At 52.1% G+C, this 215,120-nt stretch overlaps 8 protein-coding genes across 12 annotated transcripts; 5 read left to right on the top strand and 3 right to left on the bottom strand.

The window, feature by feature from the left end:
* Window positions 1–20,883: 20,883 nt before the first annotated feature.
* Window positions 20,884–41,094, bottom strand: LOC111154651 (nucleolar protein 9). Of its 2 annotated transcripts, none has more exons than XM_022514426.1 (12): window positions 40,730–41,094; window positions 39,655–39,874; window positions 39,146–39,273; window positions 34,713–34,848; window positions 34,496–34,592; window positions 33,845–33,942; window positions 30,743–30,904; window positions 30,246–30,543; window positions 28,896–29,007; window positions 26,175–26,352; window positions 24,762–24,895; window positions 20,884–24,126 (listed from the first exon to the last, which is right to left on the bottom strand). In XM_022514426.1, the coding sequence occupies exons 1-12, from the start codon at window positions 41,084–41,086 to the stop codon at window positions 23,977–23,979; spliced, it is 2,070 nt and encodes a 689-aa protein (XP_022370134.1). In that variant the 5' UTR covers window positions 41,087–41,094; the 3' UTR covers window positions 20,884–23,976. The 2 variants fall into 2 exon arrangements, with proteins under 2 accessions (XP_022370134.1, XP_022370136.1); XM_022514428.1 differs by having other exon boundaries at window positions 34,496–34,589.
* Window positions 41,095–42,386: 1,292 nt separating this feature from the next.
* Window positions 42,387–51,279, top strand: LOC111154770 (taste 1 receptor member 1). Of its 2 annotated transcripts, XM_022514667.1 has the most exons (6): window positions 42,387–42,577; window positions 44,826–45,132; window positions 47,468–48,229; window positions 48,657–48,869; window positions 49,183–49,303; window positions 50,288–51,279. In XM_022514667.1, the coding sequence occupies exons 1-6, from the start codon at window positions 42,387–42,389 to the stop codon at window positions 51,217–51,219; spliced, it is 2,526 nt and encodes an 841-aa protein (XP_022370375.1). In that variant the 3' UTR covers window positions 51,220–51,279. The 2 variants fall into 2 exon arrangements, with proteins under 2 accessions (XP_022370375.1, XP_022370376.1); XM_022514668.1 differs by lacking the exon at window positions 47,468–48,229.
* Window positions 51,280–51,863: 584 nt separating this feature from the next.
* LOC111154880 (zinc finger and BTB domain containing 48) lies at window positions 51,864–58,956 on the top strand. Its single transcript, XM_022514816.1, has 10 exons — window positions 51,864–53,021; window positions 53,507–53,748; window positions 55,828–55,939; window positions 56,517–56,609; window positions 56,975–57,061; window positions 57,205–57,359; window positions 57,725–57,861; window positions 57,936–58,100; window positions 58,419–58,507; window positions 58,597–58,956. The coding sequence occupies exons 1-10, from the start codon at window positions 52,284–52,286 to the stop codon at window positions 58,891–58,893; spliced, it is 2,115 nt and encodes a 704-aa protein (XP_022370524.1). The 5' UTR covers window positions 51,864–52,283; the 3' UTR covers window positions 58,894–58,956.
* Window positions 58,957–60,713: 1,757 nt separating this feature from the next.
* LOC111154892 (kelch like family member 21) lies at window positions 60,714–72,212 on the bottom strand. The gene is made up of 4 exons (XM_022514836.1): window positions 71,192–72,212; window positions 68,688–69,093; window positions 65,060–65,132; window positions 60,714–63,990 (listed from the first exon to the last, which is right to left on the bottom strand). The coding sequence occupies exons 1-4, from the start codon at window positions 72,210–72,212 to the stop codon at window positions 63,697–63,699; spliced, it is 1,794 nt and encodes a 597-aa protein (XP_022370544.1). The 3' UTR covers window positions 60,714–63,696.
* A 3,013-nt stretch (window positions 72,213–75,225) lies between these two features.
* LOC111154845 (basic proline-rich protein-like) lies at window positions 75,226–79,120 on the top strand. The gene is made up of 3 exons (XM_022514772.1): window positions 75,226–75,232; window positions 78,404–78,822; window positions 78,908–79,120. The coding sequence occupies exons 1-3, from the start codon at window positions 75,226–75,228 to the stop codon at window positions 79,118–79,120; spliced, it is 639 nt and encodes a 212-aa protein (XP_022370480.1).
* LOC111154874 (PHD finger protein 13) lies at window positions 79,036–86,966 on the top strand. The gene is made up of 4 exons (XM_022514809.1): window positions 79,036–79,330; window positions 81,872–81,973; window positions 83,141–83,675; window positions 84,318–86,966. The coding sequence occupies exons 1-4, from the start codon at window positions 79,292–79,294 to the stop codon at window positions 84,542–84,544; spliced, it is 903 nt and encodes a 300-aa protein (XP_022370517.1). The 5' UTR covers window positions 79,036–79,291; the 3' UTR covers window positions 84,545–86,966.
* Window positions 86,967–87,966: 1,000 nt separating this feature from the next.
* LOC111154881 (THAP domain containing 3) lies at window positions 87,967–93,978 on the top strand. 2 transcript variants are annotated; one of them, XM_022514818.1, is made up of 5 exons: window positions 87,967–88,074; window positions 90,600–90,792; window positions 92,586–92,648; window positions 93,011–93,109; window positions 93,279–93,978. In XM_022514818.1, the coding sequence occupies exons 1-5, from the start codon at window positions 88,001–88,003 to the stop codon at window positions 93,663–93,665; spliced, it is 816 nt and encodes a 271-aa protein (XP_022370526.1). In that variant the 5' UTR covers window positions 87,967–88,000; the 3' UTR covers window positions 93,666–93,978. The 2 variants fall into 2 exon arrangements, with proteins under 2 accessions (XP_022370526.1, XP_022370527.1); XM_022514819.1 differs by lacking the exon at window positions 93,011–93,109.
* A 538-nt stretch (window positions 93,979–94,516) lies between these two features.
* Window positions 94,517–164,621, bottom strand: LOC111154694 (DnaJ heat shock protein family (Hsp40) member C11). 2 transcript variants are annotated; one of them, XM_022514535.1, is made up of 16 exons: window positions 164,505–164,621; window positions 142,139–142,268; window positions 140,042–140,115; window positions 133,059–133,160; window positions 112,818–112,946; window positions 111,840–111,962; window positions 110,503–110,576; window positions 107,645–107,834; window positions 106,978–107,063; window positions 106,533–106,649; window positions 98,916–99,071; window positions 97,807–97,876; window positions 97,307–97,364; window positions 97,047–97,189; window positions 96,336–96,465; window positions 94,517–96,037 (listed from the first exon to the last, which is right to left on the bottom strand). In XM_022514535.1, the coding sequence occupies exons 1-16, from the start codon at window positions 164,574–164,576 to the stop codon at window positions 96,012–96,014; spliced, it is 1,680 nt and encodes a 559-aa protein (XP_022370243.1). In that variant the 5' UTR covers window positions 164,577–164,621; the 3' UTR covers window positions 94,517–96,011. The 2 variants fall into 2 exon arrangements, with proteins under 2 accessions (XP_022370243.1, XP_022370244.1); XM_022514536.1 differs by lacking the exon at window positions 106,533–106,649.
* Between the last annotated feature and the right edge of the window lie 50,499 nt (window positions 164,622–215,120).

The raw sequence follows: 215,120 nt of genomic DNA, 5'->3' as shown, positions 1-215,120 counted from the left end.
GGAGGCACCCCCGCGTCCCGCCCCCAGCAGACTCGCCCTCCGCGCCCCGCCGCGCGGAGCCTGCACCCTGCCTCGCGGGGCGACCCCCGGCGCCCTCAGCCTCCCACACACCTGGAATGGAAACACCCCGGGTGGTCGGGAGACGTTCTCCATCTCTGGGCACGTGGGGATAAAGGCGTTTTCGGCAACTTTGCTATCGCCCCCGGTCCGAGAGGTACCTTGTAAGTGGAAATGGTGCCTCCCCGTAGGTCGGAGCGTGGTTGGGGGTGGGGCTGCATAGATGGGACTGGGCTTGGTAGCCGCGGCTGTTTGGTTGGTTCTCATTTTTAAAACTTTAGGGAAGTATAAGTATGTACAGAAAAGTGCAGCTGTCAGGAGTGCGTAACTCAGTAAATTTTCACAAAACATATTTTCACAAGATAACCAGCTCCCAGATCAAGAAGCAGAGCATCGCCAGGCCCCCTGCAGAAGCCCCCTCTTGGGGGCTGCCAGCCACTCCCACGAGGGCAGAGACTTGCTGACCTCTAACCGCATCGATTAGTTATGCCTGGTCTTGTAGTTTATGTAAATGGCGTCACGCGATAATTGGACAGCATTTTAATGGTTACAAAACGCTTTGCACTGCAGAAATGGAGCCTGGGGAGGCGGCCAGGGCTCCCCCAAGGGACTGAGAGTGCTCCCAGGCCTGCCTAGACCCCATCCCATAGGCAGGTTACCGCCAGGAGGCCCTGGGTAGACCCCTCTCCCAAGGTTCCCTGGCCCTTCCCCAGGACTGCTCCCTCTACCCCCCCACCCCTGCCCCCTGCAGGTGGCAGGTCTGCAGGCAGTGGGGAGGGGGCTCTCCTTGAAGAGCATCTGCCCTGGGGTCTTAAATGGTGCCAAGCCTGTGGGGCTCAGGGAAGCAGTGGCCCAGCGGGCGTCTGTCTCCTCCTGGTGCCGTGCGGACCTGGGGCTTCTGAGGAGGGCCGCCTGCCTGCCTCAGGGTGCTCAGGCCAGTCCTACCCCGCTCAGTTCACAGAAGCACAGGTTGCTGTTTCCCTGTCGGAAGCTCTGGGGCCTCAGCGGTCCAAGGGGCCAGTAAGGCCTGTCCCTGGGGTAGGGGGTCCCCAGAGCCCTGCCCAGTCTGCCTGAACCCCCATAGTACTCCTCTGTCATCTGGGTTTCCATGTGGACCTGGACCCTCACCCGTATTGGGAGTGCATTTCCCTTGTGCTCTGCAGGGGGCTTCTCGAACTCAGCCGGACAAGGTCTGCTGCCAGCTCCAGGTCCTTGGGCTCTCCCAACTCTGGGCATGGGGTCAGGTTCTAACACCCTTTGCCTCAAGACTTCTGGGTTCTCACTCTAAATTCTGGGGGCTCCAGGCTATTTCCTCCACACAGGGTTCTGGAACTGCCTTCCCAGCTGTCTGTATCCTGCCATGAGAGCTCCAGGCCACAGCTTCTGCAGGGCCCTGTCCCTCCGCAGCTGCCATGGCGTTGTTGGCTAGTGGTTCCGGAGTTCTTTGTCCTGCTTCTTCCAGCAGCTGGGGTTCTACCTGGCTGAGCTCTCTGGCCTCTGACCCCCCAGTTTCAGCTCCCTGGAGATGCTCGATCTGCTTTCTAGACCCCCTTTCTGGTCTGCTTGGCCCTCACTCACCCAGGGTCTAGCTTTCTCTGCGCTAAAGCTATAACTTTCTGGGGCCTGTGGGAGTGGTTCTTTCTCCTAGAGACTCCAAACACAGGAATATCAGTGAAGGTCCCCTGAGAGGGAATTCTGGGGGCTGGGGTGGCTCAGGCTTGAGTATAGGTCCTCCCTGCCACAGGATGTCATGAGCTCTTCTCCAGGCAAGCCCCCCTCAGTTACAGCCTGTGGGAAGGGTGGGCCTGGTACGGGGGAATGGTGTACCAGGTAACATGGTACCCTGGGCATGGCTTATCGGGCCAGAGGTGGCCACCTGGCCCAGCCCATTCAATGAGATTTGCTCTCTTGAGAATTTGAATTGAGACAGGCAACACCTGTGGGGCCCTGCAGTCATGTAAAGTCAGTCTGAGCCCACAGAGCCCTGTGATTGTTGAAGACCAAGAATGAGGGGACACCAGAGCAGAGAGGGAGGGGGAAAGTGGTTCTGTGACTATGGGACAGCTCCTGGGGGCCCATCTCCACTGCCTGCCCTTGGCTTCCCCCAGGGTCCCTGCTCTCTGGTACCCATCTGATTTGAGTCATCCTGAGTGGGTGTCTGCCTGCAAATCCCAAGGCAAACTTCAGGCAGACCAGGAGCCCTGAACTTGTCCCCCATGCCCATGATGCCAGAGGCTGCCTCCCTGTGGTCTGAGACAGGCCCACTGCCCTCCTAGCTTCTCCAACTCCCCCCCATCGTGGAAAGCCAGGGCCGCTGGGGCCGGCAGACAAGCCAACCGCCAGCGCCCCCCACCCCCACCCCGCTCCTGTCTTAGTCATGGGATGCTGCTCTTGCTTCTCTCCCAACACGATCTCTACCACAACTGGCCGACAGGGCGCCTGGGCAGAAGCCGGCCGGCACACATGTTTTGTTTGGCCAAGCACAGCGCTTCAAAAGAATTTGAATCGGTTGCCAACTTTGAAAAGTCAGATTTCACATAAAAGTCCAGATTTCTGGCTTCCACGGACAAACCAGAGAAGCCTGGCAGCTCCGGACCCATATTCCGGATGGCTCCAGTTCCCAAGCTGTGTGTGCCCTTGGCGGGCACGCACCGCCGCCCCCCACCCCACAGTCCCCACCACGGCCTGTCACCTCACCAGGAGGGAGCTGAGCTTCTACCCCAGCCCAGCCCTCCCTGGGCCTGTTCCTCTGCTCCCTGCCACATCCTCACGTCACAGCCTCCTAACATCCTACCCACTCTCCAAGGCCTCTCTGCCTCCACATACCCAAATTCCAGAGGACACTCTCCCTCCTTGATGCTACTGTCCTGGGATGGGATCCCACCGTCCTGTGCTCCCCACGAGACAGCTTAGGGAACCACAGCTGGTACGCAGCTCTGGCCTGGTTAGGACTCTCTGCTTCCCAGACCTGGTCCAGCCACGTCTCCTGGGGCTCCCGGGCACCTACAGTGAGGCTAGTCCAAACCCAGGTGTGCGGTGCGTGTGAGATACACCGATCCCAAAGGCTTTGTGGGGGAAAAGAACGTAAAACCTCCTTGACGGTTTTCCCTGTTGATGACTTGGGGGTGGGGATGTTTGGAATGCATTGCGTTAAAGGCAAAGGTTATTCAAATGCATTTCGTTTGCTGGTTTTTAATCTTTATTTTGTTTTTTAAGGTGGCTACTAGGAAACATTAAGGACGGAAGTTTTATTGGATAGCTCTGTTCTAAACGACGGAGAGGGTGGGGTCTTCGTTTGCCAGGTGTACAGGCGAGGCTCAGAGGACTGGGGGACTTGCCTGAGGTGACGCAGGTGTGTGAGTGACGGCTCCAAGTCTGTGCTCCTAACCTTTGGGCAACACTGCCCCGGGGTGCCCCCATGGCACCTGACACACAGAATTCATTCCCCCGTTGTCAGGGAAGTGCCCCCCTTCTCTGCCGCCCCCCCCCCGCCCTGCCCTCCGCTGACACAGGGTACAAGAAACCACCTCTGTTTTCACTCCTCAGGAACCCCTCACTGTGAGCTCCATTCAGTGAACGCTTCTGCCCTGAGGAGGCAGAGCCTCTCCTGCCCAGCACCTCCCAAACCCAGGCCCGGCCACACAAAGGCCACGCAAAGGCCCCTCCCAGGAAGCAGCTGTGGCCTTAAATGCCCGCTCCCACGCAGACCCAGCCCTCCCAGGAGCCTTTCCTTGCTTGGGCAACTGCCACCAGCTGCGTACGGCACCCCCCACCAGGGTAGCCCATGGAAGGGGTCTGGCCCAAACCTGGCCTAGAGCCAGAGGGCATGGCTGGGACAAATGACTGCTGGTCCCAGGAGCCACTTGCCCCTCCCTACCCTGGACACTGGTCAGAGCACCACAGGTGGCCTGGGAAAGAAACGTGGTCCCCTTCCCAAAGCCCCATGAAACATCTTGGGGTGCGGTGGCCAAGCGGGGACCCAGCTGGAGCAGGGAGCATGGACTGTGGCCTCAGATGCTGGCCCTACCTGAGGCCCAGAACCATCCCTGGCATCCTCTCCCAGGGCCTGGAAACCCCAACCGCTACCCTGCCCGGCCCACACTCCTCAGGCTCTGTCCAAAGGGGTGGGAGGCACATTCAGAATTCCTTTCTGGGGCCAGAGAAACTATCTGGACAGAACATGCAGGCCTGGAGCCAGCCGGCCACTTCCTCTGGCTCGGGCTGCTACGGGCACCTGCCCGTTTGCCCACCACGTGCTTCCTCCCAAGGCTCCTTGGAGGACCCGAGAGTCACTGCGGACAAACAGGAGCCGGGCCGCCCAAGCGGGTTCGAGATGCCCACCCAGGACAGTCCCTCTCCGTGTGCAAGGCCTGCCCCCATCACAGGGCTGTCAGGCTCTCCACCCACCCTGCTAGGCCCGGGCCAGGGGACAGAGCCCACACAGACAGCTGCGTGCCCGCTCCCCCACCCAGCGCGTCTCAGCTCACTCCGACGCCTGCACACGCGCCACCAACCACCCACTGTGTGCCGGGGCCTCGCTCCCAGCCAGGGTGCAGAGCCGCTGGGGACGCTGCGGGCAGGCCTTGTGTGGGGGCGGGAGGGGTGTATCTGGGCGCCCCCACTCCGGACCCTGCTTCCAGTGTCAAGGGGACACCGAGAATCATCCTTGCCTCAAAGGGGAGGCCTGAAGATGCCTTTCTAAAGCCTGGGCGCCTGGCAAGTCCCCTCTACACGTTCGCTGTGGGGCCTCCGAGCTGGAAGAGGGCGGTCAGAGCAGCGGGCAGCTGCTTCCTGGAGGCAGGGGGGACCGGGGAAGGCAGGGGGTGGGCAGGCTCCACAGACTGTGCCCCAGAGCCACGCGGGCCGGTGAGGGCATCCCAGGCAGAAGTCCCCAGCAGCAGCCAAGCTGGGCTCGTCGGGATGACCAAGACTGAGAACAAAGAGGAGCGGGGGACACGATCCCTACGGGCCTCCCTGGCTTGTGGCTGGGACAGTCGAAATGACCTCAGGCAAATCTCTGGCCCTGTGGGGACCTCTGCCACCTTCCCTGCCTCAGGGGTACAGGTGAAGCCGCATCAGCAGCCGGGACACCCACAGCCTCTCCCCTCGGGCACCCTCCCCCCAGCCCACCTTCCGGTTCCAGAACAGGGCCTGGCTGAAGGAAGAGGGGAACTTCCCCACCAGCTGGCCGACCACCAGACCCCGTCAGCCCTGTGCCATTGTCCCTCCACCGCTGCTCCACACCCTTGCCCAGCAGCCCAAGCCCCTCCTTACGCCATCCTGCGGGCTCAGCCGGCTGCACACACCTGAAGGTGCCCGGTGCTCCTGGGGTCCAGGTGGGCACTGTGCCTGCCCCTCCCCTCTAAGCAGCCACATCCCCCCATCCACTTTGTCTGGTGGGGTTGGAAGCAGGAAGGGCACTGATGGCACCTGGGACATCTGTTGCTGACGCCTGCCCAGTGCTCCCCTTGCCCGCTGGTGCAGGAACAGGTCCGAGAAGACCCATGCTGGGCTGGGAAGCTGTGCTTGGGAGAGGGACCACTCCTCTGGGCCCGTGGCCTGGGGAGGCCAACGCCTGGGGCCCAAGATGAGGCAAAGAGCAGAGCAGAGGCCCAGCTTTTGCGGGCCACACCGGACAGTCTGGGGTCGCCAGCCAGAGGCTGCGCGTTCTGCTGAGCCTCCGATTAGCTGAGCTCTGACAACATAACGACAACGACGACAGCAGGCAACGGTGCCCCTGATCTGGGCCACACAGCGCTGGGAGTACTTACTCCACATGGGTCACCCTTCCGTCACCCCACGGCGCTCCTGACATCATCACCCCATTTATAGGGTTCTCTTCACCTCTGACATCTGAGAAGGGAAAGGGCCGCGCGGGCACCCAGGCTCAGCACCCGCCACCGCCTGTCCTGCCTCTTGAGACGCTCCGTCTTCTCTGTGCTGCTGTTCCTCATCCGTGTGGGGTAACAGGAGACATGACCCATGCCCTGGGGCCCTAGACGCAAACATTCCAGAAGGTTTCATCCCACTGCCTGGCCTTGATCTTGGAGGCGGAGGATAGACGGAGAGCCGAGGCTCGACAGCCAGCCCCATCCCTGCTGTCCTCTGCTCTAGCTGCCCCGCTCCAAACCCAGATGGGGGGGCCCACACTGCCGGGCCAGCCCTTGCCTCTCCTCTGGTCCCCAGGGTCCCCGGGCCCCTGTCCTCCACCAACAGCGGTGCTCGGAGGGGCCCCGGCCTCCACAGCGCCACTGAGTACAGGACCAGTGGTAACACACGCAGGGTGAGGGGGTGGCCAGTGGCCCAGGCGTCGGAGTCTCGCAAAAGCCCTCCTGGGGAAGTGGGCCCGCACCTACCCCCGAGGTCCTCGATGATGTCCAGGCTGGAGCTCCAGGAGAAGCGCTCCACGGGCCCCAGCTCCAGCTCGGCCAGGGCGCCGGGCAGGGCCTCCAGCTGGTAGGCGCCACGCTTCCTCCAGTAGAGAAACATGCTGAGGCCCAAGGGGGCCTCCCCACCAGGCCCGCACGTTCAGAGCCTGGGCGGCCCCAGGGACCCGGGTCCCCGAGGCCCAGACGCAGCAGGTACAAGGGCTGTGGAGGGGCTGCAGGGACCCCAGGGCTGGCCTCAGGCCGGCAGGCACAGCCCTCCCCTGGGAGGGGAGCATTCTGGGAGCATCTGGGGGCCTTGGAGCTGACCAATGGCCGGGGCCCCGGCCCCACACAAAGCGCCTTTCTTCCCCTCCTACAGACATTTTACAAATTTCAACTTCCCGGCCCCCTCGGAGCCCCCACCAAGGGGATGGGCAGGCTGTCTGGGGACGGCTGAGGCCTGGAAAAGAGTGCAATTGTTCCGAGGTCTCTTTGCTAAGATAAATTTCCAGAGGAGAAAAATGTGCTGCCCCAGGAGCAATTCCAGCCCCCCGCCCCTGAACTCTGACCCCAGCCCCCAGCCCTAGCCGGGCCCTGGAGGATTTCTCAATGAGGAGTGGAAGCACCCATGGGGGTGCCATCAGAGGGCTCCCGGAGCTGTTCCAGCTGCCTGACTGGATCCCCTCCCCAGGAAGCCCGAGGCATGTCCCAGCTACACGAAGCAAAGGCCTGGAGGTGGTGTCCAGGGCTGAGGGGGCGGGAGTTGCCGGCCAAGCCAAGCCAGGAACGAGGCCCAAAATCTGCCCTCGGGGCTCCCTCCAAAGGCCTCTCCCCTCCCCGGGCTGGCCACAGTTCACCAGGCTACCCGCCCACCCATGTCGCCCTCCTGGAACTGGGTGTCTATCCCCTACACTTAGGGCAGCACCTTGCACAGAGCTGGGGTCAGGCCAAACCCATGGAAAGAGGCTTCCATGTCAGCACGAAGCTGTACCGCCCCTGCACAGGTGGGCTCAAGGGTGGGTGAGCCAAGGAGGTGGGAAGGGTGGGGAGGCAGGGGGCCGTTAGGGGACACAGAGCTGCACACAAGGAAAACCGCAAGCAGGATAAAAACCCAGCTACACAGCAGACAAACGTCCCTGGCCCATTCATTCGGAGCCTGTAAAACCTGCACATTTTCACCTGGGTAGAAAAGGGAAATGGAAACCTGTGGTCGCCCTCCTGGGGAGAGACCTCTGCCTTCACTCCAGGAAAGCGGGGCCTGCCTGGTCATTTCGGTTCTCCCCACAGAGGTGGGATTAAAAGTCCACGGCCCAGAGGAGGAGACTGGGAATCAGTGGACAGAACTTGGATTTGAACCCACCTGGGAGAGAAGGTCAGGTGGTCAGAGCGCAGCGTCTCGGAAATCCCGACCGGAGGGGGACGGCCAGCGTGCCGGGCCTCCTAGGCAGGAGCAGCCAAGCCAGGCCTACCCGGTCTGAGCCTGCCATGGCTCCCCAGGCTGTCAGGGCTGCCAAGGAGGTGGCCTGCACGGGGCAGGGGAGGGGGTTGCCGAGCTGGGGCACAGCTGGCGGGCTCCCCACCCCAACCAGACGGCTGGCAACAGAGAGGCACAAGTCTCAGGCAGGGGGAGCTGGCGGCAGAGGCTCTGCTTTTGGGGGGATCCCTCCAGGGCTATGTCTGGTGGGAGGGTGGTAGGGGTGGCCGTCCAAGCAGTCTGCACACCCCCAGCTGAGGGTTGAGGTGCCAAGAGGCGGCTCCAGTAATTCAAACCATATGCTTGCCTGCCTGCCCACCCTTCTCCCCCACCGGCAAGGGGCCAGCGACAGACAAACAGGGCCCCTTGGTCATCGATCACCGGCACCCACCAGGCCCGGGCGCACAGGAGGTGGGGGGCACCCCAGCTCAGGCTGACAAGCAAGTGGCCTGCATCGGGTGTCAGATCAGGCTCAGGGGTGTGAAATGGTCTGTCCCCGGCTGCCACCACAGCGGAGGCCCGGGCTGCAGAGGGGGTGCTGATCCCAGAGCCCCCAGAGCCCCCAGACCCTTCTGCGTTCATGCCTGGCAGAAGCCACACTTGGTTGTGGGTTCAGAAGCAGCCCTGCCCGTCAGGAGGTTAGCTTTCTTCTTACTCTCAGCTTTCGGTGAGCTCAAGGAGTCCCCACTCTCCGCACGCCTCCCCTGCGGAGGCCCCACTGGGGGGGGCTGCTTGCATTGGCCCCTGATGCTGCAGAGAGCTTGGGCCTCACTCTCCCGCTGTTCAGGACACATTCAGCCTCATCCTCCAGGTTTTCTCTGTCCCCAGATGTGTCCCCTGCTTCCCACCTCCCTGCCGTGGCTTCTGCCACTGAGCCCTGCTGCCTGGTGCCCTCTCCGGCGCCCGCGGGGACGTCGTGCACACTCCTCCTGTCCAGGCCAGAGCACCCCACCCCCAGCCTTGCCTCCATCCTCCTGGAGCAGGGGTGCGTGAGGGAGCCCCATGCTGGGGAGAGGGCCCCCAGAGTGCTCCCGGCCTGCACCAGCCCCCACCTCTGAGAGGCAGCCGGTGTCCACGGCAGAGGTGGACACACCCGGGCCTTTGACTCAGTCTGGGGGAAACGTGGACAAGAGCCTGCTGCTTCTAAATGTGGGGGGGTTCACTGTCGCTTCCGAGACAGCTGGGACACATGCCGCTGTGTCCCTGCCCCGGGCAGGCGGGCAGTGATGACAGCCGCCTTCACTATGGGCTCGATGGCGTGCTGAGCACTGTTCCTACACCACCGCCTTGAGCCCTCACAGCAGCCCCACGAGGCCGGTGCCACTGTCCCCACCACAGGGGTGGAGAAGCTGAGGCCAGGGGCCTGTAACTTGCCCAGGGCTCCATGGAGCTGGAAGCGGGCAGGTGGGAGGACGGCGAAGCTGACGGCTGTCCTTTCACCTGCGGGCTGCCCGGCCTGGCCCTCCACAACATGGTGACGGCACGTTTCAGAGAAGCAGCCAAGGCCTGGGGGGAGGCAGGGCAGTCCCCCGCTGGAAGCCTGTCCTCCCACAGTTTGGGCCCTTGTCTCCTGCCTCAGCCTGCTGGAACCTCATGACCTCTGGATGGGACAACCTGAGGACAACCCAGAGACCAATGGCCCCCACTCCTCTCACGATGCCCCTTTGGGGCTGAGAGCCCCAGTAGACAGGCAGGGAGAACCCAGAGGTTTGCCCCTTGTCCCCACCACTGTGACCTCCCACTGGCCAGGGGCGGGTGCCAGGACAGGCGGAGGGATGGGGCGCGGGTCCCAAGGCTGCTCCATCCAGGGCCTGGCCATGGCCTTGAGTGTGGGGGAGGGCTGAGCCGTCTGCGAACCACAGCTGTTTTCGCGAGAGCGGAAGTGCCGCGTGAGGATCCAAGCGGGACCCCGAGAGGCTGAGTAAGGGGATGAAAGAGGAAGGGGAGCAGGTGGCTTGAGCCAGGCGTCGGCCCCCACTGGCCACCTCCCAGAAAGCCATGGCCAAGAGAGACCTTGGCCCTGGGGTCACCTTCTCTGCCTGAGCTAACGGAATCGGGGGGTCCCTGGGCCCTCTAGATGCCCCCTCCCCCTCAGCCACCCTCGCTGACCCCTTTCCTACTATGCCAGGCCCTGCAGCTCCCTGAGGGCAGCTCCCTAAGGGGGAGGACTTGTTCAAGGTCCCGCCTCTGTCTTGCTAGCTGGGCCACCCCAGGGACAACACTTCCTGAGATTCCACATCTGTGAAATGGGTTAAGGAACGAGGCCCCTGCCGTGTTGTCTCCATGAGATGTTGCCCATGTAGGGCTGAGCAAGGATTCTGGCACAGAGCCCCACAGGAATGAAAGCTCAGGGGTGCTTCCTACCTTCTGCCAATGGGCCCTGCCTCTTCCCCTCCCCAGGCAAGGTCCATTATGATGCTCTGTGGCCCCATAAGCCCCTCGGGAGCAGGGAACCACATCCCTTCCTCCTCCTCTGGCATCTGGGGAGGCCTGTCTGGACCCCAAGGTCAGGCCAGGAGTGCCAGCTGTGTGGGTTGGTGGAGGAGGCCAGGAACAGCACCAGAGCTGCGGGGCCGGACGCCGAGCCAGCCCCCCAGCCGTCGTGAGAAGTGGCCTTGTGGGCTGTGTCGTATGTAAGTGCTCTCAGGTTGGGCTACAGAGACTGTTAGGAATGAGTCCGGCCAGACAGCCAGAGGCCCGTTATATAACCCGGGGGGTGGGCACTAGCCACCTCCCAGCCCCCCAGCTTTCTGTCTCTGCCCCACCAGCCAGGCCTGAGAGGAGATGCATCCCACCAACCACACACTCCCCGACACCAGGCCTCCAGCTCCGAGTAAAGAGAAGATTGTCCCTCCCTGCTGGGGGCCCAGGCCGTGGGCCCTCCAGGACCCTTGCCTGGTGGCGGGGGTGGAGGGGTGGTGGCCGCAGGATGGAATGGAAACCAGCCAGCTCCGGGCAGGGAGGCAGTACCCTCTGTCCGGCAGGCCGGCACCTGCAGGAGGGGTGAAACAGCGGGGCCTGGCCTGGGTGGCACAGACCCTCCCCTGCAGAGTGAGCCCTTCTGAGCTGGACCACGTGCGCCTGAAGCCCCAGGCCTAGGCGGGCCCACGTACGTGGGAGCCGCTGGAGGAAAGCTGGACCATAGCCACCTGGCCAGCCGCCAGCCTGGCCCATGAGCCTCGACCAGGCGCCGGGCCCGGGCCCTCTCCCCGAACGCCTCATCACAGCCCACAGCTCAGCGGGACGCTGTCCTCGGGCGCGCGCTGCCCCCGCCGGCGCCTGGACCGCAGCACGAGAGAGGCTGTGCGGGCCCAGGAGGGCCCAGGAGACAGTTGGCAGAGCCGGGCACAGAGGCGGGCAGGACCTGCCTCAGGTTTTGGCTCATCCTCAGCGCCCCTGCCCCCCTGCCAAGCCGCCGCCCCAGCGCAAGGATGTGAGGGCGCGTGAGCCACTACCAGGCCGGGGCGGGGAGGCTGCGGCCGCGGAGGGAGGCTGTGGCCCTGTGCCCAGGGCCAGGGAGGCCTGTGCGGCTCTCGCTCAGGTGTTTGCCCACAGGCCCCTCCGAGGCAGAGGCTCCTGGTCGGCTGCAGACCCTCCCCGTCCTCTTTCTCGGGCCCCAGGCTGGGCTTGCAGGAGGGACACGAATGACGGGCGAGTGCCAGTGCCCGCCTGGCTCTGGACAAGGACCTGCGAGTGGAATTCCCGGGCTCGGCCCAGTGATCTTGTGCTGTTACCGTCACCCCCATTCTACAGAGCGAGAAGCTGAGGCCCGGCAGGGGGCCTGACTGGCCCAGGTCAGCCGGGAGGTAGATGGGGCATGTCACCCATTTCCCCACCACCCTCCATGCCAATCATGGCTCCCTCCATGGCCAAGACGTTCAAGTTCCACATGTGGCCGGCCTCCAGTTAACGGCCCCTCCGGCCCCTTGCGGCTCCATGTCCTGAGCCACACCATGGGGACCCATCTGAGGTGACTTGAGTCCTGAGGCCCTTCCTTCCCCAGATGCATCCCTGCCTCGGGACTCTGGGAGGACTTCAGGGCCTGGACTGGCCTCCCTGTCCCTTGAGCCCACTGGCCCAGGCCTCAAAAGAGGCAGGTCCCTCCCTTGGCTCCCAAGTGTCGGGGAGGCAGACGACAGGCTCCTCAGACCCAGGCGGCTCCCCAGAGGCGATGGGGTGGGAGGTCTGGTCACTGTCCAGCATCGGGCCCAACCGCTGTCACCCACTTGTCCACCCACTGCCGCCTGGGGACAAGCACAGCCTGGAGTGGGCTGGCCAGGGACCGGCTGCCCATGCCATTTTAAGCTCGGCGCCTAGAGTACTCTGGCCTGGCTCGGGCTACCCCGCTCCCTGGGGGCCCCTGGCTCACCGTCGCTCCCCCAAGTGGGCCTCCAGGTCCCAGGCCCTGCAGCTACGTCCCCGAGGGCAAGTTGCATCGCCTTGCTGGGCCTCAGTCCCCTCAGCCACGCGGAGGGGAGTTCCCGGCACTATCTCAGGGGGTCACTGTGGGCATCGGGTGAGTTAATCCGGGAGAGTGGCCTTCACACTCAGGCTCTGTTCCTGGTAGGGTCTCCGTGGACGGTGGCTTCCAGTCACAGTGAGAACACTGCTCCCACCCCCTGCGGGGCAAGGCCCCCCTCCCGGACTTGGCTGCTCAGACCCCCCACGCCGGTTCCCCGCTGAGTCGACAGTGCTGTTCCCCAGCTGCTGGGCCGCCTTCTGGTCCTGCCTTGGGGGCACGTGATCGCACTGGTACAGGGGAGTCTGGGCTCCATCTAGACTGGGAGCCCCTGGAAGCAACCACTGGCTTCATTCTCCCCCAGATGCAGGGCCCAGGCCCAGCCCGGCCCAGAGCAGGTGCAGGCACTTAGATCAGTTCACAGTCCAGCATCCCTTGCAGGGGCTAATGTAGGAATGCCTCAAAGCTTGGCCCATCAGGGCTCCAGCTCATCCTAAAGGTCAAGGTGGCAGGGCTCCCTGCCCTCCAATGAGGACCCCAGCTCAGAGGATGGCCTGCAGGCTTGGGACACCCAGACTGGGGTCAGATCTGGCCACCCCCTGGGAGAAGCGGAGACCCTGCCGGGGTGCCAGGGATCTTCCAGCCTGGGGAGGGGGCAGAGGAGGAATTGGACGCCTGAATTAGCCAGGCCGTCTGTGGCCCTGGCACTATGGCCACATTCCAGTCTCACTGCCGGCTGCTGGCCACCACAGACTTCTAAACCTGGCCAGACAGACTGAGAGGCTGGGCTTCCTCAAGGGCCAAGTCTGTCCAAGGAACAAAGGCTTCTGGGCCAGGTTCCCAACCACAGAAAAGACCCGGCCAGACTTCCAGGATAGCTGGGATCTCAAAATATCCATTGTTGAAACACCGATCCCAATGGTTAGAAACTCATTACTGCCCCCTTGGACATCCCCAGCAGAGGCCCAGGCTGCCTTGGACGGGCCTTGTCTCCTATTTGGCCCATGGAGGCCAAGGATGTCTCCTCTCCCCAAGCCCAGGATGCTGGGCCAGCCTATAAGCCCGGCCCACAGAGGCGATTTCTGGGCCGGTTAGCCGCTGGGGCTTAGGCTGTCTTGGCTTTGTAGCAGATGCTGGAGCTCGAGAGCCTTCCATATGGGCCTGGAGATGTTCTGCCTGGGTCCTGTTCATGCATATCTCAAGAGATGTAAAGAAATGTAAAGCAGGTAATGGAGAGAGGGGGAGAGAACGCGTATGCACATGAGCCTTATTTCACACTCTCCCTCTCTGAGGAAGGTGACTTTGAGCCGAGATTGGCACGATTGGAGCAAGCTAGACGTGCAGACATGGGAGAAGAGCGTCTCAGGCTGAGAAGACAGCAAGCCAAGGGCCCTAAGGGTGGGACGTATCTTGGGTTCAAGCAAAAGTGGTTCAAGCAGGCTCTAGTCTGCTCCAGACTGAGAGGCTTCCCAGCACTTTCCATGTTAAGCCAGGATGAGTGGGTCTCGCTAGCAAGGGAGCCTCTAAAGCCTAGCAAGACCCGTGGCCAGAGCCGGGTAAGCAAGAGGGAGGAGACTGTCGGAGAGGTGATGGGGATTAGGTCCCATGAAGACCTACGAGGACTTAGCCTTTTATTCTGAGTGAGACAGAAGCCACGGGAGCGGTTGCTGTTGTTAGGATTATTTATTTATTTATCTTAGAGGGAGAGAGAGAGTGTGAGCAGGGGGAGGCGCCGAGGGAGAGAGAGAGAGAGAGAGAGAGAATCCCAAGCAGACTCTCCACGCCAAGTCCCACTCGGGACTCAATCTCACGACCCTGAGATCATGACTTGAGCCCAAATCAAGAGTTAGACGCTCAACCAACTGAGCCACGCAGGCTCCCCGTGGGAACTGTTGTTTTTTTTTTTAACAGAGGATGGACTTGATCTGACTTAGTGGTTGTGGGTGACGTGGGAGGCGCTCAGGACGTGTGGGGATCCTAGGGCGTTTGGGGGACTTGCTGACACCGCTGTGCCTGAGCTGGTCACAGAAAGCTTCTGTGTGACTTCCTTATGAGTCAAACAAACTTGAGTTTCTTGTCCTTTAAAACCACACCAAAGCTTTGGATATAACGACAGCTACAAAGAGACAACGTGCTAAATGATTTGAACATTTATTTACATCATTCACTGGGGCTTCTGTTTCCTACAAAGTGGATTAGATCAATCAGATCTTCTCACTTGAAACAATCAAAAAAGCTGGATTGAAAAAAAAAAGTTTAGGGGCACCTGGGTGGCTCAGATGGTTGGGTGTCTGCCTCTATCTTAGATCATGACCTCAGGGCCCTGGGATCAAGCCCTGTGTCAGCCTCCCTGCTCAGTCAGGAGTCTGCTTCTCCCTCTTCCTCTGCCTCTCTCCCCACTCCTACTCTTTCTCTGTCAAATAAATAAAGTATTTTTTAAGAAATTTAATATTAAGGGGCGCCTGGGTGGCTCAGTGGGTTAAAGCCTCTGCCTTCGGCTCAGGTCATGATCTCAGGGTCCTGGGATCGAGCCCTGCATCGGGCTCTCTGCTCAGCGGGGAGCCTGCTTCCTCCTCTCTCTGTCTCTGCCTGCCTCTCTGCCTACTTGTCTGTCAAATAAATAAATAAAATCTTAAAAAAAAGAAAATTTAATATTAAAAACATCAAACCAGCTAAAACCCAGCAGAAGAGGTCTAAAGAAGTAAACTCAGATGGTCGTGCCCTCAGGTTACTTATGGACTCTGAGAAGAGAGCTGGGGAACTGACCTTCACTTGTAAATGGCCTTATGAGGCCAGGGGAACAAAGTTCTGGATATGGGGAACCTTCAACTTGAATTTCGATTAAGGTCATCCCAGACTGGCAGGGTCTGCAGGCATACAGCCGAAGCACATGAAAATCCTCCATCAGCCTGGGCCTCAAATTTTTCCTACAAATAATTTTAATTTATTTTTATTTTTATTTATTTATTTGACAGAGAGAGAGAGATCACAAGTAGGCAGAGAGGCAGGCAGGGAGAGAGGAGGAAGCAGGCTCCCTGCTGAACAGAGAGCCCAAAGCGGGGCTTGATCCCAGGACCCTGGAATCACGACCTGAGCCGAAGGCAGAGGCTTTAACTCACTGAGCCACCCAGGTGCCCCCTACAAATAATTTTAAAAGTACAATGTCTAAGACACAGTCAAAGGTAGCTAGGCACATAAGGAAAAAAGGCCCTACGATTGAAAACCAACAGAAACCCACAAAAACTTGAAATACTGGAGTTCTCAGTATGCCAAAACACCCCACCATCCGATCTCCACGAGAACTCTGGGTGGTGAACACTACTGGTACCTCTGCTTTGAAGACCACGAAATGGACGTGCACAGGCTGGGGACTTGCCTAAGCTCACCCAGCTAGGGAGCGGGAGGGCTGGAACTCTGCACAGGCCAGTTGCCTCCCATCTGCGCTACTGAAGAAAACTCACGGTCAGTGGAGCGTGTAACTCATGGTTTCAGAGTCATGAGTTCGAGCCCCACTTTGGGTGTAGAGATTATTTAAATATTAAATCTTTTAAAAAGAAAATAAGAAGTGGGGGGAGCGCCTGGGTGGCTCAGTCGGTTAAGTGTCTGCCTTTGGCTCAGGTCATGATCCCAGGGTCCTGGGATCAAGTTCCTCATCAGGCTCCCTGCTCAGCGGGGAGCCTGCTTCTCCCTCTGGCCCTCCCTCCCACCTTGTGCTCTCCCAAATAAATAAAATATTTTTTTTAAGATTTTTTATTTATTTATTTGACAGAGAGAGATCACAAGTAGACAGAGAGGCAGGCAGAGAGAGAGAGAGAGAGGGAAGCAGGCTCCCTGCTGAGCAGAGAGCCCAATGCGGGACTCGATCCCAGGACCCTGAGATCATGACCTGAGCCGAAGGCAGCGGCTTAACCCACTGAGCCACCCAGGCGCCCTAAATAAAATATTTTTAAAAAATTTACTTTGTTCTTTTTAATGGCTTCATGATATATATGGCTATACCTTAATATTTATTTATTTATTTAAAGATTTTATTTATTTATTTGACGGACAGAGATCACAAGTAGGCAGAGAGGCAGGCAGAGAGAGAGGGGGAAGCAGGCTCCCTGCGGAGCAGAGAGCCTGATGCGGGGCTCGATCCCAGGACCCTGGGATCATGACCTGAGCTGAAGGCAGAGGCTTTACCCACTGAGCCACCCAGGCGCCCCTCTCAGTATCTTTTTTAAGCTTATTTATGTATTTATTTATTTTTAGTAATCTTGGCAGCCAACGTGGGGCTCAAACTCACAACCCCGGGATCAACAGGCACGTGCTCCACCGACTGAGCCAGCCAGGGGCCCCATATCGACATTTTTAAAATGTCCAAAATAGAGTATTAATTGGAAAAAAGCAATTGCAAAACTGCATATTTTCTACCATTTCAAGACATTTTCCGTATAGACATGTGCAGGGATATGTGTGCGTGCGTGTGTGTGTGTACTCCTAGGAAAATCTGAAACGCAGCTGGAACCAGCTGAAAACTGCAGGACTTGTCTCTTCATTGCCTACGTGCTGTCTGAACATTTTAAAGTGAAGATGTGATTATCGTACAGGCAGAACAGAGCACACACATGCCCGTGTGGGTAGGTGTCTATGCATTTTATCTCTAGGCCGGTTTTAAGGCCCATATTGCAGGAGGCTTCCTGATTCATCGACCTATTTGCCATGCTCTCTCCTCCTCAAACTTTCTGAATCCACTCACCAAATTGCTATCAGAGAGGATTTTCCTAAAATGCAAGTCAGGGGCGTCTTGGTGACTCAGTTGGTTAAGTGTTGCCTTCGGTTCAGGTCATGATCTCAGGGTCCTGGGATCGAGCCCCGTGTTGGGCTCTCTGCTCAGTGGCGAGCCTGCTTCCCCCTCTCTCTCTCTGCCTGCCTCTCTGCCTGCTTGTGATCTCTGTCTGTCAAATAAATAAATAAAATCTTTTAAAAAATTTTTAAAAATAAAATGCGAGTCAGATGGTTCTGCCTACCTTGCTAAGGATGCTTAAACTCTCAAGGCCCCAGGGATGAAAGGCAAGTTCTGTGAAATGCTCTGGTAGCCTCTCTTTGGACTGACCTTGTACCAGCTCCTCGCCCCTCCCCCCTCCCATGGCACCTGCCACCTCAGCCATCCTGGGTCAGTCTGTGTGTACCCGCTGGGTGCACCCCCGCCACGCCACCCCAGTCCCAACTCTGCTGTCCTATCTTCCAGAACCGGCCTTTCCACCCCTACTCCCCATTCCTCCCCCACCTCCACTTTTGACCCCACCGACTTCAGTTTACCCTTTAGCTGATGTCACTTCTTCGGAAAATCCCTGAGATTGGCGATAGGCGAGGGAGATCTCGTCCGGATGATCTCTCTGCTCCACCGTCTCCGCATTTTAACACGCGATCTACTTGTCGATTTCCTGTCTACATGTTCTTATCACTCAATAAGCAGCAAGATTCTAGACAGATGGGCCTTTATCCTGCTCGCCATCATCTCCCCAGCCCCTGGCACGTGGTCTGACGACTCATAAGCATTCAATAAAATTAATTTAGCTAACCATGACATTCAATCTTATCAAACTCTAAAACTTGGAAGTAATCAAAAGGATAACTAGTTGTCTTTTTAGTATCAAAGGAGAAAAGAGAAAAAAATTAAAGGGCTTAAGGCACCATCAAGTGTACACTGAAGAAGACCAGGGGGTCATTCTCTGCCATCCGCCTGGAAATCATCTCCCCTTTATGAGGAAGCAGTGATGGACCTTGAGTTAACTGGACATCAGTCCCCAGGGCGTGGATATTCGTATGACAGACTTGCTCACGTGGATGGCACACATTCATTTCTTCTCCGGCTGCTCCCAGCAGAGACCAGCCGTGATAGGTAAGTTCTGCTGGGAGGAGCCACAGGAAGGAAACGTTGGCTGTGCAGACGGCTTCGCAGGAGGTGCTCACCCCGAAGTCAAGGGCCTATGTGGGTATTAGGAGGAATTCTCCATGACTGCCTGCTTCCCAGGTCTTGGGCTGACCCAGGGTGTGGCAGGGGTGGAGGCCAGAATGGGTGTTCTTGAGCACACAGAGGTCAGTGGCCAATGAGTGTCCAGGCCCGCGCTCGGACTCCGGAGTGCTGGAATGCTATCGGATTCCATGTGCACATTCCTGACCCCCCACGGCCAAAACGTGTCGTGACATGTATTAAAAGAGAACTTGAAACTATTGATGGTATAGGAGGAATTTTCTCCAAAGACAAGGCCGGGAACATATTCCAGGCCATCCTAGCAATGGGGACACAACTGTAATGCACCAAATGTGACCGTTTGAATGGTCTTGGGGCACCTTTCCCATCCACCTTCCCACTCCCGGAGAGGAAGCTGGGTAGCTGCCCGTCACCGCTGACCCTCCCGGCGCCCTCCTGCCGCAGCTGGTCAGCTCCCCCACTAGAGCGATTCGTAACATGGGATCACACTCTTCCTTCTTTTCAGAAATTGGATGGCGGAGACGGAAAGCCTCCCACTTGTGACTTCTCAGAAGACAGGACGTTATCTGCACCCATAAATCAGAGCGGACGGCTGAGCCTGGCTGGGCAGGGCAACCCTTGCCTTCCATGTCCTCAGTTCATTAACTTACCAATTAACAAGGACAAAAGCGCCCGGCTGGGAGAGCTTCTTCCAGGGCTCAGACTAATTCTGCAAGTGTGGGACTTGGTGGCCTTTTTTTTTTTTTTTAAGACTTTATGCATTTATTTGACAGAGAATATAAGCAGGCAGAGGGAGAGGGAGAAGCAGGCCCCCCACAGAGCAGGAAGCCCAATGTGGGGCTCGATCCCAGGACCCCGGGACCATGACCCAAGCCGAAGGCAGACGCCCAACCGACTGAGCCACCCAGGTGCCCCCTTGGTGGCCCTTGTGAGAGCTACAAAGCCTATCTATTCCCGCTCTGGGCTGTCAACCCTCCTTTTTGGACAAAGAGGCACAAAACACTCACTGGCTCCTAGACCGAGGCTGAGCCAGCCGGGAGGCGGAGGCCCATGCTGTGTCGGGACTGAATTCATGCGTGCCCTCAGGCATGGTGGCACCTTGCCTGGCTCTCAAGCCGCATGCTAGACCCACAGCTCTGCGCCTCTGTCCAGCTGCAGACCCAGCAGCAGAGGGCTTCTCCCACACCCAGCTCCAGGCTGAATTTCTCCTGCTGAGCTGTCGGCACAGAGAACCGGGGGCTCTCGGCCTGGCCACCTTGCTTCGCCTCCAACACAGGCCCCCTGGGCGCTATTTTAACCTATAGACTTCGTGGCCACGGTTCACAGCTTCCTTGCTGGTGGTTTCCGCCCTGTGGAGTTTCCATTCCCGAGTACCCATTTGCTCCCTGGAGCAGACTTCGCACGGTGCTGGCCGCCGTGGTGGGGGCCCTCCTCCTTCCCTGGAGGGCAAGTCCCTGAAGACCCTTGTCTCTGCATTCCCAACGGCCGGCAGCATCTCCCCGTGGCTGGCCTCCTGGCAAGGGGGAAGGTCAGAAAGTTTGGTGGCTTCTCCCTGCCGGATAGACGTTCAGCCCAGACCTTCCAAGCCACAGTCCGCTGAGCATCAGCGCCCATCACCACGGCAACCCCAGGCTTCCCAGCCAGGCCGGACTCATTGTCAGCCCCACGGCTCAGCTGTTTGCCGACTCCCAAGACTTTGCTTACTCAGCTCCCGGGATTCCCAGATGGACCTGCCGCCCCCCGCCTCCAAGTGGGTTTTTTTGGACTGCCAGCCCGGCTCCCCCCTCTGCCCCATTCTTCCCCTGGCAAAGCCTTGGAAATCATTCCACGTAGCGAAGCCTTTCTGAAGAGGCCCCTAGCGGCACAGGCGGCCCCAGATTTATTTCAGCCTCCATTCGGGCCGGCTGGTGGGGCCAGCGCCTGCTGCCTCCGCCAGCCCTGTGCGGGGAGAGCGAGGATGGGGCTGCTGAGCCCGCACTTGCTGAGGCAGCGACGGGCACAGGCCCCGGGCTGGCTCTCCTCTTTTAACTCGAACTTCTCCAGCAGCAAAACTCTCCCAGTACACGCTCAAAGATGGTACAGAAGACAGAGCCTTTTCTTTCAACTTACAGCCTGGGCCCCCCAAAAAACTTCCACTGCACCCAACAGTGAAAAGGAGGGGCGCCGGGGCGGCTTGGTCAGTTGAGCGTCTGGCTCTTGGTTTCGGCTCAGGTCGTGATTTGGAGCCGTGGGATCGAGTCCTGTGTCACACTCTGCGCTCAGCGGGGAAACTGCTTGGGGATACTCTCTCCCTCTGCCTCTCCCCACTCTCACGCTCACACTTTCTCCCTCTTCCTCTCAAAATAAATAAATAGATCTTTAAAAATGTATACTGAAATGGAAAAGAGCAGAGGCATCTGCTAGGTGTCTTGTCCTCTCCGCTCTGGCACCCAGATTCCCCTGCCATTGCTTTGTTTTCCCCAAAGTTTTTGCTGTAATTTCTCCCAAGTGTTTTAAATAATTCCCTGGAATAAAATGATCTGTATCTGTAACAAAATACACAATTAAATGCATGTTCTCAAAAATATTTAATGATACAGAAGTTCACAAGTGAAGTGAAAAGAGCTGGATTAAAAAACCACACATACGGCAGGACACCAATTTTATAAGACACACAGAATTTAGAAAAACACCAGACAACACAGCATCACGGCAGGGACCTGGGTTACCTACATGGTGGTGACTGAAAGTCGTTTTCTACACGTGCAAACGGTTTGTCCAACTCTAAAAGCAGCTACCTGGGGGTTTCTGAAGAACTGCCAGGCATGGGGCTAACGGAAGACCGGAGCCGGCCCGCTGGGGCGCCCTGACAACGGCTCACCGGGCTGGAAAGTGCTGTGGAGGGAACCTGCCTGCAGGCGGGACGGGTGAGACGGCTGCGGATTTCAACATTTAGTTTCTTCGTCGTCCCAATGTGACTGAGGAATACAATCTTGGTCCCTGCCTTCTCAGAGTTTACAATTTAGCCAAAGATGGGGTTCTGCCCCTCCACGTACAGACCGTCCTCACGCACCCACCACGCAGGCACCCCATGGAACAGACACCAGCATTCTGAAGACGTCAGCAGGCTGAGGTCGAGTATCCCCCACGAAGTACCACGGCTGGCCCGCGGGCCCTCAGGGTTCCGACCCAGAGCTCTACTACCAAAGCCTGCTGCCTGGACCACTGTATTGCCGTGTCCAAACCTGAGGGATAAAACTCCCAACTAGACAATGAAAATAAAAACACAACACCCTCCGGCACAAGCACATGAACCTGGGCCTGCACGAGTGGGTGCTCCCGCCTCGGGCTCAAATCCCCCCGTGCCGCAGGGAAGCAGCCACTGGTCCCAGGGGTTCCAGCCCAGGCCGCACCCCGCCCCGCAGGCCTCCTCCAGACTGACTTTGCAAACACTCACGGCACCTGCAGGGCCAGCTTGACTGTCCTCCTGCCCTCTCTCCATCCCAGGCCACGCTCTAGAAGGGCCACCACTTCAGCACGGAACTGACCTTTGTTTACAAACTAAAACCCCAGAATCCAAGAATCGTGTCACCTACTTTCCCATCTATCTTTCCTATGAGGGATCCCTTCTAAAGAACTGCTTTTAGAGAACCCCAAAATCAGCAGCCAGGGCTGTCAAGTTCTAAGTCATGTTATTGTTTTCTTCAAATAAGCATGTGCTACTTTGAAAATCACACACACTCAGACACACACACATACACACAACTGAGTTTTTGTTAATTTAAAAAAAAACAACTCAAGGGTGGAACTTACCACCATATTCTGAACCAGAGGACGGTAGAAACGACAAGAAGCCCCAGCTGCGGACATCAACAATCACAGGCACAGACATCCAGGGTGGACGGCACGGCTGCGGGTCTGACCAGGCCCCCCGAGCTGGCCAAGTCTCCAGGATGCCGGAGCCCTCGTCTCTGGAAGGGCAGGCTCCAGGCCGCACTCGCCCCACGGGCCACCAGACCAGTGGCTGGCAGCTCCCTCTAGTGACAAGGCCTGCCTCCTCCCCTGGCACAACCCTTGAGGGGAGGAGGAAATTAGGCCCAAGGCAAGCCTGCCTGGACCGGATTGCCGGGGGCACCACCTACGTTGCTCCTGAGACCTGCAGCGGGAACCTAGAGTGTGTCACTGTGTGTCTCCCAGAGAGTCACTGTGAAGACTCAAGGAACTAGGGAAGGAGGGTGGCAGATTGTCAAAATTTTGGCAAGACCAAGACAGAAAACAGGCACAAGGTAAATTTAAATATAAACAAGACACAATGAAGTTAGACCTTAAACAGTCTCTAGGGAGTTGAAACCAACCCTGGGGGGGGTGGCAGAGCTCCAGGGAGAACGTGGGAAAATGGGTCTCTGAGACGCTGAGGGGTCACCTGAAGAATCAGGACAATAACCAACCGTTTAAATGAACACGGATGTTAAAACCCACATCCGAGTAACCAGCCTTCCACGTGGCCTGTAGGAAGCTGAATCCACGAGTGTGAAACGCTACCTTGGTATGACTCTCACAGATTTAAATGGACAAATGACGTGACCCCGCCTAAGGTTCTTGTTTCCTGAAATCACTCTGACCCTGGAGGGTCAAGAATTGTGACAACCAGAGAGAAGATGAAGAACGGGTTTCCCCTATTTCCCTCAAAGCCATCCGGGAGAACAGCATCACCCCCAGCCTCCTGAAGCCGCCCCCCCCACACCCAACCCCACAGAGAAAGTGCTAAGTGGAACCAGGTCGTCCGCAGGTGCAAGTTCCGTCCGGTTCAGACGTCAAAGGCAAGAGGGGGCTTTCCAGGCGCTGCTCTGATGGTCCTTCTTCCAAACAGCCCGGTGCCAGGGCAGCCTACGTGCGTCCTCAGAGTAAGACGAGAGGTCAGTGAGGACCGAGCTGGTTCTAAAGAGACCCTAGGAAAGGTGTCCTGGGTTTGAGAGCAATTTTTTCAGCATAAAGTCATCAGGTGAGGGAAAAAACAAAAGATGAATGACTCTTGAGTCCAATCGTTTTATCTACGAAACCCTGATTACACTGAACAGACCAAAGGACACCTTTGAACACTGGACCACGGGAATGAACGAGGGTGTGGACGGCATCAGAGGAGCAGGGGATGAGCGTGACCCCCCTGTGGCAACCGTCCACAGGCAGACCCTGCCGCCGGGACCCCCTGCCTGTCAGCCATCGCCGGGCAAGGACCAGGGGAGCCCCCGCATCCTGTTATGCTTGCGAACCCACTGGCCAGCCTTCCTTCCTCTTTGGTACATTTTTGTGGCCCCCGTTTCCCTATTTTTATTCGGATTCCAACAACCAGGTCTTTGAAGGGCTTTGTGAGGAACCGACTGTGTTCTGTTTTAATGGTGTACAAACTTCTCCCTGCTGCTTTGACCCTTTAGAAAATAAAACAGACAGAAAGTACGAAGCAGCACACAGAACACTAGGGCAAAACTCGAGGTCACGCAGCTTTCAAAAGAGTTAAATTGACTCCAGATCCACGAGTTGCACAGGAGACACCGTCTGCCACAGATGCGCGCCACTCCCCGCCACCACCATCAGTCCGGCGTCAGGCTGGAGACGAGGTCCGCTTTCCCGGGAAAAGCGCCTTCCCTCACTGACGATGTCAGCATCAGTTTATTTTTCGGTAGAGTTTGGGTTTTGGGTGCACTTTCTCTTCACGCGTCTCCTCGGTTTCTCTCCCTCCAATCTTCTCAGATGCTCCAGGAAGTTTACAGTTATAATCGGTGGTGATGTAAGGTATCGTCCCCTCCAGCCCGCGCTGAAACAGAAACACAGAGAACACGTGGAAACACCCACCCTGCGCATCAGACTTTGCGGCGCTGCAGCTCTTCCCCAGAAAACACTGTGGAAAGGCAGAGTCCAAGTGAGGTCCCTGCACCCCTAAGACCTCCGGTTCCCCTTCCCACAAGGGGTCCACCCGCCCCAACGGGCCCAGGTACAAAGGCGACTGCCGCCGTTCGGTCCAATTCCACTGCACAGACACATCGACCAGCAGGAGAGAAGGGGGCGCGCATGCGTTTCTCTCAAACAAGTTAAGACAAGCAGCTGAGAGGGGAGAATATCCACTGCCTCCCCGGGCCACCACATGGATGTCCTCAGCCAACATGACCTTCCCGTGACCTTCTCACAGGTGTACCACAGACCGTCGTCAGGAAGGAGTCCTGGGGAGACCACCTTTGCTCTCTCCTCCCATTACCTACTTCCGGGATAATGCCCCACCATGGGGCTCTGGGCCACCAGTGATGGCCATTCATGGCCCTGAGCCTCTGAGGCCGCTAGGACGCTCCATTTGCCTCGTTCAGCCTCTTCAACAAAGTGTGAGTTCCCACACAATAACCTGTTGCTGTGAGCTCTCTGGCTACCTCCAGGGCTGTCCCTGGGAGTGGCACTCACCTGGCTCTTGAAGACACACTGTGGAATGGAAATGGCCCCGACCAGCAGACAATTGACATTTCTCAGCTCCTCTGGGGGCACAGGAGTGAGGATGTGGTAAAGTCTCTTCTCCATGTCGATCCCTCTACAAATTCCTTGAAGACACAAAACACACACAAATAATCCTTTCTGGAAGATATTCTACCTCCCTCCCACTGAGAATTGTAGAATGGCTTTTAAAATAAGAATTTCAACTTCAACTGCGTTTCACTTTGAAAATACAAAGTTCCAAGGGATGGGAGTACATGACCACTCTTAGCCAGGAGTGGTGAAGTTCTCTTGGAACCCTTCCCCTTGCTCAGCCGTGAGCAACCGAAGTGCGCTATTGCCGAAGTCCCAGACTGTCTCAAGTAAGGCACACCCAGGCCAGGAAGAAAAGCCACCGTGGGGAACACACAAAAGACTCAACCTTTCCCTGTCATCAGTTCCTTCCTCATGGTGTGTACCAGGTGACACAGCTTCTGTGGAAACACTTTTCACAAGTCCTGTTGTCTATGTCTTATGTAAGGGTTTTGCTCATTTTCGGCTACTTAGGTCCAGCACCCTTCCAGAAACGTACCCTGACATTTACTGACGTCAGTGAGCCAGGGGGTCACTGCACGTGAGGCAGGCTTGGCGAAGGAGGAAGGGCGCAAAGCAGTGCCAGGCCAACAGGCCCGGGCCGGAGTGACGGGAAACACCAGGATGTGACATACTCACATCTGTCCTCAGATCACCCGACAGTGCCAAGCCCAGCAGAGCAGCGGTGGCTCCGACTGGCAGAGTAAGAAGAGATGAGACGGAGGCATCGGACAGATTCTGGACACAAGCTCCCACCCCTGCCCGTGGCCTGGATGTGTCAAATGAAGGCAAGGGGTGCCGCAGTGGACCCAGAGGTCTGGTGTAAACACCAGAGTGAATCTTCCAAGGACTCCTCACAGGCCCGGGAACAGGAGACAGTGCAGCGTGGGAGGGGATTTGGGGAGAAAACTAGGACCTCAGTCTTGGACCTAAGTCTCAGATGCCAGTGAGATACCCAAGCGGAGAAGTGAGTGGGGCCTTGAGCTCGGACACACAGCTGTGCCGATCCTGTGGAAAGTCAGCCTAAAGATGGATCTAGGGCCCTAGCAGGTGGACAGATGGCCTAGGGAAAAAATGTCAAGTGACAAGAAGACCGTGACCAGGCCCTTAGAAATCCCAGATTTAGAGCTAGCGGGAGCAGCAGAGAAAATGCTGCTTCCTTCCTACCCACCAGCCCCCAGGCCCACTGTCTAGAAGCCAGAGACACTCTGACCACTCCAGCCGAGAGACAGTTCCAAGGTCAAGACCAGCCATATACAGTTGGAGAAGGGGATCGATTCAGTAGGTATATAGACATGTTTTACTTTGACTCACCAAACCCCAAACAATCACAGATTGGAGTCTGGGCGAGTAGGATGGGCCCATTTGCGTATCCTCTGACATCATCCAGGATCTTGCAAAGACCAACCCAGCTGGCATTCACAGCGTATAGTATATGGGTGGGAGCGACATCAGCGTGAATAATCCGGAGCGCAACCGCATTGAAAGGGACCTGGAAAATAAATCCGCACCTCCCTCTATTAATTCCGCTGGAAAAGCTACTTCTGGTTTTTTCAAGTTGACGAGGCCGCTCTCTAACGTCACACTGGCCAAACTGCCCACCAAAAAGCATCTAAACGGAACAGAAATGCTACCGAACCCCGGTCAACGTCCCCACTTTAATATACAGAACCTGGGAAATTCGGACGAAGTTCCTGACCAGCCAACGCTTGCTAGAAATCCATTTCTTATCTAAGGAGACACATTAAGATACAAATCTGAGGATACCCTAAATGCGCTGAAGTCAAGGGGGACCGTGAAAACCCCACTCGCTGAGAGGTCTCCTAATGTCAGAAAGCAAACCTCCGTTCAGTGAGAAAAAGCCTCCATCATTTCACTATGGAACATACGGAAATAAGAAAAATGGATCGAACTCCAGGAGCACAACTGGAGACCTGAACAGCACAGAGACTAGAGGCACTGACTCCCCACCCCACGCAGTCAACGTCGACAAATCACTTCTGACCATCCCCCCAAAAAACTTAACCACTAGGATGGTCAAGGTTAAACTTAACCTCCTGGTGATCGGAAGCCTTCCCGATGACATAAACACACACTCTGTGCGCTGTATCACATACTGTACTCTCACAATAAAGTGGGCTGGAGAAAAGAAAGTCATTAAGAAAATCACAAGGAAGAAGACATTTACAACATGGACTGACTGTACTTATCAAAAAACCCCACGTGAAGGGGGCCGCATGACTCAAACTGGCGCTGTGTAACGGTCAACTGTACCGACCTTTAATGTGTAGCTCTCCAGCAATTCCCAATTTGTGAAGTACAGAAGTATTTGGTTATATTGCTTAGATTCCAAAACCAAATTTGAAATAGTAACAGGCAGATACAGTTACTGGTGTATAAGCTTCAAGGTCCACTGTAGAGCATCTCGGGGTAAACGACCCCACTGACCAAAACCCCATTCCACTAACTGCCTGAGTGTCTCCAGGGGAGGCGATCTCACCACCAGGCCTGGGAGACGGGTCCTCGTGGGCCAGCCCCACTGCTCCTGCCTCAGGAGTGCCCCCCGAGGGTGACCTCAGGCCAGCGTCTCTGAGGCTGTAATCAGGGAATGAAAGAGCTCCTCCCTCCGCTGGCAGCCAGGAATCCACCAGCCATGTCCAGTGCTCAGCAGAACGCCGCACACAGGGAGCGCTCAGTATGGACAGCGGAGGGTGAACACTCTGGGCTCTAGAGTCTGGCTGCCTGGGCTCCAGTCCCAGACCCCACTTTTACTAGCCACCTCAGGCAAGCTGACTCAGGATCCCTGACCTTGGTTCTTGCATCTGTAAAATGGGGAAATAACAAAGCCATTGTGAGTAAAGAAGGTACCACAGGCTTAGAACAGAGCACGGCAGATGGTAAGCATTTAGGAAATGCTGCCTAGTGCTATTCTAATCTTTGACATCTGGGATTCCAATATCATGGTTGTTTCTTTCTTTCTTTTTTTTTAAAGACTTAAATTTATTTGAAAGTGAGAGAGCACAAGCAGGGGGAGTGGCAGAGGGAGGGGGAGCGGCACAGGGAGAGGGAGCAGAAGAAGCAGGCTCCCCGCTGAGCTGGAAGCCCAATGTGGGGCTCAATCCCAGGATCATGGGATCCTCACCTGGGGCGAAGGCAGACACTTAACTGACTAGAATCCACTTAACCCTAGAATCCACTTTTCACAGTAATATGAAATGCTTTCAAGACTGGTCTCTGGGGGGCTCCTGGGTGACTCAGTGGGTTAGGCCTCTGCCTTCAGCTCGGGTCATGATCTCGGGGTCCTGGGATCGAGCCCCACATCGGGCTCTCAGCCCCACATCGGGCTCTCTGCTCAGCGGGGAGCCTGCTCCCCCCCCCCCCCGACTCTGCCTGCCTCTCTGCCTACTTGTGATCTGTCAAAATAAATAAATAAAATCTAAAAAAAAAAAAAAGACTGGTTTCTGGGGGGCTCCTGGGGTGTGCAGTTGGTTAAGTGTCTGATTTTTTATCTCAGCTCAGGTCATGATCTCAGGGCCCTGAGTTTGAACACGGCATTGGATTTCCACATTGGGTATGGCGACTGCATTTAAAAAAAATAACAATAAAATAAAGGAAACTTAAAAAAAAGAAATAGAGAGAGAGGTCTCCAGATGCCAGGAATCACTGCGAACACTGACTGAAACCATAGAGCTGTCCTATGAGCTCTGGCACGGCCTCCGTGCTCTGGCTAAGACACAGACTCAGCCAGCTCCACAGCGGGAGCACCGGAGCTGGAATGCCCGGAGCCACCTCTGGGGTCAGCCAGACGCTCTAGAGCAGCAGAGAAGCACAGTTGTGCCCAACACAGGGCAGCCGCTGAGAGCACGGACTCTCGAGCGAGGTCACTGCACCCCCGTCTGTAAACTGAGGCCGTCAGAGAACCCACACCACAGGGGGGGCGAGCGAAGCGTCACCCCGCAGCTAGAGAACGCGCACTGGCAGCCCCACAAGGGCTCGGTGCATCCACAGAGAATTCCTTGTCCAAGTTCGGGTTACCTGATAGGGCGTCAGGCCATGTAAGGGACACAGCGGTTTTGGCACGGGAGGCTGCAGCTGGCCAAGGTAACCGAGTACCGCCAAATCCCGAAGAACCTTGTTGTGGGACTCTCTGCGAAGCAAATCGGGATGAAGCAGAGCTTTAACCTCAGGACAGAGTCCATCAGTCATTACACGGGTTACGCACCAAAAGACTACACAGTCCCACCATAACGCCTGCAGACCCTCTCCACAGCCCCACTGGAGAACATGACGTGTAAAGACTCCTTCAAACACTCCTGGAAACCAGAGCTACAGGCCCCCTCTGGGTACGGGTCTTCCTCAGTTTACAAGGTGGTTCCACCCTCAGAAACCCCAAAGAGGGGAAAATACTGGATATCAAAAATGCCTTTATAGGGCCACCTGGGTGGCTCCGTGGGTTAAGCATCTGCCTTTAGCTCAGGTCACAAACTCAGGGCCCTGGGATCAAGCCCCACGAGACCCGCATCAGGCTCTCTGCTCAGCGGGGAGCCTGCTTCCCTCTCCCCTCTCTCTGCCTGCCTCTCTGCCTACCTGTGGTCACTGTCTGTCAAATACATAAATAAAATCTTAAAAAAAAAAAAAAAAAAGAAAATGACTTTAAGACACCTCGCCTACCAAACGTCACAACTCAGTCTCACCTACTTTATTTTTTTAAAAAATATTTTATTTATTTCTTTGACACAGAGAGACACAGCGAGAGAAGGAACACAAGCAAGGGGAGTGGCAGAGGGAGAAGAAGCAGGCTTCCCGCCAAGCAGGGAGCCCAATGTGGGGCTCGATCCCAGGACCCTGGGATCGTGACCTGAGCCAAAGACAGAGGCTTCATGACTTAGCCATGCAGGCACCCAGCCTCACCTACTTTAAATGAGCTCAGGACACTCACATTAGCCTCCGCTGGGCAGAATCACCGAACACAGAGCCTATGTTGTGTGGGTGCAGAATGGCGTCTGTCCCCGTGGCTCACCGTCCGGGCTGACCTGGAGGCGTGGACCACTGCCACCACCCAGCCTCAGGGCAGAGCGCCGTACAGCATCGTGCTTGCCCAGGAAAAGACCAAAATACAAAGTACGGTTTCTACCAAATGTGTACTGCTTTAACACCAACATAAAGTGGGAAAATTGAAAAGTCACACCCCCTCAAATTGGAGGCTGCCTGTGTTTCCGTTGGGACAGTAACAGCTCAGAAAAGAACAGATTCTCCTTCATGAACACGGGGCTGTGAGACAGATTCAAAAACCCGTGGAGGACTCACTCCTTCCAAGGAACCGAGGGCAGCAGGCCTCATTCCACTGCAGAGAACTATAATCTCCAGCCGTGACGGTTTAATTACCTGTTTCTTGGAGTTTTCCTAAACGCAAAGTCCGACTGGACACACATCAGTTTATGTCCAGTGAACACAACTGGACTCTCCTTTTCTTCGTCGGCAAACTCCAAACTCTCCGTGAACTCCGCCAGCTGGAAACCTCTGTTGCGGACTCTGGACTTGCTCTTAGTGTACAGGCCATCCATGTCGTCCACGTAGTCAGGGGTCAGGTTCGGCATGTACTTGCTCCGGCCAGAGCTGAACTGCACGACGTGGCTGGGAGACAGCAGCCGGATGAGATCGATGAGAAGCAGAAGCCCTTTGTCTGTGAGAAGAGGACACAAGCAGCTGGCGTGCTAATCAAACAGTGACAGGCTGCCATGAGAAGATGGCACAGCTGTTCTGAGACAAAGAAAGGACCACGAGGAAGAGTCTCCTAAAACTGGGCCCCAGTGCTACTGCCTGAAGCCAGAGCCGTTCGTGCTGCCCCTTCTCTCGGGCCACACACGCCTCCGGGGGCTTACCTGACACCCAGCCCATGGTGTTGACGATGAGAGGGGACTCCCTCTTGTAGGAACTGAACACATACTTTATTATCTCAATGTAATTCTCATAGTTGTTTTTACAAGACGGCTTCCCATAATACACCATTTTCTGTGGTGTCCTCTGGTGGGTGAAAGGTGGTCCTAGGAAGATGAAGGTAAGAGTTTGAATCTGTGACTATTTAAAAAAAGATGAGGTGGGGGGGGGCGCCTGGGCGGCTCAGTTGGTGAAGTGTCTGTTTTCAGCTCGTGTCATGATCCCAGAGTCCTGGGATCGAGCCCCGCATCAGACTTCCTCCTCAGTGGGGAGCCTGCTTCTCCCTCTCCCTCTGCCTCCTTCTCTGTCTCTCATGAATAAACACAATCTTTAAAAAAAAACAAAAAAAATTGCTGAAAAAAATTTAAAAAGACCTAAGAAACTGGAAAGACATCCTGTATTCACGTACAGGAAGATTTATCATTAACTGAGATGCCAGCGTCACCCAAGGCGAGTTAAAGATTCAGTCAACGCAATCCCTAACCAAAATCCAACAGCCTTTTTCACAGAAATGGAAAAAGTGATCTTCAGATTCATACGGGATTGCAAGGGGACCAAATGGCCAAAACGATCTTGAAAAAGAATGAAGCTGGGAGGACTCACATGCCTCCATTAGCAGGGAACTGGCATAAAGACAGACATATAGGCCAGTGGAATAAAATAGAGGGCCCAGAAATAGGCCCTCATATGCAAGATCAAATGCTTTCCCACAAGGGTGCCAAGACCATGCCATGGGGGAAAGGACGAACAAATGATAATTGGAAAACTGGATATCCACATGCAAAAAAATGACATTGGATGCTTTCCCTATATCATACACAAAAATTAATTCAGAATGGACCAAAGACTTATTAAATATAAGAGTTAAAACTTACCAAACTCCAAGAACATCAGGAAAATCTTAATGATATTGGACTTAGTAACACTGCAGATATGACATCAAGAAAATGTCAATAAAAGAAAAAAGAAATTGGGTTTCATAAAAATTAAGAACTTTTGTGTATCAAAGGACACTGTCAAAAAAACAGTAAGAAGGGGAAAAAAGAAAAGAAATAAGACCTAGAGGATGGGAAAAATCATTTGCACACTGTTTATCTGATAAGAGATCAACACCTAGAACACACACAAAGGATGCCTACACTCAGTAACAAGGCAATTCAGAAATGGGCGAAGGACTTCATAGACATTTCTCCAAAGATCTAGAAAAGCACGGGAACAGCAAGCACGGGAACAGAGGCTCAGCTCCATCAGCCATCAGGGAAATGCAAATCAAAGCCACATGGGTTACTGGTGCACACCTGATAGGCTGTCACCCAGATGACGAGACGTGGAGAAGCGAGAGCCCCACGCACCCACGGTTGCAAAATGCAGCCGCCGTGAATAACAAGCTGGTGGTTTCTCAAAAGATTAGGCACGGCGTTACCACACGACCCGGCAATTCCCCTCCTGGCATCTTGCTGAAAGAACTAGAAGCAGGGACCTGCACAGGTAACCGTAAGCGGATGTTCACAGCAGCACGATTCCCTGTAGCCGCCAGGTGACAACAGTCCCACTGTCCATCAACAGCTGAGCACAACAACAAAGTGTGACACACGTACACAACGGAATGATACTCGCCCACAAGGAAATACATTTTTATGATCTGCTACGATATGGACTATCTTAAAACCCTGATGCTTGGAGGGTGCTGGGGATGAGGGAAATTAGGGGATGGGGACGGAGGAGGGCATTGTGGGGGACGCATGGAAGTGCTGAGTCACCATACTATACCCCTGAAACTAACATGACGCTGTGTTAACTAACTGGACTGAGATAAAAACATAAAAAAAAAAAGCAAAAAGAAAAAAAAATACTTAGTTAAAAAAAACCAGACACAAGGCCAAATAGTCTGTTTTCACTGACATGAGGTGCGTGGAATGCGCAAATTCACAGGGACAGAGTAGAAGAGAGGTGGGCGGGAGCCACAAGTGTTCTTTAACAGAGACAGTGCTTCAGCTCAGGATGACGGAGAAGTTTCCGATACAGGCAGGGGTGAAGGGTATGTGACACTGTGAGTGACTGAACGTCACCGAGCTGTGCGCGGGGCGACAGTTTAAACAGTAAATATCGTGTTGTGCATATTTTACCGTTTAAAAAAAAAAGCAACATGGGACTTTGGTTTGGAGTCTGAACCAGCAAAGAACATTATTAGTAGGGTAACTCATGAATTTTGAATAAAGCTAATAGTATCGTGCTAATGTCATTTCTTGGTTTACAATATCATACGGGTTTACATACAATGGGCACACCACGGGAAGACATGTTTCTGGTTTATACAAAACTCAATGGCTATCAGCTCCATGTACCCAAACAGAACCCTAGAAAAGTATCATAGTATTTTTTTTTAAGAGGCTAGAAGAGTTATGGGAAGACCATGAGTGTGGTAAGGGAAATGTTCACTTTTCTACGTTCTTTTCTAGTTTTTATTTACTAATTTTTTTTTCAAGATTTTGTATTTACTTGAGAGAGAGTGCAGGAGGGGAGGCAAAGAAAGAGGGAGGAGCAGACTCCCACCGAGCAAGGAGCCTGATAAACGGCCTAATCCTAGGACCCTGGATCACAACCTGAGCTGAAGGCAGATTTTTAACCAACTGAGCCACCCAGGTGCCCCGTTCTTAATTTTTTTAAAGTAGGATCCATGCCCAATGTGAGGCTTGAACTCATACCCCCGAGACTGACAGCTGCGTGCTCTACCAACTGAGCCAGCCAGACGTCCTTTAAATTTTTGGTTTTTTCAAGATCATTATACTTGAGTTTTTTTTTTTCCTAAAGATTTTATTTATTTATTTGACAGACATAGATCACAAGTAGGCAGAGAGGCAGGCAGAGAGAGAGAGGGGGAAGCAGGCTCCCCGCTGAACAGAGAGCCCAACACGGGGCTCGATCCCAGGACCCTGGGATCATGACCTGCGCCGAAGGCAGAGGCTTTAACCCACTGAACCACCCAGGCGCCCCAATATACTTGAGTTTTATAAAACCAAAACATGAAAGAAATGTGTAATACATACCTAGAACTGGCTCCGTAATATTAAGTAAAGAAATGCAACCTGGAGGTGTAAATTCTGTCTGTCCCAGGTCACATTCCAAATAGTCAACGCAGGAAATACTGAAAATTTGAAAGAAATAAAGAAAATCTCAACTAGCTTTCCCCTGTCACAAGAATAAATCAGATCTTACAGACCTTATGCAATACGCAGGCCCAACCCACCCCATGCGGCCTATTAAGTAGAATGCTTCAAAGAGGCAAACAACATAAAAACAAATATAACAAGAAAATGTGATGCAGGCATGGTCACAGTACCCGTTCACAATATGGATACAACTTTGTCCTTCCTAAAACCCGATGTTCAAAACACAACAGAACGTCTCCCTACTCTGAACCTCTGGGTAGGGACAAACACAGATTGAGACCAGGTGACTCTTCTCGCAAAGACACTGGTAAGTGACACGATCAATTCACCCCGAGAGGCCGATGTGCCTCAGTCCAAAGCACGGTCCAACAGGGAGTGCCGTCCTCCCTCTGAGCACCTTCAGACAGACTTGGGAGATGGTCCCCGCCATGAAGTCAGGATGGATTCCCGTCTAGTTTCTTAAATCAAAAATCCTATCTCATGACCCAAATCTAATAAAAATCTTAACAAAAATGAAAACACTCTTACCTGTTTAACAACTGGTTAATGAGGTATCTATTAAATGTTGACTTTCCAACGTCTTGAGAGCCACAAACGAGAATGACAGGGCAGCCATCTACTTCTTCTGGAGGCAAAACAAACATTGACGCCTCAAATTAGCCACCTTCTTTAGGGCTCGACAGGTAACTCGTGATTCTCTGAGGCCCTGAGGAATGAATGCTCCCTTTATCACCAGGTCACTCACCACAGGACACGGTGACCAACTCCTCCATGGCCGACAGGGCACTCTCTGTCAAACGAAGGCCGTTTTTCTTCTTCTCTCTTCTAATGCCAACAGACCTCAGGGCTAAATGTTCAGAGTTAATCTGGAAGGTTGGACTCTGAAATTAACAATTTGAGTTTTAAGAAAACATGAACACAAGTGCACATTTCTTCCTCCAGTTCTAAATTATTAGGCCTCAAACAGTCGTCGAACTAGGAAAGGTAGACCTGAGGCCCCCTCTTGCCCCTCCACAGCCACTCCTTCAGGGAGTCTCGTCAGCTACTCCTCCAGTCGTTTCCGTGCCTGTCCTCCTGGCTCACATGCACTTCCAAGCTGCCATCACCTCTGCAGGAGACCTCGCAGGGAAGGAAAAGGTGTCCAAATTTAAAAAGCAGCTGCCACAAGGGAAGCAAGGGCAAAAATGAACTATTGGGATTTCATCAAGATCAAAAGCTTTTGCACAGCAAAGGAAACAGTTAACAAAACCAAAAGACAACTGACAGAATGGGAGAAGATATTTGCAAACGACATATCAGATAAAGGGCTAGTGTCCAAAATCTATAAAGAACTTAGCAAACTCAACACCCAAAGAACAAATAACCCAATCAAGAAATGGGCTGAGGACAAGAACAGACATTTCGGCAAAGAAGACATCCAGATGGCCAACAGACACATGAGAAAATGCTCCACATCACTTGGCATCAGGGAAATACAAATCAAAACCACAATGAGATCCCACCTCACACCAGTCAGAATGGCTAAAATTAGGAAGTCAGGAAATGACAGGTGCTGGCGAGGATGCAGAGAAAGGGGAACCCTCCTACACTGTTGGTGGGAATGCAAGCTGGTGCAACCACTCTGGAAAATAGCATGGAGGTTCCTCAAAAAGTTGAAAATAGAGCTACCCTACGACCCAGCAATCGCACTACTGGGTATTTACCCTAAAGATACAAACATAGTGATCCGAAGGGGCACGTGCACCCGAATGTTTATAGCAGCAATGTCTACAATAGTCAAACTATGGAAAGAACCTAGATGTCCATCAACAGACGAATGGATAAAGAAGATGTGGTATATATACACAATGGAATACTATGCAGCCATCAAAAGAAATGAAATCTTGCCATTTGCAACGATGTGGATGGAACTAGAGGGTATCATGCTTAGTGAAATAAGTCAATCGGAGAAAGATAATTATCATATGATCTCCCTGATATGAGGAAGTGGAGATGCAACATGGGGGGTTAGGGGGGTAGGAGAAGAATAAATGAAACAAGATGGGATCAGGAGGGAGACAAATCATAAGTGACTCTTAATCTCACAAAACAAACTGAGGGTTGCTGGGGGGAGGGGGGGAGGGAGAGGGTGGGATTATGGACATTGGGGAGGGTATGTGCTATGGTGAGTGCTGTGAAGTGTGTAAACCTGGCGATTCACAGACCTGTACCCCTGGGGATAAAAATACATTATATGTTTATAAAAAAATAAAAAATAAAAAAATAAAGATGAAAAAAAAAAAAAAAGGCAGCTGCCACAAGGACAATCCAACAGAGACCATACATGTTGAACAGGTTGGTGCTTTAGAACAAAATCAAGACTGTCTCCAAAGACATAAGGTAAAAAAACAAGGAACATGTGCAGACCGGGCTGGAAGAAGGTTGAAGACAGGCCACTACGCCCACGAGCGCTCCAGCAGAAGCACCAGGAAGCCACCGACCAACCCACGGAACGGAGGAGCAGGCCCTCGCTGCAGCCGGCGGGGCTCAGAGGGAACAAGGTCTCCATGGTGAAGAGATCAAGGAAGGGACCCACTCACGACCATATTCTCATGCAATTCACCAACCGCAGGGTAAAGACATAAAAGGAATGAGAATCAGTTCCTATCAGCAACTCTGGATTCTAGGAAACAGAGGAGCAAGGCCTTCAAGGTTTCTAGGGAAAACTCTGTACTGTGCTCAACTATCAATCACAGAGGATAAAATAAGGGTATCTTGTAAAATGACATCATATAAAGGTCACTGCCTTGTATGAAAAAATAACTCTACAACATATTAACACATAGTGGGGTGGGGGGGGAGTTACCCAAGCAGGAGCATTAGGAATATAAACAGTGGTGGTGAAGTCCCAGAAAAAAAAATTAAGCCAAAAACGAATGAAAACAGAGTATCAAAGTGTTTGGAACCTTCACTTGCAAGAGGTAAAGGCCTGGTGACACATGGTTCCCATTTCCTCCCCCACGGCCCTCACCGGGCTACTGGGTCTGCGCTAGATGAAACGGACACCGTCGGAACAGTCTACTCACGCCCCCACGCTCGCTGTGTGCCTTCTCCGCTCAGTTCCAACCCGACACCTGCCCACTAGCTCTGCTCCCACTCAGTGATGGCCCTGACCCATTTCCCAGAGCGGAACGAGACAATCAAAAGAGAACTTGTGCGTGCAGCAGCTACTCCGGGTGAACTGCCAGAGCTCTCCAGGCTGGCCCCTGCCACAGACGCCAGAGCCAGAGGCCCTCCCTCAGTGGCTTCACTTCCGCCCTCACCTCCCTCCGCTGCGTCCTCAGCACCCTCCCCGCTCTGACCATTTCCACTTGTTGTGTTCAAACGTGGCGGGTTTTACATCCATTTTAGCAAAAAAACAAAACTCTGGCCACACTTCTCCAATTACTGTGTCATTTCTTCCCTTTACAGCTAAACCTACAGAAGCAAAATCCCTTACTATTAAAGCCGAGAGTTCCTCCCTCCCTAGGCTCTTGACCCTGATGTGGTGAGCCACCCCTCAGCAGCCTACTGCCCCTGCGCTTGTCCAAAGGGGCTCCTACCTCCCAGCTCTGTCCTCGGGCCCCAACTATCACCAGCGGCAAGTGACACAACCATTCACTTCCAGCTCCTCTGAAGACTTCCTGATCACAGTTGCCTGGGTTTTCCTCTAACATCGGTGACCCCTCTTCTCAGTCTCTCTGCTCCCTCATCTAGACCTCTTCTTGGGAGTGCCAAAGGGCTGTGACTTTGAACCCCCTTGTCTCTCTGTATCATCTTCCTTGGTATTATTATCCCATCTCTTGGCCTTTGGGCCACTCTGCGGAAAGCTCCTAACTCCAGACTCACGTGTGCAACTGCCCACAGGACAACTCCAGTGGAATGTCTAACAGGCATGTCAAGGTGAAGATCTCAATCTGCCCCTCCCACATGCCCCCATTTCAGTAACCCCCTGCACCCAAAAGCATGTATTCCTCAGTTCTTCCCCATCTCGCATCCAGTCAGCCTCATAATCCTGCAGATTAGGTTCAATGTATGGCCCATGGGAGACAATTAAAGCCACAGAACTTGACTAAGAAATTAGTAACATGAAATAAGTCAATCAGGGTAACACAATTATCATATGATCTTGCTGATTATGTGGAATTTGAGAAACAAGGCAGAAGATGATGGGGGAGGAGAGGAAAAAATGAAATGGGATGAAACCAGAGAAGGAGATAAACCTTAAGAGACTCTTAATCTCAGGAAACAAACTGAGAGATGCTGGAATGGGGTGGGGGTTGGCTGGGTGATGGACAATGGGGGAGGGTATGTGCTATGGTGAGCACTGTGAATTGTGAACTAATGACTCACAGACCTGTACCCCTGAAACAAATACATTATATGTTAATAAAAAATATAAATATTTTAAAAAATTTTTAAAAAGAAATTAGTGACATGGTCAGCAAAAACTTGGGAGGTGAAAATAGAGATGGGAGAAATTACTAAGTACACTAAAGTACATTCATAGAGGAAATTTACACTATCTCAAGTTAATAAATCAAGATAAAAAAGATAACCATTTTTAGGGGCGCCTAGGTGGCTCAGTTTGTTAGGCATCTGCCTTAGGCTCAGGTCATGATCCCAGGGCCCTGGGATCGAGCCCCACATCGGGCTCCCTGCTCATCGGGAAGCCTGCTTCTCTCTCTCCCATTGCTTGTGTTCCCTCTCTCACTGTGTCTCTGTCAAATGAATAAAATCTTAAAAAAAAAAAATAACCATTTTAAAATTTCCGACAGGCGGGGCACCGAGCTGCAGTCAGTAGAGCATGCAACCCTTGATCTTCGGGTCACGAGTTCAAGCCCCACACTGAGGGGTAGATTGTACTTAAAGTTCAAAACAAAAAACACCTTGGGAAAAACATAAATAAATAACGTAAAAATTCCAAAAAGCATTTAAACATCTACAATATGAAAAGATGGCTTCCACGGGGGAATAAAACTAACACGGAAGGGGAGACAATGTTTTTCATGATATGCCTTTCAACACTGTTTTACTGTACTCACATATGACACTGTGTACAACCTACAGCACTGATCTTCCGAGGGGGCATCCCATAGTCAGCTGACATGACTTTTCCTATGAAAATAATTAGCAAAACTGAATGAAAACTGGTCCTACCTCTTGTACGAAAACGTAAGATAACCCTGGATGGCTGACTAGGAAGTTCACAGTGGAGGTTTTCAGTTGTTCTAGCATCACAATGGAACACAGAGGAGAAAAATTCTTCATCAACCAACATCTGTCATCTGTGAAGAGAAAAATAAACTACCTTAGAAATAGTAACTCCATTAAATTCTACACCGTTTTAGGACCACCTTCTCCTCGGCTGAACTGTCAACTTTTTGAGAGCAGGAATTATGTTCGAAAGCTTTCTTCAGGAAACCACACTGCACACAAGGAACACACCTGGATGGAGAAGTCAATCCAGGTTTGCTTTTGCTACACAGTAGCTAGTTGTGTGGCCTGGGGCCATTTTTCTCATCTGTAAATGGTGAAAACTAGTTTCACTCAAGTTTCACTTTAAATAGAGACATAAGAGTGTGCCATGTCTTGGCAATAGGAAGGATCTAAAAACAGCAGCCTTATTGTAATATACTTTCAGGAAATTATCCAGTTTTTTTCCTTACCCCGATTAAGATGAGATCTGAGCAGAGCTCGGGCTTCCCTTTTCATCTCCTTCTTGCTTTTCTCAGGCATGGAATAATGAACGGCATTGATAGTCAAGCGCGAGTGCGTGTAGGCAGAGAAGACCTCTTGGGCAGGCTGGCCTTGGCCGATGGTGAAGCCAAGCACTTGCACCTGGCCATAGAGGCAAGTCACACGACAGATCCCGCTAAAAGTAAAACCCTATCGAAGAAGGACAAAGAAAGGAAACTGTGACGTTACAAATTCTGTTGCTGGAGACTGAAACTTTCTAAACTTTTTTTTTTTTTTTTTTAAACTAAACTCTATGCCCAAGATGGGACTGGAAGTGACAACTTGAGATCAAAAGTAACATGCTCCACCCACTGAGCCAGCCAGGCACCCCCCCCCTTTTTTTTTTTTTTTTTAGTTTTCTAAACTCTTAACTGCTATTCACATACCCAAGGGGAGGGGATTTCCAAGTAACTAGGTGACCATCGGGTACTCAATCTCTCTAACCTAATTCCACATCCCAGGACAGCTAGAGAGATAGCTGGTGTATCCGGACACACGAACGAGGGGGTCCCAATGAACTGGTCTGCCGTTCTCACGGATCCCTACCTCCACCAAGGCCCACTGCCAGCCACTTTCCTCCTGCACTGGAGGAAGACCTCGGAGAGCAGCGTCCAAGTGAGGAGCACTCCAGCTGCGCGTGTCTGAACACCAGCTCTGCCTCTACTGCGCCCCTCTTATCAAGCTACCTCTGCTGTATCTCACTGTCTTCGTCTGTAAACTTCCGGAAATAACGTAACGACTGCACAGGAGCTAGGAGGAGTAAAAGGGTTCGCAAGCCTGAAACACGTACAACACAGAGCCTGGCATTTTCCAAGCACCCAGTAAATGTGACCTACTAGTATTATTTACCACTACCCCGTTCAGCTCTGAAAACCTAGAATCCCACAGCAGGGTCGGTCCTGGTCCCCCCGCTCAGCACCACCGCCAGGAGGAATGCGCTCCACCCGCGCCGGAGAACCTGCAGAGCGGGCAGGGTCTTCTGCCAGTCCCTCCGGCGCGACCCACCTGCTCCAGCGGCAGCAGCACCAGTGCGCGGCCCGGGCCGGCTGGCCGCACCGGCGGTATGGGGAGGCTCGCGGGGCCGCTCGGGGCGGGGGCTGCGGCCGGAGCCCGGCTGGGGGCCGCGCTCTTGGGCCTCCGGGTCGCCGCGCGCGACACCAGGCAGCCGCTCTCCCGCCAGTCCGCGCCGGCTGCCTGAGCCTGCAGCAGCCGCCGCCGCAGGCGCCTCCGGCCGCACCAGCGCAGGGTCCCGAGCCGGCGGCGGGGCCGGCGGCTGAGAACGAGCTGTGTCCGAGTCTTGCGGGCACGCAGCCACGTGGAGCGGAAAGGACCCCGCTTCAGCATCAACTGCGAGTCAGCCATGCTGGACTCCGGCGCCTGCCGCGCGAAAATCTCGCGAGACACAGTCGCTCCGCCCCGCGGCCCGTCGAGAGGCTGAAAGAAGCGTCCTGGAGCCGCGAGCGCCCTCTACCGGGGCGGGGGCCGGTCCGGGCAGCGCACCTGGGCCTCCACTGGCCCCTCCCGGGCTCCCGCGGGCCTGGGGATTCCGGGGCCTCAGCCTTGGCCACACCCCTCCTGGCCGTCCCTCCGCGGGCCCCATTTACATTATGCAAAAGCCCCACCCCGGCCAGATACCCCGCTTTGAGTCCTGGGCCACCACTCCGGAAATCCACTTGGAATTTTTTTTCTTGCAGAAAAAGAACCAGGATTGGCGGTTTAAGCAAAACCGGTCTATTTGCATACTGTGTTTGCATGCAGTTGTCTTCGGGCTGAACGGAGCCCCAGTGGATAACAAGGCAAACCCACCACGATTCACTCAAAATTTCAGTGTCAGAAAACAGGCTGGGAGGAGGTCAACTCAAAGCTATGTCTCATTTAGTAAACTGAGGCCCGGGTAAAAAATTCTAAGATCCACAGCTCTCAGGGCGCCTGGGTGGCTCCGATGGTTAAGCGTCTGCCTTAAGCTCAGGTCATGATCCCAGGGGCCTGGAATCGAGCCCCGCATATGGCTCTCTGCTCAATGCAGAGCCTGCTTCTCCCTCTCCCTCTGCCATTCCCTCTGCTTGTGCTCTCTGGTTCTCTCTCTGTCAAATAAATTAAATCTTTTAAAAAAATAAATAAAATCCACAGGAGCCTCCACATTCTGTCCCCCAGAGAAGCTTTGTCCCTGCCTCCTGTCTCTGACCACCATCCCCCCAAATGCCAGGGCTCCGTTTCTCTGTTTCTTTAAGTAGGATCAGTGCCCAGGGTGGAGCCCAGCATGGGGCTTTAACCCAAGACCCTGAGATCAAGACCTGAGCCAAGATCGAGAGTCAGCTGCTTAACCCAGGCAGCCAGCCAGGTGCCCCTGGGGCTCCCTTTCTGAGCCAGGTGAAACCACAGGCACCAGAGCAAGGACAGAAGCCACAAGCATGCCAAGGAAGGGTCAGTGGCTGCCACCTGGTTTGCATCCGTGCCTTCCCCCTGCCCAGTTCCTGAGAAGGACCACAGGCCCAGAAGGCCAAGGCAAGCAGCCAGGCTCCTATGACTGGGTTCCAGCCCCACCCCTGACATAGGCATGAAATTGGGAAGCATCTGGGCGGCTGCTCTCCATTCTATTTAAACGGCAACGTGGTCAGAGAGCTCTGCTCGGCCATGCCAGGCGCAGGAGCGTTTGGCCAGCATGTCACTCCTGGCAGCTCACCTGGTCAGCCTTCTGCTCTCCCTCTCCTGCTGCTGGGCCCTCAGCTGCCACAACACAGAACTGTCTCCTGACTTCAGCCTCGCCGGGGATTACCTCCTCGCAGGTCTGTTCCCTGTGCACTCTCACTGTCCGGGGGTGAGACGCAGGCCCACGGTGACTGTCTGTGACAGGTGAGTGAGGGGTCCTGTATCTAAAAGGCCCTCCTTGGTGAAGACCATGCCCTTTCTGCCCCTGGGGCTGCCGCCTGAACCACCTCCAGTCCCTCGCCATCCTACAGCCACCACCTTCAAGCCCTGGCTAGACCTTCCCTGGCACCCGTTCTCGTTCTTCCTCCTCTTCCTCTCCTCCTCCTTCTTCTTCTCCCCCTCCTCCTCCTTCTACTTCTTCTTCTTCTTCATCTTTTTTTAAGATTTTATTTATTTGACAGAGAGGGAGCAAGCACAAGTAGGGGGAGGGGCAGAGGGAGAAGCAGGCTCCCCACTGACCAGGGAGCCCAATGTGGGACTCAGTCCCAGGACTGTGGGCCACGACCTGAGCCAAATGTAGATGCCCAACGAACTGAGCCACCCAGGAGCCCCTTCCCTGGCACTTCTGCTCAGGTTCCACTTTGTAATATGTCATTTTGTCCTGGCTATTAGAGTGCTTTTTTTGTAATCCCCTTCCAGTTGTTTCTAGGCTTTGTGACATAAGGAGGTGACAAGGATTAAGCAAGCATGGGCATGCCTGGGTGGCTCAGTTAAGTGTTTGCCTTTGGCTCAGGTCATGATCCCAGAGTTCTGGGATCAAGTCCCTCATCAGGCTCCCTGCTTGGCAGGAAGCCTGCTTCTCCCTCTCCCACTCCCCCTGCTTATGTTCCCTCTCTCGCTGTCTGTCAAATAAATAATATCTTTTTTAAAAAAAAGAGGATTGGGGCGCCTGGGTGGCTCAGTGGGTTAAGCCTCTGCCTTCAGCTCAGGTCATGATCTCAGGGTCCTGGGATCAAGCCCCATGTCGGGCTCTCTGCTCAGTGGGGAGCCTGCTTCCCCCTCTCTCTCTGCCTGTCTCTCTGCCTACTTGTGATCTGTCAAATTAAAAAAAAACAAAACTTAAAAAAAAAAAGAGGATTAAGCAATTATGACTTTTCCTGCCTTCCATGCCCTCCCTGCTCCTCTCCAGGTTCAAACTCCTGAATCTCCCAATGACAAGCCTGGTTTCCCATGAGGAGTAAGGGAAAGCAGTAGATGCTCTAGGAGTTTAGTAAACATATCTTAGATCGGTGCCTTGCCTTCCTGAAGTTGAGAGTCGGTAAAGAAAAACATCTGCTTTTCTCCTAAAGAAGATAAGCTGTTTGCCAGCTGTGCAAGTCGAAGATTTGGGATGCTCGATGACGGACTGGGACTCAGTGGCAGGATGCCTCAAACATAAAGCACATCTGAGATTCACACAGGAGGAAGGTTCTGGAAAGCCTAGTGCAGGAAGACTGGCCCCAAGAGCTACAGCCAGGGAAGAGAAGATTTGGGGAAGAGGAGACACGTGGACACCCACTTCTGAAGGCATCACGGTGGGAGGCACTGAGTTTCCTCTGAGGGACTCAAGGACAGAAGTGATAGAAATGATGCAAGACCCTTCCAGCAGGCACAGAGGGTGGGAGGGGGAATGTGCCTACACACTCTTCAGCAGACCTGAACCATGTCCCTGTAGGGACGCAGCCAGTAGTTCCCAAGAGGCAGTGAGGAACACAGGCCCTCACCACATTCATGAGTGTCCTGGTGAGAAGCACTAGTTAAACAAGGTTAAACAGGTGTGTGGTTAACTTTTTGTGTCAGCCTGACTAGGGTATGGTGCCCAGTTGTTTGGCCAAACACCTGGCTAGATGCTGCCGTGAAGGTTAACATTTAACTCAACACGGTGAATAAAGCACATGGTTTTCCGTCATGTGGGTGGGCCTCATCCAATCAGCTGAAGACCTTAAGAGAAAAGATTGAGGTCCCCTAATAAGGAAGGAATTCAGCCTTCACACTCAAGACAGCAGCATCAGCCACGGAGGACATTTCCGGCCTGCCCTGCACACGTCAGACTTGTTGGCCCCACAACCACGTGAGCCAATTCCTTAAACCACCTTCCTTCCTCTCTGTATATCCAGTTGGCTCTGTTTCTCTGGAGAACCCGAGCCACAGCAGGTGTCTCTGATACCGGACTTCATCGGCCTTCCAGCGCTAATATGCTTATCCGGGGGGCATGGTTTGCGGTTTCTCCAACTTGTACCCCCCCACCCCACCCAAAGGCCTGTTAACACAACTGTGTGTATGGCACAGGGCCCACACTGAGGTCACGGTTATGGGCACCAGACAGATGACCTCCGAGTTTCCTTCCTACCCTCCAGAGAGTGTTGCAGCGAGGCCCCGCTCTTCTTGGCTCTCAGCTTGGCTCTCTCCACAGACCCAACAGCTTCAACGGCCATGGCTACCACCTCTTCCAGGCCATGCGCTTTGGCATCGAGGAGATCAACAACTCCACGACCCTGTTGCCTAACGTCACCTTGGGGTACCAGCTGTACGACGTGTGCTCCGAGTCGGCCAATGTGTATGCCGCACTAAGTGTGCTCTCCGTGCTGGGGACGCATCGCGTAGAGGTCCAGGCAGACCCCGCCCGCTACTCCCCTGCCGCATTGGCAGTCATTGGGCCTGACACCACCAGCCACGCTGCCACCACCGCAGCCCTGCTGAGCCCCTTTCTGGTGCCCCTGGTAAGCTGGGGGCCCCGCAGTGTGTCCACCTCCCCTTCTGGCAAGTCCAGTTGCGGCTGGGGTTGGTGGGCTGGAACTGCTGGGCCCCAAGGCCAGTCTGGCCCCCTGGATCTTCTGGGTGGTCACCACTCATGAGTCACATTGCAGGGGGCTCTGCCCTGTCACAGTCCTGGCGCCACCATTTCTTCCTCCACAAGTGCTGCTTCCAGACCTTCTTGCTTCAGTGATCCTGAGAAAACCCATTCTCGTTTGAAAGCACTGCCCTTCACTCTCCTCCCACCACTGTCTTCTTTATGAAGAATGGAACACCCTTTGTTTCCTGCCCCACAGACTTCTCCACTTCTCCCCTGCCCTCCTTCTTCTTCCTGCCTTCCTCTCCTCGTCCAGGCTCAGGCTTAGGCTCAGAGAGGTGTGGTCCACCACTCAGAGGGCTGTACCCCAGGCCTTGCACCCTCCTCTGCTTGTCAGCCTTTCCCAGGCTTCCTCCTCTGCCTGAAAGCCTGTTAGCTGGCCTCCCCATCTTTTAGGCACCTCCCCTCCCAGCACTGTCCTCCCTCTGCCCTCTTTCCACGGAAACTTACCTGCAGGACCTTCTAGTCTTGTTTGCTTCTCCCTCTTGCCATTTGCTTCTCAACCTCCTGCCCTGGCCGCTGTCCCACCACTCCTGCTCTTGTTGTGATCTGGAGGGCTTTCTCGGTCTCCAAATCCAACAAATGCTTTTCAGTCCCTTTTTACCTGACAGGACAATTCTGTGACATTCTTGACCGGTCCTTTGATGACATTCTTTCCTCAGCATTTATGACCTACCCTCTCTTACTTATGGCCCCTCCTCCTCCTTCTCAGTCTCCTTTAGAGAATCTCTCCCATCTCTTCTGAAAAAGTGGATGATTACCAGAGTACAGGATGCTCCCTTTCCCAAGCAGGCATTGGGAGTAAAAAAATTTCCTCTACTGTTCAAGATTCTTCTGGCTGGTCTAAACATTAAATTGACATGAGACAGATTAACAGGAGAAAGTCAAAATTACCTATGTATAGGGAATCCACATAAACATCAGCGGTTCAAAGACGGGTAAAATAAGGCTTATATGCTATTCTGAACTAAGGAGAAGCTGGTAGGGGTCTGGGACTTCAAAGGAGAGGAACACAATTCATAGGAAGAGAAAAGAGAGTAAATGTTTAGTAAACAAATGTTTGCCAGGCCTTCCAGAAACAAAGGGACATAGAGAGGAATTTTATAACAAATTGGACTTTGCTAAGATTCCCCCCTTCCCACCACACCTAGTTCCTATTATATCGTAGTTCTCCCTGGTGACAGTTTCCTAACCTGGAGATCTAAATTCTTTCAGGCAGTTAGGGGAAAGGTCAACATTTCCTCCTGAGTCTTTTGTGCTTTAATTATTTCAAACTGGAAATTAGCCCACGTGCCAAGGTGGCATATCTTGGGGTAATTCATTCAGAACCCCTACACAGGCCATGAGTCCCATGGCTCAATTTCCCATTCTCTAACTTCTGTCCTGTGTTCTAAGCTCTGAGCCTCCTTTCTGGAAGCTCATCCAGGGTCTCCACTGCATGGACACAGCAGGCCCCAAACTAAGCTCACCTCCCCAGAAAACTGGGGTTTCTTTCTTCCTGCACCCCACCTCCTGCTTCTCTACTCAAGCCAGGAAATGGGCAGGCCCACCTACATTCCTCTGCCCCCACCCCCACAGTTAGCCCATCACCGTGGCCTCTGCATTTACCTTCTAAATGCTGCTCAGTCCGTCCCCTCTTCTACCTCACCACTGCCACAGCTCTAACTCAGACCACCAACTTCTGTCATCTAGACAGTTCCATCAGCCTTCTAAGGGTTCTCCCGACTCTGGTCTTGAGCCTTTTCTAACATGTTCCTCATTGAAATCGGAGATTCATTCCTAAAGCACAAATTGGACCATATCACTTCTCTGGCTAAACATTTAGGGGCTCCGCATGGCCTATAGATAAAGACCAAGTCTCTGAGCCTGACAATTAAGGCCTTCTGCCCTGACCAGACAGACTGACTTTTGTGCTCCTTCTTCCAGACAGGTCATCTGCCTCTAACCTCCTGGGTCATTTCACTCCCTCTGTGCAGCTTCTGTTCCCTTCCCCTTTCTCTCTCAGAACTTCCCCTTGGGTTTCTGCCTCTTCTCCAGATGTACCTTGTCAGCCTCCTATGTCCAGCGGAGCTCTCCTTGAGGGCCAGGGCAGGAACCAGGTGTCCCTCCTCCCCAGGTCCCAGTACCCAGCAAAGGGCCAGCAGTGGGGGGGGGGGCTGAGTTGAGACTGATGCCACTGAACTTGCTGAATGGAACCCCCACAGGTCAGCTACGAGGCCAGCAGTGGGATGCTCGGAGTGAAGCGGTTTTACCCCTCGTTTCTGCGCACCATCCCCAGTGATGAGCGCCAAGTGGAGGTCCTGGTGCTGCTGCTGCAGAGGTTTGGGTGGGTGTGGATCTCGCTGGTCGCCAGCGACGGCGACTACGGGCAGCTGGGGGTGCGGGCACTGGAGGAGCTGGCCCCCCAGCAGGGCATCTGCATTGCCTTCAAGGACATCATACCCTTCTCTGCCTACCCGGGGAGTGAGAGGATGCAGGCCATGATGCTTCGCCTGGCCCGAGCGAGGACCACCGTGGTGGTCGTCTTCTCCAGCAGGCAGCTGGCCAGGGTGTTCTTCGAGTCCGTGGTGCTGGCCAACCTCACCGCCAAGGTGTGGATCGCCTCAGAGGACTGGGCCATCTCCAGACACATCAGCAGCGTGCCCGGGGTCTGGGGCATTGGCACGGTGCTGGGTGTGGCCATCCAGCAGAGGCTTGTCCCTGGCCTGAAGGAGTTTGAAGAGGCCTATGTCCGGGCAGCTAAGGGGCCCCAAGGGCCTTGCTCCGAGGGCTCTTGGTGTAGCAGCAACCAACTGTGCAGGGAGTGCCGGGGTTTCACGGCACAGCAGATGCCCACGCTCGGAGCGTTCTCCATGAGCTCTGCCTACAACGTCTACCGGGCTGTCTACGCAGTGGCCCATGGCCTCCACCAGCTCCTGGACTGTGCCTCTGGAGCCTGTTCCAGGGACAAGGTCTATCCCTGGCAGGTAAGGTAGCCCAGCCTCTGGCACCCTGAAACAGGGTGATTACCTGAGGCAAGCGGAGTGACCACTCTCTGGCATAACTAGGTACCGTGGTAGGGGACAAAGGCCACTGATCAGAGGACTGATGTCCTCGCTTAGGCTTCGCTTCTCTGAACCTCAGCCCCTCCCACTCACCATGCTTCAGATCCAGGACTAAAAATCAGTGTAAAGGAGGTCCTCTGTTAGAAGCTTCCTCTCAGGAGGCTGGTTGGGAGGGTTGGGGGGCTTCCTTGGAGGAGAAGGAGGGCTCTGAATTTCCAGATGGACGGAAACCACCTCAATAGAAGCACAAGGCCCCAGGCACTTGCTTCCTGAGCCTTCTAGGTCTGGGCGACTGAGAAGGAACAGTTTTTGCCATCTAGGGCAGCTCCCTGATCCCTGTTTATTTCAGCTTCTGGAACAGATCCGCAAAGTGAATTTCCTTCTACACGAGGATAATGTTATATTTAATGACAACGGGGACCCTCTCAGCAGCTATGACATAATTGCCTGGGACTGGAGTGGCTCCAAGTGGACCTTCAGGGTCATTGGCTCCTCCACAGGGCCTCCAGTTCAGCTGGACATAAACGAAACCAAAATCCGGTGGCACGGAAAGGACAACCAGGTAAGAGGTATGGTCCCGCACCAGGGGACTGCCTTATGGGCAGCCTGGAGCCTGGGGATGCTCTGGACACAGCTTACAAAGAGCAGGAGGGGGATCCCAGGTACTAGGCCGACAAGGCTCTATCCAGCCCTGCCAGGGCAGCCCCCCAGGCAATACCCAGGTGGTTGACTGCTGCTGGTTTACAAAACCAGGGGCTCTGCCCTGGGAGTGAGCAGTGAAAACAGATGCACAGAGACCATTGCCCACTCTACATGTGAGCGCCCCTTCACCTGAGCCACTCTGTATGGTTAAAAACACCTGTGCCTTCTTGCAGGTGCCTAAGTCCGTGTGCTCCAGCGACTGTCTTGAAGGGCACCAGCGAGTCATTGTGGGTTTCCACCACTGCTGCTTTGAGTGTGTGCCTTGTGAGGCTGGGACCTTCCTCAACAAGAGTGGTGAGTACCCAAGAGAGTGGGCGGTGCCTGGGCACTCCTAGGGTCTGTAGAGCAGACGAGGGGATCCCCCTTGGGTCACACATGTGCAAAACCGGGCCTTGCTCACTTCGCTGCCAATCAGGTGTGGGACGGAGAACACCTGCCACCAGACTGAATTCCGAGGAAGCAGAAAGAAACAAGCAGTTGAAGTCCTCAGACCCACCATGCCTTTTACTAGAGAGCTCCCAGCCCAACTCCTACAGGAGCAATTTTATCCTAAATTCAACGTCTTTATGCAAACAGATGTAGCTATGTTCCCTTGGACCCTCCCATGCTACCTGTGCAAAGTCCCTTCCATTGCCCATGCTGAAGACAGTCAGCACCTTGAACAGCTTGGCCTGAATGCGGACACTGTTGTATCTGCAGCTGAAGAATCAACGTATTCCACCCAGCGATGGAAGGTCAAGATCAGAGAGCAAATTGGGGTAGCTAAGGGCTCAGCCCAGAGCTGGATCCATGAGCCACATTCTTTCCTTTCACATGTCTGTGGGCATGGAAATGTGTCTCTTCTGTTCTCAGAGTCAGAGAAACCACAGAGTGGCAGCACAGGAAGGTGGATTTGGTTAAGGGAAGTGCTGGGGAGGGATGAAAATGCCCTTTCTCCAGGGCTGACTGCTCCTATGGGATCATAGCCTCACTGGCATGTGGGCAGAGTCCCCAGAGTGAGGTTCTCCCTAAGGACCTCTTGGTTTCCAAGCCCAGGGGTTCATGAGCTAGTTAGAACCTACCCAAGCATCTCCCGAATCTGTAATTCATACAGGCATCTTGAAGAAACACTTGGCCTGGGGACCACACCCAGGGCCACCCCCATCTATCTCACCGTGCCCAGTAGCGCCCAGCTCCTGTGGGACAGCCCTCCCAGCACCCAGCAGGCCTATGTGGCCTCCCTTCCTCACTCCTGTTCTGCTCATCTAGCTCTCAGGAGCCTTCTGGCTTTCCTTCCAGACCTCCACAGCTGCCAGCCTTGTGGGAAAGAAGAATGGGCACCTGAGGGAAGTGAAACCTGCTTCCCACGCACCGTGGTGTTCTTGACTTGGCGTGAACCGATCTCTCAGGTGCTGCTGGCAGCTAATTCGCTGTTCCTGGTGCTGGTGACTGGGACTGCTGGTCTGTTTGCCTGGCATTTAGAGACCCCCGTGGTGAGGTCAGCTGGGGGCAGGCTCTGCTTCTTCATGCTGGGCTCCCTGGCAGGGGGCAGCTGTGGGCTCTATGGCTTCTTTGGGGAGCCCACCCTGCCCACATGCTTGCTGCGCCAAGGCCTCTTCGCCCTCGGTTTTGCCATCTTCCTGTCCTGCCTGACAATCCGCTCCTTCCAACTGGTCTTTATCTTCAAGTTTTCTGCCAAGGTACCCACCTTCTACCACGCCTGGGTTCGAAACCGTGGTCCCAGCCTATTTGTGGGCACCAGTTCAGTGGCCCAGCTGCTCATCTGTCTGACTTGGCTTGCGGTGTGGACCCCGCGGCCCACCAGGGAGTACCAGCGCTTCCCTCAGCTGGTGGTGCTCGACTGCACAGAGGCCACCTCAGTGGGCTTCATGTTGGCTTTCGCCTACAATGGCCTCCTGTCCGTCAGCGCCTTTGCCTGCAGCTACCTGGGCAAGGACCTGCCAGAGAACTACAATGAGGCCAAATGCGTCACCTTCAGCCTGCTCCTCAACTTCGTGGCCTGGATCGGCTTCTTCACAACGGCCAGCGTCTACCAGGGCAAGTATCTGCCCGCGGTCCACGTGCTGGCGGCGCTGAGCAGCCTGAGCAGCGGCTTCGGCGGTTATTTCCTCCCCAAGTGCTACGTGATCCTTCGCCGCCCAGAGCTCAACAGCGCGGAGCACTTCCAGGCCTCCATCCAGGACTACACGCGGCGCTGCGGCTCCACCTGACCGCGGAGGCGGGCAGGGCCAGCCCAGGGATGGGGGTAAGGGGCGGGCCTGACACCTCCTCCCGCTCGGGGGTCGCGGGGCGAGCTAGGCGCGCGTGCCCTGCGCTCTCCGGGAGGCCCCGAGACCAGCAAGGTGTACGCTCGCGGAGTCCAGCCCAGGCTCCGGGCTGCCAATAAAGCGGTGAAATGTGCGTCCCGGCTGCGCTTGCTGTCTGGGGCGAGGGTGGGGCGCTACCACCCCCAGGTCGAGGCCGCGGCTGGGCCCAACCGCAGCCGGAACCCCCGGACGCAGCCAGAGCCGGGCGAAGAGCCTGCGCCCAGCTGGGCGTTGCCAAGCAACTCCGGGAGGCGAGCCCGACGCCGAGAGAACTGGGCCCGGCCCTCTCGCCCCACCCCATTGGCCGTTCTCTGCCTGGCCTCGCCCCGAGGGCGGGGCCAAAGCCCTGCGCCTCTGGGTCTTTCGCTCCGTCCGGCGCGCCCTGACGTCACGTCCTGCGGCGGCGACGGCGGCGTCTCCGTACGGTCGGCCGTGCACGTAAGGTCTGGGCAGTTGGTCAGGGGTGCTGTGGAGACGACGAGGTCCGGGGTCGGTGGAGCCGACGCGGGGAGCACGGGCCGGGGTGAGGAGGTCGGGGGGAACGGGGCGAGGGAGGGAAGAGCTGCGGGCCGCCGTGGCCGCCTTCCGCCCGGCCTCCCGGGACGTGTGGGCGCGCCGTGGGTTCTGCTCACCTGTCCGCCCCCGCAGCCCTCCCCTGCCACGGGTCCTCTGGCCGTGCCAGGCTGGTCACTTCGCGCCGATCCCCCGATTCTTTTCCCACACTGATTCCTCCCACCCGCACCTCCTCACGCCCGTCCTGGCCCCCGCCAAGCCATGCTTCCGCCCCCTGTGGTCTCTGGCCTACCCAGTGTGGGCGGCTCGCCGGGCCCCCACCCCCAGGAGGCGTGCACCCCATTCCTGGCTAAGCTGGCACGCTCTAACCTTGACCTAGGCCCTCGCTGGGATCGATGTTGACTGGTTGAGCAGAGTGCGCCTCCCCTTTCCCCCTTTCCCTCGCTACTGCTGGGATGGGCCGCCACTGTGTCACTTTTGCCTTCCTGTCCTCTAGACAGACCATGGATGGCTCCTTCATCCAGCACAGCGTGAGGGTTCTGCAGGAGCTCAACAAGCAGCGGGAGAAGGGCCAGTACTGCGATGCCACCCTGGATGTGGGGGGCCTGGTGTTCAAGGCCCACTGGAGTGTCCTGGCCTGCTGCAGCCACTTCTTCCAGAGCCTCTATGGGGATGGCTCAGGGGGCAGCGTTGTCCTCCCTGCCGGCTTCGCGGAGATCTTTGGTCTCCTGTTGGACTTCTTCTATACTGGTCACCTTGCTCTCACCTCAGGGAACCGGGATCAGGTGCTCTTGGCAGCCAGGGAGTTGCGAGTGCCAGAGGCTGTGGAGCTGTGCCAGAGTTTCAAGCCCAAAACCTCAGTGGGGCAGGCAGCGAGTGGCCAGAGCGGGCTGGGGAAGCCCGGCCCCCGGAATGTGAACAGCCACCTCAAGGAGCCGGCAGGCTTGGAGGAGGACGACGTTTCGAAGGCGCTGGGTCAGGTCCCCAGGGACCAGGAGATCAGTGGCAATCACAGCCCCGAGAGGCCCCAGCTTGCTGTCCCTGCCCACAGCGAGAGCCCCTCCTTTCACCGTGGGAAACTCAAACCGACCTTAAAGCTTTGTTCCTCAGAGGACAAGGAGCCCGAGGATTGCAAAGTCCCCCCAAGGCCCTTTGAGGCTGAAGGTGTTCAGCTGCAGAGCGGGAATAATGAGGTATTGTGCCCAGGGTGCTGGGAATGGGGAGGTGGGAGTCAGCGGGAAGAGATTGACGCTCTTCTGGGGTAATCTGGACCCCAAGGTAGAATCTTAGTTATGTGGGTCTGGAATAGGTTTTCTTTGAACCTAGGAATCTGGCTCTAGTCGCAGCCTCAGGCTGACCTTTTTATGCGTCACAGCTGTCGAGGACTGGCAGCCTCTTGGGATTGGAGAGCTGGCCTCAGGGTTACAGGGGTTTCCCGACAGTGGTGAAATCCGGCCCGACTTCCAGCTCCCCACAGAGAGAGCCGCTGCTCTCCAAATCCAAGATTCCGACGTGACCTGCCTTAGGACCCTGATGGGAGCAGTCACCGATAAAGGGAATGTGTGTGGGTTAGGCCTTGGGATGGAACTGGATGGCGCTGGCTGCCCTGGACATCTGTCCCCAGAACTCCCGCTGATTAATTTGGTGACCTCGCTTCCTGCTGCCTTTTCTGCTCTAGTGGGAAGTGGTGGTTCAAGTTGAGGACGACGGGGATGGTGATTACGTTTCAGAGACTGAGACCTTGCCAACCAGGAGGAAATCAAACGTGATCAGAAAGCCGTGTGCTGCTGAGCCAGCCCTGAGCGCAGGTTCCCTGGTAGCAGAGCCCGCTGAGAACAGGAAAGGCACAGCGGTGCCAGTTGAATGCCCCACGTGTCATAAAAAGTTCCTCAGCAAATATTACCTAAAAGTCCACAACAGGTAAACGGTCTGTTTTTTAATTTTCTTTTCCTGTCCGCTATTCTCTTGGTAGGGGAGGGGCCCACACTGCACTCTTCTGGGCCTTGTGGGGGCCGGGGGCTCCGTTGCAGATTCACGTAGTGCCCGATGTCCGCCTGCCTCTCCTCATCTGGGAGTGAGAACCGGGCCTGGGGTCGGATTTCTTCTTTCTCCTTCTCCTACTCCGAGCGGGTGTTTGCACACTTGTTAATAAGTCCCACCCACTGTGGACCGTGACCTGTAGCTGCCTTCTAAGGGGATGAGAGAAGCTCATGGCCTTGTGCTGTATTTCTGAAGCCTGGCAATGTGGGCTTTGGGCCAAGATGTCAGTCTTTAGGGTTGGTGCCTCCTGTGATTCTGGGGAAATGGTCGTTTGCTTACACCTGTGTTGTCTGGAAAGGTAGCGAGAGGCCGTATGAAGCTATGCTAGCTCACAGTACAAGTGAAAATGAGTTCCGTTTCTTAGACGCACTGGCCACATTTCAAGTGCTCCGGAGTTGGGGGGGGCCCTGGCTGCTGACTGAGCACAGACAGAACGTTTCCATGGTCACAGGTTTCTTGACAGCCCTGCTCCAGGTCTCCTCGAGGCCTCCAGGGGTGGCCGCTAAGAGACGTGCTTTCTAGACCTGCCGTCTCATAGTCCGAGGCTGATTTCTTGCCAGGCCAGGTTGGGCCACACACGCTTTCTCAGCGTGGCGCTCTGGGAAGCCGGCGGGGACGAGCTGGAGTCGTTGCCAGCTGAGGATTGCTCGCTCTGCTGTGGGGCAGCTGCGGCCACTGGGGTCTGGGGAAGTGCCGGTGTGGGAGGCCCCCTGGGTTGGTCCACATCTGCCTGATGCTCCCCCCGCGGGAGGCTTGGGGGCAGGCACCGTCCCCATCCCTACCTTGGGCTGCAGGCTCCTGGACTGGCCTTGAGACCTGGGAAGGGATGATGCCCTCGCGAGGTCACTGGGACGAGGACAGTCCGTGGAGGGGCAGAGGAGAGAACCATCTGGCCTCGGAGAACTGGTGAGAGCACTCCCGGGGCGCTCAGGTGCTGTGAGGTCACGGTTCGTTAGCTCGTTCGTTCTGCTGGTGGCTGACAAGCCTGTTGTGCGTGCTTGGGGGTAGCTTAGCGAATACAGCAGAGGCGTTAGGGCGCCTGCCTCTCAGCAGGGCCACGCGGACTGGAACTGACAGATGCCAACTTGACCGTGTGGTGGAGGATGGGAAGTGCCACAGAAGAAAGCCGGGGCAGAGCCCTGCCCAGAGGTCGGGGAGTTCAGGGTGAGGTGGTGGTGCGGCTTTAAAGAAAGGAATTTGGAGGAGACTCAAAGGAGGTGGGACCTTCACCAAGAGAGTGGCTGCGGGGAGTGTTGGGGGTCGAGGGGGGCCAGAGCAGAGGCCCTAGAGTGAGCGCGTGGGTCGGCAAACATCAGGGAGGCCAGAGCTGGGGAGCGATGTAGGGGGCTGGCGGGCTGTGCCTCCTAGGTGCCAGGCCTTTCCTTGGGGTGAAATGGGCAGTGTTGCAGGGTTGGGAGCAAAGGGGCGCTGAGGTCTGACTACGTCTCAGGGTCACCCTGGAGGCTGGAGTTCACTGTGTCGAGGCAGGCATGGAGCACCACACGAGACGGGGCTCAGGCAGCCGGGCAGGGGATGGCACGGGCAGGGGATGGCCCGGCCGCACTACGCGGTAGGAGTGGAGGCCAGGCGAAGCGGTCGGTTCTGGGTGTGGTCGTGATGGCAAAGCCCACAGAAGCTGAGGCGGACTGTGCGGTTTCTCTGGGGAGTCGGGACCCAGGGATTATTTCTTTGGCGAGATACTAGCCAGCTGGGCCCGTGTGGCTCTGCAGGGCCCCTCCGCGTGCAGCTCTGCAGGCTCCCGTGAGGGGGAGGGCTTCTGGGCGCACCTGTGTGGCTTCGTCAGCCAGGTCTGACCAAGCCAAGTGGGGAGCCGTGGCCAGGACTGTTCCTCTCTGCTGTGGAGCCCAGCACTGCTGGTGGGGGAGCCGGAGGGGCGCTGGGTGCGGGAGCGGTGGGAAGTCGCTCAGGCCCCACACCCTCTGTGCCTTTTCCTGGCAGGAAACACACTGGGGAGAAACCCTTCGAGTGTCCCAAATGTGGAAAGTGTTACTTTCGGAAGGAGAATCTTGTGGAGCATGAAGCCCGGAATTGCATGAACCGCTCCGAACAGGTACCTGTGGGTTGGCCCAGGATTTGTGGGCAGGGCATGCTGGCCTTTGTCTTCCTGCCGTCTGAGAGGGGCCCCCAGGAGACAGTCTTAGGACTGTAAACCCAGGAGAGCTGGAGTGTCCTTGGGTGCCATCGAGTCCACTCCCTGGTATCACAGGTGGGCACATCGGTCCCAAGAGCAGGAGGCACTTGGTGGGAGGCGTTTTGGGCTTGCCCATGTGGGCCCCGGGACTCTGGAGAAGGGGTGTCTGAGTGGGGGATGGCTGCTGAGAAAGGCCACCTGCCGCACGCCACGGGCTGACCCACGTAACGTGGCCCACTAAATTCTACCCTCTTCTTCCTAGAGGCCTGTTGCTGGGGGTTGCAGGGGGGTCTCTCAGCCCCTTACCCCAGCCTGGCATGGTGGGTTTGCAGAGCTCGGCGACCGTCAGGGTCAGGGCAGGCAGGTCATGTGTCGCCCTCTCCCACCCTAGCGCCCCCCCGGGCAGACCCCTCCCGCAGCGCGTGGAGCCCAGGCAGAGGCCGCTGCCGCGGGCAGAGCCCCCTGACGCCCGTGCTGCTTGCCCTCACACTGCCAGGTCTTCACGTGCTCCGCGTGCCGGGAGACCTTCCGCCGGAGGATGGAGCTGCGGGTCCACATGGTGTCCCACACCGGAGAGATGCCCTACAAGGTCAGGCTTGGCCTGTCCCCAGGGCGGTGGGCAGAGGGGCAGCCCCAGGATCCCTCCCGCCAAGCCCCGTACACGGGCTGATGTTGGGTGCCGCCTCCTCGCTAGCTGTCAAGAGGCCCAGCCTTCCCTACTCGTCTTGTGTCCCTACCTTCGCGCGGGGACACTGGCCCTTTCTGGGTCCTTCTTTCTTTCTGTGGAGGGCGGGCTCAGCGTCCCTGTGGGCCTGGTACTGGCGGCCCTCTCTGGAGCATCCTTTACCCCAGGTCAGGGAACCTCCTGGCATCTTAGGCTTGGCCCTGCTGTTGGGTTCCTGCCCCCACAGCCTGGGGGGTACCCAAAGAGGTGACTGTGGGCCTGTTTTCCAGTGCTCCTCCTGCTCCCAGCAGTTCATGCAGAAGAAGGACTTGCAGAGCCACCTGATCAAGCTGCACGGCGCCCCCAAGCCCCACGCCGTGAGTGCCGGGCCGGCCGGGCACTGGGAACTGGCAAGAGCGAGGACGTGGTCAGAGCCAGGCGGGCTCCGTGGCTTCTGTTGTGTGGAGGACAGGGAGCCCCTCCCTGCCCTCACCCCGGTCTTGCTCCGTCTGTCGCATAGTGTCCCACCTGTGCCAAGTGCTTCCTGTCCCGGACGGAACTGCAGCTGCACGAGGCTTTCAAGCACCGCGGGGAGAAGCTGTTCGTGTGTGAGGAGTGCGGGCACAGGGCCTCCAGCCGGAATGGCCTGCAGATGCACATCAAGGCCAAGCACAGGTGTGCATGGGTGGTCTTTTCCCAGGCCGGTGCGTGGGCCTGGAAGACAGACTTAGCTGAGGCTTGTGTGGGACTGGAGCCGCTCTGGTGGCGGCACCTGAGGGATAAGAGAGTTTGCCGGGCAGAAGGGTGGGGGGAGAGTCTTAGTGTACCGTGGCTCCCCGGATGGGGCTGGTGTGCTTTTCCCTGCCGGCACCGCCCCAGCCCTTCTTCTGCACAGCTGTTCTCCGCTGGGGCCTGGTCCCCCGAGTCAGGCGGCCGTGCTTCAGGCGTGATGGTTTCCTTGGGCCAGGGGCAGAGTGAAGGGGGCTGCTTCCCTTGCTGATGGTGTCTGTGTCCGTCCCCGCCCCCCCCCGTCCGGGCAGGAACGAGAGGCCGTACGTCTGTGAGTTCTGCAGTCACGCCTTCACCCAGAAGGCCAACCTCAACATGCACCTGCGCACGCACACCGGCGAGAAGCCCTTCCAGTGCCACCTCTGCGGCAAGACCTTCCGCACGCAAGGTGAGGCGGGCCTGGCCTTTCCCTGTGCTGGGGCCGAGGCCCAGCGGCTGAGCCCCCCCGCCTTGTCCCCACAGCCAGCCTGGACAAGCACAATCGCACCCACACGGGCGAGAGGCCGTTCAGCTGTGAGTTCTGCGAGCAGCGCTTCACGGAGAAGGGGCCCCTGCTGAGGCACGTGGCCAGCCGCCACCAGGAGGGCCGGCCTCACTTCTGCCAGATCTGTGGGAAGACCTTCAAAGGTACTTGGCTTTGCATCCCTCGCACGTCCCTGAGCGTGCCGCGGGGGATCTGAGCGGGCTGGAGTCTCTGCGGGGAGGGGCAGCAGTGGCTTCTGTGCGCGCCTCTTTGGCATGAAACCTTGCTGGAGGATCTGTTTACTGTGCTTTCAAGACGAGCTTGGAGCTGCCGCAAGGTGGGGGTGGAGGCTCCGGAGGGTTCTGTGCAGGGCCCTGGGGGTGCTGTGAGGCAGCCACGCACCCGGACCGCCCTTCACCCCAGCACCACCTGCTCAGTTCCCTCCTCTCCTGATGCCGGGTCCCTTCCCTCCCCTTCCGCAGCCGTAGAGCAGCTGCGCGTGCACGTCAGAAGGCATAAGGGGGTCAGGAAGTTCGAGTGCACGGAGTGTGGCTACAAGTTCACCCGGCAGGTAGGCCTGGAGCCAGAGGCCCCGCTCCTGCCCCCTTGGGCCCCGCACCTCTCCCGGGCCAGCCCTGAGTCCTCTTGCCCCCGCCTCAGGCCCACCTCCGGAGGCACATGGAGATCCACGACCGGGTGGAGAACTACAATCCTCGGCAGCGCAAGCTCCGGAACCTGGTCATTGAGGACGAGAAGATGGTGGTGGTGGCACTGCAGCCCCCCGCTGAGCTGGAGGTGGGCTCGGCTGAGGTCATCGTGGCGTCCCTAGCCCAGGGCGGCCTGGCCTCCCAGCTCCCTGGCCAGAGACTCTGTGCGGAGGAGAGCTTGGTGAGCCCGAGTGTCATAGAGCCCTCGCTCATCATCACCGCGGCCATCCCCGAGGACTGTGACACATAGCCGCCCTGCCGTCACCGCCCGCTTGGCCCCAGCCCCCAATAAACCACACGGCTTTGGACTTCAGCGTTTCAGCCTGTCTGGCGGTCGTTCCCCAGTCACCTAGTTTCCACGGCTGTGCTGCTTTCCCATAGAGTCTAGAAGAAACAGTACCTTGCCCAGCCATCTCTATACCTCGGGCTGCTGCTCAACCAGCAGCTTCCCCACCTTGTCGTGAGACCTCAGCAGAGCGAGACGCTTGGGTGCTTTCCTTTGCGCTTGTCTCTGTCTCGTTCTAGAACTGGTCGTGGGGCGTTGCTGTTTCTCAGCCGTGGTGCTGCCACCTGGTGGGGGTAGAATTCATTACCAGAGCTCTGGAGTCTCGGCCCCTGAAGAGGACCTTGCTGGTGTGCTGCAGATCCCACTGGGGAGCCTGAGGATGGGGCTCTGGTTCGCAGGCCCTGGACCCTGGCTGGCAGAGGACCACAGACCAGATCCTTCCCTTGGGAGGGTCCTAACTTGCTTTGCTTGTCGAGGGGGCCTGGAGTTCAGGCAAGGCCACGTCTAGAATGACAGGAGGCCCTGCTGGTCCCCGGGTTCATCAGCCACAGGGACAGCAGGGCCGGGTGCCAGATCACAGAGGAAGACTGCGGGGGTGCTCAGCTTTATTAATAGCACTGTGACCTGACGCAAACGATTGCTTCATTTCCTCATCTTTAGTGGAATTAGGACCAGCCCAACCCTCTGTGCCAGGATCCTTGCAGTCATCAGCAGCTGGGTGGCAGACCGCCCCGGGACTTCCCTGGAGGCTGGAGGGCGGGGGTCTGTGCCTGGCAGGAGGGTGCTGGGTGTGAGCCTGGGCCCCTCTCCACAGGTTTCCTCCCAGCACGGTGGCTGGCCGCCAAGGATAAATGTTCTACAGGCCAAAATTGTGAGGCCTTCTCATGACGTAGCCCTCCAGTCACGTAGTGTCACCTTTGCCAAGCTGTGCTGGGCCAGGTCGTCACCAGAACATCACTCCCCAGATTCAGGGGGAGGGGATGGGTGTTAAGGACTGCACACAACTGTTCACAACCACCCCACCCGGAGCACAGGGCCCTGCTCAGTGCTTGGCACGGAGCAGATTCTGAATGGGGTGCTGATGGTCATGACCGAGAGCTTAAGTCAGGGACTACCTAAATCCCGTCACTGGGACTTCCCCGAAACACCAGCCCCGTGCTCTGCTAAATTCCTCCTGGAGTTTGAGGAGGACAATCTGTTTTAGACCCAGAACCAATCTAAGCTGCTTTCTTTTTATTCCTTGACCACGGGGGCACTCAGAGGTGAAGACCGTATTCCGGGATTCAGGGACAACCACGGATGCCCAGGCTATGCACGGTCCCAAGGGCACTTCGGTGCAGTTGTTACAGAGGTGATGAACTATGGCCTCAAGATGCTCCCTTCCCTTGCTCAGGCCTTGGTCTTTCCCTTGGAGTCTGCATGAGGAGGCTTTCTGGGCTTCATGGCCCAAGGGACCCATGGCTTCTCCCCCTAGCCCGGGTCCAACATTCGCCCACTGCAGATGGGGTCTCAGACCCTACCTTCAGGAGTGGGGGAAAGCAAGATGGGGGGCAGAGTGCCAAGAGGGGGAGTTGGGGAGGCCAAACCAGCTCTGGAGTGACGAGTGAGGGTAGGACTTGGGCACCTGCATGCTGCTCGTCTGGGGCCCAGCCTCCTCTTCCCGCCGCTTCCCACCTTGTACTGATCGGAGACAAGGAAGGGCCTCAAAAGCTTTGCTCCAAGACTTTTAGGAGCCCTGGGCACTCCCAACCTCTGTCCCCTCCCCCATCTGGCACGGCGACAGCCCTACACTGCTCTGGCTCTTCCCAAAGTTTCCAAGACACCAGCAGCAGGATAAAGACCATGACACCGAGTGTATAGGAAATAGTTTTATTTCGAAAAAGTATATACTGAGGGCATCCTACTATCTTAAATAGGATCCCGGACAGCCAGGCCTATTGAACAAATAAATAGGCAAATCTGCCCCATGCCCTGAGGCTGGAACTAGATGTTGGACACCGAATGGGGTGTGTCCTTTAGTACGTAAGTCTCTGAAATCATATAAATATAGAATACTTTATAGCAAATCAGCATTAAATACCAGTCACTGAATTTTCATAACTTAATTTGTCTCATAGACCGAAAGTTCTGTGCATCCAACACAGACGGTTCCACCCCGAGCCGACCCATCTCTGACCCCAGCCAGTGTGCAGACATCTCTAAGTGCCACCGGGAGCAGGGAGGGTGAGGGAGGACCGGCCCGACCCTGGACCCCCTGCTGGGGTCTGCTGGAAACTGTGCTGCCGGGGCCACCGCCTCCCCTTCCCCCCCTGGTGTCCCAAACCGAAGACGGGGTCCGGGTGGAGGGGACCTGCGGATTCCGGCACAAGCGCAGAGCCTGTCACTGGTGCACACCACGCCAGCCACCATCTGAGTGGCCTCTGGACACGGGTGGTCAGTCACGTGGTAGCTCGTCGCAGAAAAGTACCAAAAAGAGAGGAGTAGGAACCGGGACGGGCCCCCACCATGAGGGAGCCTCTGCGGCAGAGGCTGCACAGAGGCCTGAGTGGGCACCAACCCTCGTTGTGCCTCTTGTGCGGTCGACAAAGGCTGGTTTTGTATGGAAAACAAGGTGTGTGCAGTGCCCCCGTCCCAAAGAAAAGCGTTACAGGACACCTCTCCCTGTAAGTTGCTGACCGCGGGAAATCCTTGACCTTGACAGAGCCCAGTTCTGCTGGAGGGAGGCCGGGACAGTTCCAGCAACCACTGCCACCCTGCCTTCGCAGAGCGCGCCACGAGGACCAGGCCTGCATTCTTCCCCTGGGAGGGTGTCCTGCAGACACGCATCTACCTGCGTGACACGTCCGCACACCGAGGGCGCGGGCCACGGGCTGGCACAGAGCTCCGCCAGTGCTGGGCGGCGCAGCCCTGCCCTCCCCCTGCCAGGGGACGAGCCATCCTGCCTGGGCAGCCTCTGCCCACACTGGAACCAAGGACAGACGCTTCACAGAGCACGGATGACCTCCAAGGGGTTGGCTTGCTGGGAAGGCACCGGAGCCAGAGGAGAGTCATCCCCAGCCCGGGCAGCGTGGAGCCAGACCACCCCTGGGGTTGGGGGGTGGGGGGGAGGACAACACTCCTACCAGGAGGGGTGAAGGCGACACCTGGGGCGTGAAGAAGCCTGGGCCTGAGGGATCCCACAGCCAGGCCTGCCTGGCGCAGGGGAATCCCAGGAAGGCCCACAACCCCGCCTTCCGGGCACAGTGGGTGTGCGGAGGTGACAAAGCGGGGCACGACTGAGGGGCTGGCCGCGAGCTGGAGCCACTCCAGTCCGGGGTCCCGGCCCAGGTCTGATAGTGAGGACTCCCCACCAGGGCACGATGGGGGGGAACCCCAGCCTAAAGCTCTTGAGGCCATGGGGCTTCCTCCCCAGAAGCACCCATGCCCTGTGGCCAATGAAAGTGTTTCAGTGCCACTTCGGAAGGGACAGTGCCAGTACGAACGCATTTCCAACTCCGTTCACTAGGAACGGCAACTCAACAAACACTTGCTTTCCATGTTTCTAAGGAGGGAGATGCAAACATCCTCCTCTTTGGAAGCAAGACAAATCCAACTGAAGGTTACCTGGGGACCTCGAGAGAAGACCAGTCCCTCCCAAGAGGAAAACGGGCCGCTGAGCTGTGGAGTTTCCCAGAGCTCCTCCGCCACTCTCCTGGAGAAGCCCCAGGCTTTGGAGGAGCGGGGAGCATCACCCCGCCCTGCAGAAGCGGCTCCAGAAGACGTTAAAGACTCAATCCAGACTGTTTCTTGCTGCCTCCCTCCCCAGCTCCACCCCCTTCTTCCAGGAAGGGCCACACTATGTTTCAAAACTTGCAGCCAACCATGGCAGCTGCCCTGCCCAGGGTCTCCTCTGGAAGCAGCAGGCTTCTCTGCTCCCACGGGAGGGCGAGGGCCCCTGCAGCCATCTGCCCGGCTGCGCCGCCCAGTAAGAGGCTACAACCTGACACCTGTGGGCTTTTGCCCTCTCCGGCACACACCTAGGAAGACGGTCCTGGAGGTCTCCCAGTCAGGTGGAACACCGCACCTGGAGGGGTGGGCGGACGGGGACACCCAGTGTTGGCCTCAGCCCAGGTTCACTGGCACATCCCTCAAGGGCCCCCTCTTCAAGGCCGCCCTCCTATCCGGTCCCACTGGCCTGCGGGCACTGGGATCACACACCCCTGTAAGGAGTGTTCTGCTGTGACGCCCCCGAGGGGGGATGGACCCAGGCAGGCAGAGGCCCTCTGTCTGGGGAGCCGGCCCACTGCGATATCTGGCACTGGACACGGTGTCTAGGACCCCACTGTGGCCATCGCCAGCCTGGTTCCCAATGCTCCAGGTCAGCGGAGCCTGCAGGCCTGGGAGGATGGGCCTGGACCACTCCCAGACTCTCAGGGGAGGACTTGTACCCCGCAGGTGGCCCTCCTCTCTGAGGGGGGAGCAAGGAGGTGGGGGCAGCGGCAGCAGGAGTCCCCTGCTGCAGCCAGAGACATTTGCCCGTAGGAAGCTGCTCTTCCTGGACCCAGGGAGGGGCGTCGGCCACTGGTCGTGGTCGCAGAAGCTGCGTATCAGGCTCTCTGAGCACAGGAAGTCTCCGGGGTCAGACCCTGAGGCTCACTCCACAGCCCGAGCCCAGGCTGCACCTGCTGAACCCACCCAGTCCTGGTGCGCGGAGGTGGGGGCTCACCGCCCCCCGCCGCAGCCATGTCACAGTACCTGTGCCGAGGCCCTCCCCGGGCCGGGCCGGGGCTAGTGCAGCTCGTCGGGGTTCTGTGGCAGCCGGGGCCGCACCACATCCGTGTCACTGCCGCCGCCGTCCAGCTCAAAGCCACGGCCACCCGGGGGCACCTGGGGCATGAACTGGCGGAAGATGCTGACACTGCCGTGCCAGAAGGTGGGCTCCGGGAGCCGCCCCACGATGCTCCAGGCCCGGGTCTCTGGGTCATAGGCCTCCACCACGTCCGAGAGTTCAAATGTATTGTCGTAACCGCCTGAGACGTAGAGCTTCCCTCCAAGGACAGCCAGGCTGCCCCCGACGTGCACCTGTGGGCCCAGGGGAACGGGCAAGTGCGGTTGGCAGCCAGGGCAGGGCGGAAACCACCAGCCTCTCTCCATGGAGAAGGTGCCCGGGACCCACGGGCAAGGTGGCCTCTGCACCCTTCCCAGAACGGACCAGCATCCTTCCTACACCCCAGCTCAGGAAAGAGGCCCCATGGGGGTCCCAGGCCACGCCTGGTCCCTGTGATGCTGGGAGGTCGCCAAAGCAGCCTCTGCTTGAGGCAGGCTCGGCCCCATCACACAGGTGGGAAAATAGCCCTGTATGGCTGATGGAGGCAGAGCCAGGACTGGACTCTGGGCTCTGAACCACAAAACCGGACTGGCGCACCTTTCCCAAACCTGCCATTAATAATGGGTAGGTCATTACAGGGCAAGACAAAGTTGCATTTCCTAAACGTAAAGTTGTTAACTGGAATGTTGTGAATTGTGACCATTGTCACAACTGCCACGCAGAGGTAGCACGGGAACAGATTTGGAAATTTTAAGGAAGACAAAAAGAAGACGTGGGTGGGTATATACACCTGTCAGGGACTACGGAAACTGCCCACATGGCCAGATGCCGCCACGCTTCCCCAGCTCCGTCACAGGGTCGGGCTCAGCACCCCTCTTCCCGACTTCCCAGGGTCACTCCTGTCTGACCTCATGCCCTCTGCTATCCCCTTGTTCACTCTGTTCCAGCCACACTGGGCTGTGAGGCTTCTTCTAAGACCACACTAGGCACACCCAGCCCCAGGGCCTTTGCACTTGCTGTCCCTCTGTGGAATGTTCCTCCCCACATTCTCTCTGACTTACAGCAGGCATCCAGTAAATACGGTTCTGCGCAGATGAACTTGCTAAACTGTCTGACCCTGGGATTTATTTAAGGTCTCAGTGCCGCACAGTACGAACTGAGGGAAAAACCTGTTCTCTATTACGTGAGAGAACGCTGTGAAAAAGGCCTCAACACAGTCCCTGCCCCCCCCCCAGGCCTATTTCCCAAACACACCATGGCAACGTGTTAGCCAGAAAACAGGACCAGCCTGTGCTTCCAAGGCCAACCTGTTCGCATATTTACCTGATTCATAGATGGGATCTTGTCCCATTCGTTCTTCGTGGGGTTATACACGTCCACCTCCGCAGAATCGTCCCTGTGGGTGGGAGGAGAGGAGGGAATGTGTCGCAGCCAGGAGGAAGCATCCTTGGGTGTGAGAAGCTGGAGAGGATGGCCACATAGGCCCCGCTCCTGTGGGAACTTCTTTGATGCCATCTGGCAGTCCAGAGGCCGGTGGGACCTTAGTCCTTGTTTGCAGGGGCCAAGTTCAGGCCCACACCAGCTGGCCTGGGTTCTGAGCTCAGAACCAGACTCTGCTTCTCAAACCTGAAGATCGCACCTTCTGGTGCCTAACCCTCCCCACTGCTCTACACCAGTGTGGCCTCCCTGCCCTCATGGCCGCCCCCTGGCCGGCTTCAGATATGAACTCATCACAACTCTTCCCACCCGTCTCCTCTCGGTCTTCCAATCTGGGCTCGTCCTCCCTCCCGTGAAGGACCGGGCCAGGACATCCTCTGCCCTACTGCCCACCGCCATGCATCCCGACTACTCCTAGGCCACGGCGCTCCCCTCCGCTGTCAGCCCCCCAGCCTCCTCCTGTTCCCTGCTGTGTCCTGGATGCCCGGCAGGACAGCCACAGTCACAGGAGAGAAGTACCAGCGCTGCCCTTCCCTTTGGGGTCAGGATCCTGCAACCTTGACATATCCTTATCCCCGCCAAAAAAGGCTCAAAGGCCCAGCCTCGAAAGGCAGAGACACTAACCCCCAAAGCGCAGTGACGGTAACAAGTCAGGGCTCAGCAGAAGCGCCAGTCCGCGCACAGGTTAGGCCTCGGGGAGCGGACCGCAGCAACTCCCCACGCTGCCCGCCGCCGTAAGCACAGAGCAGCCGCCTAAGCACAGAGCAGCCGCTAGGGCTGGACGTACTCCAAAAAAACCTTACTTATGGACACAGAAATTTGTATTTCGCGCAACTTTTCTTTTTAAAAGATTTCATTTATTTACTTATTTGACACAGAGAGACAGAGCACAAGCGGGCAGAGAGGGAGAAGCAGGCTCCCCGCTGAGCAGGGAGCTGGACGCAGGGCTTGATCCCAGGACACCAGGATCACGACCTGCGCCGAAGGCAGACGCTTAACTGAGCCACCCAGGCACCCTACGTGCAACTTTTCACGTCATAAAATAACGCTTCTGCTTTGAGTTTTTTCCTCCAACCATCTCAAGATATAAAAACCGTTCCTAGTTTGTAGTCCCCATGATGAGGACAATTAGCAGCAGAGGCTGCCGCTCCCAGCTCCTCCTCCTGCGGGGACGTGGGCACCCCGGGCAAGGAGCCTCACCCAGGGACCGAGGCAGGGCACTGGAGAAGGGAGTGGCCCAGGACGGCAGCTGGCAAGGAGCTGAGGCCCCTGCCCAGTGCTGGGTACCCCTGAAAGAGTGGCCTGGGGACGGAAGCCGCCCGGACAGGTGGCATTCTGAGCAGGGCGTTACGTGGCTAATTAGGCTGAGGGGTTCATGAACTCAGTGGCTCTGGGACAAACACTGCAGTGCATCAGAACGAGACCTGGGCTGGGGCGCCCAGGTGGCTCAGTTGTTAGGCGTCTGCCTTCGGCTCAGGTCATGATCCCGGGGTCCTGGGATCGAGCTCCGCATCGGGCTCCGTGCTCGGCAGGAAGCCTGCTTCTCCCTCTCCCTCTGCCCCTGCTTGTGTTCCCTCTCTCGCTGTCTCTCTCTCTGTCAAATTGGTAAATAAATCTTAGAAAACAACGAGACCTGGCCTTTGCCCACACTGTGCCCCTGGAGGACAATCGGGCCACTCACTCTCTCCGGCTGCTCCGGGGGAGGGATTGGGGCAGAGCTGAGCCCCCCACCTCCAGGCTCTAATGGCTTAGGTGAACACATACAAAGGAGAATGAACAGTGGGCATGGAGGGCACCCTAATGCTTCCATGGGGGGGTAATGTTAGTAACTGACAGAGGCTCGGAGGTGGAGGAGGAAGGCGCGGGGGGCCTCGGTGGGCAGACTGGCCCTCGCGCCCATCTTACTCTCCATCACAGGGCAGGGAGGACACTCTCAAAGGCGCCCCAGCTGGAACTGCTACCGAAGGGCTGAAGCCAAGATCCTGGCGCTCTGAGAAGTATTTATAGCTGCCCCACCCCCTCTCTGAAGACATCTACCTTGACTTGGGAGAGGGAGAGCTGGGGGAAGGGTCAGAGGATGTTTTATAACAGGACAGAAGCTGGCGGAGATCCGGGGCGTTTCTTGCAGCACACACAAGGATGCGTGGCAAGCGGGGCCATCTCTCTGCTGGATGTGCTCACCAAGAAAGCCTGGGAAGGGAGCCAGGGGTCTGGGGGAGCAGAGCGGAGGGGCAGAAAAGGTCAGTGCAACGTAGAACGCGAGACAAGGCTTACAGCTGAGGCTAACATACTTCCTCGGAGGCTCCCAAGTCAAAGCCCCTGGGGAGAAGGCGATGGAGGAAACCGCAAGTCAGACCTTACCCTTCCCTCCTGGTCCCAAAGCTTCCAGACAGGCTCTAGGCCAAGAAGGGAGGAGCAGGGACACACACCTGTAAGTTCTCTCTCTCTCTCTCACACACACACACACGCTATGCATAGCAGGCGGGAGCCCCGGGATGCCCACTGGCCCATGAGGAGAGGGCATTTGGCTGTGGCAGGTCATCCAGACCCCTGGCCACTCATCTCTGCCCCACACTGGCAAGGACACAGACTGGCCCTGGGAAACCATGATACAGTGACATCACACTAGGACCGGGGTTGGGTATCCTTGATTCGGACCGTCAGTGCCCTGCCCCTGGAAGCCTCTGCTGCCGCCCGTGAAGCAGGAATGACCAGCGATGCCCATCGCCTCGGACAGTCACAGATCAACTCGGAGACGGGCCACGCACAACTCAGGGCCCTCACAAGTGCTATCGTCACTGTCCCTGTGTCCCCCAGGTAGATCTGGGCCCTGCTCCCACCCGGGTCCCTCCTCGTGGAACCCTGAGAGAAGAGCATCGGCTCCACAGAACCATGAGGCCCCCTGTGCCAGGTCAGGAGAGAACCTGCACACACGCACCGAAGGCCCAAGTGTTGCTGTAAGTCGAGAGGTGGACCGGAGCTCCTACCGGGCTCTCAGACCTGGCAGCCGGGCAAGGACACTCTGCTCGGTGAGCACAGGGTCCCTCTGACAAGGCAGCACCTCCCCACTCAAGTGAGCTCTCCCTTAAGACTTTTAAGATTCAAAATCCCCCTTAGGTAGGACAGGTTTCTTTATAATAAATGGTTCGTGGGAACCACCAGGGCTGAGACCAGGATCCTCCAAGTGGAGGAGAAGGCAAAGCAACACACTGTATTTAGCTTCCGGGAATCTCAGAAAGTTCTCTCAAAGGACCTGACACTAATCAACCAACCAATCAGTCAATCAAGAGATCTAACTCCATCAGTTTGGATCCCCTGACTCAGAACACCTAGAAGCCCACAGAAATTGTTCAAAGAAATGGGGCAGAACAAAGGCTCCAGGTTTAGAAAGGTCTAGCCTGGGATCCCAGCTCTGGCTGCTTCCTCGTCTAGGAGATGAGGAGCACGGGGAGGAGGGGCCTCAGCACGGGGCCTGGGGAGGAAGATGGGAAGAGGTCGGCCGCCGGGGACTCACCTGATGAAGTACATGAGTCCGTTCAGAGTCACGGTCTTGGGGGCGAAGGACCAGGGCGGGAGCTGGCCACAGTCCACCAGCGACCACAGGTCCGTGTCCGGGTGGTAACACTGCATCACCATGGTCTCCTTGCCGGCTAGGGAGCCGATGGCATAGAGGCGGCCACGGCACGCGGTGGTGGAGCAGTTGTCCATGGGGTAGGTCATGGGCTGCAGGGCCTCCCAGGAGTCCGTGGTGTGGTCATAGCGCTCCGTGCTGTCCGCGGCCACCACGTACAGCAGCCCGTCCAGCACGGACGAGCTGTGGTACTCGCGGGCCTTCAGCATGGGCGCCACCTCTGTCCACTCGTTCACGCTGGAGTTGTACCTCCACACGCAGTCGTAGAGCCGGGAGCCATCAGACCCACCTGCAAGGACGTGCAGGGGACAGGTCAGCCCCTGCTGACATGGGGTGAGTCACCCGCCCCTGCCTCTGCGAACTTCCCCCGAGGGAATCTCCCAGGGGAGGAAGTAACTTTGTTGGGTTTCAATGTAAACACCCTTCCTCTCCCCGCAAAGCCATGGCTGGGGGCTGGCTTCATGCGGGGGTAAAGGCTGTGCACCTGCGGACCACAGCCCAGGAGGGCAAGAGAGCCTCAGGCCGTAAGGACACCGCTCCATCTGTGTGGGTCAAGCAAAGGCCCTGTAGCCGGAATTCTAAGTAAACCGAAACCTCGGTCTAGACACCCCCCATACACTGTGGGACACCTCAACCGAAGCAGGGCATCCGTCTCAGGGCCAAAACTTCTGGGGAGCCTCAAAGCAGAAGGGTAGGGAGCACAGGGACTGGTTCAAGGAATTCTTGCCTTCCTGGGCAGCCCCCCGCCCCAAATAAGCCAGTGCCAGGACGAGTGAAACTCGGGGGCTCTGGTTCTTGACCGGGTGCAGGTTACCTACACACGCTCCGTCTGGGTACACCATCAAGGCCCACAAGTACAATGTCCACTCTCTCCACGTTTCTTTCAGAAAAGAGCTAACCCCTCGCGCCACCCTCCAGCGCCACTAGTGGGGCTGGCTATAATCATCAACTAAACCAGGCCTACCCGGCACATTAGAATTTCCACAGTGTGAAGGGACCCCAAGCACTCTGGGGGCCACATCCCCTCCTGTCTCCAAAGCTGGCGCCACAGGGCAGAGGACGCAGGACATTCTATCCGTCTCATAGCCCTGAGCTTTTTAAAACACAAAGCTCTTACAAAGTGCACTCCGCCTGCTTTCTTCCTTGTAAAGGATAATTGTTTGGGGCAGCTGAAGCCGGCTTTGTCGCCCCCATGAAATTCCCTACAGGCAGCTGTATGGAATGACCCAGCCACCTGTCTAAACCCAAAGGATTAGCTGCTCGGCTGAGACATTTATGGAAGGGGTGTGCGAAGTTGGGCGAGCCTAACTAGTTCTGGGAGGGAGTTCACCGGCCAGACTTTCATGGGCTGGGAGAGCACAGCTCCCAAACACAGGGCCGACCTCAGGTCGGAAAGGGACCGATTCCAGCATATTCCAGAAAAGGCTGAAACTCAGCAGCAGGCCAGGGAAGAGCTGAGCGTGTCCTCAAGCCGGGATTCTTCCACTTGTCAACCGGAGGTGGGGGGCACCAGAGTTCAGAGCTGGCTTTTTCCTGAATGCGCCGGGCTGGGCACAGCAGCGCTGATGGCCGGGGCCGGCCTCAGTTCACTGACTGATAACAGGCTTCCTCGGAGCCGGGTTCTTTCCTTATATAGCTGTCACAGACACTGCCCCTCCTCACCCCAGGGAAGGAGGTAGCCCCTTGTCTGAACTGGGATTTCTCTTTAATGAAAAATGTGGGAGATGCCCAGGACCGGAGCAGGCTGGGACCCGCCCAGCATGACTCGGCAGTGTTTTGGGGTTTGGGCCAAGTAACTGGAAGAAAACCCCTTAGCATGTGACCATGTTTACAGTCGCTGGGCCGGGAGCAGCCTAAACACCATGTGACCCCCAGTGCACAGCCTAGGTGCAAGCCCGAGGGAACCCTGTCACTGGTGACAGGATGAGTGCGTCAGGGGGGCCATGTGGCTCAGCTGGGCGGGAGAAATCCCCAGGAACCGGAACGGATGTCTCAGGGAGCGCCAGCCCCTGCCTGTCTCTGGATTCCTTAGGGAGAAGAAAGCACCCATTGTATGGGGTGAATGCCCCTCTATCCGCTAACCAAATGGGGGTGGGGGCACATCCCCGGCAAGGAGAGGGCTCATCTGTCATCTAGGCCGCCCCCCCACCAACAAAGAGCCCACAAGCAGCTGCTCGTCCCCGCTCACACAACGGTCTTCTAGATCGAAAGCACCAGCTCTAGAAGTGTACCCACTGGCCTGCGGGGGGCGGGGAGGGGGTAGGGAAGGGGCCGCTCTCACTGCGGGGCGGTCCCGGGATTCAGGTTCCTCCAGCAGGAAAATGCCCTCCCCCAGGGGCGCAGGAGGCTAACCCGGGGTCCTCCCGGCGGGCCCCCAGTGCCCTCACCCGTCACGTAGATGTCGTTGCCCAGCGCCACGATGCTGTAGCCCCCGCCCAGGTGGTCGGGGAACTCGGCCAGGTAGCGCCACTGGCCCGTCTGCGGGTTGTAGCAGTCGACGGTGACCAACTCGTCGCAGTCCTGGTCGCAGCCGCCCACGAGCACGAGGATCTCGGCGAGGCCGGTGGAGGGGCGCGGGCGCATGCGGGGACAGGGCCCGCGGTCGTGGCGGTCGTAGCGCGCCGCCTGGAAGTCGCGCGCCTCGCGCAGCAGGCGCAGGCAGGGCGGGCAGCGCGCCACCAGCGGCTCAGCCTCGACGTGCGCCAGCAGGTAGAAGCGGCGCACGAAGGGCAGGCGCACGGCCTCGAGCAGCTGCGGCCAGTGCGCGGCGCGGCGCGGCGGATCCGCGCGCACCCAGCGCAGCGCCAGCTGGTAGGCGGCCTCCTCCTTGGGGACGCACAGCCCGTCGTCGCGCAGGTAGCGCAGCAGGCGCGCCAGCGGCAGGCGCTCCAGCTGCTCCGGGCCCAGCTCGCCCACGTGGCGCAGGATGAAGCGCTGCGCCGCGCTCGCCAGCCCCGCGCAGCTGAAGGCCTCGGCGAAGTCCTGCATGTCCAGGCAGTTGGCCAGGTCGAGCTGCTGCTGCAGGAAGGCGCCGCACGCCTCCTTCACCGCCGGGAACTGCAGCAGGTCGGCGGCTCGCAGCAGCGGCTCGGCGTTGTCGCCGCTCACCGCCACGCGGCCCGTGTAGCTGAAGTCGAGCAGCAGCTGCAGCATGTCGGGCGGCACGCCGTGCAGGCGCACCCGCTCCGCGCGGCTCTCGCGCAGCTGCCCCGCGAACATGGCGCGGAAGTAGGGGCTGGCGGCTGCCAGCACGGCGCGGTGCGCGGGGAAGTCGCGCCCGCCCGCCGCCTCCAGCGTCACGTCCAGGAACTTGCGCTCGGCGCGGAGCTGACTCAGGCCGCGCAGCAGGCTCAGCGCGTGCGCGGGGTCCGAGAAGGGCAGCACGGCCAGGGGTGCCGGCCGCTCCATGGCGCCGTCGCTGGGGGCACTGGGGCGCGCCGCGGCCGGGGCCAGCGGGAGGAACGCCGCGCGCGCGGCGCCGCCGCTTTAAGTAGTGCCGGGAGGCGCGGCCTCGGGGGCGGGCCCGGGGGGGGCGGGGCGTCGCTGCCCCCCCCCCCCCCCCCCCGCCCACTTAACCCCTCCGGGCCCGGCGCCGCCGCCCGCCCCGCGCCCCGGGCTGAGTCACCGCCCGCCCGCCCCGCGTCCGCGCCTTTTCGGGGCTGCCGGCGGGCCCCTGCTCGAGTCGGGCGCGCGGGGCGACTAGAGTCCTCTCTCCGTCTGGGCTCGGGGACTCTAGAGTCCGCCCGCGGCCCACCGGGCCCGGCTGCGGAGCGAAAGCCAGCGGGGGCGAGCTCCACGCCCGGAACCGAGCCACCCTTTTCGCGCCAGACTTCCCCACTGCGTCGGCCCGAGCTCCTGGGCGGCTCGCTACAGTGCCCTTTTCTTGTTTTGTTTTGAATTCCACTGGTTCCAAGCTGGGCAGATTTCAGAGGACGGGATTTCCATGATTCAGGACCAAAGCTTGAACAAGTATAAGCTTTTTAGAGTTTTTTTCTTGGCGCATTTTAAGTGACACGGGGCCAGCTGCCAGGAATCCGCTCCACTGTGTTCCTGCAGGAGTTTCAAACTTGACTAACTCGGTCATTAACTTTCGTCAGCGCACAAGGCGCAGTTTTACTTGTCGATCCACACAGACTCGGGCTCCAGAGCTGCCTTGAGAAGGGGCCAGGCCTGCTCAGGCTCGACCCAGGACATCCTGGCCCCCTCTCCTGGAAATGCGAGGCGGAGGGTTAGGATGCGGTGGCAAGAATTCAGAAGAACCCACTATGAGGCTGAACAAAAGGCTCAAGGACCAGAAAATTATAATAATACAAGTAATGTAAATAATTCCGGGGAAAACAGTTTTTCCTATTCCGGGAGAGGGGACAGGAGGGGCCCTGGGACAGTGCCTTTAGCTCAAGGTCAGACAGGGGACTGCCTTAAAAACCAGGGGTGTGAGCGTTCAGGAACATCTCAGTCACTTGTGAGGTGACTGTGAAGAAAGGAATCTTCCTTATTTTGGTTCCAGGAGACACAGTGCCTGCACTTTCAACGTAGCCATGGTTTTTCTTTAAAGTATGCTTTGCCCACTTTAGCCAAGACCTTTATTTCAACTCCAGTCCTTTTTGTTTCTCTGAAGAAACCTGGGTTTTGGTAATTCAATAGCCCCCACCCAGGCCCGCGTGGGCCTTGCAGACATTCCTGGGCGTCACCTCACCCACTCGCCCACGTGTGTCCCCGGGTGGGCCAGGCACACGGGGTGGGGGTGGGGGGCTTTGCTGTCATTTCTTGGTCCCAGCTAAGCCCGTGCAACCTTTGGAGAAGACATCTTGTTTTGATTCCGTCTCTGAAATGCAAACTACAGGCTTTCCCTTGTCCTCATGAACCTCTCATCATCTTGCCATGAGAATGTATCTGGTCCACGTTTCGGCATGGGAAGCGCAGGCCTGAGTAAGAAAACATTCAGGTACCCAGGCAGCTGCCTGTTGCCCATAGATGGACTGTTCACACAGCAGCATTCCTGGGCCCAGGAGCCCCGCCAATAGCTTACTTGCATAGGCTTTGTGACAAGAAAGTCTGAGTAGCCAGGAAGTGGGATGTTTGCAGGGAAAAGTACTCCAGTCCCTCTGGGTCAGAGCACGTCCACCTTGCGGAAAGCAAAGCTTTACTAAATCAAAAATGTTTCGGCAGTGAAGAACAGAGTCCAACTATTTCGTGTAACTATTTAAATAAATCAGCTTTACTGTGAAGGCTTGATGAATGATGATGATGCATATGTTTACTGAAATGGAAAGATATTCACGCTGTCCTGTCGAGCAAAAAATCTGATTATCCGCAGTGTGACCCAGTTTGTTGTCTGTGTTCATGCGCCTACAAAACAATTGTGAAGGTAACATATTCTCCAGGTGGTTAGGTTTGTTTTGTACGGGCTTGCCTGTATTTTCTGTTCTGTGTATTAAGGAAATAATAATACAAGTTTAAAATAAAAAGTTCAGTTTTTGAGAAAAGTATACTAATATCCAGGACCTAAAAGGGGAGCATTTGAAGGCATGGGTACATATCTAAGTCAACAAAGGAATGCAGTCAGAAAATAAAGAAACAGATTTAGCCCCATCAGCTGTGTTTGGAAATTTGAAGAACCTACTAACCCAGGCATGCTATCTGTTCCTTTTTTCACTCATCAACCTTAAGAGTACAAGATGGGAATGTGAGAAATTCATTTACTGAAGTAGGACCATGTGATCGATACAGTCGGCAAACTCTTCAAATGTCATTCCACAGGCAGCCATGGTAGAAACACTAGTGTTTGGTAAGAAAGGTGTTAACTCTGTCAACAACCCATGATTTAGGGGGAAATGTTTGTATTTGAAGATTAAACTTCTGGGGAGAGGGTGGCTGGTGGGCTGGGGGTGGTACGGACAAAAAAAAAGATTAAACTTTAAACCATAAAAGTTTTAAAAATTTACCTCTTCCACAATCAGGAAAGTGGTCTCTGCCTGAGTAACTTCTTTATAATAATGTAATTTAACATGATTTAACAAATAATGGTACCATTTCATTTTAAACATTTATACTCTGCAGTTTTGATCTTGGAATGCTAATTTTAGGCAGATAGGACAAGAGGGCACGGAAATCATTTTACAAAAGCCACTGTTATCCTTTTCTCCCCCCTCTGAGAACATTTAGGAACACAAACTTCAACACTGATACTATCAAAAAGAGATTGTGGCTCCTTTGCTATGGTACACCCTGATTCTGTTTCTGGAGCACCTAAAGTGTGGCTTGTGATGAACTTACTCTACGTAAAATTTCCTTTAAGGAATGCTACAGTATTCAGTATATTTATTAAGTGCATTATTATATGTAAAGGAGACACTCTAGATAAAAACATTTCAACAGTATCTGGCAGAGCGTTAGCTATTAATCTTTATGGTTTACCGGTATGAGCGGTAACACAGCAAATTCATTTGATCTCTGTGCACAAGTTATTTCCCTTGTTTTTTTTTTTTTTTTAAAGATTTTATTTATTTATTTGACAGAGAGAGAGATCACAAGTAGGCAGAGAGGCAGGCAGAGAGAGAGGAGGAAGCAGGCTCCCTGCTAAGCAGAGAGCCCGATGCAGGCCTTGATCCCAGGACCCTGGGACCGTGACCTGAGCTGAAGGCAGAGGCTTTAACCCACTGAGCCACTGAGCCACCCAGGCACCCAGTTATTTCCCTTGTTATACAAAGAATTGACAGTACATGGCTTAAAAATTGTTTATTAATGACTTAAAACTATTCACACATACATATATACATATACATATATGTATTCATACAGTGGTAAAGCTACTAAAAGTTGAAACAAGACTTGAGGGAATTATCATTTCTTTTTCCTCTCCTGGGGACGGAAGTGGAAAAGTCAGAAAATTGCTGCTGGCAATGATCCATATGAACTCCATAGTATTAAAGCTGAGCCACCAACAAGCATTTCTGGAAAAAACAAACCTTTGGTTATGTTCATGCCTGCACTCAAACACTGAGTTATAATGGGAGGCAGAAATCTTTCCTGAATGTTCCCCAAATGAATGTAGTGTGGCCAGTGAGATTTAGAAAGGTGAAGCTATATTTGGTAACCCAATTAAAATAACTACATTCTCAAGTTACTTACTGGGAAACTATGGTATTCTTAGTATTTTAAAACTTGTCACAACCTGTGTGAACGTTGGTTTTTTTCTTCTTTTCCAAAGAACTATAATCATCAGATTTTTTTTTTTAAAGCAGAAAACAAGGAATCACAGACACTGAGAATCTGGCTACTGTGGAGAATGCTCTTGCATTAATCCTTGAATTCCAAATTTGCCCCTTGGAGCCCAGGTGTAGTACAGGACACCTGAGAAATAAACTAGGTAAACCAACTACATTCTCCCACGTGTACATATTATGCTATTGAATCTGGGTCAATTATTGGTATTCTAGTCCTTCCCTGAGTCTAGGGATAAGATGGTACATATAATGTCTAGATCTCCTCCAAATGGTTAAATTTCTAAGGGGAATCAATGGAAGGAGGCCAAGAAGGTCCTCCATGAAAATACTGGAGTGGCGGGCAGGGAAACATGCAGACTACATCAGATAGTACTGGTCACATCTGTGTACTAAGAACTACTGTGTATGAATAACTTATTCGAGAAATATGTATGGTGGGAAGCCTGGGTAGTTCAGGTCATGATCCCAGGGTCCTGGGATGGAGACCCATGTGGGGTTCTCTGCTCAGAGGGGAGCCTGCTTCTCCCCCTACTCTGCCTGTAGCTTCCCTTGCTTGTGCTGTCTCTTTTTCTGTCAAGTAAGTAAATAAAACTAGAAAAAAAAGAAAACTTCTTGAATACCTATCCTGAGCAAGAGTTATCACTGTTACATGACACAACCCAGGTTTGGAATGTTCTTTCCTCACTGTGACTGAGTGGTTCCATTCAATATAGATCCCCGAATTCTAGGATTTTGTCATCAAGTCCATTACTTTTTTTAAAAAATTTTATTTATTTATTTGAGAGAGAGAGAGAGAGAGAGAAATCGCAAGTAAGCAGAGAGGCAGGCAGAGAGAGAGTGGGGAAGCAGGATCTCTGCTGAGCAGGGAGCCCGATGTGGGGCTCAATCTCAGGACCTTGAGATCATGACCTGAGCCCAAGGCAGAGGCTTAACCCACTGAGCCACCCAGGTGCCCCCATCAAGTCCATTATAATAGTGAACAAATTCTTTATTTCACTTTAATGGGAAAGAGACTTAGTATTTACTATGTGAAAAATTACATCATAGTCAACAATGATAAGTTACAAAAAGTCCCTTATTTGGGGGCCCCTGGGTGGCTCAGTGGGTTAAAGCCTCTGCCTTTGGCTCAGGTCATGATCTCAGGGTCCTGGGATGGAGCCCTGCATTGGGCTCCCTGCTCATCCAGGGGCCTGCTTCCCCTCCCCTCTCTCTGCCTGCCTCTCTGCCTACTTGTGATCTTTGTCTGTCAAATAAATAAATAAAAATCTTAAAAAAAAAAAAGTCCCTTATTTGTACTTCACCTCCAATCAATATTCTTTTCAGCATTTACACGTTAAAACTAAGGATCCTTCGTGGTGGTCCTTCTTATTCAGGCAAAACAATCTGCTCCTGGTAATCGGGCCCTGGGCAACGCTGACTGACCTCAGGACATTTGCTCTGGCCACAGCGATCAGGTAACATTCTAAATGCGACTAAATGACCTGAATGTGACCACTCTCTACGAAGCTGTCGGTGACGTTTCCACAGGCCAAGTCCGATGTCGGTCTTCAATCTTACTAACTTTCTAGAGACCCTCGGTTTGTTTCCACATTGGGGAGCCCTCCAATCCGGGAAGGCACTGCTGAAACCACAGTAAACGACCATTTATGGAGAAAGGAACTAGATCAAACTTTTATAAGTTTCGGAAACTGAGGCTCAGAAAAGTACTTCTGAGAGAAACCCAGTTCCTTCGCCAGCAGTTTCCTTCGGAATTGTCTTAATGGAAACGGCAGCAGGCCGCCGGCGAGGGCTTCCCTCCCTCAGGTTCTTCCAATCATCCTTCTGATTTAGCAGGTCCGGGGGTCAGTTTTCTGACTCGAATTTAAAATTTTACGTCCCTCCTCTTCAACGCGGTTCCTTTGTCTTCGGAGCTGCCCAACTTGTACTGAATCACCCGCGGACTTTTCCTCCCGTCGAACGGTTCTCAGAGGTTCGGCCGCCGGGCCTGCTCCGGGGCTTCCGCAGAGCCGACCACCTCCCACCCGGCGGCCAGTCTTCGGCCTTCGGCGCGTGAACTTGGGAACCCCGCAGGCCCAGCGAGTGAACACCGCAAACTCCGTCAAATACCAGTAAAACCAGTCGGTACCAGATCCCTGAACCGCGCTTCCCCTCACCCCGCCGCTGTAACCCCGGGCGGAAAAGGCCGATAATCCAGTGAAAGTAAGAAAACAGGGTGGTCCCAAGATCAGGCAGAGGAGAGAGGGGGAAAAGCGAATGTAAGACCAACATCTTCCAAACCCCGATAACCCCGGCACAGTTTTCAGAAACGCCGATCCTCGACACCCCCACGCGGGTCCTACAGACACCGGGAGGTCCTCGGTCCCGCCGTCCCAGGACCCCCGGGCCAGGAGGAGCCGGCCAGAATACCCCGGCCGCGAAAACAAGCTGGCCCCGCCGGGTCCGAGCCCAGGGGGCGGCCGCGACGTCAGCGCCCGTCGCCCCCGCCGCGGCGACCACGGCCCCACAAAGAGGCACGAACCCCTAAGTCCAAAAGGAGACGGCAGCCGCCACCGCTGCCGCCCTCCTCGACCGAGGCCGTCAGCCCCGCCCCCACCCGCCGCAGCGACCCCCTCCCCTCGCCCCCGCGGAGACCGCGGCGCTACCGCTCGCGCCGCCCCTCCCCCACCGCAGAGCCAGCGCGAGCCTCCGCACCTCCCCCGCTCCGGCAGCCTCTGGTCCCGGAGACACCGCCCCCCCAAACCGGGCAGCCGCCGCGGAGCTCTATGGGGGCTGGAGTCCGCGAGGCGGCCTTTGTGCGCCTCAGAGGCGGAGTTGGGACTACGACTCCCACAATGCTCCGCGTCCACCCCCGCGCTTTCGGCTTCCCGTCGCCCACAGACTACATTTCCCGACAGCCCTCGCGGCTCTCCCGCCCTCCCTCCCGAGACACGAGCCGAACTGGGCGTCAGGTCGGGGAGCGGGTCGGGTTCCCGCTCGCCGCCGCCGCCGCCGCCCCCCGCAGCGACTCTCCCGCCTCTCCCACCGCGCCGGCCGCAGGACCTGAATCGCCAACTCTGCTCGGCCGTGGAGCTGCCGGCCCGGGAGCACTGAGCCCGGGACGCAACGCGCCGAGCCCCCTCATCATCTCCAGCCGCGGCGACCCCTCCCGGGTCCGCCCTCGCTCTGCGCGGCCGCCGGAGCCCCCAGCCCTGAGCGGCTCGGTGGCCCGGCGCCCGCATCCCGGGCCCCTGCACTCCGTAGCCGCCGCCCCCCACCCTGAACATGGACTCCGACTCTTGCGCCGCCGCCTTCCACCCAGAGGTGAGTGAGGGCTGCGTCCCGACCGCCCCTGACCACCCCGACTCCAGTCCTGCGCTCCCCACAGCCGGACCCCCGCCGGCCGAGCGCCGCCCTCCCCTCCCCCAGCCTTCCCTCGTCGCCCCCTTGGGCGCCCAACCCCGCCCCCCACTCGGGCCCGCGCCCCGTCCTCCCTGCCGGCCCTCGCCTCGGCGTCCCTATCGCGGGCGTCCGCGTCTTCACGGCGCCCCTTCCCTCGGGCCGCCGCGCCCACCCCTCCCCGGCCTCGCGTAGCCCGGGGACCCGTCTGCGCCCCCGGCCCCTCCCCGCCGGCTTGGCTTACTCCTTCCCCGCCCCCGGGGACTCAGTCCCAGCCGCCGCCGCCTCGCGTTCCCGCTTCTCTTAGGAGCCCCCTCCCCCTTCCCGGAGGGGCTCGCGGTCCTCCTCGGACGGGGACTCCGCTCCGCGCGCCCCCGCCTGCTCCCTTAATCCCCCGGGCCCGGTAGTCCGCGCCCCGCCCCCTGACTCCCGCGCGGCCCCCGCCCCCTTCGGTGTCGGGGGGCCTCGTCCTGCCGGGTCCCCACCCCCGCAAACACCCGAGTCGAGCCCCCCACCCTCGGCTCGCTCTCCTCCCCCTCCGAGGCCCCCGCCCCCCGGCCGCGGGCTCTTTCGCCCCGCCCCGGCTCCCCCTCCTTCCGGGGATCGGCCCTCGGTTCTCCCGGGCGGCCCCTCCGGCGCCCCCGCCCCGGTGCCGTCTCCCTCCGGAGGCCCGCGGGGCCGGGGTGCGGGTCCAGCCGCAGGCGGGTGGGGGAGGCGGCGCCGGGCGCCTTCGCCCGCCGCGCTGCCGCCTCGGCGGTTCGCGGGGCCCACCAGCTCCGGACCCCGAATCCCGCCCGGCTTCCCGCGTCCCCTCCCCCGCGGGATGGGCCCCGCACCTTCCGGGGCCGAGTGTCGGCGGGGGGCGGCTTCCGCGGAGGGCGGGGAGGGGGCCGCACCGCCATCTGCTTTTCCTAAAGGCGGCGAGGCAGGCGGGGCGGGGGCGGCGCAGGTCCCTCCGCCCCGGGCCCGAGGGCGCCGCCGCCTTGCGCTCGGCGTCCAGGCCCCCGACCCACTTGTGCGTGTTCCCCGCCGAAATAAAAGTTCTCCCCGAGAGTTTGAGGGCCGAGGGCTGCGGCCCTCCCTCTGCGGCCGGAGCGCGGGCGGTCAGTTCTTCCCGGGGGTGGGGGCAGGGTCTCTCCGGCGCAGGAAATGCGGGGGCCGCTCGGAGGCGGGTGCTCCGCCAACCTGCGCGCCCCCCGGGGTCCGTGCGGCCGGGGGTGGGAGGCGGAGGTGGTCGGCTAGAACCTAGCGGAGAAAATAAGAAGTGGGGCCCTTGGAAGGAGAGCTGCGGACAGCACGCCGGGTGCCCGCCGCTTTCTCTGCCTTCGGTCCTGGGAAGGGGCTGGGCTGAGTCCAGCAACCCACCCCCCAGTTTCCTGTCCCGCGTTCGTCCTTGCGGGGTAGTGGGACCCTGGGCCCTGGAAATGGTAGCTGAGCACGTAAGGATGGGGTTGGGGTGGGTGCTGAAGTGCGTAAAGGAGACCTCGGTAAATACGTTAGTCCAATAAGCCCGAATAAAGCAGAATTGTTTTGCTTAGTAGCAAATAAGGGTTCTTTCTCCCAGGGCGGCTCTTCCTCAGAAGAAAAACCCTTCTTGTTGAGGGCGTTTCTAGATTGAGAGGAGACAGGACACAAGCGAAACCCTTCGTATTTCATTTTCAAGGTGCAAGTAAAGCCAGCCTGAGCATTTCTGGTTTATTTTCTGAATCAGAGAACATTTGGGTGCTGAGCCCCTGGATGTTGGGTGCTGCGGCAGGGGAGGGAGAAGCAGGAAGTGCTAGGAGGAGGGGGTCCGCCTGCAGCCCTGGCTGGGGAGGGGTCAGGCGTGAGTGAGCTTTGTAGGATCAGGGGCAGTTGACTTCCGAAATCACTTAAAATACTTTGATTTCAGGGGCGCACGGGTGGCTCAGTGGGTTAAGCAGCTGCCTTCAGCTCAGGTCATGATCCAGGGGTACTGGGATGGAGCTCCCCATTGGGAGCCTGCTTTTCCCTCTCCTTCCACCTGCCCCTCTAACTGGCGCTCTGCCTGCTTGGGCGCTCTCTGTGTTGAGTAAATAAGTCTTTAGAAAGATACCTTGGTTACAGCTGCAGCTGGACTTTGTTTTCAAAATGGAAAATCTGTAGCAAAAAAGTAGTTGTTAGAGCTCCTCATAGGCCTGCAGACCATGATAATGTTGGAAAATGCCAAGGGAGCGCTAAGAAGTAGACTCTTGATCTTGTTTTTATCTCCTGCACGGTTTCCCAGCATGCTCGGCGGAACATCACAATACCCCTCTTTCAGCCTTCTGAGTGCAGTGTTATTTCTTGACCCAAACCTACCTTATCTTGTTTCTGAGAGTGTTTGTAAATGTAGCGGTTTGTTTTTGAGTGCTGACAATAAAAGCTCCATTTGGCTTAGTTTTGTTTCCGGATTCCACCTGCAAGTGCCTCCTCTCACATGCACCCCGTCTTCTCGCCCGCTAACAGGAGTGCTCCCCCAGTTACAAGAGGCGCAGGACTGTGGAGGATTTCAACAAATTCTGCACCTTTGTCTTGGCCTATGCTGGCTACATTCCTTACCCAAAGGAGGTAAATCTTTTGTGCTTCTGCTGGCAGTGAAACCAGTGGCCGGGTGGGGGGGGTCTGGGTGGGGTCGTGTGGGGGGCCGCCAGACAGCTGTCAGGTAGAAGCCTTTCTTGAAAACAGCCCAGCCTGGCAGGTGGTTCTTAAAAGTCTGACGGAACACGCGGGGTTGTCTAGCAAGGATTTACTAAACTTCTGAGTGTTGGTTTGCAGGTGACGCGTATGATGGCCATCTGCCCTGAATCTCCAGGGCTTACTGAGGGCCTGCAGTGGCCGGGCAGTGTATTACAACATCTGGGACGGGTGCTGTTGTCGATCCCCATTTTACAGATGAGGACGCTGGGGCACAGGCCTGGGGTGCCGCTGGGTGGTTAGGGTCCGCACTGTCCTTCCTGGTGAGCCGCTGGCCGGTTGCTACGTGCATCGTATTATAGAATCTTGGGGACTTGTGGCCCAAATCCCATGTTTTAAGGGATTTTTTTTTCCATGCTAGATAATGGGTAGAACTGAGAACCGTTGTTGTCACGGTGCTCAAGCTTGTCTTGTTCAGGGCTAAAAAGAAAGGAATCTGGTATTTCGAAGAGACCAAACCCCGGCACTGGCTTATCTTTTCTGTTTGCTGTGTACGTGGGTAAATGCTTCCTTTGTGCCACGCAGAATGTCGCCACTCTTTGCAAATAAAATGCTGGAATGCTGTGAAGGAACTGTAGGGATTAGCTCACTGCTTTGGGGCAGTAATTACGTAGTTTGATTTTGTAGTATTTGGGATATCTGCAGTTTTTAGAAAGAGTGTCAGGAATTCTCAAAACTAATTTAAATTCGTTTAATTAAAAAAAAAATACACCCCTTGGGAGGGCAAATGGGAGATTTTACAGTCGGGGAAGATAAGGGGGTCGGAGAGGGTATTCTTCGCAGCTTTCTAGAGGGTTAGAGGGCGTCGAATGAGTTCCTGGCGCTGGGACAGGGGCCAAGGGCTCAGCAAAGGAGGGTTTTCCTCCTGGTGGGTTAGCATTCTATCTGGAAGGTTGTGGTAAAGTACTCAGAGCACCCCTTAGAGAGTGGTTCTGATAGCCCTTGTTGGTGGGCTGGGGGCGCGCCCGGGGAAGCGCTGCTGCTTGCCAGGGACTTGGGCACGCCCCTCGACCCCGGCTACCTGTGCTTCTGTCCTTTCAGGAACTCCCTCTGAGGAGCAGCCCCAGCCCTGCCAACAGCACCGCTGGCACCATTGACAGCGACGGCTGGGACGCTGGCTTCACTGACATTGCGTCTGCGGTGCCCCTGCCGGTCTCCGACCGCTGCTTCGGCCACCTGCAGCCCAGCCTCCTGCAGCGGGCCAAGCCCAGTAACTTCCTGCTGGACAGAAAGAAGACAGACAAGCTGAAGAAGAAGAAGAAGAGGAAGCGAAGGGACAGCGACGTGCCCGTGAAGGAGGGGTACATGGGGAGCCTGTTGAAGCTGGAAGCCGCTGACCCCTACGTGGAGACCCCCACGAGTCCTGCCCTGCAGGATATCCCCCAGGCCCCCGGCGAGCCCTGCTCGGGCTGGGACTCCGACACCCCTTCCAGCGGGTCTTGTATCACTGTGTCGCCTGATCAGGTCAAAGAAATAAAAACTGAAGGCAAACGGACTATTGTCCGGCAGGGAAAGCAGGTGGTATTCCGGGACGAGGACAGCACTGGCAATGACGAGGACATCATGGTGGACTCAGGTGAGTGGCCCCTGACGGGCTGCCGTGCCGGGGGCTGGGAGCCCGAAGGGTGGTCCCTTCCCTGGAGGGTGACAGCAGAGTGTGCCCCCCTCTCCTAGGAAGGCGGGTATCTGAAGGTGGACACCGAGATGTTTAGGAAGGGGGTGATTGCGGCCAGAAACAGCTGAGGTTCCGGGACAAGCCTTAAAATATGAAAGTACAGGGACTCCCGGGTGGCTCAGTCGGTTAAGCAGCTGCCTACAGCTCAGGTTATGATCCCAGCATCCTGGGATCGAGTCCCACATCGGGCTCTCTGCTCGGTGGGGAGCCTGCTTCTCCCTCTGCCTCTGCTGCCACTCTGCCTGCTTGTGCTCGCTCGTTCTCTCTGACAAATAAAATCTTAAGCAAAAAAAATGAAAATACATACAGCTTCCCAGTAAACGTCTCACGGCTAGTTCCTGGGGGTGCCGCACATGTTCCAGTGTCCCTCGTCATGCGCGGACTCCGCGGCCTGCCCTCGAGTGTGCGTGTGTTGAGGATCAGGCTTCACTGCGGCGCCGCTGCTCTGCCCCGTCCCAGCCTGGGCTGGGGGGAGGGACCCTGCTGGGGAGGGGGCTCAGGAAGCGTTTTCTGTCCTCTTCACCTGCGTGTCTGTCCCTTCAGATGACGACTCCTGGGACCTCGTCACCTGCTTCTGCATGAAGCCCTTTGCCGGCCGCCCTATGATAGAGTGCAACGAGTGCCACACCTGGATCCACCTGTCCTGCGCGAAGATTCGGAAATCCAATGTTCCGGAAGTGTTCGTCTGCCAAAAGTGCCGGGACTCCAAGTTTGACATCCGCCGCTCCAACCGCTCCCGGATGGGCTCGCGGAAACTGTTTCTGGACTGACTGTTGGTGAGCGAGCAGAGCATGGGCGAGGAATCAGAAAGGACGAGGGGCCTTTTGGCCCCTCTCTTAGTTGAGCACAGAACTCTCAGCTCTGGTGCGGGCAGACCCCTGCCGTTCAGGTGCCTAAGCCAAAGGACAGGCTGTCCAAGGTATGACCTGTACATAGCCAGTGACTGAATAAAATCCTTGTTGGCCAAAGCTGCTGCTAGAGCTGTGTTCTCTGCAGCGGAGGCGGACTCACCACCCGAGTCCAGTGGGTTCGGCGCGCCTGCAGGTGAGGGCCGTGGTAGTTGTGGATTCTTGCTATCATTGTTAACAAGCTCCCGCCGGTTGGAACCAGTGCTGTCTTCCTGCTTCCGCTGTCTTGGGAGAGGAGATGTTCCGTTTCCCAGGCCTGTTAACGAACAGCCATACGTGTAAGCTTTTTCTCCAGTGTAAGTCTTTGACCGTAAGTGTCTGTACAGCAACCGTCGAGCTGCCCCTCCCTTCGTGGCCGCCCTCACGCTGCCTTGGCTGCTCCCTGTCCGTCCCGCAGGCCCAGCTGGAGTCGTCTGGTCTCACTGTGAGAGGAGCCCTGGGGCGGTGGCTAGCTAGTGATCCCTAGGTTTCCTTCTGTTTGTTCAAACGGACAGTGTGTGCCCGTTTCTTGGCGGAAAAGGGGTTGGTTGGGGGGTTGAGGTGGCCCGTGTTCATAACTCAGTTTCCTGTTTTGCACGATGTAAAAAACCTGTCTTTTTGCACGATATAGCCAAAAGTATTGGCAGATTTCTGCCGGGGTGCCCTTCCCAGTTGGTGTGTGAGGTCCTAGGGGTGCCCAGGCGAGCTGTTTTCAAGCGAGAGGGCACCTGGAGTCTGTCCTCTCTTTCCCTCACTTTGTTCCAGTAGCAACGTAAAGGTTAGGCCGTCACGGCAACAGCGTTCCTCTGCTTCGTGAGGTAGAGAAGACTCGAGGGGAAGGCCTCTCCTGTGGTTGATTCTTAGGATGCCCTCACACAGGCTGGCCTGCTGGTTTCATGGGGCACGGTTAGGATTTGAAATCTTTTTCGTTTCGTTTTGTTTTTTCGGTTTGAAATTGGTGAGTGAGTGATACGGTAACATTGGCCTCCAGGAGTGTACCACTGAGCCGCGCAGACTTGTTTAGATCTGAACTGGGACCCTGGACTGGGGAGGCTCCTGGGCAGGCCAGCCTGGAGAAGCCAGGAAGTTTGCCTCTAGCGCCCACAGGGCTCTGTCTGAGGGCCGTGGACTCTGCGGTGCTGGAGGCTCTGGGACCTGCAGGGACAAGAAGGCTCCCACTTTCTCCGAAGTTGACAGTGCTCTTTAGCAGTTCAAATACTCTTCTCAAAATTGTTTTTGTTTTTATTTTTTATTTTTTGGTAAGTGGACGGGTGTGTTTTCATACACATGGTTTCTTCTGAAGCGTGAAAAGGGAAGAATGCCCAAGTTGCTCATACTTAATTTATAGCAGGGCGGACCCCCAGCCTCCCTGCTGGGGTCTTCATGTGGCTCCCTGGTGCCGGGGGACTCTGTTCACATTCTCTCCCAGAGGCACAAAGGGGCTTGAACTCGAATTGGCTGACCAGAGCCCATGTTCTGCGCTAGTATCGTTCATGCTTCGCCAGCCAGCTGCTTTTTGCTTTTTGTTTTGTTTTTCATTCTGTTGCTTATATTAACACAGAAATAGAAGTAGTTTCTGAAACCCAGTTGATCGTGAAGATCCCCAAGGGAGAAGTTCTGCTGTAGAGAAGAGTAGTAAGAAGCAGGCTTAGAAACCACTTTCTCCCCAGACAGCTGTCTGGCTCTGATGAGGGCAAACGTCCAGGAAAAGTTGGAGAGGAATTTGCCAAAGATCTGCCCCTTGACATTGCCTGTCCAGTGTCTTCACCACGATAATAGCCAAAGTTCCAAAGTGTTTTTCTTTTTTAAAAAAACTCCATGAAGTTTTAAAAGTGCATTTAAAAATACGTGTGGTTTTAGAGTGGAACTGCCAGGCCTGGCGATTGCTGTTTTGCTCTTAGAAGGTTCCATGCCTGGTGACGCCTCTGGAAGGTGCTTGATAGTCATTTCGATCTGTTTCCTCCATTTCCCTTTTGTTCTTTTAACAGACGTATCTATCCCTGTGGGTGGTGTCTAGGAAGTCAGGACACCTTGGTTTTTGTGTTAGCTTGAGCTGGGCGGCTGCAATCAGCTTTATGCAAATTAGGCGTGGCCCATCTAGGGGCTCCTGGTTGGTGGCTAATAAAGTGAGGGGAGGGAAAGCTGTCACCCCAAGAGTAAGCCCCTCTCATTGGCATTGGCCAGGCCAGACACTTAACATCGTTTACATGGTTCTGTGTAATTATAAAGTTTATGTGTATAAAGCGAAGCTGTTTCTGTGAAACTGTATATTTTGTAAATAAATATATTGCTACTTTGAGGTTCATGCCTAGCCTCAGGTGTTTGTTTTCTCTGGGGGAGGACAGTGGTGTCTCTGCTCCCGTCATCAGCTCTCCCAAACCATGATGACATGGAGACTTGGGGCGGTCAAGTCCGAGTCTGGTGTAGCAGGACGAGGAGTGCCCTGGTGAACTCTGCAGGACCAAACCACGGTGTGAACAGGCCAGAATGGCCTTCACAGTGGCACCACGCTGTGGGTTAGCTTAAGCCCCCGTGAGTGGTTACCTCTGAGGTTCTGCAAGCCGATTTGCAGCCTCCCAGGGGTGCTCATTTTGCCCCTTTACACTTGGGGGTCCCCATCCCTATGCTTTTTCTGTCTCTCAGCCGGGTCTGCCCGCCTATAATCTGGATCCATTAAGAGTCAACTAGTACTTCCTTTCGAGCAGCCAAGATCCCTGCATCAACACCTCTTAGAGTCTTGGAAATACTGGCCAGGTTGGGCGGCGAGCCCTTCTGTTTTGGGGCGTCCAAGGCTGTTGGGGGGCTGTATCTTCTCAAAGCCAGGAGGCGAGGGCCCTGGGCTTTCGCGAACAGGTGGAGCTCGCACTGGCGGCGCTGTTTGGGGTGTCGGGCCGGGGATGGCTCTGGGAGCAACCCGGAGCCCACCAGACTCGGGCCATGCAGGTCACGGAGCGCGCGAGGAGGCGGGAGGAGAGCGGAGGCTGGCCCGCCTCCACCTGCCGGCGGCCCCGCCCCGCCCACAGGCCCGGCCTGGTCGCGTAGGCCCCGCCCCGCCCGCTAGACCCGCCCTGCCGGTCGTCCCGCTCGGGTCCGCAGGCCCCTCCCCGCCTGCAGACCCCGCCCCGCCCGCTGGCTCCGCCCTGCCAGTCGTCCAGCTCGGGGCCGCAGGCCCGGCCTCGTCCCGCAGGCCCCGCCCCTCCCCGCCCTCTTGCCCCGCCCCGCCCCGCCCCGCCCGCTGGCCCCGCCCCGCCTGTCGACCCGCTCTGGGCCTCGCCCGCCCCGCCCCGCAGGCTCTCCGTCGCCATCTTTGTTAGGGGCAGCAGGGCCTGGCGTCTGGAGATGCCGAAGTCGTGCGCGGCCAGGCAGTGCTGCAACCGCTACAGCAGCCGCAGGAAGCAGCTCACTTTCCACCGGTGAGGGGCGGGGGCGCCGTGGGGCGCGTGGGCCCGGCTCCCGACCTGCCCGGCCCGGCCGAGCGGCCGTGGCCCCCGCCGGAGCCCGAGGCCTGGCGCGCCGGGTGGGGACGTCAGGGCCGCTGCCCGGCCGCCGGGGAGGTCGGAGGGCGTGCAGCCGGGCCCTTCGCGGAGGGGCCCGCGGCCCGGGGACAGGCGAGGTGACCGGCGGCCAGGCGCCACCTTGGCCGGCCTGGGCGCGTGGGGAGACGGTTGGAGAGGCTGAGCAACCTGCGGAAGGCGCACAGCCTCGCCGGCGGGCGGCCCGGGCGGTCACGTGCGGAGGCGGCCGGGGTCAGCCGCCCCTTCCCCAGGCCGCGCCCCGCAGCCCCCAGCCCCCTCGGCAGTTCTGGGACGTGGGCCTGTTCACAGACGCGGCCTGGCACGTGGCAGGTGCCCGGCACGTCCTGGCCGAGTGCATTTCCGAATGAATGAGCGGTGGTGGCGTCCGGCCGTGTGGCTGCCATGCGCTGGTCACCCTGCTTAGCCCTGGCCAGGCGTCCTGTCCGGAAGCAAGGGGGCATGGAGGAGGGAGAACGTTCCGGGCTGTCCGGGGAGTGGGGCCGGCTGCACCACCTTGGCGGGAGGTTTGGGAGTGTGTCGTTGCATTCCCAGCGCTCCCAGTGTGTCGGCCCTGGTGGGTACCCGGTCCCTGCCCCGGGGAGCCCAGGGTCCAGCCACTGCCCCTTAAGGCACGACCCCCAAGGCCAGCTGCACTCTCTGTCTCCACTGCCCCTCCCATCACCATTTTCCTTCTCAAAGAGTGTTTTTATTGAAGTATAAGACCTGCAGAAAAGCACACAAATTCAAAGTCCACAGCCCAGTCCATTCTGCAAAGTGAACACTCGTGACTGCTGTGAATCAGAACAGCACCAGGGAGCCCCCCGCTGCACCCCCTTCCAGCCCCTTGTCCCCTCTCATCCCCAGGGGGGAGGGGATGCTCCCTTCTGGCAGTCAGAGTGGAGCGCTTTGGCCTGTGTTGAACCTGGCATGCGGTTCTTCATGTCTTGTGTCCCCAGCTGTGAGTCACCTGCGTGTCCTTCCTCTGCACCTGCCCTGCTCAGTGACTATACCAGAACTGACTTGTTCTACGATTAAAGGGCATTTGGGCGCCCCTGTGTCTTGGCCATCACAAGCACAGGACTGTGGACCGTGTTGCTGGGGCCAGTCTTCCCGTGCTTGTGTCTCTGTTGGTTTCCGTGGGGCACATCCCAGGAGTGGAGTTGCCTCCCGTTGCCTCTGGAACTCACACCAGCCGGACCCTGGCCCCCGCTACTCCCACAGAGGAGCTCTGCCAAATCCCCGGTGGCCCGCTCAGCGCTGCTCCCTCCTCATCCGAAGGGACTTCTCTGCAGGTTTGGCACGGCCAACCACTGACCTCTTGCGACACTCTCTCACTTGGCTTCTAGGGTCCCCTTGACCTCTTCCTCTGTCACAGTGCCCCTCCGCGGTCTCCTCTGCCGGATCCTCCTCATTTCCAGCACTAGCCTTGGAACCCTTTGGGGGAGGGCCGTGGCCTTGTACCCTCCCCACCCACACTCACTCCCCATCTCACCTAGGCTTTACCCCCCTTTACACCGGGACGGTCCCCACACTGACATCTTCTGACTCGTGTCCCCTGCCGCTCCACTTCGGCACTTGGACATGTAAAAGGCATCTCAGGTTTAACAAATAGAACCAAAATTCTGATCCCGCAGACCTGCCTCCCATCTTAATATATGGGACTCCTTCCCTCTCTTTATTTTGCGGCTCACAGGCAAACCTTATTGCGCAGTTTGCAAAATACTTCCCGGTCGGCCTGCTCATGACCCCTCCCCCGACACTCAGGTCCCAGCCACTGGGTGCCCTCCTTCCTCTCTCACCTTCTGCCCAGAGCTTCCGGGGACCGCCCACCTGCCCCAGGGCCACCTCCTGAGGTCCTCACCCCTCCTCTTGCTCCCGCCCTCTCAGCCAAACTCCTCTCAGCCAAACCCGCCTCTGACCCTGCTCCGACCTGCTGGGCCCTCCTGTCACAGCGCCTTTGCTCTCGCTCTTCCTTCTGATGCCCACACGGCTCGCTCCCCTGCGTCCTGTGGCCTCTGCTCAAATGTCACTTCTCAGGAGGCCTTACTGACCACTAACTCCTCTTTATTCCTACGCAGCCCATGTCTGTTTGGTTTACTGTTTTCCTGTTCTAGAATGTAGGCTCTGTGAGGGTGGGACTCACTTAACTTACTCCTACTTCCCAGGGCCAGGGGCAGGGCCTGCATGCGGCTGACTCCCCAGGGCACCAGCAGGCTCACCCTGCAAGTATACCTTCAGAAGTAGGTATGCTGTAAACAGGCATGACAGAAGCTTCCAGAAAGTGGATGTGCTTTAGCAGAGTGAAGTCACTGAATTCTCCAAGCTGTCCAGTAAAATGCTACGTGGCGTTTTCAGAATGCCTCCAGACTCTGCAGTGCTCACTTGAGCCTTGCAGATTCCTTCCTGTCTCCCTCTGCCCCCAGGTTCCCGTTCAGCCGCCCGGAGCTGCTGAAGGAATGGGTGCTGAACATCGGCCGGGGCAACTTCAAGCCCAAGCAGCACACGGTCATCTGCTCCGAGCACTTCCGACCCGAGTGCTTCAGCGCCTTTGGAAACCGCAAAAACCTGAAGCAGAATGCCGTGCCCACGGTGTTCGCCTTTCAGGACGCCGCACAGGTGAGCGCAGCGCTGCCTCTGGTGTCCTCGGCTCCGGGCTGCGGGGGTGCAGCCAGCCGTCGGCCGTCGGGGTGGGCGTGCGGTTTGCAGGGCTGCAGAGGCCGAGGCTGAGAAGTGCAGGGAGGGCAGCGCCACCAAGCCCCTGGGATTCAGAGCCCAGCTGCCCCGTTGGCCATGACCTTTGCTGTAGGCCATCACGCCTGGTTGGCTCAGTTGGCTAAGCGTCTGGCTCTTGGCTGATCTGTGCCATGGGATCGAGCTCGCAGACAGCGTCCGTCCAGCTGCTTGGAGGGTTGCAGGGGCCATACGGTGACCGGCCGGGAGAGGCCTATGGTGTGCCAGGTGGGGTGAGAGGCTCTCCTGGGCTGGTGTCGTAGGTGCCAGGGTGGTGGCCTGAGCTAAAGGGAGCTGAGGTCGTAAGAGTGGATGGCCTTTGCAGACCCAGTGGGCTAAGAGGGTGGTGGTCAGTGAGGGCCGAGCTCACTGAGCCCCCGGCGGAGGGGGGGCCCGGATTCTCTGGGTTTGGCCCTGTGAGTCTGGAGTTGGATTTCCCAGCAGGACTCTGGGGTGGCTGTCGCTCCGTGGAGCGGGATGTGCAGGTTTGGCTCCGGGGAGAGCTCCGGGCAGCTGGGCCTTGAGGCCATGAGGGGGATTATCTGGAATTTCATAAATCCTGAAGGTGTACTGAGTCCCAGAGTGCGGGTGTCACACCGGGCACCTCTTCGAACCCGGAAGGCAAAGCGGCGGTGGAGCAAACAGCAAGGCCGCCAGGTCCCTGCGCTGCTCGATGGTCCTGGCAGCGAGAGGCAAGGCTGTTACAGGGGTGAGGAAGCGCGGGCGTGGGGGCCCAGCAGGCCCTGCGTCAGGGCACCTGCCCTCCATCTGAACTTTGTGCCCATCTGCTGGGTCGCGGCCTCCCCTCGAGGTCCGGGTTCACAGCCCTTGGAGGAGGGACACTCCCAGTCCTGTCCATCTCCCCCCTGCTGGCCCGCATGCCCTTCCTGCTGGCTTTTTCCACTCTCCAGGGCATGGGGGCCACACTTGCATTTGCTCTGGTTCAGCTTCTGTCTTTGCTGGGCCCCTGCAGGCGGGGCTTTGTTCCCGGCTTTACTCCCAGTGCCCAGAACGTTCTGTTGTCAACATGGAAGGCCTTTTGTTTTCAGTTGACACGTAGTAGACTTAACATGGGATCTGGCCTCTTGACAAAGAAGACTCCGGCCTGAGGCTGCTCTGCAGGGTCTAAAACCTCATCTTCAGCGGGACTGAGACTCTGCCCTCTGATTAGCCCCCTCCTCTATCAGTGCCCGTTGCTAGTGGAGCCTGATGGCTTCTCACACATTTGTGGTGAGATGTGAAGGGGGATTAGTTTAACACCTTGGGGGGCCATCTGTGAGCCTGCTCCCAGGGGCTGTCGGTGCCCAGGGCCCAGAGCTAGGGGTGGGGGCTGCTGGTTCCCACCACAAGGCCCTGAGTCGGATGTTCTCTCCAAGGTCTGCCACTCCTTGAGCCAAATTTGAGTCACTTCCTACGTGCCTAGAATGTCAGGCCCAGGGGGGACACACAGGAACCAGGTCCCTGGTTCAATGGCCTCTGACCTGATTTGGGGACAGCTTTGGGGACAGTGAGCTGGTGGGTGGTGACGAGAGCTGAGCCGGGTTCAGAGCACCATCTGGCCGGACCCACGGGGTTGAGCAGTGGGGTGCGGGATGCACGAGGCCGGGCAGCCAGCAGGTGTTCTCGGGGTGACCTAATGCACCCTTGGGGAGCTGCGGACGGTGCTGTGTCTCTTGCAGCTGGTGAGGGAGAGCACGGACCCGGCAGGCGGAGCTGCATATGCAGACGGTCGCAAGGAGGAGGTGAGTGTGCGCGGGTGCCCCCGTCAGGACCGAGTCCTTGGCGCAGACACAACGTGCGGCTGGGCCGCCCCTGTCCCCCGGCTGGCCTGCCCTGCTTTGTCGTGCTTGCCCCCCGAACCGGGGTTCAGGATTCTGTTTTCCTAGAGAAGGGAAAGCAGGGCCTCCCATGCCTCCATCCTGTTTAATACCAGGCAGCCCAGGTTGCTTGGAGGACAGGCTTGGGCCCGGTTTCTGGGGGTCTGATCCCAGGCCTGGGAGGGGAGGCTGTTTCTCGGTTTCTGCTGGTGCCCTGGCTGTGGCCCCTGCCGGGAGAGCAGGAGGGATTCCCGGTGGGCTGCCCGCTTCTGCCCTGCTGTCCCCAGGTCATCCCTGAGGTGGGGCGGGCAGAGTGCGGCCTGGGGAGGAGGACAGACAGTGCCCTTGAAGCGCCGCCCCCGAATGCTGGTGGCCCCACCGAGCAGGTAAGGCCCCGGGGCCCAAGGCAGCACGGGGCTGGTGGGTCCCTGCACCAGGGGATTCGCTTCAAACATGTTGAAGCAAACTGGTGGCCCGGCCACGAGCGCCACGGCACTGGGCCCTGATAGCAGGAGCACCGGGCTCGGCCTCGCCTGCATGTGCCTCTGTCCCCAGGTCCTGGCGCCGAGACCGCAGGGAACCCTGGCCCCTGGGCAGCCGGCCGGCCCCGCGCAGCCGTCCGATCACAGCTACGCCCTCTTGGACTTAGACGCCCTAAAAAACAAACTCTTCGTGACTCTGAGAGAGAACGAAAAGCTCCGAAAGCGCTTGCGGGCCCAGAGGCTGGCGATCCAGAGGCTGTCGGGCCGCCTGCGGGCCCACAGGCCGGGACAGCTGGGATCCCGGGCCGGGCTGCGGCCAGAGCCAGAGCTGAGCCGCGCAGCCAGGCTTTCCCGTCCGAGCCTCAGGGCTCGGGCCGTGGACCCCGCTGTCCCGCCGCTGACATGTCAAGGGACCGTGAGGCGGGCCAGGCACACCCCCGCCACCTCGGGGGACGTGTAGCTGCATCGGCCGGGACAGGAAGGATCCGTGAGCGCGTGGAACTGGGTCCTTCCGGAGGTGACTGGGGCAGCTGGCTTTTCGGGGAGAGCTGGGCGGGGGTCCTCAACCACAGCATGGGGCGGCGACCCGGCCACTGTGGGGTCGCAGCGCATTTCCTTGAGGGGCAGCCGGGCCAGGGAAGGACACGAGAGTGGGAGACGGTGGCGCCCAGGCAGCAGGAGGGATACACTGTGCCTGGACGGCGGCTCAGAGCGGCGGGGCCCCCCTCCCGGCCTGCTGTGAGCGACGGACCGAATAAAGTGTCTTCCTCCGCTGCAGCTCTTCCTCCTTTATTTAAAAAATAGCCCGGGTGTCCCGTTTCTCGAGTTTGCTTTCCCGAAAGACCTGCGTTCGTGCCTGTTTTCTTTGACCTCAGGAAACCTGAAGAGGATTTTCACTTTATGACGAAAGGCGTATAAAGCAGAAATAGTGTTTCTTTCGCTGAGGGCTGGGCCCCCCCTTCCCTGGGAATGAGACGCGGCGGCAGCTGAGCCTCTGGGTTGCAGCCCGAGTTCACGCAGCCGCGGCGAACGCGTCCTCCGGGGCCCGCGAAACCAGAGGGGGTTGGTTTTGGCTCTGGGGACTCGCAAACAAACCACCTCTGGGAAAACAGGGATCCTAGCCCGGGTCCTCTCCTGACTCCGGCAGAGTCTCGTGTGGAAACCGAACCACGGTGTCGAGCTCAGCCTCCGGGTGAGCACCGGGGTTCCCGCGGCGCGGGCTGGAGCGGGGAGGCGGCGCGGGGAGGGCCCTAGCGCTCGCGGGGTCTGCTCTGCCCTGAGCGCGAACGCACAGACGCACCGGACACCGTCCCCGGTTCTCAGCAAAGGTTTATTGTGGTGAGAGCGCCTTCCGTACAGTCTGTTTCAGACAAAATCAAGAGACTTGGTGCCCCAAGAGCCACTGCCGTGGAGGGAACACGTGGCTGCGGCCAGAGCCCGAGAGTTCACGCCAGGCTTATTGCACGGTTTACATTCAGAGCAGCAGCTCGGAGACTTCTTAAAATGGAGATAAACATTACAGAATCGGACGACCTGAACTGTGTTGAAAACTGGAGGGAGGGGGCGTTAGCGAGGACTCCGGTACCGCCGCCAGGAGCGAAGCCTGATTTTAGCAAAAGCTGTGGGGGGTGGCGGGCTGGGGGCCTGTCAGAACCGCGACCGGCCAGGGCCTCCTGGCTCGTGGGTGACTCAAAGCAGACTGGGCTGTTTGTTCAGGAGCATCCTGGCTCCCGACATGTTCTGCATCCACAGAGGAGTCAAGTGAAGGAAAAGGGTCTTGGGAGCAGACACCAGAGGCCCCCCGACGCCCCCCAACACGAGGAAGGAGCCCGGCGGGAGGAGGTTTGGGCGCATGAGAGCCACCTGCCGGCCGCACCTGTGACAGCGAGCGAGGCTCCAGTGGGCCTTGCTCTCCCAGGGCAGGGGAATTGGCACGTACCTGAGCCAGGGTCCTTTCAGTCCCTGCCCCATGCTTCCCCTGTCCTCAGAGCCTCTCGGTTTCTGGGCTCCAGTGGAGGCACAGAGGCAGGTCCGACTGAGCCGGGGGGTTGGGCTGCGAGGGACATGGCTTAGCTCACCTCTGCCTTTTGCCGCAAGGACACAGGTGGCTCCTGGGAGGAAGTGACCTGTGACAGGGCTGGGCCCTGGGACCCGAGGGTTCTACCACTTTGTCCCAAGCCACGTGCCAGTGGAATGATTCGAGAAGTTCTGGGAGGAGGATGAAAAAAGACACTAATTTCCAAAACCATTCGTTCTCAGATAAAAAGCAGATTTATAAACCCACACAATCCTCCAGATTCACTGAATAATATTTTAGCAGGAAAAAGTGGTTTTTGGGAAGTTGACCGAACAGACGCACTATTGTTCTGGAGAACTCTGCTCACGAGAACAACTTCCTTCCTTTCCGTTTCGTTTTCCATGCTCAGTGTGGGTTTTAGGAAAAGTAGTTCAGTCCTATGTATGAGGGCAAGATGTTCCATAAACACCTCAAGACAGACCGGGCGCTACCGGGGGTCGGCAGTCAGCACGGGGCCCAGGGCCCTTCCCTCCAGGGACATGATCCTTGGGAAAAGAGCCACAGGCCGTGCTGCGGGTCTGGTCCAGGTGGGGCTGCCTCAGTCCTACCGACAGCGCCCACGAAAGCGGGGGTCTGTGTCCCTCCACATAATTGATACGGTGCCACCCTCTATAGGAATAATATAAAATAAACACATCTGATGTCTGGGTTTTTTCCCTGCTTCTGAACTTGTAGACTCCTAGGAAAGGATTTTTTGCAGCCTCTTGTAAATCTGGTTTCTCAAGCGGTTTATCCATCTGTGTCGATCCTGTGAGCTGTGAAAGACAAGACAAGACAACATATCAATAGGCAACTGTTTCTGCGCCCCTTTTCCCACTGACGGGGTTCAGCTGTCCCCTGACTGGAGGCAGAGGACACGCAGAGAATCCCGCGGTTCCGGAACATACAGGAGTAGCCAGGTCCGCCACCGCCCCTCCTCAGGGCGCCCCACCACAGGCTCTGAGCAAGTCACTTGCTCCCAGGTGGGTAACGAGGGAAGGCGGCTGTCACTCGCGCTCCACGTCCCTGGTCCCCGTGCTCGGGGCAGGCGGCTGCCGAGAAACAGCTACTCACACTGCTTTGGTATCCTAAGCGCCTCGTTGTCCAGCGCCATGACCTGGTGTAGGACGCCGCGGAACTGGTACAGAACTTTCAGGCTCTTCTCCTCGCCCACGCACGGGTCATAGAAGCCCGGCAGCCCAGCCTGTAACACACACAGTCTGACCCCGCGGCACCCGAGACAGCGCTCCGAGCCTGGCGCCGCCGCCACGGGACCTGCACACTGCAGAGCTGAGAACATCAGGAAGTTGCCTGTTTAATCCTAGGCCCCCCTTGCAGGACGGACCCGTTCTCCCCCACTAGACACCCCTGTCCTCGCAGAAGCCCCGTCAGCGCTCCCAAGAGCGCTCGGTATGTGGCCTGCGCTAATCTATGGTTTGGTTGGCCTTTACCGTGCCCAGCGCTGGGCTCCAGCGTGAGCGTCCAACGAGCTACGGATCTCACACTCTTTCTAGAACAAGGCAGAGTAAGGAGACCGTAAGCTCCATGGAGACAGGATGTACGTTTTGTTCGCTACTCTCCCTGGCACACAGCAGGTGCTCAGAAAATCCTTGCCGAGGGGACGCACAATGTCAACAGCGGTGGCGCGAATGCAACTGGGGCGCTGGGCAGTGGGTCACACAGACGGTGCCGGTGACGTGTGGTTCCACTCCAGCAAAACAGCTGTTCCGGGCACCAGGCCGCCCCGCCCCCCGGAGGCCTCTCGGGTCCGAACCCCACGGGTACCTTCGACGCCTCTGTGAGGATGAGCTTCGAGTCCTTGACCAGGCACTGCAGGGGCACGGTCACATCGATCACCTTCACCTTCTCGCTCTTCCTGCTCTTGTCATTGACGAACTTCCCATACCAGGCGTTGACGATGATGAGCCCTGAGGACCGGCGTGGTCTGAGCAGGGGCAGGGGTCTCGGCTGGGCACCCCTCGCACTGCCGGACCACAGGAGCCCCCAGCGCCCACCCTGCCCCAAGAGAGGCCAGGCCTTCTCACCCATTCTGGACTCCTCCGCCTCGATAATTCTCCGGACAGATTCCTGCATCAACCGAACCTGCAAAGAACAAGGGGGGAGCCACAGTCAGGTCCTTCCCGGGCCCCACCTCCTGGTTCAGCTGCAGCCCTGTGCCAGGGTGCGTTTTAGACCCTCCTCTGTTCACAAAGAACCCAGGGGTGCCCCTGCATTTCTCCTGGACACTTCTGTTCTGTCACCCAGGAACAGTTCACTGAAAGGGAAGGAGGAGGCCTGGGCCCTCCCATTCTTAGAAACGCCTCATGATGCCTTTCGAGGGTAACTGGAGCTCATCTTTAGCGCCGGGCCTGGAGTTCCCGGTACTGTACCCGCAGGGATCGGAAAGACTGAGGTGCCCAGCGAGGCCGGAGGCCCACGTGCGGAGGGCGCCGCGCTCCCCAAGCCCCGCTGGGCGCCCTGCGGCCGGCACAGGGTGAGGGGCCGCCGGCAGGCGTGGTCGGAGTCGCGTCTCCGCAACACTTACAGCAGCTTCTGCCTCTTGTTTCTTCTGCAGAATGTCAGTGGCTGTGCTTTCCCTTTGCTTTTCCAACTCCCTTAAGCGAGAAAAACACAGGCCACATGTTAGTGCGGAGTGAGGCAACAGAGCCCCGCGCTGGCCCGGCGCCCGGCACACAGTGCGAGCGGCCGCCACGCTCCTGCTTTGGGAGCTTCAGACAATGTTTCCGAGCCAGGCGCAAGCAAATCTGTCGTTGCAGGCCTCGGCAGAGTCCCGTTCTTTTGTCCCTAGATGGCTCCCCGCCCCCCCCCAGGGACCCTGGCCGAGGGAAGCAGCCCCCACCCGAGGGGACTCTCAGCCCGGCAGAGGTGGGAGGAGAGGGCGGGAGCACCAGGGAGGCCACCCTCTGGGATTACCAGAGAACACTTGGGCGGGGGGCAATGCTTCCTGCTTTAGGTACAAAATATACTTTCTTCTTATGTAGCCGAGCACTGGGACTCCGGGCAGCATACGCCTGTCCCGTCAGACCAGCCCGCGCGCTCCTCCTTCTAGGCCTCAAGCCTCCCGGGGCAGCGGGGCCCCGCACTCCACGGATTCAAACGCGGCGGGGCCCAGGGAGGAGCGTCTCTGAGCTCCAAGACCTATTATGACAGACGGTGAGGAGTAACGACCGTAAACCACGTGGGACTGCGACGGCCGGAGCTTCCCCGAGAAGCCGCACCGTAAAGGAATGTTTTGGTGACTCCAGGACCGCGCTTAAGGCACGCCTGTGTGTCGGAACTCGATTCCCTGCTGCTGGACTTGGTGCCGGGAAAAGAAACGGTCGGAGAGAGAACAGGGGCCCGTTTCTGTGGTCATGCTGTGTTGTCTGCACAATCTTGGAAACTAGCTCTAGCCCTTTCTGGAAGTGGGAGGGACAAGTGAGGGGGGCCCGCAGCAGGGCCGCTCACGAGCGCAGCTGGCGCCCACCCAGCGCTTACTGCGGGCCGGACGCCGAGCCGGGGCTTCGCGTGTAGGAGTTCATTTTCGCACTGACTCTCTGAGCAGGTTCTATTATTATCATCTCCACCTTAAAGACAAGGAAACTGAGGCACAGAGTTGTGTACTGATGTCCCCGTGACATGCTAGGAACTCACTTCTCTTTCTGAGCCCTGAGGTATGGTTTGATGACCAGACGGTGCAGAGCGAAGTAGACCACGAGCGGCCCCACAGTGGCGTAGAACACGGCGCTGGGAAGCAGCTGGTCCGTCAAGTGAATAGGGAAGAAGTAAGTCTGACTGGCCCTATTTAACCTGCAAATAAGAACGGAACAGAACACCACGATGAGTTGGGTTTCCAGGGCAGGGTAAGGGAGGTGTCAGCACGGGAGAACTCTCAGATACAGAGCGCTAGTTACGGCTAGTTTCCAAATTTACACACCTCCCGGTCCCTATTCCCAAGTTTAGCTGCTAGGTCCGACGTCTAGGTTGGATCTTACTACCTGCTAACCTCCTGGTCAAAGCAGGGACTACCCCTTGTCCAAGGTGGCCTTAGAAGACAGAAGTGGGCACCTCCCAGGGTCCTGGCGACGGAGACCTCTCCGCCGTCAATTCATCCATCGAGAAAAGTGTGTGAAGATTTCCAAAGCTGGCAGATTAAGGAGGTTCGGCCTCTGGTAACAGCCCAGTAGCTCCTGTTGGACCAGTCATCCCACAGGTAGCCACTGTTAACTCAGAGCACAAACAACAAAGACTACCCGGGTCGGTGGATTCACAGGAGGGCTCAGAGTCCAGAGCGCGCAAAGGCACTGGTTTCCTGTTTGTGTCAACGGCTCTGAGCCCGAGGGCAAGTCTTAGCTGCTGCTGCCTCGATGGTAAACACTGGAAAGAAATCTGCAGTCCTAAGAGACTGAAGACCCAGAGCTCAGACTGAGTGGCAGCCATAGCAGCTGGGAAGTGGGGGTCCCCCAACAAGGGAAATCAGAGACGGGGAGCCCCAAGTTCTCTGTACAGATGTGGCACAAATCCCCAGCCGATCCCCGGTCTACCAGCGGTCTCGGCTACAGGGGAAATAATTGTGCTACTCTAGCTGCTGCCACACACATCAGTCCCAAGTCACAGTCCGACTCTGGCCAAGTTAATTACCTTTGAAAAGAAAAAACATGTTTTGGGAATCTAGGCACCGTTGGAATACAGACCTCTACACGGTACTAGTCAGAATACCCAAGTACAATACAAACGACTCTACATACCTAGATGAACAACAGAGGAAAAAGATAAGGAGACCAACCCCAGAGGACACAGATACTGGATGGAGCAGATAAGGGTTTTAGAGCGCCACTTTATGCCCAAGGACTGTATTCACTGCACGGGCTTAGCAGCAGACTGGAGGAGATGAGAGCAGTCAGAGAACTGGCAGACACGGCAATAGAAACTATGCAATCTGAAGAACGAAGAGAAAAGAACTGAGGGCAAATGGGCAGGGCCTCGGAAACTGTCGGAACAATCTTAAGAGGTTTAGACTTGAGTAATTAGGGCACCAGAGAGGAGAGAATGGGTCAGGATTAAGATTTGAAGAACTAATGGCCCAAAAGTTCCAAATTTGATGTGGACATAAATTTACAGACGCGAGGGGTTTAGCAAACCCCAAGCAGCATAAATACAACAGAAAACACATGGAGGTACGTTGTAGGAACAAACTGCTGAGAAAAAAAAAGCTAAAAAAATAAAACCCCTAAACCACAGCAAAACAAAAAGTTAAGTAGCCAGAAAAAAAAAAAAAGACATCACCCTCAGGGGGATGAGGATTCAAATGACCACTGGAGAGGCCAGAAGCCAGCAGAATAACACCGTCAGGCGCTGGAAGCACAAATCTATTAACCCTGAATTCTACATTCGGGGACAATATCCTTCAGAAGAAGAGCAACATCAGAATTGACAAAGAACACTCAAAACGTAAGAAACCGAACAACCCAACAATAAAAGAGACAACAGGTGTGAAGGGAGACGTCACTAACAAAAAAAAGATATGGATGGCAAAGAAGCATGTTGAAAGATGTCCACTACCTGGGCCATCAGGGAGACGCACATCGGAACCACAGTGGGACACAATCACACGCCGGCTAAAGCAGCCCGAGAGAGCCCGACAGGCATACCAAGGGCTGGCGAGGGTGCAGAGCCACAGGGCTCTCCAGGCTGCTGGTGGAAAAGCAGCTTCGTAACTTCCTACCCAGGGGCACACACACCTCCGATTTGGCTCAGCACGCCTGCTCTGAGGTACTTACCCAAGAGAAAGGGAAACTTAGGTTCACACAACACCTCTATGTGAATGTGTACTGGCTTTATCTGTAATCGCTAAAAACTGCCAACAACTGAAATGTCCTTAAACTGAAAAGCAGATAAACTGTGGTGTATCAACACAAGGTAATGCCAAAGAACAAGAAAGAGGGACACGCTGCTGACGTGTGCAACTGTAAGGCTGTATCTCAAATGCATCATGCTCAAAAAAGAAGCATGAAAGGCTTCACGCTGTGTGATTCCAATTACGTGACATTCGGAAAAAGGCAAAAATGTAGGGAGTGAAAACAGACCAGTGGCCAAGGGCCCAGGAGACTGTGCAAAGGCCAGGAGGCAATTCTGGGAGACAATGGAAATGTGCTATATCTTGATGATGATGGTGGTCACGTGATCGTTGAAACTTATGTCAAAACTTATGTGACTGTCAAAACTTCCTGGACTGTATAATGAGACAGATGAATTTTAATTTATGTAAAGTTTACATCAATAAAGCTTGACCTTAAAAATTACGGCAATTGGGGCTCCTGGGTGGCTCACTCATTAAGCGTCTGCCTTTGGCTTAGGTCATGATCCCAGGGTCCTGGGATCAAGCCCCATGTCAGGCTCCCTGCTCAGCAGGAAGCCTGCTTCTCCCTCTCCCACTCTCCCAGCTCATGTTCCCTCTCTTGCTGTCTCTTTGTCAAATAAATAAATAGAATTAAAAAAAAAAAATTACAGCAATGATAACAGCTTAGTTCTGGGGTAGGAGTGCCCACAATGAAACTACTTTAGATTAATATAATGTAAAATAATAATAAAGTGGTGTATCTAGATAAAATATAAATTAATAAAATATAAAAGCAGAATAAAGAAAAAATACAGGTATTTTCTTGGTAAAGAATACTACGAGGTCATCACTGACAGACCTACACTATAAGAAAAGCTGAAGGGGAAAAAAAAAAGCCGAAGGAAGTTCTTCGGGCCAAAGAAATGAGTATCAGAAGGAAAATCAGATTTTTAGGAAGATTCGAATAAGGAACACTGGAAATGGTTAAAAAAAATGAGGGGGCAAACATGACTCCCCCCCTTAATTTCTTTAACACAAATGTATGTACAAATATATATATAAACTACTTAAAGCCAGAATTACAACACTCTTGTGGGGACTGTAATGTGTGTAATTACAATGCATATGGCACGCACAGCATAAAGAACAGAGGGAGGGGAGATGGCCCCAGAAATTTTCAAAGTTCTTGAATTTTATATGAAGTGATACGAATGAAGTCTAAGCAGCTGATAAAAGGTTAATGATACGTAATCTCCAGAGCAACCCCTAAGGGAAAAACCCCGCTGCAAAGAGGTACAGCCAAAAAGTCAACAGGTAAATCCAAATGGAATGTTAGAAATATTCATTAAGAGAAGACAGAGAATGGTTAGAAGAACAAGAAACCAGAAGGGAAGAGTAGAAGACAGATCATAACAGGCCTAAATCCAACTGTACCAACGATTACATTAAATATTAAGGGACTAACAAACGCTCCCATTAAAAAGCAAGAAACTGGATGGATGGATTTATGCTATGAGACACCCTGTGTATGTGGACGTAGACAGGTTAAACGTAAACAGAAAAGGATAAACCACAGACACAGGAAGGACAAGAAGCCGTAGCAGCTGTACGGTGCCTGAAAAAGCAGACTTCAAGTCAGAGAGCACTGCCAGAGATGGACTTCACAAAGCCACAACTGGCAAAGGAAGAAACAGATTCTACACTCTTAGCTGGAACTTTTAACACCACTTTCTCAGCAACTGACAGAAATCTGGTCTAAATCAATAAACTTGTGGTTTCTGGTGAATGCTGTCCACCACCCTGACCTGCTGATATTTATAGAACCAAAGCCCAGCAAGTGTGGAACGCACGTTCTGTTCAAGCACACACGACTGCTGGGTCACTTATGTGACGGGCTATAAAATAAAGAAGTCTCAAAATATTTAAAAAGACTGGAAGTATACAGAATATGTTCCCTGACCAAAATGAAATTAAACTGAAATCACTGATCAGATATATAGAAAAGCCCAAATATTCAGAAATTAAGCAATACATTTCCAAAAGTGAAATTAGGAAACAATTGGAATTGAATGACAATGATACAGTAACATATCCAAATTTGTGGGATAGGGTAAAACTGGTTTTTTTTTTTTTTAAGATTTTATTTATTTATTTGATAGAGATCACAAGTAGGCAGAGAGGCAGGTTGGGGGGGGGTGAAGCAGGCTCCCCGCTGAGCAGAGAGCCCGATGTGGGGCTCGATCCCAGGACCCTGGGATCATGACCTGAGCCAAAGGCAGAGGCTTTAACCCACTGAGCCACCCAGGCGCCCCTAAAACTGGGTTTAAAGCCTTAAGTGTTTATAATATAAGAGAAGAAGGGTTTTAAATTAATAACCCAAGGCTGGGCTTTAAAAATCTAGAAAAGGCAGCAATGTGAAACTGAAGTAGTAGAAAGAAGAAAAAAGATCAGAAATCAATGAAAGAGAAAACAGCTAAATAACAGAGAACATAACAAAGCCAAAGCTGGTTCTTTGAAAGGTTCAGTGCCCCATCCAGACTGGTTAAAAAAAAGGGGGAAAAGAACACAAATGACCAGCATGAGGAGTGAAGGCTGAGGTCATCACCAGACTGCCACAGACAACAGTAAAAGGGTAAGGGCATATTATGAGCAACTTCCTGCGAACAACCTAACAGTCGAAATGGGCAAATTCCTTGAAAAACACAAAATAACAAAGCTGACCAAGATGAAAGAGAAAATTAGAGAAGCCCCATATTTATCAAAGAATCCATTATGAAAAATCCTCCTACAGGGGCACTGGGGGACTCAGTCAGTTAAGCCTCGGTCTTTGGCTCAGGTCATGATCCCAGGGTCCTGGGATAGAGCCCCACATCGGGCTCCCTCTCAGCAGGGAGCCGACTTCTCCTTCTCCCTCTGCTCATGGATGCTCTCTCTTTTTCTCTGCCAAATAAATAAAATCTGAAAACAAAACCAAAAAACCCTCCTATAGAGAAAATTCAGTCTCAACTCATTTCACTGGTGAATTCCACGAAACTTGAAGAATAAACCATTCTTGGGGCGCCTGGGTGGCTCAGTCGGCTGGGCGTCCAACTCTTGATTTCGGCGCAGGTCATGACCTCAGGGTCACGGGATGGAGCCTGTGCTGGGCTCTGTGCACTCGGCGGGGTGTCTGCTTGAGACTCTCTCCTCCCCCTTTGCTCTTGGCCCTGCCTGTGCGTGCACACTCTCTCAAAAAAGAACAAACCATTCGCACAAAATCCTTTCAGAAAAGAGAGGAAGAAGGAATGCTTCCTAAATCATTTTATCAAGCTGCCGTAACTCATCCCCAAATCTGACAAATACATAATAAAGAGAGAAAATTGTAATCTGCATCCCTTATAAACACAGATACAAAAAGCCTTAGTAAGGTATTAATTAGCAAATGAAATCAAGCGCTACATAAAAAGTACTGTATGTCACGATCAAGGGGAGTTTTCCTCAGGAATATAAGGTTGGTTTAACATTCAAAAACCACTGTGATTCACCAAATGAGCAGAACATAAGAGAAAAGTTAGCAAAGTAAGATCATGTGTTATTGCTGAACTCTGGGGCCTTCTGGAAAACTTGGGTTTATACAGCGATACAGTCTGGACAGTTCAGCCCGCTGACACGGGAACCTGAGCAGGAGTGAAGATGCTTCTTGCCAGGAGAGAGAGTAGCATTCTTGGGATGAGAATTCAATTCAGATTACGTCCTGCAATATCTTCATATAAGAAGTATTTCACAGCAGAATCGGAATCAGAAAACCGTGTCTTGTTAGTTGTCCCAATTTGGGAATCAAAGGGATCAGAATACAGACCATCTGTCGCTCTCTGTGTGTCCTTTACTAAATCTCAGGGGTCTTCAGATCACTGAGAGGAGAGAGGCCTGGTGCGGTTCTGGTCCTGGTGACCTGCTCTGGCTCTCATCTCCAAACCACAAAGAGGGGTGATCGGCTTCCTCCCGGTCTCTGTATCTCTTCCTCCCTCCTTCTGCCTCTCACAGAGCTCTGTCAAGTGCCAGGCTGCGTTCTAGGCTCCAGGAGTGCAGTACAGAACACAGTGGACACAGTTAAAAGAGCTTCCGATGAGGGCCGGGGAGGTGAACGGATGATCAGAGGGAGACGCACAGTGGAGAATAAACGCGGGAAACGGAAAGGATTTGCCTGGGCCAAACTGAAGGCTACTGCTCTTGCAGGGTGATGAGGGATGCTTCTGGCAGTCAGGTGACTTCTGGGGACTGAGGAACAGCAGGCACACAGTGTGGCCACAGAGTGCACACGCTGTTGTCTGGGGCAGCGTGGAGGCCGGGCTGGCTGGAGTGAGAAGGGGCAGGTGGGAGGGGATGGTCAGCAGGAAGTGAAGTTCTGGAGGACTCCAGCTTTTGCCCGGGATTGAGAGTCACCGAGGGCTTAAGCAGAGAGTAACAGACACTGACTTATGTTCAGAGGCTCTGCCTGTGTGGAGAGCAGGGTCACAGGTGGCGAAGGAGAATGGTCGGGAGGCTACCAGTGCATTCAGAACCGGACAGTGGGAGCAGAGGGGGTGAGGGGCGGTCATGTGCGGGAGATGCTTTCTGAGGACAGCTGAGATGGTTCTGAGGTGCATAAACTTTGGTGTATGGGAAAAGAGTGACCAAGGCCAACTGCAAGGTTTTGAACAGACCAGCTGGAAGGCCGGGGCTCTCCTGACCTGCACAGGGAGGCTCTGGGGAGAGCAGGTTTGCAAGCATCAGAGCTGCGAGGGGCCATCTGAGAGGCTGGTGGAGATCCAAGCAGCAATGTGTAAGAGGAAGTGGGATGCAGGGGCTGGAGGCCTGACCGGCGGGCCTGGCCGGAGCTGTAAGTGTGAGCGCTCAGTGCAGGAAGGCGCTTCAAGCCAGCAGGCCGGGTGGGGCCACCTGGGGGGGGGGGCGTCTACTCGGACAAGGACCGGGCCCCACTGTGATGCCACCATACACCGCAACCGGCCAGTGAGGTAACAGAGACGGCACGGAGAGGACAGAAGGCAGGAAGGCGCGCCACTGGGGCAGGGGAGCAGGGGAGGAGGGTCTGTGCGGATGGGAACGACTGCTAGGGGGCAGGGGGCAAACAGGCGCCGCACACGCTGGGGGTGGCCCTGGATGTGTCACGTGTGCTAGCGGCAGTGGCGAGGTGTGGGTGAGCGGGGCTGGCCCCGGGGTGCTGGGAAGGGAGATGCAGTCGGCTGGTGGGTGGTCCCTGACTGCGGAGCCTCAGACCCTTGGTGAACACTGGGCTTCCGAACCCCTGACACTGGCTTACGCGCGGAACACAGAGGCAACCGGATCTTTAAGAACAAAACTACAAAGCCAAGTCTGTTTCATCCTTAACGCTCACCGGGGTGGGCTACAGGCTGCCAGAGGACACTCGGCCAGAAAGACCCAGTTCCACTTACTTGACTTTGAGAGAAACACCCTGAGGGACTCCGACGCTGACCGCCGCGCCAAGGACGCTGTGCCTGGAGATCTTGCGCTCGGCCCCGTACTCGACCACCGTCCCGAAGAAGCCCGCCCTGGGGGGAGCGCGAGGCCTGAGCACGCGGGGCCCCGCAGCTCTCCATCTCTCGCGGTCCCCGTGGGCAGCTGTCACCCAGAACACAAGCCGGGGCCCCCTTCCTGCCCTCGCCCCCCCACCACCCCAGGAGTGGATGAGGACACCCTCGGTGCCAGGGCAGAGCGAAGTCAGCCCAGCCGCAGTGCGGCCCTTCCGTCAGCCCACGACCTCCCGCAGGAACGCTCGAGAAACGTCACAGAAACGGCGGGCGTCTTGCGGCCACGGCCCCGCCATCGGATCCCCCTCCACAAGGTGCACAAAGTGGAGAGCCCCCGGCCGGGACTTACTTCAGCGAACCTTTCACGCGGGTCTGGTCATCGTCCTGGAATTTGTGCTGATAGCTGATCAGTGCAAAGGAGTGAGGGATCCCAAGCTGGGGAGACAGGGGGAGAAGGGAAGGCACGGCTAGTGGCCGAGGTGCCGTGTCCCACCCGCTGCTGAGCGCCCATCGCGGGCAGACCTCTTGGGCCGGGGCCCCACCCTGTGTGCGAACACTTACTAGGGGCCAATATTTAACACCTGGGGGAATTCACGTAAAAACCCACTTTCTGGCTGCTCACAGAAACAGAACATTCTATGGCCAGGGGCCTGGGTTCTGACACAGCAGCCAGCGGTGGGTGCTGGGGAGCAGCTGCCTTTTGAGGTGCAGGGCCCCTCACGCCCTGTGTCCCTGCCCACCATGGTGGCACCCGAGCACATGACTCCGCTCTGGGGTTACTCACCAGCCCAGGCTCTCTCCCACCCTGATTCTGAGGGCTCCTACTAGATGTGAAAGGGCCACTTGGCTTGGGGTAACAGGAACACAGCTTCCCCGGAAGCCTGAGGACAGTGTCTCAGCAGCCCTGAGCGCTCGTGCATGGGACAGCCCCCTGCGGGGCCCACAGCGCTGAGATCCGGGGAGGGTGGCTCCAGTGAGGGACGTCAGGGACACACGAGGGAGCAGCTCTTCCTCACCTGCAGGGCCACAGTGAAGTGGCTGGTCTTGGTGTCCCGGACGATGCTCGTGTTCATGGCCGACTGGATCCCCCACCGCCACTGCAGGTAGCCCACCGTGTTCTTGTCCAGGTTCCGGGCTAGGACGGTGGTGAGGCCAGGCCGGATGCCACGAGACGAAAACTGCAGAGCACAGTTTGTCGTCACAAAGCTGGGGACACACACACAGAAACGGTCCTGGATGACACCCGGTTCTCAGCTCCTCTTGGCCCCTTCCTCTCTGTCACGCTAAGACCCAGCTCACTCTGCCTTCCCTGAAGCCCCAAGCCAGCGCCCCACAAGGAAAACAGGACACGGAGCCTCTCTCCGTGAGACGGATTGAGAGAGGGCCTTGCTGCCGTCTTCCTAGTGCCTCTCCCTGCTCACGTTCGTGGCCCACCATCCCATTCCACCTTGAGCTACGACTAAAGAGGCACCCGAATGTCTGTTACTGAGAACCACTAGGTCCAACCCTACTGCAGGTCAGAACCGCCTCGGGTGGGGCGCAGGCCGCGCACTGGCAGCACGAGGCTGATCTAAAAAACGCTGATGCTGGGCTCCTGGCCCTGGCGTTCCGATGTACAGGCTTGGAGTGTTCAAAGCTTGCCAGGTGATTCTGACGTGTGGCAAAGCGGGAGGACCCCTGACCCAGAAACCACCCCAGACCGATTACGTCAGAGTTGGGGGGGGGCGGGCATCAGTAGCTTCCTCCAGGACTGCCCGTGGCCCTGCACTTGAAAGCTCGTACAGTGAAGCGCTTGCCCGGAAAGGCATCTGAAGTTTGTTTCCAAGGCAGCCAGCCCCATCTTCTGGTTAAAAAGGGGTATTTCATCTCAACGACAAAGGAATTCACACCACTTTACCCAAAGCGTTAAAAGGTGAGCAAACAGCCAAATGTTCACCAGATCGCCAAAGTCTGATTTCCTTCTCTCTTTCCTAAGCTCGGGGGGTGCCACTTTTGCCATTAAGTAATGACAAACAAGAGAGCGCTGATGGCGATGCTCTTGTAAACTTCAGCAGCTCCCCACAAATTAAGAACTTTGTCCTCCCCACCACGGGGCCCCCAACCCAAATGTTCCCTCATTTCTCTCAAGTCACCCTGGGTGCCAGCTGCGTTTTTCTGCTTTAGCCACGCTGGGGTCAGAGGAGGCAGGCAGGGAGGAGAGAAGCCAAAGTCACCCTAGAATTTCAAGACAGATGGTGGCATTTAAGAGAATCAAAATAGAAGGACTGAGATCCTTGTTTAATTAAAGTAATACAACTTAGTCTTTTTATCCAGCATGTCCCAGAGACTGATTCGAGAGATGGAGGGAGAAAGAGAGAGCAGTAAGGCAGGCACTTCCCGGGGAGACAGAAAACACTCTACAGGCTGTCTGCCTTTTCGGGGCTGGCGCTACACCCCACCCAACCTTGTGATCACCAGTCTGGACTTGCAAATGGCCTGGCCCTAGGATCAGGGCACCCCAGAGCGCAGTCGTCGACCAACTGGCATCCGTTTATACATCTGCATTCTCAAGTCTTATGAACTTTGGGCACGACGAGGACATTCAATTTCCAAAGGCTGATGACCAGCAAGCCCCAACCCCCCCTCCCCGGGCACCACTCAGCACTTTGAGGCTCAGCCAGAATAAGAAGGCCAACAGCTTTCCCTCGGTCAAGTGTCTCCTGAATGTGTCTGGGCTTAAGAATGACCCAGGTGCTTGATAAATACAGATTCCTGGGCCTCCCAGAGCACCCGACTCAGCCGGTGCGGGGAGCAGGGTAGGACTCTGCGCTCTCTGGTGGCACCAGAGGAGACAGACTGACGCACATGAGTGCTTGGGCCAGTGTGTTAGGACAACGTGTGTGTATACTCTTAGCGTAAAGTGGTTAAAAGTGCAAATCCTCGTCACCTCCCAGACCCACTGACTCCTAAGTCCTGGAGCAGAGGCCTGCGAAGCCGTGTTCTCACCCACGCATGCGTGATCCCCCGCAACGGGACCGAGAGCGCCTGTCACTGCTGCTTTCAGCCTGTGCGTCCGCAAGCTTGGTCTCTACCTGTCCCAGAGGCCACACCTGTTCTCTCATGACCTTCCATACCCTGTGTCCCACCCACCCGGCAACTCGCCCTTCCTACTGGACTAGAGCAGGGACTGGTCTTGACCAGCGGGACCGGGCAGGTGTGCAGATACACATCCAAGTGGAAGTGAAAAGCTTTCTTTCCAAACATATACTTCCTCCCAGGACTCCTTTACTTTCTCCCCCAGAGGAACCCAACAGGGGAGCTAAGGACACCTCTGGGGTTCTAGGAGGGCAGCGAGTTACAGGTCCAGGAGTGGGACGTTACTGCAACAGCAAAGACGAAGGGGACTGGGTTGGGGGGGGCTTGACGCTCCAGCGTCTGCCCACCTTGCTGATGACCAGGCAGTCTCACCAGTGCCTCACTGTTTAATACACACCCTTTCCAGTACTTGAAACACATTCTCGGGGACAAAGATATGATCCACAAGTTCGTCCACTGGCCAGCTTCCCCGTGAAGGTGCTTTCTCTCTACTCTCCTGGTGCTCACAGCCCTGGGTGAACAGGCGGGAGCCTCATTCCCATAAAGGAGGAGACTGTGGGCTACAGAGCAGTAGCCGGGCCCAGGGCAGACAGGCAGCAGATGACCCCTCCCCACGCCCACCAGTCCAGTGTCTGCGCCATGGGAACCCTGCCTTGGCTCTCCGCCAGCGCCACAGGTTTGCCCCTGACGACCTTGTAGGAGAGAAGAGGTAACTCCAGATGACCTTGACCAAAAAAATATACAGGTTCTAGTCTGCTAAATCCACAAAGACCATCAAAGAGGATTTCTCTGTATTTACCATCTTGGGGTGAGGTTACGGAACAGCTTCAGACCAAATAAAGGTCCCTGCAGATCCCCGGCTCCAAATTCTAACTGTTCAAGAGAGAAAAAGAGAATTAGCGGTGTTTACTCTCACAGCAGCAACCCAGGTCTCGGGGAAGCACCTCTGGTTATAATTCCTTCTTTTAATTTAATGCCACTGGCCCTTGCCAGGACTCTGCAAGTGGGGGTTGGAAGATTTTAGAGCCCAACGTGGGGCTTGATCTCACGACTCTGAGATCAAGACCTGAGGTAAGACCAAGAGTTGGATGCTTAACTGACTGAGCCACCAGGGCCCGTGGAAGACTCCCAAGACCTCATCCAGACCTTCACCAAATGGAGGGCTGCTGCCATAGATCCAAAGGAGGCAGGTTTTGGAAGGGAGCCCCTCCAAAGAAAACACTGCTGGCCTCCGATCGTCTCCCTCACTCAAGTCAGAAGGGGAGACTGGCTTCCATGCCCGGCTGCGTGCAGAGCCGCCTGCCGCGGTCCAGAGTGGGGGCCCCTGCCTTGTGTTCTTGCTCTGCTTCATGGCCCGCGGCTCTCACAGGTGACTGGAGATGGTCGTCAGGGGTCTGGAGCTAACCCATCAGCAGTCCCACACTCAGCCCGGGAAGTCCAGCCAGTGCTGGCTGCCTCGTTTACGAGTCTGGGTGACTTTCAAGGCACCTCTTCAATGTTAATTTGACGCAGGTCCATCTGCTCAGCAGAGCCGGCTGCGAGACAGCCGCCCATCAGTGGCCGGGAGCACTGACGCGGCACCTGCCTTCCGAACCGGGCAGGAAAAGGGAAGAACCTACAGGTCTCTGCTGAAGGGGAACAGAGACGCGGAGTTTCTCGCAGCTGTGTTTCTGTGAGTTGGCGTCTCAAGGGCAATCTTGCCGCTCTGTCCCGTCTCTGGGCTGTCCAACAGACGGGGGGATTCCAGCTCCAGTAGGAGACGCATTTTTCTCTTGGGGACAGTCACCTGATGCAAGTTTGACATCTGGTATCCTGTTGTACAATGACGTGGCCAACCTAGGTCTTTTTGAGGGTTGGCTTTTAGAATGTCAATGTTCAGAAATCAGGCTTTGCAGTGGGTAACATGACCCTACCCGTCGACATTTTTTTTTTTTAAAGATTTTATTTATTTATTTGAGAGAGAGACAGTGAGAGAGAGCATGAGCAAGGAGAAGGTCAGAGAGAGAAGCAGACTCCCCGTGGAGCTGGGAGCCCGATGTGGGACTCGATCCTGGGACTCCGGGATCATGACCTGAGCCGAAGGCAGTCGTCCAACCAATTGAGCCACCCAGGCGTCCCACCCGTCGACATTCTTACCTCTCCCCATCCCTTTGCAGAAGTGACTCGTCTAAGTGCGAAGTTTATGGAACCCCCTCCGTTCCCATTCTGGGTTGAAAGGCTTCCAGAGAGGATGGCTGTGTCTGTAGCTGTCAAGGGTGCCTAGGAAATGATATTTGCTGGTAAGGAATGAGTCAAAGCATGAGGAAGCACCAGGACAGCAGTGTAAGCATACACTTCAAGTGCATGGCCAAAGGTGCGGGTGACCACAGCTCCAGGGTCTAGGGACGCACGAAGACCTCAACTGGTTCACTTCTCTCCCACTTTGCTATCTGAACTGCATGTGGCCACCAAGATAATGGTTTTCAAAAGCTTTCCTGGGCAAATTTCAAAATTTCCAGGGGGAAGACCGGGCTGAATGCTGGTTCTTAGGATCAGACGGCACAGTGGCTTCGTCGTGTGCCTTCCCTCCCACAGCGGCATGTCTGGGACTCTACAGTCCTTGCTTACCACCAGCACCGGGGAAGACACTGAATCTGTGGCCCTAGTAGCCAACCCTGGAAGCTCTGCCAGACAGGCAAGTTTCCCAGAGTTTGGACTTCATCTTCTGGGTTGATGCACTTGAGAATAAACAGAATTGAGGAGGTAGAGACCTCCTGTGAGCCTCAGCAGACCCCTGCCAGTGTGCCTTAAAACGGAGACTGGTTCTTTGAATCACCCGTGGAGGTCTGCTTTCTCACCCCAAATCTTCCTGACCTTGGTCTCTACTTCTCCCAGACCACTTGCACTTCTGCTGGAGGAGCCCAGCGACCTTAGAAGCTAAGTGCCCCCTGGTACTCATGTTGCTAACGCATCAGCAAAGCAGTAAAAAGGTTGTGCCTGGAACTACTTTTTTTCTTTAAGTGGCTAATTGCATCCTTTCATAAATAAAGATGAAAAAAAAACACATCTGCTCGGCGCGCCGTGCCTCGTTAACCTGAGCCTCACTGCACTCGGCGGGGGGAGTCTGGGCTTTACCTCAATGGACTGGGATATGTGCATCTTGTTAATTTCGATCTGTGGAAAGCCACTCCCGGACACATCTTCGTACTCCTCCTCATAGCGATCAAAAAGGTCAGTGGCATCGATGCCAACGCTGATGGTCCCCTGGGGCAGAAAAGCAAGCAGTCAGCAGCAGGGGTGGTATTTGTGGAATGAAAGACAATCTACACTCCGGCAGCCAGCAGCACACTGGCTGTGGGCGGGACTCCACCACGCGGCCCACAGAGCACAAATGTCACAGTTCACGCCAAACAGCAGCAGAGCTTCACCGACCGCTGGGGTCAGGAAACCAGTCATGCTGGCAGGCAAATGAGAAGACAAGTATTTGGGGGAAAAAAAAAGACCCATACAATATGAATTTTAGGGCCCAAATAGATCACCTCCAGATTTAACCTGTGAATGCAGAAACCACCTAGATATGAGCCACATGAATTAAACATTTTAATGTTTGATTCTAAACACCTTTACATTATAAAACTACCTTAAAACCCTTCTTTTAAAAAATATTTTATTTATTTGAGAGCACAAGAGAGAGCATGAGCAGGGAGCCTGATGTGAGACTTGATCCCAGGACCCTGGGATCACGACCTGATCCAAAGGCAGATGTCTAACTGACTGAGCCACCCAGGTGCCCTTAAAACTCTTTAAAACATAAAGTAACTTCAAAGATCAAGAAGTGCAAGGTGTTGGGGTACCTGGGTGGCTCAGCTGGTTAAGTGTCTGCCTTTGGTTCAGGTCGTGATCCCAGGGTCCTGGGACTGAGCCCTGTGTCAGGCTCCCTGCTCAGCGGGAAGTCTGCTTCACCTTCTCCCTCTGCCTGCCACTCCCCCTGCTTGTGCTCTCTGTCAAATAAATAAATAAAATCTTAAAAAAAAAACAAAACAAAAAACGAAGTGCAAACAAAATCAATTACGAATGGAGATTGAAAAATTATTTCACCTTCTAAAATTAATTTGAGAATTAAGCTATGAGAAATGGGACACCATATTCTCTCAAGAAATGTGAAGCTAAAATTTGCTGACTGATATAAAATGCTCCATCCTCAGAAAATCAATGTTTATTATTTTTTTTTATCATTGTAAGATTTCTCAAATGGGCATATATCTTAATCCCACATATAAAAATCTGACCACACACACATTTTTTATTCGGTTCCCTGCAGCCCATTTTAAAAAACTGTACGGAGGCCGAATTTACAAATAATGACAGAAAGCGCACTGCCTGAGGTGCCCATTTCGGTGAGTTCTGACAGACACGCAGACTCGCGAAACCAACCTCCACAATCACGACACAGAACATTTCTATCGCCCCAAAAGCAGCGTGGGCGCATGTGTTTTTCTGCCCAAGAAGGGGACACGTGAACAAAGACGTGAGCGGGAAACTAGGGAGGAGGCCGCAGGGCTGGAGCCGAGGGAGCACATGGCAGACAGGAAGGCTGTGGGAGGTTGTGTGTGGGTGATCTGTGGACGTTATGGTGGGGGGCGTGGGGCAGGGGGCTATCCAGGAGATGACCAGTTGAACCCTGCTGTTTCGGTGGGGTTATCAATTAGTGTAGGTTTTCATTTTTAAACCAAGTATTAGCATCATCAACAGTTGCCTTAAGCTAAGAAGCCAGACGGGTTTGGTGCTCAGGCCTGACCTTCGTATCCTTAGCCTCCGACATCGTCTCATCTAGTGGTGTGTCGGGGCCACCGCCTCTCTCTACCCTCAGCCCAGCCCTGACATTTGCTGGTGTGGTGGCTGGCAGCCAGTCGCCTTCTCCTAGTTTCCGCTGGTATGAGAAGCAGGAGATGCCGTTGCCCGGCTGGTACAGCAGGCAGGTGGCCTGTGCCTCGGCCTGGGACATGGGTGAAGCTGTGGGCAGCCGTGTGTGCGGGAACCTGCAGGTGTGTACGAACAGGGTGGGAAAGAGAGGCGGCTGGTCCTGCAGCAGAAGGTAGCACACAGCAGTCTGAGTATTCCTGCCGCAGTGTTTTTCCTCTACTGAAGGGTATCATCTGGAGGTGACACTCTCTGTGAAGGGCCACAGGAACTATTTTAGGTGTGGGTCCTACCATCTCCGTCGTAACTCAACTCTGCTGTTGGAAGGGAAAGCAGCCCAACTACCCAGCAAGGGACTGACCCTGGCTGTCTGGTAAAACTGTTTATTCATCCTGAAATCTGAATTTCATATAATTTTCATGTCACAAACAAACAAACAAACAGATAGACAAACCCCTCCAACGTGGAGACCAAAGTGGGGCTTGAACTCATGATCCTGAGATCAAGACCTGAGCTGAAATCCAGAGTTGGATGCTTAACCCACTGAGCTACCCAGCCGTCCCCTTTTGATTTTTCTCAACTGTTAAAAAAAAATGTAAAAACCATTCTTAGCTTGTCACATAAAAACTGGCAGTGGGCTAAATGTGCAACTCCTGATGTAAATCTGTAGGACGTTTGTGTTTTTGGGTAATATTTTCTTTTCTGATAAATTCTTCAGGCAGCAATAAAATTAAACACAGTGTATGTCTAACAACAACGAAATAAGCACTCAATTTCCATTTTCTCAGAGAGCTGATGAATTTGTGACTCGTAGGAAACGTTTTTCAATATCGATCATCCATCCACAGCGCTAATTCAGACCGTACGAAAATCAAGTCTTACACTTGCTAAACAAACTGCAGGGCCTTGGTCAGTAGCCGCCTCTTCGTTAAAGACCACGCCCGAAAGCGAGCCGTAGCAGCAGGGACTGTCCAGGCAACTGTGGATCAGACAGTAGTTCCGCTCTGTTAATTTCATTCATTTGTCCATTCTAAGGTTTGTATTGCACAGAGGAAAGATGAGGCAACAGTATTTATGTGTTCTATTAGCAAGAGACCCTCACAGCTGTTAATGATGCCAATTTTATGTCAGTGTTACCTGGTGCTTCAAACAGAAAATCAGTGAATCTTAATACTAGTTTGATTTCAATTATAAACGTGCAATACTGGGCGCCTGGGTGGCTCAGTGGGCTAAGCCTCTGTCTTCGGCTCAGGTCATGATCTCAGGGTCCAGGGATTGAGCCCAGCATCTGGCTCTCTCCTCAGCAGGGAGCCTGCCCCGCTCCCCCGACCCCCCCCCCCCCCGGCCTGCCTCCCTGCCTACTTGTGATCTCTCTGTCAAATAAATAAAATCTTTAAACAAACAAAAAACCAAAAAACAAACAAACAAAAAAACCCACATGCAATCCTGTGATTTATAAGAAATGTATGTCCGGTCATTCAGGTGACCAAATACGCACTTCTTATTTGTATTTGGCCTTCATTCGTAGGGATCCTGGCTCACAGCTCCTAAGACCCCAGACATTTCTGCTGGTAAGGGTGATAAATGCGTCTTCTTTTATGGTTTTTTTTTTTTTTTTTAAGATTTTATTTATTTATTTGACAGACAGAGATCACAAGTAGGCAGAGAGGCAGACAGATAGAGAGGTGGAAGCAGGCTCCCTGCAGAGCACAGAGCCCGATGCGGGGCTCGATTCCAGGACACTGGGACCATGACCTGAGCCGAAGGCAGAGGCTTTAACCCACTGAGCCACCCAGGTGCCCCCGTCTTCTTTTATGTTAATGAAGGTGCCTTTTTGTCTTCCTCCAAGGGCGGCGGTGGGGCGGGCGGGGGGGCGGGTTGGTTGCCAGGAGGACCAACCAAGTGACTGGAGGGCTGGAACCTTCAAGTTCTACCCCCAACCTCCAGGGAGGGGAGAGGAATCAAGAGGTTGAAACCAGTCAGTCTGACTATGCAATGAAGCCTCTGTGAAGATCGAAAAGGACTGGGTTCTGCAAGCTTCACGATTGATGGGGACAGTGCAGGTGCAGGGAGAGTAGGGTGTCTGAGAGGGCGTGTAAACCCAGTACCTTTTCCCAGCCTTCCCTCTGCATATTCCCACCGGCTGCTGATTCGTGCCCCTCTAGTGAATTAAAGGAATCTGAGAAGGAGGGTGTTGGCATCTATAGCCCTGGGTCAGAAGGCTTGGGCTTGTGATGGGCATCGGAAGTGGGGGGCAGCAGCAGTGTTGTAGGATTGAACCTTCCTCCTGTGGAAACCGATGCAGTCCCCAGGCAGACAGCATCAGAGCTGAACGGACTTTTTTTTTTTAAAGCAGGCTCCACACCCCATGTGGAGCCCAACGTGGGGCTCCAAGTCTCGACCCTGAGATCAAGGCCTCAGCTGACTGAGCCACCCAGGCGTCCCTGGACCGGGGCTGGATTCTTCCTGGTTGTGGCTGCCCTATCCTCCACGCTGGGCCTGGGCGGGAACCCTAGAAGAAAGTGTTACTGTAAAGTCAGAAAGTCCTAGTGGGAATGTAAGCTTCTGTTTTTGTGGGGATACTCAAATGCCAATTCTGGTAAAGTACAGCATTATGGTCAAAGTGTCTTATTAAAGCAAGAAACCTACGGAGGAGAAACAGTGTCAGCATTAGTTACGCGTACACGGATGCGCGACCGTGTCAAAACCAGCTGCGATAATCCACCTGGGAAAATTAAGCTCAAGCTGTCAAAATGTACAAATATTTTTGTGTTTTCAGAGTAACAATAATTTTCTGTGAAGCGGATTCCCTTTTTTTTTTTTTTTTTTAAAGTAGGCTCCATACTGGGTATAGAGCCCAGTGTGGGGTTTGAACTCATGACCCTGAGATCAAGACCTGAGCTGAGATCAAGAGTCAGACGCTTAACCTACTAAGCCACAAAGACACCCCAAAGCTGATTCTGAAAACAAAAAAATTTGCAGCATGTCTGTGTATTACAAATTGAGTATTAGGAACATCTGGGCCTTTAAAGAACTCCTTTTTAAAATGGCACACTAAACCCCGTAGCTTTTAAAATATTTAAGAAATTGCAATCATCAAAAATAAAGCGTGTCACTCTGAAATTGAGCTCTTGAGGAAGGACAAACTGAACAAACAAAATAAGAGCTCCAACAGTTTATTTCAAAATTCCCTAAGAGCATTTTGGAGTATCTCGATTTTTGGTAAGAATTTTTTTGGTGGAACTGTCATCTTTAGTTAAATGTATAGTCTGTCTTGGAATGGAATGAAACTGAAAAGGCCTGCCTGCGGTTTTGTGGCTGGGCTGGAAATCTGATGAAGCATGCGAAAGATCATAAAGAAAGACAATTTATTGAAAAAAAAATAAATGTCAAAAATATTCTAAATGGAGGCAAAAAGAGAATACCCTATGAAAATACTTGGGCCAAAGTATATGTTCTGCAAAGTCGAAATTTATAATTGAGAAAATACTCTCAATTAAGAATACTATGGTGAAGACAGACAGAGGGTCATGGGGAAGGGAGGGAAAATGAAACAAGACAAAACCAGAGAGGGAGACAAACCGTAAGAGACTCTTAATCTCTGAGGATTAAAAACTGAGGGTAGCTCTCCAGGGAGGGATGTGGGAGAGATGGGGTGGCTGGGTGGTGGACATTGGGGAAGGTATGTGCTATGGTGAGAAAAATAAATAAGTTTTTTTAAAAAAAAGGAATACTATAGCATACAGAGAAGAATCAAATATGCTAAAGATTTCAAATTTACTAGGGGCGCCTGGGTGGCTCAGTCTGTTAAGCAGCTGCCTTCGGCTCAGGTCATGATCCCAGGGTCCGGGGATCCAGCCCCGCATTGGGCTCCCTGCTCAGTGGGGAGTCTGCTTCTCCCTCTCCTGCTTCCCCTGCTTGTATTACCTCTCTCACTCTCTCTCTCTCTCTCTCTCTGTCAAATAAATAAATAAATAAATAAAATCTTAAAAAAAGAAAAAAAAAAAAGATTTCAAATTTACTAAATACAAATGTATTAAAATGGTAGGTAAGGAGGGCACCTGGGTAGCTCAGTCTGTTGAGCATCTGCCTTTGGTTCAACTCATGGTCCCAGGGCCCTGAGACTGAGTTCTACACTGGGTTCCCTGTGTGGTGGAGAGCCTGCTTCTCCCTCTGCCCCCTCCCCCTGCTTGTTCTCATGCTCTCTCTCTCTCTCAAATACATAAAATCTTAAAAAAAAACCAAACAAGCAAAAAGATGGTGGGCAATGTTACAGAAGAAAGACCACCACACGGAAGGCACATTCTTTGGGAAAAGAGCAGTGCCGCGGGGCGCCTGTGTGTGGCTCATTGGGTTAAGCCTCTGCCTTCGGCTCAGGTCATGGTCTCAGGGTCCTGGGATCGAGCCCCGCATCGGGCTCTCTGATCAGCAGGAAGCCTGCTTCCCCCGCCTCTCTGCCTGCCTCTCTGCCTAGTTGTGATCTCTGTCTGTTGAATAAATTAAAAAAACCCAAAATCTTAAAAAGAAAAAAAAAAAGAAAAGAGCAGTGCCGCAAGGCAGGAGCGAGGGTCCAGAGGAAGCCTCCCTGCGAGCCCTGCTTGCTGGCATCTGACCCTTGTAGAGCCCTCTCCTTGATTCTGCCCAGGACCAGAGACTCGCTCCTGTCCTACAGACCAGTGGGTGTGACTGGTGTGGCCTTCGGAGCTAGGTCACGGGACACCTTGCAGTTTTCTTCTAGGCCTCTCTGGAGGTGCTTTTGTTCGTTCGTTCTTTCTTTTTAAAAAAGATTTTATTTATTTATTTGATAGAGAGAGATCACAAGTAGGCAGAGAGGCAGGCTCCCTGTTGGGCAGAGAGCCCAACGTGGGGCTCAATCCCAGGACCCCGGGATCATGACCTGAGCCGAAGGCAGAGGCTTTAACCCACTGAGCCACCCAGGAGCCCCGTAAAGTTTGCTTTAATATACATAGGTACATTTTTTAAAGGAAATATTTCTGAAGTAGTTTTTGAATAAACCATTTTGTAGGTTCTCCAATATAATAAAACCAGTGTTGTTCAATAAACATTTTTAAACTTTAAAAATTATTTATTTTTAAAAAAAGATTTTATGTACTTATTTGAGAGAGACAGAGTGAGTGAGAAAGCATGCGTGCGTGCTCACACAAGCAGAGGGAGCAGCAGGCAGAGCGGGAGGGGGAAGCAGGCTCCCCGCCAGGCAGAGAGCACGATGTGGGGCTCAATCCCAGGACCCTGGCATCATGACCTGAGCCAAAGGCAGATGCTTAACTGACTGAGCCACCCAGGTGCCTTGGTCAATAAACATTTCAAAAAACTATAAGATTTTAATGATTTTAAGCACCCCTTCACACTCTCAAAAGTGTCCTGGTCTGGATGATGCAAGGCGGTCGCCGCATCTATGGGCCACGGGCCGAATGCCGCTGACAGGGAACGATGCCAGCCTCCGAGCTCCGCGAGCAGGGTGACCGGGTCTGACCTGAGTCTCCGCAGGCTCAGTCTGGCTGCCGTGCTGGGGGTCGGAGGGGGGAAGGAGGGAGGCAGGGAGAGCAGGCAGGAGAGGTTATTCCGTAACCTGCAAGGTGCTGACGGCAGGAAGGGCAAAAACCCGCTGTCCTAGGTATGCGGGTCTCGTAACTGGCTGCCTCGCTCAGCGCGTTCGTCCTGAGAGTTCGCGGTTGGTTCTCTACGGACAGGCAATCATATCTTACACCGAAAATCACAGCCCTTTCAACATTTACATCTCTTTTATAATTTGTCAAACTGCATTGGCTTAAAACTTCCAGAATAATGTTCAATATGGTTTTATTTCCTTTCCCAAAGAAAACTTTTAAAGTGATAGATATTTGTGTTAACTCTGCACTATCAAATGTCCCATCAGCGCCCAGAACAGCCTTTCAGACGAGATCGGGCGTGTTCAGGGTGGTACGGCCGTAGACCAGAAGAGCCTTTCAAAGTAAAAAAAAATATTGCTCACGTCATCACTTTTTCAACCATCTTGTTGTTTCTTTAAACAAGGCCAAAATAACCAAATACTTCAACCGGCCAGTGGCTTTTGAGACTCAACAGCCTCTGGTGCTGATCCAAGTCTACGGAAAAGGACTAACCCAGAAAGGTCACGAGAGCCGCCACACAGAATGTTAGGCTCCAGTGCCAGCCACGGCTGATGAAACAGACTGTCCCGGAGATGAATGATCACGTCACTGTGAGCTCACAAGGACATGGCTTTTAATATTTTAAGGAGTGGTTTGGATGCCTGCCTTCTGCTGTTCTTCCAGCTCAAGGAAATAACTTTTTGAAAACGGACTGGCCCCAGCACCAGAACCGGACGGCTTTCTTCTCTACGCGCTAACCAGGCGTTTGGCTGCAACTTACAACTCACTTTCAAAAACTTTCAAGGCAAAATGCTTTTATACGAGAAGTCCCAGCTTTGAGGAATGCAAGTCAGGTCCGAATTTTGACAGAAAATCAAAAAAGATAAGGAAAAAGAAAAAACAGATCTAAGGCTAGACAAACCGATGTGCCAGAGCTCTCCCAACACCTGCTGACTGAACACAGCCAGGCTCGTGTTCTTTTACTACTAATTCCCATTTTTCAAATAAAAAGAGTTTACAAAGGAAAATACCCACACATGTCACCTTATTTTTTAGTAGAGCGGGGTCATCAAACTTTTGCAGTTCGGCTCCAGACAGCACGTGAGGCTCTGTGGGCAACTACAGTTGAAACTGCTCAAGCCTGTGCTGTTACGGGAAGCATGAACAGCCACAGGTAATACTTAAATGAATGAGTGTTGCTGTGTTCCAGTAAAACTTTAAGACCACTGAAATCTCAGTTTCATATCATTTTTATGTGTCATGAATTATCCTTCTGATTTTTTAAAAGATTCTATTTATTTATTTTTAAAGATTTTATTTATTTATTTGACAGAGATCACAAGTAGGCAAAGAGACAGGCAGGGAGAGGAGGGGAAGCAGGGTCCCCACAGAGCAGAGCAGAGATCCCAATGCGGGACTTGATCCCAGAATGCCGGGCAGAGGTCTTAACCCACTGAGCCACCCAGGCGCCCCCTTTTTAAAGATTTTATTTATTTATTTAACACAGATAGAGAGATCACAAGTAAGCAGAGAAGCAGGCTCCCCGCTGAGCAGAGAGCCTGATGCGGGACTCGAGCCCAGGACCCTGAGACCATGACCTGAACTGAAGGCAGAGGCTTAACCCACTGAGCCACCCAGGCGCCCTTATCCTTTCTGATTTCTTAAAAACCATTTAAGATGTAATAAAAGTGGTTCTTAGCTCACGGGCTGGAGAAAACTAGATAGTAGGCCTCAGTTGGCTGACCCTCGTTCCACGGTACTTAACTCTGCTATCAGCATATAAAACAACGATGACAGTTATGAAGCTCTTTACATACCGTCATGACGCACTGAAAAACTGTCAGTGGGACACACAACAGCCACAGATTGCCAGCTGAGACATTTGTGACTGTGTAGGAGCTGGAGGATTCAATCTGTCATACAGGCCAGTTTCTGCCTTCCCCCTGCCAAAGTACCTCGACTCCGGGGCACAGGACCCAGAAACCCAAAGTTTCAAACTGTCTTCAAGCAACGAGGTAACAGTAATAACAATGTAGCACGACTTGGCAAGTGAGTATGATTTATTCAGTGTCTCAGGTTTTGAGGTCTTCAGTAAAAATCACAGATTTAAGGAGCTGAACACTAGCAGCTATAGCTGGAGAGATCCCCTTTAAAGCATCTGGTCCAACCTCTAAACTACAAGCCCACTGGGTCATCATCTTCCTAGCGTCCAACGAACCACTCGTAAGTCAACTCTTTTTTCTTTAACCGTTACATAAAAAGAGCGCCACCGGCAGACTAATAGTTCCCATCCAGCCACCATCTGAATTCCCTCTGGAGCTTGTTCAAATACACATTCCCAGGTAGCAGCCCGAGACTACCCTTCAGCTGCCCTGAGAATCTGCACTTTTTAAAAAAAGATTTTATGTATATATTTGAGAGAGCACATGTGTGCACACAAGCACCAGTGGGGGGAGGGGCAGAGGGAGAGGTGGACTCCCCGCTGAGCAGAGAGCCCGATGTGGGGCTCCATCCTGGGACCCGGAGATCATGACCTGAGCCAGAGGCAGACGCTTAACCGACTGAGCCACCCCATTTTTTTTTTTTTTTTAAAGATTTTATTTATTTATTTGACAGAGAGATCACAAGCAGGCAGAGAGGCAGGCAGAGAGAGAGAGGAGGAAGCAGGCTCCCCTAGAGAGCAGAGAGCCCGATGCGGGGCTCGATCCCAGGACTCCGAGATCACGACCTGAGCCGAAGGCAGCGGCTTAACCCACTGAGCCACCCAGGCGCCCCCACCCCATTTTTTTTAACTGAAAATTTTATCGAGATAATTGTAGATTCACATGCAGTTGTAAGAAATGAGAGAGATCTGATGCATCACATTTCTTTCAATGGCTACGTCTTGCACAACTACAGTACAGTATCATGACCAGGATATTGACATTGATACAATCCAACCTTCTTGTTCAGATTTCCTCAGTTTTATTTACTTTTTCATTTGTGGCACGTGCATTTAACTGTATACAACCTGATCACCTACTTGGGTTCATGCCTCCAGAACGAGTCAGCATATGGAACACTTCCACCGCCACAGGGATCCTTGTGTTGCCCATTTAGAGCCGGGTTCCTCCACTCTCCTCCCCTCCCCTCCATCCAACCCCTGGTGACCCCAGGTCTGCTCTCCAACTCGACAGGCTTTTAAAGATTTTGTCTGGGAGAGATAGAGAGAGACAGACAGACAGAGACAGAGGGGCAGAAGAAGAGGGAGAGAGAATATCTCAAGCATACTCTGCACAGATCGTAGAGCCTGACATGGGACTCGATCTCACAACCCCGAAATCACGGTCTAAGCCAAAATCTAGAGTCAGACACTTAGCCGATGAAGCCACCCAGGCTCCCCCCCCACCCCCGACAGTCTTTTAAGTTGAAGACACTGCATCTGCAGAGTTGTGGCCACTTTTGGTTCCTCTATTTCCATGATTATGGACAAACATCAGTCTTCTGGTGCAATTATCTCCAATAAGTAAATTTGGATTTTTGGTTAAACCAATAGGATTGTTCTCCTGAAACCCTCCTCCCTCCCAAAGTGACACTCAAGGAATACCAAGAGCGACAGGATAAAAGATGCAAACCAAGCCTTACTAGAAACTGGAAAAGAATGGAGGTGGTCATTGACTGAGCAGAGAAAGATACGAGGCTTCTGCTGGCTCCGGGACCAGAGGGACCAGTCGCCCACTCAAAGGAGACCAGTGACAGAGGCCTGCTCTCTGAAGAAATCACAGGAAGGCATGCCAGGTCCAGCGGAGGCAGAGTGGGCTGGGGTGGGGTGGGGTGAGGCAGGTACTGTAAGCAAGGAACGAGGTGAAGGGAGACTCACACGGAATGGTCCGCTCCCGACTTCCCACCCCTCAGCAACAAGACTGCCGGCAGCCAGGTGAGAGACTGGGGGTTTCCTCTCCAGAGAAGTACCACCTGGTAGGTAGAAAAAGCCTTTCAACACTAACCTTTGTGTGGGTGCGGGGGATGGGAGTCTCCTTCCAAACACCCCAGAGTTAAGGTTATCGGTGTCAAGCCCTGCCAAGTCCATGACTGTCCCCTGAGTCTCAATGCCTCAAGGGCAGCCGGCCAGAGATTAGCAGACATTTGAGGAAAACCTCCAACATGGAAGTCTAAAACCAAGTAAAGATCAAAAAGAACCAGAAAGAAGCAGAGGATACAAATGCCAAAGAAAATGGCAGGAAATGACTAAGTAATACGCTCAGTAAAAGAGACTGCATTAATCCTAAAAAACAGCATTTATGAACGCTTAGTAAGTGTTGGGGACACTCTGAAGTATTCGACATGCATTACTCCGTTGAACCTTTCCATTAATAACGAGGAGGCTACTGTTACTGTCTCCATTTCACAGATGAAGACACCAAGAACAGAGGCCACGTGTCTTGCTCAAGGCCACACAGCTGGGGGGTGTCAGAGATAGGACAGGACACAGGGCAACTCTCTACACGGTTCAAGAACCAAAGCCCTTCCTTGTACCTCCGCAAGAATTTGGAAAACAACAAATTGAATAAAGTTCTTGGCTATTAAAAAATACGGCAGGATTTTTCACACTGATAGGAAGGCAAGAAAACCACCTAGAAAAAGAAACTCTCTAACAAGTAGAACTGATCAAAAATATGCAAAACAGAGAGGAAAACATTAGCAAGTGAGACGATGAGTCCAGAGGGCCCAATATGTGAAACGGAAGGAATGTGGACAGAAGGAGAGGAGAGTTCGGAAGAGTGAACGTGAGAACACGCGCCAGGGCTGCGGCATGGGCGTGGGGCTGGGGGGTGGGTCCACTGCGCACTCCGGACTCCACTGAGCAGCTCACCCAAGGCCTCCCACACGCAGCTGCGCCAGCCCAGACAGGAAAACCCTACAGGCTTCCACAGGGGGAGAAGACCACCCCACATGGGAATGAGAACAGGAATGGGTCTTCTCAACACCAGTCCCAGAAGCTAGAAGACACTGGAATGAGGTCTTCCAAGTTCAGAGGAAAGATGACTTCCAAACTGGAGCTTCACATCCTGTTGAATTGTAGGTTGGAAAAAAAAACACACACAAAAAAACCCTGTTGTTTTTTAGGTCTAAAACAGATCAAGAGCAGCCATTTCTAACATTAAACACAGAGCTCTCACTAAACGCTGAGACACACTTCCTACCATGTGCGTGTCTATCTATACACACACTGAGAAAGACCCAGACACCAGCTTTACGCTTAGTTAGGTCTGAAGATCCAATCGAGACATTCTGAGTTAGGGGAAGGCCGCGTTTCACCTCCGGAAAAATGCTGCGGCACCACCTCTCCCAGCTGAACTTCTACACGTCCTGGGACCCCTCGAGCTCAGACCGAGGAGCTCGTGGACGCAGAAACCCGGAGACCAGACACCCACTCGCAGGGGAAGGCGTACACTGCGGACGGCAGCGAAAATGACTGAGTCACGACTTCGCGAAACGCACAGACGTCTGCACGAGTAGGAGGTGTGGGTAGAAAACAAGTCCCAGAAGTCCACCTAGAGCACGGACCACTTCTGTGAAGCTCGAAAACAATAAAAACCAAACAGCAGATCACTCAAGCACGTATCCAATTTGTGACAAAGTTTAAAAGGCAACAGAATGACCCCCTTTGACTGGTGTTTCTTTGCGGCCCAGAGATGGGGCAGGAGGGGGCCACGGAGGCGGACGCCCGGTGCAGGCAGGACTCTTGTCCCAGGTCAGGCGGGGTGTACCTCCACGTCCCTGACCACTGTTAGGGCTCAGACGTCACATGTGATCCGCTGTACGCATGTGTATGTGTAAGTACTTATGTTATTATTTTCTCTTTCAAGAGACAATAAAATGGGGGAGAAAAGAACCAAGAAATTTGACTTCCAGGATTTCCCTTCATGAAGCTGCTGGAAGATGGGTCTTCTCCACAGGAAGGGACAGAGGGAGCCCACTGAGGGGAGGGGGGTGCTGTTCCGGGCTCCCGGGCCCAGCAGTGCCCCTGTGGCTGCTCCTGGGGAACAAGGTGTTGCCTGAGCGAACAGAAACACATTCCTAGGAAGCCAGTGAGGAGAGTCGTGGGGCCCCAGCCGTACAGCAGGCCAGAGAGCAGGCTCCAGACTGGAGTGCGACCAGGGAGGGTGAAGCGGGGCCTCAGAGGATGCCAATAGGATGGGTGAGAGACAGAAGACCTAAGAGCAGGGGCGCCTGGGTGGCTCAGTTGTTAAGCGTCTGCCTTTGGCTCAGGTCATGATCCCGGGGTCCTGGGATCGAGCCCTGCGTCGGGCTCCCTGCTCTGCGGGAAGCCTGCTTCCCCCCTCCCGCTCCCCCCTCTCTCTGGTGCCTCTAGGGCAGGGGCAGCAGCGAGGCCTGGAAAGACCAGCGGGGAGCGGCGAGAACTTGTTTTTGTAGTAGGTCGAGTAACTGACTTTCTCAACTATTTATGCGTATTACTTAGACCACAAAAAAACTGAGAAAAATGTTCCCATACCTCAGACTTCAAAACTAGAGTCTCCTTAAAAACGATTAAAATCTTGGGGCGCCTGGGTGGCTCAGTGGGTTAAGTGTCTACCCTTGGCTCAGGTCATGATCACGGGGTCCTGGGATGGAGCCCCGCCTCGGGCTCCCTGGTCAGCAGGGAGTCTGCTTCTCCCTCTGCTGCTCCCCCCACTCATGCTCTCCAATAAATAAAAAAATCTTTAAAAGTGATTAAAATCTCAAAAAGGCCTTATGCATATTTAACAATCAGTAGACTTCTTGTGCCTGTAAGTGTCAAAAATTTCCTCCCTGGGAAGAGCCACATAACCAAATGACACCATTACTCACAGGCAGGGCCTGGAGTGAGAGAGACCCCCCCGCACCCCAACCCAGAGGTCATCAGAGAACTCCACCCAGCCCGGATGGGAGCACCACCTGCCGGCCGGGAATCCACTCCCACACTGACTCTGTGAACAGCCGGGAAAACTTATTTTTATCTTAATTATATAACTCCCCCCACCCCCCCACCCCCCTGGAAGATGTAGGTCCTTGCTGCTCTGTGTTCAGGATGAGATGGTGGAGAAAAGTGTGGTTTCCTTTAGTCCCCAGCAGCCCGCCTTGTTCCTCGCACCAAGCCAAAATCGTCTTTGAGCTGTTGGTTCTGTTCTCCGCAACTACCACAAATTAAGACCAGTTGCTGCTTCTCCACAGGGAGGGGGAAGCTGTGCCTCTCTGACCTCAGCTCCTACTAACTCCCTCCACCACTGCTGCACATACTCACCTCTTTGCTATTCCTCGAACATACCAGACCCACCTTATCCCTTTGAACTGGCTGCTCCTTCCATCCAGAAGGTTCTTCCCCGATACCCACACGGTAACTCTTCTCTCCTCTTAGTTTCAGTGTCGCTTGCTCAGCAAGGCCCGAGCACCCCATCTAAAACTGCAGTCCTCCCCCCTTACCTCGCCCTATCTCCCCACTTCGGCATTATTGCCTCCTAACATAGTACATAATTTACGTGTCGCGTCTGTGGTGTAGTATCTGTCTCTCTCAACTCGAATCCCAGAGGGCAGGGGCTTGTCTGCCGTTCTCTGCCGCACGCCCACATCTGGAGCAGGGCCTGGCTCGGTACGGGCACCCGGTCTACACCGCCTTGTGAACCCGAGTCACCTTTAGCTTACCCACCCCCGACCCACCACTGCTCTAAACTGCTGTTGCTAGTAGTAAGCCCAGACAGTGCAGAGCACCATTTCTCCCCGGCTCCTCTTCTCTGAGCTAGCCCGGGTCACCTTTCCACTCTAGTTCACTGTGATATTCTAGAACTGTGGTTTTGTCCTCTGGCCTTGGGTCACCGGAGAATATGACAGACACATCTTCACTGACATCATTCATAGAAATTCTGAGCATGCCACGTGACAGCCCTTCTCCCATGACGAGAAGCTTCTCACCAGGCTGGAGATGGTGCATTCATCAACCCTCTTTGAGGGGAATCAGTCGTTCATTCAGTCAGGAATGCTCCGTTCTGAATTACTGTCATGTTTGTATTTTATCTGGCCATAAGGATAACGTGAGAAATTTCTGTCAAACGCATTCTCAGTGACTAAATGAAACTTCCCCCAGGAGGCAAGTGCGTTAAGAGCAACGTGCAGCCGCTTTCCAGCTGCTGGGCCCAGGGTGGCTCTTGAGGTCGTGTCCGCAGAGTCGCTGTGGGATCAGAGTCAGAACCTGTGTTGCCTGAGCTCAGCGAGGATCAAATGTAGACTCACCGGAATTCCAAGGATGGCCCCACCCTCGTGTCCCCACACCCCCCAAACAGCAGTCTCTCACTTGGACACCTTGATTCGGAGCGGTGACGCTGACAGGATGGGGGAGGACAGCCTCCTGCCTCCCGCAAAGGCTCTGCCTCCTCACTTGGTCCCATCTTCTACGACAACTTCCCAGTCTCTTCCCCTGCGGTGGCTGCCTATTTCTGCAAACGCTAAATCGTCCCCTCCTGCCATCGAACACAACAAACATATGGGTCCAAAGAGCTTTCCTTCGGCACAATTTTCCTGTCAGCAAAGCCGAGTCGGTTTATGACATCAGAGCCATTTCCCCCGAACAGACTGAAGTCATAGCCACGGGCTCATTCGAATGCCTACGACCGTCAGCCGCGGCAGCCGAGACACAGCTTTTTATTTTTTTTTTAAATATTTTATTTTTTATTTATTTGAGAGAGAGAGAGACAGTGAGAGAGAGCATGAGCGAGGAGAAGGTCAGAGGGAGAAGCAGACTCCCCGTGGAGCTGGGAGCCCGATGCGGGACTCGATCCCGGGACTCCAGGATCATGACCTGAGCTGAAGGCAGTCGCTCAACCAACAGCCACCCAGGCGCCCGAGACACAGCTTTTTAAAAACCCTTTAAAAATAATTGAGTAATGTAATCCTGCATCTTTATGAAAACGTTTTGGGATTTAAAAATATTTTTACTGTTACATGTCTTCCTTGATACATTATTTAAATTCTTTTCCCAATAAAGCGGAATCCTATTTTTAAGCTATCGCAGGAACCAGGCCGATAAGCCGGCCTTCCGGAAATCAGAGAGGAGGTCTTGCCAGGGAGCTTACGTGGACCTCTGAACGGCGAAAAGGAAACGGACAGGACGCAGCGAGCCCCTGAACTGTTCCGTAATGGGATCAGCAGGCGGCCCGCCTACCCCCGGAGGCAGACGGCGGCGGCCCCCCAACGGCTCCCCAACAGCTTGTGACTTAGCGCTCTGCTTCGCACGGAATGGGAACAAGGTCCCCAGAAGGCGGCAGTAACGTCCGCTGTCTGACCCCAGAGCGGCCGCCGTGGCAGGGAGGGACGGCTTCCGGGCATTAACAAAGGAAAGAATCAAGGGAACCAATCTCAAGTGAATGCAACACGGAACAACCCTATGGTGGGATCCTAAGTCTTTAAAAGGCAAGCTCTGTAAACGGATTGAGACAAGGAGACAGAGATCCGGAGGATGGAGGGAGGGAGGGTGGCCGGGGCAGTGCAGCGACAGTCCAGTCGTACGTGGCGCTCTCGATGGGGACGAGCCTCGCTGTCTGGCCCGGCCGCGAACACCCTCCCAGAGCTGCTCAGTGCCGGGGCCCGGGAGGTCCTCGGATGCAACCAACCTGAGCCTGGGGGTCTCCGCCAGAGGACTTTCCTCTCATGCAGCAAACACAGAAAACAGGGGCGAGGAAACTAAGGACTTTGGGGTCTTCTGACCCTAAGCAGTGGGTTTTGGGGCAAACCTTCCATTGCACGCAAGGGGAAACTGAGCTAAGACAGGAGAAGCAGCCTGACCCAGGGACCAGGATGGGAGGGAGGACTCTGAATCCCTGTGCAGGGCTCCTGACTCCAAGTGGAAGGTTCCACCACACCGTCTCTGGCATCTGCTCGTGAGCGTGTCTACACGCGTTCCGCTGCCGGCTCGCACACCGGAGCTGGGGGCTGCGCTGTCATTTCTGAGCCCCACAGTGCTTTCCCAAGCTCATTCGTACAAGCCAGGACTCACAGCTAGCTGGGCACGCTGAACACCACTGGGCCAAGGCCGCAGCAGAAGGCTGATGGTGTTGTCAGAGGACCATTTTGAAATCCCGGTTGCCAGACCCCATCCAGACCCAACCACCACGGGCCCAGAACCTCCTGACCAAACCAAGCGCTTCCCATGCAGTGCTGGAGGCAAAACGGAAATGAAATTGAGTTCTTAGCCTCACTAGTACCTGATAAGTACCACTATGCATTTCTTTAACAGGCTTGTCTGTCTCTAATAAATTAACTCCTGTTTCCTATTTTTAAAATCATTTCCCAGGACGCCTGGGTGGCTCAGTCGGTTAAGCAGTGGCCTGCAGCTCAGGTCATGAGTGTCCTGGGATCGAGTCCTGCACTGGGCTCCCAGCTCAGTGGGGAGCCTGCTTGTCTCTCTGCCTCTGCCTGCTACTCTGCCTGCTTGCCACCCCCCCGCCGACAAATAAATAAATAAAATCTTAAAAAAAAAAAAAAAAGGTTAAGTAATTTCCCAGCTTGTATGACAGAAAAGCCAAACAGCTTCATTCTTTTTTTTTTTTTTTTTTAAATATTTTATGTATTTGAGAGGGAGAGAAAAAGAGAGAGACAGAGACCGACTGAGGGGAGGTGCAGAGAGGGGAGGGAAAGGGACAAGCAGACTCTGCCGTGAGTATCGAGACCGACACAGGGCCCAATCCCACGACCCTGAGATCATGACCTGAGCTGAAAACAAGAGGCCGACAACTCAACCGACTGAGCCACCTAGACGCCCCCAAATGGCTTCATTTTACAGACAAGAAGACGAAGCACAGATCACATGCTTTGCTCCGGGTCCCGCATCACTGTATCAGAGTCAGAAATTCCAATCTGTGACTTTTCTCACCTGACCTCTCTGCCTGTTCTTGGTACACACATCCTACTAGAAAATCCCCGCCCAACAAACTCTTTCTGGTAACAACAGAGAGAAATGCCTGTCCAAGATTCAGACGGCAGTGCCAAAAACGGAACCTGCCTTCCAGTCCCTTGGCACAGGTCAGTGCTCAGCCTGATGGTCATCGGCAGTGTCCTTCCTCTGTGGTTTTCTTAACAGAGGAGATCACCCTGTCTTCTTAGGATGAGAACGTTCCAAACCCTTCCACTATGAAAAGAAAACCCTCAGAAATGGAATAAAAGACCCAGCTCAAAACCTCTCCCTGAAATGCTGCATAGCCCACATCTGGCTATCACTCACTATTTCTGGTTAGAAACCGTCTTATTTGGAAGCGGTTTATCCAAGTAGCGCAGTATTAGGAATTTTACAATAACTTGCACGCTTGTGTGAAACGGTCACAGCTGTGCTCCCTCATTCCACAGAAACATGGCCCGGAGACACATTTCCACAGACTCCCAATAAGCAATCACTGCGCACACCCAGATGGCCAATTTTATTGCAGGACACAGAGGTTCAGGCTACTGTGACTTTCTCTTTCCCCTTCGTTGCTCTGAATGCGGCAGAGCTCCAGCCAGTGCAGCAAAGACACCAGAGCAACAGCGCGCTCCCGCCGGGCTCCCAGCCCATCTCCCCAGCCCTCGCTCCATCTGCCAGCGCTGACCCCTCAAATCAGACCTCCCCACAGTGTGCGGCCCTGACCGCTGGCTCCGCGAAGGTCCCCCATGAGCACGGTTCAGGCGCCCCCGAGATCTTTAGTGCCCTCGACTATGTCACCCGCCCCGAGTCGGTTTGACCGGTGTTTCAATTCTCCACCAGCCTGTGACCAAAAGCCGCTCGCCACCACTGACGCCATCATCTGTTGCAGGGAGGCTGGGTAGAAAAGAGAGGTGTGGGCATTTATAAATATACTTTGAAATGCAGGCTTCAAATAGACGGCAGTGTTCTGAATATACAGTCCTCTAACTGCTGTGGGAGTCTTTAAAAAATCCACTTTCGGGAATATATTTGATCAGAAGTTCGTATTATCGCCCCTCCCAGCTGTACACCAGCGTCTGTTCTTTTCCTGCAGGAGACGCTCGGGCCGCCTGCCAGGCCACCCTGGTCACGTTGACTGAGGCCGAGCCTCGCTTACCCACGCACTGAACGGGAACACGGGGCCGCATTCGGTTAGCCACTCGCACATCTGGTACCTCTGACTGACTGACGCGTCCCATTTGCCGCAGGGCTGGGACACGGACTCAGAACGCGCTTCCCTAACAAACCAAAGGACAGAGATACGGTACATGGGACTGAGAAGTAGCTCCCAGACTCAGGCACGTTGCTAGGTCACAGGACTCAAACTCCCCTGGGGACCTGACCGAGTCAAAGGGGGTCATCTTGTCGCTGCCACAAGAGCCCAGTGACTGGTGTTCACGGCCCCGTTGTCCGGAGAGGATAAAAGCCTAGGCCCCTGCACAGGGCAGTCTGGAAGTGTCCCATGTCCCAAGCGATGCAGGGAACCCAGCTGCCTCAGTGTGGTCAGGTGGCCGCCCTCTCCCTGACAGCGAGTGTCCCCTGACTGTCACCCAGCAAGAGTGTGGGCAGCTCGACTGCAGGGAAGGGTCTCGGGGACCCGCCTGTGCTGCTTGCTGTCTGGGATGTCGCCTTGGCTTTGGGGAACCGTGGGATTAGTGTTGCTGCCCTGCACACGGCTGAAAACCCTTTTCTCGGTCCTCGGCCACAGCTTTGCTGAAAGCCACCGGGAGCTGCTTTCCATAAAGACGCCACTTGGATAAACAAAACTTTGTTCCACCAGTTTTGTACGTTATTACCTTAAAAACAAACAAACAAACAAACAAAACCCCAGCAGCACCACGGATCTCGGGCTGGCCTCCTGCCTCGCACGCCCCGCGCCGTCCTCGCGCGGGCCTGGCTCACCTTGGGGTTGGTGCGCTGCTGCAGCCTCCGCTCCTCCCGCTCTCTCTGCAGCCGCTCAAACTCTTCCCTGATTTCGGCCGGCGTTCTCCTCCGCTCCACCACCTGCGGGCACAGTAGAAGGAGACAGGTAAGGACCCAGAAAGCAAGGCAGACAGACGCAAAGAGCTGACATGGTTAACTGGCGAGTCTGCGTGGCCTGGGGTCGTGTTCCTTTCCCCAGGACTTAACAACGCCAGCGACGCCCAGTGGGGTTTTCTCCTGTGGACACGGGCTGTGGTGAGGCGAGGCTCACGGTCACACCCACTTAGCTCTGTCCTCATTGTCCCCGCGGCCGTGCTTCTCCTCAGCTCTCCGGGGAGACGGAAGCACGATTTCCCTGGTTTCAGTAGCTGATGCGAGGCTGCAGGAACCTTACAAAGAACACATCACCTTATTTTTAAATTTTCATTTATTTTTTGAGAGACAGGGTGAGAGAGAGAGCTCGCACACAAGTGTCAGGGTGGGGGGTGACAGAGGGAGAGGGAGGGGGAGAATCTTAAGGAGGCTCCACACCCAGCCTGGGGCCCTGCTCGGGGCTCGATCTCACCACCCTGAGATCATGAGCCGAGCTGAAATCAAGAGTCAGACACTTAACCGACTGGGTCACCCAGGCTCCCCAAGAACACATCACCTTAAGTCTCATGGTCTAAATTCCCAACGGTCCTAGCACAGACAATAAACCTTAAAGACGGAAGCAAAGGGCAAAGGGGCCCACACAGCCTGGCCGTTTCTCCCCAGCGCGCCGGGGCCATCGCTAGAGATGCCTTCTGGGCTTGGACCAAGGGGTCTTCGGCCATCAGGTTGGGCATTTTTTGCAACCTTCCACACTACAGTACGATAGGACCCTGAGAACGTAGGATGTCGGGTGCACTTCTGCACCCACAATTCTCTCTCTCTTTTTTTTTTTAATTTTATTTATTTATTTGACAGAGAGAGATCACAAGTAGACGGAGAGGCAGGCAGAGAGAGAGAGAGAGAGGGAAGCAGGCTTCTTGCTGAGCAGAGAGCCCGATGCGGGACTCGATCCCAGGACCCTGAGATCATGACCTGAGCCAAAGGCAGCAGCTTAACCCACTGAGCCACCCAGGCGCCCCAATACCCACAATTCTCATACTGACGGGCAGACCCCCCTGAATACTGGGGGCCGCACAATGATGTCGGATCAATGAGGAAATAAGGCCTCCCACTGCGGCTTTTCTTAGCACGTCATGAAGCAGAGATATCCAAGAGGCAACAGAAGGCCACTGTGGGCCTAAGGCCCCATATCTGTGAAAGAGGAAACCGCACCATGTGATTTTAGGGTCCAAGATGCCACGGCCTGTGAGAAACACCGAGATCAGGGTGGGACAGCATCAGGAGCTGGGCGGGGGGGAAGCCCTGAGAGCACATTGCCTATAGCAGTGGGAGAAACACAGAGGAGCCTTGAGAGGCTGCTCACAGAACAGCTAAAAAGGGAGGTGATGTGAGAAGAAGCAATCCTGGAAATCACAAGTTTAAAAAATTGTTTAAAAAAATACACACAGCAAAAAATCAAAATAGTACAGGAGGATATAAAGCAAACCGTGCAACTCGCCTATAGCACCCTCTTTCCCACCATCCCTCCCACAGGCTAACATCGACTTTTTCTGTGTCTTCTAGACATCTCTGTGCTCACATACACGTGTGTATGTGTATTTTCTGTGTCTTCTAGACATCTCCGTGCACACATACGTGTGTGTATGTGTATTCTAACACATAAATGGGTTATAGTCTAGGTTTTGTGCACCTTGGTTTTATTATTCAGCAATAAAGAAAAAGTAATATAAAAACTGGCTTATCCAAAACAAAAACAAAAACAAAAACAAAAAAACAACACTGAGAAATGTGTTTACTACTTCTCTCAGGAAGTAAAGAGAAAAAAATAAAGAAAACGTTTTCTCCTCTCATAACCCGATACAACCAAGAATTACTAAAAGGGGGCAGTAGTTCTCGTAAAGGAAGTTTTAAAATAAAAACACAAAAATCATCCAAGAACAAATAAATCAGTGGCACCAGTGACTGCTCTGTGGCCTCCAGCACCGTCCTCGGTCGTACTGAATGGATACGGAGGTTCAGCCCGCTGGTTCTCTGCAGCTGAGGTGTGAGCACCCACCCTGCGTACCTACCCCGGACTGAGCTGGGGGCAGAGCCGGGGCAGGGAAGCTCAGGGCTTCAGCTTCTATGGCATCTCTGTCTCCCACCAGCTTCTCCCTTCAGCACAGAGAATAAAAGCCAAAGAGCTTCAGAGAGACAGAAGTTACCAACTACTCCATTTAACCATGGAGATCAAGAAAGATCAGGAAAAAAGGATTTAAAGTATTTTAGAAATTCTTCACGACCTCTGAACCCCAACCTATGACTGTGGAACCTGCCAGTGGTGACCTAAGTGCTGCACTACCAAGGTCAGGCAGGGTCTGGACGGGAAGCGCCTGCCGCACGGGTCCCGGAATAACCTGCCTGTTCCGCCTGGACAAGAAGGCTTCCCACCGAACACTCTGTCCCGCGGGACACCGGTGTTGATACTGCAGACTAAGCATGAGTTTGACAAGCCAAGCTTTAACCAGCAACACAGACTCCGTGAATATGCCTCTCTCCTGATATTTTTTAAATACACAGATTTGTAAGATTTCAGGAGTTATAAGACTGGAAAGCGTCAGGCTCTGCAGAGGCCAGAGCAAAACAAGATTTGTTTTAGAAATTCTAGAGCTGTCTGACCTTTGCTGACTGAATTAATAGCTGTAAATCCCTCTCTCTGCCATACTCTGTGATAAGCTGAAGAGGCAAATATTCCAAACGTGTGAAGTCATTCCATTTCTAGTCAATTTTACACCGGTTTGGCAAACAGCTGGTGCATAATCAGAGCGGACTACAAAGTCAAGACGACTGGCACCTCCAGAGCGGTGAAGAGCTGGGTAGCGCAGGGCAGAGTCTCGCTTCCAAGGCTCCCAACATAGTTTGTCCTTTCTGCCCTTTACACGCAGTGCACCACGGCAGAGAAGGGAAGGAGACCGAGTCAGCCACACGTCACTTTCCTCCATCTCAGTTACCCTTAGATAGACGTACCCAGGAACACAGTGCCCAGAACCACATGCCAGCTGGTGAATACCAGACACTTTCCGTTAACAGGGCAGATCACGTGCAGCCCCTGACTCTACACACCTGTCCCGTTCACCTTAACTGTCCATTCACCAATGAGGTCCGTCCCTGCGCTAGCCAGGAAGATCGATCCGCCTTGTGGAAGAGGGGGTAGGGGTCCCTAAAAGCAAGGCAGCGTGGTAGAAGGACAGAAGGCAGGCTCTCCCACCCTGCCTCTAACCTCCTGGCAGCCTCAGGGGTGCGGGGAGGGTCACGTCACCTCTCTAAGCCTCGGGTCCCTGCCACAGGGATGGGGTTAGACTACAGGATTCCTGAGGGGTTGTCTGCTCTGAAAATCCCGAGTCCAGCTACTTGACTTTGGTTTTGGAACAATTTTAGAAAATTATTCAGAACTTTAGAAAAATTACAAAGACAGTACAGGAAGTTCTCCTACACCCTCCCCGCAGCTTCCCCCGATGTTAACACCTCACATAGCCCCAGGACAGCGGCCCAATCTCAAAGCCAACCCTGGAGCACTCCAAGGAGCGGAACCCGGACTTTCTCAATTTCATCAGCTCTTCCACTAACACCCCTTGTGTGTTCTGGGATCCGGTTTAGGCTCCAGCCTTGCTTTCTGCCATCCCGTCTCCTTAGTCTGCGAGAGCTTCTAAGTCTTTGTTTTCATGACCTTGACCATACCGCAGCTCTGCCTAATGCGGGCTGCTGTCGTAGCCGTTGTAAGATGGACGTCAAGGAGACAGGGAAGAGTGAGATGTGGATACGGGCAGGGCCTGCGGACAAAAACTAGACCGCGGGCAGTGTACGCCAAAGGACGTTATGGAACATCTCCCAGCGCTACTGAGTCACGGGTTCTCCTCTCCGCCGGCTCACGGTCACCAGCTTCAATGCCACCAAGCACTCCCAGATCAAAGGTGAAGCTAGCCACTCAAGCCAAGTTCATTTTCAACATGGGTATTGCACAAACACTGCTAACCAACTTGGGTGACTAAAATGGCTGGTTTCACAAGTGGCGATCACTTGTACGTCTGCATCTTCTTCCTTCGGAATTCTGCTGGAGAATGACAAAGCCTCTCGAAGGTTAAAAGAAAAAAAAAGGGCAAACGCACAGGTGGCTCAACTGGTTAGGCATCTGAGCCCCCTTTAAAAAAATCTCATTTGTCATAAAGAGAGAAAGAGAGAGAGAACACACAAGCGGGTGGAGCAGCAGGCAGAGGGAGAAGGCGGCTCCCCACTCAGCAAGGAGTCCGATGCAGGACTTGATCCCAGGACTCTGGGATCATGACCTGAGCCAAAGGCGATGCTTAACTGACTAAGCCACCCAGACGCCCCTAAGCATCTGACTCTTGATTTCAGCTCAGGTGATGATCTCAGGGTTGTGGAATCATGCCCCCTGTCGGGCTCTGTGCTGAGTATGCAAACCACTCGGGCTTCTTTCCCTCTGCCCCAAACCCCTGCTTACTCTCGCTCTCTCTAAAACTAAACAAAACAAACCTTGAAACGGACTAATGGCCGAAAGCAGGGCTTGTACCTTGTGCAGCCTGAACAAGCTCAGGTTTCCTCCCCAGGGCCCGCCAGGCGGGCTCTGACATCTCGGGACTAAAGGCGTCTCAGGTGCTATGGTTTTGACAGTGCCCTCCCTCCTCCAGCCACTGCCTGTATGTTCAGACTAACAGGTATGTGGCAAGCGGATACTGTCAGCAATTAGAAAAGTTTAAAAGTTGAACAACACCAGCAACAGCGCAAAGGGAACTCAGCTGAAGCCGGAGAATCCGCACGTTAACCAGTAGGTGCGCGACGGTCTCTTGAAGAAGTCAGGATGCCAGCCGCACAGAATGCTCTGGAGTGAGACCGTTCCTGTGCGACATGAACAATGGGCTCTGTTTCTATCGTATGTCAGGCACCCATACCTTTCTTAGTAAATATCGGGGAGTTATCTTCATGTGCTCTTCCCTGAAGGCATTTTTATCTTCAGTGAAAGCTTAGTATCAATGCAAAAAAAGCAAAATGCAAAAAAGCTTAGTTATCAATGAAAAAAAAAAAAAGCCAATTCTGATCGATGAGAACTTAATTTCCTTATAAAGTAGCTTACTAAAATATATGAATAGAAAAGCTTATCCATTCACCATCTGTGACTGCCTACATACTTTTATAATCATTACTGTGTGTGTGGTTTTGCTTTGTTTCTAATGGGGAGATAATTTGGTTTGGTGAGAGGAAACCAGGCAGTTATTTTGTCAGGAAGACGTTATCCCGCCACTCCATTAGATGGGCTGATGGTGCTGGGATTTAACCACCCAGACTCCAAAGCGGGAGCCTCCGGCCTTTCAGGGGCCCTGAATGCACCCATCCAAACCCCAACTGACCCACGTGTTCAAAACACAAGGGAGCTTGACCATGTGCACAAAGGATGAGGACAAAGTCAGTAAATACGACGGGATTCTATTTTCCTTTCAGGAATGGAAAAATGTGAAGCTATAGGACCTAACGCTTTGCTACAAGGAACTAAAGTGACGTGAAGTGCTGCTGCCTCCATCAAGCCACAGGTCAGAACCCAAACGCCTGCTGGAGCCAGGTGGGACACGTGGACGAAGGGTGGGCCAGTGGTCAGACGACAGGAGGTGGTAAGCCCTAGGACGGCGACAGCACGGCCCGCCCACGGGGCAGAGGCTCCTCACAGGACAATTCAGATATGCTGCTACCAGATTTTCCGATTTTTCCAAGAGAAGACAGACAACTGGATATTTATGTAAAACCTCCCATTTTTATAAACGTTAGCAACTACAATTTATTGCGTGGGCATCCAAAACCGGGCCACAGGCAGAAGATGGCCCATAAGCGGCCATAAATACGAAGCAGCAGTGGCAAGGGACTAGAACCCGTGTGGCTTCTCTTGCACTCCTTCTCCAAAGGCCTGGAGAAGGCTCCAATACTAGTTAGAAGAGAGGCCTCCGGCTCGAGATGACATACCGAGAGAACTTCAAGGGTAATTTATGCCCTTGCATATGCCTTGTAATTTATGCGATGAGAGAGAAGCCAGTGAAGGCCAGTTTAACGCTAACAGCCTCCCACCATTTCTCGGGCATCAGAACCAAGTCTCTTTAATGAAATTAAATTCTAACACCTACACGTTCTTACAGCAACTTAAAGAGTTTTCCCGCTAATTCTCACATTCGATTTCCCACTCGAGCCTCGGGCCTTCCTGCTGCAGAGGGTAGCGCGGACGTGCACGAGGCTTGGGCGGAGGTGGCGTGAAGGAGCACAGAACTGTGTGAGTTCTGCGACTCTTCACACAGCCTGGCTGCCGGGGGTGGGGGGCGGCTTATTTTGCGACGGGCCGTTTAGCCCGGCCGTTCTCAACTGTGCTGTGCTTCCGTTTCTTTCACACGCACGGCACGTGACCAGCAGGAACACGTCCCAGACGGGGCTGCCGGTAAGCTGGGGTGCAGAGAGGGCACAGAACCGTGCCGCCCGGGGGGTGGGGGCGGGGGGCCGCAGGAAATGCAGGTGAAGGCAGAACTGTGTTCTGCAGAAACGGTCTTCCATCAACCCCACAACCGGCCTGGGCCCTCCCTGGGGTTAGGAATTACTGGCAGCATCTACGCCCTTAGCTTTTCACCCGACAGGTCAGGACACTGAGGACAAGCTGGGTGACTGACATGCCCAGGTACACAGAGGTACGCAGAGGCACAGCCGAGCCTAGAACTCAGCCTCTGAGACCAAAAGACCAATGAGGATGGGACTCTGGCGCCTCTCGGTATTCTCCAACCCACGATCGCAGGGTGTGGAGCTGGAGGGCTCTTCCGGGACACAGGATGCGCAGTTTCTCTTACCTCCCATCCTTCCATTTCCAGTCCTCTCTTCCCATATATATCATAGATGGCTCTGGTCTGGGGGTCGCTGAGCACTGCAAATTCAGAACGACACATGCTAAGAGAGCACGGAATTCTCCCGTCGGAGCCGGAGACAACATCACCCGGTAAGCTCACCTCTTCCTCTTCCCTATCCAACCCCAACCTTCCATCCCGTGCGTCCTTCCTCCTAACCGCCTCTTAGATCTGATCTAGGATGTGCTGAAAGGTGGACACGAATGAGAAATACTGGATTTTTTGTGTCTCAGCTACTCTTAAATTGTGAGGTTCACCTTATAGGAGGCTGCTTCCGAGTGTCCCTAAAGAACAGTTGTTTCTAACAGAGCTCGGTTTCTGCTGTAGCCCGTAACGTACCCGGGCTGTTCATTCCAGTCTCTAAAGCCTGTTCAGACAGGCTCTGATTGTAGAAAAAGTTGATTTATTATTTGCTCTATTACAGAGTTTCACTAACTCCAAAGACAGGTTCTTTTCCCCGATCTTTCCTTTTTTATAAATCATTTAAGGACACAAACACCTGACACTATGGTGGCGGCCCACGTCACCTAACTCAGTACATCAAAGTCTTTCAGTGAGGGATGAAGCCACTGGAAGGATGTCCGAACTGAACACAAGTGTCAGGAAAGCTAATGGTCATTCCTCTTCTCCTCTGCCAGTTTCTGCTCAAGACCTTTGAATCTTCTCTCCCTTGAGACTTCCCATATATTTTTAGGCCTAATTAAAAAAACGATGTAAATGATTCTATCCATATTCAAATCTAATGGGGAAGAAAGAAATGCTGACCACTGGAAAACGTGGGAGGCAGACTTCTCGAGCTGCTCTGGAGTATTTCATAGGGAATTACTTATTCACGGCTTTGCTTTGGTCTCCCCGTTAGGGTGAACACTGGGGCCAGCTCTGCTGCTGCAGCACTTCCACCAATTCCGCGAGGGTTTTCTATTAACTCTTCCCTGAATCTCCAGAACCACACGAATGGGCTGATTTGTGAGGGTGATCTGGACAGCAGTCAAAGTATCGCAGCCGTTTAGCCTGCAGGATGCGACAGAAGGACCAGGCTCCTGGACAGGACCACCGTGGAAGCGGTCTCACTGGAGTTATGTGCGATGAAGACCCGCCACTGAGCTCAGACCCGCGCCACGTGCCACGGCCCGAGTGTTCCTCCTCAGTAAAATCTAATTTTACAGTAAAACCACTAAGTGAAATACAGCATATGCTCTTACGACTGCAACAAGAAGTCTTTATTCTCTAAAGAAACATGTTACTAATTTTTGGTCTAACCAAGGAGCAAATGACCAAATGGCTCTGGAATAAACAGCCTGTTTTACTTGGTGTGTGTCCTAGGAGTAAATTAATATTTTTTAATCTTTCTTTTTAAAACTGTGGCAAAATATGCATAACAGAGAATCCATTTTAGCCGCTTTGAAGTGTATGATATGGGGCACTGAGGGCAGTTGCGCCGCTGTGTGACCAACACCACCGCGACCAAGAGCTTCGCCACCATCTCCGACAGAAACCGGGGACCCATCAGCGACTTGAACGTTTTACACCCAATGACATTACAGAATTTTCTTTCTCTAGTACCTGAGATGTAAGCAGAAAACCCTGCGTTACTTGACTCTACTCCCTGCTGGCCTCCTTAAGATCGTTCTCCTCCTTCTATTAGAACCTTTCCTTCACTGAATGCTCCGGAGCCAATAAAATTGGGGCCAAAAAAAAAACGTTCTTGTACATCTTCTCATAACAAGAGAACAAAGGGGGCTTGTCGGCAGCAATCAGCCTTTTACTAGAGCTCCCTTTAGAAGAAAGCCATCGAGCGACTCATTGCAGCCCAGCCTGTCCGCTGCTCTGCCCGCACTCGCGCTTCCCACTCACTGGACACATATTGATTTCTGAAGCAAAATACTACTCTTTCAAAGGACCCTGTCAGTAAGAAAGCACTGACCTAACCCTCCTCTCTTATACACGTCTAAGGACTCTCTTTCTGTCCTCTACAAATCAAGTCTCTTAAAAATCGAGCAGCTGCTTCCAGGGCGTCCGCGTGGAGCCAAGCCCTCCGCTGACCTTCATAAGCCTGGTGAACAAGGTTAAACAGTCGTTCTGCTTGTGATTTGAGCTCGGGGTCTCGGTGCTTGTCGGGATGGTAAAGCATACACAGCCTCCGGTACGCGGCTTTCAGCTCTTCAGAAGAGGCCTACGGAAAGAAAAATCCAATTAGAGAACAATCAATGCTCCTTAAATATTATCATTATCAGAATCAGCCTTGAAATGGGAGCCTGTCAGCCACTTTCCAACGTGTCTGCTCTCCGCACCCGGGACATAATGAAGTTATGCTTTATTGCTTCAATAAAGCTTCTTTTTTCCCCAGTTAATAAAGTGATCAATTATGGACATCAATAGCAACTGTGTTTCGCTGGGAAATGCTGCGATCAGATGTGTCTCTAATACTGGTTCACTGTGCTCTGAGCTGAAACAAAAAACGTCAGAGACCCGCTTACTTTTTAACCTGAGTTATTTGAAATAAATCATAACAAGGTACTCCTAACAGAAAATTGGCTCAGACAGGGAAAAAGCTATACACCACTAGACAGCAATGCCATGTGTCTTACACAGTTTTCCAACAAAAGAAATGCAGTGAATATTTACTCTTAAAAAAATCAAAGACAAATAAAACTGCAAAGCCAACACACGCCCCCGGTTCAACTTCTAATTCCAAAAGGCAGCATAGAAAGCAGGCAAAAATCCTTTGCTACCCTACAGCAGAAATCAAAGCCCTCCTTCCCAAATCCAAAAGACGCCCCCCTGCCCCCGAGGCCCCAATCCTCACAAGTCCTCAGCTGGAGGGAGAACATGCACCACGAGAGGAGGAGACGACACGGAGTAAATAAAATGGACTCTGTGTTTCAGCCACACAGAAGGGAGGGACATGGGGAGTGAGGACAAAACCCACATTCTGCTTTGCCTGCCACACAGCCACCGAGAAGTTCGCGGGAACAAGCTCCCTCAGAGGCCCTACAACACTGAGCTACCTATGTGGCTGGCCCCTCACGCCTGTTTTTTAGGCAGTATTAGATCTGATTTTGTATCAGCCTCAGGGACCATTCTGGTCCATCAGAGGCGATGCTTAACAGGAAGCTCTATCCAGATGATCGGCCAAAGAAAGAACATTTTATTTTGGGAGGCAACTCCCTCACCATTTTGATCACAGAAGCCCATTTCTGGGTTGTCGACAACGTGCCAGAGGGGGCCAAAACACCAGGCATCTGGGCAGAGCCCTGGGACCAAGTCTCAGAGCCTGTATCGGCAGGGAGAACCACCACAGGGACTCATCAAGTGATCAAGGTGACAAGGAAACACGTTTGAGCATATTTTCCTATAATTTCTACAACTTTTCAGTATCTTCCAATTACAGGACTCATGAAGTTTTTTTTCCCCACTAAGGATAAAAGGAAAAATTTAATGTACTTTAGTAGTAATTTCTGGCACAAAATTTAAATACTTTATATGAGTATGTTATTCAGACGGTAGAAAATCGGCAACACTGAGCATGTTTACTGCAAGTTTTTTTTTTTTTTTAAAGACTTTTATTTATTTGAGAGAGTGAGCGAGTGGGGGGGAGCGGTGGGGCAGATAGAGAGGGACAAGCAGGCTTTCCGCTGAGCAGGGAGCCCGATTCGGGGCTTGATCCCAGGACTCTGGGATTATAACCTCAGCTGAAATCAGACGCTTCACCGACTGAGCCACCCAGGTTCCCCTACTAGAGGTTTCTTTCTTTTTTTAAAAAAGATTTTATTTATTTATTCACGAGAGACAAAGAGAGAGAGGCAGAGAGAGAAGCAGGCTCCCCGCTGAGCAGGGAGCCCGATTCAGGACTCAACCCCAGGTCCCCAGGATCATGACCTGAGCCGAAGGCAGACGCTTAACCATCTGAGCCACCCAGGAGCTCCCCCACTAGAGGTTTCAAACAAGAAATTCTGGAGGCCTCCAAAGGAAGACTGTGCACGTGACTGGTAAGATGTGTCAGTCACATGTGCCCAGTGGCCCCTCAGCGCCTTCTGGACAATGTCTTCACTTCTAGGCCCACTGCTTCTTCTGGGAAGGAGGTGGCTGGCTGGCTGACCTCTCTGGGCCTTTCCAGCTGACTTCACATGATCTGTTATCCAGAAAGAGCTATCTGTGAGCCCCTCAGCCTGTGCTTTAAACCAGACACAGACCTTCGCTGCTTATTTGGGCAGAGGCTCATCTACACGTGGTTTTAAATCAGCAGCTCCCTGAAGAGGGTCAAAGACCTTGTTAACTGAGTATCCCTTGTCCTCTTGGAATCAGGCCGACTTCCGCCCCATTCTAGCCCCCCTGCCTGCGTTCGTTCTCTTTGGCGCGGCCTCCGAGAACTACGCTGTCCAACAACTGGCAGTTGGCTGCCTTCCCTCTTTCTCTCCATCTGCTCACCTACAAGATTTCCTCTGTAGGAGGTGACACACCGACCTCCAAGTTTACTGGTGAAGAACACAGGCTTTTGGGGCAAATGAGCTTTCTGACTCCCAGCTTGCTCATCCGCAAAAGGGCGAAAGTCTCCAGGATGGGGAGACAACGGAATGAGAGCGTGGCCACACGGGGCTTTCGCAGAGTGCCTGACACAGAGCACAGCTTACAAAGCGTGGCTCTTGTAAAACCTTCTTTGTATTCTCACCTTGCAGCTGTGGACACTAGTACCTCTCTCCCCAAGGTCACTGTGAGGAGTAAAGGACGTAAGACCCGTACAGTGCTCAACAACGCTGGGCTCACAGTAGGGATCCGAACACTCCAGCTATCATAACCCAAAGAGTAGCTCAGTATCCCCCGGAAAGCAGAACAGATCAGAGAGAAGGTGTCACTCTGGCACGGGCTGGCAGGAGCGCTCAGTCGTGAAGGAGTCCCTATTTGTGAAAATCCACTGAGCTGCACACTTACGACACGCGCCCTCTTCTAGATAAACATTCTGTTTCAATAAAAAACACGAGACTCCATTGAAGACATGTGCGTCAGTCAACATTCCTGTGTCTGTAGGTCTTTTTTCTTTTTCTTACCCTTGATTTCTTTCCCTGCCAACACCAATCATGCAATGCGTTTCTTGCCACACCTGGCCAATATGCGCCCTGTACCAAACTCATTGTTTTAAGCAAATAATAGTTAACTGACTAAAAGAGATCTCCTCCAGGTAGGTTTACCCACATAATGACGTAAAGGGGGCTAGTTCCTTCCTAAACAGCAATTACAGGTTATTTTCTTTCTGCCAATTTCTTTCTTTTTTTTTTTTTTTAAGATTTTATTTATTTATTTGACAGAGATCACAAGCAGGCAGAGAAGCAGGCAGAGAGAGAGGAGGAAGCAGGTTCCCCGATGAGCGGAGAGCCCGATGCGGGGCTCGATCCCAGGACCCTGGGATCATGACCTGAGCCAAAAGCAGAGGCTTTAACCCACTGAGCCACCCAGGCGCCCCTCTTTCTGCCAATTTCAATCGTTCTTTCCAGCATCTCATAAGTTACAAGTGAATGATTAGACAGGCCCGCTGACTTCTAGCTTAGGCTGCTATTTCCTAGTTGTTAAAATTAAATGAGATGACAAAGGGGGAGGGGGGATATCTAATCTGAAAGACCTTCTGTAATCATATTAATAAATGACTTAATGTGCTATCGATTAAGTAATAGAAATGAGAAGTTTCATTTTTAATAAATATTACATTCAGGAGAAGGTTAGATTGGACCTTTCATCATAACTGAAGAGCTGAGGTCACTGGGTCGACATTTCATAAATGATAAACTCTTTATCATAAAAAACTGGTATTATTTCAAAATCTGTGATATCATTAAAAATGAAACCTACAGCTGCACACTCATTTCTAAAATCCTGTATAAAGAGGTGTGTTGTGCTTTTAAGTCTGAAAAGTTTTGCAGCGCCTGGGTGGCTCGGTTGTTGGGCTTCTCCCCTCAACTCAGGTCATGACCCCAGGATCCTGGGATGGAGCCTCACGTGGGGTCCCTGCTGAGCAGGGAGTCTGCTTCTCCCTCTCCAACTCTCCCTGCTTGAATTTCCTCTCTCACTATTTTCTGTCAAATAAATAAATGAAATCTTAAAAAAAAAAAAAGTCTGAGAACTTTCATCATCTCAATCATCTGTTTCTTTTTTTTTTTTTTTAAGATTTTATTTATTTATTTGACAGAGAGAGAGAGATCACAAGCAGGCAGAGACAGACAGGAAAGCAGGCTCCCCGCTGAGCAGAGAGATGGATGTGGGGCTTAATCCCAGGACCCTGAGATCATGACCTGAGCCAAAGGCAGAGGCTTAATCCACTGAGCCAATCAGGCGCCCCCACCTGGTTCTGTTTTTAATGTAAAGTCAATCTATTATAAATTCAACCTCACAGATCATAAAACTCACAGTGAAAAGGTCCTCTGTGACCTGACCATAGAGTTTAGTGGTCTGTTAAAATGGTTGGATTTCATGCTACAGGATACAAAAAAGAAACTTCTGCAATAAGGCACAAAAATAAAAGGCTTACATATTAGAAATGAAAAAGAACTCTGTATTTGCAGACATCACTTACATGGGAAATCATAAAGAACCTACAAAAAAGCTACTAAGTGATGTTAGCAAGGTCATGGGGTACAGGGTCACTACACAAACATCAATTTACTTCTACAATCTATAAACAAACTTAAAAAGACAATACTGTTTAGAGTACCGTCAACAAACACGGCCTGCTCAGGGATGGACGTAACGACTGTGTTCAGGACATGTCTGCACGTAACCCCAACACAGTACCGACCGGAATCACAGCCTGGCTTTAACTACTAATCAAAGACTTCTTGACAAAGCGAAAAAGCCCTGGACCTAATGGCTTCACTGGCCATTTCTACCAGAAATTTAAAGAATTAATCTCAATCCTTCTCCAAATTTTCCAAAACACTGAGGAGGAAGGAACACTTCCAAACTCATTCCAAAGCTAGAAAAAGATAGCAGAAGAAAACCTTACGAACGCTGATGCAAAAATTCTCAACAGAACAGTACTAAACAGAATTTAGCATACTAAAAGGATTATTATACACCGTGACTGAGTGGCATTTATTCCTGGAATGCAAGGATAGTTCAGCACAAATCAATATAATATACTACACCAAGAGAATGAAAAGAAAAAACCCCACACGGTCATCTCAATTGATGCAGAAAAAGCATCTGACAAAATTCAACACTTTATCGTGGTAAAAACATTCAACAAACTAGGAACAGAAGGACACTACCTCAGCATAATAAAAGCCATAAAGAGCTCTTACAACTGAAGACAGATCTACAGTGAACATCATATTCAATGGTGAAACACTGAAACATTTTCCTCTAAGATCAGGATCCACACAAGTATGTCTGCTTTTACTTCTATTCAACATAGTACTGGAGGTCCTAGCCAGAGCAACTAGATAAGAAAAAGAAATAAATAGCATCCAAATTGGAAAGTAATATAATCTCTGTTCCCAGACTATATAATCTTATATGAAGGAAACAAACAATTCCACCGACACAAAAAAAATTTCGAACAAATGAATTCAGCAAAGTTGCGGGATACAAAGTCAACACACACAAATTAGCTGTATTTCTATACAATAAAAATGAACTATCTTAAAAGAAAGAAAAACAGCTCCACGTACAAAAGCATAAAAAATAAAAAAAAAGCAAACCCTAGTAGTTAACCAAGGAGGTAGATTTTTTTTTTAAGATTTTATTTATTATTTATTTGACAGAGATCACAGGTAGGCAGAGAAGGAGGCAGAGAGAGAGAGAGGAGGAAGCAGGCTCCCCGCTGAGCAGAGAGCCCCGATGCAGGGCTCAATCCCAGGACCCTGGGATTATGACCCGAGCCAAAGGCAGAGGCCTCAACCCATTGAGCCACCCAGGAGCCCCAGTAGAAGATTTTTTATAATGAGAACTATGACACACCACTGAAAGAATTAAAGAAGACCTTAAAAAAAAAAAAAAAAAAAAGAAAGAGACATTCCACATCAATGTATGGGAAGACAGTATTATTAAAATGTCAATATTACCCAAAGCAACTAAAAGATTCAATACAGTCCCTATCAAAATCCCAATACCAGTTTTTGCAGAAATAGAAAAATCCCCCCTAAAATTTGCATGGAACCTCAAGGGACCCCAAGGAGCCAAACAATCTTTTTTTTTTTTTAAAGATTTTATTTATTTATTCGACAAAGAGAGATCACAAGTAGGCAGAGACAGAGAGAGAGGGAAGCAGACTCCCCGCTGAGCAGAGAGCCCGATGTGGGGCTCGATCCCAGGACCCTGAGATCATGACCCGAGCCGAAGGCAGCTGCTTAACCCACTGAGCCACCCAGGTGCCCTGAAGAGCCAAATAATCTTGAAAAAGAACAAAATTGGGGGATTTGTATTTCCTTATGTCAAAACTTACTACAGAGCTACAGTAATCAAAACAGTGTGGTACTGGAATAAAGACAGATGTATGGACCAATAGGATAGGACAGAGGGTCCAGAAATACACACTAACATATATGGTCAAATGATTTTTGACATGGTGCCAAGGCTACTCAATAGGGAAAGGACAGTTTTTTCAACAAATGGTACCGGGAAAACTGGATATTTGTTTGTAAAAGAATGAGTAGGACCCTTCTTCCATACCATATATAAAAGTTAATGCAATTGACTTTTGTGTTGACTTCATATCATGTAACTTCACTCAATTCACTTATTAGTTTATTCACTAAAAATGGATGAAAGACCTAAACATAAGAGCTAGAAGTGTAAAAGACTCTTAGCAGAAAACACAGGGCAAAAGTTTCATTACATTGGATTTGGCAATGATTTCTTGGTTATAACATCAAAGGCACAGGCAATAAAAGAAAAAAATAGACAAACTGAACTCTGCAAAACTAAGAACTTTTGTAAATCAAGGGATACTATCAAGAAAGTGAAAAACAATCTAAAGAATGGGAGAAAATATTTGCAAATCATATTACCTAATAAGGAAGTACTACCCGGAATACATAAAGAACCCCTAAAACTCAACAAAAACAACCAACCTAGTTAAAAAACTGACAAAGGACTTGAACAGACATTTCCCCAAAGAAGATATACTAATGCCCAATAAGCATGGGAAAGGATGCTGGGTATCACCAATCATCAGGGAAAGGCCAAGCAAAGCCACCATGAGACAGCCCTTCACACCCATTAGGACGCTACTACAGAACAAACATGCAGTACCAAGCGTTGGCAAGGATGTGAAGAAACCGGAGCCTGTGTACACGACTGGTGGAATGTAAGATGGTATGGCTTTCGTGGAAAAGAGTGTGGTAGTTCCTCAAAAAAATAAAAACAGATTTACCAGATGACTCAGCAATTCCACTTCTGGGCATTGAGCCAAAAGAACTGGAAGCAGGGTCTCCGAGAGGTATCTGTAAACCCACGGTCACAGCAGAATTATTCACAACAGCTAAGACACGGAAGCAGCCCAAGCGTCCATCCACAGATGAATGCTTATCAGCAGAATGTGGTACACACACACACACACAACGGAACGGTCAGTCTTCAAAAGACACGTGCTAGAACGTGGATGAACCCCGAAAATGACATACCAAGTGAAATAAGCCAGTCACAAAGTGATGAATCCTGTAGGATTCTAGATTCTAGGATGAGGAATCTAGTAGTAAAAAATCAGAGACAGAAAGTAGAATCATGCTTGCCTGGGAGCCGGGTGGGGGAGTAGACAGTTATTGTGTAATGGGTAGAATTTCAGTTTTGCAAGATGAAAAGATTTCAGGAGACAGATGGCGGGGACGGTTGCGCAACATCAGGTATGTGCTTAGCACCACGGAACTGTAAAAATCGGGTAAGATGGTAAATTTTATGTTATATGTATTTGACACTTTAAACAACTGAGGGGCACCTGGGTGGCTCAGCTGGGTAAGTGTCTGCCTTTGGCTCAGGTCATGATCCCAGGGTCTTGGGATCGAGCCCCAAGTCTGGGTCTCTGCTCAGCGGGGAGCCTGCTTCTCCCTCTCCTTCTGCCTGCTGCTCCCCCTGCTTGTGCTCTCTCTGTCAAATAAGTAAATAAAATCTTAAAAAATAATAGTAGTAATTGGGGAAAAAAACCCCTCAAAACAGAAAAAGAGAAAGGACTTAAATGTGAAAGCTGAAACCATAAAACTTCTAAAAACATTATTTTCGTAACCTTGAGTTAAAGATCTCCTAGATGGAATAAAAGAAAAATACTTGTAAAATATGTATGTAATAGACTTGTATCCAGAATATATGAAGAGCTCTTACTGAAGAAGACAATCCGATAAAATTACGAGTAAAAGATTTAAACAGAGACTTCAGCCGGAGGTGACACAGGAACGGTTGGTTAGTACATGAAAAGACATTCAGTATTGTTAGTCACTGTGGAAGTGCCAATTAAAAATAAAAGTAGATACCACATAACCACTAGAATGTCTAAAATGACAGACTGAGAATATTAAATGTAGGTGAGGATGTGAAGCAAAATAAACATCATTTTCAAAAATATGAACAAAAGCTTTGTCATTAGCAGAGAGATAAAAATGGCATCAATTCTAACGGTCAAAATAGGTTAACGGAATGAGTCAATGGCTATGTTTTTCCTAGTTGAATTACCTTAAAAAACCTTTACTTTGGGGCGCCTGGGTGGATCAGTCAGTTAAGTGGCTGCCTTCGGCTCAGGTCACGATCTCAGGGTCCTGGGATTGAGCCCTGCATTGGGCTCTTTGCTCAGCGGGGGGCCTGCTTCTCTCTCTCCCCCTGCCTCTGCCTGCTGCTCTGTCTACTTGTGCTCTCCATCCCTCTAATAAATAAATAAAATCTTGAAAAAAAAAAAAAAAAAATCCAAACCCTGCTATTTTTATTAGAAAAGTATACATATTCTTCATGGATAAAATAGAAAATAGAGATAACATGTTTTGAAATAAAAATTTGTTTTTTTAATAGAATTTTATAATCCCCCCTTTTTTCAGTTAAAAGTCTTTGTGAGGTTTTGTTTTTGCCGCTTTTATTGGTCATCAAGTATTTTCCACATCATTTTAAATGGCTGCATAGCATTTCAAATATGGCATTATCAGTTTATATAAGGATTCCCTATGAACAATTTTCATGTGTTTTCAAAAGGCTGGAGTGGACATTCCTACAGCTAAAACTTTATGTGCATCCATGATTATCTTCTTGCAAAGAAGTTTCTAGAACTGTTGGGTTAAAAGGTATAAGATTTCTGTTTTAATCTGCTGAACTACTCTCTATTGTCTAAGATTTAATTATTTTAAATTTAAAAATTTAATTTTATCAAAGGGATACATAAAACAGTTTATAAATGGAACTATTAGACTTACAACCAAAACAGCATTCATCCGCACTCCTCAGGTGATAAGTACTTTAAAATCTCTCAGCATTTTCCTCATTTATATTTCAAAATCATATGCTTATACTTATATCCTTAATTTCATTTTATTTTTTAAAAGATTTTATTTATTTATTTGACAGAGATCACAAGTAGGCAGAGAGGCAGGCAGAGAGAGAGAGAGGGGAAAGCAGGCTCCTTGCTGAGCAGAGAGCCCGATGTGGGGCTCGATCCCAGGATTCTGGGATCGTGATCTGAGCTGAAGGCAGAGGCTTTAACCCACTGAGCCACCCGGGCGCCCCTTTTTCTCTTTTTAAAAGTAAGCTTTACACCCATTGTGAGGCTCAAACTCAGGATCCTGAAAGAGACATGCTCTACTGACTAAGCCAGTCAGGGGCCCCTCAAAATGTTCTTTTCTTGTATTCTGCCTTTACCCTTGATAAATAGTTGGCTGAGGATAGAATCCGAGCTTGGAAATATTTTCTCCTCAGAATTTTTACTGTATTGTTTGTTTCACTGTCTCTTAGCTTATATCTCTGAGCTGAGAAAGGTTAATGTCATTCCAATTTCCAATTCTTTGTGACTTGTTTGGAAACTTTTAGCATGTTCTCTTTAACCAATAATTTCCTCAGCATGGGTCTTTTCTCCAACCCACCGTGCTCGTTACTTAATTGGCCCTTTCCATCTACAGTCTCATATCTTTTAGTTCTGAGAATTCTTCTCATATTGTTTAATATAATGTCTTCTTCTTCATTTTACTTTAATATGTAAGAGTTGGTCTTCTAATTTTAAAATTGCACTTTGATGATTTCCTCATCGTTATCTTCCAGCCCCTCTACAGAATTTTTATTTCTATCTTATTTTTAATTTCCAAGATCTCCTTCTTTTGTTTCTATTTCTTTTTTAAAAAGATTTATTTATTTAGAGAGAGAAAAAAGTGTAAGCAAGCGGGAGGAGGGGCAGAGGGAGGGAGAATCGTGAAGCAGACTCCCAGCTGGGCACAGAGCCTGAGACAGGGCTCAATCCCAGGACCCTGAGATCATGACCTGAGCCCAAATCAAATCAGATGCCTAACCCACTGAGCCACCGAGGCGACCGAAAACAAGGTGATAATTTTAAAAAAGAGACATATACAGGGGTGCCTGGGTGGCTCAGTCGGTTAAGCGGCAGACCCTTGATGTCCTCAGCTCAGGTCATGATCTCAGGGTCATGAGATCAAGCCCTTCCTGAGACTCAGCCCTCAGCTGGGAGCCCCTCCCCCCACTTGTGCTCACTCTCTGTCTAAATAAATACACACATACATAAATAAAATCTTTCAAAAAAAAGTATCACTTTGTTCTTATTCCTTTCATGTAATATTTTATTTCTTGGAAGACGATCTAGCTTTCAAATTCCCTGCACTGTCTGCTTCCTTCATCTCTCTTTGCTGTTGCATGATCTTAGAAACTCACATTGTGGTATTCCTTCAAATATTTACGTTCTCTGGTACCAATTCATACCCAAGAGTAAGACACTAAGGAGCTATCTGGAAGCTCTATGTGAACAGGCCTTGTTGTCTGATGAGCTCCTTTATGAAATGCCTACGGGAGCACCCGGAAGTGTCATTTGGTGGTATTTTCTCTTTGATAAGTCAGTTTCTTTACGGAAGGACACAGAGAACAAGGAAAAGCTCTAAGTCTCCATGCAGGATGTCATCGCTCATGTGTTCCCTGCTTTTGCAAGGCTGCCACTCGCCGTCTCCTGTGCCGACAGCCTTCCTGGTTCAATTTCTGCAGGGAATGATTGTCCCGTCTCCTGGCTGGGCGGGTCAGCACACTCACCTCCTCAGCACTGAGTGCTACCATGAGAAAGAAAACAAACTTTGTCAACATGGTAGACAAAACCCGGCACACTATTTTAAACTGCATTTGTTGGGCGCCTGGGTGGCTCAGAATGTTAAGTGTTTATCTTTGCCTCAGGTCCTGATCCCAGGGCTCTGGGATTGAGCATGTCAAGCTCTCTGCTCAGCGGGGAGCCTGCTTCTCCCTCTCCCTCTGCCTGCTTATGATCTCTCTCTGTCAGATAAATGGATAAAATCGTAAAAAAAAAAAAAGGTGATTTGTTTACTATTGAGGATGAACATTTCTCCATGTATTTATTTGCATTTTGGACAACTTTTTAAGAAATAACCCATTTTTTCCTTTGTATTGTTTTAAATGCTTCCGTCTGAGCAGAATACATATTAGTTCCATTCGTATCGTTGCCGAGAACTAGTCACAGGGCCTCACTCCACACTGGGGGCTGGCAAGTGCAGTCCCACCATGGGCCGGACCAGCAAAGAATCAATGTTCTTAGAAGACCCGACAGAGCCGGCAAGCGGCAACTTACACCTCACGCTTACATCCATCTGAGAAACAGGAAAGTCACTAGGTCTGTGGCTGCTGAAGCCCATACTTTCCAGCTCAAACTTCCAGCTGTGTCTACACTGCTGTATTTCAGCAAAGCTCCAAAACTACGTTCTATTGGATTTTGGGAAGTTTGCCTAATTACCACAATTGAAGATTCATTACTGTCCATATGTTCCGTGACAATCTGATTGAAATAAACTGCATCAGCTAATAAAACCTGTAATTTTTTCCGATACTTGGTGCTCATACAATTTAAAAGAAAAAGCAGATTTCAGAGCTAATTAACCCCAAGCCAGCATGGGTGCTTTGTGCTGAGTGAGAGCTGTTTCATGGAGAGGAGGGGTTGCAGACTACTTGGTGTCACCGAGGAGACCAAGGCATGTACTCATCAGGCACTAACTGGACTTGGAAAAATTTCCCACTTCATTTTGAAAAGGTTCCCACCACACAGCCCGAAGCTTCACACAATAAAACCACTCTCACCCGCAGCCTTGGTATCTTCTGGTGCCATTTTCCCTGCTCAACACGGCCTGCTACAATTTTCATTTTCATGCTGAACACAGATGGAGGGTCCGGAAAGAAGCTGGGGCTGATCTGCGAACGGCAGGACTCCGACAACGTACGTGGACTCACAGGCAACCTCGAGCACGGTGTGGACCGTGCTAATCGTCCTGCCCGACCCATCGTTGTAAGGAGCACCTCCAGGGGAACACGACTTCTAGTGAGACTAACCTATGTAGTCTGTCCTGAACATTCAGCTCTGACAAAAGAAAAAACTCCAAGAACAATCTAATCCATGTGAAATGTACTTTTATTAATATTACTGCTGCTCGTACAAAAGGCGATAAACAAGTAACCTTCTCCCACCGCAACAAAGGAACAGAAGAGGAACAAAAGCCTGCCAGACGAAAAGGGATGAGCCCAGCAGGGGCTGCTCTCTTCAGCACAGTCCTCAGTCCCGTGTACTCTGGCTTACTCCGGGAGCAGGCATAAAGGTGAGCATTCGAATCTGCTCTCTTCCTCTTGTATCTGGCTTTGAACAATTCTGACAAGTGGCCATTCAGATCTGCCAAATGACAACTGATAAACTCCCTACCAATAAATTCCTCTAGAACGATCTGTTGCCAAAACTGCAATGTGATCTTCAACACAGGCATTCCACAAAGCAAAAAGCACCCGGACATGGCGGGTACGACACCAGCAAATACTGAACTCTTCCAGTCAGTGCACTGACCGAGCGCCTGACCTGTTCTGAGTGCCGCAGGAGGTACAACAGAAATGTAGTATTAAGATTACAAACTAGGTGTGCATATGTGTTTCCCCTAAAACAAAACAAAACAAAACAAAAAAACACCACGTGGATTTAACTAAACAGTAAGAACACAAAAATGCTAATATGAATGGTGGAGAAGTAAGTTCAGGGGAGTCAGGATTGAAAGAAAACCGCATGAAGGTGGCGGGATCTAAATGGGAACGAGAAAGGCGGGTTTTGATACGTTCTGGTGTCCAAGACGGGCTGGGGCATTTCAGGGGAAAAGAACGTCCTAAGGAACAGGCCGACACTAGAGCAAACGCCAGCCGGAATTGAACTTGGGCATCCGTCCACCTGCCCATTCATTCAGTAAACACTGGCCCTGCCCTAAGAGGTACAACGGTGAATCAGACAGCCACGGTCCCTGGCCACAGGACGCTTACTCTGAAGTGGAGGAAAGCAGAGCATCACCACAAGGAACGCAGAAAATATATAAAACAACTGATTTATAAGGGACTTTCAAATGGGCCCAGTTATTTGACCCCTACCCCAATAAACAGCGGGAAGCCACAGAAGGCTTCTGGGTAGGGAAATAATGTTATCAGTACTGTTCGTTAATATTAATTTGGTACAGCTTGACTATAACCGACAAACACCAAAACCAGAGAGACCTAGAGAAAACTACGGCAGAAATGTAGGGTTGAGGTCAGGAGGGCTCCTTAGCTGCCCAGAAGTCAAAGCGGAAACCGAGGATCAGGGCTGGCTGGGGTCCGGAGGAGCCTTCACGAGCTGGGCAGGGCTGCGGGACAATTGAAAGGGGCTCAGTACAATATAGAGAAAACAAACCAAAGAGCACACCTGGGGTTCGGCTCAGAGGCGTGGGTTGGGGAGAAACTGGAAGCATCAGGTTTTGGGGAAAAGGTAAATTTGAACACCTAAGTACAAGGCCCAGAGGCAGGGGGAGATGCAGAAGCAAGGGATTGTAAAACCAGCCAAACTCAAGAGGCCCAAACCTGGAGGAATTGTGAGGAGCGAGAAGGAGCACCTGACAGGGTAAGGAAGGATACAAAGAGATCATTCCAGAAGGCTGGTATTTTCCCATTTGAGGCTTAACACTCACAGAACACCTGGACACTGGCACTGGAGCCTCCATTTTATAGGTCAAAGCAGTGAGGATCAAAAGATAAAAGTCTGGTCTGAGAGGGAGAAGGAACTCCCTCTGGCCCCCTGACCCAAAAGCTGGCCGGAGATTAAGTGTCCGTGTGGCCCAGGACACCAACAAAAATGTACCGGTGTTTACCTTACCTAATAACATGCCCATTACTCTGCGGAGCACTCACGTGTGTTCTTGCTTAATCTTCCCCAAAGCCCTAGGACAGTGAAATTATTGTCTGGATTTTATGGATGAAGAGACAGGCTCAGAGAGGCTAAGTGGCTTGCCCCGGACCAGGCTGCTAGGAAGTCAGACTCAAACCTGACTGCAAGGGCTTTGCTCCTTAAGACGCCGACCCCTTTTGAAGCTCCACTGCCTTTCCAAAGAATCACCCACGAGGGTGTACAGGGGCTCCCCATGGAAGGTGCTGGGCTTAGTGGTTTCGGTGTACTTCTCAAAAACCCCTGAGCGCCGTCACAGCTTTCTGGAGTACAGGGGTCAAGTGGACACACTCTGTGTCATGTGATTTTGAAAAGTCAACCTCCCACCACCATTTTATTATTTAAAAAATAAATATTTATTTGGGAGTGAGAGACAGAGAGCACGAGTGGTGGGGGGGGGAGCGGCAGGCTAGAGGGACAACAGACTCCCCACCGAGCGCTAAGCCCAACATGAGGCTCGATCCCAGGGTCCTGTGATCACGTCTTGGGCCGAAGGCAGGCGCTTAACCGTCTGTGCCACCCAGCTCCCCCCTACAGACATTTCAGACTCTGCTTTGAGAAGGCGAACTTAAGAGAGAACAATTAAACCATGAGTAAGTCAGAAAAGCTAAACATGAGGTTGATCAAGCAACTGCAGGTTCTACACGTAGAGGTGACCCAAGTCCGCTGTCTTACATGGAAGGAAAAAACTTACAAAGTTGACAGAACTCTTTACCCCCAAGATGGCAAAATAAATTAAGAAAAAGATTAGGTAATCAGTAATGACAGAATTCTACATACCAACAAAGAAAAAGGCAGGCCCGGGTCACCTTCAACGTTTAGGGGGTGGGGGGAATCCTGTCCTCCATGTCCACTTCTGCTGATGACAGAATGTGAGAACAAAGGAGCCAGAGGAGCAGGAAGTCTGATTCCTGACCAGAGGTCATTCCAAGGGCTGAGGAGAGATTGTCTGATCATTGTACAATTTGGTTTTCATTTCTCTTCCTTGTCATGTTCATATGTGTATTTGGTGCCCTTGAGACACAACAGTAAATAAAAAGTCCAGCATCTTAGGAAAATGAGCTCCAGTTCCTTTCTGGGTCAGAAGTGGTGGTCACAGAAAGAGCTTGGCTTTTTTTCCCCAAAAAGCCTGACCTTATACTTTCTCTTGTCCATGTCCATCTGTTATACCCTGCCCACTCATGCAGACTTCTAGTGGTTGATGTCTGCTGGCATTTTACTACTGAAGAATGTTCTGGCTCCTGCAAACTAGGGAGGGAACACTGTGCACTCGTTGCATGCAGAAGTCGTTCCAACAGTCCAAGAGCCAAACAGGACCCAGCTACCGGGACATGAACTTGGAGGAGGCTCCAAGCTCCTTCAAGGGAACAGGGGCTTTGTAAAGTGTGGGCCACAACGGTAGTAATAAAGCAGCAGTGTTCCCAATGGTCTTTTCCCCTCCTGGTGCCCCCTTTTAAACTTTTATGCTATTTTATTTATTCATCCCTGTTAGTTGTCTTAAATCCTTTCTTGAACAAGGTAGGATATAAATAAAATCAAAATGAAAGTTTAATAAAAGTAAGCACTAGAATTCCACAGCCAAGCAAAACACATTGCTTGTGTGTCCCGTATTTTCCTTATCTATTGTTTACTTCTAAACTCACAGAAAATATAAAAGCTTTCAATTGAATTCTCTTTAACCAAAAAAGAAAAAAAAAATGCAGAACTAGAGCATTAAAATTTCAAGAAGCAATTGTTTAAAATGCCCAAAGCAGAAAAGTAATAACTAGCTTATGGTTCATTAAAGAAAACAGATTTTAAAATTTAACCTCGGGGTATCTGGGTGGCTCAGTGGGTTAAAGCCTCTGCCTTTGGCATGGTCATGATCCCAGGGTCCTGGGATCGAGCCCTGCATTGGGCTCTCTGCTCAGCAGGGAGCCTGCTTCCCCCCCCTTCTCTCTGCCTGCCTCTCTGCCTACTTGTGATCTCTGTCAAATAAATAAATAAAGTCTTTTAAAAAATTTTAATAAAAAAAAGTAAAATTTAACCTCATGGTGTTTGCTAATCATATTACAGGATGACATTTGGAACTAACTGGGTATCCTAAGAACTCTGTCCCCACCCAGAAGGAAGACCACCAGAAGCCTCTCCGGACCCTGCTGGGTACCCTCCTGACCCCAGTGCTGTCTTGTCTCTCTGCTCTGATCAGGGAGGTCCTCTCCTCTCTGCCTGGCCCCTTAGGAGCTGACAGCTCACAAGAGTTACGTCTTTGGGTCCCACTCTGCCTTTACCCCAGACACTCACTGTCTTTAGGGACTATCCCTTCCCCCCTACCCTGAGAACTCAGCTAGGCCTTCTGGGAGCTCCTCCCCCGAGCCCTCCTTGTGGAAAACTCCTGACTTTGCAGGAAGCAGAGTTCAGAGAGATAACTGCCTTTTGAAGATAAGAAACTCAGTATTTTGAACAGAAAGAGAAAAGAAACCTTTAGGAATTCATAACCTGATGCTTAGCATAGATTTTGGCTCTATTTTTTTTTAAAAGATTTTATTTATTTATTTGACAGACAGAGATCACAAGTAGGCAGAGAGGCAGGCAGAGAGAGAGGTGGAAGCAGGCTCTCCACTGAGCAGAGAGCCCGATGCTCCTAGGACCCTGGGATCATGACCTGAGCCTAAAGCAGAGGCTTTAACCCACTGAGCCACCCAGGCGCCCCTGGCTCTATGTTTGTTTGTTTATTTATTTATTTATTTATTTGTCAGGGACAGAGGGAGAGAGAGCGAGCGAGCGAGCACAGGCAGACAGAGAGGCAGGCAGAGGCAGAGGGAGAAGCAGGCTCCCTGCCAAGCAAGGAGCCCGATGTGGGACTCGATCCCAGGACCCTGGGATCATGACCTGAGCCGAAGGCAGCCGCTTAACCAACTGAGCCGCCCAGGCGTCCCATGTTTTTTTTAAATTAATATTTAACGGTCGGATAGCAAATTTAGCCAGGATCAGGTTTAAACGAAGTTTTCTATGTACATGTATGTCTTTTAAAATAAGCAAAACCTCATGCTTTGTCAGAATTCAAGAAATAACAATAAACATTAAACAAACATCTACTTGTGCAAGGCTGTGTGCACAGACTCCTGTCACAAGGCAACACTCCAGCACACAGCGTTCTGGCTCACAGTAAGTTAGCGCCTAATCCATGACTGTCTGTTCCCTCCATTTCAATGTCAAAAAAAAACGGGAAGCAGAAAGCGTAGACAACTGGCCCAGAGGCATGAACCCGAGCCTCCCCACCCCCAAAGTAAAAACTGCGACCCAGGACATTCTGGCAAAGCTGCACAGTGTGGCCTCCCACTCTCTCAGTAACTCGTAAGGACTGCAGCGCGGAAATGGAGACCTGCAGAGGTTCAATGACCTGTCGCCCGGGGGCAGCATGGCCTGCGACTCCTGCTCTTACTGACCTTGCTCCTGCTCCTACTGACCTTGCTCCTCAGCCTCTTCGCTTAGGGGACACCTTAGGAAGTGGATCACCTGCCTAAGTTCAGTTTTTGGATAACCAAGGCTTAGCACTACCTGCTGAATGCACACATTTTAAGCAGACTCACTGTTATAAATACTGAACTCTGAGCAAAATGTAGTTGATGGGAAACTCACCGAAGCAATGACCTTCTCAGACCCATCTTGGTATCTTTCCTAAAGACTAAGTTACCCGCCCATCACAAGGATAGGTCAGCAACGGATGAAGAGACCCACAGCACCTCCCACGCTACTTTAGGAACCCGGGTGTGCACCTGGCTTCGCTGACACGCCCACGCTCCAACTTCTACAGATATCCAAGCCATCCTGGTTGCTGGGCTGCCTGATGTCCCCCTAGGTCGATCCGGACAGTGGCTAGCAGACCTTCCTCCACTGCTCTAGCCCATTCCATCTGCAGTGTGAACTTGAACGTTTAGTCCCACTCTGTGACTGTAATCTCCAGCCAGAGAAATCCAGACAACCAAAAACTGCAAAATTGTGCACCAACACACCCTAAACCACGGAAGGAATGAAAATACAGGGACTCTGGGGAAACTTTCTGGTGGCTGACAATTTTGCAATTCTAGTTTCAATGAAGGCTGGTATGGAAGGATGGAAAAACCCAGAATACTCACCTCCCCATATGGACTGCAAGAAAAAACCTTTTCACATTAAGTTTATCTTTTACCTAACCGTGTTTTTATTTTATTTTTTAAAAGATCTTATTTATTTATTTAGAGAGAGAATGAGAGAGAGAGAGAGAGAGAGCCTGAGAGGAGTGAAGGTCAGACAGAGAAGCAGACTCCCTGCTGAGCAGGGAGCCTGATGTGGGACTCGATCCTGGGACTCCACGATTATGACCTGAGCTGAACGCAGTCACTTAACCAAATGAGCCACCCAGGGCCCTTCACTGTTCTTTTTAAAAGTGTTTAAAACCTGAAGAGACCGGCCCCTTTGAAGCTAACCTGATTGGGACCAAAGATCTTAAAATGGGTTATAAACACTGCTCAGTGTCCTGAGGAAAACGAAGAGTTTCTTTTAATGGTAATACAACATTGATAAAGTAGGAATTTGAGTAGATTAGGAATAAATTCCGTTTAGAAGGTGTCAATTAAAATGTCTATAAAATGTATAAAGATCAAGAAAAATTCACGGATTGATTGGTCAGGAATTCTTTATCCAAATAAATTTTGGAAAATCATCTCAGAAATCTCAGATCAGTTAGATTTTAGGCCCCTGATGACGCATTTGACTACACTAAACCAGAGATGTCAATCTGCTTCTAATGTGCCCGGTTAATGAAAAATTACTCCCTCCGCTCAGTGCGACAATAGCTCTACTCTGTAAACAGGAAATCCAGAACAGTGGAGAAAGGGAATCATTAAAGATCACATAAGTCTCATTTAGAGAGAGGCATCTAGGCCTAACTGCCTGCTTCACTTGCTGAAATACAGTATGAGGGGATATTTTGAGGTTTAAAACCTAGGAAAAAAGATTTGCAAGCTGATTTTTGACATTTCTGTATTACTCCAACGGTAACCGTAAAGTAGGCTTGTAATTTTAAAAATTTTAAATAGAACTTCCAGTTTTCCATCAGGTTCCTTCATTTGAGATTTCTAGGGAAAAGTATCTCAACTTTCTTTTCTTTCTTTTTTTTTTTAAGATTTTATTTATTTGAGAGAGAGAGAGACATCTCAAGTAGGCAGAGAGGCAGCCAGAGAGAGGGGGAAGTATGCTCCCCCCTGAGCAGAGAGCCCGATGTGGGGCTCGATCCCAGGACCTGAGATCATGACCTGAGCCGGAGGCAGAGGCCCAACCCACTGAGCCCTCCAGGTACCCCAGTCTCTGAACTCTCTGAACACAGAGCTGAAGGTACTCTAAAATACTGGCGGGAAGGGGATCCTGCCTCCCACAGGTAAACAAACGGCATCAAGCTATAGAAGGAATAGAACTGACAGGAAATATATCAACAGGTGTAAGAGTTAACATTACTTCTACTCCTCCTCTAACCCTCCAACTAAATCATGCTATTTCAACTTCAGGTTGATTTCTGACCCTCCCGCCCCCCAAAATCCTAGTAAATATCAAGTCCAGAGATCACCTTGAGAGCTTCTCTTCCAGTAGAATTTTGAGAGAGAAAATCTGCACACCCTGACATTTCACACGGAGTTTGTTGGCAAAGGGAACGCAAAGTGACTTCAGCGAGAGAACGTGTTTCATGGGGATTTCACCCATAGCCATAAATAGGAGAAGTGCCATAACTCATTGGGAAAAGTGATCTTTTTTAAAAGAAATATTTATTTGGCTCCCGCTCATCAGTCCAATAACAGTAAGTCTTAAGGTTCCAGCAGTTTCAAGGTACATCTTTGACTACCGTTTACCGAGGACTCTGGCCAAACCTATTATTCTAGATCTTTTTGACCATATACATCTGCCTAAGACTCAGTAAGCCTGGTAAATGGGCAAACTGCCACTCAACTACTGATAACCCAGACTATAAATGAGTGGTAAGAAAGGCTGGTTTCGGGGCGCCTGCGTGGTGATCCCAGGGACCTACGATCCAGCCCAGGTGGCTGGATCTGCTCCTCCACTTGTGCTCTCTCTCAAATAAATAAAATCTTTAAGATATTTATTTACTTATTTATTCATTTAAGAGAAAGAGAGGGAGAGAGCATGAGCAGGACCCTGGGATCATGACCTGAGCTGAAGGCAGACGCTTGACCGATTGAGCCACGCAGGTGCCCCATAAATAAAATCTTTAAAAAATCTTTTTAGGGGCACCTGGGTGGCTCAGTGTAACCCACTGAGCCCTGAGACCTCTGCCTTCGGCTCGGGTCATGGTCCCAGGGTCCTGATATCCAGCCCTGCATTGGGCTCTCTGCTCAGTGGGGAGCCTGCTTCCTCCTTTCTCTCTGCCTGCCTTTCTGCCTACTTGTGATCTCTGTCTGTCAAATAAATAAATAAAATCTTAAAAAAAAAATCTTAAAAAAAAAAAAAAAAGGCTGGTTTTAGAAAAGCTAGTTTCATTTACTGCTTTGCTTCTCAGAACTGGAGAAAAGTTAGTAACTAGTCAAACAGCTTCATTCAAAGGGAAAGGAACCGGAGGCCAAAGAAATGGTTTACCCAAAGCCTTAATGTTTATTAGTTACAAGGACCTCCAGCTGGACGTTTTCCTAATACGAGGGGGCTAATGCATCTGAGGGATTTTTACACGGGTGCCCAAGGACACAGACCAGAACTCGCAGCTCCGTGGGCTGCCTGGCAATGACACTGAGTGTAGAAGTCAAGAGCTGAGGCTCCACTCAGACTTCTGAGGGTGGAATTCAGGTTCCTGCACTTTCTGTTGGTGTTGCTCTGGGCAAGCGACTTCACCTCTCTCCACCTCGGTTTTCTCAGGTATAAATCACGGATTATCACAATGCTTACCTTAGGGGCTGGGGTGAGAATTAAACAAGGTAATGTAACAGGAAGTGCTCGCTCAGCCTGGTGGCCCTGCCCAAAGCAGCACTAAAAAATGTTAGCTCTCACGGACATCGTGCACACCAACACTTACGGCCAGCACATACTTGGCCAGCTTTGCCTAAAATAGTCAAACTTGGCTAATTGTGGCCACTGGGAAAACTGAGAGATGGCATGAAAGGTTCTCTAGCAGGGCTGAGAAGACTGAACCCAGCAGCTTGCAGATAAACGATCCACCTTAGGACCTGACCTTGGAAGCCTTCCTGCCCTTCACGCTGGTATCAGCTGGCCTAGCCAACGAAACGGACTGGGCCCTACTGCATGCCATACACAGCGTGAGACTTTATCTTTCACTGAGTGAGGAGACAGGGTGCAAACCCTCGAGTGTGGAGAGGGGCGCGTATGCTGAGGCCGTGCTTGGGGTACCGCGGCTTCCTTGTCTCTACAGCGGCGTCCTCACCTGCGGCCTCCGAATAGAGGCTGTAGGTACCGGACGCTCTTTCCTGAATTTCTGGACAGCCACTCAGGGAAGAGGAGGGCACAAGACACGTGCCTCTGGGCCTGGATTCATTTCAAAAGCGGGACGTCCCCATGAATACTCGGGAACCCGACAGACGCCGCGGGAAGGTTCCCTTGTGGCCTTGACCTTGGTGCCCGAGACTCAGTTTCCCATTCTGGCGGCCAGGGGCGATGACACAGCCCCTCGGCCGAGGCAAGTCTGCGAGCTGGGCGCGGCACGGGATCCGGGAGAACCGGGAACCCCACTCCAGGAGCCTCTACCTCGGGGACCCCTTCCCTCCTGTGGGTACCGGAGCCTCTGGCCTTGCCAGGACGCGGCTCCCTGGCCGCCGGGAGCAGGGGCAGAGGCCGGCCGGGACACCCGTGGTGCAGGAGTCGAGGCGGTGGGGACCGCCCGGTCGGCGGGCGGTCGCGCATGTCGGGTGGGGTCACGCGGCCTCCCCGCCGGGTCCCGGCCGCCCGTGGCGGGGACGGAGCGGTGGCCGCCAGCCCGGCCCTCCCGAACCACGGGGCACGGCCTCCGCCCAGAGAGCGTCCCACCGAAAGCCTCACCTCCCTGCGCACGTTCAGCAACGAGTAATAGTCTTCATTGTCCAGCTCCTCCTCGCTCAAGGCCGTCGCCATCTTCGCAACCTTTCACCCCGCCAAACCGGCAAGGCCGTGCCCAAGAGGGACCGGCGAGCCGCGACCCCGACAGCACGGGCCCGCCCGGCTGCGCCACAGCGGCCCCTGGCGGACCGGAGGGGCGCCGCCGCCGCCCGCGCAACGCAGCAGCGCGGCTGCGCCCTGCGCCCCCGCGCGGTCGAGGGCTGGACGCGGCGGCCGGGGTCCGCCACGTGCTGCTCGCGGACCTAAATTTCAGCCGGCCTCCCTGAGGTTCACATGGGACCCGGCAGGGAGGCCGGGGGTGGTCCCCTCTGTCCCCTGAGACACCTCCCTTGTCCCCCGCGCTGGATCCCAGTGCGGGGATCATTCTGTCCCAAACAGCCCCGCCCAGGTACCCCACGCGGAGTCCACCCAGGCGGGAGACTCCTCGAGGCCCCACTGGCTGACTTCTCTTTGCACGGGAAACCTCCAAAATGGTATTTATTCCTGCTCATCCAGAACCCTGCCCAGAGGACGAGCCTCCTCAATGTCGGGTTTTTAAATTTTTTATTTAATTTTTTTTAATTGCCCTATATTTAGGAGCATCTGGCCATTTTTTCTGCTGCTTAACTGACCAGGCAATACCCATTGGGTTCCTAATAGAATTGCCTCTGGCAGGCATCTATACCTCCAGTCCCCATCCCAGAGCCCTCCTCTTGTAAATTTCTACCTTCTGATTTAGCGGTGGAGTCTAATTGATTTCAACCTGGTGCCTGCTGTTTGGTGCATTATTAAAGATGTCTCGGTTACAACCACCTAAATAATTTAAATGTCTTCGAAATGATGCCGTTATCAAGAGGAGGTGGACAGCAGAGCTTCCATGCTCTTGCCCCCTGTTTGGTTCATGCTGACCTGTACCAGTCCCTCATTATTTCTCAGGAACCGTTTGTTGAGCTTTGACTACCGATGGGTTTAGAACCATCCCTGTTGCCCTTCCTAAGCAGGTCTCCTGGGAAGCCCCAAACACCTGTCTGTGGATTTGAGAAGCTGATTTCTTTCTCCTCCTCATTTTTGGCCAGATGTTCACCATCTGGGCCTGTGTATGGTCCCTTCCAAGTTGCTCGGCCCTCTTAGGACCTTTTGGCGTGAGAGAAGTAGGTGTGCTGAGACAGGTTATTCAGGAGTGTGAGTCACTCTGGAGCTGACCTCAGCCCAGGTTGTGGAGGAAGAGCTATTTCTTCGGCTGGGCGAGACTTTTTCACAACAGCTTCCACATACGCTCCCATGCCATCCGCAATTGCAGCAATTTTTTATGGTCTTTCCTTTTTTCTCCTTTGCAGAGCGGTGATTAGGCCTAAGCTGCTTGCTGACATTTGCTGGTCTTTAAAAGAATTTCTTACAGAGAAGCTGGGGGAGAAAACTACGACGTTGAGACATTCCTTTTTTCCTTTGGTTTGTAGACATTAATTGGGCCATAATGCTCAGTTGGGTAGAGAAGTTCCTTGCCATCTTCCCTCTGCCTTGGAAAACACTGTAGGAATTCTATAAACGGAACCCAACATATGTTTCCGAGGGCCCAGGTCTGTGTTTCTATGATTGAGAATGACCTGGTTTTTATCGCCACTCAAACGAAATAAATAGTGACTCAGGGATGCTCTGTATTTGTCCCCTTCTGGGCGCACGAGACTTTGTATTACGGTTACTTGGAAAGCGAATGTGACAAATGGAAAATAAGCTTAGATACACCACAGGCCTGAGAGGGAATTTATTTTGGAGGTTGGCTGTTTTGTTTCTCCCTCCAAAAGCCTTCATCTCTGATGGGCGAAATAATGGAAAGCAGGAGCGGCACAAATTGATAAGTTACCACACCCATCCAGCCACCACTCATGCCTGGGCAGCTGCCGAAACTCAACCACATTAACTCACTGCCTTGCATTTTTGTTTTCTCTTTATTGGGTAAAGCCACAAAGCAATTTGTAACTTAGCTGCAAAGCCAAGCCTGATACACTTACATAATATATTTATATAGCTACGTGTGTATGTGTTATATATATGTACAGATAATCATTTTTGAATTCTCTCAGCTGTAAATAGAAAACATAAGGACATTTTCCTTCACCACCATTTGTATTCAGAATGACCCCAGAATATTTGACCTTCCCAGCACAACCATCAGGAAGCAAGCTTCCTCTGTTCAATGGCTTAATGTAGTTGTGTGTGTGGGGGGCTCCCTTCTAGTATTAAATATAGGATGCTCGGATTTGAATTTCAGATATGCAATGAATAATTGTTAGTATACATGTACTAATATTGCACGAGCATTTACATATACTAAAAAATTCACTGTGTATCTGAAATTAAATTTTTAAAAAAAGATTTTATTTATTTATTTGATAGAGACAGAGTGAGAGAGGGAACACAAGCAGGGGGAGTGGGAGAGGTAGAAGCAGGCCCCCCGCCGAGCAGGGAGCCCAATGCAGGGCTTGATCCCAGGCCCCCCGGATCATGACCTGAGCCGAAGGCAGACGCTTAACGACTGAGCCACCCAGGCGCCCTGAAATTAAAATTTAACTATTTTTACTTGCCACATCTAGCAACCTCAACTGGAAACCCTTCACTCCTTCCCCCTTTTCCTGAGTAATACTTGTAAGAGATGAGCTAAGCAGCCCTGACCCAGCGCCTTCTGCACTTGGGCTGAATCCATACCCCCTCTCTATAATTTAGGAGGAAAAATTTACCTCTAATCTTTTTATTATTCTCTTGTTGTTGAGTCCTGATTAAGATTCAGTGCTTGCTTGCCATTCATAACCTGTTCTCCCTTTCCTTCGTGAGCTCTGATAACCCTGTTCAGAGGAGTTCGGGGGGAAAAGGTTCCTTGGCTGAAGAAAAGAAGGGACAGTGTGCAGACACTCAAAAATTAAATTTTCTTGGGGCACCTGGGTGGCTCACTTGTTAAGCATCTGCCTTCAGCTCAGGTCATGGTTCCAGGGTCTCAAGATTGAACCCCGTGTTGGGGTCCCTGCTCAGAGAGAACCCACTCCCACTCCCCCTGCTTGTGTTCCCTCTTTCGCTGTCTCTCTCTCTGTCAAACAAATAAAATCTTAAAAAAAAAAAGAATTTAATTTTCTTAATGGTATCTCCTCCCTTAGCATTTCAGGGACTTGTCATTTACATCTTCCGCCAAGATGATAATTGTAGAAGGGTTGAGGCACCCAGAGGAAGGGCCATACCTGCTGTGTGGAGATCGTTGCTGAGGAAGCCTCTGGCGGGGATGGACTGGGGCTTTGCGACTCACCAGGTTTAGAACTCACCATCCCAACACAATGTGCATCTCCAAAATCTCCAGTCCAGAGCTTCTGCCTTTGGAACTCAGCATTCTACCCATAATGTCATCCACCCGTCATGCCAAGGGTTTGGGTTTTCCCTGCTGTTTGCAACTTTAGGTCCTTGGTCCCGGTGTGTTAATCCATCCTAATCCATCAGCTCCCTGCTGGGGTCCCCGTTGGATCTGCTTTCTTGGTCATTCGGTGATATCATAATCCTTTCACCTTTGGCTCTGTCTACCACAACCATTCTCAGTTTGGTTTCTCTTCCTTATCTCCCTTTCTGCACACCTCCCAGGCTGTCGGAAGTAGCTGGGGAAAGTCTTGGAAAATACAAAGTTGATGCTGTCTGACTTCAATGGGCCCCCAATGTTACTTGGCAACCCTATTACCTTCATCTCTTATTTACACTCTATAAATTCCCCACAGTGTCTACTCAGCTTATCTTTGAATTTGGAGACAACTCCAAATTGGGCACGGGTGTTTCAGCAATTTATAAGAAGGAAATGGTTTCCATTTTAGTGGAATTGACACTCTAAAGGGGGTTGGCGGGTGGTGAGGTGCAGACAGTAAACCAGTTAGTTAATAAAGAAGATAATGTCCGATGCTAAGGGCTACAAGTAAATTAAAACACAATAATGCAATGGTGGGACATGTCAGAGGGAGGGAGATCACATTAAGTGGGCTGGTTGGTTATGAAATATCTATCTAAAGAGATGATTTTGAACTGAATGATGGGAAGGACCCAGCTTTGTAAGACCTCCAGGAAGATCCTTCTGATGTGGAGACTCGGAGATGGGATGAGGTTTGGTGTGCTCCAGGAGCAGGGAGCAAGGCCGTGAGCACAAGCTGATGCAGGCTGGGGAGAGCAGTAGGAAAAGATGTTAGAGGAGCTGAGTCAGGACAGGCTCATGGAGGGTAGAAGTCAGGAATTTAAATGTTATTCCAAACATTTGGAACACAGGGAGCCATCAAAGGACTTTAAGCAGAGAAGTAACATGGTCCAGTTCCCACCCCACTCAAGGATTACTCCAGGGGCGTGGGGTTAGAAGGAACAAGAATGGAATCAGCCCCTCACCCGACGACCCCGTTAGAGGTTATGCAGTGTTCCGGGAGGAGATGGTGGTGGGCTTGCACTGAGACAGAAGCGTGGGGCTGGCAGGCATAGACTGCTCCTTGCACTGGTGTCAGCAGGAACTGCCGATAGGTTGGGTCTGGGGGATGGAGGCGGGGAAGAGAGACATCAGCAGTTACTCCTGCATTTTGGTCTGCGCTGCTAGGTAGTGAGACCATGGATGCTGTTGAGGAAGCAAGGGAAGATTTTGGAGGGCGTCACAAAGAGTTCTTTTTGGGAGACGTAGAGCTACGTCTTTGCTAGACCTCGACATGGAGGTGGTACCTGCTGCTTCTGCTTCCTTTCCACTCGCCCTTTGCACCTCTTGCCATCAGACCCTTGTTCCCATCATTCTTTAGAATTCCCTCCTCAAAGTTTCCGGTGGCTTCCTGAGCCCCAGATGCAGTGACATCTGACGAATGCAGACAGCCTGGACCTCAGGCAGCTGGTAACAACGTCGCCCCTCCTTCACTGTAAGCTCCCCACCTCTGCTTCTCGGTCTCTGTCTCTTGACCTCCATGTTTCTCTGCATCCAACCCCCTTTCTTCCTCTGCGATCTGGGTGCACACATCTCCCAGCCTTATGCCTCCCAACTTTCTTCATGGAGCATTGGTTCTAACCAGAAAGAAAAATTAATCTCTGAACCATTCTTGAACTTGTGCATCCTTTCTTGCATCTCTGAGCTTCCAGGAAGGGTCATTGACCTTCAGCCTAAAAAACAGCCTTGTGGAAACAATTTTTGGGGGGGGGTGGGTTGGGGGACTCTGCTGTTGAACAATGCTCTCGGCATTTGTCTATCTGAAAAGATCTTTATCTTCCTTTATTAGTATTAAAGGGTTTTTTCCCCTCAGGGCAGAGGAAGCTAGTTCGGCAATTATTTTGTTTTCCAGCACATGTTTCCAGCCTCACTTCCCTTCCTTCAGGCGTCTGCAGGTGCTGCTGCGAGGGGACGCTCTTGTTTCTTTGGGGGAATCTCAGTTAAGCCTGTTAGACCTTCTTAGTGTGTTCTGTATACTTTTTAAAAAAGATTTTATTTGTTTGCGAGAGACAGCAAGAGCACAAGAGGGACAGAGGGAGAGGGAGAAGCAGACTCCCCGCTGAGCAGGGAGCCCGGTGCAGGGCTTGATCCCAGGACCCTGAGATGAAGGCAGATGCTTAACTGACTGAGCCATTCAGACACTCCTCTGTATGCTTTCTTTAAAAAGAGATTTATTTATTTATTTATTTATTTATTTATTTATTTATTTGAGAGAACAAGGAGAGAGGGAGACGAGCAGATGCCACACTGAGCATAGAGCCTGATGCAGGGCTTGATCCCAAGACCCTGAGATCATGACCTCAAGATCATGACCTGAGCCAAAACCAAGAGCCAGATGCCCAACCGACTGAGCCACCCAGGCGCCCCATTCTCTATGTGTTTTATTCTCTCTTTTGTGTCTTCCTTCTTTTTATCTCTATGGCTTTGTGGATAGTTCCACATGAGCAACCTTCCACTTCTCTATGATTCTCTCATTTTTGTAAGTTTTCTTGACTACTTCATTGAGGTATAGTTTATGTGCAGGAAAATATGCATATTTAGAGTGAACAATTTTATGAGTTTTGGCATGTGTATGCCCATGCATCCATTATTATAATTAAGACGATGAACAAATCCACTGCTTATCATTGTAGACTAGTCTGCATTTTCTAGAATTTTATATATGGGACATACATCCTGCCCCATGCTTAGACTCTCACTGCAGGTGACCCTTCCCCTGTCCTCACTGTGGGCACCCCTGGTTCCTGAATGCCCTATTTCCTATTTATTTGTTTCATTCCTTGGCTTTGATGGAGTAAATCTCCCCTGTTTTTTGAGACCTTAGATGCCCTTATCCTACCTTTATATATGATGGTGAGTTTGCTAGGTAGATAGTTTGACTGGGTACAAAAATCTAGGTTGTAATGATTTTTCCTCATAATTTTAAAGGCATTGCTAAAGCCTTTAGCCTGTTTCCCAATGTTGTTGTCAGTAAGATGGATTCTGTTCTAATACCAACAACGTTGTAACTGTTTTTTTTTCATCTTTCTTTGGAAATATTGTTCTTGTTCCTGGTTTTCTGAAGTTCTGTGGTGATGTGCCATGTATGGTCTCCCAAAATTTATGGTGCTATGCAGTTAGTGGGTTCATTTCTGTCCATCACTCTGGAGAAGTATATTTGATTGCTTGATAACTGAATTCCACTTAATTGGGTTATTTTGTCTGTTCTCATTGGATCTATGTTTATTGCGATGTCAGACCTCTTGGACTAATTCCCATTCTTTTGTCTTTTTGATCTTTGTTGGAGATCCAACTATATCTACCAATTCTTTTATTGATTTAAAAAAATGTTTGTCATGATGTGTGTATATGTATATATGTATATAAAGATTTTGTTTATTTATTTGTGAGAGAGAGAACTAGAGAGCGAGCATCAGTGGGGGGAGAGGCAGAGGGAGAGGGAGAAGCAGACTCCCCACTGAGAAGGGAGCCCAACATGGACCTCAGTCCCAGGACTCCAGAATCATGACCTGAGCCAAAGATAGATGCTTAACTAACTGAGCCACCCCCGTGCTCCACATTATATTATATTTAAAAATAAATTTCCAGAAGTCTTCCTCCTTCCTTCCTTCCCTCCTAAGATTATTTATTTGAGAGACAGAGAGAGAACACAGCAAGGGAAGCAAGCAGGCAGAGGGAGAGGGAGAGGGAGAAGCAGGCTCGTTGAGCAGGGAGCCCAATGAGGGGCTCAATCCCAGGACCCTGCAATCATGACCCGAACTGAAGGCAGACGCTTAAATACTGAGCCACCCAGGCACACCTATTTTTTCTTTAAAATAGTTTCGTGCAGGCAGTGTGTTCTCTCACATATCTGAGAATGTATCTAAGTTTTATTCCACCTTCTCACTTTTTGTATTCCTCCTAGTTATTTTTTTTTCCTGTGTGTGTGTGTGCGCGTTTGTACTTTCCTCAAAGCTCTGGTGACCCTTGGCTGTCTATTCATGGACCTCCACATGCATGTTCAACACTACTCTTCTGGTGGGCTTCTTGGAGAGTTGTCAGGTAAGGTCCCCCAGATGTCAGGTCTGTAGGTCTTTTCTCTTGGCTGGACTGGATTTCCCAGAAAGGAGTCCTACTTTCCCTGGCTTGGGGTAGATAGAAGCTCCGCAGGGAAGGGAGTAACATTTTATTATGATACCCAGTAAGTAGTGATGCTCTGATGTCTAGACTCCAGAGCCTTTCTTGGTGAGCCTCACTGGATAATAAACCTCCTACGGGGTGGGGATGGGGGACTAGTTGCCTGCCTGGGTAGATGGGGGAAGGACACCTGGGGTTCTAAACTATCCTGTATGTAGACCAGCAATACCCCTGCCCGGTCTCCAATTCCTGAACCACTCCTGGATCCCGTAGTACAAACCAGTCCACTTTTCTGTTGTCACTCCATAGGTATTTGGCCGAGTGGAGAAAGCTGTAGTATTTTTGTCATGTCTTTTATCCCGTGTCATCTCCTCTCCCATGCATTATGTCCATAGGTGCTTATACTTGTTTAATTTCTTTATTATCCTTTTATTGGGATTTCTGGAGGGATTTTTGTCAGTTTTAATCCCAGTCTCTTTGTACAACATAATGTCCATTTGTACCACGTATATTCCAGTGACAAATTTCCATCATTTACACATTTATTTCCTCTGTTAGACCGTAAGCTCCTGAGGCAAGTGTTTGAAATAGTTTGTCTTTATATTTCCAACAGCATTGTGTGTCTTGCATATAATAAGAGTTATATATAATAAGTTACATACATGTATTTAATGTGCCTTGAAACCAAGAGGAAAGAGAGCTCAAAGCAAAACAAGATGGAAGGGGAGAAGCACAGAGACATTTTCATCCACTGATAGGCAAGGAGACAGAGCTCAGCCTGGGTTGCCAGGGATCCCAAGAGCAGAGCAGAGCCAAGGGAAGCCCCAGGTCTTTCTGGCTTGGGATCGATCAGCCTTCTCTCCAAACATCCCTGGTCTCAGTGCATGGCCATATAGTGTGGTTAGCTGCCCGTCTCCCTTCCCTGGAGAGCCAGGTGGAGTTGGCTTTGTCACAGAGGATGGGCGAGTGGGGATCTGTCGTGACCACAGAGTCAAGCCAGGTTTGAAGAAATGTCTTCTTTTAAATGAAGTGCCAACTTGAAAGAAAAATGTCTGGGTATTTTGTTGGTTGGGTGGTTATTTTATTATTTTTAAAAGTTATTTTTTACATTTTTTTTAAAGATTTTATTTATTTATTTGACAGAGAGAGATCACAAGTAGGCAGAGAAGCAGGCAGAGAGAGAGAGAGAGAGAAGCAGGCTCTCTGCCGAGCAGAGAGCCCGATGCGGGACTCGATCCCAGGACCCTGAGATCATGACCTGAGCCAAAGGCAGCAGCTTAACCCACTGAGCCACCCAGGCGCCCCTATTTTTTAAAATTTTGAGTAGGCTCCACAACCAGTGTGGGGCTTGAACTCAGGTCCCTGAGAGTAAAAGCTGCAAGCTCTACCGGCTGAGCCAGTCAGGGGTCCCTATTTCATTTTCTTTTGTTTTTACGTGTTTCTTTTCCCCCCCAAACAGTAAGAACTTGATTATCGAACAAGAGGCCCAAGGCTAGATGGTTCTGGAAGCAGACAGATCAGCTGCTCAACTATACCATGAAGGAGGAAGGCCCTTCCCATGTTGTTTCCATGTTGTTCCTGGTGTTCTTGAGGAGTTGGATCCTCTTACAGTGCCTGGATGGCTGCTGTAGGTCTTTAAAAAAAAATACAAGAATACTTAATCTTACAAAAATAGCAGGGATCCTTGTAAGGAGGGGGGATGAGGAGTTGTTTAATGGGTATAGAGTTTCAGTTTTGCAAGATGGAAACCAATCTGAAGGTTGGCTACACAATGAAGTGAATGTATTTAACCCTGTTGAGGGGCGCCTGGGTGGCTCAGTGGGTTAAGCCTCTGCCTTCGGCTCAGGTCATGATCTCGGGGTCCTGGGATCCACCCCACATTAGGCTCTCTGCCCAGCGTAGAGGCTGCTTCCCTTCCTCTCCCTCTGCTTGCCTCTCTGCCTACTTGTAATCTCTGTCTGTCAAATAAATAAATGAAATCTTAAAAAAAAAAAAAACCCCTGTTGAGTTGTACACTTAAAAATGGTGAAGATGGTCAGTTTTATGTTGTGTGTATTTTATCACAATTAAAAACATTTAAAAAATATGTTGGGAGTCTTGACCTCTTAACTTTGGGTGACTTTAAATCCAGAGATTTTATTCCTGATCTCACTGCCATCAAGAAAGCCAAGCAGTAAGCAGAAATGTTGCCGGTCAGTTAAAGATGGAAAGTTCTGGAACACAGCTGAGAGTCACTACTGCTCAAGGCCAACCTGACACACTGGGAGGACTCATGTTGCATTTCTGAATGAGTTTTCAACGTGATGGAGGCATGACTTCAGTTGCAGACAGTAGCTGGCCGAAGCCTTCATTCTTCAGTGTTAAAGCTAAAGATACTTCCAGAAGACCAGAGCAGGGTCTCCAACCACATTGCTATCACCATCTGGTGCTGGGTAAATTTCTTGTGGGGTTGTCCTGGGCACTGTAGGAAGCTTAGCAGCATCCTGGCCTCTACCCACTAGATAAGCAGTACCCTCCCTAGCTGTGACCACCAAAAATGTCTCCAGAAATCCCCTGGGGAACAGAGTCACTCTGATTGAGAACTCTGGGTTAGAGGTGAGGACACTGGTCATGAACCACAAGGACCCTCTTCTCCAACATCGGCTTTTCTTCCTGCAGGCACTCGGAGAAAAAATTTTTAGCTTCTAGAATTTGATGAATTAAAAAAAAATATTTAAGCTACCATTTATGGAATATTTCCTATGTGCCAGACATTGTGCTGATTCATTTAATTCTCTGATGTAATTCTTTTTTTTTTTAAAGATTTTATTTATTTGACAGAGAGAGATCACAAGTAGGCAGAGAGGCAGGCAGAGGGAGAGGAAGGAAAGCAGCCTCCATGCTGAACAGAGATCCTGATGCGGGGCTTGATCCCGGACCCTGAGACCATGACCTGAGCCAAAGGCAGGGGCTTAACCGACTGAGCCACCCAGGCTTCCCTCTCTGACATAATTGTTATTAGCTTCACTTGACTGAGAAGGAAGCTGGGCTCAGGCAGGCGTTTGTCCCAACCCCTGGAGCTAGAAAATGGTGAGACCAGGATTCAGACACAGGTCTGTCTCTGTTTATGACTGCCTTGATGTTTAATTGTTTTTTTCTCTTTTAGATTAATTTGTAAAATGATGTTTCAGGGGTCTTTGTGCGTACAGGGGGTAACGTCCGCTTTATCTTACACTTCCCTGGGTCATACGGTGTGAGACGATGTTATCGGGGACCCTCGAGGGCGGGGAATGTTCTGTTGTGCACTCAACGGCCCTGAGTCCCACATCAAGTGTCTGTGAGTTAGGGGATAGGTACCTTCTTGCATCCCTGGCGAGACAGGTGGCTCGGGGCCCGATGTTCTCCCCTTCCCAATCGGAATACTGCTTGAATATCCCTTAACCAGCAGAGGGCAGACCTGTGGTCCCAATTGAAAGCAGTGGGCAAAGAAAATTGTTCTTGGAGGTTGGGAACAGAGGGGAAAGGCTTGGGAAAATGGCAGCTGCATCCTTTGCTCGTCCAGAGCTGGGGCCGTTTTTAAAATATGTTTGTGGGCAGGGCATTTCCTTGTCCTGTCCTTTTAAAAAAATGCACCACCTCCTTTCCATAATGATAGTGTAAAGTGGAAAGACCCCCTTAAGTTTGCTTTCCCCTTCCCTGAGTTATCGCTATTAAGCTGATCTTGGTCTGTGTGACAGTATCACAGGACCAAGATCTGTCTCCGCTGGGAAATACCATTAAGAAGGAGACGGTTTTCCTCTGTGTCCTCCTAGCTGGTAGGTTCTCAGGGGCTTAGTGGGGCCATGTGTTCAGGTCCCAGCGTGCTACCCCCAGCGGAACGCTGAATCCAGAAGGGGACGGCTGCCTTCAGAGAGGACAGGTACGCCGGTCCTTATTTTATGAAAAAGAAAATTACCCACAGAACTTTTAGCCAAACTTCTATCTGGGCCGAACCTCTGATGAATTTACCCAAATCTTCATTCTCCCATGTTCACCTGCATGGAAACCGCAGGGAGGGTAAACAGAAACTTCAAGTTTGTGCCGTCTCCCGGAGAAGCACGCTTTCCCCTGCTGCCTGGCCCTTCTGCTAGCTCTTCGTAGAACTAGCTACGTGCCTGGCAGAGCCATATTCATCATGGTAAGCTGCTCAGGCGGAGGCTTTCCTTTCCTGTCGGTGTTACCACCCGCATTTCTGTCGAGTTGAGCGTTTTCAAAATCTCTTTGGAATCAGAGTGCTGGAACGTGGGTAATAGGAGCCTCTCTCCTTCCTCTTCAAACTTGTCTCCCTCTTCACTCCCGGACGTGCCTGATGACGCTCAAGGTTGTTGCTAAGCCTAGTACAATGGTCGTTTGGGAAGAAATCCAAAGAATGTCACAGATTTCGGTCTGTTTGATGAAGGAAGAGGAAGGCCCCCCTCTGAGCAACGAGTTTCCTCCAGAAACAGCCTACCTCTTGGATTCAGGGGTTGCACATGATTTTAGAGTAATTAGGTCCTTGCAAACTGCGAAAGGACAAAAGTTTCAAGGTGTGGGATCACCATGGCAACGACTGAAATTCCCTGCCTTGCCCAGGTTTCAGAGAGAGGAACTGGTCACGGCATTCCTCTGAAATTGTCCAAAGCCTCAAGACCTGCAGGGTCGCCCACTCAGGGCCAAGAATGAGAATTTCTGCCTCTCCCCGGCAAAGTGTCCTGGTATGTGTGGGTGGCGGGTAGAATAGTGTCTCCCAGAAATGTAATTCTCAGTCCTAATCCCTGGATCCTGTGAATATGACTTTCCTTGGAAAAAGGGTCTTTGCAGATGTAATTCAGGATCTCATGATGAGATTATCCTGGGCTTAGGGTGGGCCCTAATTCCAAAGTCCTGTGTTGTTACAAGAAAACGCGGAGGGAGATTTGAGGCGTGGACACACAGGACAGAGTTCCTGTGAAGACAGAGGCAGAGGTTGGAACTATGTGTCTATAAGCCAAGGGATGCCAGGGGCCACTAGAGGCTGGAAAAGGCAGGACTGGAGCCTCCAGAGGGAGCATGGTTCTGCTGAGACCGACAATGGGGACTTTTGGCCTCTGAAACGGTGAGAGATTACATTTCAGTTCTTTGAGTCCCTCCACGGTTGTAGCACTTTGTTACCGTGGCCACGGGAAGCTCAGATCATGGGTGACTTCTGCTCCCTCCATCCCATGCCTTTCTGTGCTTGAGTTCTAGCCAAGGAGCCTTACCATTGACTGGAGAGCTTACTTTCTGCGTAAGTAAAGAAGCAAAAAAGGGAAAGCAGATTTGGGGTGGAACATGCAGCCGGCTGGGTTATCAGAACCCACTCTGGGGTCTGTGGGCTCTGCCTGGGCTACAGGTGCTCAACTTGGGGACCCTGAGAGTGCCACTGTCCCTAACAAAAACTCTAGGTCCGGCTCCTTGGCCTGTCCTGTCTTTCCGACTGCCACAGGCTCGCTGGAAAGCTTGGATCCGTGCTGCTACTCCCTTCTCACTCTGGTCAGAATCCCCGTTCTGTGGCATCATGAACGGTTTCCATGGAAATGAAAGGTTGAGATAGAACGGTGCCAATGTGTGTCTGAACTTTAGAATTCAACAAGGGCTATTGTCTCTGCCAGCCGTGGGGTTTCATTCATTCCGAAGATGTCACGGGGGGGTTTTGGAATGTGTGTCCCTAACTTCCTGATTTTCTGCCATATTCCAGCCCACCTGGCTAATGCAATGTGGAGTGACAGGGGAGCACCTCGGGTCTTCACGCACCTCGCTCTTCAGGCTCTCTCCTAGCTTTGCCTGTGCGTGGAAATGTCAACAAGGAAGGTGAGATTTGCTGTAAATAACCAGATGGTCCCCACAGGATAGGCTGCAGGCGAAGAGGAAATCCTAGTGGGAGACATCGCAGCCAACACTTTACCAGTCGAAACTCACCTCTGGTTTAGGGCATCAGAACCAGCACCCAGAGGGGGAAGGCAGACCCAGGGCAGTGGGCTGGCCCTCATGACTTTGAGGACGGGGGCTGGGAGTCCACACCTGCCTCCTGCCAGTACCCGTGCACAGACTTCTCCAAGGGTCAGTCACAGGGAGAAGCAGACTGTAACCTGTCCCCTACCTGGCTCCTGGTAACTGATGTGGTTGGATGGAGGAGCCAGGGGCAGATTCCCAATCACTGGAACCCCGCACCCTCTCTGTACAGGAGACGCCACCAGCTGACCCTTACCTTAGACCCTTACCTGCCCACACCTTGGTAGGTGGGGTGACTATATATATATATATATATATATATATATATATATATACTTAAAGATGTATTTATTCATTTGAGAGAGAGAGCATACACACAGAGGGAGAGGGAGAAGCAGACTCCCCACTGAGCAGGGAGCCTGATGTGGGGCTTGATCCTAGGACCCCTGGATCATGACCTGAGCCAAAGGCAGATGCTTAACCTACTGAGACACCCAGGTGCCCCAGGGTGACCATATTATCATCCAGACCAGAGTGATTTTCAGAACAAAAGGTGCTGCTGTTTTTTTTTTTTTTTTTAAAGTAGGCTCCCTGCCCAGTGTGGAGCCCAGTGCGGGCCTTGAACTCAGGACCCTGAGATCAAGACCTGAGCTGAGATCAAGCGTCGCTGCTTGACTGACTGAGCCACCTGGGTGGCCCTGGAAGGAGCTGCTCTTAATTATATCAGGCCCAGAGGCACTATCTGGACTGTCCCCAGAAAAGAGGGACATTTGGTACCTTACCTTTAGGCCAACCTGTACCATGCTCTGCTAACGATCTCAGGGTTGACATGCCCTGTGACCCGGTGCTTGGACTGTGCTCTCTTTCTTTTTCTCCTTCCTTCCTTCCTTTCTTCCTTCCTTCTTTCCTTCCTTTTCCTTTCTTTCTTCTTTCTTTCTTTCTTTCTTTCCTTCCTTCTTTCTTCCTCTCTTCTTTCCTCTCTTTCTTTCTCTTTCTTCCTTCCTTTCTTTCTTTCTTTCTTTCTTTCTTTCTTGACTCTTACATATTACCCACACCAGTGCTGTCTGATGGAATTTTCTGCAGGGCTGGGAATGCTCGGTCTCTGTGCTGTCCGATATCATAGCTACTAGTCAAATACAGCCATCGGGTGCCTGAAGTGTAGCTCATGTAACTAAGGAAATAAAATTTAATTTAATTTAATTTTTAAAAAAGATTTTATTTATTTGCCAGAGAGAGAGAGTGAGTGAGCGAGAAAGAAAGAGCATGAGGTGGGGGAACAGCCGGCAGAGGGAGAAGCGGGCTCCCCGCAGAGCAGGGAGCCAGATGCGGGACTCCATCCCAGGACTCTGGGATCGTGACCTGAGCAGAAGACAGAAGCTTAACTGACTGAGCCGCCCAGGTATCCCTTTACTTAATATTTTTAAAAAAGAGTTTACTTATTTATTTATTTGGGGGTGGGGCAGAGGGAGAGGGAAAAGCAGACTCCTCACCAAGCAGGGAGCCCGACGTGGAGCTTGATTCCAGGACCCCTGGATCATGACCTGAGTTGAAGGCAGAAGCTGTAACAGCTGAGCGCCCCCAGGCGCCCCAAAACTCACCTTCTGATCACAGTATGATACCACTTTGAACGCGTTAGTGTGGCTATTCAAAAACAAACACACAGAAAGTAGCAGGTGTTGGCAAGGATGGGGACCGTGCACTTGCCCATGGGAACATAACATGCTACAGCTGCTGTGGGAAATGATAGGGCAGTTCTTTAAAACCTTAAACAGGATTACTATAGAATTTGAGGATTCTACTCCCGGGCATGTATTGCAAAGAACCAGAAGCAGGGACTCAAAGAGACGTTTGGATACCCATGTTCTCAGCAACATTATTCATGGTGGTTGAGAGGTGGGAGCAGCCCAAGTGTCCATCAGCGGCCGAACGGATAGACACCAGGTGGTCCGTGCCCAGAGGGAGTGCGATTCAGCCTTAAAAAAGCAGCAGATTTTGGCCTGCGACCATGGGGATGAGCCTTGAAGTCCCTCCCTCCTGCTAAGTGGAACGAGCCCGTTGCAGAAGAACAAGTGTTGTGCGATCCCACTGATGGGAGGTTCCTAGAGGCATCACCTCCTAGACACAGAGCAGCGTGGTGACTGCCGGGAGCTGGGGGGCCCCGGAGGGTGTGAGGAGGACAGAGTATCAGCTGGGGAAGATGTAGAAGTTCTGGAGGAAGATGGCGGTGATGGTTTCACCACAAGGAACATGTTAAGTGCCACCGAGCTCTAGCATTCAAGACGGTCGCAAGGGTACATTTTCTTTTGCAAGAAAATCGGACTCTTCTGCCACTTTCTTCAAACCTGCTCCTTTTCTGAGGACTTTTCATCTCACTTCGTACCAACTTGATTTTTCCATTTGTTGACGCCAAAGACCTTTCCGTGCTCTTGCAGTCCACAGTCGGCACACCCGTACCGTCCAGAACCTCACCCCTGCCACATCGCCCAGCACGCTGCGCCACGGACCACCCCTCCACACACATGCCCGCAGCCATGGCACGTCTTGGCTCTGACCCGAAAGCCTTGCGTTATCTGTCCTGCTGCACAGGCCTCCCTCTGCTCCTCAGGCACCCGGGAATGTCCCAGTCTGCTGTTCTGTCTGCCTGCAGCGCCCTTTGCCCCAAATCTGCATGGCCTGGTCCCCAGCCCCCACCTTCTTAGGCGTGCACCCCTATCTCAGTGGGCCTTTCCCAGGTCACTCGGTCAAAGCTTTCAGCACCCGTCTTCCCTCCCCTTCCCCATATTCCCCCTCCGCCCCCCTTCCTATCCTCCTTGCTTGGTTTCTCTTTTTCTCATTCACATCCATCAATAGCTAACATATGTTTCACTCATCCTGTTTATTTTCAGTTTCCCTGCTAAAATGTATGAGGCAGGGATTTTATTTTATTTTTTTTTAAAGATTTTATTTTTATTTATTTGTCAGAGAGAGAGAGAGAGAGAGAGAGAGAGAGAGAGCGCACAGGCAGGCAGAGCGGCAGGAAGAGGCAGAGGGAGAAGCAGGCTCCCTGCCGAGCAAGGAGCCCGATGTGGGACTCGATCCTAGGACAGTGGGATCATGACCCGAGCGGAAGGCAGCCGCTTAACTGACTGAGCCACCCAGGCGTCCCTAAGGCAGGGATTTTAAAATCCAGCTTCCCCCAACCCCAGGTTCAGATCAGCACCCAACATGTAGCTAGGACTCAATCCGTATTTGTTAAATTAATGAAGGAATCCGGTGGGGCAGTTGCTCAGGGCCCATCTCCTTCAGGGACTGGACTCTGACCGATGTGAACGCCCTAATCTCTTCATCGTTCAGTGGACTTGAAGCACCTTCATAAGCTCGGTTTACTTTTCATCTAAGTCTGTGGTTCTCAAGGTGGTGGTGACCCCTTAGGGGACATTTGTCAGGAGACTTTTTTATTTTATTTATTTAATTTAAATTTTTTTTTTTTTTTCTTAAAGTAGCCTCCACGCTTAGCACAGAGCCCAGCCTGGGGCTTGAACTCACGACCGTGAGATCAAGACCTGAGCTGAGCTCAATAGTTGGACACTTAACCGACGGAGCCACCCCGGTGTCCCTGTCAGGGGACATTTTTGGTTATCACAAGGGGGCAGGAGGAGTGTCCCTATACCTCTAGCTGGACAGCTAGGATGCAGGACAGCTCCCCACAACAAAGAATTACCCCAACACAATGTCACCTATGCTGAGGTTGAAACCCCCATGTTCAACCTAATCCATGTGAGTGTTGTCTGGGCTGCACAGAGTGACAGGTGAGTTCCTTTTGGGCTGTTTTAGGCTGGATCGTGTCCTCCGGAAAAGACGTATTGAAGTCCCAATCCTCAGTACTTCCCGACGTGACCTTATTTGGAAATAGGGTCTTTGCAGAGGTCATCAAGTTGACATGATGTCCTTATGTGGGTCCTAATCCATGGGACTGGAGTCCTTATAAAGAAGGGACACCTGGACATAGACACACACCCACGGAAGCCCACGGATCCATGTAGCTTCAAGCTCAGGGACAGCAAGGACTTCTGTCCGCCACTGAAGCTGGAAGCCACGGGGAAGGATCCTCTCCCCTTGGGTCCTAGGGTAGAGCTCACACCTGCCCACACCTTGGCCTCCTGACTGTGTTGTTTTAACCCACCTGTTTTCTGGCCCCATGTTAGGGCAGCCCCAGGAAACTAACCCAAGGGCAGAACCAGTGCTAAACCTAAACCCGAGACTAATGGGGTTGTGACAATTACATTAGCGCTGGGGGAAAATGAGAGATTTCACCAAGATGGTGGTCAGACTCTCATATGAGCAGAGAGACAAGGATATTTCGTCTTTTAGGTATTACGAAGCTCATGACCTAGAGTCGGCCAAGAGCACTTGGATAATAGATGTTCAAAGCTACCCGTCGCCAAAACCTTTCATGGGAAAATTACCCCAGCACAAAGTGCTTTTTGCTAATATTAACTTTGGTTCTATTTCAGATCAATGGAGGCAAAAAACCAGGAGATCCCATAAATCCCGTTGAACCTGTCACGGCTGCCAAATTATGCTCTGATAAAGCTTTTGGTGGCTAACGATATGGCCGTTCACCTGCATGGACGCGACTGGGAGGGGGCTTTCTGGAGAGCATCTGGCCCACGGTGGAGACACTTGTCAGAGAGTGTTATCCGAAGCCTCTTTGTCTCTAACGAAGGGTGAAGCTTTGAATGTGATTATTTCTAAACAAATAAATAATAAGGATAATTTAAAAATAAACAAAGATCTGGATTTAAAGGCTACTTATTGTCCCAGGACCAAGATTAATGGTGAGTGGCAAGTTTTCGGGAGAGATAATGTCTTTTCACATATAAAAGATCCTATTGATTTCCTGTTGGTATTATTCGGAAAATGTGCCATGTGTGTCTACGGGGCAGAGACAATCTTCCATCACTTGCTTTATGGGAAGAGAATGGTTATTGTGTCTCTTCCCATAAAATATAATCTCTTTTCCTCTTCCAAAGATCTACCTGTTCCTCTGGGAATTTCCAGCTGGGAATTTCCAGAATCTGGGGAAGTGACTTGATTTTTTTTCTTTTCTTTGGCATGTGCCAGTATTTTTATATTTGGTTTCTTTACATTTTCTCATTGTTTTCTGGAATCTGGCTTTTCTAGATTGGTATTTGAGCCCATCTAAAAATTGCTTAAAAACCAGTGCCATTGAAACACACATGCACCATGGTGGATGTCAGGTTCTCGGTGACTTGATTGGGAGGACCCCTCCCTTATCCTCCAACGGGGGGCTGGGGTGAGTGCCTAGGAGGGCTTTGGAAGCAACGAGAGGTTGCCTAGCGTGTTGCAACAGGATAAAAATGCAAACGACATATCAGGGAAGGAAGGAAATGTGTTTTCTGAGGATTGGGGCTCTCAGCATTACCTCCGGGCATTTCTTCAGGATCAATGAAGATACAAGGGCAAAGTCCTTCATATTTAAATATCGTGCTCTGTGCAGCGGCTTCCCAAGCTCACGAGTTTGTCCACGAAGAGCCCAGCAATGCGGTCCCGTCTAGATCTTGCACAAGGAGGTCTGACCTGTAGCTCCAAGCTGCAAAGCCTGTCCTGTGGCTCTGTCTTCAACTCTTTGTTAACACAGACCCGCCCTCCGTTCTCCTAGCCCGAACCTACCCACACTTGCAGGTGCAATCCCTCCACAGCCCCCCGCCACACTTTCTGCCCCCTACGCCGGTTTTTCTCTCCTCCCCGAACCCCTGTGGTACCCTGGATGGACCGTCCCAGCCAGCGCTGGATACAACCACCTCTCATTGTGTTTGTGTGTGCGCTGTTTGCCAGCATTGCCACAGGCCTGCCCTTCCTGCTTCTCTCCCCTTTCTCTCCCGCCACTTCTGTGCTATGCCTGGAGCCAGCCCATTTATTTTGCACTATTGCTAGATGATTTTTTTTTTAAAGCCTAAAAAAAAAAAAAAATTATGTGTGTGTGTGTGTGTGTGTGTGTGTGTGTGTGTGTGATATAAATCTCGATGTTATGGGCTGAAATATGTCTCCCCAAATTCACACGTTGAACTCCTAGCCCCCAGCACCTCAGAATGTGACTGTATTTGGAGAGGGGGTCTTTAAGAGGGTGGTTAAGTCAAAATGAGGTCATTAGGGTGGGCCTCGATCCAACAGGACTGGGGTCCTTATGAGATGAGGGGGTGAGACACACAGACACACAGAGGGGCCACCTCGTGAGGACACAGGGAGAAGGTGGTCAGCCATGAGCCAAGCAGAGAACCTCAGAAGGAATCAACCTGCTACCACTTTGCTCTCTGAAATCCAGCTTCTAGAACGGTGAGGATATAAATTCTTGTTGTGTATGCCCCCAGTCTGTGGCACTTTGTTACAGGAGCCTTAGGGAACTAGTCTGATCCACCAATCACAGAGCCTAGTGACACAGGACAAAGCCCAAATTTCTTAGCTTGGTGTTCAAGACCCTTTATGTCCTTGTCTCACCCCAAATTCCCGATCTGTCTCCTTCCTTCTTATCATATCCCTCCGGGCACCCTATCTGGGTGACTCCCAGCCTCCTCCTACCCCAGATTCCCTCCCATCCCTGCCCCTTGTCCTCAGAGCACTGTCTTCCCGGACAGCTCTCTCCTCGTCCCGCAAATGCAGACCCAAACCAAGGCCAACCCAAGCCCAGATCCTCCTAAAGCTTCAGTGATAATCCGTTAACTAGGGAAGAATCATAGAGGTTTATGGTGGATCCTGAGGTTTTCAAACTAGGCTCCCCAGGGTCCCCCTCAGGGCTACTGTTTGTAATCGGGGGGTGACAGCAACAGAAAAGGGTCAGCCCCTTCCAGCCATCCACCAAGCAGAGAGATGCTGGACCGTTTTCTGTGTGATTTGTTTGCTTTTCCACATGTTATTTAAAAAAGGGCTCTGTGGGGCGCCTGGGTGGCTCAGTGGGTTAAAGCCTCTGCCTTTGGCTCAGGTCATGATCTCAGGGTCCTGGGATGGAGCCCGGCATCGGGCTCTCTGCTCGGCAGGGAGCCTGCTTCCTCCTCTTTCTCTCTGCCTACTTGTGATCTCTATCTGTCAAATAAATAAATAAAATCTTTTGAAAAAAAAAAGTGGGGGGGGGGCTCTGTGATGCTGGAGAGCACCACCAAAAATCCTATCCTGGGTGGAATGACAACAAAATGTCCAAAAAAGTCATACAAAGCTAACGGTCCTTGGTCAGGAAACACTTAGGCTACACAAAGCCCGTAACACTTTTGTCTAGGTTTCCTAGAACTGTACTCGTTGCAAGGGGTAAACTCAATTATCAAAACTCATTGACTCCGAGAATGTAGCTTCCAAATACTATTGCCCATTCCAATTCATCAGACAGGCAGCCGTTACGCTGTTAATGTAATCATGACTTGCCTGGTTATTAATCTATTTTCTAAGTATGAAAGGATGGCCATTTGGATTCTCTGATACAGATGTGGACATTTGCCAGGTCACATCTGGCCGGGGGTTTGTTGAACAATGACTTCATGAAGAAATCAATTCCTGTCCCCTTCGGCTGACCTTAGGGCTGTCTTCTCAGGCTCGCTTTTCTCTATTGTAATCTAAAAATTAAATTTCAGTCTTTATGATTTATGCAGTGCTATTTCTTTCAGATTTCAACAGCACGTCTTAGATGTTAGGGAGGTCTCAATGAGGCAAGAAGGGGGAAAGGCTGTAATTACGTCCCTCTCTGAATTAAGCTAATGTCCCTCTGCAAAGTTTGGAGCACATTTCCTTGGACCTTTCTGTTTCAGAGTTCTGGCCAGAAGATTTCCCACCCGTAGGACTTAACGCTTTCTTCAACCAGGCTTTTAATACCAAGTATCAAATAGCCACCTGTGAATGTATAGCGGGTGTGCCAAATGCCCATGGGATAAGTGAGTCAGGACCGTGTGGCTCCATCTTTCCCGTGGAAATTCGCAAGTTCTTCCTCGTTCCCCATGCCCCACCCCGCCCCTGCCGACACCCCCAGCTCTTGAGTCTCAGACCCCCGGCTATTTTCAGAGAGAAAGGCAAGTCCCTTGGAATCAAGGTTTGTTCTGACACAGATGGATATTCTGTTGAGATGTGACCCCTCTTCCTTCCCTCCGCTGCTTTTTCTCATAAAATCCTGTAACTAGATTCACAAGTCAGTATCATCCATCTGATTACTCTGTTTCATCGGAGATGCCTATGTCATAGATTTCCTATGTTTCTGATCAGTTACCATGGATATGGTTTTGGTTATCAGAGTTCTCCGTGACTGCAAGCTGTACTCTGTGGGCCTCACCCACTGGAAGGACTGATCGGTGCCTTGGTTATTTGTTTGTTTTTAATTCTTTTTCGTGGAATTAGAAGGACGACAGATCCAGGGGAAACGGTGGGGAGGGGAACTGAAGGATTTGGTCATCTGCTTGCTTATTATCCAACATTCGCCTCTTAGCCTCGCTCAGAGCGTTCATTCCCAACGTGGTTGAAGCTTTGGGGACACTTTCCTCAGAGACGGTGGAGTTTGGGACCTTTTAATCATTTCCTTCCTCTCCTTGTCATGCTCCTCAGACCATAGCACAATTCCTTGTTCACCTGTCTGCTTCCTCCCCTCTGCCAAGGCGACACCCTGAGGTCCTTGAGGGGGCACCCCCCTCCATTGCCGCATCCCCGAATCCTGGCGGAGCAGCTCGGCTCCGAGTTCGGAGTATGGGTTGAATGAGTGAAGGGCTCTTTTCTTGTACGTTTCTCCTCTTAGCCGAAAAGAGCAGTTAAATCTGAGATCCCTCGTTTGAGACCTGCCAGCGAGGAAGACCCGCTGGGAGAACACGGGAGGAAAACGAGGGGCACGTGAACAGCGCGGGGACGCAGGGCTACTCTGATGCAGGGCTGCCGGCCGGCTGTTGGGAGCCGGAGTTCTCGGGTTTCCCTCTGCCCATCACTCGGGCGGCGACTCTGCCGGCTTCTTGCCGTTCACTCGACCTCTCTGTTCCACGGCTTCTGCCGTGCCCGCTTCCCGGACGCGATTTCGGTTGCACAAGACCCATGCTGGCCTCTCTGACTTCTTTTTGTGTTGTAATGTTTAAACTGCAATCTTGAACATTAACTAGTCTCCCTTCCCTGTTGCTCCTATAGTTTCTTCCTTCAAATGCCCAGAGCAACAACCTGGTCCGACCCATCGTCCTGTACAGGGCAACACATAACCAACGGATTGGTCGGTCCTCAGGGAGGGGTACCCTTGTCCCAGACAAACATGGCTAGAGGTCAGCGTCATAGGCTGGAAAGCATGTCGGGTCAGAGAGCTTTCTCCCAGCCGTATGGGCCTGCAGGGCTGTGGTCACGTGGCATCATCTCGCCTACACCCAGGGCTAAGCAGCCTCAATGTGATTCAGGGGCTGAAGCTCAGTGGGGTGGGGAAGGGGCGGCTGAAGCCAATCAATGCGATTTTACCTCCCCCGTTCTTGGATTCTCGGAGAATCCAGGGCTGGGCTGGGCCAGAGCTGCAGCCACCCTTGCTTCCGCCCTGAGGATGATGTCATTGCCCAAGAGGGCAGAACCCAGAGCAAGGCGGGGAAACTGAGCTAGAGCCAGCGGATTAGGTAGGTCCCGAAGCCCAAGCTTTCTCTCGGCTTTCAGCTGTGGGAGCCAACACATTTCACTGCTGCGGAAGCCAATTTGCCTTGGGTGTTTGTATTTTGCAGCTGAAAGCACACGGTGGAGGGGTGAGGGGTAGGAGGGGGAGGGGAGGTGGCAGGAGTCTTGGGGCATGGGAGATAACGGGTCGTACATACGCCTCAAATGAATTGGGGGGTGGGGGCGGTGCGGCTGGGCCACTTTCACAGGTGGCGGACCTGGGCAATCACACAGGGTCCTGTGCTTGGCTTAATGCTCTGCAGTTGTTGTCTTGCAATTCCTAAGAATTTTTAAATGGAGGTCTGCATTTCCATCTTACACCCGCCCCACAAATTATACAGGCAGTCCTAGGCAGGTGATGCAATGTATGGAAAAGGAGTCGTAAACTGTAAACACTATAGAAAACATTCTTTTTATTATTTACGAGCCTCCTCTCCTTCCTCCCAGGGACTGACGCTGCTGTGTGGACCCCCCTATGTGCAGTCACTGTTCTTCCTGCCAGGAAAGCCCCTGTTCACACAATCCGATGGTCTGCTACCAGACCGCCAATAACCTGCACAGGCAGTAGGTGGGTTCAGATCCTCTGGACTTCCACGGGAATATGGAAAGAAAGGTGGAGAGTCATTGCTGATAGCAATTTCTTTTCCATTTCTAGGAATTTGGGGAAGCATATGGCCAAAGTTAAGCTAATTGCTTAGCTGCTAAACAAGCAAGAAGAGCAAACACACACTCACACACACACACTACGAGGTTTTCTGGATCTCCATTAAATCCACTGCCCTGTGTGCAATCTTCCTCCGCCCATCAGTGACCTGGGTTGGACCCAGCGGCCGAACCGTTCTACCTGCATCCTTTGCGTGTGCACACACACGTGTGTGCACTCACGACTCTCAGAAGGAAAGGCTGTCTGGATCAGCCTGTCCTTTCATCCTGCTGGTATTTTTACTGAGTGAGTGTTACTTTGGAGATAATTAATGTGTCCCATTTTAGTGCAAAAATATACCTTGTCTCAGGTCACATGACAAATGTAACCATAAAAAGTTTAAAATGCTATTATTTAAAATTTATTTTCTCATAAAAAATGGTTCCTGAAATGATCATAATTTGAATAACTTACTCCATAGTTATGATCCATTATGCCCTGGCCTGGGTCCAGGTTTGGTAATCCAGGAGCCTCCTGAGATCCGGTTGGGAGTTAGGGCTGTGACCACGGTCTCGATGAGCAAGTCCTTCCCGGGAGGCTCAGTTCGGTGTCGCCCCATTTCGCATCCGCCTGAAACTCAGGCTGGACATCATCCCTTTTACACGCCTTCCTCCCCACCCCGAAAATGGCATTTCTTTGTGAAATTACAGTGGAGGTATAGAGATTTTTATAAAGTGGACTTTAATCTTTAAGGGGAAGTACGTGATGCCAGCTAGAATCGTCAGGACTAATGTCTCTTTTGTGCTTCATCAGTGATTCTAAAGTCTTCCCTTTGGGGATCCCCTTCCCCCAAGATGGTCTGAACTCTGGACATCGGAAGTGCTTGGAAGCAGGATTCCATGGTCATCATTTAGTAATATCTGGACCTTGAACCCCTGAGTCACACTCCCCGACTGACCCATCTGGATCAGTGTGTCCGCAGGGACATACTTCTCGTGGTTAGTGGGTGCCTGTTCCCCCCAAACCCATAGGGCTCTTGGACAGCGTGGACACTGAGTGAAATTCTCACTTGTGGCAGAAACAAAAACATGGGCCATCGGCTCATGTACCAACCTGCATATGCACGGTCAGGATTTAGAAAACGTTCGCCTTCCAAACTGGGAGAGCTCCCCACACTGGAGTAGCCCATCGCTATTAGCCTTACCCCCACCCCTGTTCGCTCCCTGCGTCTGGTGGGCTTCTCTTTGGGTCTTGGTCCCTGGGCCAGCGGCGTTGACATACCTGGGCACTTGTTAGAAATCAGGATCTCTGGCTCTACTCAGACCTGCTGAATCAGAGACTGCGTTTTAACCAGCTCCGCCGGCGAACACGTGCGTGTTCAGGTTGGAGAGGCATGGGTCTCGAGGGCAGACCCCATTTGGGCTGCCTGCTCACACACCTGTGTCTCCTCCTCTCCCACCCCCTCTTGCAGGTGTCTGCGGCTTTGACTCCGGGAGCTTGGAGGAAGCATCAGGGAAATGTCTATGTGGCTCTTTCTGTCTTAGCTTCTGGGAGTTGGCAAGCAGCAAAGGCACTGCCTGGCAGGGCTCGCCCTGCAGCTGGGTGGGAGTGGGGACTGTGGCTGGCCGGCCTGGGGGCCCTGCCGGTCCTGTGCCTCCTCTCCCCTGGGCCGTGGTTCTGGACGGCTGGCTCGGGCAGTGCTGGGCACCTGTGGCCCCTCATTGGTTGCCCCAGCCTCTCAAGAGCAGAGGAGAAGGTGTGAAATGACTTTGACCTTGGTGCCTAGTCCGATCCCTCTCGCTCTGAAAGTGCTTCTACATGTTGGCCTGGTACGTTCTGAGCACTGTGGAGTTTTGGCAGAGTGTCCGCTAAGTATTTTTAGTTCCTTCCTCCTTAATGTTTGCCAGAAAACCACAGTCATTACTCATGAGCAGGGCAAATTTCCTTCCTCCTGGTCTCCAGAAGAGTTTGGGTCTGCCCTCTGATGCCCACCGAGGGTCCCTTGCCTTGGCTTTGGAGCCGCCCCTGGAATCAGCGTGAAGCCAAACCACGTAGCACAAAGCACAACACCGTGTTATTTTTTTTAACAGAACGAGCCCCAACTTTAAAAAAATTTTTTTTTTAATTGTAGTAAATACAACAGAAAAAGTACCATTTTAACCATTTTAAGTACAGTCACAGTGTTGTGAGCCCATCACCACCCTCTGTCTCCAGAACTTTCTCATCTTCCCGGAGGGAAACTCAGTCCTCACCAAATGCTCCCTCCCCATCCCTGTCCCCCAGCCCCTGGCTCCCACCCTTTTTCCCTCGGTCTCTGTGTGTCTGACTCCCCTAGGACCTCACAGAGGTGAATCACACAGTATTTGTCCTCTTGTGATGGACACACTCCAGGGAGCGTAATAATTTTCAAGGTTCCCACGTCTAGTGTCCTAAGCGTTTAAATCAGGCACTCCTGTAATAAGAGCAATGCTAAATTAACACAACTGCATTTTTTGTTTTAAACCAGGAGTTTCTGGTTAGCCTAGCGCATGTTTGCTAAGACAGGGCAGCTCTGCTTTCAAAGAAGGGATAGCCAGCCAGGGGGATACCGAGCACAGACCACCCCTCGGCACCTCCATGGGCATGGTCTGGGGAAAGCTGCCTTGGCCCCATCAAAGTCTACAGGATTAGGGTTTAGATCTTTCCACAAATGCCAAGACGCCAATTACCTCTGCCAAGGGGAAAGTGCCTGCATCCTCAGCATCTTCAATTTTGGTTCCCCGTGTGGATCTTATTTTTAATGGCAGTACCTTCCAGACCACAAGGGACAAGGCTCCCCCAGAAAAATCTCACTATTGGTGGAGGGATAATGGCCCTAAGGATCTAGTTCAGTAAACACAGGATTCTTTTGTGATGCACTTTCCAAATGAAGCGCACACTTTGGGATTAATTAAACTCTTTTCTAGCTGCCTGCCAGTGTAACCTTTCTTTTATGCTTCTTAGGGGGGCACACGATGTAAAAAGTCAAATCTATTATGTTCATGACTTGGAGGGAAAGATCTGGGACAAAATTACCTTACACACAGTTGTGGGGATTTTTTTTTTGTTTTTTGTTTTTTTCTTTTTCTTTTCCTGAGTGTTGGATCAGTTGGAGAGTTCTCTGAGCCGTGTGCTGGCTAAACAGAGATCTGACCCAGAAGAAGAGTGATGTGGAATTAAAGTCATACAGACCACCGGTGATGGTGTGAACCCCCGATTTCTCGGCACACTTGGGAGGCTGTTCAAGATGTATGCAAAAGTTGAGCGCTGACTGCTTAAACCATAGCCACGTTCTTGCTCCAATCTTGTGGTGATTTTGATGCATGACATTTAATTAATTTCACAGTTAATTCTTTTCACTGCTCCTTTTTTGACTGTCACTCTCTGATCTCTCAGCTGGTTGGGAAAAGTCTGTGCTGGAGCCGAGACAGGGTCATTGGGCAGCAGCAGGGAGACAGCGGCGTGGAGCAGTGGGCTTGAAGCTGAGACAAGATTCCAGCACGAGGGTGGTTTCCTGGAAGATGCCTGGTCCAGAAGCTCCATCTCTGCATCCCATGAGTACCTTGCAAAGCTTCCCTTTCCCTGGCCTCGACCTACAGGAGCTTTGAAAAGAGGCTTGCCTTTTTAAGATTTTTTCCCCCTCCTGTTCTGTCAAAATAACATACACACACAGCAACAAATAAGTAGAAAAGAGATAATGTTCAAAAGCAAACTTCTCCCCCCACACCTCCCAGCCCTCCCCCCAGTGACTTTACCTGTTCCTTGTTTTAATTCTTCTGGAGTTTCCCCCCAGCGCGCTGCTCTAGGATTACGCGCCTACTGCTGGATTTGTCCATTTGGACCACTTACCTTTTGACTCCTAACGGGGAAGATGAGGTTGAGCTCACCTAACTCCATCCTTTCCCCTTCGCCCTCTTCTGTCTCTTACGTTGATAACTGTTTTCCTGAGCTGACACATACCATAAAATTCATCATGTTCAAGGGCATGATTCAGTGGTTCCTTGCTGTGTTCACAAAGTTGTGCAACCACTTCTAAAGCCAGCACAGTTTGCCTTTTGCCCTCCACTAAGAAACCCCATCTCCATCATCCCTCCTCCCAACACCCCCACCCCCCCGGCCCCCGGCAACTACTCATTTCTCCACATCCTCACGGACACAAAAGATTTGTCTTTTTTCTCATGGTCTTCCTAGTAGATGTAAAGTGGTTTGTGACTCTGGTTTTGACTTGCATTTTCCCTAATTACTAATGATTTTGAGCATCTTTTCGTGAGCTTACTGGCCATTCATAGATCTTCTTTGGAGAACTATCTCCACAGGTCTTTGTCTTTTTAAATTGGATTGATTGTTTATTGTTGGGGTGACAGAATTCCTTAAGTACTTTGGGTACTAGATCCTTATCAGATACATGGTTTGCAAAAAAATATTTTTTTTGATCATTTTATGGGGTTGTCTTTTCACTTCCTTGATGGTGTCCTTTGAATCACAAATACTTTAAATTTTTCGAGACCAAATGCATCTATATTTGCTTTTGCTGTTCGTGCTTTCTGTGTTATATCTAAGAAATCATTGCCTAATCCAAGGTCGTGAAGATGTACTCCTATGCTTTCTTCTAAGATTTTTATAGTCTCAGCCCTCACATTTAGGTCTCTGGGGTATTATGTTGAATCTGTGGGCCAGTTTGGGGAGCTGCTGTCTTAAAGATGTTACCTCTTCCTGCCCATAAGCTTGGGTTCCACAAATGTAAGTCTTCCTTAATCTCTTTCAATAATATTTCGTGGCTTTCAGGTTTTTTTTTTTTTAAGATTTTATTTATTTATTTGACAGAGAGAGAGATCACAAGTAGGCAGAGAGGCAGGCAGAGAGAGAGGGGGAAGCAGGCTCCCCGCTGAGCAGAGAGCCTGATTCGGGGCTTGATCCCAGGACCCTGAGATCATGACCAGAGCTGAAGGCGGAGGCTCAACCCACTGAGGCACTCAGGTGCCCCGTGGCTTTCAGTGTTTGATGCAGTTGTAAGTGGAATTTCTTTCTTTCTTTTTTTTTTTTTAAATTTTTTATTTCTTTTCAGAGTAACAGTATTCATTGTTTTTGCACCACACCCAGTGCTCCATGCAATCTGTGCCCTCTCTAATACCCACCACCTGGTCTGGAATTGCTTTCTTAATTTCATTTTCAGATTGTTTGTTGTTAGTGTACGAAAATATAGTTGATTTTTATATATCGATTTTTGTGTCCCGCCGCCTGGTTGATGTTGTTTATTTGTTCTAACAGTGTGTGTGTGTGTGTGTGTGTGTGTGTGTGTATGTATGTGTGTGCGCGCGTGCTCCTTAGGATTTCCTATATATAAGAACATATCATTTGTGAATAGTTTTACTTCTGTTTTCCCAGTCTAGGTGCTTTTTTGGTTTGTTTGTTTTGTTTTCTGAATCGCCTGGCTAGAAGTTCTAGTTCAATGCTGAACAGAAGTGGTGAGAATGGCCATCCTTGTCTTACTCCTGATCACGGGGTAAGTACTGAGTCTTTCAGCATGAAGTGTCTTGTTAACTGTGGGCTCTCCACTGCTGTCTGCGCCAGGCCGAGGTTGTTCCCTTCCATTCTCCATTTGTTACATGCAGGACCTGCTGGATTTGAGCAACTGCTTCTTCTGGCCTGTTGAGGTGATTATGTCCCTTTGTCCTTTATTCTATTAACATGGTTGATTTTTTAAAAATTTTTATTTATTTATTTGACAGACAGAGATCACAAGCAGGCAGAGAGGCAGGCAGAGAGAGAGGGGGAAGCAGGCTCCCCGCTGAGCAGAGAGCCCGATGTGGAGCTCGATCCCAGGACCCTGAGACCGTGACCTGAGCCGAAGGCAGAGGCTTAACCCACTGAACCACCCAGGAGCCCCAACATGGTTGATTTTCACATGTTAAGCCAACATCGCATTTCTGGGAGAAATCCCACGTGGTCATGTATGCCTTTTTCTATGTTGCTGGACTTTATTTGCTAATATTTTGTTGAGGATTTTTGTATCTATCTTCCAAAAGGTTATCGATGTGTATTTTTTTGGGTGATGTGTTTATTCAGTTTTGGTATTGGGGAATGCTCGCCTCATAGAATGAGTTGGGAAGTGTTCCCTCTTGCTTTATTTTCAGGAAGAGTTTGTGAAGGAATAGCATTAATTCTCATTCAAACATGTGGTTGAACTCACCAGTGAAGCCGTCCAGGCCCGGGCTTTTGTGTGGGAGGGTGGAAAGTGGGAAAGTTTTTGACTACTAATTCAGTCTCTTGTAGGTCTATTTGTATTTTCTATTTCTTCTTTTCTTTTCTTTCTTTCTTTTTTTTTTTAGAAAAGATTTTATTTATTTATTTGACAGAGAGAGAGACAGCGAGAGAGGGAATACAAGCAGGGGGAGTGGGGAGAGGGAGGAGCAGACTTCCCGCTGAGCCAGGAGCCCGATGCAGGGCTCGATCCCAGGACTCTGGGATCATGACCTGAGCCGAAGGCAGCCACTTAACGACTGAGCCACCCAGGCGCCCCTTCTTTTCTTTTTTTAAGAGAGGGAGAGAGGGCATGTGTGCGTTCATGAGCAAGCAGGCAGGGAGGGACTGAGGGAGAGAGAGAGAGAGAATCCTAAGCAGGTTCCACACCCAGCACGGAGCCTGAGATGGGACTCCATCCCATGACCCTGAGATCATGACCTGAGCTGAGATCAAGAGTTGGATGCTTAACTGACTGAACCACCCAGGTGCCCCATATTTTCTATTTCTCAAGTCCCTTTTTGAGTTTTCCCCCTAAATGTTTGGTATTTACATTATTATTTTAAAACTTCTAAAAGTCATTTTCTTAATTTTAAATAATGGGCTGACGTCTCGATTTCCTGTGCATCAGCTGTCCGCAACTTCACTTGGCCCTCCAGTTGGTCAGATAAGGACGTTAGTGCTCATCCTTTCCTCCCTCCTTCCTTGTTCTCTCCATCAGCCTTCATAACAATAGGGTAGTATTTGCATTCTGACAACACAACTAGCTCTCCGGAGCCCGGGTCTACGGGGTGAACTGAAAAGCCAAGAGCCAATGAATGGCTTTACTTCATGATGACATCCTCAGGAGTGTTTGAAGTCAAGAGTGAACTCTGTGCCTTCTTTCCAAATGTTAAAAAAGTTATCATCATAGTCCTCCACCTTCAGCTCTGGTCATGATCTCAGGGTCCTGGGATCAAGCCCCGAATCAGGCTCTCTGCTCAGCGGGGACTGATTGCTTAAAACTGTGACACATTTTGTTTGCTTCTCTTTTGGACCAATTTTTAAAAGACTTTATTTATTTTTATTTTAGAGAGAGAAAGAGAGCAAGTGGGGAAGACAGGGAGATGGAGCCTGATGTGGGGCTTGACCCTAGGACCCCAGAATCATGACCTGAGCAGAAGGCAGACGCCTGATGGACTGAGCCACCTTGGTGCCCCAACCATTATTTCTTGTATACTTTCTGTTGTTTTTTTCCCAAGGTCTAATTGCCTTCTTTCCTTCTTTTCTTCCTTTCCCTTCCTTTCCTCCCTCTCCTCTCTCCCTCCCTTCCTTACTTTTTTCTTTCTTTCTTTTCTTTCTTTCTTTTTCTCTCCTTCCCTCCCCCCTCCCTTCCTTCCTTCCTCTTCTTTCTTTCTCTGCCTCCCTCCCTCTCTCTCTTTCTTCTATCCTTCCTTCCTTCTCTCTCTCTTTCTCCTTCCTTTCTTTCTTCTTTCCTGTGACTTGCTTTAATCATATTCTTAATTACTTTTTTAAAGATTTTATTTATTTATTTGACAGACAGAGATCACAAGTAGACAGAGAGGCAGGCAGAGAGGGGGAAGCAGGCTCCCTGCTGAGCAGAGAGCCCCATGCAGGGCTTGATCCCAGGACCCTGAGATCATGACCTGAACTCAAGGCAGAGGCTTAACCCACTGAGCCACCCAGGTGCCCTCAATTCCTTTTCAAATTCTCATTTATTCCATTTATTTCCACCAGAGATTTTGTACTGGAGATCCCTGCTTTCCTGTTCCAAACTAGATGGTAGCTCATGGGGTCTCCAGCAGCTTTTGGAAGCAGTTATCTGCTCCAGTCCTAACCACTTGGCCCTTCTGCTCTTCCCCAATAATGTCAGCAGCTCTGATCTCTGGCTCTTCCCTTCTTCCTTCTTCAACCCTTTCTAAATCATTCCTTCTGATTTTTCTTCCTATCACCGTGGAACTTTGCTTTCACTTGGTTTTCCCATCTCTAAAAGGAAAAGTCTAGATCTTTCTATAATAAAACTTCAGCAGAATTTAGAAGAAGGAAATGAGCTTATATTGAAAATCTGCCTCAGAATGCCCAGGAGAAAGAGGTGTGACACAAAATCAAGGAATTGATTTCATTGTTAATTTCTTGTGACTTTTCCCTGCTTTTGACTAATTGTCCATCCTGCAGGCTAGATTAATTTTTGAATTTAATATCATTGTATAGTGTTCAATCAGAAAAAGGGATAATCAAGGTTAAAACTGTTGTACAATTAAGTCATAGGTTTCCTGTCCTCCTAAACTGGAAATATTAAGAATTTGCTTCTTTCACATTAAAATTAAGCCAAATATTGATAAGTCTATCAGCAAGTTTTTGAGGAAGATAATCTAATGCACAATCCTTGTTGAGTACTTATTAAACACAAGACTGCCTACTGTGGTGGGCCGAATTTGTATTTGAATCAGGTGCTTCACTGGAAATTTTTTGGCTACTTCAACACATTTTTTTTTTTTTAAAGGAAAACCAGATTGGATGTGCAAATCTTCTTTGTAAGAAGACAGAAAAATCATTTTGTTGCGAGCAGTAAATACAAGAAATCAAGCTGTTACACCTGTGAACGTTAGGGGTAGGCTGAGCGGATGCTTGGGTTGTGACAGATCTCATGGTATCTCACGTCCTATTACAAAGCACATAGCAGCGATTCAAGTTTTAAAATTTGCACAAAAAATTCAGGCCAGAAAGAAAGTAGGGTAAACTAGAGTACATCAAAATCATATAAAAATGAAGATGTTTGACATCACATGTGACTTTTAAGATTTTTAAGATGTATTTTTGCCTTCATCAATGCAAACCTTTGGGCAAATGTTAGATCAGACGTGCAAGTGATATGAGAAAAATTGCCAACTCATGAGACGTTTGACTTGTCTGCCAATCCCTCATGTGGGAAATGAGGAAGAAAACCTTATCCTTTGCAGCCTTCCTAGCCCAAACCAGCTTAAAGGTCTACGCAGGTGGGCTCGTAGCGGTTTGTGAAGCTGACTTAAACAGATGCTATCCCAAAGACAATGCACATCGCTTGGAACTTGGAATTGACACATCATAGGTTTCCCCCCTTAATTTATAGTGCAGTAAAAGCGGTTATAAATGTAGGTGCACTCCACCCTTGCAAAGAGCTACCATTTTTACGATTTTGACAAGTTCACACTCTTGGTTTTACCCTCACCCTGTCCTAGGTTCAAGTATTTAATATTTAACAATCTGTATTCTATAAATAATAGATGTGCCCGTCTTCACAACTGAATGCCAGCCGCAGATTTTATTGTTGACAAGAGTGATAATGTCCTTTCACCTTCTTAACTTTTGTTACTGTTAATTTTCCCTTTGTGGCAGAGAGTCGAGGCAGGGGTCTGGGTCATTCTGGAGGAAAATGAGCAGTTGTAATCCAATAGGAACTTAGCACCAGGAGGAGCTCCAGTAACTCTGACCTTATCAGTCTTTTGAGGTCACAGGCTCATGCATGGAACTCGTGGAACCGGTAAGTACCCGAGTCACCATCCGCCACCTTCCCATTACAGGGGGGCAACCCAGGGTTTCATGGAACACATGCTGGGGTCACGCCTCCTAAGTTCAAAGAAGATTCTGCAGGCTGGTTGTTGGTGAAGGAATTTGGTCAAGGTCCTTTGGCTAATATTGGGAGAATGGATGAAATTCAGTTTAGTTCAATAGATGGTTGGAAACCATTGAGAAACAAAGTCCTGGCTCCCTAGAAGTTTGGATCATAAGATTTCTCCTACTGAAAATCCTGCAAATGGACTTCTTTTACATTTATAATAGAACCCAGACTCCTCATCAGTCAGCCAACAAGCACCCTTAAGTTCCAGCTCCTTCCTTCCCTGTCTGGTGTTCATATCAGCTCGACCAAGCTCGTTCTATCCCCAGGGCCATTGAAAAGGCTATTCTCGTGCTGGTATGCATTTCCTCCAGAGAGTCACAGCTCTAGCCAGAACGGCACCCCCACTCACGGTCCCGAACCCCTGATCAGGCATTCCCTGTCCCATTTCCCTGCTTTGTCGATTTCAGAACACCTGTCACATGGCACACTGCCCTTATTTGTTCTCTCTCTGGTTGTCCATCTCCCACTCTGTAAGGGCAGGACATTGTCTCTGTCCTCTCCGACCCTAACATCAGGGCCTGGGCTGGTACAGAAACGCAGATATTTGTGGGGTCACTGAATGAATACAGAGAGGGGCAAATGTTCTGAAAGCAACTACGATGCTATGGGATGGTGATGCCCATCTGGCCTTCAAGGCTGGTCTTGGTCATCCCTCTCCAGTAAAGCCACTTTGAGGTCCTCCCATGGAGGTGACACTTTTTTTTTTTTTTTTTTTAAGAGAGAGATCACAAGTAGGCAGAGAGGCAGGCAGAGAGAGAGAGAGAGAGGGAAGCAGGCTCCCTGCTGAGCAGAGAGTCCAATGTGGGGCTCGATCCCAGGACCCTGAGATCATGACCTGAGCCAAAGGCAGAGGTTTAACCCACTGAGCCACCCAGGCGCCCCTGGAGGTGACACTTTGATGGCTAATTGTATGTGTTGACTTGTCTGGGTGGGGTGGGGGGGTGCCCAGATTAAACATTATTTCTGGTTGTGTCTTGGGGAGTGGTATTTCTCAGTGATGAGAGCATTTGAACGGGAAGACTCAGCAATGTACCTTCACTTCCTGGTGTGGGTGGTGCCATCGTCCATGGAGGGCCGGGATAGACTCAAAGGCGGAAGAAGGAGGGATTCACCCCTTTTGACTCCCTGCCTGCCTGCTTCAGTTGGGACATCTTATCTCATCTTTTCCATTCCTTGCACTGGCTGGGATTTAAATCATCGGATGCTTGGTTCTCAGGTCTTTGGACTCAGCCCGAATTACACCACGGACATTCCTGGGTCATCAGCTTGCGGACAACAGATCGTGGGACTTCTCAGTTTCCATAATCACTTGAGCCAACTCCCATAATGTCTCTCTCTCTCTCTCCCTCCCTCCCTCCCTCCCTCACACACACACATATCTTTTTTCTCTCTCTCTCTCTCCATATCTCCTGCTTGTTCTGTTTCTCTGGAGAACTCTAATACCGTTACCCTTCAATCTTCCTCTCTGGAGGGCAACTTGGAGCTCCTTCCCTCACTCTAATGGCCTGCAGGATCCTTGGAGTTTCTGGGAGGCCAGTGAATGAACAAAGAAGAGCTGAATGAATGGAGTTGAGCTTTTGGAATTTGTGAAAAGCATTTCTCCTCATGAATCGTGTGTGTGTCATTGGTGACTCTAGTTCGAAACACCCTTTACTCAGAGGGTACCGTATACGAGCCTGTGCTACCTCCTCGTTTACAAACCCAGAAGCTAGGCAGGCTGGTTCTCTTAGTTCAGTGTGATGGGCTAAATACGCTTTGTGAACACCAATAGGAAATAACTTTTTTTAAAAGATTTTTTTATTTATTTGTTTGACAGAGAGAGACACAGCAAGAGAGGGGACACAAATGGGGATGGTGGTGGGAGAGGGAGAAGCAGGCTTCCCTCTGAGCGGAGAGCCCAACGCGGGGCTCGATCCCAGGATGCTGAGTTCATGACCTGAGCCAAAGACAGAGCCTTAACCCACTGAGTCACACAGGCGCCCCACCAATAGGAAATAACTTTGACAAAATCAATAAATGACATGTGTCTGAATGTCTCCATCTGAGTCTTGGGTCTTGCTTCTTAAATTCCTACAACCTCAAACCGGGCTTCTGCAGTTTGGGAATGAGGATGATTGGCTGGACAGAGACGTACTACAGATCTGTAAACAGAAGAGAGTGAATAGCAACCATTGTGTCTTTCATTTCTATGAAACATCTTGCATTTTTTTAAACAAATTGATTTTTAAGTAATCTCTACACCCAACATGGGGCTTGAACTCACGATCCCGAGGTCAAGAGTCGCACACCCCACCAACTGAGCCAGCCAGGCGCCCCTGAAACAGCTCGCATTTTCAAAGGAACTTTTACAGATGTTCTCTGAAACCCACAGCTCATGGGATGCCGTAGTCAATGTCATGCACGTTTTCTAGGAAATCGAAGCTCACAGAAGCCATGTGACTCGCTCAGTGCCCCCGTGTCGCTTTGGCTGAGGCAGGCCCTTGGTCCAGAGCCTTTCGCAGATGCTCCCAAGTTGCCAGGCAGCGCTGGGAACAGCGAGGGAAGCTGGGGGCTTCTCTCCGCCCACAGTGCTGATGGCCAAGTAAGAGTCTGGAAGCAAGCTCCCTCGAATTTTCTCTCTGTTTCCTTTCCCGTCTTGCACATTTACTGCTAACTCTGTGATGATTCGAAGAACTGTGCTGGGTACTGGCTCCAGCCTGTCTTGTTCAATAATCCTCTGTAGGATTTCACTGTGTCTTTGGGTGAGGCCTGGGTGCAGACCGAGAAGGGGCTTGCTGCCAGGGCCTGCACGTGCCGGCGGGGAGCGGGGGAGGGTGGGGGGCAGCTCTCTCGCCTCGTCCTCATCCTGGGTCTGGCATTGGGAGCTCATACGGCTCGAGGCCGGGGCATGACGGGGGCGGGGCAGCGTGGTGTCCGGCTGAGCTCCATCATGTTAGGCCTGGGGGCTCATCGACATTGTCCCTTGGCATGGGCAGCTTCTCCTTTCTATCTGGGCTTAAGCACCCCTTCCCCACTCTCTGTCCAGGTACAGCCTCGGCTTGCCCCTCGACGAGGGAGAGCTCAGACAGAGACCTTCCCTCCCTCTTCCCAGACCTGCCATAACTCGGGGACTATTTTTACCCGGAGAAAGTAGTCTCTGAGGAACGGTGTGGGAAATGAGGGAATTTTCTTGCCTTCAACACCGAACGTCTGTGTGCACTGGGACAGGCAGACTCTCTTTCTCATGCAGCCCTGGAAGGTAGGAAATAGTCTGGTGACTTGTCTCATCAGGCTGATAAGAAAAATATTAAATGCCACACCCATGCTGACTCAGCACCGACGGCTCTTCTGCAGCTGCTGGCGTGGCTGTTTGCCTTCAAAAGGACGTATCAGTGGATGGCAAGACACTCACGTTAGACGGATGGGCCACCAGACTGCGGGGCTGTCAGGAGAGATAGGCATTTCCCTGTGGTTTTGAACCCATACTTGGTAAGTGAGGCAGGGTCTCATTGAGCGTACAGCTGGGTAGTGGCAAGGATTCAAACTTTTATTCCAACAACAAAAAAAGGACTGAGTTTGTTTGTGCTTCAGACTGTGAGGTAGGCTAGCTTAGCAGGGTTTCCCCTCTGCCCTGTTTAGGAAGAACGATACATGAGAAGGTGCTGGCCAAAAGAACAGTCGGTTTTATCCTGATCACACAAACATTGAAAAAGTGAGCCTCATGTTTGACTAGTGCTCAACAGACATCACTTGGCATTTGTATCGCTGTTTATCTCTGCAGAGAAACTTTGTAACTGGCACAAGGTGGGAAAAGTCTCAATATTGTCATCCTTACCATGAGAAAGGGTACAAGGCATCTGATTGTGTGAGTGTGCGGAGCCACGGGAAGTATGTGTGTAAGTGGTTGAGAGCCCACGATAAAAATGCCTGGATGCGGTCCCTGATGCTTGCATGTGTGCGTCTCAAATAAGTCGAGACAATCTATAAATAAAGAATACTCCAGAGAAGGAACCTAGAAGATAAAGGCATAAAGCAATGTCCCTTCCTATTCCAGCTTTCCCGGGTCTACCCCTCCTGAAGGCAGAGACTGGTGGGGAGGGAGTGGGGTGTTGCTGATGGTTTGGATGGCGCCTCAGAGCCCAGCAGAATCACCGAGGGGGGGGACATTCATTGAGACAGAGAGCGCTGGACTCTTCTCTAGGATTTTCTGACTCCATGGGTCTGGAATAGCACCCCAGGATCTGCATTTCTCAGAATATCCCAGGAAATGCTAAATGCAGCTAATCCAGGAACCCCCACCTGAAGGACCACTGATCCAGCAGTGTGTCCCACCAGAAAAGGGTGGGTGCGTTACTCACCGAGGGACACCCCCACTTCTGACACATCTGACTTCTCGACATTCGGAAGGTAGACAGATATTTACAGAACTGTCCACATTAACAAAGACAAACTGAGATCAATCCCTTAGTCTCCTGACACGTAAGCCACATCGACGTTGGCTCTGATAATCATGAAATGATAGGACTCCGCTTTCCTGCGTTCTGGTTCTCTAAGAAAAGGGACAGGCTACAACATTGTTAACATTTTATTCTTAACTTAATTAGTAACATTTTGTTCTTAAATTATTAACATTCGTAACAGGTTCGTTTTCTACCTACCGGCAGCAGAATAGGTGGGAAGCAAACTCTGGATTCTGGGCTTTGTGATATAGCAGAGAAACTCCGAGTTCACGTCTCCTGGGTGGGGCCACTCGGATGGTGCTGGGAAGGAGCTGGGTCACCCAGGGAGAGGACTGGACCAGAGGATGAGGTAGCCATGTGGTGGCGAGTTTAATTAATCCTCCCCCACAAACATGCTTCCCCTTCTCAGAATCGTTCTTGACTCTCCTTTCCCTTGCACTCCAGATGCGTTCTGCCCGCAGATCCTGACTGCTCTGCCTTCAAAATCGATCCGGAGCCTGACTCCTCCTCGTACCGACAGATCTCACTCTGGTGCAACCCACCATCTCCTCTCGTGTGATTGTGCAGTTGCTTTGTAACTGGTCTTCCTGCCTTTTTGCTCTCGCTACCCAACCCCAACCGTCTATTCTCCATACTGGGGGCAAATGGATGACTCCAGTTCTCAGGTCACATCGCAGCGCTCCTATCCTCTCTGATGGCTTCCCCTTGCACTCAGAACGAGAGCCAGAGTATTCACGTTGTTCGGAGCCCCCACCATCAGATCTGATTGCTCGCTTCTTCCTTCTGAGCGTGTCTCCCACTGTGCTCTCCTCTGCTCACTTAGATGCAGTCGTTCTTGTTCTTTCTCCAATCCACAAAGTGTTTGCCTCAGGGCCTTTGCACTGACTCTCCCTCCTGCCTGGGATGCGCTTCCCCCAGAGACCTGCAGGGCTCTCCCTCACCTGTTTCGATCCTTGTTCACTTGCTTTCCTTGATTGCCCTTTTGGAAATTGCAATTCCGTTCCTCACTCTTGTTCCCTCTTTTTCCCATATCTGGACTCCGCCCCCCCCCCCCACATAGCTGTTACCACTATCTCATATACGTACTTAACTTTTAAACTTTATAATCCATCTCCCATGGCAAGAAAATTAAAACCCACAAGCAGGAATGCCCTCTTGTCTTGCTTACAGGGCCTGCCAGGTAGCAGGTGCTAATAAACAATGTGTTGCATGAACTTGATGTCAAGTGTAAGGGGAGGTGGAGCATGGCACGAGGGCACTGGGAAGACCACACAGGAGATACAGGAGAGGAGAGGAAGACGGACGGTGAGGTCTGTGAAGGGGAGCTGGTAGAAAACCCACTCACCTCATTGATTTCAGCAACCAAAAAGCTGCATAAGGACTCTGAGAACCCAGGAAGCATGTACACTAGGTAAGGTCCTCTGATGGTTTTGTCCCTCTCTGTATTTTCTCGTTTTCCTTCTGCTACTTCAGGTAGGCAGCTGGCTCTGCATTTCGTGGCCTCCGACAAGCTCTGGGACTGGCAGATTGTGGGGATAGCTGCAAGACGCTGGCCCTTGTTTCTGAAGGCCTAAACCCATAAGAAAACTGAAGAATGTTCACAACGGAAGAGAAAGGAGCAGGTTGGCTTGGAAGAAGCCAGAGGGTCCCTTGGTGTGGGCACGGGGTGTCTCCTCCTCATATCCCAGCATTAGCAATGATTCTAGAGCCCAGGCCTGGCTAAGGGTGCAGGAAAGTCCAGGGATGATGCAAACATGCTCCCCACTCCTTAGCTGCCACCCCGGCTTTCTCCCACTTTCTAGAGGCTCCTTGTCAACGTGTTCACGTCCTCATGCCCTTCAGTCTTGCCCTACCCACACCCACTCTTGTTTGGCTTCTGCCCTTCTGCCTTCATCAAAATCCCTGGTAACTTCCAGGCCGGATTCACATCCGTCCTTTAACTGGATGTTTGGTGGTGGTGGTCAGATACACTCAGCATAAAATCCACCATTTTAACCACACCGTTCAGTGGCAGGAAGTGAGTTCACACGGCTGTGCAGTCGACACCACAGCCTACTTCCAGAACTTTCTGATGCAGCCCAACTGAAACTCTGCCCCCATTAAACACTAATGCCCCGTTCTCGCCCTCAGCCCCCCCACCCCGACCTCCATTCCTTCCGTCTTCTGAATGTGACGGTTCTAGAGGCTTCATGTGAGTGGAATCGTGCAGTATCTGCTGTCTTGTGACTGGTTTATTTGTGACTTAGCGTATTCTGTCTTCAAGGTTCATCCCCATTGTGGCATGGTCCGAATTTCATTCCTTGGTTGAGTTGAGCAACATTCCATTGTGTGAACACCGTATTTGCTGATCTGTCTGCCCACGTCTGGGTCACTTTCACCTTTTAGCTAATTCACAGTGTAGACACACAAACGTGTGTGTACAAATATCTGTTCGAGTCTCTGCTCTCGGATCTTTGGGGGTATAGACCTGGGAGTGGAATTGCTGGGTGATATGGTCGTTCTGTGTTTAGCTGTTTGAGGAATCACCCTACCGTTTCCACAGTAGCTACACCATCTTACACTCCCACCAGGTGTGCACGATGGTGACAGCTCTCCACACCCTCCCAACACTTACTATTCTTGTTTGTTTTTTTCTTTCGATGATAGTCATCCTAGCGGATGGGAAATGGTTCTACATGACTTTTCCGTGGCATCTGACTTTATGGACACTTCCTTCTCAAAACCAGCTTCCCCCATTTCCTACATGCTTCCTGGGTTTTCTTTTCTGCTTCTCTGGTTGTCCAATGTTGGCATTGCCTGGGGCTGTATGTAAGGTCTCTCACTACATGTATTCACATACTCCAAATATTTGTTACTCTAAATGCTCAAGTACTCCATATACTCCATATAACTCATACTCCATATAATTCATAATAGTCCATATATCCCTACATCCCATATACTCCTGGTGTCCATATGACTCATATAGTTCATATAACTCATGTAATCTGCGTAACCATATTCATACTCTCCGTATACTCGTATACTCCATATAACTCATGTACTCCATGTAACGCATATGATTATCGTTTGAATAATGATAATAAATTAATTTTAAAATCAGGACTGTGGCTTTTAAAAACAACACCATTTACGAATAGGTACTCCATATGTCTAAAAAAATGAGGTCGTGGCACCTGGGTGGCTCAGTCAGTTAAGTGCCTGACTCTTGGTTTTGGCTCAGGTGATGATCTCGTGGGTCATAGGACTGAGACCCCTTCAGGCTCTGCACTCAGTGGAGAGTCTGTTTGAGGCTTCTCTCCCTCTGCTCCTCTCTCCACTCGTGTTCTCTGTCTCTCTCACACATAAATAAATAAATCTTTAAAAATCAGATAATACCGGAAGGTTTTGGTGTGAAGTCTCCTTCCCATCCCGGTCGCCCAGGTTCCCCAGGTCTTTATCTTGGAGGTAACCCCCTGTTATGGGTTTCCTTGTGTTACTCCCAACTATGCTTGGCATTCACAAGCCTTTATAAATACCCACACGCCCCCTGCTTTTTTTTAAACAAATGGTAACACCTTGTTCTGCACCTGAAGTTTTTCACTGTGTAATAGATCTTGGCAACTGTTCCATATCAGTACCTGGAGAGCAGCTCATACATCTTCATGGCATGACCAGCACTGCTTCAACTTCCCACCCAAGAGCCTGGGATGGCAGAAACACATAGGCTGCAGCAAGGACACATTTTATTGGAAATCTTCAGTTTTATTTGCATTCCATGCCAATGTTTTGTTCAGCTTCCTAATGCATCTGTGCTTATTTTAATATAACGATCATATTTTTTTAAAGTGATGCTCTGGGAGGAAGGACTTTGTTTATTCTGAGACTTTATATACCTCGTTGGGCACATGTACCTGCTTGGACACATAGACATGACATCGCAAGGTCATCACAGTGACCTTGTGAGGCAGGCAGGGCAAGGATGATTGAGCCCCTTCTGAGAACGAGGTGGCCCTCAGCAATGTCGAGGGAGCTGCCCCAGGCAAGTCTGTGGAGGCATGGCCAGGAGGCACCAGCACCTGACATGTCACATGTCACAACATGTCACACTGCCTTTCTGGATTCAGAGGAAAGCGGATGGAAAACCAGGATCTAGAAAACAAAGTGCAGCAGGGTTTACACAGGAGGGATACTTGTCTAACATGCTTTGCCGAGTGTGGGGTGAAATCCTTAGCTAATAGGGCAGGAAATGAGACCAGTGCTCTTTTATTTTAAGGAGCCCCAAAGTACTGAGCTTCAGTGTGAGACTAGTCTGGACTGGTTATGGACTGAATTGTGTGTCCCCCAAATTTGTAGGTTGAAGCCCTACCCCCCCCAGTACCCCAGAATGTGACTGTATTTGGAGATGGAGCCTTGGAAGAGGTGATTAAGTTAAAATGCGGTCATTGGGACAGGTCTGAATCCAACATGACTGGCATCCTTGTTAGAAGAGGAAATTTGGGCTCGAAGAGAGAGAGAGAGACACCAGGAGTGCTGGTGTGCAGAGGAAAGACCACATGAGGACACGGGGAGAAGGTGGCATCTTCAAACTGAAGAGAGAAGCCTTGGGAGAAACTGAACCCGCTGATGCCCTGCTTCCTGACTTCCAGCCTCCAGAACCGTGAGAAAATAAATTTCTGTTGTTTCAGCTCGCCCAGTCTGTGGCACTTTCTTACGGCTGCTTGAGCAGATTAGCCCAAAGGCTCTCTTTAATTCCTCTCCGTGTGCATTTCCCCTCACCCCCAGCCCCACCCCCGCGCCCCAAACAGTGTGGTTCCTTTGGATAAGGCTGCCTGAGCATTCATTCATCATTCGGTGTTGACTGCACCTGTCCCGTGCCTGGGCCAGTCTGGGCATGAGGCTCGCAGCAGTGGCTGCTGCCAAGCCTCTGTTATCCTGGAGTTTCCAGATCTTCTCCCGTCTCCTCTCCCGGCTCCAAGAGGATCCGCGCTTCCGGCTTCCTCCCCAGGTGAGCTACTGCAAACATCTACCAGGGAAAAAGGGGGAAGAGGTGGCATCCAAAGTAAATCCAATGACCCAGATCATGATTTATAAACGGATCCAAATGTTTGTTTGTTCTTGCTTTCACAAAGAAACTTCTCTTGTCGATGGCCTTGCTGAACATGGGCGTGCAAGGCAGAGTCGCTGAGGTGGATTATGGTTACGCCTCGTGTCATAGGGAGAGCGGTTCAGAGCATCGAGCTCAGGCGGTCTGGAGGCTGGCCGGCTCTGACAACGCTCCAAGCTATTAATTTCCTTGTGGGTGTTTGTGTGTGTTCAGAAACCACCCGGATTCAGAGAAGGGCTAGGATCCTCCCAGCACAGGTGAGGACCGCTTCCCCTCTTGGTGGAAAGACTGAATGGCCGAGGTGTGGGTCAGCCTCTTGGGCCAACGGCAGCACCCGCCCCCCCAGCTTCCCAGGTCCTTTAAGCTACCGGGAGTCAGAAAGAGCTAGCGTCACCGTGAAGCCCAGCCGTGACTCATCTCATCTCCCCAACTTCGCTCTCCAAATGTGCTCTCTGGACTTTCTCAGGCAAGCCCGAATGGCTCATTGCAGACGCCCATCATTAACGTGCCTTTCACGCCTCTTAATTCCCCCCAGAGCTTTCACAATCATCGCCAACCCGAGCAGGGTATTCTTCCCAGAGAAAGACATTCATCACAACCGAACCCAACCTCCCATCTCCAGTGCGGGGAATTACTTCAATTGCCAATGGGAAGAAGGAGCCAACAGGTATCTTTAAAGAGGCTCTATCCACCGGAGGATTGAAAAGAAAATATCCCCTTTGAGCATTTAGTCACACACATCAAAGGAAACAACACTTTCAATCTTCATTTGCATCGTACAAGCATTAGATGTGGTCCAGTTACACTGAGCTCCGCATGAAAAGGCAGAAGTGCCAGTACTTTCCAAGCCTTGACGGAGACAGAGAGAAAATGCAGCCAGGCAAATAATATATCACCCTGCCAAGGCATTTTCCATTTTTAAAAGGACAGAACAATTTTACATTATTTCTGGAGCCTCTTTGCAGCAAATATCCCTTGACATTCAGCTAGCACCCTGGCTGGCCCCTGTTCCCAGTCCGCTGCTCCTCTGTGCTGGGGACCGCATTGTGCCTTTTGGTCCGGGAGCTCCAGACGTGAGCAAGGCAAGTGGCCAGGGGTTTGGAGCCCGGGCAGACTGAGGCTGGCTCTGCGGAAGGGGAAGGGGAAGACATCACCCTGGTGGAAAGAACGTGACGTTTCAGGTCACCCAGAGACGCTGGATGGAGAACCCACATGCCGGCTGCAGAGCTGCCAGGATGGAAACGCGAGGCAGGATTGGGGTTCTTCGGAGATAAAACAATGAAGTGCGCTTGCACTTGACGGGAAGGCCTTTTGGGGAAGCGGAAAACGGCCACCAATTCTAGAATAATTAGCACCAAATGACTTCTAGTTAGGGTGACAAATGAATGCGTTTTCCCGATCTGGAGAAGCGGAATTGGGCTGTTAGGTAGAATTTTCCAAATTGTTCTTTCTGAGGTGTTCTGTGGCTCCCTCCTGGCCAAGTACGAGGTCTTTTGTCAGAGGGCGAACTGTGGGTTTTGTTGTTTCGAGTCCTCGGCCCCAGATGGTCTGAAAAATCTCGGGGTGCTGAATGATTAAGTCCAACCTGCCCTCGAAAACGTCAGCGGGCAAAAGGAAACAGCCCAACACAGAGGCAAAAGAACAAATTGACTTTATCTGTGAGTGATTATGTTTGACAAGATGAAAAAAGGAAGAAATCTTTTGTCACAGTGGAAAATTGTACTTTGAGAAATCTTTGCCCAAGTCTTAAGACTCTGCTTTACGTGGTTTAAATTAGAACGGAAATAATCCCAGCCCCCTTTCTCTCCCAAATAAAGAGCAGAGAAACAACACTTCATTTTTATACATTTACTACAGCGGAGTTTTAGAAATCAGATCAGGAGTTCTCAGTCTACTCCAGCCAGCACTTCCATTAACTAGCAAATTCTCTTTCGAGAAACCTATTTTTGAATTGCTATTTACTACTAAAAGTTTAATTTTTCCTTTAAGTATTTGTCACACATGCAGTCAAATTCTTTGTGGGTGGGATAACAAGGCAGATGGGATTCCTCTCCAATAAGAAGGAAGAGCCAATTTTCACTCAGAAAGGGCGAAAAGATCAGGACTGTTAGAATCATTCTTCTGATTTCACATTTATCTTGTACCCGCAGCATCACAGTCTGCTTAGAATTGGAAAGAAGGCTTCGCAGGCAGGGAAACAAACTGTTTTGACTCAATCAATGACTCAAATTTGACTGCTTACATTTTTTTCCTTCACTAATTAAAAACAAAATTAACCTTTTTTTTTAAAAAAAATCCCGAACTCTCTTTTTCTATTTTACACAATCTTCTTTCTGGTATCCGTGAGACTAACTCTCTCAGCTCCCACAAGTCTTTGCTCAAATGTCGATTTCTTTCTTTTTTTTAAATTTATTTAAGTAATCTCTATGTCCAACATGGGGCTTGAACCCACAACCCTGAGATCAAGAGACTCATGCTCTTCCGACTGAGCCAGCCAGGTGCCGCCCCTCCCCCTCCCCACAGCCCCTAGTGTCAATTTCTTAATGATGTCTTCCCCGATGGTTTCTATTTGTCAGCACCACGCTCTAACCTGCTGAGCTAACTGGCGTTGGACCTGACCATTTCTATTTGAAACTACATCTCCCCAGCACTGGTGTTTCTGATCCCTTTTGACCTGTTGCACGTTTTATTTTTCCCGTAACGCTTATGGAGTTCCCACATCTTATAGATTTTCTTTATTATGTTTATTGCCTTCACTTGAAGGTGAGCACCAAGAGAGCAGAAATCCGTGTTTTTTTTTTTTTTTTAAGATTTTATATATTTATTTGACAGAGATCACAAGCAGGCAGAGAAGCAGGCAGAGAGAGAGGAGGAAGCAGACTCTCTGCTGAGCAGAGAGCCCGATGTGGGGCTCGATCCCAGGACCCTGGGATCACGACCTGAGCCGAAGGCAGAGGCTTTAACCCACTGAGCCACCCAGGCGCCCCGAGAAATCCGTGTTTTTTGTTCAGAGATGTACTTCAATTGCACAGAGCGGTACCTGTCGCTTAGTAGGATGCTCAATAAATACTGAATCCCTGTATCAGAGAAAATTGTCCAAGATTTGGAAAGGAGCAAGCCTGTCCATTCAGCAAAGTGTTGGGCATTGCCTGGAGGAACCTCTGGGAGGATGTGATTCTATCAGAATAAACACCTCTAACTGCCTTTCTGTGGACGGGGTAGAAGCAGAACGCTCAGAGGAATGCAGATGATTCTTGCCGGTGGACGCAACTGCGTTCTGCCCTATGGAAAGGAGGACCCCATATGTGGAACTTTATTGCCCTAAAAGATACGCACCACTTTTGCATCTTCTAGCAAGCATTCTTGCTTGTGTATAAATATGCCTCTGTTCTTCAAATTCTCCTTCCAGCTGGGGTCAATATCTTACTGGTTCCCTCGTAATCTAAAGAGCTCAAGACAGTTCTTGACACAGACTCACTTTATATTTGTGTGGGACTCATGATTTTTATAAGCTTTTTGAAAATTATGAGTGAGTAAAAAGGTGAATTATACTCCCTGCCCTAGGGAACCTTAGCTAGTCCCGTGGTTTTAGACACCGTGGAAGGCTGATTTCTCTCTGATTTGTATCTCCAGCCACAACTTCTCTGTGCCCCACATGCACCTATCCTTGTTGCCTTCTTGATGTCTCTCTGACAGGCATTTCAGAATTATCATCCTAAATGGGATTCTGGATGTCTCTCTGAAACGTGCTTCTCCTCAGTCTTTAAGGGGCAACACTTACCAACTCCATTGCTGAGGTCGATATCCTAGGAGTCTAACCATGGCCCCGACTGTGGTTGCTTTGGCACGCGGCAGCTTAGACAGTTGAGTAGTTGTGATAGATCACAAATATTCAAAGCTGAAATATTTACTAACTTGTCCTTTACTGAAAAAAATTTGCTAATTCTTGGACTGAATAATGGCCACCAAAGATATCAGGTCATAATCCCTGGAACCTATAAATGTTACCTTGTTTGGAAAAAGGGTCTTTGCCAACGTGATTAAGTTAAGGATCTTGACACAGGTGAGATGGTCCTGGATTATGTGGGTGGTCTGTAAATGCTGTCAGAATTGTTCTTGTAAAAGAGAAGCAGAGAGAGATTCTCTGTGTCTCTGTCTCTCTGCCTGCTTGTCTTCCCGTCTGTCTCTCTTACACATACACAGACACACATACACACATGGGAGAACAATATGAAGATGGAGCAGAGTTTTGAAGACGCTGGCCTGGAAGGTTGGAGAGATGTGGCCAGCAGCCAATGCTGACGGCCACTGGAATCTGGAAGAGGAAGGGAATGGATTTTCCCTAGAGCCTCCAGAGGGAGCATAGCCCTGCCAACACCCTAATTTTGGCCCAGTGAAATGGATTTTGGACTTCTGGCCTGCAGAATTGTGAGAGAATAAGTTTCTGTTGTTTTCAGTCACTAGGGTGACTTGTTACAGCAGCCACAGGAACCTAATACACTTGTTTGAGCCACCATCGGATCCTGACTGCCATCATCTCCTGGCGAGCCTCTGGGCTTTCTCTCTTACCCTCTTGCAGTCTGTTTTCCACCTCATGTCCCAGTGATTTTTTGAAAACACCACTGAGATATACTCCCAGCTCAACACCCACCATCGACTTTCTAGGACCTTAGAATAAAATCCAAAGATTTCACCATGGATTCAAAGTTCTATGGGATCTGGCTTCAGAGTCCTCTTTGGATTCATGTCCCACACTCTTCCCGAATGGCCTCATCGTAGCTCCTCCCACACACCAAGTGCTTATTTGCCTCAGGTCTTTTGCACCTTCTGCTTCCTCCGCCTAGAATGTCCTTCTACCCCTGCCCATAACTGCATGGCTCCCTCTCAGGCTTCAGAGACCCCGCCCTATCTAAAATAGCACCCTCAACGCCCCACCCTCTTATCCTACCTCATTTTTCTTCAAGCATTGATCTTTTTTTTTTTTTTTTAAGATTTTATTCATTTCATTTGACAGACAGAGATCACAAGTAGGCAGAGAGGCAGGCAGAGAGAGAGAGGAGGAAGCAGGCTCCCTACTGAGCAGAGAGCCCGATGCGGGGCTCGATCCCAGGACCCTGGGATCATGACCTGAGCCAAAAGCAGAGGCTTTAACCCACTGAGCCACCCAGGCGCCCCAAGCATTGATCATTTTCTAACCTTCAATTATATGTTTCTTTATCATCCGTCTTTCCTACTTCCATGCCAGTTCCATGAAGGTAGGCATTTTTTTCTGTTTTGTTCACGGCTGTATCCCCAGCACCAAGAACCAGGGCCTGGTACACCATAGGCACCTGAAAAATATTTGTTGGGTGAATGCATGTGAAAAAGATTGAAACCATATCAAAAGAAGAGGAAGCCTTACTTCTGTTTTCTGCTTTAGGCTCAAAGGAAACTGTAGGTTTCTTGTTATCTTTCCAGAAACCTATTCTATATGTGTTAGAATATCTAAATGGGCAACAGGGCTTAGATCTGTGTACCTCTGAGAGTAGTATACATCTGTGCCCGGTGACTTTGTTCCCGTTCGACAGTTAAGCTGGAGAAACTTACATAACAGCACTTGGTGACAGACACCCCCATCTTTTTAATGGCTGTGTAATATCCCACAGCTTCATACTTAAAGAAAAATAAACTACTCACTTCATTTGAAACATGGAGAACTTAATGACAGATAGATGCTGTGGCCAGTCCATGCTGTGTTTCCGGGCTCCAGTGGATGGCAGTGGTCTGGTTTTTCTCCGGTGTTCCTGGGTGCCCATCAGAGACCACGGTACTGATACCTACCTCAGCTGCTTTCTCCTTCAGGTGTTTTGACAGGTTATTTTACTTTCAACGACTAAATAAAGTCTCCTTGGAAGACTGAGAGTCAAAATAAATTGCATCGGAGAATGCTGATGCTGATAGGAAAACAAAGAAAAGAGAACTCAGGAGCCTTCTGGATGCTCTGTTCAGCCTTCAGTGGTGGCCAGGTGGTGATGAGCAAACTTCCCATTTCTATTCCCCTCCTGGAACCATCCAAACAGACAAGGAATGTGCAAGCAGGGGGCTTGCGTGGTAGACACTAAGGGCATTCACCTCTCCCTCCGATCAGACTGCTTGCTGCCCGCAAGTCCTTGCTCTCCGGGGAGTTTGGGAACCCTACTAATGTCTCTCTGGGTCCCAGGAAGCAGAGCTAGTGTCCTGGTCTCCTAAATCTGTTAGCTTCAGGAGTCATACCTCACTTTGCATATGTGCCCTTCTGAACCAGCCAAACCTATCTCTTTAAGCTTTTCCCTCTTTTAAAAAAAGAAGGCATTTCTTTGGTACCAAGTTCAAATTCAATAATAATAATAAAAGACTGATTAGGCTATAATACCGGAAGGCTCAAGAGGGAGGGAAGAGAATTTAGTTTCAATTAATTATTTTAAGATTTAAAAAATGTTTTAAAAAAGATTTCATTTATTTATTTGACAGAGAGATAGAGAGCACAAGTCGGCAGAGAGACAGGCAGAGGGAGAGGGAGAAGCAGGCTCCTTGCTGAGCAGGGAGCCCCATATGGGACTCGATCCCAGGACCTGGGGATGATGACCTGAGCTGAAGGCAGCCGCTTAACCGACTGAGCCACCCAGGCACCCCTTAAGATTTTATTTTCAAGTAATCTCTATACCCAATGTGGGGCTAAAACTTACAACCCCGAGACCAAGAGTCACATACTTTATAAACTGAGCCAGTCAGGCACTCCACGACTTTAGTTTTAAAGGGAAAGTCCAGAAAAAACTGGATTGATTTTTTAAGTTAGGCATGAAGCTGAGATACATCCTGTCAAAGGCATCCAGCTTTAACTCCCAAGGAGGGTCCATGGAAAGCAGGTGCCCTCAGGTCTGTTTCATGTAATAGCCGGTCAATGTAGAAAGGTTTTACGATTAAAACAGTTGTTTAAACAACATCTCTTGAAATCCATTACATTTCCAATGAGCTGAAATGCAGCCCTACTAGCTCTGAAGGTCTCAGTATGTGTCGACTCTCCGACAAGTCTGTGCTCTTGCTCCCTGAGAGTATATCCTGGAGAAGACAACGGCCGAGATGCTGTGTACAGAGGCAGGTGGGGCGCGAAGAGGAGGAAAGAGGAAGGAGGGTTTGCAGGCTTGGGAATATGGGATATCTAGGGAAAGGTTGGTTCTAACAAAGCTTACAAGTTTTCTTTCTTTTTTTTTTTAAAGATTTTTTTTTTTAATTTATATGACAGAGAGAGAGGTCACAAGTAGGCAGAGAGGCAGGCGGGGGGGG

This window comes from Enhydra lutris, unplaced genomic scaffold (assembly GCF_002288905.1).
Source record: "Enhydra lutris kenyoni isolate GAN:26980312 unplaced genomic scaffold, ASM228890v2 scaffoldscaffold38, whole genome shotgun sequence".
Lineage (NCBI taxonomy): Eukaryota > Metazoa > Chordata > Mammalia > Carnivora > Mustelidae > Enhydra > Enhydra lutris.
This window is presented reverse-complemented; position numbering and strand designations above follow the sequence as displayed.

Bases quoted from the DNA above. Each gene is read 5' to 3' on its own strand.
- LOC111154874 (XM_022514809.1), top strand. From the start codon at position 79,292: ATGGACTCCGACTCTTGCGCCGCCGCCTTCCACCCAGAG. The intron at 79,331-81,871 runs GTGAGTGAGGGC...GCCCGCTAACAG, and splicing joins CCGCCGCCTTCCACCCAGAG to GAGTGCTCCCCCAGTTACAA. The intron at 83,676-84,317 runs GTGAGTGGCCCC...CTGTCCCTTCAG, and splicing joins GGACATCATGGTGGACTCAG to ATGACGACTCCTGGGACCTC.
- LOC111154694 (XM_022514535.1), bottom strand. From the start codon at position 164,576: ATGGCGACGGCCTTGAGCGAGGAGGAGCTGGACAATGAAGACTATTAC. The intron at 140,116-142,138 runs GTCAGCGGAGGG...CTGAATTTGCAG, and splicing joins TGTTCACCAGGCTTATGAAG to TGCTCAGCGACCCCCAGACC. The intron at 96,466-97,046 runs GTACCCGTGGGG...TGTGTGTTACAG, and splicing joins TCCTCACAGAGGCGTCGAAG to GCTGGGCTGCCGGGCTTCTA.
- LOC111154880 (XM_022514816.1), top strand. From the start codon at position 52,284: ATGGGCCGCCACTGTGTCACTTTTGCCTTCCTGTCCTCTAGACAGACC. The intron at 57,062-57,204 runs GTGAGTGCCGGG...TCTGTCGCATAG, and splicing joins GCGCCCCCAAGCCCCACGCC to TGTCCCACCTGTGCCAAGTG. The intron at 57,360-57,724 runs GTGTGCATGGGT...CCGTCCGGGCAG, and splicing joins CACATCAAGGCCAAGCACAG to GAACGAGAGGCCGTACGTCT.
- LOC111154881 (XM_022514818.1), top strand. From the start codon at position 88,001: ATGCCGAAGTCGTGCGCGGCCAGGCAGTGCTGCAACCGCTACAGCAGC. The intron at 88,075-90,599 runs GTGAGGGGCGGG...CTCTGCCCCCAG, and splicing joins AAGCAGCTCACTTTCCACCG to GTTCCCGTTCAGCCGCCCGG. The intron at 92,649-93,010 runs GTGAGTGTGCGC...TGCTGTCCCCAG, and splicing joins CAGACGGTCGCAAGGAGGAG to GTCATCCCTGAGGTGGGGCG.
- LOC111154770 (XM_022514667.1), top strand. From the start codon at position 42,387: ATGTCACTCCTGGCAGCTCACCTGGTCAGCCTTCTGCTCTCCCTCTCC. The intron at 48,230-48,656 runs GTAAGGTAGCCC...TGTTTATTTCAG, and splicing joins ACAAGGTCTATCCCTGGCAG to CTTCTGGAACAGATCCGCAA. The intron at 49,304-50,287 runs GTGAGTACCCAA...CTTTCCTTCCAG, and splicing joins GACCTTCCTCAACAAGAGTG to ACCTCCACAGCTGCCAGCCT.
- LOC111154845 (XM_022514772.1), top strand. The intron at 78,823-78,907 runs GTGCGCCTCAGA...CGTCGCCCACAG, and splicing joins GAGTCCGCGAGGCGGCCTTT to ACTACATTTCCCGACAGCCC.
- LOC111154892 (XM_022514836.1), bottom strand. From the start codon at position 72,212: ATGGAGCGGCCGGCACCCCTGGCCGTGCTGCCCTTCTCGGACCCCGCG. The intron at 65,133-68,687 runs GTGAGTCCCCGG...TCCCACCCACAG, and splicing joins GGACTCATGTACTTCATCAG to GGACGATTCTGCGGAGGTGG. The intron at 63,991-65,059 runs GTAAATATGCGA...CTGGGCCCACAG, and splicing joins AGATCCCATCTATGAATCAG to GTGCACGTCGGGGGCAGCCT.
- LOC111154651 (XM_022514426.1), bottom strand. From the start codon at position 41,086: ATGGCTGACTCGCAGTTGATGCTGAAGCGGGGTCCTTTCCGCTCCACG. The intron at 34,593-34,712 runs GTGAGTGACCTG...TTTTGCCTCCAG, and splicing joins GTTGGTCACCGTGTCCTGTG to AAGAAGTAGATGGCTGCCCT. The intron at 30,544-30,742 runs GTAAGCCCCCGG...CTCTTCTCACAG, and splicing joins CACCATGGGCTGGGTGTCAG to ACAAAGGGCTTCTGCTTCTC.